This window comes from Perissodus microlepis, chromosome 19 (assembly GCF_051167445.1).
Source record: "Perissodus microlepis isolate ML-2025 ecotype Zambia chromosome 19, ASM5116744v1, whole genome shotgun sequence".
Taxonomy (NCBI): Eukaryota; Metazoa; Chordata; class Actinopteri; order Cichliformes; family Cichlidae; genus Perissodus; species Perissodus microlepis.
Window position 1 is genome coordinate 828,513 of NC_140479.1, and position 241,927 is coordinate 1,070,439.

Here is a 241,927-nt window from a genome sequence, read left to right on the forward strand (position 1 = left end):
TATATTAGTGAATGAGTGCATATATACATACACATAAATGTAATCATTGCGCTGGCCACTTTTCTGCAGAAAATGTTATTTTTACTTTTGATAGTCTTACTGGTACTTTTTTATTGTTATACTGATACAAAAGTCTTCATTAACTCATTGTTAAATATTATCTTCAGTGTTCAATTCAGAGTTTGAGTTCTCGCAAGGAATCTATAAAAACCTGTCAACATATATGCACACGGATTCAGATGCATTGAAATCACTAATAAATAATTTTTTAGATTTGACGATGACCACATTTGCACTCAGCTGGAATGAATGGCTGGTTTGGGGTGGCTGTAGAGCAGAAGGTAGAGCAAGTCTTCGATTCCTGGCTGCTCCATCTGCGTGCCAAATATCCTTGGGTAAGATACTAACCTCAAGTTGATGCGAGTATGAATGTGTGTGAATGTTAGATCACGTCTGCATTGAAAGAGTGCTTGTATGAATCGGTGAAGCAGGCATGTCGTATAAAGCACTTTGATGCTCCGGGAGAAGAGAACAGTGCTATATAAGAATCAGTCTATTTACCATTCATTATGTCGAAGCAAGACTTGTGTTTATGTATTTTTCAAACGCACAATACTTTAACCAATAGTCAGTAAGTAGGTTTGTTCTGATGGCAAAGATGACAGAACAACAGATGTTTGTTATCCTTTTGTCATATTGCTTCATTACAGACATTGTTCAAAAATAACACATAGAAAGATATTTCAGTGTAAAGCATTCTTTTTCAGTAGCAGGCTTGGACAGGCTAAAGCATAGCTTAAACACATAAAACATGTCTTTATCATAAATGTTTTAATAAATCCATTGATCCATGTTATGAGGCATAAAACATTACAAATTCATATTCTGCCTAATATTATACAACATGGAGATGGGGTGATGCTTTACTACACAAGAAATATGTGACTTTATGTGTGTTGAAAACAAGACTCCATTATTGGGCCTGTGGTGAGTTGTGTCATTTCTGTTAGCACATCCAACACTATCTTTGGCAGTTTGTGTTCCTTCTTAAAAAGTGCAAAAGACTCAAAATTCTTCCTTCATAGTGCTGGTATGGAAGCTCAGTATTCCAAAATTTTGACATATATTGTCCTACAATTTTTCAAAGTGCCATCAAAAACGTTCTGAAATCAATATATATATATATATATATATATATATATATATAAAAACTAAAAAAAAACCTTTTTGGTTTAAATTGAGTTCATATATCCTTCAAGGACGCCTTCTCCTTGAACCAGATTTGAAGAACTTCTTGATAACACCCTCATTATTTCGTAAAATCTTCATCAGGTTTAGATGGCTTTACATTTTGCATTCAGTTATCCATAGTATGTATTTTTGTGTACAAATCAAGTCTACTGTACAGTTATGATGAACCACAAAAATATAATAGTGCATTTGTAAGCACATGTGCAACAAAATATCAAGGCCACAGTTGAATAAAAATATGAATGTAATATTTTAAGAAATGTGCCATTTTCTGATTAAAGATGTTATTAATAGTAATAGTCATAATTGTCTAACATACAATGAAGTTTGGATTTAAAGAACAAAGCTGCATCTCTACATGGTAAAATGTGAAAAGAAAAAGCCTTTTGAGAGAGAAAATATGCTTGATTTTACCAACACACTTTCATTTTTATAATTATTTATAATTTGTCAAATTAGTTCATTTTCATCACACAATGGCATTTCAATAGAGAAGAATTCATTAGAAAAAAAATAAATTACAACTACAAATTAAAATGAAAACTTAACTGTAAATATTAGTAACTCAAAACCTTCAGTGTTTATTAAGGTCATCACATCTATGATGCAAAACAGCATAATGCTGTTATGGAGCTTGACACCTGAATAAAGGTTTCTAATAATATGTGACAAGGTCTATATAGCAGTGGTGGACAAAAGGTCACATTAACGTAGCAGGATCTGCTTCAAGTGACATTCTTCTCACACAGTGAGTGCATGGCTTCATGCGGACATCTCCATGCCTGTCAAGTTTTCCTGATTGCATGGACTCATCTGTGGAGATGTACATTACAATGCACCAACTGTGGATGTGGCAGGCAGGACAGGCTACAACAACAATTAATGTATGGGGACGATGTGTTTTAATGTAATAATTTAATGATTTTTAAATAGTATCTAATGTTTTGATACATTAGACATGTGAAATGCATAAAGCCTTAAAAACAAATGTCTGATAAATGTATTTAAAAATGCATTGTAGCATACACCTACATAGATGTTGTTACAGTTTTACTTGCACAACTGCAGCTTTCTTCTTCAGCCTTTATAAATAGGACTTATTTGTACAAAACAAAAAAGCCTTTATTTTTCTATTAAAACTTTTAATCTATAACCCTTTTTTGTGAAAGCTAATACATTTATTTTAATATTAAGACTAATATGAGTGCACTAAAATTTCTAGAATAAAGTTGCAGGATCTTTTGCAGTCATGTAAAACTCAAAGATACTATGTGTTTTTGAAATGTAGCTTTTTTTGGTTCCTGTGCAAAATGTGTTTAAAAACAGAAAGCAATGATTTGCAAATCTCACAAACCCATATTTTATTCACAATTTTTAAAAAAAACTGAAAATATACTAAAGGTTTAAACTAGGAATTATTTCAAGAAAACTATTAGCTCATCTTGAAATTGATGGCAGTTTGTATGAACACTATGAGCTTCTGGGAAGCAGGCTTAGCTAAAACTCTGAGTTGATAATAAAGTTTGCCTCATCTCAGGGTTAACAAACTCAAAGTCAGATCTATACTCACCATCTTTCTAAGTCTTTGACCCTGGGCAATAATCCTGTCAGGCTGTCAGCAAATTTCCTGAAAACATTTACTGTGTGTTGCACACTGGAAATATTGTCAGCTGTCACACTGACGAAAAACGTGTCACATTTGGATCTTGGAGCGCATGTAAATATTTGTGTGAACACTAGGTGGGGCTGAGATGACTTTAAGCGTCATGGTTCCTGGAGTCAGTGTTTTCAGTTTGTTGTTCTTTTTCCTCAGTTAATTTTTTTTTAATCTATATTTTCAGTGTTCTTGTAATTATGTTTGGATTATGTCCTGAAGTTTCTGGGTTTTTGTTTATAATTTAATAAACAAGCTTCAATTAATGTCTATCTTTTATTATCATTCTGGTTTTGGTGATTCGGTTTATACTTATTCGTCTTAGCCTTCCCCGTTCCCTCAGTGTAGGTGTTTTCATGACTTCCTGTCTTACTTTGCCATTCAGTCGTCTCAGTTTTCTTCAGTTCATGTTTTGTTGTCCATGCTCCCACGCTCTGTGTTTTCTCTTCTGTCTCCTAGTTTTGCACTTCTGCCTTGAGCCCAGCTTTGTCTCCGTGACATCCAGGAGTAAACATCCTTTTGAGTTTATCCTTTTGTCTCCAGGGTCCTGCATATCAGGTCCAAGTCCTGCCTGCCGCACAGCATATCACGACATTGACACTCAAACTATATATTTTATATTATATATATTTTAGAGTTGTTCTTAAACATGGACTATCTGCAGGTTCTGAACATTTACATTGTGTGCACAGACTGAGATTAAGTCATTATTATTCTGAATTATGTCAAACAACATTTTGGTATCTGAATTTCAGCGTCTGAGCCTAGACGCATTTTACACTGAAAAGCAGCTAAATTAGTGTCGAGTCAACCCGGAACCTTAATCGCTGCAACAGATCAGCAAACCATGTCAGAGTCCACTTATCCAAAACAGATCATGGATTCAGATCTGACATTTTTATCTTCACTTTTTACACCTACATTTTGTTGTTCTTAGGTTAGAAGTGAATAATTAAATTTAGATATCAAATCAAATTAGGATTCCAGCTTCATCTAAAAATCAGTTGGGTGCATGATGACAGCAGGCCTCATAAAAACGATACCGCCAGTGCTACCCCAGAATCTTCTAGCAGATGTACCTATGTATTAATTTAAAAACTGAGTGCTGATAACAAGCTCCTCTTCATTCCAAGAAGAATTTCAAATTTTGGTTTGTCTGATTACAGAATTCTGTTTAGGTTTTTCTTACATTTTACACAGTGTCCCAACCTTTTCAGAAGCTGGTTTGTTTATTTTAAACCAGTAAAATTTTTATCTTTAAAATTTTAACTTTATTTTCATATAAGTGTGATCTTTTTCTAAAAACACTGCAATGTTTTTCCTCCCCAAGTGACCTTTACACTCTCACATAAACTGCTTAAGCCACACTAGAAGCTAAAAACCAAAACACAGAAAACAAGCTCTTGTAGTTTTAAATTATACATGTTTTAAATATCTTCACTTAACGTAGATTCATTACAAGGTGGCAGTTGGCTGTATGAGCATGTGCATGTGAAAAAGTTTATTTTTCCTCATAGCTCAGAGAAGCTGTGCTTGTGCGCGCGTGTGTGCGTTCAGCGGTTCAGCAGCATGTTGGGCAGTGTCTTCAGGTCGATCTGAGGCAACACCCAGAAACAGTAGAGCAGTAACCATAGCAGCAGCAGCACACGTAGCTCCCAGTTCTCCCTCCACCTACACACACAGACAAGTGCAACTTTACTTTCTCTTTGCACAGTGTTTGAGCTCATTTGATTTCATTGGTGGTTGAGCTGCACTCTTCGGCTAGTTCACACACTTGTGCTCTTCATAACATTTTCAGTATTGCAGCACATTCTCGCTATATTAACTCAAGCAGCTGTTTTCATTGCAGACAATTTAACATAGAAGAAACCCACATTTGAGGCAAAGCTATGATGCTGAACCAGACTGCACACTGCAACCGTGCTGGAATTAGCTCACACAGATGGAACGGACATTTGAATGTGCTTTTCTGTCTGTTACGACAAAAATGTCTGCTGTGTTACAAAAGTCATGTCCAGTAACAAATCACATTTTTCTGACAGCAACAGATTTCAACATTTACCATGTTGTCATTTTTTGTAATATGTACTACAAAAACAAGTTGCATGGACCAGCTACGTTGTGATTTCATTCAAAGGAAGTCTGTGTCGTCTTCACAGGTACATCCAAACGTCGGTTCTCCTGCTAATCTGTAAGCTGCAGCGAAATGAAGACGTCCGTCCTTCCTGTGCCACGTATAAATCTAACTCGAGTGCTGTTTGCTCACAAAAACATAATTTGAAGTTACTTCAATTCAGCAGCTACTGTTACAAACTTGGCAACACGGTAAACCTACATCACAGTTAAAGGCTCGAGTGTTACAAACAACTCCAGTCAGGTCCATAAATATTGGGACATCGACACAATTCTAACATTTTTGGCTCTATACACCACCACAATGGATTTCAATGGAATGATACGAGCAAGATGTGCTTTAACTGCAGACTGTCAGCTTTTATTTGAGGGTATTCACATTTGCAAATGTGCCTCCCACTTCTCAAGGGACCAAAAGTAATGGGACAATTGGCTTCTCAGCTGTTAGATGGCCAGGTGTGTGTTATTCCCTCATTACCCCAATGACAATGAGCAGATAAAAGGTCCAGAGTTCATGTCAAGTGTGCTGTTTGCATTTGGAACCTGTTGCTGTCAACTGCCAAGATGAGATCCAAAGAGGTGTCACTATCAGTGAAGCAAGCCATCATTAGGCTGACCCATCAGAGAGATAGCAAAAACGTCTCAAAAAGAAGGAACGCACCGGTGAGCTCAGCAACACCAAAAGACCCGGAAGACCACGGAAAACAACTGTGGTGGATGATCAAAGAATCCTTTCCCTGGTGAAGAAAACAACCTTCACAACAGTTGGTCAGATCAAGAACACTCTCCAGGAGGCAGGTGTGTGTGTGTCAGAGTCCACAATCAAGAGAAGACTCCACCAGTGTGAATACAGAGGGTTCACCACAAGATGTAAACCTTTGGTGAGCCCCAAAAACAGGAAGGCCAGATTAGAGTTTGTCAAACGACATCTAAAAAAGCCGTCACAGTTCTGGAACAACATCCTGTGGACAGACGAGACCAAGATCAACTTGTACCAGAGTGACGGGAAGAGAAGAGCATGGAGAAGGAAAGGAACTGCTCATGATCCTAAGCATACCACCTCATCAGTGAAGCATTGTGGTGGAAGTGTCATGGCGTGGGCATGTACGGCTGCCAGTGGAACTGGTTCTCTTGTATTTATTGATGATGTGACTGCTGACAAAAGCAGCACGATGAATTCTGAAGGGTTTCGGGCAATATTATCTGCTCATATTCAGACAAATGCTTCAAAACTCATTGGACGGTGCTTCACATTGCAGATGGACAACGGCCCAAAGCAAACTGCAAAAGCAACCAAAGAGGTTTTGAAGGGAAAGAAGGGGACTGTTTTGCAATGGCCAAGTCAATCACCTGACCTGAATCGGATTGAGCATGCATTTCATTTGCTAAAGACAAAACTGAAGGGAAAATGCCCCAAGAACAAGCAGGAACTGAAGACAGTTGCAGTAGAGGCCTGGCAGAGCATCAGCAGGGATGAAACCCGGCGTCTGGTGATGTCTATGTGTTCCAGACTTCAGGCTGTGACTGACTGCAACCAAGTATTAAAAAATTAAAGTTTGATTTATGGTTCTTATTCTATCCCTTTACTTTTGGTCCCTTAACAAGTGGCAGGCACATATGCAAACTGTTGTAATTCCTACACCGTTCCCCTGATTTGGATGTAAATACCCTCAAATAACAGCTGACAGTCTGCAGTTAAAGCACATCTTGTTCGTTTCATTTGGAATCCATTGTGGTGGTGTATGGAGCCAAAAACGTTAGAATCGTGGCGATGTCCCAATATTTATGGACCTGACTGTAAATCAGGGAAGGAAATGCTCTTACCAAAAATCAAAGTCATCACGGTCAGCTTTTGTAGTTACAGCTCTCCGACTGTCCTGTGAAGATGCCAGTCGCACACTCTCAATATACAGTGGTACTCGTTGTTTTACCATCACTGTGGGAGGGAAAGGAGCATCAAACTCACCACTGACTCAGGGCAATGAGCCCCCTTTCTGTGACGGAGAACTGGTGGGATATGGCTTTCACCTCGTCTGCTGGAACCTCCACTGCTCCTGACGAAGCAAAAATCCATCACTTTCATTCTCAACAGGAGACAGTAAAGCCAGGAAATAACAAAAACAATTACTTTTTCAAGCCTCCGGAATCACAGAAAAAACTGGCATGAAAGCAACACTAAGCTGCTCCAACATTCTGGCTCAAGAAACTTCAGGTTTACAGTGAAAACACTAAAACAAAACAAAGAACCAGACAGAACCAAGCTCTGATTCTACTAATACTTAAGGGTCAGGCAGAACTGAAGAATGTAAAAAGGCTTTAAACATTAAAAAAGATCCTTTATTTTTTTCCTTTATTTTCTGCTATGTATTTTTTAAAAGTGAGATTGGTCCAGCTGTGGCTGTTGGTGGTTCAATTCCTGGCACCCCCTAGTCTGCAGGCCAAATGTCCTTGGGCAAGATACTAACCCCAACACATTCATACTCTGATAAATGTGTGTGAATGTTAGCTAGAAAGCACAGAAGAAAGTGTTTCACTTTAATGTCTTTAATTCTCAAGTCACAGTCTTGTCTGTCTCATACTGCCTTCCTTTAATTTCCTACAGCCTCCACTTTTCAGGACATTTATAGAAATGTCTAACTGAAAGGCTGGGTCAGAAGAATCCCATCATTTGCCACAACATTGCTTTCCCCCTGGGTAAAGTGTGCTTCTCAGTGTACACTAAGAATAGAAAGCCTACCTCACAGGCTCTGTGTTTTCCCTGGCAGAGACTGGCTTCTGTTGCTCAGCCTCGCTGGGATCCCTCCTGTCTGCTAGAACATCAGCATCTCCTAAGGGCTTACATAGCTTCACTCCAGGCAACAAGCAGTGCTGCTGGGATCCAAATACATTCTTTGTCTCTTGGGTGGTCTTTGTGATCACCTAATAGGATAAAAAGAGATATTTTAACAGAATAAAAAGTACAGAAAAAGAATGTCACACTTTAACATATCATTGCTTCTGTCCTGCTCATTGTGTGAAAATCATCAACCACTTAATGTATCAGTAATGTCTCTGAGAAACTTGCCAAACAAGCTGAAGGCAGGGCTAGGTGATAAAATGATAAATATAATTACAGCGAAATAACTTTTCCACTATCGAAATATGAGACATGGTCAATATAAAGTCAGCAGAAGTCATTTGTTTCACATTTTGAAGGCTAGAGACAATGACGAGTTGCGTATGTTTGGACTGCTGCAGCGGTACATGCCTTAAGAGCAATAGCAAGAGAAAAGACAAAATGACAACAGAAAATGCTCCTGAAAACTCGCAACGCAACAGTGTTACTGACCTTTGTGGAGATATAATCTGCATCATTACACCTGCATTAATAACATTCTTTACAGCATTATTCCATTTAATAATATTTCTCACAGTATTGATATTGCATTAAAGTTGTTTATTGAAGATGTTCATTTAAGGATCCTTTTATTATGTTAACTTTTATTACAGGTACAGCCAGAAGTATTTTATACACATTGCATAAATATTTGTGCTCATTTAGAGTTGTTGCATTAGTCTACAGAGGGTCTCAAGCTCTGTCTGGTGCGAGTCCAGACAGTCTATTGTGAAAGGACTAGAGCACAGAAGGATAACTGCAATGCATGCTTACAGTACATATAATACATATAATCTAGGAATGTGTCAGGCCTGAGGCCTTAACTCATTTGGAGTCTCACTATATTTTACTCTACTTGGCAACAGATGACCAGAGTCAATAATTAGCCCCAGAGACCCTGAGGGCTTGAAGTTTATTACCTTGTATGGAAGGTGTTATAGAAAAGAGAAGTTCTATGTCTGCTTATAGCTGTTAAAGATGTACAAGATGTACGATTAACTGTGACTAATGTCTGGAACCTATTTTAATCTGTCATTGACGCCATGGGGGGGCGTGTACCCCACTGCTTTATAAGTGTCCACAACATGTATTTTGGTCAGAAGACATATGCTGATGTTTTCTCCGGGCTGTTAATAAACTCAACGTTTGATTGCACTTTTCTGGGGCCTCCGTGGTTTGTGACACTGCTCTACATTGATCGATTTCGCGACACCTTAAAGCCCCAAGAAAGTGAAACAGGTTCACATTTACCTCATCGTGCTCCTGTATCAAGTCCACTTCCCTGAAGTCTTCACCCAGCGGATCGAATTGTTGGTCATCTGGTAAAATGTCTGAAGGTGGTGCTGGCTGCAGAGCAGAGACACTCAAAACAGAGGGCCAGGTTTGTGCTTCAGTGTCAGGTTGGTCTGTAAACATGAGCTCTTCTTTGTCAGGGTAGAACAGATCCATGGGCTCAACAGGGTCACCAACCAGATCCTCTGTTGGAGAACTTCGATCAAAGTCTGTATAAAACAAAACGTCCATGTTTCTGGACACGGTAGCTGGTTCAGAGCGCAACGTCCCTATCTCATCACCTGGTTCGGTGTTGAATGGATCCAGTGTACTAAGCTGTGTGTTGGCTAGTTTGCTCTCATGTCCATCAGGTGGATCAGTGGAATTTACAGCATGCTCAATATCCACTATATGAGTTTCAGCCTCTGTAGAAAAGTTAGTTTCTCCCTGAGAATCATCAAGAGGAGGCTTGCATTTATCACCATCTTCACTTATTTCAATCTGACCTTGCATGTATTCATTTGATGATAGATTGTGTTCATTTATATCATTTAAATGCTGGTTTTCTGGATCCATTAATTCTCCTGAAGATGTGGCTTTAGCATTTTCAAACAGACCCTCAGCAATAATTTTATCATCTTTATTGGAGGTAGAGCTTTTTTCACCTGGGTTTGCAGTACTGTTGACACACATGTCGGTCACCTCGCTTACAAACACCAATGGCTGGCTGAGATTTTCATCAGCAGTACCGTGTTCTTCTTGGTTACACTTTGTATCATCCTGTTCTTCTGGCACACTGACAATAGAGATGGAAGGAATATCCATGCCTATGCTTGGATGCTGACTTGTTGTTAATACTTCCTCTGTGTTGGCAGAAGAGGTGTTTTCTAAAGCTTTAGTAATTTGTACAGAATTATTTGTGTCCTGAGAGTCTGGGCTGTCTTTTAAAAGTCCTTCACTTGCTTCATCTTGTGTTTCTACAAGTACTTCATTCCTGCCCTTTAACATTTCTGCTTCTTTTTTGTTCTCTAAAGAACCACAGCAGTCTGTTTTATGGCATTCGGTTTCCAATTCAACCTCCTCAGAGACATTTATGTCTTGCAGAAATTCACTTTGACTGTTAGTTTCTCCTTTGTGGTTCTGTGCATCCACAGATTTCTTCACACATTGCTCATCTCTGTGAGTACCGTCTTCTATAATATTCTCTTTCACAGATTCTTCACAATAGTCGCTGGATGTGTTGGAGCTCAGTATTTGAGGTTCAAGGATATCTTCAGCACCAAAGTCGCTCACTTCAGCTGAAGATTCTTGCTCCTTCTCTTTGAGGGATTCAGACTCTAGCTGTGTTATAACCTCAGTATTGATCTGCTCAGGTACCTGCTCCGTTTCCAAGTCCTTGTTGTTTCTTTCAAGTTTTGAATCTTCCACTTCAGCTACTCGCACTTCCCTTTTGTTTGCATGCCCCTGGAATCTGTCCTGCATGCTCTCCAGTGAGCTCAAAGAGTAAATCCCTTCATCAACACAACACTCACTCAGTGACTGCTCATCAGCGGCTCTTTCTTCTGTGGATGGGATAAATCCTTCATCAATAGCAGTTACTTCCACAGGAGTCGCACGGTACACATCCCAAGCTGTTCCAATATCACACAAGCAACTCTCACCATCCTTCTCCCCTGCCACGGCAAGCTCACTCTCCACCCAAGAGTCCGGTGAGCTGATTGCAGAGTCATCCATTACTGACTCTGTGTTTACAGACTCGGGTACTGATGAGCCGGTGGGCGAGTGAGTATAAGACAGCTGTGGGTCATCATTGTTGGTTAAGATTTCTTCCACCGGTTTTATGGGGTCATCTGTGTGGGGCGAATCTGTCAAAATGTCATCGCTGGACCACGATCGAGTTGCCGTAACCCTGAAGGACGGTGGCATCATGCTTCTGTCTTCTGATACAGAGGAAATTAAGATTTTGGGTGGGGGCTGGGCACAGTCCTTCTGAAACATATAGGACCTCTCCCTTATTCTGCTTCGGTGAGTACCTTTACTCATGTGGTCAGAGTCACTGTCGCGGAAGTTGAGTCGGCCCATAGAGACACTTCGTTCAATTAACTGGCAGGGCTCCTCTGGCTGAGACGGGAACAGGGAAATATCAGTTTTCAAATGACTGCTTAGTCAAAATACAATTCAATTCCAATTCACTGATTTTGTCTAGGTAAGGGATCTTTCATACCTCTTCGACACCAGGGAAGTGCTCCAGGAACTGAGACACATATGTAATGATAGACTGCTCATCTGGTGCATTGATAGACACATCTGAGCAAATAAAGGAAAATTGAGAGAGAACAAGAGTGAAAGAAAAAGAGTAACTAAATGTAAACATGCCTTTTTATTATTATTATTATGGTATGATCCTATGTCCAAGATGTGCCCAAAAGACAACCCAGGAACAGGCTTATGAAAATCAAAAAGCCGTGTCCAACTTAAATTGGGTAAGGCTCCTGTTCAACATAATCTCCTTGGGCATGTCTACACAGCTTCCAGTGCAGCTGCTCTGTTTGGAGGGTCTTAGGAGACTCTGACCAGTTTCCTGTCTGTGGCAAAATCTCTACCTCTTCACTTGGGATGAAAGTTAGGTTTCCAGCAGTTTTCACTGGAAGAATGTGCACTTACTAACTCTGAAAGTTGTGTGCCAGGCAAGAGACTGAGACCAGGAGCATCGAATGAATGCTTTACAGGAGCACCAAAGCATTCATTACAAGTACAAATACAATGGAGCTTCCACAGACTGATCTTAAAAACAAAGCAGCCAATTGAAGACAGCCCACAGATGCACGAGAGGATTACCTTGAAAGGTTCTATATTTCCACTCATAATAAAGGGAAATCTACAGGCTGTCTGGTTTTTACTGTCTCTTGCATACTAGACCAGGACAAATACAGCATAAGCACTGCAGCTCTGTGTAAAAAGGTGCTACCATTACTTTATTAACTCAGTGAAGACTGTCTCAAAGGGCTACTGTGTAGTGTAACAGCATTTTTTATATGTGGTAAAAATAAATGACACTGCGCTAAATTTAACAGCTTTGATTTTCTCAAATGATGGTCGATATTCCTCGTCAAATCCTTCAGTCCATCACGTGTGCAACAAAAAGGATTTCTCATTCTTTGTTAGCAAATAATCCGTCTGAATCTCAGTGTCTGCTACATCAAGAATTACGTTATCAGCCGAGCTAATGTAAAACATATTTATAGAGTACTGTGTGTAACACTGTTTGCAAACACTTCAGATAAAAGCTTCTAGTGGCAGCAGTCTGCCTATGGAGGACAGATGGGAGCATATGTGGTGGTGTAGCATGGGAAACACAAAAGACTATAGGAAGTTACAGTTAAGCAATGTGTCGTATACACAGTGCATGTATTTTTATATTTATAGTCCATTTGTTCTCTGGTGCTGAGTAAAATGTATTTCCTTCCTGTTAATGGGAGTTTACGTTATCATATAACCACTGGGTCATTTTCTTCTCACAGATATAAAATGTCACTGCTGCATTCCTTACAAAGTAGGATGTAAAACTTCGCCCCCTTAAAAGCAGCATCTCTGAAGGCTATTCATTCTGATACACAAAAGCAGTCAGCTGTCCTCAGAAAAGCTGATTCTGACTCTCGACGAAGGTTTTCTTACTGTTGCATTTTAATCTCAAGAAATTACTCACACATTACAAAAATATGCTGATGAGATACACTCAACTACTATTGTCACTGTTCTTAAGCTCTCTTTTATCACGTCATCTGTAAAATACATGACAGTTTCAGTCACTAGATTAGTGATTAGGCTGGTAAGTAAAAGTAGCTGTTGTCTTGTTACCTTCAGGTTCCAGGAGGCGCGGTATGCCCAGGCTGTAGTGGGCTATTCTGAAGGCATCCTCTAGATTTTCTCTGGAACTTCTCAGTAGGGCTTTCCTCATGTCTACCAAGCTGGAGTCAATGGACTTAATAACAGCCAGGAACGCCAGACCACTGATCCAGCTTTTACTAAAGTCCTGCACTGCTACACCATACCTGTAACAAAAATAAGAAATAGTCTGTGGAAAGGGCCAGTCCAGGAACACCACCAAAAAACCCCCAAACAAACAAAAACAAACACTACATTGATCATCTCATGGCACTTTCCATTGAAAGCGAAAAAACCTGCATAACCAAAGAGGGAACCCCAAACATCAGACGATGCCCGATGAGTAAGCACTTGGTGACAATGGGATGGAAGGGCGTCCTTTTCACAGGACAACACCTTCGGCAGGACCAGGCTCTAGAGGGGTAACCATCTGCCTCAACCAGTTGGGCAGTGAGGGTAAAAAGGCAAGAGAAAAGCAGAATATAGAGGGACCACAAAGAACTAACTGGATCAAACACAAACAGATCCAAAGAATTACTGCTTTTCCAAAAAGGACACAAACTATGTAATTGTATAATGCATGTAACATATTTCCATATAATGCAAACGGCAGCTCCAACTCACTTGCGTGTTCGCTTCTGTACCCACTGCAGTAACTTCTTAATGGCCCTGCTGTGTTCTCGCACGGCTGTGGATGCTGACTGCCTGTCGTCCAATGGCGTGCTGCTGTAGGATGTGTCAGAGTCAGAGCTGGTGGGAATGGATGAAAGGCTGGAAGAGGAGGGGAACTGGCTCCTGATGTTCCCAGTCAGTTCCTTAATCTGGGTGGTGGAAGAGCTGAGTTAGTTGAGCTACTTTACTACTCATTTCAACATTTAGGCATTGCATCTGACTGCAGGCCTGCTCTGGACCAAAACTACACTTTAGTGGAGAATCTATGGAGCTTTTCACCTTTAGTTCAGTTTACCCTGTCAGAGTTACTCAGAATAAGAAAACAGCTGTGACCGAACATTTGACAAGATGGTTAACATTTGCCTCTTCACCCCTGATAGCAGCTGATTAGCTGAGTGATCATAGCTGCCACGCTTTGAGGCCCATCTACTTAACAGTGATGAACAAAAGTTCCTTTGTCAAAGCACTGATGCCAAAGCAAAAAATAACTTCTACTGTCAATACATTGTTGGCTTTGCTATAAAATGCCAATTTGTAGGCTACACAAAGCTTATATTACAGTTTGTGTTATACAAAGATTTGCATTGGAAGTTAAAAAAAGAAAAAGGTATAGTTTAGCCAATAGCTAACCTCGCCTAGACCTGACTCTAGAATAGAGGAGAAGAGCTTTCTTTCCCTTTTAGAGAAAGGAAGTGCAAAGCTTATGAAAAATACACCGTTTTGTACTAGCATCCTCTTCTTAGAGAAGTGAGAGAGGATTTTGATGAAGAAGCTTCAAGACAAAAAATGCAATTACCTGAAAGAAGAGAATGATGTTCCAGATGAGTCCCAAGATGATGGAGGAATTTCCATCTGCAACGTCAACTGCATCGATACTGACCAGCTTTACCTGTTGACAGAGCGTGTATGTCCTCACAGTTCTGCATTTCATCCAGCAATTTAACCACTGCTTAACTGTCATACTCACATTTCTCTCCTCAAGAAAAGACAGGACCTTGGCGATGTTATTCAGTCGGAAAATACGATGGGAGGACTTCCTGAACCCATGAAGCTGGGAAAAAGTACAATTAAGTATCCTATAAAACAGCAACAACACTTGGCAAAGCAAGTAGTGCAAAACCAATCTAGCACTTAAAATTCAGTGTTACAGGCTGACCAGTTTACAGCCAGAGAGTTCCTCCAGCAGGGCCATGAGGATGCGCCCATCCCGGATGTCCTGAAAGAGGTCATGGACCTCTACGGGTGGGTCACACTGTGGATGGACAAACAACAATGAGGAGAAAAGAGGGCTTTCTTTAACAATAGACACGGAGAAAGGAAAAGCGTCTATTACCATTTACAGTAATGATCACGCTAAATTGTTTTCCTTTTTAGGAATTACTAAAGCTGATAATTGGCAGCACAGATGCAGATTCTTGTTTCTGTTAATGTCATAGACAATCATCCAAGCAAAAAGTTGAGACACTGGGTAAAATGCAGATAAAAACAGCATCATATTTAATAAAAAAAATAGTATAAATAATACATTTTGAATTCCAGCCCTGACTGTGTTTATTCATTTGTATATCATGAAGTTCTGGTTTCTCCTGATAGAGATAAATGCACACACCCTTTTTCTCTCACAAACTTCATTGCCTCACCTCAACAGTTTAAGAATGAAGATCTCTCAGCTAAAGGAATAATTTAATGTCTTGGCTTTGGTTGTCAGCCACACTGACTCAGTCCTGCAAACCGTTTTACATACTGCCTGTGAGCTGGTATGCCGTTCCCTCTCCACTGTTCAGTCTAACATGAAGTAAAGTCGATATTCTTTGCTGCTTTTAGCAATGACATAGACTATTCAATTCAAAGACTTGACAGGAACAAAAAGTCCCGCTTTTGGAAAGTCAACATGTTAAAAAAATGAGAATACCAAAATTTTGAAAACATCTAGAGTCTGCTGTCTTAGCCACAGTTCTTGAGCATTACATAGAGAGTGGTGACCACAAGCCCATCATCCAGCACGTATACTGCATTAACCCAGCACGGATCGGTCATCGGATGTTGGAAGATGGGTTTGTATAATACACTGCCAAATCTTTTAAGTTAAAAAAATGTCCCAGCCACTTTTCAAAGGCTGATGAACACTGTGCAGTCTGGTGTGAAAAATTATGTAGCATATTTGGATGACTCTGGTATGTTCTTCCACGTGGTCTGAGAATATGGGCATTTTTGGGGGAACGTGTGTGTTTGACTCTGGCAAAATGTGATTTTAGTAATCCACTTTGAGGAACATGACAATGACAGATGCACCGACTCTCGGCCAAGATTCGTACCATTGAGGATTTTACAGTGACCAAAAGTTTGAAATGAAATGTAAATGTGGCATTCTTTTTTATTTACAGTTATTAAAACATCTCATTTTGTTGTAGATTGGGTTGTACAAACCTACTTTACATCATTACACCTACATCATTTAAATCTGAATGAAATCTGATATTTAATAAAGTAAACAGAAAATGTTAGCATAAAGGCTCAATTTCAAGAAGTTGAAGAGTTTAGTTTAACATGACCTGTGATGGGAATTAACAAGATCTAAACTGTAATAGATCATTACGCTTCAAGCTGAGCAGCACAGAGCAAAAACAACATTAATACTGTCTTAAATCACTGAAATCTCCGGTTGGCAACAAGCTGATGAAGGTTGGGCATTGAAAGATTGTAGAAACTGTGTAACATTGCTGCACAGCTGATGACAGGAAAACTATAAGAGCTTTGTGAAAAATCGTCAAAGGTTCACTGCTGTACACTTTAATTAATGTTAATGTTTTAAACGGATGCTTTGAGTTAGGGCTGGGTGATATGGCCTAAAATCCATATCACAGTATAATATGAAGCATGTGCGGTAACGATATATATCACGATATATTCTTTTCTTCTGTATAACGTATTTTCCACACTATAAGGACTTAAAATCCTTTAATTTTCTCAAAAATCGACAGTGTGCCTTATGTATGAATTCTGGTTGTGCTTACTGACCTCGAACCGATTTTATGTGGTACACGGCGTGCAGAAATCTGTCAAAAAAATGTTTTAGTACGACTTTGGTAAGCTATGAAACCGCACCGCTTGATGGATTGTTGAAGCATTATGGCTGCCGTAGTCAGGAGCCTCGCAGAGTAATCTGGGACCTGAAACAGATGGAGTTTTGGACCCAAAGTCAAACGAACACTGCGGCATCACTGAGAGTTAAAAACTGTCTAAATTCTTTCACCTTTAATGAAATGATCAGCGTTGCTGCTTTACCAGGTGTAACAATTAAGTTTAACATCCAGGCATCCATGAAAACAGGATTTATTAAATTCAACGGAGTTAGAAGTTAGCAGGAAGTTAGCTCGCTAGCTTCCACCTAAACATGATATAGCATGTTCTGACTGAGAGATTTCTGAAAAAATTCAAACGTACAGCTCTGCTGCCACTTCCAACATAAATGAAGACAGAAAGCTAAACAGCAGTGACGTTTGCAGGGTTACTGAAGTTGGACTAGCTGGTACATAATGATGTCCTACGTGATCGCTAGTAAAACAGCTACGTTAGCATAACATTAGCACAGTGAAGCTGAAGGATGAACGCTAACTTGATACTCAATAAAAGTTAACGTGAGGGATTCTGGTGGTCAGGGACAAATGCAATCGCATGGCAGGATGCCGTAAATGGACCAAACTTCAGTCAGAACAACTGAGATCATCCATCCACAATACGAGGTTAGTCATTAATATACTGCAACAACATGGGAATAGAGCAGCTGCGAGACAATTCAACATTAATGAATCAATGTTACGGAAGTGGAGGAAGCGCAGTTTTTGGCTTTCCCCATATTTCAAACGTGCTTCATCTCTTTGCTGTTACTGTCGCCCGGCATAATTTGCAGATGATGTTGTTTGCAGGTGCTGCAATGCTTTCGACCAAAACAGGCGCAGCTTGATGACATCATCAACATGCGCTATCGCGGTAGAGCGGTATAGTCAAAATCTCTACCGTTGGCCAAATTTATATCGTTTCTACCGTATACCGCCTATACCGCCCACCCCTACTTTGAGTGCAACCAAAACCACCAATTCAGTTCAGTCCGGTTTTATTAATATAGCACCAAATCACAACAACAGAAGCCTTGAGGTGCTTTACATTGTAAAGTAAAAACCCTACGATAGTAACCCCCAGCAGAACCAGGTTCAGAGAAGAAATCATGTGTAACCTTCACTAAAGCTGTTTCTGTGCTGTGATGAGCTCTGAAACCTGACTGAAACTCTTCTAATAAGCCATTCCTCTGCAGATGATCTGTTAGCTGTTTGACAACTACTCTTTTTTGAGATGAAAGGAAGGTTGGAGATTGGCCTATAATTAGCTAAGACAGCTGGGTCAAATGATGGGTTTTGAAGTCTTGGTTTAATTGTTACCTGCTTAAAGACATGGTACGTAGGCCAACGGCAACAAGTGCAAGCACAGGCTTATCGTTAAAATCAGTCTGCATGAGCCAACACTTAGCTCTGTTGTCATAACAATTAAAAAACAACTCAGGGATTTGTGAACCAGTCTGAACATGGTATGCATGTTGTGTGGTGGAGGGCTCAGAGGGTGGGGGAATCAACTTTCCAAGTTGACAGCAGACAAACGTATGATTGTCAATTAGTGGGTCAGAAATTTGACACATGGCCAAAGAGTGAATAAGAGAAGAGAGGCTCATTGTGTGAGGCAAAACAAAAGCCTTGATCAGACACTCCAACTCACAGCTAACTCTGACTCACCCCTGATTAGAACTGCCAACAAAAGCAAAACAGAAGCTCCAGAGCAGAAAAGCACAGACTCCACAGAGTCATAATCAGTCTCTAGAAACAGAGTATGTCTGGGGAATAGATTAACAGTAGATTGGATCAACAGTAGAAAACCAAATGAAAGTTTAATGTCACACACAGGCAGTTTCACACAACCACATACATAATTCAGAGTGGCTGTCCCCATTTATATCCATCTTGTGTGTCCTACCATGTGTATGAGCGGGTTCCTCTGCTTAACCGCAGTTAGATTAAAGAGTAGCAACTGCAGTAACTGAGCATGAAGACCATGATTTATGTTTCTAGTCCTGTGAATGTTCTGCAGTGATAACATCACGATGCTCTGCACAAACCTTTTCTAGGTGGAGGTTTATCCAACGGGTGAAGGTCCTCTTCTGAACCAGTTCCCTTTCAACTGTAACACAGAAAAACAAGAAAAAAGGATTTGAGAGTTACTTTATCAAAGAAGACAGCACACGTAGGTCTACTGCGGTTACTATTCAAAACAATGCATTGCATTGTGACATAATGTTGTTCAGTCACAATGCATGGAAAGTAGTATTTAGAGAGTATGCTCCAAATTTTATTGTCTCATAAAAAGAACAATTTAATTAGGGTTGGAGCCCATCCCAGCTGTCACGATACGAGAAGCGGGGTACACCCTGGACAGGTTGCCACTTTATCGCACAACCAACACAGAGACAGGCAACCATTCACACTCACAATAAAACCTATGGCAAATTCAGAATCACCAACAAGCCTAACAAGGATGGCTTTGGAGTGTGTGAAGAAGCTGGAGGATCTGCAAAGAACCCACAACGGGAGAACATGTAAACTCCCCTGCTTGGCAGCGGATTTGGTCCTATTATTAGTCAGTGTGTCACATGTGCTCTCTGACTACTCCCAGTAGTCATGCCTGTAAACTCTGTTATCTGTCCACTAAGAAACTACAAATACACCAATGATATACAGAATACAGATACACCAGTAATATTTGTTTGGTTCACCTCAGGCCAGGTGGACCGCTGAGCTAATGACCAACTAGCGGAAACTCTCCATTTCAAAGGTTTATAACAGACCTACAACCAAAACGTTTGTTTGTGCTACACCTTTTGGTGTACAACAGATGAATTACAATTATTATTTTTTCCTGTTAATTTCCTTTACCAATACTAGAGAGGCAGAAGCTGCAACATAGAGAGTGGATGTACGGAGGGAAACACAACTAGAGAGCGGACGGGAGGGGTTGCCATGGCAGCAAAGTCAGCTGTTATTTATTTCCATGTTCAGAATGGGTCAGGTACTGAAGCAAACGCTGCAGACAAGGGTAACGAGAGCTTACACAGTTGCAGTAATGCCGAATGTTTCATCATCATCACAGTTTGATGACAGGTCACCTTATAGCAAAAATCAATATCAGCTGCACCTCTGTGTCAGAGCAGTAACATGTAGGATGCTGATACATCTCGTCAATGTGTCCAGTAAAGTGAACCTCAGCAGTGTTTCCTCAAAGGGAAATGCCTTCCAGCAGAGGATTTACCTCACTGTTCTCAGAGAGTGCCAGTTTTGGTATTCAGGAGGTGTAATCAGAATCAGAATCCTTTATTAATCCCGAAGGAAATTAGGGTGACAGCAGGCAGCACGCTAATGGCGCATGCGCACTTACAAAGGAACCTTCTGACCAACTTTACACAAACATCACATTGGGGAGACATGTCAGAGAGGTCGGCTGATAGGAAAAAAAACAACGAAAATACATAACATGAGGTAAGAGGAGGAGAAAAAAAACTCCACTCAGACTGAGCTCCTAGTGGGAGAACAGTTTGATAACAGAAAAAACACCTCAGCACAAAAAGCACATGACTATCAGTACACCATAGAAACACAAGACAAGCAACAGGGGCGGGTAAAGGGTGAGAGAGAGCCGGTGTAGACGGCGCATCCGGTCCTGCAGCATGTCTGCGCTGGTCCGGTCGACCGCCATCTTCCCCGGTAGGGCACAAGCATCGAAGGCGTTTGGAAAGGGAGGGGGGATCAGTGTGTGCATATCAGTGTGTGTGTGTGTGTGTGTAGCTGAGGCTTTTGTCACAGCAGACAGAAGAAGGGGGTGGCGTTAGGTGAGAAAACCGAAAAAGCATGACGGGAAAAAGCCTGAGGAAAGATGAGCCAGATGAACTGAAGAGTATGCTCTAAAACAATTATAGAGCAGCCAGTGCTACAGACTGAATCCCACCGTACTCAGTGATCAAGGCTTCAAAGTACATACTTCTAGTTAGGTCCTAACTATTCCCACAATGATGAAATACTTTCAGTACCAATTCTATTTCATCTTGTGATGCTAGGCCTTTTTATGGGTCTCTCTGCTGATGCCACTCTTGTTGACTATTTTTAATTGAGCTTCACTAAGTTCCTATTAAAAAAGAATTACTTACTTCCCACTTCTAAAAAGGATACACTGTTAGGTATGCAAGACACTGACTTAATGTTTCATAAAAGCCACTTGCCACAGTTCAGCATTCATTTCCTAACAGGGACCAGAGCAGTGTGTCAGATATTACACCTGGAAAAACGATTACTTTCATAACACATAATGAATGGGCTTCTTTCAAAAGTTATGTCAGATTTCATAACTTGGTGATTAATGGATAAGCTTTGACTGTACTACAATAGATATATGATCATCACTTTATTCAAATGTAGATTACCAATCATTTCAGAGGAAAGCAAACAAACTCGGTACTGGAAATTGTTGTTCTGGGTGTCGCATCAGGAAACATCCGTCATCCTCTTTTAGAAAATGCCTACAAACTGATTTTTTTATTTTTTGGTCATGAGTCCCAATGTGGTCCAGGGTTTTGAAGTTCGGAGCTCATGTTTATCTTTACGTGGTTTTCATGTGTCCTTGGTTCTGCAGGTCTGTTGTATCATCAGTATTCTGTACTTTCAGTTCCTGCTTTGTTTTAGTCTTAGTGTAGTTTTTGTGCCTCTTTCTTTCACCCTGTTAGATTCACTTGTGTTCACTGTCTTTTGTCTGGATCCTCTCACTCATTCATTGCAACAGATTTACTCGAACAGCACACAACAACACAAAGACGCAAGCTACAGTTAACCGGTTAGCACTGGAGCAGGTAGTATATATTCTCACCAACAAAGCTAATGGCCCAAAACATTAGCTAGAAGAAAGACACTGGGGATGGGGATGTAGCTGCATCACCATCAACATTCATGAAGCTGCTATTTCACATGTTGCAAGTAACTCCATGTATCTCAGATTGTGCTTGAGGCATTGAGAGAACAGACTGAGCAAAATATGACTAACTTTAAGATGACTGTTACCACCCACGGTTTTTTAAATCCTGCCTTGTATACGTAAGGCTTCAAATTAATTTGATGATTTCACTTCTAAACTGCACTGAGCAACGCTCTTTCGAAAATATGAACTTCTCCAAAAATCAAATGGTGTACCCGAGCATGTTAAGTGAATCAGTCTCTTTTGCAAATAGCAATTGTGTTGATGTCTGACTGTAACCCCTCTAACAAACATGGGCATTGGAAATATGACATTCATTTTTATTCTATTATCCAGAATTTGCTCTGAGCTTCTCAAAATAGAGACTGAAGGCCCTTCCTGGGATACCGGTGCTTCCATAGCAGCAGCATTATTTACCCTCCCACATGTCTAAAACACATTTTGTATTGTTTAAAATGTGTCACTGACATTTGCGAGAATTTTGAGACCAAACAAATCAGAGTTATCCAAAAATTGGGATTTATGCTCAGTTACCAAACAACCACCTTTCATCTGTGCTCAAGTTACATTTATCTAAGCCAAGCCTTCTCTGGCTGGCTGCTCTCATTTGTTTGCTGTGCAAATTTTTTTGTTTTTAAATTATGGGCAGTATGAAGGATGTATTTACAGCTTTAATGATATTACTGGGTACACAGAGGTGGAGGAAGAGCACTCAGAAAGTTAGCAATTATAATTAGTAAGTGGTTAGGCGTTCACTTTTAGCTCAAAATCTGCTGGAAACACCACATTTTCACTGATTCTTTTATTTACAGCATGTTTTAAGAGATTTTCTGCTGGGGATACATGTTATATGTACAGGTTGTTAAGCCATACTTAAAACTGTGTCGCTTTGTCACAGGAATGTCCGTGTATCAAAATTAAAATGTTAAAAAGTTCTTTTACACTTCGTTCTAATCTGCTGTCAAATGTATTTTTCTGCTGGGATTGCAGCTACTAGAACACAGAACACACATCAAGAATACCCGAGCAAACGGTCGTAGTGTGATCACTGTGATCTGCGACAAACTGCAGCGATTTCCACGTCTTCTTCATCAGGCTGTGAGACAGTAAGCTTTAATGTTTAAATAGTTTTCACAGCTCTAAATGTGCAGTCGCCGCTTTGGAAATAAACAGCAGCACTGAGAACACAGTGATAAAATAATTAACTGGAATTAAAATCTTTATTTTATTGCTCTGTGCAGCACTGATCTTTTGTCCTTTTATCAACAGTGTTGCAGTTTACTGGTTTACATTTATGCTTTTTAGAGCTTATCACCATTTGATAACATCTCTGGAGCAGGCACTGAGGGATTATTTTCTTTGAAGGAAGAGTCATGCGATCCATGAAACACCCCTTCGTGTTTGGTCAGCTGCTCTCACTCCTTTCATATGAACATGCAGGGGAAACTCTGGGTTAACTTAAGAGTTGATAACCAGCTTCATGTTACGCTGATCAACAGTGTTAGGGCAAGTGAATCCAGATAACAGAAAGATATCCCAGATAGGTTGGACTGTCTTTGTAGTAAAAATGGACTGGCTCTTGTATAGCATTACCTGTTGTTTTTAATTAAACGTCTTTAAAAGATGGTAATTTCAAAGGGAAGGGTTAGCTTTGACTTCTGCTAGTTTGAGCCACAAAGACAACTTCTTACACTCTGATAACACTGAAAATGAATCACTGCACATATCTTGGATCCACCTACACATTCACTGGTGTCACTCTGAATGCCGACTCAAGAGATGAAATACTGCAAATTCCCAGAGAAAGTCCTTTCTTTTAGTGATTGTTTTGTGTTTGGGGACCTAATTCTTATCAGTATTACACTTGCAGCGTTAATGCTGGTTTGTGACTCAAGGTAACAGAATACCAAAATAGCAGTAGAGCAATTTCACTGAAATATTTATTGAGCAGCTATGACAGGAGCATCCCTTTAGACTGCAGTGCTGCATCATCCAGAGACATTACATAACAGCAGAGCTCAAAGAAGCTGTTTCCCCACGCTTTGGTCCACTCTTTCCCTGTCGACATTTAACCCATTAAATTGTTTTAATCAAATCTCCGAAAACGTCAGAGCACTTTTGTAAATATGTAATGTCTCGATAAATCGAGCAGGTATTTGAAGTTTACACAGCACCGTTCTCGCATGAAAATATCTTAAAAGTTTATTTTGTGACCCAGAAAGAGTAATATTTCAAACTCTGCCACTCTGCGTTCCTCCGCCACTGCCTCGTTTGAGTTTTGGATGAAATGCATTCTGGGATATTGCATTTCGAGCTGATTGGAGACCAAAACAGCCAATCAGATTTTTTTTGCATCCAAGTCTGTGATTGGCTGGTTTTGTGGCACAAATATAACGGTGTACAGAAAGAGTTGAGCGCACACGGACAGAAATGTTGAGAGCGCGAGCAACACAATGCGAGCGAGTGCAAATGCAAAAACTGAGCGAGAGGGGCTGCTGTTGTGTGTGTGTGTGTGTGTGTGTGTGTGTGTGTGTGTGTGTGTGTGTGTGTGTGTGTGTGGATAATAGCAAACACTGAAATACAGTTTTTGCACGCAGCAATGAATTTTGTTCACTCAAATTTAGCTTTTCTTCGCTCAAAATAAATTTCCCCTCAAAATGCAACACTTGCACCTGCAAATTTTTTTTACGTGCGCTCAGAATAGTGGCACAAAAATAACGCCATAACCCAGTGGTTCTCAAACTTTTTTTGCTAGGCCCCCCTTTGTTTTACAAGAAAAATGTTCGCTCGCACCCCCCCCCGCGCGCGCACACAAACACATCCTCCAACCACACACACCCATATTTTGCTCCATTGCGGTTTATTTCACACCTCAAACATTTAGTAAACAATTAAGCAAATACAAGTAATCTGCAATAAATTACAGGTAGTAAGAAAATAAATTACTCTTTTACGCTACGTCAGCACCTACACGGGTATTCTGGAAAACGCAGCTGTTTCGTCCACGTGAACGGCGTTTCGAATCACCAAAAACTGAGGTTTTTAAAAACTCCTTTTTTGCGTTTACGTGTGGATGAGGAATACAGAGTTCGTCACGCAACGTCAAAGGTATGTGCCTTTTTTCACGCCAGGCTATGGCCACGTTATTGTTTATATGAGATGAAATGCAGAATGGCAGATAGAGACAAAATACTGTTAATCTGACTGTCTGCAGGTTTTACACGCTTACATAGACACATGCAGTTACTGTCCCTCCATTTAGAAAGGCAGAGGCGTCACGGTGTGATTATTTTACGTGTAGTTGTTTGTTTGTTTTTCCTGTGTAATAATATTCAACATTGCTGTCAATACATTTTTCAAAAAATGCTTCTCTGTGCAAAATGGGTTTAAAAACATAAACAGTTGTGGGATCCTGTTTGTCCGTGATTGGAACCGGGGGAACAAATCGTGGCAGGATCAGCCTGATGTTATTTGTATCCAGTGTTGGGGAGTAACGGAATACATGTACCGCCGTTACGTATTTAAAATACAAAATATGAGTAACTGTATTCCGTTACAGTTACCGTTTAAAAAGGTGGTATTCAGAATACAGTTACTTTGTTGAAATAAATGGATTACATGGCGGTATTTTCCTGTTTCATATTGTCAGGACTGTTTGGGTTTTGTTTGACAGCTATGCTCTGTTGTTCCAGGCGGCAGCGTTACGGTTGCTATGGTTACAGGGCGACGCTCTCTCTCTCTGCGACTGTGTGTTTCCTGGGCGAGAGAGCGCGTTGTTGTTGTTGTTGTTGTTGTGCTAAGCTAACAGGCAGAATGCTACAGGCATAGCTCTAAAGAATGTAGCCTGATGGGCAGTGTAGTCCGTGCTGCAGGGAGAATGGACTGCCATACTCGTTATGTGTCTGTGAGCAAGAGGAGGGAGAAAAAGGAAAAGTACGAGCTGTCATCGAGCAAAAACGGGAGCTCTAAGCATGTAAATATAATAATAACCACTGTAGCCAAGAAGAGAGCCTGACGAGCCCAGTTGTAAGTACGCTATTAAGACTCGACTGTACACTGTGTTCGTGTTTTCCTCTGAAACAATAAGTTCCGTTGCAGCAGTCTTTCAACGCCTCTCTCTGTCTCTTGCAAGAAAAGTTGACCCAGACAACAAAGTAAAGCTAGTTTTCGGCTACGAGCCGACATGAACCCGTCCGTATTAGTCAGAGGTCCCTTTACTACGGGTCGGAGCCGCGGACCTTCAGTAATAGTAATAAATCACAGCAATAGTACATTCAGGTAGTTGTAAAAAGCATGATAATATATTAAGTAAAGCTGGGCGATAGAACGATAACGATATGTATTGCGAAATAACTTTTTCTCGATAGAAAAATTAAACTATTGCGATAGGCCTCATCTCGCTTGTCCTCTTAAAAAAAAAAAAAAAGAGAGAAGAACAGCCAATCCAAATTAACTAGCGCAGAGCCGAACCAATCACAGCCGCAGCGTCACGTGACTTGTTACGTACAGCACAAGTGCCAAGCTGCACATGTGTATTTGTTTGGGAAGCAGCCAGCCGCCGTGCCGCCGGGTAATGGAGGAAATGAGTGTGCCGACTAGAGAAAAATCAACCGAGCGTGACCGAAGGTTACCGAAGAGAAAACAGATGATGGTTCCAACGCCGGAGAGATTGTTGAACGGAAGAGCCAGAGAAGCTCCGTAGTGTGAAGGTATTTCAGCTATTTCAAGTCTGACAAAAACAGAGCAGCGCGCACTGTAAATGTGCCGAAAGCAAGTCTGGAAATACAATAAATCGCTTTCTGACTGGAAGCGCTAATTCGTCATTCGGCTTTTGTCAGACTAACGTAACTGTTAAAACTGTTGGAAAAGCTATATATATATATATATATATATATATATATATATATATATATATATATATATATATATATATATATATATATATATATATATATATATATATATATATATATACATATGTGTGTGTGTGTATATAATATACTACCTAAACTGCCATGGCTCTAACTCTGTTCCAACCCCATGATTTGTTCAGCGCGGTACCCTTCTTGTCTGTCCAGGAAAAGTTATTTCACAATAATTCTTTTAATCGTTTTATCACCCAACCCTACCTGACAGCAGGCCCTTCACAGTGCAAAGGTCTCACCTTTGAATTCAGGTAACTGTGGCTGTCTCACAGTAAACACACAGAAAAACAATCTGGATACTGATCTGAACCGAGTGTTTGTTTTATCTCCCTATACAGAGGTCAACTCACAGCGGTGTGGAGAGTGCTTTCAGTCTGTTCTCGTAGTAAGGTAGCCATCTAAACAATTAGAGCACACACTCTGCTGTGCTGTGCTCAAACGGATTGGTAATCCATGTCCATACTTTTATTATTGTGGGGTCTTTACACTGCCAAGTAAAGCGCCTTGAGGTGACTGTGATTGTGATTTGGCGCTGTCTAAATAAAACTGAATTGTAAGATCTGTAACATCTGGTCCACATAACTTGGCCAATGGAACAACCCCTCCTTTTTTGTGGATGGAGGGAAAAAGGATTATAAAATGATAATAAAAATGATGCAGACTCAACACAGCCCTGTATGCTAGCCAGCACCACTAGTGTCCATGATTGTTAATCAGTTATTAATCTCTTTGCTCATGTCTTTCACACTCACCAGTAAGCCAATATGCTCACACCCTCCCTTTCTGACGTGGCACGCTAGGCAAACAAAGAAATAGCCCCAGACTATTTTTTATGTGGTCACTGATGTTGGTGCATGAGTTGCAGCTGTTTAAATCCTCTGCAAGCATCAATAAATCCTCGAGGAAGCCATTTATTAGGTTAATGTTTAAAAAGGTTTCAGAGAACAACAAACGCCGCTGACACGACTGACTAAGCTTATCTCTCGTGTCATAGTGGTGTGTATGTAAGTTTGGTGATGGAGTTTTTATTATGAATGAATGATGAATTTTTATGAATTATTATGTCTATTTTTTTATGTTTAAGGACAACAGATGGAAATTAGCCTTTGGCTATAATCTGGCATGTTTACATTCATGTTTTTTAACATTTATGTTCATTAACATGCACTGTCCTAAATAAATAAATAAATAGGATGAGAGGATAAAACTGACAGTGAGGATTGGTTTACAAATCAACATCAAATCACACGTGTTTGCCACAAACTTTTTACTTTTTAAGCTTTTTAAGCTACTCACTGATATTAAAATGTGTTACAACTATTTTGTCAGATTTTATTTTTTATTTCAACATTTCTAGAAGACTTGAGAATTTTATGGTCATCAACAACATCACCACATAATACTGGAGGCCCATATCATAACTGACATCATCAAGGCATAAAGTTGTCCTCCTTCATGATTCCATCCACTTTGTGCTTTGAGCCATACAGCCTAAAACACTGCACAACCATCACCGTGCTTGACTGCTGGTGCAGTGTTTTTAGGTGTTAAAGCCTCACCTTTAACCCTCTTGACATTGTGGCCAAACGGCTCAGTCTTTGTCCTGTTTATTTAAACTTCTGATCATGACTTTAAGTTAACACTAGCCATGGGCCTAAATGCTTGGTAATCCAGATTGAGAATATCAAGAAGCCATTATATTTTGTGCTTGTGTTGCACGCCATGTTGAAGACTCGTATGAAGACATTTGTCTCTATAGCTGACGTCCTGTCCATTTGCTTGGCTAAGAGAATTTGCTACATCGTTTTTTGATGCTGAAACCCAGGAGAAATGAGCAAACAAGATTCACGTTGTGACACAGCCGAAGCTGCAAGAGTGGCAGATGACGAGCATGGAAGGGAAATGGAGCAAACAAAATGCACATGTTTGGCTCCTTTGTTCCCACAAGATCAAAATGCATCACAGTAAAGGTCTTGCTATAAAATATCTGGCGTCCTAGGCAGAAAATTGTAATAAAAGCTGTGGAGACCCCACAAGTGTCCTTGGCCATTCCCGGTGAACAGAAATTGTTCAGCAGATTTGGTGCAGAACTATTTAGAGCAGAACATAGCAGAAGATGCGACACAAGATAACATCAGCACAGATACTGTAAGATACTATATGCCTGACCATGTAGTGCTCAGAGAGGACAAAGCAACCACCACATTAAGAGTGGTCCTCGACGTGTCGTCCCATTGCTGAATGGTTGCTTACTTACAGAGCCAAACTTGAATCCAGATCTGCTCATTGTTCTTATTGGATGTAGAAACATAAAGTTGCCTTTCTGGCAGGTTCTTGTGGCTCTCAGGTACACCGACAGTAAAAGGAATGAACACCTGCGCATTCTGAGGATGACAAGACTGGTGTTTGGGGTTACACCAAGCCCATTTCTGCTTGTGGCTAGGATTCAAAGACACCTAAAACAATATGAAACATACAAACCACAAGTTGTGAATACAATAAGGGAGTCACTGTGTGGATGAATTCATTTCAAGTACACGCTCAGTTGAAGAAGCACATCATATAACAACAACTGCCAAACAAAACTGGCTGCTGCAGGTATGGAGCTCTGCAAATGGATGAGGAGAGCTCCGCAAACTACATATTGGCACCTGAGACAAATGGAAAACCACTAAAAGTACTTGAATCAGTGTGGAGGCCAGAGACTGACGATTTTACCTTTGACCTTAAGGCACTAGTCAGGTTTTTAACAGAGAGGAAAGGAACTAAAGGAAGTGTTCTGCATTCCTCACCACGCACTTATGACTTTACCATTAGCATCATGTGCATTTCAAGAAATGGAAGTGGGAGAGGGGGCTCTCCTGGGATGAAGAACTGCCACCAGATCTGGCCCGAGAATGGAAACAGTGGTGTTCAGAACTCACTTATTCATACATCGGCTCACCAAACCAAGGTGGTACCAAACCAGCATGCAGCAAAATAATTATGAATTGGAACTACATGTGTTCTGTGAAGGGAGTGAGAAAGCATACAGTGCTGTGGCATATCTGCAAGCTAAAAAACAAGAAGGAGAAACAACAATGAGCTTGGTCGCATCTAAATCCATCCAAAAAACAAAAAAATAAATAAATAACAATGCTGCGTCCGGAGCTCATGGGCAGCCCTGACTGGATCAAGACTGGGAAACAACTTGATCATCTCATTGAAGACTGAGGAAACCCAGATAAAGGTGACCCTGAATCCTCCCTTAGTTATGCTGCAATAGACGTAGGCTGCCGGGGGATTCCCATGATGCATTGAGTTTTTCCTTTCCAGTCACCTTTCTCACTCACTATGTGTTAACAGACCTCTCTGCATTGAATCATATCTGTTATTAATCTCTGGCTCTCTTCCACAGCATGTCTTTATCCTGTCTTCCTTCTCTCACCCCAACCGGTCGCAGCAGATGGCCCCGCCCCTCCCTGAGCCTGGTTCTGCTGGAGGTTTCTTCCTGTTAAAAGGGAGTTTTTCCTTCCCACTGTCACCAAAGTGCTTGCTCATAGGGGGTCATATGATTGTTGGGTTTTTCTCTGTATCTATGAAGCGCCTTGAGGCGACTTTTGTTGTGATTTGGCGCTATATAAATAAAATTGAATTGAATTGAAATAAAATAAGATCACTTCACAATGGATTTGCAGTTCTGCACAAGGGTGGAAATCATTTGTCACAAACAGAGTGACCGACATCCAGATGCTTACCAATTTATCTTCATGGTCACACATCCTGGGGAAGGTTAATCCAGCTGACCTTCCCACAAGAAGGCAAACAGCAAAGGCCCTGATACACAACCAGCTATGGTCGCATGGGCCAAGTGTCTTTGTATCAGAAGATCAGACACAGGAGGCTGAGTGAACATTTCAGGTGAAGTGAAAGCAGAACATCATACAGTTTGCTGCCAATGACACCAACATCTGTGAACTAATACTGAAAATTAGAGCAAACTGAAAAGCGTTCTCAGAGTGACGCCATGGATAAGAAGAAATTTGTGTCTGAGAAATCAGACAAACTCTGGGTTAGGCCCATGTGCACGATAGATGATTACAAATCAAACTTGTTAATAATAACAACAACAAGTAATCATCCTGCTGTAACCCAGTTTCTCTGAGGCAGGGTTAATCGATTTGTTGATCAGTTACTGATTCGTGTACTAACAGGGACTTAATGTTTAATAATCCACATTTCAATGTTTTAATCTTTTGTGAAGATATGGATACTATATTGTTCTTTCTTTGTGATTTCTTATGATTTCTTATGTTTAAGTCATTTGTTGACACAAACGAGCTGACACAGTCTCTAAGGGGATAACAGGAGGATAGAAGGTGCAGAGAAGTGTACAACTCTGCTTCAACACAACAGCTTGTGATTAAATAATAATAACAATAATAATAATAATGTACACTTTATTGATCCCTGTGGGGAAATTACTCTCTCTGCATTTAACCCATTCACTCAGTGAAGCAGTGGGCGGACACAAATCAGGCCCCGGGGAGCAGTGTGTAGGGACGGTACCTTGCTCAGGGGTACCTCAGGGTAGCCGTTCAGTGGATTTGAACCCCCGACCTTCCGATCATGGGGTGACCACGCTACCTAACCCTTGGGCCATCATACGAAATCAGAGGGTGATTCTGAACTGATATAAGAGCTGAACACAGTATAAACTGGCTCATGTCACCCTGTTTTAAACATCATCTAAATTCCAGCAAATTATACAAACCAGCCACTACTTCAACAAAGCTCAAACACTAGTTTTGATCAAAAACTGAGGCAATAGCTTCAAAATGAAGGCTGCTTAAAGAAACGAGTGAAGCATCAAGAGAAGGACCTCAGGTTGAATATGTGGAGAATTGAAAAGCGATCCCTGCTTGGTGGTTGGGTGGATGTTTTTCTGTTGCACTTACACCTCTTCAGTGAACACCCCTGGGGGCGGCAAGTCAACCTGAGAGCATCATCTCTTAGTAACAATGAGGCACATGGCTCATCACCATTTCTTTGGAGGCAGCTCTACTTCAGTGCATGTGTCCGTACCAGGCCATTTGTCAGGCTCCAGGGAATCATGTGCATGTCATAAAACCAGCTTTTCCAGGCCAATCACAGACTGCAGATGAAAACCAGGCTTACATTACCCAGCACTTTATTTTTAGCCAAGGAAGTGGGAATAAATGTTGAAAAGGAGCTTCTTCCAGACTTTCAGTGGTCATTCATTGTGTAATTACTATGTTAAACACAGCCATTAACAGGAGTAAGTTAAAGTAAGACTGGGCAAGATGATTCACAGCTGGGCAAAAAGAGATTCCACTGAAAAAGCTTGTCTGTTTGGACAAAGTAAAACCTGATGCTTTCCAGTCTACAGTAAATGTAATTTGCTATCTTTTAGAGTGAAGAATAATTTTGTTTCTGGTTAAAGTCTGCTACAGTGACAGATCAAAACTGTTCAGTAGTGTTTACTAGGGATGCAACAGATTTGGTTCGATTATTTTACTTTGAGTAGTCCAAGTCTGAAAGTTCCTAAAATTGTTATGGAGTAGTTCATCATGGTAAAAATGGTCCCCCAAAAAATAAAATAAATTATCGCATTCACAAGATTGTCAAAACACTTGACCTCTGACCTTGATCTTAAAGTCAAGCTCACTGAGACTTGAGCTCATCTGAGATCAATATTTTAAGGAGGAGAGAAATTGCTTCACTCTGCCCACCCGCCATCGCAACACTGTTAATCACGAGGTTCATAGGAAGGTTGGAATTATCGTCATCATGTCCTCTGGTCAGAACGCAAAATGAAACAGCCATCAATCTGCTGAAGTATATCTCGGTTTATTTCGTTATTATCAGTGATAGCTTAACTTAAGGGGACACCCACATGGACTGCTAACTCTCAGCTGCTGCCTCATGTGGGAGTGAAAAGAGTGAGCTGGTAGTGAGTGCAGTCTTTATATAATGTGTGCCAGGTGAGTGCCATTAAGGAACAAACTCCAGAGCCAATCAGTGGTGAGAAAGTAAAAGAGGAAGCAAAGTGGTCCTGGTGAGGCGAGGGAGCGTGAGGAAAAGGGCAAACGAAACAAGAATCTTTACAACAAACACACAATCAGGATTACAGTAGCTCTGACAAATCTGATAAAGTCACAATATTCTGATCTGCCTGTTCTTATTGCAGCCAACTGTCCAGCCACGCACAGCTCTTGGTAATGTGTAAAGATATCATACTGTGACACTTTGCTATCCTCTGAATTGAAGAAGCCTTCGTAACATGAATGATATACAACCACTGTGGAGTTTTCATGAAAGCAGGAAAGATTTTTTCTTCAAAGTTACGCAACCTCACAGATTTGCATCCTGTTTTGCCTTTTAGAGCTGCGTACCTGTAATGAAAAGATCCCTGCACCTTTCCACTTTCGCTTTACCAAGCCAGTGCTCTGAATCTGTCAGAGTGTGTATTAAAATCAGTCAAACATCTTGACAAAAAACAGAAGCCTGTGTATCTTTGGTGGGGTGAAAGATTTTCATGATAAAGATTCCGGCACCATTCCGGTAAACTAACCCTCTGGTGTCCTTTCGCTTCATTAATCAGATGACGTCACGGAGTTTTCATTCCCACCTCCAAAAAAACGTTAATCACACAGTATGTCAGCCACACTCGAGCCCACTGTATCCGAGTGGGTCTCTCACTCTTCTGTTTTAGTTTGTCAGACTAAAATGCTTACCATCTCTGTTAAAACACAACAGAGAGGATTACTCTAACTTGAACTCTATTGACCTGTAATAAATATCCAAAAATCCATTTATAGGCTTCCTTGGGCAAAAGCGTGTTTGTGGAATGTGCTCACACAGCATATTATAGTACATTTACAAAATGGATGCAAGGCTGTATACACGAGTGTTAGAGCAGTGTAATGAAATGATGTTAATTACAAAGATTTTCCCATTGTTGGCTCAGGGAGAAGCTTGTATGTGTGTGAATACAGCACAAGCTTTAAAGTTGACTGGTTGTTATGCTGTGTGTCCAATGTGCACACACAAAGTAGGAGTCTATTACTCTACAAGTTTCAGGCTACAGAGTGTTTGTGCAGTGAAAGCTTTTTTACTGTATCAAGGCGAAATCTAAAGTCTATACATGCGTTGCCTCCAGGAAAAGCAAAGAAGAATGAACTCAAAAGACGGGACCTTTGTTCACCTCCAGGATCCTCGTAGCAGTGAGTGTACGGAGACTCGAGCTGGTCTTATGGTCGAGCAGGGAGAGTGTCCCTGTCCGTCTGCCTGCAGTGAGCTCTGTCCTCACATAGAGGCAATGCACAAAGTATGTGCTACAACTTGTGTCGTTGTTGGTCCATGAGCCACCACGGCAGAGAGCAAGGTTCTAACGTACAAAGAGCTGAAGTGTTAGAAACAATGAAAAGAGTCACTGCAGTTACCGACTGTGCTTTTGATGCTTTATTTTTGGATCTCTGAAGCTTTTGTTGTTGTTTTTCCACAGTTCTCCTGTTCCCACTGAACTCTGTTATTGCTTCCTGCTGCATTCTGACCCACTTGTCAAGCAATAAACATCAGCAGTCGCACACTTCGTCCACTTCCAGTGACGCACAGTCAGGATCTTGAAGGGCTGCGCAGCAGCACGTCTGGCGTGGGTGAACCCCACGTTTGCTTGGTTGTTGTTGTTTTGGTTTTTCAGGGTTACCAAAGCGTGTGCAAACCCAGATTAGGTTTTAAAAGTGTGTAACTATGTTAAATTGATTCTGAGCATGCAGACTCACTGAAGGGAAAAGCTGGAAGCTCTCTGGTTGCTGTTAGTAGCCTGAGTAGTATTATGTGACTTTGAGGTAAACCAGGTTTTGGTTTCCTGCAGAGCAAAAGACAAACGTTTGAACTGTCCAAAGTCAAACACTATCAGACAAAAAAATGTAAATTTATGTGCAGTTCTAGTCTGACTGTAAATAGTAATGCACAGATCACAGGCCTGTACTATGAATCAACATTGGTGGTTATCATGGTAATTTCATGTTTAACTCTGTGCTCTCAGTGTTATGAACGGGGTTGCTTTCCGACTGTGGTGCATTGTAATATCTTTTATTGCACACCCAATCTGCTCACGCTTGTAGGCTATGCTTGGGTATAATCGTGTATAAAAATCACAGCCTACTGACCAGTCAGTTCTCTTGAAAACAACGAGGATCAGTACAGGATCCCATGGACCTGAGTACACAGACAATATGAGGGTCTATGGGGGGGTGGGGAACTCCAGGCCTCGAGGGCCGGTGTCCTGCAGGTTTTATGTGTCCTTGATCCAACACAGCTGATTCAAATGGCTAAATGACCTCCTCAACATGTCTTGAAGTTCTCCAGAGGCCTGGTGATGAACTAATCCTTTGATTCAGGTGTGTGGACTCACGGTGATATCTAAAACCTGCAGGACACCGGCCCTCGAGGCCTGGAGTTCTCAGCCCTGGTCTATAATGTCTTGGGACACATTAAAATGGTACGGTCAATAAGAAATACAATGATGCATTTAAAAATCTGAGTATTGTTCAATATTCGTTTTTTCACCATTTAATTAAAAAAATTGAATTCTGATGTACGTTTAATATTCATTACACATGAATAGCAATATACCAACATTTCTTATGTAATATAACTTTAACTTTTGTGATTATATCTTATATTAATAGATTATATCTCTCTCTCATGAAAATCACAAAACCACTATTCTTTATTTTTCTTCTTCATTATTTTTATTAATATTATTAATTATTGTTATTATTGTTGTTGTTATTATCCACGTTTATTAAGTTCCAGTACATTTCTGTTTAAACTGTATAAATACTGTGCACCTCTCTCTACCTCAGTACAGATGATGGCAATAATGGGGAAGACTGCAAAGTTGACAGTTGTCCAGATGATGACTATCGGCACCTTCCATAAACAGGGAAAGCCAAAAGAAGGTCACTGCTGTTTACAGAATGCTTTATCAAAGCATATTCACGTAAAGCTGACTGGAAGGAAAAAAATCTATCAGGGAAAAAGTGCAGAAGCAACAGTGATGACCACAGCTCTGAGAGAAGTGTCACCAAACTCAACTCAAGAACTTCACAAGGAGTAACTGAGGCTAGTCTAGAGCATCAGGAGACAGCAATCAAATACATTTTCGAGAACTCATCCTTTATGCTTTCTTAAACTTGCCAACTTTCTGCGACAGAGATTGATACTTACTTTTTCCCCAAAATAATTTCCTGAATCAAGCAGACCACAGAAAAAGCCACGAGGATATAGTTCAGCATGTGTTTGAAGGAAAGGGTCAAATAGAGAACATATAGTGGGACTCGTACTCTTATCAAAAAGGAACACCTGTGACAACTGTGCAAAGATTAGAAGTGTTCTGACCCCTGATATGAGTGTAAACAACCTGAAAAATAAACTCTGGTCATCGTGGGATAAATGTCAAAGGAATGTGAATACAGCTCTGTAGACAGTCCTGTACATTTAAATGAAATCACACTCATAGCAAATGAATTTTTCACGAGGATTCAGCACATCATAATCAAGTTTAGAATCATCCCACGTTTATGGTATAAACTAGCAGAAAGTCATTCTTTAGTAATGTGTTGCTTGAATGCAAACCAGCAATGTTAACTGTACTCAGAAAGAAACCTACATCCCAGTGAGGTAGGACAGAAAGCTGTGTGGGATGTGTGGGAACGTTCAATATTGTTATGCACAGAGAGCTGCTCTCTCTCGTTCTCCCTCTCATTTTGTGTTATGTAACAACCTCCAGGCCATTGTTTTAAAGTGATAGCTGCTCATCGAGCTTTCGTGCAGAGAAGAGGGACAAAAGCGTGAAACTGGCGCATTTTAAGAAGGTGGAATTGACATGTCCATGTTCACGGGAAAAGCTTTGTTTAAAACCATATAGGAATGAATGGCTGAGAATGTGCGGGCTTCTCATTAGAGCACATGCTCCCGCAGAGACGGCAGAGCTTGGGTTTATGAGCCGGACACATAACTACACTCCCTCTGTCGCTTTGAGTCTAGATTGTACCAAACCATGATGCACACGATTAAATCATTTTGAATCCTCTCACAACATTCCAGTAAGATTCATACCCGTGCCTTCATTTTCTTTTTCTTTCATGATTTCTTGGTGGATTTGCTCGTATGCTGTGCAATAATATTCTGTGTCTGTTTTCTTTCCTTACAAAAACCTGAGTATACCTGAGTAAATACCTCAGGCAGCAGAAACCAGAGAAAGAAGAGGAGGAACAGGCCCCTGAACGGTATGTACCACCGGCAGATAGAGGAAGTGGCTGATATCCAGAAATCCTACCAGTGGCTGGACAAACCTGAACTGAAAGACAGCACAGAGGCACTAATCATGGCAGCACAAGAACAAGCTCCAAGTACAAGATCAATAGAGGCTGGGGTCTACAACACCAGGTAAGGCCCAGGTGCAGGCTGTGTAAAGATGCCCCAGAGACAATCCAGCACATAACAGCAGGGTGCAAGATGCCAGCAGGCAGGGCGTACATGGAACACATTAACCAAGCGGCCTGCATAGCGTACAGGAACATCCATACAGAGTATGGTCTGGAAGTCCCGAGGTCAAAATGGGAAACGCCGCAGGTGGTTGAGAATGACCGAACATAGATGTGTGAGTCAAAATAACAAAACACACCTTTCTGATCATGTTGCATAACCTGGTTTCATTTAACATGTTTGGCTCTTATTCAGGTCGACTGGCAGCTAAATAAGAGATTTTCAGTGACTGCAGTGGAATTAAACATCTAAAGATGTTTTCACTGTTCAACAGTGGTGTTAAATTACTTAAAATCAACAGCAGGTTTTGCTTTTTCACATGTGCTCTGCTTCTGGAGAAGAGGCCGAGAGACCATTCTTACACCCACAGGAGTGAAAAATGCACCTACACAGGCAGAAGAGCTGTCTGTAAGAATCAGTCCACAGCATGTTAGCTCACACATTCGTGCCCCCCTTCTTATAATAAAAACCACAAGATTGCTTTCTCTGAGGAGTATTTAGGGAAATTATGAAAACTGTTATGTTACTTTTTTGCTTTATGTGCGACATGAAAAACAAACTTAAGACAACTCACATTTTAACACCGGCTTTTAAGCACACTCCAATTAAAGAAGTGTTATAACTTATTAGACAAGAACACATAGATGTTTGCTTGAAAAGCTGGCTCTAATACATACTGAGGGAGTCAGGACGCCTCAACCTGAGCTGCAGGTTCATATCCGGATGCCTCCCCACATTTCTGCAGGAGCATTATAGGCCAATACAAAACTCTCTGCACTCTGATTTAGTGGAAGTTATTTTCTCTCTGGGAGTGAACCTGGTCTAATCAACTACTGGGACTGGATGGTTTTAGAAAATGAACACACACAGAGAGAGGGGGGGTTACTGTGTGACCACTTCAGTGATTCTATGTTGGATTCAAATAATAGACAAATAATTCAAATAAGTAAGCCAACAATAAAATAACTAATTACTGCAGCTCTATGATCATTCCCTTTTAAAATAATCTTTAGTGTACTAGTCTTGAAAAGAGTATACCTATCAGGGACCGCATACGTGGAGTACACTGAAAGTGCACTTCAGTAACTAAAAGCCTCCACACAGCAGATCACCGGGTCACTGAGTCTGTGAGGCTCCTGGGCGCACAGTGTGGAACAAAGCCTTTGTGAGCTCCGTTTGGAAAGTTTGGAGCCTTCGTGCTGCAAGTGAAAGCAGCCAAATACAACAAAAGAAAAGTTCCCCACATCAGAATAAAACGATCTTCTACGCAAGTGAGTTCCTGGGCACTCAGTGTGCACTGTGCTGGTGCATGCGTGGCCAGGCCATCGCACTGTTCTGTGGACTCAAACTACAGTAGCGGAGATGTTCCTACCTTGCAGGTTCTGCACTCGGATATCGCTGATTTGTCCGATAAATTCTTCCCTCTCGAACCAGTCTTGCCAGCCGTGTCCGGCCATCTGGAGCCGCGGTGAGTTCAGAATTCCCGGACAGCAATGCTGGAAAAGCTCCCCGGCTAAGAACGAGAAGCTGCTGCTGCACCGGGCTGCCTATTGTCCGTCCGTCCGAGCGGAATCCACCACGGCGGTGTGTCAATCAGTGGAAGCACATAGCAGCTGCTCACTGCCGCAGGCTTCCGTCAAAGCAGCGATGAAGCGACTCACGTCCACAAGCATGTGGGAGGCCAGCGGGCAGCAGAGGAGGAAGAAGCTGCAGCACCTGGTTGGTATTTGCGAGGTGGGATGGAGCTGCGCCAGAGCCCGCCCACCCGCTCTCGCTCGCTCTCCCTCTCTCGCTTTGTACACATACACAGGTTCCTCCAAGTGGTGGAAAATAACTGATGGCAGAACCTGATTTCCTTTTCCCCTCTTTTTCCTTTTTCCCTTTACCCCTTCTTTTCCCTTTTCGTTGGGGGGGGATACAAATATACAAACAATGGTCATGACTTTTACAGCTCACTGCTACACAGGAGTTTATCTTTGCATAATTTCATTTTAAATTGGGAAAAACATTAAAATGAAGTCTTTTACTCAGTAAAAAGTTATACAGTAACCCTGCTTAAATAGCTTAATAATGCATAAGCTGTGCTGAGTAAGTAAACATGCACATTATGCAGAATGCTACTTTTCAGCATCACAAACATTATTTGATCATTGCAGGTGCTGATGAATAAATTACTTATAAATTACTGACTAGCTTGTGTGACACTGTGAGGTCTCTCGGTGCTTCCTCATTTGGGGAGCCTGGACAGAGTCAGACACTACATACACTACTGAATTCATCGATCTTTATGGTTATTTTAGTTTTACTATGTTTAACTTTAAAAATATATATATATCATGTGTGGCCTCCTGATTAAAATGAAGTCTTTTACTCAGTAAAAAGTTATACAGTAACCCTGCTTAAATAGCTTAATAATGGGCGATCGTGGCTCAAGAGTTGGGAGTTCGCCTTGTAGTCGGAAGGTTGCCCGTTCGAGCCCCGGCTTGGTCAGTCTCGGTCGTTGTGTCCTTGGGCAAGACACTTCACCCGTTGCCTACTGGTGGTGGTCAGAGGGCCCGGTGGCGCCAGTGTCCGGCAGCCTCGCCTCTGTCAGTGCGCCCCAGGGTGGCTGTGGCTACAATGTAGCTGCCATCACCAGTGTGTGAATGTGTGGATGACTGAATGTAGTGTAAAGCGCTTTGGGGTCCTTAGGGACTAGAAAAGCGCTATACAAATACAGACCATTTACCATCTGTCCTTCCACTGAGCCAGGCTGTGACACTTGATCTACAGGGTGGGCCATTGATATGGATACACTGTAATAACATGGGAATGGTTGGTGATATTAAAGTCCTGTTTGTGGCACAAAGGGGGCAAACTCCTCAAGATGGGCGGTGACCATGGTGGCCATGTAGAAGTCGGCCATCTTGGATACAACTTTTGTTTTTTCAATAGGAAGAGGGCCATGTGACACATCAAACTTATTGGTAATGTCACAAGAAAAGCAATGGTGTGCTTGGTTTCAACGTAACTTTATTCTTTCATGAGTTATTTACAAGTTTCTCTTTGTTTGCTTTAAGTCATACAGAATAGATATCAGAGCCTTAAACAGGCTGACTTCTGCTAAATGGGTCAAACTGGGCAGAAAGTCTACAAACACATAACATCCTTATAGAATATGATGTAACACTATAGATCAACTTAGCTCAGAATATATAAAGCATATAAACAATTACAGCAATATGATGCAACAAACACAGCAGCTACTGATCCAAAATACTCAAAGCTTCATAGAAGTGAAACAAACATTTATTTTTAGCTCCATTCTGCTGCTGATACATACTTTAGGTTTCTGAACATTAAACTTGTTGCTGCCTTTCATAGTGTGTAACTTGAAGGCCCTGAGTACTTTCTCCCACACTGAAAACACTGGATGATCACATTATTTGAACATTACCTAATAAGACTGATTCAGGACAGACAGTTATGTTAAACTTTCCTAGCAGTCCTTCACAAACAGGGAACAGTCTGTCTATTCTCTCCATCTGTCAGCTGCTGCTGGCTCTTCCTCCTCCTCTTCCTCACACACTGCTGAGTTTGTCCTGGTGGATCATCAGGGCTGCAAAGCCTCACAGATGATGTGCAGCAGTGGGTCCCTCAGTCTGTCCTCACTCTGGACACTTGCAGTCGTCACACATGGACATCAAATGTGTGATAAGCTGCAGGATTCAAACACAAGTGTAACTTATAAACACATGTTCATACTTTTATTCCACAATCAGAGAGAAAGAAACAGAGAGAGAGTGCAGGACAGACAGACAGGTGACAGTCTCAGGTGTACACACTGCTACACAACAGCACCAGAGAAGGAGGATTTAGTGTTTGTGTTATTACGAGTGTAAACAAGAAGAGTTCCCAGATGGTACAGTGGACACATGTGTGACTGCTGTGATTAAAGCATCTTTCTTTCAGCTTAACGCGCTATGAATTATGGGATATACGGGACCACGAAGTGTACACCGGACCTGTCACTACCCGATCCGTACCGGAAACCCGATCGGTACCACGCATGCGCAAATCTTACGTCACTTCCTCTCTTAGCCAACATTGCGACAATTAATATATTTGAATGACACGGTTAGCGTCCAGTTAGCTCCTAGCATTTCTCAACAGCTCTGCCTCCTTTTCGACTGCCTGGGACATTTAAAGAATGGATAATCTGTATACAAACAACTTCATGCTGTTCTCCTCAACACAGAGCGTCTCCCGATTGAACAGCGCCGTAAAATAATAATCCACACAGACGAGCATAAACACACTCGACTATCACTAAATCAAATTTAACACGCATTTGTAATGACGCTAGTTCAGTTTACAATAGGGTTCATACGCTCGGTCAGCAGGTGGCGGTATCCTCGTACACTGGGGAGTAAACTGCCATTAAACGAACAGAAGAAGAAAACATCTGCACATGCGCGGTACAGATCAGGTAGACCCGATTTGTACGGTCACGACTTTGCACATGCGCAATGAGGATTGAGGAGTCCTGATCCGTGATTGTCTTTTTTTTCCTGTTTTTGTCTACATTATATTGAAATGTTTCATTACTGCAAACATTTTAAGAGATACTTGTTATTGTTAACATCTCAACAGATACTCTGACCTGTTACTATCGTAAAATGCTTCGAGCAGAAGTAGTGGCCTTTCGCACATGCGTGGTACCGATCGGGTTTCCGGTACGGATCGGGTAGTGACAGGACCACACTTCAAATTTGGGGAAATTGACGGCGCATTTGGAGTACGCATTTGGAGAACACTTCGGATTGGGACAGCCGTCGTCGTGTCGCTGTGATGTAATAGGTCTTAAGCACTTTCTTCATTGCACCTTTCTGCAGCTACAATAGTTAGCTAACCTCCCTCCGTGCTGATAATAATAATAATAATATCAACATCAATGACAATAATAATAATACTAATACTAATAATAATAATAATAATATGTCCTGTTTGCAGCCAAAGTCTGTATGTGTCAGCAGATCTGATATTTCATGTTAATGGAACAGCTTTTGCTTTGAGACATTATAATATTGGAAGAGTATGACAGTATGAAAAGTACCCAGAAGAGATACACATAACCAGGAACACAGATCACATCACCGCACACAGCACTCACAGCCTGTTTTTGTTTTTTCATACCATTCTTCAGTCTCCGTTATTATGAAGATCTCAAGAAGTCCATGCTTTCATTTAATTTATTTATTTAGGACAGTGCATGTTAATGAACATAAATGTAAAACAATTACATGAATGTAAACATACCAGATTATAGCCAAGGGCTAATTTCCATCTGTTGTCCATAAAACATAAGAATAAAAAAAAATAGACATAATAATTCATAAAAATTCATAATTCATTCATAATAAAAACTCCATCACCAAACTCACACATACACACCAGTCTGTTCCCAAATAAAACATTAAAACTATACAACTTATACATGATCACACACTTGATTTGTCCATAACCAGTTTTTAACCTGTGCCTTAAACAAGTTGAATGTCGAGCATTTTCTAATGGATTGAGGAAGACTGTTCCACAGATGGCCGCCCTGGACAGAGAGGACGTTCTGCCCAAATGCTGTCCGTCTGTGGGGTATAAACAAGTCTCCTCGTGTTGTAGCTTTCACAAATACTTGACAATCTGACAATAAAATCCTGCCATAAACAGCTTTACTGAGATTACATTTTCTCTGTGTTTAGATGCTGTGGTTGTGCTTAAAATGATGTTCCTGATTTTTATGTTTATAATCTCAATAGGCTGACATGGAAATTAAATAATTTCTCCAATTATACAAAGAAAAGCTATTGATGAAGCACATTTGAAATATCTTCAAACTGCTCTGAGCTTCCTCATTGCTATGTTAGCTCTGCTGTGCATAAAGAGCAGCCAAACGAGGCTTTGGTAATAAATATGGTGTAGCTCTTCCAGCACTGTTCTCATTAAATCCAAATTGAAGCAGCGTCTGGTCTCTGTGCACTGTCACTACACAGGAAATGAGGGTCATTCTAGTGAAGCATGTTTATACACTTAAAGCAGACAGTAATGTCCAGCTTACAGCTGAACTCTTTGTGGCGGAGGTGTGGTCTCTGGCTCAGCTGTGGGGGAGGGGTGCTTCAGTGAGCTCAAGGGGTAGTGCCAGGGAGGCTGGTGGGACAGGTGCATGGAGTTGATTTAATGAGCTCTGTCTCTCTTCTGTTGTGATATAGTGAAGCCGGAGCAGAGACTGGAGGAGACAGTCAGAGTGCAGCTGGGCAGCTGCAAGCGTGGGTGCAGAGCCGAACGACACAGAAAACTGTCCGTAGTATGTCACATAAATAACGCAAGCATAAACACGGTCCGTGTGTCCGTTTGTGGTCTTGTGCTGTGACTGTAGTTCTTCTTCGGTCTTTGGAAATATGACCTACATCATCATCTTAAACCACATTGGACAAACTCTTTATACAAACCAATATTTATTCTTGTAATTCTTGTGTGTATATATATGTATATACACACACACACACACACACACACACACATATATATATTGAATTCTGTATTTAGCTGTGAGCATCCATGCCTCCTTATAACAGTATCACAGCAGTTAATCATACCTTTAATGTTAAATGTTAATTATGTTTGGGTTCAGTTACAGTTTCTGAAGCAGATTTATGATGTTATACAACAAAAGAGTGTAAGAAAACAGTGCAACCTTTAAAACAAATAATTGATTCCAAAGCTTGTGAAGGACTGGTGTAACTCCCGTGTTATCCAACCTCACAAAGAAACCCACATAAGCTAAAAAGAAAACTGGGTTTTCTATAAATAAACAGAAATGAGAGGGGGGATATTTTAAGAAAGGGGGCACATTTGCATTCTGGCCCACATTAGCCAGTACAACAGTTAAGAGGTCAGCATCTCCTCAGCTGTCAATGTCAGCGGTATGAGCTGACCGAGTGTTGAGGTAGAGGACCCAAATGCCGATGCATGGCAACAGGATTATCTTAACAAAAGGCAAGCTTTTTATTAGCCTGTAATCCAGAAAGAGAAACCGAACATAGAATACAAAGAAAAAACTTTCAAATTACAGGAACTAAATTAAATAAAACATTAGGAGGTGCTGGGAGACACTGGGGGAAATTAGATGATGATCCAACAAAGAACATTATGATTAGGCTTGACACGTACAAAAGGTAAAAAAAACATGAAAACATGACAGATTTAACATGGATGATACTAAGGGTCAAAAATACAGAGGTGATTGTAAGAGGACAGGAGGGGGACGCTAAAGGGTACTAATAACCCTAAAACATTTAAACTAAACTTGACATGTATAATACACCGTGAAAACAATATGCAGTTAAAATAATTCACAAACACAGGGAAACCAAGGTATAAGAAAAGAATCAAGGAACATAAACAATAAAGAAATAACAAGATTCAAAACAAAACACTGTGTCAAAGTCCCAGACCATGACATCAGCTGTTATCTTTTATAGGCCTCAGTCAGTCCACTGAAACCCACACAAAGCAGAGGCAGATGATACATTTCAGAGAGCAAAATGTTAATCCTCCCACTTATGTTTGTCAGGAGAAAACCACTGAAGTGAATGTAGATGCAGATTAGCTGCAAGCTAACTCTGGTACAATGCATTAAACAGCAACATTTATTTTAAGATTGTACATGGTTCCTTCTCAAATAAAATCAATAAAGAATATGTTAATTTAAAAAAATCTTAATCCCAAACTACAAGCTGATATCATCCAGACTAATCTGTTTACAAGCCATCTGGCATGTTTGATTGCTCCCAGATATCCTCAACAAATTATCAGATCACACAGTAAGACCTATAGGTGCAAGTGCATCAGTGCTGTAACTGTTTATGGGGAAGACAGCAAAATGCTGCAAAAGAGAGGTAGCTGTGTACAGACTTAAACCTCATTATGAACGGGCTGCATTGTGGGAAGATAGAGAAAACAAAGTTGATAAATTGATATATACAAATGACCCTGGAGGAGCCTGGAGGTTCTCAAACAAGGAACTGTCACATTTCCTCACATGACTCCAAGAGATACTAAGCCTGCCCAAAATGGTTAGAATAATATTTGTGTCAGTGTGTTTCCAACTCAGTCTTATGTGGTAAAATAGCTACAAAAGTGCAGTTTATTTATCTGTCCTGGAAACTAAGATACAGTATTTCAGGTGGAAGGATGCTTGCCAGCACCACAGTTTTTACAGACTTCTCTGAGGGGAGACGTCTCCCAGGAAACAAGGAAACCAGAGCTTTAGAGAAAGCAGTGACACTCCAAAATAACCAAACAGGGAAGGAAACAGACTAACTCTAAGAGACTTGCTTTTCTCTCACTGGCTACACATAGAGAAGTGTTATGGGAATTCAATGAACATAGATGCCATAAAGATCTGCTATGTGCAATTTCCCCCCAAATTAGGAGCACAATACTAGATAGTGAAAACACCATGCTTAGACTAAATGCTGACTGGTTTAATTTCAGCTTGAATAGAACATGGGATGGCTATAGCTGAATTCAGTGAGAAAGAACCATTAAAAGGTTGATTTTTAGAGCGTTTCTTAAGGAAAATACTAAAACATATGACATAATCACCAAATTCCAACTTGAAAATACCACTTATATCAACATCCAAGTCAGTTAAAGAGCTGCTAATGCTATTGCAATTCAAGATTGTAGACCTAACAGACTTCTGTAAGTGCTGTAAAGGCTATGCATATAAAATTTAAGCCCATGCTTATTATTTTGAGATTTTTTTTAAAAAAGAGACATATAATGTTATTCCAGTACTGAGTGAATGAGTAAATATTTCTGCAGTCTTTACAGGAACATGATGTCATTTACTGAGAAACATTTGACTGTGACAGAACTGGCAGAGCTGGCAGTGAAGACAGGAACAACAGGAAGTGAGCCACAGCTCTTCACTTTATGATCTATCTGATTTATCTACTCACTTGTTAAACTTGCTCAGTGACAGGTAGACAAGGCCTCATTAAGAGTTGAATTAGAGTCAGAATGCTTCTGTAAAACAAAGATTTCTGCCGTTGATTTGAATACATTTATGAGGTTGTCCAGAACCTTTCATTAGTTCATTTGGTTGTGCTTATTGAATAAAGCTCATAGCAAAATGTGCTATTTTTATATACTTTAAATAGATCTGAGATCAAACACACTAACATGTATAAAACACAAATTGGTGTGAAATGAATCAGCTGTAATGGTGCTTTGCTTTTGTTTTTAAGGTGTTAGCTTTTACTTTCAGACACCAGAGACGAGTTTAGTTTTCTTCTGGCTGAGAAACAAGCTAACAGGGCAGATACCTACTAGTGCTGTGCAAAACTGCACATTTTGGTATTGATCTGATACCAAGTAAATTAAGAGCAGTATTACCAGTACCGATACTTTTAACCTATAAAGGGACCTTATGTAGGGGAGAGCAGTGTGTCATGAATTATAAGCTGAATCATCGTACATTTGCCACATCTTAACACATTTCAATGAACACCAGCATAACAGTGTTGTTATTTTAACTATTTTTTACTTTTTGAAGGACTTTGGGTCTACTTCTGTTGTTTAAATGTGCTCTAGGCTATGAAGAATTGACGTGGTGATATCTGCAAGAAGATGAATGGATATTTGTTCATTAAAAAAAAGATAAAAAAATGTATTTAACATGGTTCAATGGGATAAAGTGGGGTTACACTGTAAAAAATGTAATATAAAAGTATTTTACTGTGTATTTTACAGTTTTGTACTGTTCTTCTAGAATATCATTAAATTTACATAAATAGACTGTGATTTTACATTTCAAATGTAAATTAACGTAAAATCACTGTAAATGTAATAAAACATAATTTTCTTGTTTTTTAAATGTATCTGTCTGTACATATGCATATTTAGATTGTTAAAATACATTCACAAATGTATCATAATTTCACAAATATTTGTCTGTTATTTGAAAGATTGAACTGTTAAATTCAAATGTAATGCTATGGAAAAATATATAAAATCATTCTTATAATTTTTTTTACATCAAATAATTATTATTATCATTGCTATTTAGGGCAATCGTGGCTCAAGAGTTGGCAGTTCGCCTTGTAATCAGAAGGTTGCTGGTTCGAGCCCCAGCAAGACACTTCACCTACAGAAACCAACTAGTCACAGTTCAACTTTTAACTATTTAAATTTTCCGCTTTTTCCTTTTAAACAAATTTAAAATGAAACAACACAAACACTGCAAACCACAACACAATTAAATATAAATTACAATATGAAAACAAAAAGAAGATGCACATTCTCTGTCATATGGGCCTGCATGAATAAATTTTCTGAATCCTTTATCATCCACAACTGAAAATAGTTGTGGATGATTACTATACCTTTCTAATGTGACGTTGTTGTCCCTGGCTCTCCTTCTCTCTCTCTCCCTCCCGCTCTGTTCCTGTGCTACTGCCAGTGTAGCTACCGCCCCTCCCCCCTCTTCCCAGCGCAAAGCACAAGGCTGGCGTGCTGAGTGAAGCGGAAAAAAAGTGTGAGAGAGAGGGTGAGAGAAAGAAAGAAAAAAAAACCCACGGCTCGCGATAAGGAACCGGCTCGCGTCGTTCACGTTAAAGATCCGGCTCTAAGAGCCATTTCGTTCGCGACCGACACATCACTAGAAGAGTTAGTAATGCAGCACACTTTGAGAAAAGGCTGACTCAGCGTGTTGTTCTGATAACATCTGCATCCATCCTCTTCGCTGTTTTACAGAAAGCATCACCTGTGAGTATTTATGTTGAACAAGAGTTAAAGCAACTATATTTGTTATTATTTATTCACTTTTATGGTTAAAGGTACTGTATTTGTAGCCGCTAAAACTGGTGGATCTAAATCTTCACCACAAAGTCCGTTCACATACAAGAAGAAGGGGAGTGAGTGGGTCAGCGCTCAGGGCACAGAGACTAAATCGACCTTAAACACACCATTTTTTTCCATGAAAAGGTAAAACCAGAATTACAAATACAATTTTAAAATACCCCTATACAATAAAAAGAACATTGTCAATACGCAACTCTGCTGGCAGAAATAAATATACACTATCCAAACAAATACTACAATGTTTCCCCATATGCTAAAATTCCCCCCGCAGTCCCGTAATCCCACAGTCCAGCCAGACTTGGGCAAATGTTCCTTATCTGAAAGAAACAGGAGATGGAAATCACGCCAGCCAGAAGACCAAGGAGGAGGCTTCTGTCACAGACCTGTCTCCTCCTGACGGCGCGTCACCGCACAGTCCAGCCACTCTCCACACCTGAACACGGCCTCCCTCGTAGCACCGCCAGATGCAGGCAGAGGCACACCCATGCCCTGCTGTGGATTTCATGCGTCACCTCCCACTGTCGCTATTCTGGCCGTCGGGACTGGATCGCCGGGTTCCGCTGGCTGGTCCGTCGCCGAATGACTCGTGGCATCCTACAGTCAGGCAGCAGGTCCTTCATTGCATATGCTGGCTTGCACGCGTTTCTTTTCCAACTGCTCACTTTTCGTGTGTCTTCTCCCCTGTCTCTGCGCTCACCATCCCTTTTAACAAGTCAGTTTGGCAGCCGATAGGCCGCCTCCACAGGTGCCTACCATTATCCGCCTAGTCCACAGTGGATTAAAAGAATATTGTGCAACAACATTAAAACATACAATATAAATATCACAATAAAACCATGCAAATAAAATCAATACTCTATGTACCAATACACAGTATGATCCAAAACAACATAAAACATAAAAACACAAATTTCCACTGTGCGACATATTCAGATTTAGTTTCTTTCCAATGTTAGCTAGTTTGAATATTGTTTATTTCTTTCTGTTTTTAGTTTCACTCTGTTGATAATTGAAGGCAGCGTCAATAAAAGGGACAATACACCTGTCAGTTGTCGAGGAGTTTATCTATCTGCATAACTGTATCCAGTGTAGCAGTGAGGGCAGAATAGAAACAAAGTATTGATCCAATTGCGTTAGTATCGATCCGATGCTGATACCAGTGTTTGTATCAATACTATCAATATTTGGATCGATTGAGCATGGTATGTGAATTGGTTCACTCTTGGGACATCCACTGAGAATAATCACTGGTGTCAAGCCATCCTCCAGTTTGAGACTTACAGTCAAGCCAGCCTGCACTATGTTTTGTGTTCCCTGTGTATTCTAAGTATTACGGCAAGAGACGCAACACCTGATTTCAAAATAAAAGCCAACTTTGCGTGAATTAACAGATATGTTAAGAACATAATAACAAATATCATTTTATCTTGTTTACACACTCTAATGTTGGATCCAAATGACACACCGTTGTATTCTAGTAGCACCATGTCAATATCAAAGCCATCTTTTTTTGGATTTCAAAGTTAAAGCCCTCTGAATTTTTATTTTTGAACTACTCTTTCAATGAATTCAGAATGGGCTTAAATGGAAAATTCATGTTTCCACAGACTAGTAACAGTTTATATCGACAGTATGCAACCTCACAGGGACACCATGTCAATTTCAAGTCAGTCTGATTTTGCCTTTGAAAGTAATGCTCCTTTGAAATTGCCTATATGGTCTACTCTTTCAATGACTTCAGAATGCTTTAAAAAGGAAAATTGCCGTTTCCACAGGATAATTATAGTCTATATTGACAGTATACAACCCCATAGAGATAACATGTAAATTTCAAGTCAGTCTGATTTTGCATTTCAAAGTAATGGCTCTTTGAACTTGCCCATATATCATTTTTCTTTTTCAATGACTTCAGAATGCTCTAAAAAGACAAATTCTTGTTTCCACAGGATAATTTCACTCTAGATCAACAGTACCCACCCTCCCAGTGATACCATGTTGGCACAGTTGACGGCGGCGTTGCAGCGGTTGATGGGAGGTCCGGCTGCGCTGCCTCAGCCTCCCCCTTGTCGGTGACAATGCACCGGTTGAGTGATTGGGAGGATCTGCAGATTTTTATAGAGACATTCCAGGCCATGACGCTTGCCTGTCGGTGGCCTGAGGAGGAGTGGGCTCCCAGGCTGCTGCCACAACTGTCGGGAGAGGCACAGATGTCGGCCCTCAGTCTGCCCCAGCGTCCCAAGTCGTCTTCGAGGATGTCTGCAGGACAGTGTTGGATTGGCTTTGGCTCGCCCCGGAGGACTACCAGAGGCGATTTGGGGCTAGCCGGATGTAACAACAGTGGAGCGGCCATTTGCCTGGGCTCGACACCTGGAGGACGCGGCGGCGAGATGGCTGCGTCCGGGGCCAACGGAGGAGGAGGCACGGCTGCTGAACCTGGTAGTGTTGTTCATGGAGGGCCTTCCGGAGTCCACCGCCCGCTGGGTTCGCTGCCACTGGTCACCGGATCTGACCACAGTGGTGACGCTGGCGGAGGACCACCTGGCGGCAGGAGGGGAGGCGAGATCGGCGGGACGGAGAGGACTTCGGTATGGAGCATGGAGCCTGAGGAATCCTTTTGGCAAAAAGTGTGGCGCAGGCGCTGTTTCAGGTCATCTCCTAAGTCTGTATTCCAAAAGAAATACTGACCGACCAGGGCACATCGTTCATGCCTCGCACACTGAGGGAGCTATACGAATTACTGGGCATTAAGTCTATTTGGACCAGCGTCTACCACCCTCAGACTGGGGGTCTAGTGGAGCGGCTGAATAAGACTTTAAAGTCCATGATTCTGAAGTTTATTCACGAGGATGAACGCAATTGGGATCGCTGGCTAGACCCCCTGTTGTTTGCAGTGCGGGAGGTGCACCAGGCCTCCACAGGATTTTCTCCCTTAGAGTTACTGTACAGCATGCAGCCGCGGGGGCTGCTCGACCTGATTAAGGAAAACTGGGAGAAAGGGTCAAGCCCCACTAAGAATGAGATTCAATACGTGCTGGACCTGAGACCAAAGCTACACAGGTTGGGGAGATTATCACGGGAAAATTTGCTCCAGGCCCAGCAGCGTCAGCAGAGCCTGTACAACAGAGGGGCTAGGGTCTGGCAATTTTCACCGGGAGACAAAGTGCTTGTATTGCTCCCTTCCTCCAGCTCCAACTTACTCGCCAAGTGGCAAGGACCCTTTGTGGTCACACGGCAGGTGGGGGACGTCGACTATGAGGTAGTACGGCCGGACAGACAGATTTAACACCTCAACCTCCTTAAAGCATGGAGAGAGGCTGAAACCGCTGCTCTGGTGAGCCTGGTCAAGGAGGGGGGGAGATGAGTTGGGGCTGGAGGTGTCAAATTCCACAGTTCCACTTCTGTTGTGATGACTATCTCACACAGGCCCAGAGAGCGGATGTTGCTGCATTGCAACGCATTGCAGCGCTTTGCTGATGTGTTCTCCCCCCTGCCCGGCTCATAGAGCACCATGTTGAGATGCAGCCTGCCGTGACAGTGCGTTCAGGGCCCTACATGCTCCCAGAGCATAAAAGGCAAATTGTTCAGCGGGAATTGAATGAGATGCTGAGGCCCCATAGTTCTTGTAGTGAAGAAAGATGGATCTGTATGTTTCAGATCTGCAAGGTGAATGAGGTGTCATGGTTTGATGCATACCCAATGCCCTCGGTCGACAAGCTCCTGGACCGGTTGGGCACTGCTAACTTTTTTACGACGCTGGATTTAACCAAGGGCTACTGGCAGATTCCCTTGTCTGCAGAGTCTTAGGAAAAAACAGCCTTCTCCACTCCGTACGGGTTGTACCAGTTCGTCACACTTCCGTTCGGCTTGTTTGGAGTCCCGGCCACCTTTCAGCCCCTTATGGACCAGGTGCTGCAGCCACACGCTGCATATGCTGCCACCTACCTGGATGATGTTATCATCTACAGCGACACCTGGGCGGAGCATGTGCAGCAGGTGGCCGCTGTCCTGGAGTCTCTGAGGCAGACGGGGCTCAGGGCCAACCCGAAGAAGTGTGCGGTTGGACGGAGGGCGGTACAGTATTTGGGGTACCACTTCGGGGCGGGCAGGTGCATCCACAGGTGGAGAAGACGGTGGCCATTGCATCCTGCCCGCACCCCAAGACCAAAAAGGAGGTGAGACGGCTCCTGGGGTTGGTGGTTATTACCATCAGTTCATTCCGGGGTTTGCGGACCTGACCAGCCCCTTGGCTGATCTCACCCAAAAGGGTGCCCCGGATCTGGTACAGTGGACGGAGCAGTGCCAGGTGGCATTTGTGCAGGTGAAAAGGGCTCTCTGTGGGGAGCCGCTGTTGTTCCCACCTAACTTCTCCCTCCCCTTTGTTCTGTAGACAGATGACTCAGACAGAGGGCTGGGGGCCATTCTGTCCCAGCAGGTAGGGGGAGCCGACCGTTCCGTCCTCTACATCAGCCGGAAGCTCACTGACAGGGAGGCTCGCTACAGCACGGAGGCGAAGGAGTGCCTGGCGATCCGGTGGGCAGTCGACTTCCTTCGCTACTACCTCGTGGAATGCCCATTCACCCTCTGCTCAGACCATGCCCCGCTACAGTGGCTCCACCACATGAAGGATGCCAACGCCCAGATCACCCGGTGGTATCTGGCTTTGCAGCCCTTTAAGTTCAAGGCGATCCACAGGCCAGGTACGCAGATGGTCGTGGCCGACTTCCTCTCCCGCTCGCCGGGGGGGCGGCGGGAGTAGGTTCAGCCAGATGTAGCCCCGGCCTCAGTCGGGCGGTGTGGAAGCGTGGTCTTTGGCCTGCTGCAGATGAGGGGTGACGCAGTGAACTCACAGGCTAGCGCGGAGGCGGGAAGGAACAAGTGCACGGAACTGTCTTGATGAGGAGAGACCTTTCTTATGCCTGGCAGTAAGAAGGAGTGAGAGACACAACGGGATGGAGAGTGATGGAGTGGCTGCGTCCGGTGCAGGAGCGAGAAACCGCAGGGGAAAATCACAATTGTAAATAAAGCATTATTCAACTGACAAACGCAGAAGTGTCCGTCTGTGGGTCGTGTGTCACTCTTTACGTCACTAAGCACATGATGAGTCTGGGTTTGGGGGTTGCCAAGAGGATGCCTTAGTTCTAGTGAAGGGAACTTCATGCTTCAGCATACAAAGACTTTTTTATCGGAACTTTACCGGAACAGTTTGGCAATGGCCCTTTCCTATTCCAATATGACTGCACACCAGTGCACAAAGCAAGGTTTATAAAGACATGGATGAGCGAGTTTGGTGTAGACTTCTCATCCAACATCAGTGTCTGACCTTAAAAATTCCCATAAACACACTCCTAAATCTTGTGGAAAGCTTTCCCAGAGGAGTCGAAGCTGTTACAGCTGTAAAGGGTGAACCAACATCATATTAAACCCTATGGATTAAGAAAATTCATATGTTTGTGAAGGCAGACAAGTGTTTATTTTTGGAAGTATATATTGTATGATTTTGGTCAGGGGGACAGCTCAGGTTGAGAAAGTTAGAGATGCAAGGTTGAAATGGTTAGCACATGTGTAGAAGAGGGATAGTGGATATATTAGACAAACCATATTGAAAATGGAGCTGCCAGGAAAGTGGAAAAGAGGAAGACTACAGAGTAGAGACGTAGAGAAAGGTGCAGAGGAGAATGGAGTAGTAGAGTGAGAGGAAGGCAGAAAATCTAGTGTAGTGAAAGAAGAAGTAGAAATTGTAGTAGTTCAAGTGGAGAAATGTTGCCAATTAACATTACATCTTGCGTGTCTTCAAATTGTGGATGAAAAACAGAGTACCCAGAGCATATTTAATATAGTATAGCCTGAGTCATGTAATATCTTGTAGTATGAATTCAATGAAGGTGTCTTAGTACACTTCTCAAATATATGTTCAAGTAAAAGATCAATGATGTTATAACGAGCCAAGATCAAAAGGTTCATCCCATCCCCAAACACTTCTCATCTTCACAGGAAATATCGACACACTGCCACAAACATGAAGACGCTCCTTCATTTATGCAGCATAACCTCCCTCTCACAGGCCTCTGTGTGACTACCTGGATCCACAGACTAAATATAGCCAGTAAACACACACATGCTCTGAAAGCACATGCATTTAGATAAAGGCCAGATGTCAGATTTTTAACAAGTATTGAGTTTTTGGTCTTATTTTCATTTACGGCATTTTTGTCTTTGTCTTTCTTACTATTGATCTTTTCATCACATTTCCGTGTTTCATAGTCTTTGGTTGCAGCTGAAGTGTTAAAATGAAGTCATGAGGTCAAGGAAAATTGTGAGAGAAAATTAAGGAGTTACAAAATACTTTACATCATGTCTCCTCGCTGCTTTTTTGTAGACTGTATAAGCAACCTGGTAAAAATGCCAGTTCTTACCAACATTGGAACTTAATTTTGCTACAATATATTCACTTCTAAGATCCTGTACAGGTTTGTACTATCACTGTGCAATAGACTCACTCAAATGTGCAATCCACTGGTATTCCTATTTATCCATATTATATATTCTGTATTTATATATGTGTATATATGGTATATTTATGTTTATATCCTTGCTCTCATTCCCCTTTATTGTATCTGTAACATGCAACTTCTGTCGGTGCTGTGCTACTGGAAACTGAATTTCCCAGAGGAACCCACCCGAGGGATTAATAAAGTTTCATCTAATCTAATTTAATCTAATCTAATCTATTATTGTATATCCACATTTTTGTAAATATCCTAGGTTCTTTTTATATTTTTGGATTCAAACTTATTCTATTGTACTTGGTGTACAATGGTGTATGTTTTGAAATACAATATAGTAAATTTGTAAAGTATAATAATGTGTATATTTTTTGTTCTATTATTTTGCTCATTTTGATAACTCAAATACATTTTACGTCTTCTCTTTCTGTGAATGATCACTGTGTCTTTGTGTAGAAAACGTCTTATCAGCATCACAGTTATGCACAGAAAGGGTGCCTGTTCTCTCTTCTACTTTTGGACTTCTCCACAGGATCAGGCCTATGAGTATAACAGCTTTTCTCTTACTTATATATTCAAATATATAATAAAATACAATAAATTCTGCTATAACACAAATCTACCCAGCAGTTATTATAAAGTAATTACTTATAAAATAAATCATAAAGGAATAATTGAGCTTTGGCATTGAAGTGACATATTGACGGTGGCACAAGCCACCATCAAGTGCGGGATCTACCAAGGAGATGCGCTGTCCCTGCTGCTGTTCTGCATAGGCCTGAACCCCCTCAGTGAGATCGTTGACAAGACTGGCTACGGATACCGATTATGGAACGGAGCAGTTGTCAGCCACCTCCTGTACAGGATGACATCAAGCTGTATGCCAAGAGTGAACGAGACATCGATTCACTGATCCACACCACCAGGATATACAGCAATGACATCGGAATGTCATTCGGACCAGAGAAGTGTAGTCGGATGATAACAAAGAGAGGGAAGGTAGTCAGAAGTGAGGGGATCACACTACTGGAAGGCAACATTGCAGACATTGAGGATAGCTACAAGTACATGGGAATCCCACAGGCAAATGGGACCACAAAGAGGCTGCTGGGAAAGTTGCAACCACTTAGTACCTGCAGAGAGTCAGGCAAGTCCCAAAGAGTCAGCTGAATGGTAAGAAGAAGATCTAGTGATACAGAATGACAGCAAAATCAGGACGATGGAATACAAAAAGGTGGAAAAGTATGAATTACCACCCTCAACAGCTCGAGAAGATGTGGAGGGTGAAGTTCACAGTGGTAATCGGAGCACTCGGTGCTGTGACCCCCCAAGCTAGGCAAGTGGCTCCAGCAGAGATCCCAGGAACAACATCCAAGATCTCAGTCAAGAAAAGTGCAGTCCTAGGAACAGCTAAGATACTGAGCAGGACCCTCATGATCCCAGGCCTCTGGTAGAGGATCCGAGCTTGAATGATAAGGATCGCCACAGGGGTGAGAGGGGAATTTTTTATGTGCATACACACTACCAGTCAAAAGTTTGGACACAACTTCTCATTTAATGGTTTTTCTTTATTTTCATGACTATTTACATTGTAAATTCTAACTGAAGGCATCAAAGCTATGAATGATCACATATGGAAGTATGTAGTAAGCAAAAAAGTGTGAAATAACTCAAAACACGTTTTACATTTTAGATTCTTCTAAATAGCCAAACTATGCTTTGATTCCTGCTTTGCACACTCCTGCCATTCTCTCCATGAGCTTCATGAGGTTGCCACCTGAAATGGGTTTCCAACAGTCTTGAAGGAGTTCCCAGAGATGTTGAGCACTTGTTGGCCCTTTCTGCCTTCATCTCATCCCAAAACAACTCAATTGGGTTTAGGTCGGGTGACTGTGGAGCAATGTTCCCTCTAATGTTTCATGTGTCTGAGCAAACACACAAACTCCCTGTGCGGTCCCTTGGACCACTGTGAGCAACAGCAGACGTGTGCACTGTGGTCACGCCAGCATCGAATCCATCCAAGTTACATGGTTTATTAAAATAATCAAATTACAGCATTTACATTTATGTTAGACTACTTTTAATTAACTGCTTTAGCCCACTTACAATGAAAATTTAAAAAAAAATCTTGTTCATGACCTGTAGTATGCTAACACTTTTGGAAGTAAAAATAACTTGAACTCCTGATCAGGAATTTATTAAGAAATTATTTAATCTGATCGCGGAACACACCAAGGGAACCCTTATCTGTGGTGGGGATTGGAATATGCAACTACAGCCCCACCTAGATTCCAACAACAAAACTAAAAGGACGACTCGGGAGACAAAAACAGTTAGAAAGCTTCTTGCAGAATGAAATATGATAGATGTCTGGAGGGAGCTTCATCCCAAGGAAAGGGACTATATGTTTTTCTCATTCTCCCATAAAGTATACTCCAGGTTAGATTATTTTTTTTATGTTTAACACTGATAGACATAGAATTCTCAGATGTAACCTAGGAGTAAAAGATATATCAGACCATGCAGGTGTTTACCTGTCTATACATCTGGAGACTGAAATATAGCAGACTAGCTGGAAGTTGAATACGAGCTTGTTAAATGATACCAAATGTATACAATTCATAAAAAATTAGTATAAAAACTACTGTGAATTAAATGATAATAAAGAGGTGTCCCCAAGTGTTACATGGGATGCATCAAAAGCAGTAATAAGAGGAAAATTGATCATGTGGTCCTCGTATAAAAAGAAAGAGAAACAAATCCAAATTAATGAGTTACTACTCACATTAAAGAACTTAGAGACTAAACACGCCACTGTTAAAGACTCTCAAACACTGGAAGAGATAAATTTAACAAAGCGGAGATTAAATGATATATATGACAGACAAGAAGAAATAAAAGCTAAATTTGTTAAGCAAAAGTACTATGATTATGGCCCTAGGGCAAAGAAATTATTGGCCTGGAGAATTAAAAAACAGGAAGAAGAAAGAGGAATTCATATAAGATGAAGAGACTCAAAAAATATGTTATACTGCTAAAGAAATACAAAACTCATTTGAAAACTATTATAAACAATTATATGGACTCAGCTGCTCTACCGTAATGTCACAAGCGAGGTCCGATGTTCACTGGGAACATCACCAGCCTTCCCAATTACCGTTGGCGTCCACCAGGGCTCGGCCCTCTCACCCCTGCTGTTCACTCTCTGTATGGACACCTCAACGGCTGATCTGCAATCACCACATCCATGGAGCCTCCTGTATGCAGATGATGTGTGCCTATCAGAAACAGAAAACTGCCTAGCCCTGCAAACCCAAGCACAAGCATGGAAAGACCGGCTCCCCCGATAACGGCATGCGCCTGAACATCAAGAAGACTGAGTACCTTGAATGCGGCCCCCAGACCAACAGTACCATCACTATCGACGGCAAGCCGCTGACTAAAGTTGCCCAATTCAAGTACCTCGGGTCCCTTGTCACCTCGGACTGCGAAACTCTACCAGACGCCAGACTCCCTGTCAACACAGCGTGGAGGAAGTGGCATCAGGTGAGTGGAGTCTTATGTGACAAGAGAATGCCAATCTATCTTAAGGCGAAAGTCTATAAGTCGATTGTGCGCCAAGTGGCACTCTACGGGTCAGAGTGCCGGCCAGCGACGACCAAACACGAACAAGCTCTTCACACCATGGAGATGAAGATGCTGAGGTGGCAGTGTTGGTCAAGTTACTTGAAAAAAGTAATCAGTAACTAATTACCGATTACTTCCCCAAAAAAGTAATCCCATTACTTTCCTGATTACTTATTTTCAAAAGTAATTAATTACTTAGTTACTTTTTTAAAACACGATTTACAACCTGAATAGGTGATAAAGTGATAGATCTTTCAGCCCAATTCTACTTTTTCTGCATAACTCATCATACAAAATGTAATCAAATGGAAAAGTCTCTTTTTAAAACTTGTTTTATTAGTTTTAATCTTTTAACTTTTAACTTTCAAGCAAAAATGTAATTATATGCAACATTCTCTGACTGGAAGAAATTAGTTTAACATTTAAACCTATTTTCTGCACATTCCAGCACATAAAATATATTTTTTTGTGTGTTTACACTCACTCTTTCAAATAGATGCAAGTAAAACACAGCAGAAAATAAATAAAGTCGAAGACCAGCGGTCCTGTTGCTCTATTTTCACCTGTAAAGCAAGAGTAGGGTAGGCGGAGGTTTACCCTGGTGCAGGTGTGCCGCAGCGGTCAGTGGAAGAATCCGCGAGTTTCTCTGTGAGTTTCCCATTACGTCGTAGCTACTCGGTGCTTCCTTGGAAGTTTAGGGGGTTTTTCGCTGTAAAAAGAAGTTTTCTTCCCACGCACAACGGACGCTAATGTTTTTGTCACTTTTTATGGAATCAAACTCAAAGTAAGGTCAGTACTTCCACGCTTTAAACGCTGCACGCTCATACTCTCTCCGCACTCGATATGTTATCCACTGTTGATCTGCTGTTGTCACGAACGTCGCACTCGCTTACGTCACTGTCATGAGACATTCTCGCAAAAAAATCACGCTTTTAGTAACGCAGTAACGCAGCGTTCCTACGGGAAAGTAACGGTAATCTAATTACCGTTTTTGCAATAGTAATCCCTTACTTTACTCGCTACCTGAAAAAAGTAATCAGATTACAGTAACGCCTTACAAGTAACGCGTTACTGCCCATCTCTGCCTCTGGGTCTCACATGACTTGACCGAGCAAGGAACAAAGATGACAGGAAACAATGGGGAGTGACACCGATCACAGACAAGATGTGAGAGGCGAGGCTCCGATGGTACTGCCATGTTGTCCGTAGCGATAAAAAGCGTAGCAGTTTGGTTTTGGAGACCATTCATTCAACTGATTAAAAACTTATACTATTTACCTTCAGCAAGAATAAAAATAAATGGGAGCTTAACTGGAGTAGTGGACTTGCAGAGAGGATGTCGGCAGGGATGTCCGCTTAGCCCAGCCCTGTTTGCTTTATTTATTGAACCGCTGGCACCAGCCATTAGGGAGGATGAACATTAAAGGGATATGGATACGGAATACAGAATATAAAACGGGTCACTATGCAGATGGTATTTTGCTGACTCTCACAGACCCAGAAAGAAGCTTACCCAAGCTATGGTCAAAGTTGGAAATGTTTGGAGAACTTTCCGGATATAAAATAAACATTCAAAAAACACAGGTGATCACATACAATTATATACCCACAACAAAGATCAAAGTATGTCTAAATTCAATTGGAATAATAAAATAATTAAATATTTAGGTATTAAGATTCCCAAAATACTGACAGAAATCTATGAAATAAACTACTCACCAATTACAAGGGAATTAAAAGAAAACATTCAAAGGTGGAGCCTACTGCCACTTGAGCTGTATAATAGGATTGACATGATCAAAATGAATATACTTCCATGACTGCTTTTCCTTTTTCAATCTATACCGGTACACATACCAGCCAAACAATTTGCGTTATGGAACAGAATGATCTCAGGATTTATATTGAAGGGCCGTAAACCCAGAGTTAGATATATAACATTGCAGCTGCCTAGGGAATGTGGTGGACTTTCCCTCCCAAACTTAGAAAGCTATTTTAAAGCAGCACAATTAAGATACTTAATTTATTGGTGTGATCCGTCGTATGAAGCAAAATGGAAATGTTTAGATGTGACGCAATTAAAATTACCACTACAGACAATATTAGGAGATAAAAAATTATATTTGGAACAAAAAAACAATTTAAACAAGTGGAGTAAAACTCCTTTAAAGATTTGGTTTGATGAATGCGAAAGCCTTAAATCAGGAGCCGACATGAAACAACTCAGATGGGTCACATATGATAAGGAATTTATCCCTGCACAAATAGACGTTATACAAATTGGTTAATAAGGGGGACTGGACCATTTTGCTCATTGTTAGGAAAAGAAGGATTGCATAGTTTTGAAAAATTAAGAGACACATATGGTTTAGAAACCCAAGATTTTTTTTAGATATCTCCAAGTCAGGTCCTATTTCAATAGTAACATAAAAACTACAGAAGAACACAGTGGAGGCCTAGTCCCCCTTATAATAGAAGCTTATAAAGGTCAGATTAAAAATAAATTGATTGCTAAACTTTATCGGAACCTACAATCACTCAAGGATCAATCAACCAATTATATTAAAATTAAATGGGAGATGGAGGCTAAAGTGAACATATCAGAGGAAAGTTGGTTAAATATATGTGGAACACAGATGAAAACTACTAGTTCGGATTATTGAAGGGAATTCACATGGAAAAATGTTATTCGGTTTTTTATAACCCCCCAAATAAAATACAAACAAAAAGGTCAACCGAGAGATTGATACTGCTGGAGAAACTGTGGGGAAAATATGGCAGATCACTTTCATATATTTTGGAAATGCCCAGTAATCCAACCATACTGGAGTGAAATGGTCGAATCAATTTACTTGGTGACTGGTATCAAATTAAATTTGGATTTCTGTACTGTGTATTTGGGTGATATCCCATCAGCAGTCTCCTTAAGGGACAAATATTTGATAAATATCCTGTTGGGAGCGGGCAAAAAAGCTCTTACCAGGAAGTGGCTGGAGAAAGAGCCCCCAACAAAGAAAGATTGGATAGGAATAGTGGAGGAAATATATAGAATGGAAAAACTTACATCTCTTTTGAACCTCAAAATGGACCAATTTCATAAAAACTGGAGGAAGTGGGAGAGATTTGTTGAAGGTGGCAATGTGGGATGATGGGTGGTGAGTTATATAACCAGAGTTTAGCTAAAATAAAATTTAGCTAAACCACTGGAAGAAGAAAAACCTGCTAAGGACGTGGCCCCTGCTTTTAGAAGGCATCTCATAAAATAGGCTGGAAATACCCTTCCGAACATCACCAGAGGTGGACTGTAAAGTGCTACGTGGACTTCAACAGTAGCACAAAACCTCAAGACATGGGACCTGAAAAGAGGTGGAGGGGAGCTCCCTCAGACCAGGCAGATCTGAGGGTTTCACTGTGCCGATTTGTTATTGTCAGTATGTATTATGGGTTTTTTGGGGGGAGGGAGGGTTGTTTTTTTGTTTGTTTTTATGTGGATGATTGTCAAAATTATAAAACTTTCAATAAAAATAAAGTATAACAAAAATAATAATAACCTCAACTCCAATTTTGAAAACACAACTTTCTTTCTTTTTAAAAAAAAATAAAGCTCTGACTTGTATTATGAGTCTGTGGTCTGGGAGAGAGTCTGTAACTCTGTCTGCAAAATACAGTGTATAATGACCAATGTTGGGCAATTAATTATATAGTTACTTCTTCAAAAAAGTAACTGAGTTATGCAAACAACAAAGTTTTTTGCAGCTGTTTACCTAAAAATGCAGCCAAAGCGTTTTTTAAACAAACATTTCAAACTATTTACAGAACAATCAGCTGTTCTGCATCAAATCTGATGCCACACAAATTATTTGTGCCGCTCCAAAAAATAATTTCTGTCCACTATGAGATGAAGGAGAACAACAGCCTGATACCTGCAGGCCTGACAACAGCAGATGTATCACTGCTGTAACACCTGTAACATTCAGCAGTCGCCTCATTGTTCTGACACACAACAACACTATTGACTACACTACACACTAACTACACACTAACTACACAAGATTTGCGCTAAACGTCGCAAATCTCTCACATCTCAAACACGCCGTCACTCCTAAAACTTCCCCCTCCCTAAACAACTAAATGCCATGTTGCCATATCATTTTTTGATTGGTCGACATGGTACATTTTTCCACCAATAGGAAAGGCTGGGGGGGAGGTTGTTTTTGTTTTTGCTCACAGGCTTTCGAGCGTTTTCCTTATAAAACGCCGTTTTTACCGTTTCTTCTCACAGTAAATATAAACAACGACAGTATTCAGGAAGAAAACCAAACATTGCAGATATTTTATCATAACTCTGGTTTTACGTGGCCGATCAACACAATTTAAAAACTGGTATAAAGTCCACACTTTTTCCATCAGTTGTTCCATCTGTCCTGCTTACATCTCCAATGGTTGTACACGTTGTTATTAACGTGGCTTCACTCCACATCAGAGGAAAGTTGGCTAGCTTTGCTAACTAAAATGTGTCGGCACATAAGGACGCTGTCATAGCCTGTCAACGATTAGCTGCGTATATACGAATGTGAATCGCATTATTGGCTGGACTATGGGATAAGGTGGCATCGTTCTAATCTCATACGGGAGCAGCCAGTCACTTACTGACTAACACGGCAAAATAGAATTGTTAAAGTATTAATTTTAATTTCAATTCAGGTTAGGTTTTTTTTTGTGTGCGCAGAGACCGTGCCAGCAGTGCGCAATTGCTGGCAGAGGGAACATTGCTGTGGAGGCTAGGCCATCTGGTGCAGCACTCCATCACTCTCCTTCTTGGTCAAATAGCCCTTACACAGCTTGGAGGTGTGCTTGGGGTCATTGTCCTTTTGAAAAATAAATGATGGTCCAACAACTAAACTCAACCCAGTGGGATGGCATGTCGTTGCACGATGTTGTAGTAGCTATGTTGGTTCAGTGTGCCTTCAAGTTTGAATAAATCCCCAACAGTGTCACCAGCAAAACACCCCCACACCATCACACGTCCTTCTCCATGCTTCAGGGTGGGAACCATGCATGTAGATACCAACCATTCACCTTTTCTGTGTCACACAAAGACACAGCAGGTGGAAGCAAAGATCTCAAATGTGGACTCACTGGACCGAAGCACAGATTTCCACTGGTCTAATGTCCATTCCTTTTTTTTCTTGGCCCAAACAAATCTCTTCTGCTTGTTGATTTTCCTTAGTCGTGGTTTCTTAGCAGCTATTTGACCGTTAAGGCCTGATTCACACAGTCTCCTCTGAACAGTTGATGTAGAGATGTATCTGCTACTAGAACTCTGTGTGGGCTCTAATCTGTGATGCTGTTAACTTGCAATTTCTGAGGCTGGTGACTTCGGTGAATTCATCCTCAGCAGCAGAGGTGACTCTTGGTCTTCCTTTCCTGGAGCGGTCCTCATGTGAGCCAGTTTCGTTGTAGCTCTGGATGGTTTTTGAGACTGCACTAGGAGACACATTCAAAGTTTTAGCAATGTTCCACACTGACTCACCTTTAGTTCTTAAAGTAATGATAAACTGCAAAAATGTCCTTAATATTTTGGGAACTTTATTCCACCTTAACACGCAGCAAAACCTTTACTCACAGGTGCTATTTTTGTTGTGGTATACTTTCTTCTCAGGGGCGTGATGACGCAGCATACGCGCCCTTACAGTGAAAACAGTGCCTCCTTGTGGTGACAACTAAAATACTGTATCTGTTAAACAACAGTAACCATAATGCAGTTCAACACATTCTGCAACCTGAGTAGACACGATGTACATCTTAACACCCGTCTTGTACTCGGGTTGCTGGAATCTAAAGAAAAGTTGGACTATAACTACTATACAGATGTGGATCTCTTCCACATTTCCCTTTTTTCTTTTTCAAGTACCAAACATAACATCAGCAAACTTTGCAAGTTTAAGCTTAGAAACAGGTTTGGTCATAACATCTGCAATCCTTTCTTCAGAAGTGCAATATAACAGACACTAGGGGTGGGGGAAAAAATCGATACTGTGTAGTATCGTGATATTTTGTTTGCTAATAATGTATCGATACAGGGACAGCAGAAATCGATATTTTGTTACAAAAAAGGTTTTTGTGCTCTGACTTCAGAGCATGTTGATCCGTTTTCTGAGCAAGAATCCTTCACTGTCCAAATGTGTTTAACTTTTTTTATGACAGCAATAAACATGACAGTTTACTTATTTTAATTTAAGACATGCTTTATTTTAATTAAGTTTAAAACTTTTTTATTTAATGTAAAATTATATTTTGTTTTAATTTACTTTCAAATTCTTCAGTTGCTGAATGGGCTGCATAGTTTTCATAAATTGCATAGTTCAGAATAGCTATAATTGTACCAGATGGTTGCATTCAGTTAAGTTGGACTAGACTGTAATACAAACTGTTCAAGTTTGTCAACAATAAAACTGAAATGAGAGAAAGACTGAGTGTGAGACTTTGATATTAGATAAAATGAATATTGATAAAGTTTACCTTTATGTACAGAATCTGAATATCGCAAAATATTTTTAAAAATTGCAATAATATCGTATCGTGCGTTAAGTATTGTGATAATATCGTATCGTGGGATGTATGGTGATTCCCACCTCTAACAGACACATCTTCCCTTCATTTACAATGGACTTCACAAAACTATATTTAATGCCCACGTTTGCACCTCTGTCGGTTCACAGGGTTTTTAGCCAAGGCAATTGTTCCCTGGTTGTCCTCCTACACTATCGTTTGAGTGTATTTGTAGTCATCTATACCTTTCAAAAGCTGTTCTAAATACATACACTCTTGCACTGTAGAAGCCAGAGCCATATATTCTGCTTCACAGGTAGAGAGTGCCATAGTGGGCTGTTTCTTGGTCTTCCATGAAACTAGAGAACTGTTCTTACATAGATGTACACAGTAACCAGTAGTGCTGCGTCTGTCGGCGGTATCACCTGCCCAGTCAGCATCACTGTAGGCTACTACACCCAAATTTTCATCTGTGTTTCTCCTAAAACACAACTTCTTATCTTTGGACCCTCTGAGATATCAACACATACTTCACATACTTGTTATGATAACTTGCTTACCACAAAACTCAGGTCAGGACGGGTACCTGATGCGAGGTATATAAGACTGCCCACAGCCTCTCTACACATTCTCACACTCTTGTCTTAGTAGCACCTTCTGTGTAACAGAACTTCTGATCACAGGGAGTTTCTCTGGGTTTACAGTTCTGCATGTTAAACCTCATCAGTATCTTGTTGACATATGTTTCTTGTGACATTGTTACACATCCATCAGACTGAGTGAAATCAATACCCAGAAAATGCTTAAGTCTGCCCAAGTCTTAAATCTGACTGAAAGCATTTCTTTCACATCCCTCATTACCTTTTCATTGCTAGCTGCAATTATCAGGTCGTCCACCCAGATGATCTTAATAACCATGTTTTGTCTCTTTGGTATAAACACAGTGGTCTGCTGGGTTTTGCCTGAAACTGTTCTCAGTTAGGTTTTCATGCAAGATCCTATTCCAGTTACGACCAGATTGTTTTAACCCATACAAGGATTTTTGTAATCTACAAACTAAACCTTCCCCCTTTTCATAACCTTCTGGCTGGTTAATGTAGACTTCATAACCAATGGGAGCGTGTAAATACGCAGTCTTCACATCCATTTGATGGCGTAACAGGTTCTCCTGCGCTGCTTTCTGTAACAGAACTCTTATGTGGGTTAAGTTAGCTGTTGGTGGGAATGTCTCTCCACAATCTATCCCCATCTTTTGATTGTAACCCTTAGCTACGAATCTTGCCTTGTATTTGTCAGTTCCTTCAATGTCACTCTTAAAGCATCTGTTCCGTGTTACAGCTGCAGTTTGAATGGCATTTTGGTAGCTGGCTCTCAATTAGCATGCACTTGCCGATTTCAAAAAGAGTACGCCACCTGCTCTTGGCTGTACCGTTCTGGTGGGGTGAGTACGGGGCTGATGTCTCATGCTAAATGCCATTTTTTCTTAACAGGGTTTGGAAATCTCTGCATGTGAACTCTGTGCCATTGTCTGATCTGATGCATTTTACATTGCCATATGGTGCAACATCCGCTAGAAATTTCTCTGTTGCCTGCAGCGTATCAGTTTTTGTCTTCAGGAAATATAGAAACACTGAGTTTGAATAATCATCAGTGAATAACTGTACATATTTGTACCCGTCAATAGATTCAGTGGCTATCGGACCCGCTAAATCTGTGTGTACCATCTGTAAAGGAGCCTTTGCTCTTGTATCAGGATCTCTATTTCGGGTTTGTGCAAACTTTCCCTGGATACACACTTCACATTCCTGGTCAGGTCTATCAGTTCTCCCCTTAATCTGCACACCATTAACCACACCCTGCAATCTTACTACATCTTCGTAGTTGCAATGACCTAATATCTCATGCCATGCCTGTATGTCATGACACGTGTTACACTTATCATTACCCTCAACTTCAGTCTGCAAATAGCACAACTTGCCATACACATGAATGTTAAAGTTAGTACCGTCTTTGTGGGTAAACATGTCCTGCCCTTGTTTAAAGGTGACTGTTGCTCCTAATGCAGTGGCTGACTTTACTGAGAATATGTCCTGGGGGTATGATGGAATAAACGGCGCATCTTTAAGCGTTGCTTTGTGTCATTGGCCTGTATTGTCAATCAGGAACACCTCTGGGTGATGCCTCCGCACTGGGTAACGTCTGCCAGTTCCACGCTGTGTGACTCCGGTCTGAACGCATCGTCAAAGCTCTTGAATTTGGCGATGTCATTACTGGGTAGCCCCAGTGTCCACCAACAGGCCTTCCTCCTCAATGCTGTATGCTGACCAGAGATGGGCAGTAACGCGTTACTTGTAAGGCGTTACTGTAATTTGATTACTTTTTTAAAAGTAACGAGTAAAGTAAGGGATTACTATTGCAAAAACAGTAATTAGATTACCGTTACTTTCCCGTAGGAACGCTGCGTTACTGCGTTACTAAAACCGTGATTTTTTTGAGAGAATGTCTCATGACAGTGACGTAAGCGAGTGCGACGTTCGTGACAACAGCTGTGTGCAGATCAACAATGGATCATATATCGAGTGCGGGAGAGAGTATGAGCGTGCAGCGTTTAAAGCGTGGAAGTACTGACCTTACTTTGAGTTTGATTCCATAAAAAGTGACAAAAACATTAGCGTCCGCTGTTCACTGCGTGGGAAGAAAACTTCTTTTTACAGCGAAAAAACCCCCCAAAACTTCCGAGCAAGCACCAAGTAGCTACGACGTAATGGGAAACTCACAGAGAAACTCACGGATTCTTCCTCTGACACCTACCCCACTCCTGCTTTACAGGTGAAAATAGAGCAACAGGACCGCTAGTCTTTGATGTTATTTATTTTCTGCTGTTTTACTTGCATCTATTTGAAAGAGTGAGTGTAAACACAAAACAAAAACAAAAAAAATTATGTGCTGGAATGTGCAGAAAATAGGTTTAAATGTTAAACAAATTTCTTCCAGTCAGAGAATGTTGCAGATAATTACATTTTTGCTTGATGCATAAAGTTAAAAGATTAAAACTAATAAAACAAGTTTTAAAAAGAGACTTTTCCATTTGATTACATTTTGTATGATGGATTATGCAGAAAAAGTAGAATTGGGCTGAAAGATCTATCGCTTTATCACCTATTCAGGTTGTAAATCGTGTTTTTAAAAAGTAACTAAGTAACTAAGTAATTAATTACTTTTGAAAATAAGTAATCAGTAAAGTAACGGGATTACTTTTTGGGGGAAGTAATCAGTAATTAGTTACTGATTACTTTTTTCAAGTAACTTGACCAACACTGATGCTGACTATTGGACTTTGATGTCTGCACCCTTAATCCTGAAGGCATAATCCGGCGTTTCTGCTTTGGATCCGTTGCCACTCTCAGTTCTTACTCCTGTTTTCATTACATTGTCGCTACACTCCGATGCGCTTGTCTTTTCGATGTCTTCAAAACTTTGTAGCTTTGTTTTTGTCACGGGCTGCGACGGCAGACCGTGGAGTTGTAGAGAAAGCAGGGCCCAAACGCGAGACTCTAGTGAAGGACAGTGGATTTATTTGTAGTGAGTGGACAGAAACAACAACTATATACAATTCCGGCACTGTGACTCCTGTGGCGATTCCCCTATGAATCCCACACAGTGCTCGTGTCCATAACAGTGAAAAAGGTGACAACTCCAAAAACCCGATTCCACTCCGTGATTTTCCCTCGTGACAACGTTCCTGACTCCCGACTCCTGGTGACACGAAAACACACACAGCTCAGCAGGCAGCCTTCACTAGCGAAGCCGTTCACAAACTCACTAATCAACGGAGGTACTTAACAGGTTCGACTTAGTATAATCCCGCGCCGACTGGAGCTCCGCCACCCTCTTAAATAAGACGCTCCTCATGAGGCCATCAGCTGCAGCTGGTGAAGGCTAATGAGCGGCAGGTGGGGCAGCCTCCAGTGCGGGAACACTTCCGGGTCGCCGTCCCCTCAGCGACCCCAAAACCTCCGGGAGAACACAGGGAGAAAGGACAAAGGGAGAGAAAACCACCAAAAACATAACATACTGAAAAATATACAAAAAATACATGAGCTCTGGGTCCACAGACCCAGGCCATGACAGTTTTGAACTCCGCAAATGTCATATCTTCCTTATCGTGGGTCATGTGTATTGCAAATGGTTTAAAACTTTCAGGTAGTCCCTTTAAAACCATAGCAATCAGTAATCCATCACCTAAAGTCTCACCCGTGTTGCGCAGCGCTGTAATGGCGGCCTCGGCTCTGATGACATAGTCTGTGACAGTCTCTTCCTTCTTTTTCTGAAGGGATGTCAGCGTGGTGTACAGGTTGATGATCCGGGGCTTCCCCTTTCCAGCGTAGTAGTCCCTCAATATTTGTAATGCTTTTCTCCCATTATCAGGGGCATCTCTCATAATCAGTGAGAGGCTTTTATTGTCCAAAAATTGGATTAACTCGGCGTAAGCGCCGGCGTTCCTTTTCTCACCCCACATGCTGCTGCCATTCTTGTCCACAGCCTTGTTACTTCCCGGATCGATTATTGTAATTCACTTCTTTCTGGTCTTACTCAAAAATCCATCCACAAGCTCCAACGCGTCCAGAACTCTGCTGCCCGTATCATCACCAGGACCCCTTCTGTCCACCACATCACTCCTGTCCTGCAGCAGCTTCATTGGTCAAATATCACATCAATTTCAAAATACTCTTGTACACATTTAAGGCTATTCATCATCTCTCTCCTCCATATCTCTCTGATCTGGTTCAGATCACCGCCCCATCTCGGTGTCTTAGATCTTCTTCTTCCCTTTCTCTCTCTGTCCCCTCTCCCCGTCTTGCCACCATGGGGAGCAGGGCTTTCAGCTACTCTGCTCCTCCACTCTGGGATTCCCGACCTTCTGATTTAAGAAATATCTCTTCCTTCTCTCTCTTTAAGTCCCAACTCAAAACTCACTTGTTCAAAATAGCTTATCCCACATAACCTCTCCACTCTATTTTAAATTTGTTTCATGTCGTATGCTTTTATGATTGTGTAAACTGCTTGCTTTTATGTTGCTTTTATGTTGCTTTTATTATTCTACTGTGTACAGTGTCCTTGAGTGTTCTGAAAGGCGCTTTCAAATAAAATGTATTATTATTATTATTATTATTATTATTATTATTATTATTATTATTACAATGCAGTTCAACACATTCTATAACAGGAGTACACACGATGTATATCTTAACAGACTGTTGTTTCTCTTTACTTAGCTGATTGGTTCTTACCATAATATGAATTCTAACAGTTGTCAAATATGGCTGTCAGCTGTGTACCAACCTGACTTCTGCACAACACAACTGATGGTCCCAACCCCATTAAGAAGGCAAGAAATTCCACAAACAAACCCTGACAGCCACACCTGTGAAGGGAAACCATCTCAGGTGACTACTTCATGAAGCTCATTGAAAGAAAGCCGAGGGTTTGCAACGCTGTCAACAAAGCAAAGGGTGGCTACTTACAGGAATCTGAAATATAGGACATATTTAAAGTCATTTACAATTCAGCAATTTGTCAAAAACATATACGTTGAAAAGTATTTCATATATGACGCTAAAATTTCATCATAACTGGTCACATTTTCAACCATATTGGAATTTTCACCATTATGCAACTTGGAGACAGTCAAGCAGAAGGCTGGGTTTATTTAAGACAGACTGACTATATCTGTGTGTATGTATAGCAAACTATAGTTATGAAAGTTAGACACTAGAAAAGGTTTTTAAAAAGGTGAGCATCCAGCACATTTGTAAATCTGGAAGCTTCTTTCAGCAAGGCTGCTCTGCTTTTTCTGCATGTGATTTGGCAGCAGGAGCAAGAGTACCAGATTGCAGAACAGCTCGGTGAGCCATCTGGGAGGGTGAGGTGAGAGCAGCGTAGGAGGCTTCATACACAAAGAGCAAAGAAATGACACAGATGTGCATGTTGGATGACAAAAACAGCAACAGTGATGTGAGAAACACCAGTTTTAGATCAGGTTGAACTGTATTTAACATTTAAATTTACAATAATTGATTACACGGCAGCGCGCAGTAGACTTCATCACAGTAGATGTGATGAAAGTGCTGTAACTAAGTTTAAGAATATAATTCACCCACTGTTATCATCTTCAATGCCCTGTACCAACACACAGCAGAGCAGCTACCGACAAGCTACTCCAACAGAGGTCGATTATTTTGTTAATCATTTTTAACTCTTTACTACGTACGACTGTGGATACTGTAGCTCCTGTGAAAAAGAGAGCCTCAAATCAGAATTACTTAACTCCCTGGTATAATTCTCAAACACTCACCTTAAAGCAGATAACTTGTAAGCTGGAGAGGAAATGACGTGTCAAAAATTAGAAGAACATCATTTAGCCTGGAGAAATAGCTTGCTGCTTTATAAGAAAGCCCTCAATAAAGCTAGAACATTTTACCCCATCACTGATTGAAGAAAATAAGAACAACCCCAGGTTTCTCTTCAGCTCTGTAGCCAGGCTGACAAACAGTCAAGGTGCTGTTTACAAGTAATATTAACGTTAACTAGTAATGAACTATATCACAAATAAAATTTTAACCATTAGAGAAAAATTTCAATTATATTTTCAATACAATTTTATTTGTACAGCGCCAAATCACAACAACAGTTGCATCAAGGAGCTTTATATTGTAAGGTAGACCCTACAATAATAAATAGAGAGAAAAACCCAACAATCATATGACCCCCTATGAGCAGCACTTTGGCGACAGTGGGAAGAAACCTCCAGCAGAACCAGGCTCAGGGAGGGGCGGCCATCTGCCACGACTGGTTAGGATGAGAGAAGGAAGACAGGATAAAGACATGCTGTGGAAGAGAACCAGAGATTAATAACAAGTATGATTCAATCCACAGAGGTCTATTAACACCTAGTGAGTGAGAAAGGTGACTGAAGAAGAAACACTCAATGCATCATGGGAATCCCCCAACAGCCTACACCTATTGCATATAAATAAGGGAGGATTCAGGGTCACCTGAGCCAGCCCTAACTATATGCTTTAGCAAAAAGGAAAGTTTTAAGGAAAGGAAAGTTTTTATCTTAAGAATAGAGATAGTGTCTGTCTCCTGAATCCAAACTGGAAGCTGGTTCCACAGAAGAGGGGCCTGAAAACTGAAGGCTCTGCCTCCCATTCTACTTTTAAATACTCTAGGAACAACAAGTAGGCCTGCAGAGCGAGAGCGAAGTGCTCTAATAGGGTGATATGGTACTACAAGGTCATTAAGATAAGATGGAGCCTGATTATTTAAGACCTTGTATGTGAGGAGCAGGATTTTGAATTCAATTCTGGATTTAACAGGAAGCCAATGAAGGGAAGCCAAAACAGGAGAAATCTGCTCTCTCTTTCTAGTCCCTGTCAGGACTCTTGCTGCAGCATTTTGGACTAACATTATCTACAGCTACAGTTTGAGTAGTAGTAGTTCAACCATTACTTAAAAAAACATCTGGAGACCCAGCAGTCTTAGCTAATTATAGGCCAATCTCCAACCTTCCTTTCATATCAAACATCCTTGAAAGAGTAGTTGTCAAACAGCTAACAGATCATCTGCAGAGGAATGGCTTATTTGAAGAGTTTCAGTCAGGTTTCAGAGCTCATCACAGCACAGAAACAGCTTTAGTGAAGGTTACAAATGATCTTCTTATGGCCTCTGACAGTGGACTCATCTCTGTGCTTGTCCTGCTAGACCTCAGTGCAGCGTTCGATACTGTCGACCATAATATCCTATTAGAGCGATTAGAACATGCTGTAGGTGTTACAGGTACTGTGCTGCAGTGGTTTGTATCATATCTATCTAATAGACTCCAATTTGTACATGTAAATGGAGAGTCCTCTTCACACACTGAGGTTAATTATGGAGTTCCACAGGGTTCAGTGCTAGGACCAATTCTGTTTACATTATACATGCTTCCCTTAGGCAGCATCATTAGAAGACATAGCATACATTTACACTGCTATGCAGATGACACCCAGCTCTATCTGTCCATGAAGCCAGATAACACACACCAATTAGTTAAACTGCAGGAATGTCTTAAAGACATAAAGACCTGGATGGCCGCTAACTTTCTGCTTCTTCATTCAGATCAAACTGAGGTTATTGTACTCGGCCCTGAAAATCTTAGAAATATGGTCTCTAACCAGATTCTTCCTCTGGATGGCATTACCTTGGCCTCCAGTAACACTGTGAGGAACCTTGGAGTCATGTTTGACCAGGACATGTCCTTCAACGCACATATTAAACAAATATGTAAGGCTGCTTTCTTCCATTTGCGCAACATCTCTAAAGTTAGAAATATTGTCATGGCTACTGGACGGACTCACGCGCAGACAGTTCTTTCTTTGAGAACAAAAGGAGATTATTTATTTACAACAGGGATCACCTCAGTGCTATATATATGTACAGTGAGTTGGGGGGGGGGGGGGGGTCCAGGGCTCCAGGGAGAGAAGGGGGGGGGGGAATCCACACACGCTTCCTCTTCCACTCAGTCACCGCCACAGCTCCTCCGCACACACGCACTCCTCTTCAGCCGCACTCGCTCCGAAACTCCACACACGCTGCCACACCCGGGCAGGTCCCGTGATTTGGTCCAGAAGAGGGATATCTACACACAGAATTCAACGTTAGTTCTTTTGGTAATGCCGAGAGCACGAACTCAGGAGGTTCAACGTTCCAGCGGTGAGCTGCTCTGTGCCACTGCCTTAAATAGCAGCTGGGGAAATCAGCCAGATCAGCAGCAGGTGGAGACAATCACACAGGTGCGTGGGCCAAGAGCGAGAGCCTGTAACGAGCTCCACCCAGGCAGAGAGGAGGAGGACAGACAAAGAAAACAAAAAAGAACAACAACAACAAAACCTGTAGCCAGCGTGAGCCAGCCAGAGAGACACGGGGACTGTGACAAATATCCTGTCTCAGAGTGACGCTGAAAAACTAGTTCATGCATTTATTTTTTCTAGGCTGGACGACTGTAATTCATTATTATCAGGATGTCCTAAGAACTCCCCCAAAAGCCTTCAGTTAATATAAAATGCTGCATGCTCTTATCCAAAGTATGTCTTTTGTCCTGTGTGAAAGACTTGGAGCCACACATAGCGTTTCACAACTGTTTGTTTCTTTTATCTGTTATGGCACACACAATGCTTCCAGGTCAGCATCTTTGCTTTCTCCATGGCCAGCGGTCCAGTTGGCTCCATCCTCCAATGTCCCCAGCATCACTAAAGAAGGAACAGAGCGTGTGGCTGCAGCACCTCATGAGGCGCTGGAAAGTGGCTGGGGCTCCGAACAAGCTGAAGTGTAACAAATGGTCACACTTCAACCCGTACGAAGTGGAGAAGGCTGTCTTTTCCTTGGACTCTGCAGACAAGGGAATCTGCCAGTAACCATTGGTTAAATCCAGTGCAGTGAAAAATTAAGCTGTGCCTAACCAGTCCAGGAGCTCGTCCATCTGGAGCATGGGGTAGGCATAAAATCGTGACACTTCATTTAACTTGAGGTAGTCGACACAGAACCATTTAGACCCATCTTTCTTCATAACTAAAACTATGGGGCTACAGCAAGCACTGTGCAACTCTTCTATAACTCCCATTTTCAGCATTTCAGTCAGTTCTTTCTGAACAATTTGTCACCTCAGGGCCCTGGGGAAGAAGAGTGGAGATAAATGGATTAGTGTACGCTCTGCAGGGGCAGGCCCAGGAGGCTTCCTCCTCAGTGCTGGCACAGGTGGTGGTCTGCCGGCCGGCTGGTTACGGCTCACCACTCCCTCTGGCCAGGCAGCCAGGTGATCCTTCACAAGGGTAACCGTGGCTTCCAAGCTCACCGGTCTGTGGCAATGGCGCCAGCGCGCTGTTTCCCTGGGCAGGCCATCCACAAACTGTTCTCGGACCACCATTGCCAGCACGCATCCGTTCCCCTCCAGTGTGATTACTTCACCTCCCTGGCACCATCCCACTGTCACCAAAGTGCTGCTCATAGGGGGTCATATGATTGTTGGGTTTTTCTCTGTATATCTCTTATGTAGGCTCTACCTTACAATACGCCTTGATGCAACTGTTGTTGTGATTTGGCGCTGTATAAACTAAACCCCATTTAATTATCTAATCCTCTTATGTTCACGTCAGTGGAAAAATACAGGCACTTTGTTGGTAGCATTAATCAAATATTTAACAAAATCAAAACAAAACAAAAACCAAACCACACAATGATTCCTCACAAAATATTTAATAACAGAATAAAAAACCGGTTAAATACAAGCACTGTCGAATAATATGAAGCACTTCTTCCTTCACTATTCTATAATGTAACAATATGTAAATCCTACATGTCAGAGTTTACCTGCATCTTCATAATGAATACATCCATCTGAGGAAAGTTTGCATAACATATATTCTACCCTCTCTGTTGCTGAAAGACCAGCTGTGCTCAAGAGATGCAAGTCATTGGACATGTTGCATAAATTATTAATAAATGCATACGGTTGGATTATGGGATTTGAGACAGGCATTGCATAGGCTTTTCTAAAGGGATACATGCATACATATCATAGGACTGAGTAGAACAGTGCAGCAAGGAGCAATACCACACCAGTTATTCTTGATTCAGCATACAATGCAACACACATGATAGAAACACATATGCCTTGTGTTGCTATGTAACTCGTATACTGTATGCGTGGTACCAAATACAGCCAATCCCATTTTAAGGCTTTGTAACTGGATGCCTTTACTTTTATGTAGTACATATTTTCTTAATTTTTGTGTAAAGCTGCTACATGAAGCAAATATATTGTTGATCACTCAAATAAGTGACAGAAGAAAAAAAAACCCAAATAAAAAACTCTGATGTCCATTGCTTTTGTTTAATCGCCACTGACAAACCAGCGTGAACCACAGTGAAAGTTCAAACTTGACATCGTCAGGGGTGACGCTGGGTTCATAGCATACCAGAAAAAGTAGGCTTTTGTGGCCCACATTTTTTTTTCAGGTTTCATAACCAAAAATATGTTATAAACACTAGATGACTCTGTACACACGGCGAGCCTCATATTGTAACCAGGTTCTTGTTGTAACCTTGATATGATAGTACATAAAGTAACAAATCACAAACTGAGATCAAGACTTTTCTATTGACGTCAGAGGGGTATATATACAGGTTTACTGTTTAGTCAGGTTTCACCATTTATTTTTTAGAAATGTCAAATATGTTAAAAGTTGGACTAGAACGTGCACTTTACACACTTCAGCAGTGCTTGCCACTTGATAAATGTAAATAAATCATAAAAATCTAAATCAGGAGAGAAGTGATTTCCAGCTCGATACATCATTAAACATGAACACTTGGCCGGCAACAGGAATACCCATCCACCCTTTGGCACATTTTACTCTGTTCTGACATCATCAGTGCACTGAGCTATAGACTCTTTTGTTCTTTATTACAAGCAAGGCCCACTTCTTTGATCAACTGCAATGGCCTGCTCCCTCTCATTCTCAGTTATTTCAGATGCTGTCCTAAGAAACAGATAAGACAAATGGAACTAGAGAAGCATAGCATGACCTGGAGACTTTTTAAGACAGTATTAAAGAGTCCATGTACAAGGGCGGTCTAATCCAAACTACTGTATTTACTCCAACAGTGACCACATTTAGCTGTTCTGCTTTTATGACAAATTAAGGGAATGCATTACTGTGAAAAGTGGCCATGACAGGTATCAGAGAGTCACCAGGAGCTTCTCCTTTACTCTTTACGTAGATGAGCAGAGCATCAGCATGATGATCAACACAGGAACTGTAGTCAGCTGCACTGATGATGTCACAACACAAGCAAACAGTAAGCATATTGAAACAAAAAAAACAGAAAAACCCAGACTGTCTGCAACTATAATAAAAATGTTCTAAGTGACGTTAAAAGTCCTGGAGCTCTACTTTGAGCCTTTAATATTCCTGTTGACTCTACCTTTGGCAACCATTAGAAATAAAGCTTTTAAATTGCAACAAGGGTTTATTTGAGGAAATATGGTAGGATATTTGTCATTTAAAATGTATAAACGCCAAAGTACCGTGTCTGGCATTGCTGCTATAGTCTTTGGTTTCAGCCTTCTTGCTCAACAATTCTATGTATGAACTGTGACTTTGGCTTATCATGTTTTAATTTCTAAATCTGTCTTTGGTGGATTTAAATAGTCAAACTAAAACAATTCCAGTCAGCTGATAATCAGTCTCCAATCAAATGGTAAACAAGCACTGATCCACGTCTCCTCAAATTTTCAAAGTAAGAAAATTAGATTTATGTGAGTCTGGCAAAAATGATACTAAATGAAGAAAAAAAAATAAAAGAATCGAACGAATCTAAAAGTCCCAAGCTCAAACGCAAAAGCATGTCAGGGCTACGCGGGATGTATTTTATAGATGTTAAGCTTTCCTGTCTTCATAGACACTTCACATCTGTAAATGATAAGATTAAGAATGACTGATGTGCCAATTAATACTTCTAATGGTAATGGGCAGTTTTACACATGGTTAAGAGATCATGGTTTCATATAGTGAAAAAACCTTAGAAGACATTTAACCATGCAGTGCAGAATGCAAAATGTTGTTTGCATACACACGATGCTCTAGGTTGCACTATTCTTTTAGACTAGATCTGTCACAGAGAGATATGCACTGCAGACTTTACACTGATCTGAAGTTTGGGTAGACCAGCTCTGTGGTCTAGTACAGTTACATATGATCTTCAATCACAGGGGAATGCCGGGTCTTAGGTAATCAAGTCAACATTTCCTACATAATCCACAGCCCATCATAGAGTTTTCTGTTGTCTTCTGTTGTCACAGGAAATCTCCTATGTGGGCGGAGGTCCTTCGTAGCGGAGCATGATGTTGAAGGATCGGGCAAAGTTGTTAGAGAGAGAGCAGCTATTGCCTTCATCCATGAGGGGCAGCAAGAAGGCCAGGAGCAGCAGAGCGAGGAAGAGGAGCCACAGAGGAAGAGCCAACCGACAAACCCGCTGCAGCAGTCCAGGTTTCTGCTGATAAAGAAGTAATACAGGGTTACTGGAACACATAGTTAATCAAACAAATGAATCCCCATTGATACATGTTAAAATGACCAACTATACAGCACTACAAAGTGTGCTTGCAGCCCAGCACAAATAATGCTTCTGGCCTATTCATAATTAATCCATTTGGAACTCTCAGAGCTTAAAGTTGGGTTACTTTGACTGAAAAAAGCAGTTGTAGCTAGTTGCTAATAGCAATGTCCCATGCAATTGCATTGCTGGTGCCTCTGTAATGGAGCAATAGCATGTCCAAGTCTACCCTTAAATTTTGGTGAAATTCTAATATTTGCAGTTCATGACTACTGCTTGCTAACCAAGCTGCCCAAGGCTGCTAGCAATACTTGATAGCAACACTGCACCATCAGACATCATGCCTGGTTAAAAATAAACAAAAACAATAAAACAAACCAGTCTACCAAAGAGAAGTTGATATCAGAGCAATCAAAACCATGTTTTATTCATCTCTACAGTGTTTTTATTAGTATCTATAACGTGAATGACAACAATGATATGGTTCTGTGATCATTCATCAGCTCTTAAAAAGAGGAAATCTGCACCACTGCAAGCAGAAAGCAGAAGACAGCTCAGTCACACAGTCAGAAACATCACATACCAGAGCAAAATGACTCAGCTCAGGCCTCTGCCTCTTTGTTCTCAGACTTGTTATTCTGTGAATCATGTTTACCGCCTACATCCATCTTTCACCTTCTGAACACTGTATCACCAGCCTCACTGGTGGCAATGTGAAAACAACAAAACAGAGGTCTACACAGTGTAATACCAGGAAAAAGGCAGAAAAATATTTAAGATGCTTTGTATTGGTGTGTAGTACAAATAAAACTTCCCAAAATACACCATTGTTGTACTTCCTCACGTCAGATCTCTGTGTACTTTACAAATAACAATTAATACAGATGGCTGAGGGACAAATTGATAGAAAACGCATTAATGAAAGTCTTTCATAATGATGATGATTATGAGAATATGCACAATGCCTAATGAGCCACAATGGTTTTGTGTCGGGCATCATTGTGTTGTGTTTAGATTCACATTTTATGGTATTTATCCGATATTACGTATCGGTATCGGTCTGATACTGACGTAAATTACTGGATCGGATATCGGCGAGAAATAAAACATGTAATCGATCCATTAAATATCAAAAAAGCACCTCACAAAACTTGCGACACGGCGTAACTCGGCTCATAACCGTAGCAGTCGGAGCAGTGTGGTCACGTGATAGAGCGGCTGTGTGTATTTGGAGCCTCGCTACCAAACCAGCATTTCATCTGGTAGGAAGTGATCCCAGAGAGAAGTAAAGCAAGTGTGTAAGTTCATCTCTGAGTGTTTGTAAAGCATTCCAGTGTTAAGCTTAAGAACCGATATATGGAGCGACTGCCTCTCTCTCTCTCTCTCTCTCTCCTGCTGCTACTTCAATCATGAAACTGATCAGTGATCAGCTGATCGGCTTTTCTGTCGCGAGTCTCTCTTGTTTGTTTTTGGCCCACTTTGCACCAGAAAGAGGAAACCAGCGGCTGAACAACAGCAGCACGTTTAAGCTTGATAAGCTGTTGTTAGAATTTATTTAATATTACTTTCTACACCAGGATCTTTTTCTACAGCTGACGGCTGGTAACTGTGCAGGGGCGGATCTAGCAAAGTTTAGCCAGGGGGGCCGATAGGGCATGAACAGGGAAAAGGGGGCACAAAGACATACTTTTCTTTCTTATTCTCATTTAAAATGTCGAGCTTTTAATAATTAATTATCTGAATCTTACACCCAAAGTTTTAATCTGATGTAAAATATATAGAAGTCCATTACTGTATATAGTAACTGTTAAGTCTAATATACCCTAGTAAGCTGTAGTACTTTTTCCTTTGGGAACCATCTGTGCAGTTCTGTTGAAGAAAGATGTTGAATCTATTTAATTATTCTTGAAAAATAATTTATTTCTGTGCATTTTTTTTTTTCCACACTGCATCAAATTAAAGTTGATTACGTCGATTAAGCATCATGAGGTGGAGGGTGGTTCCCTATTTTTTTTTTTTGCTGGGAGTTTGCAGCCCTATTAGTCAGGTTGCTTAATATTTCTGCTAAGTACTCTTTAAAATACCAGAATAGGGAGGATGGAGCAGGTTTAAGTTTATTAGATTGATGGGTTTTGCTGAACTATAAAATATTTTGGGTGCAGTGCATTTTTTACATACAGGTATAACAGAATAGCTTTAGTGTTTTTATTTATTTAAACCTGAGTATGAACTTATACAAAATGCAGCAAGATATTAAAAAAAAAACAAAAAACAGTTTTATTGATTAAAAAACACTATATCGGATTCATATCGGTATCGGCAGATATCCAAATTTATGATATCGGTATCGGACATAAAAAAAAGTGGTATCGTGCCATCTCTAGTTTTTAGTCAATGAAATATTTGTCAATGGAAAAATAGTGTATAGATTATGGTCACTAGTTACCATTTTTTCAACTTTCTGGAAAAAAAACCAACCCTCAAATAATAGCAGCTCCTTCAGGACAATAACTGCAACTGATTAAATGTAATCGCACTGCAGCTGTCTGAAAGGCTTTTCCAATATGTGGCTATTACTGTTAAAAAAGATATTTGGATGTTTCTTTGGTCCACTCTTCTTTACAATGTTGTAGCACTCCACCAATCAGGACTGTATTGTTGCCAGCACTAAGCCACTCCCCAGTAAAAGACATATGACAGCCTATTTGTCAGAAGGACTCTCAAAGCACGAGAAACAATTCTCTGGTCTGATGAAACAAACATTGAACTCTTTGGCCTGAATGCCAAGCCCTCACCAACTATAAAGAGCAGACCCCCTCCAACCCCCGACAGGGGCCTCAAACTTGCACAGGAGCTCAACAGCTTCTTTGCTTGATTTGAGACCACCCAACCCCCACTCCCCTTGCCCCCCACCTCCCCCGTCTCCCTCCAGAAGCATGAGGTCAGGAGGTGACTGAGAGCAGTGAACCCCAGGAGAGCTGCCGGCCCTGACAGCAACCCAGGAGCTGTGGTTAAAGCCTGCACGGACCAACTGGCAGGGGTCCTCACCAGGCTGTTCTACTTCTCCCTGACTCGTGCTCGGGGCTGCGTTCTCAGACTACTGTATGCCCTGTACACATATGACTGTACACCAACCCACCCAACCAATGTCATATCATCAAATATGCCGGTGACCACTGAGGTTGGGCTCATCTCTCATGGAGATGAGATAGGGTACGGAGCAGATGAAGAGACCTTGTCCTGCTGGTGCTCAGAAAATAACCTGAAGCTGAATGTCCTCAACACAAAAGAACTCACAATGGACTTCAGGAGGTAAAAACAGGTCCACTCCACTCTCATTATAAATGGAAAATGAGTGGAATTTGTCTCCACCATCAGGTTTCTGGGCACCCACAACTCCACCAATCTCACCTGGACCCACAACAACAACGCCCTGGTAAAAAAGGCCCAGCAGCAGCTGCACTTCCTCCATGTCACGATGAAGAAGAACCTAGACCAGAAGCTGCTGCTGGCCTTCTATCGATCCTCAGCAGAGAGCGTTTTCTCCTACTCTCTGGGTGTTTGGTATGCAGAGGCCATAACTAACAACACAAAGGTTGTGTAGAGGGTAATTAACAGTGCCCCCCCCCCCCCCCCCAAAAAAAAAAAAAAATCATAGACTGCCCTCTGCTGACCCCTGGAGGCCATTGTATGATTCTCCTGTCTCAGGAAAACCAGGGCTTTTACAGTTGACATCTTGCATCCTGCCCACCACCTGTTTGACCCGCTGCCCTCTGGTTGGCACCTCATGTGAATCAGGTCCCACACCTCCAGACTCACAAACGGCTTCTTCCCCTGGGCTATTTGGCTGTTACGAAACACTATCCCCTGACTCCCCACCTCACAAATCTGAGCCATGGTTAAGAGTAACCCCCATCACTCTGGCACTACTTCCAAGCACTTTACAACTTTTCTCTAATGTGTGCTTCTCTCTCTTTTTTGTATACATCCCTCTTGATTGTATATCTTTCTACTATTTGCTATTTATTCCAGCTGTCTACTATTTATTTTATTCCAACAGAGCTGGTTTGGGGCACCCACAATTTCCTTATGCATGTACAATGACAATAAAGGGCTATTCTATTCTAGTCTATTCTATTGATCAGTGGCCACTGACCACTAATCAATGATCATTAATCAATGGTCATGAAAACTGGATGATCTTGGATTGTCTAAGAATTTCATCTCTGCTTTCCACAGATGATGTGGTTCTGTTGGCTTCATCGGGTCGTGACCTCCAGCTCGCACTGGAGTGGTTCCCCGTTGAGTGTGAAGCGGCAGAAATGTGAATGAGCAAGTCTGAGGCCATGATCCTCAGCCAGAAAAGGGTGGAGTGCCCACTCCGGGTCAGAGACGAGTTGCTGCCCAAAGCAGAGGAATTTAAGTATACCCCGTTTTTGTTTACAAGTGAGGCAGCAGGAGATTGAGAGGTAGATCACAGTAGAGATGGTTCGGGCATCTGACAAGGATGCCTCCTGGTGAGGCGTTCTGGGCATGTCCCACTGGGCGGAGGCCCCGGGCAGACCTGGGACACACTGGACAGATTATATCTCACGCTGGCCTGGGCTTCTCTGCTTAGGGTGCTGCTCCCACGACCCAGCCCCAGATAGGAGAAGGAGAAGGATAGATGGCTGGATGGACTTTTGCACGATATACGATTTTAAATAATTATAACAAATAAAAATATTAAGTTGCAACTAAACGGAAAAGAATATAGGCCATTATCATAATTCAAAAAGAAACCTAAACAAGTAACAAACCAGAAAACAAAACAGCCTAAATGAAAAATTAAGTTCTACCAGTCTCAGAGAAAATCTCCACCTCTGCAGGAAGTTTGTGCACAATAAAATAATTTTTCTTTAATTTTCTTTTAAATTGTAGCTGTCCAAGAGAGTCCAGGCTTTGTTGATGAATAAAGGTGGTCATTTATATTGCCACATATGCTGTTTTTTCATGTATATTTTAGTGAATATCCTTGCAAAATATAAACAAAAGTGGGTTACTCAAAAGCTTTGCACAGTACTCTCAATACAGTATATTCTAACAATGGCATTTCTGATTTCTATGACCTCTAAGCCAAAAATAAAAACATCCCTGAAATATTTCATATATTCACAACATTTTTTGAAATGATTTGTGTTAGAAAAACAAACAAAAACAAACTAAATTCAAAATCAAGACAGTTAACTTTTTGTGATGCGCTCACCTGAACTGGTTTTTTACCCCAGCCTTAACAGTTACTTGATTTCAGCACAAAAATGTTGTTTTCTTGATTTAGTAACAAATCTTCATAATCACATTTTTCATTTTAATCAGTTGTTAAATCTATTTAGAACAATTTACATGTAGAAGCTGGAGAAGGTAGCCCACAGACTGTGATATTTTAATCTTCCAAGACTTCAACCAACTCTGTAACTAAAGTGAAAGAAATATTTGTTGACCGAGTATGCTTGTAGTTGTCATTTGAACATATCTGAACTCTGCTCTTACCTTTCGAGCTGGTGCTGCAATGGCTGCATCCTCCTGTGTGGCTGGGACTCTCTGCAGAGAAAAAAAACCTGCCCGTTATTTTACGGTGTTTTACCAGACTGTGCGCTGTGTCCTTTAGGATTATATTTTTTTATTTATATAAATGTTTTTACATAAACAGCCGTGTCTCAATACCTAGAGAACGTTGTTAAAATGCATAATTTTAACATCATTACACAGTCCAGTGAAAAAGTAAGGGGACAAATCTCTTGTATGTCACACAAGTTAAGAAACCATCATAAAGACAGCAATAAATGTGAGACTAGCAAAGAACAGCAACAATAGATTGTTTAAAATCAAACAACTACATGTGGGCCCCGGATACCTGCTGCATGTATGCAGACACCAGTCTGTTACTTTTTACCTCACCTTTCTCCTGTTATATGAAATATACTTGGACGGATGGATGCATAGTTAACGCCATAAGATCCACATTAAAATAGATTCCATCACAGGGAAAACACAAACATGCAAATGTTTCTAATTTGTTAACTAGATATGTCGAGTGTGATTCGGTTTGCAGACCTGAGCAGACAGGGGATTGTACCACTAACCTTCTGATTAATAGGCGACCTGCTCTACCACCTGAGCTACAGCCACCTAGGTGAAGCCTCATCAATACACATCAATTAGACTTTTTCATTCTTACAGCAGAAGCCAAGAAAAATAGTTTCCTGCTAGTTTTGTCTCTATAATGTTCAGAAGTCAGCTGTCCTCTCACCTTGGAACTGATCCTGTTCCTCACATCTCCGACATCCTTGAGCTTAGACTTGTAAAGCATCCAGCGGTAGCGGAGGTCCTCCAGGCCGGCCTCTTCTTTTGGTCCAGTACCAGCCTCACTGCTCTGGCTATCCTGGATCAACAGCTGAAACTGCTTCTGACCCCAGGACAGGTCAGCTCTCAGAGACTGCAACAGGACACAGATTTGACTCACAGAACTAGTTTTAATAAAATACACAGTACAGGCTTTTCCTGGTGTGTGGATTGCTACTTCTGAGGCGAAATGCAAGATTCAGAACAACAAAACTCAAATTTTAACCACAAGAGGTCAGTATAACAGTGTCTTTTGCTCTGCAGGCTGATCATAAAAAAAATCTGACTACAATCACTATGCAAAATAATCACTTTGACACATGAACAATTGTTATGCAAGATTATACAAAGTTCTAAAACCACAGCCACTCAACAGATGAAAAACACAATGAGTTCTGGCTCCAGGTTAACCAGAGGTTCTGTTAGAGCTTCATTGTTATGGTAAATGTGGGTCTTCAGGCAAAACTGTTGCTGACATGTGGAATTCTTTCCCACAGTATCAGAGAGTGCAGCACTTTGAAACATTTGTCATGTAGTTTGAAAACATGCTGTAAAGATTCTGACTCTTGCATGCATACAGAATGTGGGAGGACTGGTATTCACCCTGGTGCAGGAAACTAGTACGGTTACTCCATTTTTTTCTTGTGACATGGCCTATACTGTTTTCTACATGGTCTAATCTACTCATGTATTTATATATCAGGTTCCTTATTACAGCCTTACACACTATGATATGTCTATGCAGATAAAAGAGTGTTGACACAAACAATAACATTGATGTGAAAGGCTCTTCTTTGTATTTTCAAACACTGGCTGGAAAACATCTGAGCTACACATGGGTACGGTGTTGTACCCATGAGACCTTCTCAAGAGAAACAACTGGAACCTTAATAAGTGAAACATGACGCCCTTAACAACCGGCTCTAGTAATAACTGACTGATAGCTAATATACCAGCAATAAATAACAGGCTTTAACACCCTCAGATTTAATGATATAGTTCTAAGCGATATTCATGTCAGCCTAATGTAGCACATCCCTCTCTAATATCAGTTTCAGTCTGCATAATGTGCAGTCATTAGAAAACAAAACTTTGTTTTGTAATGACAACATTATTTACCATAATAACCAATCAGCCTCAATCAATCAGACTTGGCCCCTGCCTTTCCCTGCACTGTCACAAGGTACCGGATCCCTGCAGGGCTGTATTCTCTGCCTCCTACTGTACACCTACGACTGCACACCAACGATGGGTGGGTGGGTCATCGCTGATGGAGATGAGACAGCGTACAGAGCGGAGGTACAGAGTTAGTGTGTTATTATATTAAATTATAATAACACACTGGACAATCTGAAGAGCAGTTTCAGCAACAGGTTCCTTCAACCTGGCTGCCTGAGGGAACGCTACAGGAGGTCGTTCCTTCCCGCTGCTATCGGACTGCTGAATTCATCCACTTGGGTCAGATCCACACACGTGGAACAGAACGAATCACACCTCGATGCACCCGGTCGCTTTTGTAGACCGCAACATATATTTGCACACATACTTGTCCTTTTATATTTGTAAGTATATTTATATTTACACCTCTATCTCAATAATCTTCTTAATACCTATCCATCAATATCTGGTTCTGCATTTCATTTTATACGAGTGCTTGACGTTTGTTGCTATGACAACTCAGTTTCCCTCTGGGATTAATAAAGTCTGTCTGATTCTGAAGTTGCAGTGTGCTGGGCTATCCATGCACTCACATCAGTTTTTAAAGCTGGAGGTCTGCCGCTGAGCACTGAAGGCAGATTTGGATGTTGGGACTGTAGACGTGCACATTGCTCTGGACTGAGCTTCTCTGTATGCACAGTTTTCCAGTCACGCTCTTTATCTTTAGTAACATTTCAGAGAGGATTTTCTTGTGTACTTAAAGCAGGACGCTGCTGCATGAACTGTAACCTGCAGTCGTTTTAACCTTTATTTAAAAATTTTCAGCTATGTCTCTTATTTCTTCATTGTTAACTTTACCGTGATTGTCACTGAATTGTTTGTGCGGTAGACCGTAAATTCTCATCCAGCTTTTCGCCCCTTCTGCCTGTGAAAGCCTTCTTACAACAGACGTGTGTAGTAGGTTACGCACATCTTAAGAGGTTTATTTACTGCTGTTGCCGACTGCACTGACACAAAAAAATATCCAGAAATTCAAATATCCAGACCGAATGTTTTCAAAATGCAAAACATTTCACTAAAAGTTAACATTCTGCACTGACCCATTTTTATTACTAGATTGCTAGTTTTTGCAAGTTTCTGAATGGGCCTCATTACTGTGATACAGCTGTGACAATCACCGGGAGACATGACGGTAATTTCAGCAAAATCAATATTGACTGAATGGAGCATGTGAAGAATGTGGACACAGCACCACAGATCTGAACAGAATTGTGACATCTGAAAAATATGAACTAGTCTACTGCGAGTTGGTCTGTGACAACAACATTTGCAACACAGTTTCAGAGACACTGGCTCTCAAAACAAATAGTCAAAGTATCAAAAATATAGTCACAATAAAAAAAAATAAATCAATAAATAATGAACTGGTTATTCAGAAAAATCCACTGTAGATGTGTTTTCTGATGCCAACACATCTACAGTCTGCAGAGAGTTTATTATACTAGATTATTTAGATATGAAGCCCTGCTGTTCTCCTTCCAACAGCTTCATTCTCTCTTGTTGACAAAATCCTCCGTCTAGCTAGATGTGCTGCATCAGAGAGAGATTTTGTTCTGAAGCTCACAGTCTGTGCTACCTTTTCCAACATCATACCAGTAAAATTATAGTCTGTGATTCATGGGCTACGTTGTAAAAGGTATAAACACATGTATGTTAGCATTTTAGACCTATAACTGCAGACCAGCTTTTTGTCAAAACGTTAATTGCAAATCAGTGTCTTCACAGTCCCACCGTAACATTAAACAAGCATATGACAATAAACAATTGCAGCCAGGCATACATTATGCAAATTAGGGCAACTCTCAGATGGATATGAGAGAAATCATTTTTTTCTTAAACAAAAATATCACAATCATGGCTACAAGGATTCATCGATTAATTCATCAGTTGTTTTTCTTCAGTGCTTCATTTAACACGAGGCTGTGTAGAGCGTAGTTTCTCCCTCCTATTTAAGAGGTTTCCATGATGACAGAGTACAGACAATTTTATTTCACGCTTGAACATGTTTTTAAAGTGCTGGACACACATAAAATATTTTCCTTAACTTCTGATTGGGCAAGACCTCAATTTGGGTAGCCTGAGCTAAATCCAGCCTAACCGGTGACCACCACCTGTCCTGGCATCTTTCTGCAACGAAAACGTCCTGACTGTTTGCACATTCACAAGCTCACCTTGAGTGTATCCTGCTTGAGTCTGACATCTTTGGCGCTGTGTGCTGCTCCTTTGGAGCTGAGAATCTCAGAGAGGAGTTCGTTCTGTTTGAACAGCCAAGAATCAAACTCCTTCCTCCTGGATTCATGGTGTCCTTGGCTCCCCTGGAAAACCCCAAACAAGTAATGAAACATTTACATGCACACTAAAACACCTTAGTTAAAACACCTAGTGAAAAATGAAAACCATCTAAACCCAGATTAGTGATTTAATAAAATTTTAAAAATCTATTTTATATTAACACACAAACTTGAACTTATTTTATGTGTAGAAAAGTCTCTCAGCTTTAGTGTTCCAGAGTATGAAAGTATGTTACCAAAGTATTTTAAAGTGTATAAGTGAGAGTGTGACATCAGGAGCTGCGTCTTTGTTGCCCAGCATATTGGGCATATTTTATTCACCTTAGAACATAGAAGACATGTCAAATGTTTATTAAAAATATTAGCATATTTTGAATGTGAGGGCAGCAACATGAAACTCAAAAAACACCAGCAACCGCCAGTGCTACCCCTCAGCACGGTAGTCGACACACCTATGGTATCAGTTTGAAAACTCTGCATCGCTGCATTCTAGTTATTAAATTCACAAGGTCTTCAGAAAACATGACGTCTGACCTCAAGGTTGAGGACAATGAGATTCAAACTTGCCTGAGATTTTTAGTAGCTGCACCTATGACCTTAAATCAACATAAAACATTTGGCGCACAATGAAATAATAAAATATGAGGAGGAAGACCCTGGACTGCTGAGCAGCTAAAATGAGACAAGACTGGGATGATTTTCCTCTCCCACAAGTTCAACAGTTGCATATGGACTATTGGTAAAAGAAAAAGGAAGGCCACACAACTTCTTTGAGATGTGTTGTGGGCAACAAATTCAAAATGTTCTTTTCTTAAAATTAGTACACTTTCTCATTTCAGATGTTTGATATGTCTTCTATGGGTTTCTGAGGTCTGCAAATCACTGACTTCTGTTTTTATTTACATTTTACAAAGCAGCCCAAATGTTTTGGTGTATCAGTGATTGTACTGGTGGTTCAGCAAGAAGCATTTTCTTTCCCATGATAGAGGAGGCAAACCCAAAACAACCAGTTAGTGGCTTCAATTGTGGGAGGACTGAATAATGTGTTTCACACATAAACCCTTTTTGGAAGTGGTTTATAAAAGTCAATGATGTTGTGTGTTTATTGTTTGTATTAGATCAGTTTGCATTGACGGTTTTGGTTATGTAGTTATGGAACATCCATCCATCCTCTGCTTATCCTTGTCAGAGTTGTGGAGGGCTGGAGCCTATCCTAGCTTTCTTAGGCCGAGAGGCAGGGTACACCCCTGGACAGTTTGCCAGTCCGCCGCAGGGCCAGTTATGGAGCATCTAGTGCTCCATAACGGATATAGTGCACTGATACTTGGGCACTATAGTAGCATACAAAACATAACAATATCGGAGTAACTTATCCAGGAAGTTGCTGTAAGTTATCTTGGTAGAAAATAAACTCCTGCACAACAGTACCATTGAGTATTGAACTGCTGTTGCTGATGCTTTCTTGGCTGAGGGTCTTCTGATCTCTCCCACTCCTCCTCCTGAGATGAGGCATCCCCCTGCTTCTGTGCTGTCATCTCCAGAGCTAATCATTGGCGGCTGAGGATAGCTGGCCTGTGTAAATAATACTGCTTCCTCTCCGTCTTCTGCCAAGACACTGCTGTTACCTCCTATTGGCTTGTCATTGGAGACTCCCTGCTCGTGGCCAGAGAAATCTACTTCATCTGTTTTGAAGGTCAGTGCACTTCCCTTGACTGTACTTGACGAAATAGGATTTTCAACATCTGGTTCAGCCAATATGTGGTAAGCTCCTTGGCCCTGGTTCCACCCTTCCTGGCCAGTCATTAATGCCTCCTCCTCCCCTATCATTGCCTCCGACTTTCCTCCAAGTGCACGCATAGAGCCAGACGTCTTGACAAAGTCAGACTCTCTCTGCTCTTTGGAACTGTTCAACAACCTGAAAGACAAAGAAATCCAGGTTTCATGTTGTCGTAACTCGTCAGTGGTACCAGTGGACAGAAACGTTCATGTCAAACCTCGGTGCCTACTTTAAATACAAAACCTGATTTCTTGGTTGTTTTTATATATATTAAAAAACAACATTTAGGAAACAGATCTGTCAGAGTGAGCCAAACCTAACTGTTTGCCATCCTTTTCCCAAAATTTATGCCGCGGGGACGGTCTTTCGTAGTTTAGAGAGATTAAATCTAATATAAGACACTGAAAACATTTAGAGCATTAAGAAACAAAAAACAACAAAAAATAAGCAGCAAATATTTGAGCAGACATCTACATCCAGCTAAGACGGAGAAACAAAAGCTACAGATACTGGTGCCATCAGTTACTAAACAAATAACAATGCTGTCTTTGTACTCTTTTAGGTAAACTGAGGGTTTGGAGACATTTCTGCAAACAGCCTTGCGGAACTGGTTGATAGGACGGGTTTGTTGAAACACATTTATAATTAAAAAATGTGTCTATGAAGGACTCAAGCAGCAGCTAGTGCTGCTAAGATGTGTCCTTTTGGTATAGACACAAGGCCAGAGTGATAAAGGAAAACCAGCTAGGAGCAGTATTGTGATAACACCACACACTGTGATAGTACCACACACTAAGCTAGGCTGAAAAAAGGAACTGCTGTGTGCTTTTCTTGTACCTGTGCAGATTCAGACTCATTTCGTACAGGGCCAACCAAGAGTCTTTTAGACGCTTCATGTCTCCAAGAATATGGACCTGCCCCTCCTCAGAAGTCTTCTTTAAAACTCCCTGACCCTGAATATCCACCTGCTGCAGCTGGAGCTCCTTCTCTGGGAACTCTCCCAGTGCTCTCTGGAAAAAGGGAAAGAAGTACTTATACATAGTGGACAAACTAGACAAAATATCTTTTTGTCTTAGCACTAAAGCCACAGTATCTTCTTTTATTCCACTTGCTTCAGTGATGCATGTCTCATTTTTATCAGTGATACAAAGTCAAATAAAATACCAATGTATTCCATCCATATTCCATAATGCTACTCTGCTCATGAGTAAAGCTTTGTCCACATTGGTAGCGATTTCCTCATTGCACATCTCTTTCAGCAGAGCTCGTTAACAATTGGACAGCTGCCCAAGTAACCCTCTAATACATTTACTATCAGCCCACAACTATCTGGTTGTTGGGTTGCTGTGAATCACTTCCTTTGTGGATGCAGCTGAAACTCACTCCCATTACCACTGGGACCACTGTTACCTTCACCCTCCACATCTTCTCTGAGCTCTTAGTAATTCTCAAGCTTCTTATGTTCCTTCTTCCTGATGTTGCTGTCATTCGGTATCGCTACATTGATCACTACGGCCGTCTTCTTCTGCTTGTCTACCACCACTATGTCCAGTTGGTTAGCCGTCACCAGTTTGTCCGTCTGTATCTGGAAGTCCCACAGGATCTTAGCTCGGTCATTCTCCACCATCCTAGTGCGCGTCTCCCATTTGCACCTCGGGACTCGGCACAGATGTTTCTTCTCACTTGGTTATGGCGTTCCATGTATGCCCTGCCTGCTAGCATCTTGCACCCTGCTGTTATGTGCTGGATTGTCTCAGGGGCATCTTTACACAGCCTGCACCTGGGGTCTTGCCTGGTGTGGTAGACTCCACCCTCTAAGGATCTTGTAATTAGCGCTTGTTCTTGTGCTGCCGTGATTAGTGCCTCTGTGCTGTCTTTCAGTCCAGCTTTATCCAACCACTGGTAGGATTTATGGATGCCACCTTCCTCTATCTGCTGGTGGTACATACCATGCAGGGTCCTGTCCTTCCATGATGGTTCCTCCTCTTTCTTGGGTTTCTGCTGCCTGAGTACTCAGCACCCGTTGTTTGGGATCTTCCTAATGTATTCGTGGATGTTCGTTGTCTTATCCTCGACTGTGGTGCTGACACTCACTAGTCCCTAGCCTCCTTCCTTCCACTTAGCATACAGCCTCAGGACGCTGGACTTGGGGTGAAACCCCTCCATGCATGGTAAGGAGCTTTCTTGTCTTGATGTCAGTAGCTTCTATCTCCTCCTTTGGCCAGCTTATTACCCCAGCAGGGTACCTGATCACGGGCAGGCCGTAGGTGTTGATAGCCCAGATCTTGTTCTTACCGTTCAGCTGACTCAGGACTTGCCTGACCCTCTGCAGGTACGTGGTGGTTGCAGCTTTCTAGCCTGTGGGATCCCCAGGTACTTGTAGCTGTCTTCTATGTCTGCACAAGTTTCCTCAGCCAGTAGGCGTGTACCATGTCAGGGCCTGGTGCTGTCTAACTCTTATAAATGGACTGGTTCTTATATAGCGCTTTATACAACTTGTGCATTCACCCATTCGCACGAGCACATGTTTTGTGCTTGTGCACATTTTTTGTGCTTGTGCAAATGTGCTTTCTAGCTAACATTCACATGTCATCACAAATCATCTAATAGATCTTCTGAGGGTACTTCGGTTAAGGAGGATCCAGGTTTCAAGCTTCGATATGATCCTATCCTTCAGGTCAGTTTCTCTCGCACCCAACAATCCTTCTTCTGTCATGCTTGGGGCTTGGCACATAGATATGTCAGTACATATATCTCTATCTTTCAGCTGGACTGAAAGACAGCACAGAGGCACTAATCATGGCAGCACAATAACAAGCTCTGAGCAGAAGATTCATTGAGGCTGAGGTCTATCATACCAGGCAAGACCCCAGGTGCAGGCTGTGTAAAGATGATGTTATTCTTCTGGAAGAAGTCCCTTGTCCTGCGGGCATTGTGTACTGTAGCATTGCCCTGTTGAAAAACCTAGCCATTACCACACAGACGAGGGCCCTCAGTCATGTGGGACGCTCTCTGCAACATCTGGACATAGCAAAGATTCATCATAATCAAATCAAATCAAAATTTATTTCTGTAGCACATAATAAACAAAACAAAGTTGACCAAAGCGCTTCACAGTCGGTCAGAGCAATAGCATAAGACAGAATAAAAGAAACCGTTAAAAGGAGGGCAGGAAACAATATGAACAATATGCGTAAAAACAAAACAAAACACATAACTAGCCACTGTTATGATCCAATGTTGTCAGTGTTTGTTTTATGCGTGATTCCTCCCACCAGAGGATTGTCTTTTGGTTGGTTTTCATTGGTGTAGGAAAGCATAGGGACCATTAGGGAGTTTTGTTTGTTATTTTTGGCATTGCTCACTGCTGAAGCAAATAAATGGCTGCTTAGCACTTTAAAAGATATTACTGTTTGTGTTCTTTCTTGGGTGGTGCGTGAGTGGGACCAATTTCTTTTTGCGTTCAATGCACGGCGAGACTAAGAACGTCACATGAATTGGGGGGCTCATCCATTTTTTTTGTCTCGTCGGGTTGACTTGGAGCGTGAGCTTGTTCGTTCTTTGTTTGTTGCCATTGTCGCGGGTAGGTTACCAGTGTCCTTTGTTGGCTCTGTTTTTCTGGTTGGCAGTTTTATCTTGTGTGGGGGTATGTGTTAGTATGGAATTTAAATTGGAGGATTTCACTTTAAGTCCAAATGAGGAAAAGTTGAACAGATGTAAAAAGGATGACCTCATTCTTATTGCCAGTTTCTTTGATGTGACTGTGCCATTGAATGCAAAGAAAAAAAGAGCTGAAAGAGCTCCTGTGTGTTAAACTGCATGAAAGGGGGTTGTTTGGTGAGCCAGCTCCTGTGGAAGGAGTTGAGCTTGGAGCTGTTGCTGGTATTCCTGCCCCACTGAAAAATCTCCCTCCTCAAACTGGCCCTTCTGCGGAAGAGCTGCAGTTAACACTGCGCATAAAGGAGGTTGAGTTAAAAAAGCAGCAGTTGGAGGTGGAAGCCATGCACTTAAGGGTGAGGGCTCTGGAGATAGAGAGGGGAGCCGCTGTATCTGCCAGTCCTCCTACACCTCGGTCATCCCCGCAGTCACCATCCCCGCAGTCGCCATCCCCGCAGTCACCATCCTCGCAGTCGCCATCCCCGCAGTCGCCATCCCCGCAGTCACCATCCTCGCAGTCACCACCTCCGCAGTCACCATCCTCGCAGTCGCCACCTCCGCAGTCGCCACCTCCGCAGTCGCCACCCCCGCAGTCGCCACCTCCGCAGTCGCCATCCCCGCAGTCACCAATCCCCGCAGTCACCATCCTCCCAGTCACCATCCTCACAGTCACCATCCTCGCAGTCGCCATCCCCGCAGTCGCCATCCCCGCAGTCGCCATCCCCGCAGTCACCATCCTCGCAGTCGCCACCTCCGCAGTCACCAATCCCCGCAGTCACCATCCTCGCAGTCACCACCTCCGCAGTCGCCATCCCTGCAGTCACCAAACCCCGCAGTCACCATCCTCGCAGTCACCACCTCCGCAGTCACCATCCTCGCAGTCACCATCCTCGCAGTCACCACCTCTGCAGTCACCATCCTCGCAGTCACCATCCTCGCAGTCACCACCTCCGCAGTCGCCACCCCCGCAGTCACCACCTCCGCAGTCACCACCTCCGCAGTCACCATCCCCGCAGTCACCATCCCCGCAGTCACCACCTCCGCAGTCACCATCCCCGCAGTCACCATCCCCGCAGTCACCATCCCCGCCAGTCACCACCTCCGCAGTCACCATCCCCGCAGTCACCATCCCGTAAGCCAGAAGACAGCTTTGATGTAAGTAGGCACATCAAATTAGTCCCAGCATTTAGAGAAACTGAGGTAGACTCTTATTTCACAGCGTTTGAGTGCATTGCAGGTGCACTACACTGGCCAAAGAATGTATGGTCTCTTTTACTTCAGTGCAAATTGGTGGGGAAAGCTCAAGAGGTATGCACAGCTCTTTCACGTGAGGACAGTTTGGACTATGACGTTGTCCTGCGTGCATACGAGCTTGTGCCAGAGGTTTATAGGCAAACATTTAGGAATATGAAAAAATCTGCCACCCAGACTTATGTGGAGTTTGCCAGAGAAAAGAAAACTCTGTTCGATAAAATGGTGTCACGCTACCAAAGTAAAAACCTTAGATGACTTGCGTGAGCTGGTGTTGTTGGAAAAGTTCAAAAGTCAACTCCCAGAAAAAGCGATAACCTACTTAAACGAACAGAAGGTTACAACCCTTGCCGCTGCTGCTGTACAGGCTGATGAGTTTGCGCTGACACACAAAAGTGTGTTTACACCTCCTATTCACAACACACCAGGTTCAGTTAGCCCAAAAAACAGGTCTCCAAAGAACACCCGTCGTACCACCACCGCATCCACTGAAAATAGAGAGTGTTATTATTGCCATGAGCAGGGACACCTCATTGCTGCTTGTTCCGTTCTCAAAAGGAACAGTCCGGGAAGGGTGAATCTCCTTCCCCAATAAACCTTCTACAGACCAAACTTCATGTCTTAGAAGGTGTGACTGTAATTCGAAGTGATAAAGTAGATAAAGAGTTCAAGCCTTGTGTGTCAGAAGGTTTTGTTTCATTATTGGGAGAAGAAAAGAGGATTCCTGTCAGTATTTTGCGTGACACTGGTGCAAAACAGTCGCTCATTCGTGAGTGTCTTACCGTTCTCAGCTCAATCCTATTGCGGTGCCGATGTGTTAGCGTGGGGAGTTAGAATGTGTGTAATGCGTGTGCCTTTGCACTTTGTGCAGCTCTCGTCTCAGTTTGTGTCGGGTGAAGTTAAACTTGGTGAGCGACCCCAGTTACCGGCTGCAGGCATTGACATCATCCTTGGAAACGATCTAGCTGGCTGCAAGGTTTTTCCGTTGCCTGAGGTAGTCGAAACACCAGTTACAGACAACAGTGGTTTTGATCTTGTCGCACCAAACTCTGTTCCTTTGTTTCCTGTGTGTGCTGTGACACGTGCGCAGGCAAGCAAACATGGAGACTTGGTGGCTCTTAGCGACTCTTTCCTGAGTGATTCAGATCCAACAAGCGCACCACCCGACTGTGAAAGTACCCGTTTCAGTAGAGCTTCAGCCTGATGAGGAAGCTATGACACTCTCAGTAGATAAAGAGAAATGATGAAAGCTTGTCATCCTGTTGGGCTTATGTGAAGGAACCTGGGAAATCTGCATCTTACCTCATTGAAGATGGTGTGCTGATGCGCTACTGGACTCCCAGTTCTGGCTGCACCCATGAGGGAGTGCAGCAAATTGTTGTTCCGCAGTCATTCCGTTCCCAGGTCCTAAGCTTAGCACATGACCACATCATGTCCAGTTACTTGGGAATCACAAAAACATACAACCGTATCCTCCGTTACTTCTTCTGGCCTGGTCTTAAATCTGATGTAGTAAAATTCTGCCGCTCGTGCCGTACATGTCAGCCTGTAGGTAAACCTAATCAGGTGATTCCTGTCGCACCGTTGCAACCCATTCCAGTCGTTGGAGAATCATTTGAGCATGTTATTGTTAATTGTGTTGGTCCTCTTCCAAAAACAAAATCCGGAAACCAATACCTCCTCACCATGATGTGCACTGCCACCCGTTATCCTGAGGCCATTCCGTTGCGCTCATTAAAAACCCGTGGGATTGTGAAAGCACTTGTTAAGTTCGTTTCTACCTTTGGACTGCCTAAACGCATCCAAACAGATCAGGGCAAAGTCATGACAGAGCTCGGTGTTAACCATCACACTTCCAGTGCGTATCACCCGGAGAGCCAGGGTGCCTTAGAAAGGTTCCACCAAACTCTGAAAAACATGCTTCGCAAATTTTGCTCTGAGTCAAGCCGTGAGTGGGATGAGGAGTTGCCACTACTGTTGTTCGCCGTCAGGGAGACGTGCCAGGAGTCTTTGGGGTTCAGTCCAGCTGATTTCGTTTTTGGCCACACTGTGCGCCTTCCGCTATGTCTTTTGAAAGAGAAATTTCTCTGAGATAGGCATCGTCCAAGAGAAAACATTCTGGACTATGTTAGTTTGTTTAGAGAGAGGCTGCACAATGCCTGCAATTTTGCTCGTGACGCGCTAGCAAAGGCTCAGGTCAGAATGAAAACCAATTTTGATAAAAAGTCTGTAGCACAAATGTTCCAGTCAGGTGATCACGTGCTGTTTTTCTTGCCTGTCGTTGGTTCTCCCCTGCAGGCAAAGTTTTCCGGCCCGTATGTCATTGAGCGCAAACTGAGTGAAACCGATTATGTTGTGTTAACCCCTGACCGTAAGAAGAAAAGTCGCGTCTGTCACATCAACATGCTGAAGGAGTATGTTGGCCGTGAACGCTCTGGTCCGTCGCTTGCTGTGTCACCTATTGTGTCGGTGTCTCTCAACCCTCATATAGTCCCTGCGATGATGGGTGGGATGACAGGCACAGCTCTGTTTCCGGTGCGTGTCTGAGGAACTCTGAAATCTTGGCTGACTTGGATATCTATTTAACACATCTATCTGATCCTACCAAATCTGATGTCCGTGAGCTCATTAACAATTACCCAACTCTTATTGGTGATATCCCAACTCAAACGCACGTGCTAAGTCACAATATTGATGTGGGTGACCACAAACCATTAAAGCAACATACCTACAGAGTAAATCCCACTAAGCGTGCCATAATGCAGCAAGTAGTCCAGTATCTTCTTGACCACGGTTTTGCCCTTCCCAGTAATAGCTCTTGGAGCTCACCATCACTGCTCGTTCCGAAACCCAATCAAACCTCCCGTTTCTGTAACGACTACCGAAAAGTAAATGCTGTTACAAAACCAGACTCTTTCTGACTCCCACGCATGGATGACCTGGTCGACCGTGTGGGTTCAGCAACCTTCGTGACCAAGCTTGACCTCCTAAAGGCATACTGGCAAGTTCCGTTAACTAAACATGCGTCTGAAATCACCGCCTTTGTTTTGCCAGTCCAAAGTCACCATTCGTGTGGCCAGAGACATGTCAGTTTGCTTTCGAACCTGCCACAGCTCTCCTTTGCAGTGCTCCTGTGCTGGTCGCCCCTGATTTCACACGTCCGTTCAAGCTTGAGGTGGACGCCAGTGCTTTGGGGGCTGATGCAGTGCTTCTACAGGAGGATGAACATGGCATTGACCATGCAGTCTGTTTCTTTTCCAAAAAATTCCTAAAACACCAATTACATTACAGCACGATTGAAAAGGAAGCCTTAGCCTTATTGCCAGCCTTGCAGCACTTTGAAGTGTACCTTGGGTCCAGTCCCCTTCCAACCGTCGTGTTCTCTGACCACAACCCTCTCCAGTTCCTAACTCGGATGCAGAACAGCAACTAGCACCTTATGCGTTGGTCCCTACTCCTCCAGGACTTCAACATTGAAATCCGGTACAAAAAGGGCTTAGGGAATGTCATGTCTGATGCCCTCTCTAGGTCATGAATCAAACATTTCATTAGGGGTTAAATGTTTGATTTTTGGGTGGGGGGAAATGTTATGATCCAACGTTGTCAGTGTTTGTTTTATGTGTGATTCCTCCCACCAGAGGATGGCTGTGGGGTTTTTTTTTTCTTAGGGGGTGGACACCTGGGCGTGCCTGCTGAGTAGTTGGGTGGAGTCTCTTCTTGTCCTGAGATTGGTTGATTGGTTGATCACCCCAGTATTTAACCACCAAATGACAGCCACCTGGCCCCCTCTCTCCTAGCCTCCACCATCCAACAAAGGACCTGTGATTTTGATTTGTTTGCGTCTTTGCCCATTGATTTGCAAGTATAACCAAGTACAACCTTTTTGTGTGTGTGTCTGGCGTTAGAACCTTAATCTTGTAAATAGCTGTAAATAGATTTGTAAAGTAGCAATTGCGGGGGGTTTTTCACCTTCTACAGTGGGGCAAAAAAGTATTTAGTCAGCCACCGATTGTGCAAGTTCCCCCACCTAAAATGATGACAGAGGTCAGTAATTTGCACCAGAGGTACACTCCAACTGTGAGAGACAGAATGTGAAAAAAAAAAAATCCATGAATCCACATGGTAGGATTTGTAAAGAATTTATTCGTAAATCAGGGTGGAAAATAAGTATTTGGTCAATAACAAAAATACAACTCAATACTTTGTAACATAACCTTTGTTGGCAATAACAGAGGTCAAACGTTTACTATAGGTCTTTACCAGGTTTGCACACACAGTAGCTGGTATTTTGGCCCATTCCTCCATGCAGATCTTCTCGAGAGCAGTGATGTTTTGGGGCTGTCGCCGAGCAACACGGACTTTCAACTCCCACCACAGATTTTCTATGGGGTTGAGGTCTGGAGACTGGCTAGGCCACTCCAGGACTTTCAAATGCTTCTTACGGAGCCACTCCTTTGTTGCCCGGGCGGTGTGTTTTGGATCATTGTCATGTTGGAAGACCCAGCCTCGTTTCATCTTCAAAGTTCTCACTGATGGAAGGAGGTTTTGGCTCAAAATCTCACGATACATGGCCCCATTCATTCTGTCCTTAACACGGATCAGTCGTCCTGTCCCCTTGGCAGAAAAACAGCCCCATAGCATGATGTTTCCACCCCCATGCTTCACAGTAGGTATGGTGTTCTTGGGATGCAACTCAGTATTCTTCTTCCTCCAAACACGACGAGTTGAGTTTATACCAGAAAGTTCTACTTTGGTTTCATCTGACCACATGACATTCTCCCAATCCTCTGCTGTATCATCCATGTGCTCTCTGGCAAACTTCAGACGGGCCTGGACATGCACTGGCTTCAGCAGCGGAACACGTCTGGCACTGCGGGATTTGATTCCCTGCCGTTGTAGTGTGTTACTGATGGTGGCCTTTGTTACTGTGGTCCCAGCTCTCTGCAGGTCATTCACCAGGTCCCCCCGTGTGGTTCTGGGATCTTTGCTCACCGTTCTCATGATCATTTTGACCCCACGGGATGAGATCTTGCGTGGAGCCCCAGATCGAGGGAGATTATCAGTGGTCTTGTATGTCTTCCATTTTCTGATGATTGCTCCCACAGTTGATTTTTTCACACCAAGCTGCTTGCCTATTGTAGATTCACTCTTCCCAGTCTGGTGCAGGTCTACAATACTTTTCCTGGTGTCCTTCGAAAGCTCTTTGGTCTTGGCCATGGCGGAGTTTGGAGTCTGACTGTTTGAGGCTGTGGACAGGTGTCTTTTATACAGATGATGAGTTCAAACAGGTGCCATTCATACAGGTAACGAGTGGGGGACAGAAAAGCTTCTTACAGAAGACGTTACAGGTCTGTGAGAGCCAGAGATTTTCCTTGTTTGAGGTGACCAAATACTTATTTTCCACCCTGTAAAGAATTTATTCGTAAATCAGGGTGGAAAATAAGTATTTGGTCACCTCAAACAAGGAAAATCTCTGGCTCTCACAGACCTGTAACGTCTTCTGTAAGAAGCTTTTCTGTCCCCCACTCGTTACCTGTATGAATGGCACCTGTTTGAACTCATCATCTGTATAAAAGACACCTGTCCACAGCCTCAAACAGTCAGACTCCAAACTCCGCCATGGCCAAGACCAAAGAGCTTTCGAAGGACACCAGGAAAAGTATTGTAGACCTGCACCAGACTGGGAAGAGTGAATCTACAATAGGCAAGCAGCTTGGTGTGAAAAAATCAACTGTGGGAGCAATCATCAGAAAATGGAAGACATACAAGACCACTGATAATCTCCCTCGATCTGGGGCTCCACGCAAGATCTCATCCCGTGGGGTCAAAATGATCATGAGAACGGTGAGCAAAGATCCCAGAACCACACGGGGGGACCTGGTGAATGACCTGCAGAGAGCTGGGACCACAGTAACAAAGGCCACCATCAGTAACACACTACAACGGCAGGGAATCAAATCCCGCAGTGCCAGACGTGTTCCGCTGCTGAAGCCAGTGCATGTCCAGGCCCGTCTGAAGTTTGCCAGAGAGCACATGGATGATACAGCAGAGGATTGGGAGAATGTCATGTGGTCAGATGAAACCAAAGTAGAACTTTCTGGTATAAACTCAACTCGTCGTGTTTGGAGGAAGAAGAATACTGAGTTGCATCCCAAGAACACCATACCTACTGTGAAGCATGGGGGTGGAAACATCATGCTATGGGGCTGTTTTTCTGCCAAGGGGACAGGACGACTGATCCGTGTTAAGGACAGAATGAATGGGGCCATGTATCGTGAGATTTTGAGCCAAAACCTCCTTCCATCAGTGAGAACTTTGAAGATGAAACGAGGCTGGGTCTTCCAACATGACAATGATCCAAAACACACCGCCCGGGCAACAAAGGAGTGGCTCCGTAAGAAGCATTTGAAAGTCCTGGAGTGGCCTAGCCAGTCTCCAGACCTCAACCCCATAGAAAATCTGTGGTGGGAGTTGAAAGTCCGTGTTGCTCGGCGACAGCCCCAAAACATCACTGCTCTCGAGAAGATCTGCATGGAGGAATGGGCCAAAATACCAGCTACTGTGTGTGCAAACCTGGTAAAGACCTATAGTAAACGTTTGACCTCTGTTATTGCCAACAAAGGTTATGTTACAAAGTATTGAGTTGTATTTTTGTTATTGACCAAATACTTATTTTCCACCCTGATTTACGAATAAATTCTTTACAAATCCTACCATGTGGATTCATGGATTTTTTTTTTTCACATTCTGTCTCTCACAGTTGGAGTGTACCTCTGGTGCAAATTACTGACCTCTGTCATCATTTTAAGTGGGGGAACTTGCACAATCGGTGGCTGACTAAATACTTTTTTGCCCCACTGTATATATTGTCCACTGGAGCAGCCTAGTAGGTGTGAGAAGCCATTTTTGTTGATTACGTTTTCTCCTGTTTTTCGTTTAAAAAGTTAGGTATGTGAATTGTCCTATATCTATCTATCTATCTATCTATCTATCTATCTATCTATCTATCTATCTATCTATCTATCTATCTAATTGTTTTTAGCACATCCAGTGTAACTGGCAAACACACACAGACCTCAGCTTCATGCCGGCGCCCCTCTATGCTCCACTCTCCTGTTGGGCTGTGGAAGGACATCAGCTTCTGCTTCATGATCATCAGCCACTTCTCGATGTTTAGAAGGCTGTCGTGGAACCTCTCATGTTCTGCAACAATTTTGTCACTCTCATCTACCTTTGCCTGTACATAAAAGAAAAAAACAACTTAGAATCCATGCAGTGCAGGATTCTTTTGGCTGAAAAGATTTAAAAAAAAAAAGATAAAAAAGAAAAGGTCAGGAAAGAAGAAACATGCATCATGGAAAGTAGCTTAGTAGTAGCTACGTAGAAGCTTAAAACTATTGCAGTGTAAGTAAGGGAGGATTCAGTGTCACCTGAAAGAAGTTTTGTCAAAAAGGAACATTTTAAGCATAATCTTAAAAGAAGACAGGGTGTCTGTCTCCTGAATCCAAACTGTGAACTGGTTCGACAGATGAGGGGCCTGAAAGCTGAACGCTCTACCACCCATTCTACTTTTAAATACTCCAGGAACAACAAGTACACCAGCAGTCTGATACCGAAATGCTCTACTGGGATACTATGAGGTCTTCAAGAGAAGATGATAATTCTAGGACATTCAAGGACATATGCTCTCTCTTTCTAGTCTTTGTCTGTACTCACTGCAGCATTTTGGATCAAATGGAGGCTTTGTGGAGTTTTTAGGACATCCTAAATACTGAATTACAATACTCCAGCCTAGAAGTAATAAATGCATGAACTAGTTTTGCAGGATCACTCTGAGACAGGATGTTTCTAATTTTAGAGATATTGTGCAAATGTAAGAAAGCAATCCTAAATATTTGTTTTATATACATTCAAGAACATATGTTAAAAAGTCCTCCTGCCCGGGCATGCGGTACCTGCATGGGAGGAGCATAATTCCCACAGGGGCCAATAGCCAGAGTCCATCCTTGATGCAACAATTGCAGGCAAGTTATGGATCTGAACGGAAGTGGACTAATGCTGGCAAGTGTGCGTTCATAGAAACAGTCACATTGGGAACATATTTTATTTCAGTTGCATTTAATATACCCATGTGGACAGCTGTTATTATTAGCTGTGTGTCAGCAGCTATACTGTCGAAGCAAAGTAGGTAGTAGCCTGGCTTCACAGGCTACTCCTCATTTCTAAGTTGTTTTCAGCTGTTGTGGAGAGTTAATGTTCACAAAGATTTTCCCTGATGTAGTTTCTGTGCTAGCACACGAACCTGTTTTTGCTAAGAACCCCTGTGTAAGCATAACGGCATTTGAGTGAGCAATTGTGTCGAGGGTGGTGTCGAGTCACAAATGAGAGAATTAGCCTAACTTGACTATGATTCTGTGTTTATTCATCCTGTTATGTCGTTATGATAATCCTTTTGTGGTATCCGTTTCTGTCCATGCATAATTTGGTATGGTGTTCTCTGTAATACTGAATGTGAGAGATGCTGAACCACTGAAAGAGATGTTTATGTTATTTCTTATTTGTATTAATTTCAGAACCACATCGTTGTAAATAAAGTTCTTCAACGCTGTGACATTATTCCACATCTCTGACTGGACCTTATTACCAGGGAACAGTACAGAACCACGTTAGCTTACTAGTGTGTCTGCTATGACAACATATGCTGGTCAAGAACTTAGAAGTACTACTGAAAGTTACGCTAATGCATCCAGAGTAAGCATCTGATTAGATACAATGTTTCTAAGATGTTTAGGACAGAGTACAGTAACAGTTAATTGAGAAAGATCAATTGGAGAAAGAGTCTAAATAAATATCAGTGGTATGGAAAAAAGCTGTACTAGGGATGTTCCTAGCGACTGCGTAACATTTAGGAAAATAATTTACTGGCACTGGGCATCAATTAAACATTTAACAGTTAGATTAAACGACTAGTAAGTCTATACGGATATGGGCTGTTGTCAACAGCAAAGATTAGTCGGCTAACATAATGTTATGTTTGTGAGATTATTGTTCCCCTCTAATAGTTAGAGCTTTAATCTCAAGAAATTAATGAAGTCATTACTACTTAAGGTTAAAACAATGCTTGGCTCAACAGAGGTCTCCCTTTTTGTCAGCCTGGCTACAGAGCTGAAGAGAAACCTAGGCTTGTTCTTATCTTCTTCAATCAGTGATGAATAGTAAGATGTTCTAGCCTTTTTTTTCTTTTTAAAAACAGAGCAACAAAGTGTTTTTCCAGGCTAAATGAAGACCTTCGAAATCAGTGAAATGCCATTTCCTCTCCAGCTTATGAGTTATTTGCTTTAAGGTGCAGGTTTGTTATTAAGTACTTCTGATTGAAGGCTCTTTTTCAGAGGAGCCAGAGGAAATTCTTAACACAATAATCAACCTCTGTGAACAGAGTTGGTGTAGCTGCTCTGCACTGTCAGCACATGGTACTGAAGGAAATAACAGTGGAGGACTTATATCCTTAAACTTTGTTACAGCACTTTCAGAAAGACATCTACTGTGATGAAAAGTATTTCTCACTGCTGTGTAATCCGTTATTGTAAAATGAAATGCTATCAGAAACAGATAAGACAAAACAGGATTTTGGGAGAAAACTGAGGTGTGTGAGGAAACACTGTTAAATGTTCAAATGTTCCAACTCCAGAACAAGATGTACAGCAGTGTGGTTTAAGTGGTGGGTGGGTTCCTTTACATTGCCAATTGTGTCTGTAATAATAGATCTGCATGGATGTTAAAATTACCAACAATAATTAATTTTTCCTGCTGAGCAATAAATCACATAAAAAGTCAGAGAAATCAGACAGATGACAACACCTAACACAGTTTTTTCTCTGCAGAGCATACCCCCAGCTCTCCATGTTACCTTCCACCTGCTCTGACTACAGATCACAATACTGTCTGCAAACATCACAGTCCACAGAGACTCATCCATCAACCTGTCCATCACCATAACAAGCAAGAAGGGGCTGTGAGCAGATCAGTGATGCAAACACTCCCACATTCAACCTATCTGTCACCGCTACAACACACCTCACCACTGTCTCATTATTCTCCCATATTTCTCTGCCACTCCTGACATCGTCATGCGCCACACATCCTATCATATCCCTTTTCTAGATCCACAAAGACATAGTGAAGCGCCTCCAGACTTTATTTATACGTCTCCATCAACACTCTCAAAGCAAAGATCACATCTGTGTTTCTCTTTCTCAGCATGAAGCCATACTGCTGCTCACTGATCATCACCTCTCCTTTTTAAATCTAGCTTCAACAACTCTATCGCATCTTCATGGTATGGCTCATCAGCGTTATCCTTCAGTAGTTACTACAGCTCTGCACATCTTCCTTATTTCGTTTTCTGGTTCTTCCGGCACTGTCACCCGAGAAGGAGACGTTGCAGACCATCTCTCCCTTCTGTAATCATTGGAAATGTGTGAGACTTGCTGTTCATGGGCTTGAATCAAAAACAATCTTGCCTGCTGCCAAGATAAAAGTGTTTTGGATGGTTGAGGTCATGGTGGGTACTTATCTCGTTATTCAACATGATCATATTACTTCAGGGTCACAGATAATCTAACTCCAGCAGAAGTAAAGTACCCAGTTCCAGGGGAGTATTAGGAAAAATGGGCTATTCACACTTCTTATATGAACGTCCCCTCACCGTGACTGCAATGTGCAGATGTTTCCATTCATCACAGAGTTTCTCAAACTGATTCCTGTTGGTCTGACTGGAGGAGACCAGAGTCTCAAGTGCCATGACCTGGGCTTCATAGTCTTCTACATCCTTTAGGATGACCTGGAGACACAAAAGCAAGTGTGCACATGAAAAATAAATAAATACAATTTTGTACACATCTAAACTTCAACTGAAGTGAACTTCAGTTTCACTAAGGGAAGAGGTACAGGCAAGATCAGACATTCACAGTCTGAAACATTCAAGATAACCAAAAGACTAATCACCTTTTCATAAAGCCCTCCAGCAGTACACAACAAACTTTATCAGCCTTTGTAACAACTGGTCAAATAAAATAATGCAATTATTGACTATTTAAAGATGTATTATAAGAATCCAGCTGCCCTTATAGTCTCTTGGTTCATCATGTTGAATGCTTACCATATGGAAACTACAGTGTTGCTTCATTGCAGTCCTCGCCCTGAGACGAGCACTACATCATTCTCCTTAGTAATACTGGGATTTTGATGAAACAGTGTACAGCTTCACTGAACTGAAACACAGCGTGTCATAATAACAGTACTTCACTAACACACAGCAGTGACGGTGAATAATATTAAGTGTCTTATATATATTGTACAGATCAACTGTTAGAAAGAGATGTTAGGTTTTCATCAAATAATTTGTAGTAATGCAGCTGTCCTCTGAGAAATCCTGCACTCAGTCCACAGGACCTCACACAGTCCCCAGCAGTTTCTATCACAACAGTTATACTAACACTATTTCTCCTGCCTTTTATTTATCGGAACTGTTGATGTTTTCAGAGGAAAACACAAACTGAAAACCAGCAATTACACTGCTGCATTACTGTGATACATACATTACTCCTTTATCAGGTCAGCTAGTTTTTGAGCTGATCATTTGCACTGCTCTCGGCTGAATGCTGCTTATAACTGAAATAAACTAGCTGCATTCGTATGTTAATTAGTGCACTATTAGGTAACCCTGCAAATGCAGCATCAGGCTAATATACATTTTCCTGCCAGCTGGCCCCAAGTAAAAAAACAACAGCAATACTACTATTACTACTAATAATAATACTAATAATAATAAATATATAAATAAACAATAATTCTAAAGGCTGACAATACAACGACCTGAAACCTAAATCGTACAGAAGCTTAAGCACACTTTAATTGGTTAAAATACATCAGAATTTTGGTTTACTGCGCTTGTATAAAGCTACGTTCTTCATGGAAGGCAACAATTTGACAAGAAGCACATTTTGTTACAGTTCATTGTTAACATGTGCCTTTAACAGGCCATCAGTAAGTTCTGGCATGAAAAATGCAGCTATGATTAACATTTATATTTGGATGATCTTCTCTACTTTGCCAATCATTCATCATCTCCTTATAGAGTCATCTCTTCTGCTTCTATAAACCGTCTGCTGAAGGAAGCACTAAAGCTCCTTTTTCAGTATTTGGAGAATATCAATAGCCTTTCTCATGGCCAGCACACACGCGTTACTTCACCTTCCCGAGAGAAACAGACTATTTGAACAGAACTTCTGATGACGAGAAAGGCATTAAAAGCAGTGGACGACATATTTCATTTGCTTTTGGAATTGAGAGCAATGATAAGAATTTCATTTTCAGAGTGAAATGTTGCTTCAGACGAGTGATTTTTGGAACCTTACGGGACTGAAAAACTTAAATGAGGCAACTGAATGAAATAATATGAACAGACAGCGTTTCCTGACATTGACGGACTAACTCATATTTAAAGGGTTTACACTTTACAGCGTGACTCTTCATGTCAACTGAAATTAAATAAGCAAATACAATACAGTCCAACTTTCAGCATACTTGGACAAACACGGTCCAACTATGTACCAGCAATGATGAGAACATTTTTGAGGAATGCAAAGAGCGACATGGCTTTGGACCTGGCCTTCAAACCAGCCAGATCTCTGATTGAGCACTGAGAGTGCGACAGGCCAGATGCCAAACAGGATACAGACGATCTATTCCAAGTGCTGTCCATGCCCATACAGGTCACAGCTGTTTTGTCAGCTTAGAAAGACACAGTCATAGAAGACGAGTCAAATTATAGGCAAGTGGATTTATGGTGTGGCTGGTTAAAGACCCAAAGTCTGGCGGGTGAAAAAACTCACCCCAAACTGGTCTGACTGGCTTTTTTTGGCGAGAATGTCAGGCTGTAGACCATCAGCTGTCATCAGTCTGCCTTTGACACTGGACAACTTTGAGCACATCAGCTTGTAGGTGTCAGTGAAGTCCTTGGTTCTTGAAATGAATGCCTGTGAGAAGGAAAAAGTCACCTGCATGTACTTACTAGAATGCATTTATGCACCGTTAGTAAATGCATCTGATGATTTCAGTTTCTAAACTGTGACAGCTCACATGTGTTGCACAAAATCTAATGAGTGACGTTGTTGTTACACTGCAGTAAATCCTGCAGGCCTGCAGTAAATACGATTGTAAAGCGAGACAGAAGGGCATTCACCAAGACAATCTTGTCTGTTCACTGACACGAACTAATTACAAAACAGTTGCCAGGTTACTTATTGTTCCATAGTCTGATATCAAAAGGCAAACCCGTGACTGTTATGGAGCCTCTGAAAATATTTACTGATTTGATAGTCACGTTCTCTTTTAGACTGTCTCTTGGACAACTCCGCCCTCTTTTCTCTTCGCTCTCTGTAAGCATTTCTTGTCAAACATGACCTGTTAATGATTTCAGGATCAGTTTAAAAGTCCAAAAAGTTTGTCTTGGTCTTTTCTTTAAGCCTGAGGGATGCGGTAAAGCTTTGAATAGACTGACACTCAAACCTAAGACAAAACAAAGCTGAGTGGATGGCGCCAACATGCTCATACCTGTAGCCTGCTCTTCCTCTGCTGCAGCTGAACATGCAACAGTTCTCTGTTCCTCATGGCAGTGCTCAGTTCGCTCTGCAGTCCATCAGACCTCTCAGGACCAAACACAGAGTCTAGCAGGTCCCCTTTCACTTCCAGCAGGCTGAAGCGCTCCTGCAGCTGCACACTTTCCTTCAGGAGACACTAGCGCCGAGAGTAGAAAAGAACATATTCACACGTCTCATTCCTGAACTTTTTAGTCAGCACCCTGGACAGATTGCCAGTCTGTCACAGGGCAATTTAGAATCATCGATTAACCTAACCCAACTAACTGCACGTTTGGACCATGGGAAGAAGCCGGAGTACCTGGAGAGAACCCACTCAAACTCCATGTGCCAAACTTACATAGAGTTGCATAGATGCACATGGATGGTGGAGTCAAACTGAGGACCTTTTTGCTGTGAGGCCACTGTGCTGCCCAGCTAGCATTATACAGCTTCTCAAAGTCCACATATTTACATGAACATTCAAATGAAACTCTAAAAATTATTTCTATGCAGACTTTCACACAGAACTTTTCACTGAGAAGTTTGACTGTCCTACAGTGCAGAGTTACGTAACTCAAAACTTCCCAAAGTGAAGAAAGCTAACCAGCTATGATACAATGATCTTATGAATACAAACAAGCACATCAGGATGACCAAAGTGCAGCAGACAATAGAATCTTATCTTCCCACCGAGGTCTTTGTAGAATGTAGAACGAACTGGGTTGAAACCTTTCTATGCGAGTGTTCATGTTCTCCCTGTGCCTGCATGCCTTTTCTCCGTTTGTGCTCAGTTTTTCCCTACAGTCTGAAGACATGCATGTCAGTAGGGCTGGGCCATATCATACCGTTCACGGTAATACCGGTGTAATGTTGGGCAACGATAGGAAAATGACATATCGCGATAGAACATGGGTAAAACGCGCATGCGCAGTGCCTTTGTTTACATACGAACATGGCGGCGACGGAGAATGAGAAGAGCGAAAGCGGATCGTTGAATGAAACAGATGAACCTGAACTGGTTTGTAAAAATGCTGCAGCTTCAGTGGTGGAACTGGTTTAGCTTTACCGTCAGATACACAACAAAGCGCTATTTTTGGTAGAGCATGCTAGCGGGCCGTCGTTATTACCGTGTTGTTTGGAAAATACGGCACACTTAAAATCAATCCTTTGATTTTTCTGAAAGTCGACAGAGCCCCTTATAATCCCGTGTGCCTGATGTATGAATCCTGGTTGTGTTTACTGACCTCGAAACGATTTTATGTGCACGGCGCTCGAAAATCTGTCAGATGTTTCAGTACGACTTTGCTAAGCTATGAAGCCGCACCGCTTGATGGATTGTCGGAGCATTACTGCTGTCGTAGGCGGAGCCTCGCGGAGTGATACGTACTGTGCTTCAACATAATGTTACCGTATTGTGTGTGTATAACCTCTTTTTAAGTGTTGTGGATATTATACATGGTTATGCTGAGGATGTGTCGGCCAGTTTCCACTGGAAATGCCTTTTGGTTAAACTGTCAGCGAGGAATTTGCACTGTTACATTTTTATATAACTTTAATGCACATAAAAAACAGCTGCTTGTTTAAGTGAAAATACATTGATGGGTTTTTTGCACTAATAAAGTTGTGGAGTTGTAAAGTATTTTGTCTCGTGTCAATTATATCGTCAGTTATATCGTTATCGCAAATTTTCAAATGTATATGGTGATAAATTTTTTTGGTCATATCGCCCTGCTCTACATGTCAGGTTAAAGAGCTGATTCTAAATTGGTAGCAGGTGTTGATAGCACGTTTTGAAAGCCCATCTGACCTCCCAACCTGTATGATTGTGTCTGCTCCGTTTGTGTTAAGCTAGTATGAAAGTTTTTCTTGGTTGCACCAAACAATTCAAATTGCAGGGGTTAACATACACAAATTTACAAAGGTGAGGAATTTTTCTATATGAGCAAAAAGTCCTTCTAAAGATAATTCATTTGTTTTACCTCAATCTTCTGGACTAACATGGCAACATGGGAGAAGTCTGTGACCTCAGCAGAAGTTTCCAACACCTGAGAAACCGTATCTTTCCATTGGTCGTAGACCAGTAGCGGGTCTTGGAGGATGTTTCTCAGTCCCAACTCAGACTCTGAACACAGTCTAGTTGCTCGACATTTCACACTGAAACACAACACGTAAGAAATGTACAACTACAATTTGAAAAGAAGTTTCCCAGAAGCCCTAAGGTGTTATGATTTATCCTTACAGTAAATAAACAGAGTCAGATTTTGCAGCTAATAAGTTCCACATTCCTGCTGGTAGTTCCATATTTCTCCCTAGATTGAGAGCTACTGCTGGTGACACATCAGTGAAGATACACTACCAGTCACAGACACAGCTTCTAATTTAATAGGAAGACAGGAAATTTCACAAATGAACCCTGACAAGGCACAGTGGTGAAGTAAAAACGATTTCAGGTGACTACATCATGAAGCTCAACGAGAGAAGGCCGAGGATTTGCAGAGCTGCCAACAAAGCAAAGGGTGGATACTTTAAGGAATCTGAAATATAAGACATATATAAAGGTTTTATCCATAACTCCATATATGCTTCATATATATTATATTTGCCTTCAGTATGTATCTACAATGTAGAAAAGTAGTAAAAACATTAAATGAGAAGGTGTGTCCAAACTTTTGACTGGTAGTGTATGTCATGCAAATGTGTTTGAAAAAGGTGCTTCGACTTATGAAACTTTTGACTTACCAAAGACCCTCTGGAACGAATTAATTTCGTAAGTCGGGGTTCCACTAACTAAACACAGCATTTATAATGTAACATACCTGCATTTATAAAGTGTATGCAAGCATACACTTTCACTTCTAACATTCTCATTTAGATAACAACAGTAATCTAAGGAAAGTAAAATGATTAATTTTACTAAATGATTAGTCATTATGGGGCCTCATTTTTAGTTTTGGGGTTTAAAAAAACTGCCACACAAACACAAGCTCCCTAGCACATACCTTTGATGTTCTTTAACAACAGCCAAGACATCATGAGAAAGGTGACGCGAGTCCTCTGAGAACCTGAAGAGCTCCCTGAGCTGAGCCTTGAGCCGTTCCACCTGGGATTCTTCCCCTGCTAAAGTATTCCTCACACCCTGAAACACACAACAGAATATGAACAGTACAAGGGGAGTACAAGTAGCATCTCACACAAAAACTAACTGAACCCCAACGCTCACTGAGCTATTATATAATCCTGCACTCTAATCAATTCCGGGGTTAATTAAAGGCCATCCACTTCCTAGTTCTAACTCCTAGCTGAAATACAAAATACTAAAAACGTACAACTTACAGACTGAGTACCCCGAATTACTGATACAAGGCAGGATACATCAATGGCTTCATGTTGTTTCCACCAAATTCTGACACTACCATCTGAATGTGGTAGCAGATTTAGAGCTTAATGAGACTACCCAATATTTTACTGTCTAATATTGGTGAGCCTGTGTGAACTGTAGCTTCAGCCTCTTGTTCTTAGATGACAGGGGTTGCAGCTGGTGTGGTCTTCTACAGCTGTAGCCTATCTGCCTGAAGGTTGGACGTGCTGTTTTCTACTGCCTTCAAGCATTCTAGCGATTCTTGTCTGAAGTCAACAAGACATTTTCACCCAGAGAACAGCCACTTACTGGATATTTTCTCTTTTAAAGACCATTCTCTGCAAACTCTAGAGATAGCTGCGTGTGTTTGCATTGTCGAGCAGTTGCTCTTGACTTTCAACTCTTGTCCCTAGTGTGGTGTCACACAGGCAATATGGTTCAATAAACAGCACTATGCAAAGGCTTTGACTCATTCTCATTTCTTTATATCTCTGTGGATACACAAAGGTAACACAGCATTTCCAAGGGTCAAAAATGGAGTGAGAATTATCATCAAGAAGTGCAGAACAAGCCTGGCAGAGGTAAGATGCAAGAAACAAAAGTAATCAGAGACATGTATACAGACCTTACCTTAACATGATAAATGACCTAGCCAAGTTGGGAATTGTAATATCAAAGAAAACAACCCCTAGAGCATTGCACAGGAATGGACTCCAAGGCTGCAAACTAAGAAAAATTCCACTTCTGCAGAAGAGACACTTTCAAAGCAGACTGGAGTATGCTTAGAACAACCTGGAGAGAGATTATGCATACTGGAAGCATCCTTTGGTCAGATGAGACTAAACTAGAACTCTCTCTGGACAATGAGGCACTGTTTACGTTTGGATAAAGAAAGAAGAGGGATACAACCCAAACAACACTTTAATACTCCCTCCACAGTGGAAGGAGTATTATGCTGAGGGGATGCAGCATACATAATACCTCCATAATAAAGTCCGAGGCCCATGCCAGAAGACCATCAACTCTGGAGCAGCGTGAGAGATTTGCTAAAAAACAACGGGCTGAGTTTGCTCGGGAAGCATGTGTGACAGTTGCTGAAAAACACAAAAAATTACTCCAGGATGTTATTCAAAGCTCTTCTTTGTTGCTGTGTGTGGGATCACAGTCATGCGCAACAACAAAGTCCTGCCAATTAGACACTATTCAGATGCCATGGTTGATGAAGATCTTGTGGTACTTTCTTGCATTTATAATTTCATCAATTTTACAAAGATGTCCAACTAACATCACAATTGCCAGTCTTGGTAGCCAGGGATCAGTCCACCAAGGTCTCCGCTCCTGGCCGCCGTCCGACACACAATGCACCCTTATCCCTATGGCGCCTGCAGGTGGTGGGCCTGCAGGAGGATGGGCCCATGTCCCCTTTTCGGGCCCTGCCCGGCCGGGCCTCTTGGACTAAGGGCCGGCTACCAGACGCTCACCCTTGGGTACCATCTCTGGGCCTGGCTCCAGGGCGGGGCCCCGGTAACCCTATCCTGGGCTGGATGAATTGTTCCCTCGATGGTTTTCTCATAAGGGTCTTCTGAATCGCTGTTTGTCTGGTCCCTCACCCAGGACCAATTTGCCATGGGAGACCACACCAGGGGGCAGAAGCCCCTGGACAACATAGCTCCTGGGATCCCTGTGACACACAAACACCTCCACCACGATAAGGTAGCGATTCGCGGAGGTGCAAATCTGAGGCCGTGGTTCTCAGCCGGAAAAGGGTGGAGTGCCCACTCTGGGTCGGGGGCTAGTTCATGCCCCAAATGGAGGAGTTTAAGTATCTTGGGGTCTGTTACCATGGATTTCCAATGCAGTTTTCATATAATTTGGCATACCTGTGATTTTGTACCAGTCCCCTAACTTAAGTATGGCTCCTTGACTGCCACCCTTCCCCTGAGTCTGGGAATGAACTTGATCCTACTATCTTTTCTCCCGACCTTAAGAAAAAACCCTGATAAGATTGCTTCAAGGTGAGACGATTATACAGATGAATACACCAGATCGTCTGGCATTCCAGACACACCTAACAGAAGCCACTCCACAGGCACAGAGCTCGTCTGCAAAAAATAAATCTGGCTACGTCTCTAGGAACGCAGATAGAACTAATAATGTGACTGCCACACCTCTCTGAGGAATCCGGTGTCGCAAACAAACATATCAGACAGTGGAGAATACCTCGAAATGGCAAGAAATTAAGTGAAAAGAGAAACTTGTCTATAAAATAAAATTTGCAATGTACTGTTTGGAAACATGTTGTTTGTGTCCAGGACTACCAAAAAAACCAACAACTACCAGACTAACTATCATGACACTTTGGGAGTAAAGGCACATTCAAACAAAGAACCAGTTAAACTCTGGTGTTACTTTCTTTTAACAAAATGTTGACAAATGACAACTTTCAGCAAAGATATGATAATTAACTAAACTAAAAACTACAACTAGATGTGATTTAGTCTTTGGTTTAGTCTGCATCTCGGAACAACCAGAAGCATCTGACCAGCTGAAGTTAAAGTTCTGTTCTTAGTTTACTTATTTAAAAGTTCAGAAAGGTGCTAATCCATTTAGTGCCTTAAAAACGCCTAATAATTTGCAATAATAAAGCCTGGATAAAACGCAGACATGAATTGTTTTCTTGAGGTTAAGAGGTAAGAGAATGAACAGGTTAACAGAAATACTAACTCCAGTATAAAGCAGAGCTGGAGTGCATCTGAGATTCTTTCTGGAAAAGCAGCTGAATAGTCAAAGGGACGACAACGACAGCAACCTGGAGACGCTAGGTAGGGGCTAAGTTACAGCTAGTTGGTAAGCAGTGACTGCCTGTTTCAGAATGATACTGTTCTCTCAGACAGGTACAACAAAATAAAAACAAAAACAGTCTGAAGTGACTCATCAGATATACTTGGATGGCTGTTAATGTACCCTCTGACCTACTCAAAGTCTGGGATACAAAGCAGAAGCTAACAATGAGGCAGCTAACCCTAAACGTGGCAATTATAACTGAATATGTATGTAACATAAACACATTTTTCATTTTTATGACCCAATGTGTAGGTTTGTACACTGCTCTGTGCAACATCTGTTGCCCTCAATCATACACTGGCCACTGAAACTGGAACCTAAAGTGAGCTTTCTTTTATTGTTTACATCAGGACATCCAGACAGTATACAAATCGATCATTAGCACATGAACCACAGTAACTTGGTTACAGAAACGGCAGGAAAAGGAGAGGTAGGACTTTCCTGTATTTATCTACATCTCCACTACCCTTTACACTATAACACTGCTGATATGGTTAATAACCCTACCGTGTATTTTGTCCACTGGCCAACCATTTGCTCTTCAGTGTGGTCAATGCGATCCCTGCAGTCCTGGGTCTCCTCCAGTTCCTGGTCCAGCCCTTTGAGCAGCTCTCTGAGGCGGCCGATATCGTCTCCCAGCCGCTGGCACCGGGTCATGTACTGACTGTGAGTATCCAGGCTGGAGCGGAGGCCTTCATCTGCCTTGCAAAGACCCTCCCTCAGTCTCTGCCATCCCAGCCTCAGTTCCTCTGCCTCTTCAACCACTTCTTCCACTCCCGCAGGAGAGGTGTTGGGCCTGAGGCTTTCCACCATACCTTCAATATCCAGCAGGGCCTTCTCCTCACAGGCCACACTGTCATCCAGAGCCTGAAAAAGGTAAGAGACAAAACATTACATGATGGCTGGTGCAAAGATATACGACAACCTACCAAGGTAACTCAAATTTTCAGACCTCACATTCAAAAATGTGCACCTCTTGACCTTTTTCAGGCCAGAATCATTCTGTAAAAGCCTAATTTTACAGAGTGATTCAACCAGCAACCAGCTCTCATCTGGAACAACAATCAAAAATCTAAGTCACCTCTAATCTAAGGTAAACATAGCAGCAGAATCGCTCTAGACCTGCACAAGAACACAATCCTGAATGTGAGGTCAGCCAAATTTAAATCAGAAAAGGTTTCTGATTTTAGAGCCCCAGAAATATTAGATCACCTCGCCTATGTCAGACAAATGTTTCAAATTAAAAGTCTACCAAGAATTCACCTGTAAACAAGTTAGTAAGATTTGGTCACACTGGTAGGTTTGGAGAGAAATACTTGCAACCGTGCACCTGTGATCCAACCACCCAGGGCTCATGTAATTTCCAGGTAGGAAAAGGGACTGAAATTGTTCAGCAAATGCATGCGTTTGTTAAACGGCTGAGAAAATGTATACACAGCCTAGAATCACCTTGTTCTACTTTTTCTGCTACTTAAAGCAATACAGACTATCGGTTAGGAAAGCAGTTCAGTTTCAGGGTCTCACTTTTAATGCTTTGAGCTTTTCCTCAGTGGTGTCATTCCTCCCCATCACTTCAGTCAGTTCCTTGGTTTTTGACAGCAGCCAGGACTGGAACCTCTGAACACAACCTTGGTATGTCTGGTGTTCCTCGCAGATCTTCTGAAGCAGTGAAAGACGTTCCTAGCACAGCGGGAAATATATCTCTTGGTAACTTTTAGCATTGCACTGTTCAAAGCAAACGAACATCTTTCAGAACACATCTTAAACCACATTTGGATGTCTGAGTGAGAAACCTGAATATGAGTTTGTATTCTTCTGCGAGACCTTCTGCTGAAACGTAAAAGAGAAGAAAAATACTAACAAGCGCTTCCAAGTAAGAGAGGCTTCCAGGGAATATAATCGCATTAGAAAAACAAATAAAAAAACTGTTTTATTTAAATCAGACGTTTCCCATTTGTAGTTAAAAATACAGCACTGCAAGCAGACTGATCTGTTCAGCTTATAAAAGCAGTGTGTGGGAAAATGCGACTGACGTTTTAAAGAGCTATTTGCAAAGGGAGAGAGGAAGAACACTGTGTGACTCAGGGAACAGCAGCCTGCATGTGTTTGCTCTTACTGACTAATCCAGCGTTGTCTTCACGTGTAAGGTCAATTATTCAGTCAGTAAACTTGCAGTCCCTGGATCAGATTACAGGTGCACAGAATAAATATCACCACATATCTTCTTCTCCAGACTGCACCCTTCACACAGTCATGTCCCTTGAGAATATTTCAAATGTTTGACCAACTATTTGACCCACCAGTGGTCTGTGTGTAGGTGTTTGAATTTGTGCGTGAAGTGGTTGTCTTCATTTCAGCTCAGTACGACTACATCTGTAGGCTCACGCTCCGTGCTTCCTGATGCAGAGGAACTGCACTGCACTGGAGGCTTTACTTTTACGTCCACCAATCAACCACAACATTAAAACAATTGTTTAACATACTGTAGGCATGCTACTAAATCAGCTCTGTCCATCAGTCCACACCCACTCCTCAGTCTGTGCTTTGAAGATTATGACAATTATCATGACTCTGGGGTGTTGATTCATTTAAACTAACACAATCATCCTCCTGTAACCAAGTTTCTATAAGGCAGAATAAATCGATTTTTTGGTCAATTATTAATTCATGTAGTGAAAAGACACCTAATGTTTCATAATCCACATTTCATTTGTTTACTCTTTTGTGCAGTTGTGGGTACTACACTGTTCTTTCTGTGTTTTTAAAAAAGATGTAAATGATTTTTTGCAGATTTTTGGTTTGTTTTTGTTGGTTCGGGAGCTGACGCTCAGTAAGACGCCGACTCTGCTTCCTGGTCCCAACTAACAGTCAAGAAAGGAAATGGTTTTAAAAACGACAAACTGCACTGTGACTCCTGAACTTTGCCTACAGAGCCAGGTCAAATAAGTGCCTCACCTCAGCTCTGTCTCTGACATGATTGTACGCTTCCTGCAGTCTCTCCTGGGCCTGAGGATCCACGCTGGGGTCCTGGGTTCTGTTGTGCAGTGCAGCTGCCTCATCCAGCAGCCTCTCCAGTAGCACCGCCTGGCCTTTGATATCACTCACCGCCACCCTCTGCTGATCGACCTGCCAAAGCTTCTCTTTCACTCCCAGCTGCGCTTCTAGCTCGACATCATGGCTTCGTTGCTGCTTTGTCAACCACAGCTCAAACTCTTTGTAGGCCTTCAGGTACTCACTCCAGTGCAGCCACACCCACTCTATGCGACTGTTTTTAAGGTAAAAACAAGAAAGAGACTATTTGTGTCAGGTCCATTGTTTCAGTAAGTCCTATTTAATACGTTTTTAATTAAAAGTGATGGGTCTAACAAAGCACATTTGTTTCTACAACTAGACATAGGCTGCTGTCAAAGTTTGTTGCCTTTAAAAAGACATTTTTAGCTTTCTGAAACTGGATTTTATTTACCTTCTCGCTTATTTGCTACATTTATTTATTTGTTTGCTGGTTATTTCAGGAAACCATCTGAGGGCCATACATGAATTTATCCTCCCCCTCCATCACATACCCTAACATTGTAAGTCAATGAAGGGTTCCTAATCCAGCCATGAGGGCATTTATGCATATCAAGGGGCTTTTGGCCACATATGAACAATCACAAACCATGAAGGTCTAACAATTAAACTGAAAATACAGAGGTTTAACACATGCATGCTAGACCTCTGCATTGTTTTAACACAGCTTCAAGCAGCAGTGTGTGACAAGTACTGTACATTATGTTCAACTAGGACATAAAGTCAGATCAGCAACTTTAATCTTTCTAACATTTTGCTTAAGTAGATGGAAGGTCTGAAGTTGATTTCTCAGCACAGGCAAAAAGCCTGAAAGACCACAAAAAAAAACGACTGCAGAATTCTTTACTTGTTTAAGAAAAAACCTCCGAAGGCAAACTCAGGATGCTTGTAAGAATCAGGAGTTGTCTTCATGATGTGAATGCACAGGGTGGGCCATTTATATGGATACAGCGTAATAACATGGGAATGGTTGGTGATACTAAAGTCCTGTTTGTGGCACATTAGTATATGTGAGGGGGCAAACTCCTCACGATGGGTGGTGACCACGGTGGCCATTTAGAAGTCGGCCATCTTGGATACAACTTTTGTTTTTCCAATAGGAAGAGGGCCATGTGACACATCAAACTTATTGGTAATGTCACAAGAAAAACAATGGTGTGCTTGGTTTCGATTTAAGCTGATGATGCTGAGATTCATTGACTGAATTCCACCTTCATACCAACTACATACCATCTAGAAAAATACAGTATACTGTCAATGAAAAGGATGGAAATCAGCGAGGACAACTCATGAAACTCATGCTTACATCTTTCTGAATTTAGTTGTGCAAATCCACAAGGAGCAGTGCGTGACAGCAGTAGCCCAGATCAGCTGATCACAGCCTGTAGACCAAGAAACTCTAACAGAGCTCTCAATAGCAATTATTGTGAGTTGTGATTCTTCCCCACACTATGCTACTACAACTGATTTTAGGGTTCCCTCACCAGCTGTGCTCATTTTCCTGTTTAGAGGCAGTCACACTCTGTAATGTAGGCATAAGAAAATCAAGTTTAAAAATGTTGCTTCTTCTTTCTGATTCAAGCTGAGTACTATTAGAATTAAACATTATATTAAAGTTTGTATTCCCATTTTCTAATATTATTTCATTATTGCATTAATATAGGACACGGCTCAGTTAGCTTTGCACAGAAAAAGCTGGTAGAAACTTTCTTACTTTAAGTACATTTCAAAGCCTGTACTTCTTTTTTACTTTTACTTGAGTAAATAAGTTTAAGTACTGGTTCAACTATTAACACTAGTATCTGTAGGGCTGCACGACTTTGCATAAAATGAGAATCACGATTTTTTTTGCTTAGAATTGAGATCACGATTCTCTCACGATTTTCTTTTCCAGTAAAAATACTTATTGCACTTATTAACTGCACGTCAACTTCGTAACAGTTGAGACTGAACATAAAAACAATAAATAAACATAAAAACAACAAATGTCTCATTTTGTTGTTGCCGCAAAATGTTGCACTGCTTGTAGTTCCGTCTCCACCGTTGCTCGACGCTGCGTCTGTAGAGCAGGTAGTGCAACAATAGAAAAATAGTTGCGGGACGGCACTGTGTAGCGTTTGTCTAGGGTGTTGATCATTCTCCTAAATCCCTCGTTTTGCACAGTGTTGATGGAGCCATATCTTTGGTCAGGTGATAACTGATAGCCTCCGTAATTTCTTTGTGCCTGCGGGAGGTCGACGGGTACGGGGAAGCGCTGTATAAGGTTCCCGTTATTGATGTTTGGGTGGTTGACCGGGACGGATTTTCTCCTGTCACTTTCTCGTCATCCCCGACGTGCTCTCCGTTGTTTTTTCCCTGCTAATTTTAGCAGCCAGCTTCTGTATCACGTGGTATAAGGCTCCGCCCTTGTCATTTGTTGAGCAGGAAGCGTGAGCGCTTGTTTTCATGCAGATTACGTCCCGGATCAAAATGTGGTACAATCGTCATCTTTTTTCTTTTTCTTTAAATCGTTGTCATTTGGAAATGAGATCGCACATAAGTATGAATTGAGATTAATCGTGCAGCTCTAAGTGTCTGTACTTCTACTTAAGTAGAAGAGGCGTACTTTCACCTCCTCTGCTAATAATAGATTGAATGCCACGTTGAGGCCGTCATTTTTTGTATCTACATGGATGTTGGTGTCACCCACAATAACTATTTTATCTGTGCTGAGCACTAAATCAGATAAGAAATCAGACAGAAAGAATCAGACTGGTTTCTGAGTTTCACAGCTGGGGTGGGCGAGGCTCAGCATCAGACTTTCAAATGAATTAAAACTCTGTCTGGGTCTTTGGCTGATTAATAAGCTGGTGTGGAAGACTGTTAAACTTGTTATGCTCATAACAACTCAGTAACTCAGGGGTGTTGACTCATTTAAACTAACATAAACATCCTGCTGTAACCAGGTTTCTGTAAGACAGAATAAATATATTTGTCGATCAATTATTAAGTCATGTACTAACAGAGAGTTGGAAGAGAGACACCTAATGTTTAATAATCCACATTTCACGGTTTTACTCTTTAGTGCTGTTAAGGACAGGAATTGTTCTTTCTTTGTTTTGTTTTTAATGTTTAAGTAATTTTTCTAAGAGGATGGGGTTAATTTCAGTGACCTACAATTGACGTGACCAGGTGTCATTATTGCCAACGTGAATTATAATTTTACTGAATTGCTCCAGCTGCAGCCTGGCTAGCTATGGGTTTTTCAAGGGTGCGAAGCCGAGGAATAACTAAACATCTGACACAATGAGAAGGAAAGAGGCCAAGCTGCAAACAAGTCGGCTATGAGCTATGAGCTAGTGAGTCCCTAAAGACACAGTGAGTGAATACTGTGTAGGGTTGGGCGATTGGACGAATATATAGACTATCAGCGATAGGCTGAGCCTATCATCGATCATTTTTACAAGGGCGATTTATTTATTTATTTGCCCATGAGTAAGTTTGCTAATAATGATGGAGCTAATAGAAAGAAATAATAATAATAGCGCTGTTTTAACAGCACCCTCTTTCATCTGTGAAGCAAATGCACCCTCCTCAGAGTGCGCCCAAATGCAGCGATTCATTTACTTCATCCGGTTTAAAGCCAAAGAAATCCCAAATTGGCAACTTTGTATTTTTTTGGGCAACTAGTTCGTCCATGTTTGGCCTTCTTCTGTGTTGTAAACGCGCAAATCAGTCCTTGCATGATTACATTGCTCCGCCCATCAAAAAGTCTGCATCCCATCAAAAATATATCGCCCATCGTCGAATGTCGGTTGGAAAATTTTTACATGTCGCCCAACCCTAATACCGTGAATATAACTAGTGGGTGAATGAACAGAGAGTGTGCTGAACAGGGGGGGAAACAAAGTAGGGACTTTTTTTTCCAGGACTCTGAGATTAGTCAGAAATCTGCAAAAACAGAATTTTCTGAGAAATGTCAGAATTATGAGATTTTTTTTAAGCTACACAAAAACATCACTGTGTGTTGTAACAGGAAGTGATACTCTAACGCAGAGAGAGGCAACACCAAGTAAGAGCCTTTTTCTCTAGTTTGGACCCACTAACCTGAGCTTACACGGTAAGGCCATTCAAAAACAGAACGTGAAGTCAAGGCTGCCCTCAGGCCAAACCAACCAGTAACGCTACACATTACCACACATCCTGCACTCCTGAACAGTGTAGACGACCACCTGTGACAGTGGGTGATGTAGGTGCAGGTCTCTTCCCAGAGGCCTTTCAGGTCTTTGAGCTGAGTATGGGTGTGGTTCCTGAGCTCTTCATTTCCATTCTGCAGAAGCTGCTCAGCAGCCACCAGCACCATGTCCATCTTCACACGGCCTTCTTCCTCTGACTGGCGGATCTTCTGTTGTCGAGAAAGGTGGAATTGAGAGAGAGAGAGAGAATGAACTGTGGATAAATCTAAATAAAACAGGAAGTGAAGTATGTTCATATGTAATGGAATTTGTTAAGTATAACATGAAAACAAAATAGATTTTAATGTTTAAACTTTTTTTGAATCATGTACAAACCCAAATCAGAAAAAGTTGGGCCAGTATGGAAACACAAATAAAAGAAGAAAGTAGTGATTTCTAAATTTACTTTGACTTCTATTTCATTGCAGACAATATGAAAACAAAATATTTCAGGTTTTGTCTGGACACCTTCATTTCATTTGTAAACATACATAATTTTCTGTAATTCAGACCTGCAACATATTCCAAAAAGGGTTGGGGCAGGAGCAATTTAGGGCTAGTAATCAGGTAAATTGGTTAAATATGTTAAGTTAGACTCTTTTTCTCCAATTGATCTTTCTGAGTTAACTTCAATAATTACTTCCTCCAAACCATCAACGTGTCTTTTAGACCCCATTCCTACAAAACTGCTCAAAGAAGTCCTGCCATTAATTAATGCTTCAATCTTAAATATGATCAACCTATCTCTAATAATCAGCTATGTACCACAGGCCTTCAAGCTGGCTGTGGTTAAACCTTTACTCAAAAAGCATCTCTAGACCCAGCAGTCTTAGCTAATTATAGGCCAATCTCCAACCTTCCTTTCATATCAAACATCCTTGAAAGAGTAGTTGTCAAACAGCTAACAGATCATCTGCAGAGGAATGGTTTATTTGAAGAGTTTCAGTCAGGTTTCAGAGCTCATCACAGCACAGAAACAGCTTTAGTGAAGGTTACAAATGATCTTCTTATGGCCTCTGACAGTGGACTCATCTCTGTGCTTGTCCTGCTAGACCTCAGTGCAGCGTTCGATACTGTCGACCATAATATCCTATTAGAGCGATTAGAACATGCTGTAGGTGTTACAGGTACTGTGCTGCAGTGGTTTGTATCATATCTATCTAATAGACTCCAATTTGTGCATGTAAATGGAGAGTCCTCTTCACACACTGAGGTTAATTATGGAGTTCCACAGGGTTCAGTGCTAGGACCAATTCTGTTTACACTATACATGCTTCCCCTAGGCCAGGGGTGGGCAATCTCAGTCCACGAGGGCCGGTGTCCCTGCAGGTTTTAGATCTCACCTTGGGTCAACACACCTGAATCACATGATTAGTTCGTTACCAGGCCTCTGGAGAACTTCAGGACATGTTGAGGAGCTAATTTAGCCATTTAAATCAGCTGTGTTGGTTCAAAGACACATCTAAAACCTGCAGGGACACCGGCCCTCGTGGACTGAGATTGCCCACCCCTGCCCTAGGCAGTATCATTAGAAGGCATAGCATACATTTTCACTGCTATGCAGATGACACCCAGCTCTATCTGTCCATGAAGCCAGATAACACACACCAATGAGTTAAACTGCAGGAATGTCTTAAAGACATAAAGACCTGGATGGCCGCTAACTTTCTGCTTCTTAATTCAGATCAAACTGAGGTTATTGTACTCGGCCCTGAAAAGCTTAGAAATATGGTCTCTAACCAGATTCATACTCTGGATGGCATTACCTTGGCCTCCAGTAACACTGTGAGGAACCTTGGAGTCATTTTTGACCAGGGAAAAGCCTTCAGCTAATCCAAAATGCTGCAGCAAGAGTCCTGACAGGGACTAGAAAGAGAGAGCAGATTTCTCCTGTTTTGGCTTCCCTTCATTGGCTTCCTGTTAAATCCAGAATTCAAAATCCTGCTCCTCACATACAAGGTCTTAAATAATCAGGCCCCATCTTACCTTAATGACCTTGTAGTACCATATCACCCTATTAGAGCACTTCGCTCTCGCTCTGCAGGCCTACTTGTTGTTCCTAGAGTATTTAAAAGTAGAATGGGAGGCAGAGCCTTCAGTTTTCAGGCCCCTCTTCTGTGGAACCAGCTTCCAGTTTGGATTCGGGAGACAGACACTATCTCTACTTTTAAGATTAGGCTTCAAACTTTCCTTTTTGCTAAAGCATATAGTTAGGGCTGGACCAGGTGACCCTGAATCCTCCCTTAGTTATGCTGCAATAGACGTAGGCTGCCGGGGGATTCCCATGATGCATTGAGTTTTTCCTTTCCAGTCACCTTTCTCACTCACTATGTGTTAACAGACCTCTCTGCATTGAATCATATCTGTTATTAACCTCTGTCTCTCTTCCGCAGCATGTCTTTTATCCTGTCTTCCTTCTCTCACCCCAACCAATCACAGCAGATGGCCCCGCCCCTCCCTGAGCCTGGTTCTGCCGGAGGTTTCTTCCTGTTAAAGGGGAGTTTTTCCTTCCCACTGTCGCCAAAGTGCTTGCTCATAGGGGGTCATATGATTGTTGGGTTTTTCTCTGTATCTATGAAGCGCCTTGAGGCGACTTTTGTTGTGATTTGGCGCTATATAAATAAAATTGAATTGAATTGAATTGAAATAAGGATGTGATGTCAACAGATGATTGTAATTATGATTTGGTACAAAAGCAGCATCCAAGAAAGGTCTATTCCTTTAGGAGCAATGATGTGCCGAGGATCGCCAGTCTGCCAACAAATACGTAAAGAAATTATTAAAATGTTTAAAAACAATGTTCCTCAAAGAAAGATTGTGTATAACATTCTTAAAGGATTCAAGGAATCTGAAGGAATTTCAGTGTGTAAAGGATAAGGGCGCAAGCCCAATATGAACAACCGCGATCTCTGATCCCTCAGGCGGCACTGCATCAAGAATCGTCATTCATCTATAAACGATATTGCCACATTGCCAAAGCTTTGTCAAGTACCACAATACGTAGCTTTGTCCACAAATGCCAGTTAAAACTGTACTGTGCCAAAAGGATGGACCATCACACAGTAGAAACGTGTTCAGATGAATTTCCGTATTTCAGGTATTTTTGGGGAGAAATGGACGCCGTGTACTCCAGACCAAAGAAGAAAATGGTAACCTAGAAGGTTACCAGCAACTAGTTGCCCTTAAGACTTGTTTACAGAAAGAATGGGACAAAATTACACCTGAAAGACTTCATCACTTGGTGTCTTCAGTCCCTAAACGTCTTTTAAGTGTTATGGTGACTGGTAAATGCTTTACTGTTCGAACCTTTTTTGTGTAGCAAGAACCAAAATTTGAATACATGTTAATTTTGAAAACAAACAAACAAACAAACCCCATAAAATTCATGAGGAACACATTAAATAATGCGCTGTTGTATTGTTTTCAATGTAATACAGGTAAAAGATAATTTAACAAAGTACTGTTTTCAGTTTGATTTTAATTTAACACACCGTCCCAACTTTCTGGGGTTTGGGGTATGTTGGGGTTTGGGGTATGTTTTTTTGTTTTTTGTTTAAGTCACAGAGTGTATGATAAGGTGTGGTTGGACATCCGGTGATTAGATATCGCAGGTATTGAAAGTTATGTGAAAAAGAGATATGGGCTTTTACCTTTTTCTTCTGCAACACGAGCAGTTCAGAATAGTCCAGCAGAGACGCCATAGGACATTGACAGCTGCCCAAACTGTGAACCTGCAAAACTGTTTTGTATTTTTTGGCTTTTTCTCTGCTCATTTTTGCCGTGTTAGATTATAGATTAGGGAGGATTTAGATAAGTGCATCTTCAGATCTGATTGTGCTTATCCTCACCTCCAACCTTTCTCCTCACAAAAATTAGAACAAGGTCGGCATTAGTAGGTTAATTAGACAAGTATTTTGTTTCTGTCTAAATTGTGGCATTCCCTTTTAGCCCTTTGTGAAACAATATTTGGTGACCTGTAATTTTTTATTTATTCATCTGAGAAAACAACACCATCTTTGATTATTTTGAAAGTTCAACTAACCGATGTGTACGTGTACTTTATTAATCCCCGTAGGAAAATTACTCCTCTGCATTTAATCCATTCACTCAGTGAAGCAGTGGGAAGCCAAAAACCCAGTGCCCAGGGAGCAGTGTGTAGGGACGGTACTTTGCTCGGGGGTACCTCAGGGTAGCCGTTCGGTGGATTTGAACCCCCAACCCTTCGGGGCAAACACTCTACCTACTGAGCTACCTCCTTCCCCTACCAGCCCTGGAATGCCTCATGTTTTCCTGAATGGCTGGCATGATGCAATTCCAGCAGTCCTTGATATCAAATAGCTGCTTTCCACCGGGTTATGTCTCCTCAAGTTAGACCCTGTCTGAAACTGGTCAGATGTATAACAACACAGCATGGGTCAGAAGGGAAGGGTCAGGATTAATTTTACCAACCCACCTCTGTCTCCCTAAGTCTGGCCTCCAGAGCCTGACGGGGCCCCTGCGTGTTGTCATTGGCCTTCAGCCTCTCTTGGATGGCTTTCATCCAGGACTTGGCTGAATCCAGGTTGTCTGTGAACTCCTGCTGCTCCCGTAGAGTCATGACTAGTTCTGGGTCTGAAAAGAACAACAGCAGGCAGTTTTAGTAGACACTTTCTGCTGAAGAGGAACTTTACCAGCTGTAGGTTGGTGACGTTTTGAGAAACAACTTGAACAACACTTTGATATGAACAAGAGTAGAATCATTGCATATCCACTTCAGGTTCTTGTCACAATCAGTGATTCCGTACATATGGCTGTGCTCGTTTGCAGCAAAGCAATGAGGAGTTTTTCCTGTAAAAAAATCATGGTTAGACTGAAGGTTTCTAAGGGGTTCTATATGGTCATTTGCAAAAACGTCACGCTTTGCTCCAAGACATAAAAACTATCTATCTATACATATTGTATATATTGACCGCCAACAGGGGCGAGTGGGGAATTTATTTTTATTTTTCTTTATATATATATATATATATATATATATATATATATAAAGAAAAAATTCCCCACTTTTTAGAAATTGCAATGTTTTAAAGTTCAACTGCAAACAACTGTCAAAAACAAAACAAAAAAAACCCTAAAACCTGTGACAATTCCCCACTCGCCCCTGTGGGCGGTCTATCCTTCAAGCTCGGGTCCTCTACCAGAGGCCTGGGAGCTTGAGGGTCCTGCGCAGTATCTTAGCTGTTCCTAGGACTGCGCTCTTCTGGACAGAGATCTCCGCTGTTGTTCCCGGGATCTGCTGCAGCCACTCGCCTAGCTTGGGAGTCACCGCACCTAGTGCTCCGATTACCACTGGGACCACCGTCACCTTCACCCTCCACATCCTCTCGAGCTCTTCTCTGAGCCCTTGGTATTTCTCCAGCTTCTCGTGTTCCTTCTTCCTGATGTTGCTGTCATTGGGAACCGCTACATTGATCACTACGGCCGTCTTCTTCTGTTTGTCTAGCACCACTATGTCCGGTTGGTTAGCCACCGCCATTTTGTCCGTCTGTATCTGGAAGTCCCACAGGATCTTAGCTCGGTCATTCTCCATCACCCTTGGGGGCGTCTCCCATTTTGATCTCGGGACTTCCAGGTTATACTCGGCACAGATGTTCCTCTACACTATGCCAGCCACTTGGTTATGGCGTTCCATGTATGCCCTGCCTGCTAGCATCTTACATCCTGCTGTTATGTGCTGGATTGTCTCTGGAGCATCTTTACACAGCCTGCACCTGGGGTCTTGCCTGGTGTGATAGACCCCAGCCCCTCCCTCCCTCCCTCTCTCTCTCTCTATATATATATATATATCTCGATAGACAGACAGACAGACAGACAGACAGACAAATAGATAGATATCACAGATGATGAATTTACTATAAAAAAAAAAGACAAGACTCAATCAGCAAAAGTCCTCTCTAAACCCTCTTGTGTACTGGTAGTGGTTCAGAGATGCTCCTGAGAAAATGGGGAGTAAGGATGGGAATTGATAAGAATTTGGCTATTCTGATTCTGATAGTCATCACTTGTCAATTCAATTCCAAATTGTTATTTGGTTCTCCTTGGCTCCACTTTCAGAGTCACCACAGAGTTGAGCTAAGCAGCATCAAAGACATTACATTCGTGCAAATTAGCTGCATGCTGTGTGGTCAAGTGTTTGTCATATTGGAGGCGTTCAGTCTTTGTTGTGATCAGTGTTGAAATTGCTACTCAAAAAAAGTAATGATTACACATATTACACAGAACACTTTCCTTAAAAGTAATGCAGTATGTTACTAAATTACACTCAGGAGAAAGTAATCTGTTATACTGCTCATTATATTAATTATGCATTTCTGTCCTGGATGCAGTTTCCACTTTGCACAAAAAGACAACAGAATGATGGTAAAGTAAAAGTAATGTCCATATCCATGCTGTAGACCAGCGGTCCCCAACCTTTTTTGCGCCACGGACCGGTTTATGCCCGACAATATTTTCACGGACCGGCCTTTAAGGTGTCGCGGATAAATACAACAAAATAAAACTAGTACCGGTATCGAAAAAAAGAAAATTTATTCATAACACATTGCTCTCCGATGTATCCATGTGAGTATGAATGCATGTGAATGTTAGATAGAAAGAGCAAAGGAAGAAAGTGCTTGTGTGAATGAGGCAAGTTTTGTAAAGTGCTTTGAGTGTTCAGACTAGAAAAGCCAGTCCACCAAGACTAACAAATTCCAAGGAATTGAACTAGCGGTTCTTGATTCACATTCATAATCTCTGAATTCGACTAAGAATTGGGATCAAAACCAAGATTCGTTGTGGGCTAACCTGAGAGACAAACCTGAGGACTCTGAGAGTTTAAGTACATGCTGTGGTAAAAGCAAAATACACCAAATAATAAGAAATTCTGTGCTAAACTAATATTAGAATTTATAAAGAACAGTGTCTATTTATTTCAGTATAAATGTAAAAGCTTCATTGCTGGTTCCACACTTTAATGTAGATCAATTACAAACAAAACCTGAACCTCTGCCCTGGACGATTAGAACTCCTGATGGCTCTGACATTCTCAGGCCACATTTTGCTGCCACAGTTTCTGCCACCTTCTGTCAGGACTCTAGTTATCCCAACAGAAGGTTGGTAATGCCTAGGGTTAGGGCTGCAGCTACTGATTATTTTATTAATTGAGTAATCTATTGACTATTCAGTCAATGAATCAAGTAATCAGATATGAAATACTTCTGTCTTATTAATGACAAATGATAAATATTCAAAAGACAAAAAAAACAGCTATTTAAAAAAAAAACTCATTTATTTTCATTTTAGAAATTGCAATGTTTTAAAGTTCAACTGCATACAACTGTCAAAAACAAAACACAAAAAAACTAAAAGCTGTGACTGTATTTACTTTCCATATTTAAATTTCATTTTTTTAAAGAAAACGTTTTTTTAAATGCAAAAATATTTAAAGAATCTCAAATGTGCTCAAACGTCAAAGCCAAATAAAATAAGACAGCGGTCCCCAACCCCCGCGAGAGTTGAGGCTCGGGTGTGAAATTTAGGGTTTTCAGAGTTTTTATCATTAACTTGGTTTCCATGGGTCTTTTCCCGTATTGTAGTTGTGTGTCTTATTTTGAAAGAAATATTTACGCGTTACCATAGCAACCAGAGAGCATTAAGGGGCAGAGAAGAGGATGTTACTCTCAATGTTGTTGGCGCATTTCAGGAGGACGCTGCTAATAAAGTTACACAGTGAAATTGGGTTTATTATTATATTTACAAAATACCAGTTTTTGTCTTGGTCGTGTCATTTTACTTTGTTGTACTTATCTGCAACACTTTACAGGCCGGTCCATGAAAATATACATGCAATCTAAACTAAGGCATTAATATTTATTTCACCTCTATAACTTTGTCTCTCAGGTTTTCTGACATTAATTGGGGGGGGGGGGGGGGTTCTGACAGTGTATTATCTCCTGAATGGGGTAGATTTGGAGTGTGTGTATTCACATTTATCAAGCAAGTGAATAAGTAAGTTTGCCAGTTTGTTCTGATGCAGAATTTTTCTTCTGCTGAAAACAAAACGTTATGATGGTGTAGATGTTAGAAATTAATATTAATAATAATTCAGTGGGGAAAAAAACCTGAGGTCAGGGGACTCAGAGTTTTACTTTCCCAAGTATATTTTTTTACTAAATAAGTAAAAGAAAAATCTTTTATGCGAACATGCTGAATTAACTTAGCAAATTCATAGCCTGCTTCATGTGACTGACTGCCAGGCCAAGTGAACCCAGATAAGAGAAGAATACTCTTATTATGACACTTTGTTATGATCTGACACCTATCTGTCCATCATATATATGGAACACATGTGGGTGATTTGCTCCACCTTCCACAAATGTAATAAGGCCAGCTCAGCACTACACACAAAGTCACTGTGACTTCAGAATGCGTTATAAGGAAAACACAAGTAACAGACTGAGAATGTGAGTAACTGTGATGAAGTTCACTGCAGAAGCCAAAGCCCAAAAAAGAAAAAAAAAACAAGGGAAAATAGAAAGGCAGCACAGGCCCCTCTCATGAGTGACTCACTTTCCCCACCACAGCATTCCTTCTAACAAATATCTGCACACTCTACCTCAGACTATGGAGGCTTGCTAGTACTTAGGACTTCATTTCCCGACTCAAGATAGGAAATTTTAAATCTTTGTTTATCCCTAGAAAAATTACCTTGCCAACACCCACCTGCTTTTCCCTTATTAAAAATTGTTTCATCTTCATTGCTAATACCTTGTTTCATTAGAACTGGCGTTATATTTGACGACTAAATGTAGCTACTAGTATACCAGCTGGCATCCCCTTTTATTGCTATGCTTGTTGTCAGGTGAGTCAGCAACGCAGCGAGTTAAAAAGAAAATGTAGATGTGTTCGGGTTTGCTCACAACAAGCAACGTTGCCAAGTTCCAACGAAAATTTTTCACTTGCGTTGTAACAAATTCTTTCTCTCTCACACACACCGAGCAGCTGACACGTTTTTGCGCCCCCGCCGGAACCTTTGTTTTGGTTTGTTTCATTGTATCATGGCTGTAGTGACACCCCGCTTCCTTCCTCACTTTGACAGCTCGTGCGGTCAACTCGCATTAACATTAGTTCCAACTTTTACACGCATCTACAACTGACGGCGGTACAATTAAACAAATTATCTGTCATGCTAAGCCAGGTTCCCATGCTCATTTAGAATTCAAAGGCACATGTGAATATTCATACATAGTTCAACTTCCACACCTAACTACAGTCTCGTTTTTAACGACTTTTATGCTATGCTATGGTATGCTAAACTATCAGGCAAAATTCAAGGTCGGTGCCCCACTGGTTTACTGTTAAAAGCACATACATACATACACACAACTAAACCATGTGCGTTCATTTCAGTTCTACCTAACTCTTTCTTGCATAGTATTTTAACAGAGAGCAACTCTAAGTACAGTACAGAGAGTTATCCGTGTTTGTAGCTAGAGCTAGTTCTGTGATTCGGCTATCTCCACGACGGTGCATTTGCTATCATGTGGCATAAAAAAATACAATAAAAACTTACAGCTTTGATTTCATCAAGTGAGAGAAGCCACCGCCGCGATCGCTGTAATTCTATGTTGTGTACAGTAAAGTTACAAAAGGCAGGAAGTAACCCTGGCCTTCGGGGGCTGGAGTGTACAGCAGCCTGCCTTGCTGCCTTCAAGGACACCATGTAAACGGCAAATGACCTGATGTTTCAAACTAACCCAGAAATGTGCTTCATAAAAACAAACAAACAAAACACTAAAGGAATTAAATACTGTTAAATAATATTGCTAAGGTTTCTGAAAAGTGGGATGAAAAAAGAAGATTTTAGATTTGTCAAAAGAAATACAAAAACAAATGCAAAACTACACAGAGAAATATCTCAAACAAACCGAGTAAAAGTATGAAAATTCCTGTAGCATTCGACATGCTTAGAAGAAAGAGAGTACATTTTTGCCTATTCCTCAAATAGAGATAGAAACAGTAATCGTGAAATCACAATTTTATTTGACACATTCACGAAAAACATGCATACAGGTTTTTGTTGACTGCAGATTTGCAGGTTCCACTAATATGGTATTCCTGACCGTTAATTGCATTCTCAGTTCTAGTCGTATTACTAGAGTGTTTCCGCCAGAACCTGAACTCAACAGATTGAACCAGAGGACTAAACAAACCCGGAGCAGCTGCTGAGTCCGGAGGGGTGTAACTGCGAAGCAAGATTAATGGCTTAGCGCGTGTCGAGTTATCTGTGTCGCGAAGTTTTAACCGGCTAAATCACCATGGTAACTTACAGACTTAAGTAGAAATACAGATACTTCTGTTAAAAATTTCAGTAAAACTTTTGGTACTGATTCAACTTCTTTACTCCAATAAAAGTGAAAAAGTAATGGCTATGAAATGCACTCAAAGTAAGAAAGTAAAACGTAGCTCCTTAAAATACATTTCTACCATATTTTTTATGGAAAGGTAACTGGACGTTCTGCTATATTCATTATATACTAATATAATAGTAGTACATGAGAACACTGATGTTATTTGAATCTCAATTCTAATTATAATGAATGTTCTTTGCTTGAATCTATTATATAGGACACAAGCAGTAAGAGAGAATTTTAAATTATCTCATTTTTCTGTTGCCTACAGGGTTGAGGATGACTTTGCCTCCACACCTAAACAGAAAAATGAGAACAGTCAGGCGTTAAATTGAGATTCAAAAGATGGGGGAAGCCTAAGATCTGTTGTTGTGTGCTGTTGCGTGGGGGAAATACTAAAAACAGGGATCATTTCTAATGTGAATTCCAGTAGATTTTCTTAGTGGACGAGCTGTTATCAGCTGACTTGCTGCTCTTTATGGATTTACACAACTGAATTTGAAAACAACACGTAGGAAGATGTTTCAAAACTATCTCAGTCAACATGTAGTGAAATGCTTGTGTTCAAACTGCGGACTTTCTGCAGACGTAGCCTGGACCCTTATTGGATACCGGGTTGGAATCAGCCTTGTGACTCCCACTTCGAAACTGTATAAATGGCCTGTATTTGTATAGCACTTTACTTTAGTGTACCACTACACTATCCAGCTGCTGGATACTACACTATTCAGATAAATAAATTAATCCCAGCTACACTTGATATATCACTGACCATGAGCATCAAAGCCTTTACTGTGAGCTCACCACATTACTGCAAGCAAACCTGTTTTTCCTGCACAAAGCTACGGAGCATTTTCATGCAACATCTGAATAACACAAAAATAGTCTATTTAATTTGTTGTGCAGAAAGGTAGTGCCAGCCTACATTACATAATATTCTGCCTACAATAAAACCTAGTTCTCCCGTAGACAGTTTTTACACCTATAATGGCTACTCTATGCCTGTGTCAAATTATTCATCATCTGACACTTAAGACCAACCGTACAAGGCTAAACTACACCCTGGTGCTATGCCCACCTACCAACACATACATGAAGAAACACACACAGTCTCCGCTTTGCCTTTTTTCATTTCTTGATTGGAATTAATAAAAAATAAATAAATTATTGGTTATTTTTTACTATAGTCAATGTAGCTAGGTTTATGTTTGAATAATTCCAGCGACAGTTGTGTTCATGTTAACAGGTTTATATTTAAAAGGCTTGTACAAAATTAAAACACAGTCAACACTCAAAGAAAACAAATTTTTGTGCACTGTTTGCCTCCTGCTTAACCAACTGTTGTCTAAACTAAACAATAAATATAAGTAAATACAGAGAAGGCACAATTTCTAAGAATACACTTTAGACACTTTCAAGGTCTATATTTTAAAATACATCGGAAAAACTCAGAAAGCCAGGGTGAATCCAGGCGTATTGAGAACATGCAATCTTTAAAGTCACAGGTTTACAGTCAGCTGTTCAAAGCAGTGCACAATTACTTCATATGAAGTCACATGCCTTTCCAAAACCGAGGGATCCTTTTAATGCAGTGTAAATAAGTTCTTTAAATTGTTCTTCGTTCTCGACACCTCTTGGCAGATAGAGGCATAAGCTGCATGTCGTAAGCGTACAATATGCAGCGCAATCCTGGTTCCTGGTCATAAAACTATTGCAGGACTTTGGGAACCCCAGTGGTGGCAGACAGGCAGTCAGCTCCAGTTACAAAGACCAGCAAGTCTTCAAATGTATGGTCCACTTCTTGCTCTGGTAAAACTAACAAATAACTAAAAAGTAATACTTGAAGTGGTTGACCTTGAAGTGACATTTATGATTACAAAGAATAACTTTATTTTTATTTCTTAAAACATGAAAACCACTGCACTCTGTTATTACATTTTACACAGTAGTCCAAGGCTCTCAGAACTGGGTCACATTATAGACTGCGATAGCATGAAAGATTTCCTGTATCTTTCTTTGGGGGAGCAGACCTGAATTGCTCTGTTAGAGAATTCTGATTGTTCGCAGGGTCACAGGTTTACAGCTGACTGTAAACCTGTGACTTTAAAGATTCCATCATGGTCAGGACTGTCCATGATGGAGTACGGCTCACGGAGCACACCATAGCAAAGTACACGGCACTCACCAGAAGTGACTGACAGAACATCTTCAACATTTTGGTGCACACACAAGCTTCATTAGCAAAAACAGTCTGCTCATCCTCTTTGTGTTCTGCTGTGATGTCACACACTTATGGGACGTTTCAAGAGCACTCTGATGACTTTGAGAAGGACATCTCAAGTTTACATTAAAAGCAAGTATTTTGTGTTCTTAAGATTGCTCATTTTAATTTTGGTTCAAATCTTAAAGACATCTCTAAGGCAGTATGACATCTTTCTAAAATACGGGAACATGGGGGCAGACAGAAGTGCTGTACATGTAGAAAAACACTGGCGTCCCATCTGGGCTCACAACACACAAGAGAGGAAAAGAGTGCAAACAAATACATGGCCACTTTTTAAATTCCCCTCTTGTTTAGTTGACATGTGGACGCCCTCCAGAGGATAAGAAATGTATGACTCATACAGGTCTGATTCCAAACTGCACATGAGTTTTTTTTTACACGTACGCAGTGTTGGGACTAACGCGTTATTAAGTAACGCTTTACAGTAACTACGTTATTATTGTGGTAACTAGTACGGTAACTAGTTATTATGCCAAAATCAGGAACGCGTTACTCGTTACTGGGATTTAAATAGGCTCGTTATTCGTTACTTCGTGTGGTGGCATCGCGGAGCTTCCACAGATTCAATAACATTAGCAAGTGGTGGAAGCCAGCAGGTGGATGAAGGAAAAGGGAGGCAGGAGGAGAGACCCGAGGCAGCCGGTCCGAGTATCAGGTGAACTGAACTTCAGGTAAGAAGTTATAACCTGCAGTCCATCTGGGTCAGATATAAACCAAGTTTAGGTGGAGTTTATTTTCGTTGTGCTGACCTTTTCGTACTGCGTGCTAGCTAGCATGACGGAGTTTCTATACAGCTGGGTGGTGCTATGTTACTGATGTTGAACTTTATTTTGTTCATAGGTTAATTATTAGAGTTGCCAACCGTCCTGTAAAAAACAGAATCGTCTCGTATTCAGAGAAAATATTGTGCGTTTCGTGTTGAGGTGAAAAGGAACATTTTGTCCCGGACTTCAGCTACAATGAAAAAGACACAAAGCTGGAGTTATTCTGTCTTTGCTGCACAGCTGCCTCTTCTCCTCTCATTCTCTCCCCCCTCTCTCTCCTGATTCTACTTCAATCATGAAACTGATCAATGATCAGCTGATCGGCTTTTCTCTCTTGTTTGTTTATCGCCCACTTTGCGCCAGAAAGAGGAAACCAGCGGATGTCGCGGTAAACAACAGCAGCACGTTTAAGCTCGATCAGTTGTTGTTAGAATTTATTTAATATTACTTTCTAGTATCAGCTGATGTTTGCTGGAGCCACAGCTGTAAAGCTGCTGGTCATGATGTCGGTTTGGATATGTGGTGAGAGGGAAACATGAAGATGAAACCAGGAGATGTCCTTACTGAATCATCAGAGCTGTGATGGAGAAACAGGTTTACCTTTTAGGTGACATGAATGAGTTGAAGTTATGAACTGTTTCTGAGAGACAAATAACACCAGGATCCTTTTTTTAAGTAGCTGACAGCTGGTAACTGTGCAGGGGCGGGTCTAGCAAAGTGTTGCCAGGGGGGCAGGTAGGGCATTAACAGGGAGAGGGGGGCACAAGGAAATACTTTCTTATTCTCATTTAAAATGTCTCGCTTTTAAAAAAAATAATTATCTGAGTCTTACAACAAACGATTGATAGATTAATGCATATATACCATCAGAACAGTGAACATCACTGTCACAACAGCGTTTGTTTTCATTCAAAGGCTTTATGATTTTTCCTATAATGGCGGCCGGTCTCTAGTCAAAATGCCCAGGACGATTTTTTTGTCCCAGTCCAGCCCTGTAAGCAGCTCATCTGCAGTCTGGTGTTACCTGCATCTTCCTATTCAGAAGGCAGAATTTCTGAGTACAATCGAAAGCACCACGACTGCAGTTTTTGTGTTGGATGTAAAAGCAGGCTAGAATCATCGACGGTCCAGGTGTGGGATTTCTCTCGTGGAAATGTGCACATTATTTTTTTCCTTTCTATTGGTAGGTGGCACAGTGCACTTGTGGCAAGTAAGCAAGCTAGAAGACTGGCAGTCTGGCTGGTATCCAGTTAGCAACACATTAACAAGAGAATTCTGAGTAAAACCAAAGTTACTTTCCCTAGTAACTAGTTACTCTGAAAGTAACGAGTAACTTGAAGTAACTGAGTTACTTTTGATAGAAGTAACTAGTAATGTAACTAAATTACTAATTTAAAGTAACTTACCCAACACTGCACGTACGTGTGGAAAGATCAAAAATGATATTCTTGATACACTGTTGATAATGTTATTAAATTTCAAGGCAATTATAAAGTGGCATTAATTTAAATAGAGAAAAACTGTATTTTTCCTAAACACTGAGCTCTCCACTTGTTTAAGAAAAAGCGTTCTGTCTTTTGTTTACTTTATCATGTTTTAAATTCATTAAAATGCATGGTATATAAGTATATAAGTAAAGATTATGCTAAAGATTGCTACGGAATTAGATAAAGTAGTCACACTTAGGCAATTGCTTGCATTTGTGACATGAAATTATTTGCTTGAATTATGCTTTTTTTACTTGCACATACGTTAAGACATAAATATCATTCAATACAATAAGCTCTATAGAGCTAGCATAAAATATGGATTACTGCAATTTTACATGAGAGGATTTAGTGAGTTAATGTGTTTAATATATCCAAACAAATAGTAACAACTCATGTGTACAGAGCATTTCAGTCACAGGCTTCATGTTTATTAATGATACAGGATCAGCTTCCAAATAAAAACATAAATATCTATACAGTTACGATCGATATGAATAAAGCTTTACTGTGGACATGTCATTTGTCACTCAACTTAATTAAATTTTGAATTACTGAATCGACTATGTGCACGTTAGCATATGCTACTTCCGGTGCGGAAACTCCTGTGGGGAGCTTTGTTTCCGGTGTCCTATTCGCGTCTGGTTTACGGTCCAAAACAAGTTAAGCAAATGAATGAATCAAGCGGCGATTTACATTTCTATAGATGTCTCGGGCATTTACCCAATATATCTGTAAATGATGTTCATCGACTTGTCGATATTTTTTCCCCTGCGCCTCAGGGCAAAAGAGAAAAGGGATTCAAATGTTATATTTCTCAGCTGTCCCTCGTTTATCGCGGGTGTTATGTTCTAAAAATAACCAGCGATAGGTGAAATCAAGTAGCCAATTTTATTTTTTGACGGTGCAAAATGTTTTGTGGACATTGTGGACATACAGCACTGCACTTCAGAGTCACACTGCTAGCATCGATGCAGCGATTCTGTACTGTACAGGAGAGACGTCACGGAGGAGATCGTCTGCAGCGATCAGGACGCAGGACACAATGTGACGTAAAAAAAAAACGTGCAAACTTGCACTAAAAAATCAGCGAAACAGCGAGGTGAAAGGTGAACCGCGTTATAGCGAGGGACCGCTGTAATTTTTAAGGTAAGTCACAACATACCCTTCCTAAATACTAATGTATAGAAACCGTTACCAGCAATCGTTCATTTTTTGTGTGGCTTTTTTCACGGTTTGTTAACATGCTGTGTAGGTGTGTACTTGACTAGCTGATATCGACATAACGGGGAAACATCTGGTTTGACTATTCTTCACCTGTAGTTTGAATGCTGAACATTTGCCTGTTTAAATCATGAGACCAGTCACTATACAGAGATGTGCTTCTGAATGTGGACGATGTGTCTTCTGCTGCAGTGATGCAGTTCTGCTTGTGTTGAGTGATGTAAACAACTGATCGATCTAAACTCTTTAAACGTCAAAATTGATCATTAGATTTTTTATGACACAACAGCGGTGAGTGTTCCCACCTTCTGCTCTTTGTAACTTAACGCCATCTTTCCGTTTTCGAGTTTTGGACATGATTGTGGAGGATATCTTCGCAGTAGCGATTGACCGCAAAGTAAAGCTACCGGAAATGTACAACCCCACATCCGGTCTCAAACCAGGAAGTTAGCATTTTCTCGTGCACAGGGTCTATTACTGTAACATCTGTTGCTGTCATAGGATAAAATTGGTGGATTTGAAAAAAATTGTCACAGTATATTTGTTTGACGTATAAATGTATTATTAAATATTGAAAAAAAAAAAAATAAATAACAAACTTTGTACTTTACATACATTCTTTGAAAAATCCAGCAACTGTCAAATATCATCTCGGTATGATGTGATTAAATTAGAACGGGCTAAAAGAACTGTTTGCATGATCAGCTCATTATGCTCATTGGTGCTCATTATGGGCTCCCGCCCCTGGCCCACGCACCTGCCATCTCCACACCTGCTGCCTATCTTCGTAATCCCGAGCCCTACTTAAGATGGCAGCACTGTGCTACTCGTCGCTGGATCGTTGAGCTATCAGCGTCAGTCCCCCTGCAGTCAGAAAATTAGAATCTGTCAGTCTGTTTCTAACCGGAGTTTCTGTGTACAGATCTTTCCCGGACTCAGTCCCACCTGCGAGCGAGTGTGTGGCGTGTACGACCTTGTGGTGGAAAGAGGAGAGAAATTTGGAAACGTTTGGAGTCTGTTCGATCCCCCTCCTTTTCCCTCACAGACCCTGGAGCCCTGGACCTCCCCCCTTCCCCCCTCTTGCACGTGTACATATTATCACCCGGTGTTGTCTTTTGTAAATAAATTCACTGTCTTCTTTGCAAGGATCCCTGGTCTGCGCGTAAGTCCGTTTACACCCCGTAATCACTGCAGAATTGTGTGTTTTTAACACTTCACTTTGTTGAACTGCATAACAAAATAAAAAGTCAGGAAACATGTGAACACAGCAGGAAGAAGTACAGGGCCTCAGTGTTTCACATCTGAATCTGCAGACTGGTCAGAGGCACCTTGAATCCCTGCTGAGTGAAAGTGGTTCCAGAAAACCGGTGGCTAGAAATACATAAATGTGTGGTTATCTTCATACAGAAACGACAATGTTTGAGAAACATAATGTTTTAGAAAACATGGCAGCAGAAGAGGTAGGTAGTTTCTTTTTTACCCATAGTATTGATTGCAATTGCAGCAGTTTACAAAACATAATCCCAAGTCACATGTGGCTTCAAACACAACTTTAAATATAACAGCAGTTCTGAAAACATTTGAGATGCTGTATTAAATGTAAATTTTAAATAAAATGCAACAATTTGAAAATGTTACAAACCCATCTTTTAATCGCAACAGAACATAGAAAATACATCAAATGTCGAAACTTAGAAAATGTACAATTTTAAGAAGAAAAAATAGCTAATTTTAAATTTGATAAAAGTTGGGACCATGTTTAGTACGACTGGTCTTTGTGGAACGGAGGGTTCAGGGGCAGTACCAGAGGAGGCCATTTCTATTTTGCTATGTTCTTCTATTTATGTGCACACTTGGTAAGCTTTTTGGTGACAGTCTATAAACGTCTGGGAACTGAGGAGATCTTGCTCTTTTGGGAGAGAAATATTGTTGCCCCATTGTAGCCTGATAGATTATTCTAGCTGCTCAACAGTCCTGGGTCTTTTTTCTCATGTTTTTCATTTCAAGACACACCAAATGTTTTTCAGCTGGTGGCCAGATGCTTCTAGTACAAGGCCATGCTGCTGGAAGAGATGCAGTATATGGTTTTACTGAAATATGCAAACCCTTCCCTGAAGCCATACTCTGGATGGTACATAAGTTGCTCCCCATACCATCAGAGATGGAGGCTTTAAACTGAGTCCTGATAGAAAGTCCCTCTCCTGTTTAGTCCAGAGGAGCAAGTGCCCAATTCCGTTTTGCAAAAACAATTTCAAATTTCAGTTTGTCTTATTACAGAAGTGTTTCCCACTTTGTTTAAGTCAATTTTTCTTTGTATAACAGAGTTTTAATCTACAGCCATCAAACTGTCTTCACAGATGATTTCTGGAGGTGCTCCTGAGCCTATGCAGTTCATGATAGAATGATACCTGCTCTTAATTCAGTGTCATCTGAGGGTCTGAAGGTAATGGGCATCCAAAATTGATTTTTATCCTTTTATCTAATTTGTAGAACAATGTTTTTCAGAGGTGTCTTCTAAAAACTTCTTGTTTATGATGACCTTTTTGATGCCATGTTTTCTGAAACTTGTAAAGCCGAAGCTGGGCCCATTTAAACCTCTCCCATTCCATCACCTTTGGCTAGAAAATACTAAATAATAGTAACATTACCGGTCTATATTGTTAGATGAATGAGTATCCATCACTGTGCTAATTGAGCACACCTTCCTTTCAACAGTGATGAGGACTGGCTAAGAATGGACACCACTTCATATGCCTCACAGTGATTAGGTTTACTACCTACTGGTCTGTTACTTTGAAATGGTGAGTTTTAAGGAAAATGTGAAAAAAAAATTAACCAGAGCATATGTTATTAGCTCAGTTACCTTGTTGCTGAAACTTGAGCTTCAATTCAGCTAATGTACTCTTATGAGGCAGTCATGTCTTCTAAATAGTGCTGTCAGCGTTAATCTCGTTATTAACATTAACACTGACAGCACTACTTCTAAACCTTACTTATGGAGGCAGGAGTTTGAACATTTAAAATCATTAGAACTAGCTGAATTTTTAACCACTTTTAAACTTCCCACCACAGCCTGTGCACATGAAAAATTCTGGAACTTGCCTGTTTCCATCCAAATATTTTTTGCATTTTAATTTTATTTAAAAGAGTGTAAAAAATTGTAAATAAGTCCTGCCAGACTGAGGCTTTCAGACTAAAGAAGTGTGGAAAAATAGCAGCAGACCAAATCTTTGCTCTGAACCATGCACAGACTAATAATTATTCACATTATTGAAACAAACCCATTGCTACGCATATCCACATATTTCTCTGTCTTTTGAGAATTGATTGTTTTTTTTATGTGATTGTGTTGATCAATCACCAGCAAGATGCTAACAGCTGAGTTACTGTTGAGTTCGCCATTATATGATCAGCCCAACTTCTAATACTGACTAACAGACCTTTGATCTTTGTCATGTGTTACTAGTACGTTGAATTTTAGTTCAAGTGTCCTAGGTAAGTGAAATATCTCTGCAGTTATGGTTACATGACAAGAAACTTTGGTATACATAGTATTGTTCTCCACGGCATGAATCCTGAGTTTCTTGATTTCTTTTACAGGGAAAAGTTTATGATTATGTATTATTTTCCACTAATGTTACTATATTGACATTCATCAGCTTCACTTTGTATTTAATCAATTTCTTTCATATTTTTAGAAGCCATTCTTCACAAAAACATTTGAGCTGTTCCCATATTTGTTTCTAGAACTCTATACAGCATATAATGAGAATGCTGAAACTGACAGCAGCAAAATAGAAGCAGGTATCCATGTTAAAGAAAAAGCACTTATTCGCCTTTAAGATGATGCGCATACTAACAGAGTACAACCTCGGAGAGCTCTTAATGTGTGTTCCTCAATCTTAGGTCAGAATATCATTTTAGCTGAAATAACTGTCTTATAAATATGATCAGAGTTCATTATTTATCTATCATATATATATGAAAATAACTGAGTCATGATTAACAATGCACCTCATTGTGACTTTCATTTTATGATTGTTAAAAATCAAAACAATAAATATAAATAAACAATCAATACCTCACGGCATAAATACAGACACTATACACTGTATCTTTATCTATACAATTAAAATACAAAATATACGGTTTCTTCATCATATCAGGAATAGCAGTAATTTGTACAAAGACCTTTTCAATAGCAGCTGACAACTGACTAAGCTAAAAGAGACGACAAGAATTAGCATCAGTGGTTTGGAACAGAATTTATATCTTTTGTTTTTTTAACTGAATGACATCCCATCACATTGGAAACATTTAAGACATGTTTTGCTCATGTCCTTCATTATATCGATTTAGCAGCACAACAGCACTCAGAATTAGTCCCTTGTCTCACTGATGTAGCATTCATACTGTCTGTGTATGCTAATGTCCCCACTGGCCTCAGTCTTGACTGACAGTGTTGTTTAGCAGTATACTGACCAGTAGATAAGATTAAAGAAGATGTATGAACCAGGGAAAATCATTCGGGAGTATTTGTCAATGGCATGCGTGTTCTGGATGATGTTGAGGGCACGAAGGCTCTTCTTCTTCTTCGTTGTTGTGGACTCACTACTCACTGACAGGTGTACCACCATATGATCAGGTTTATCAGAAACCTCGTGCATGTCTGCCTGTACTTCCTCAGGTACTATGGGCTCTTCAGTGTAGCCAGCCAAACTATTGGTGTCAGCTTCACTGTAGGTGCCATCCAACATGGTCATGGTTCGTGTTTGGGAAATACCACAGGTACAGGGCAGTGACTGGCAGGGAAGAAATACAACTGAAGTCATTATTGCATGCAACATCACCACATATCAACATTTCATCTTTGCTCCAGGACAGAGCAGCTGGAACACAGATTTTTTGAAGATCACTGCATGAATGATAGCTGTCTTGTAAATGTGCCAATCTGATTCATTTCAGCTACTGTTATCAGAAAGGATTGTGTTGTTCAAACTTCTGCTTTAAAAGCTCTCAGTACAGCACAGTGCCATTTGTTTGAATTCATCCATCCATCCATCCATCTTCTTCCACTTTATCCGGGGCCGGGTCGCAGGGGCAGCAGCCTAAGCAGATAAGCCCAGACCCGCCTCTCCCCAGCCACCTCCTCTAACTTATCCGGGGGAACACCAAGGCGTTCCCAGGCCAGCCGAGAGATATAATCTCTCCAGCGTGTCCTGGGTCTGCAGGAGGCATCCTTGTCAGATGCCCGAACCACCTCAGCTGGCTCCTTTCGATGTGGAAGAGCAGCGGCTCTACTCTGAGCCCCTCCCGGTTGGCTGAACTTCTTCTCACCCTATCTCTAAGGGAGAGGCCAGCCACCCTTCGGAGGAAGCTCATTTCCGCCGCTTGTGTCTGCAATCTTGTTCTTTCGGTCACTACCCACAGCTCGTGGCCATAGGTGAGGGTAGGGACATACATCGACCGGTAAATTGAGACCTTCGCTTTTACACTCAGCTCCCTCTTCACCACGACAGACCGGTGCAGCGTCCGCATCACTGCAGCCGCAGCACCAATCCGTCTGTCGATCTCCGGCTCCCTTCTCCCATCACTCGCGAACAAGACCCCGAGATACTTGAACTCCTCCACTTGGGGCAGGAACTCATCCCCGACCCGGAGTGGGCACTCCACCCTTTTCCGTCTGAGAACCATGCCGCTGCTTCACACTCGACTGCGAACCGTTCCAGTGCAAGCTGGAGGCCATCACCCGATGAAGCCAACAGAACCACATCATCTGCAAAAAGCAGAGATGAGATTCTGAGGCCACCCAAGTGAAAGCCTTCTGCCACTTGGCTACGCCTAGAAATCCTGTCCATAAAAATGATGAACAGAATCTGTGACAAAGGGCAGCCCTGGCGGAGCCCATCACCCACCGGGAATGAGTCCGACTTATTGCCGGCAATGCGAACCAAGCTCTTGTAATGGTTGTATAGGGATCGAATGGCCCGTAGCAATGGGCCAGACACCCCATACTCCCGTAGCATCTCCCACAGGACACCCCGAGGGACACGGTTGAATGCCTTCTCCAAGTCCACAAAACACATGTAGACTGGTTGGGCAAACTCCCACGCGCCCTCAAGTATCCTTGAGAGGATAAAGAGCTGATCCAGTGTTCTGCGACCAGGACGAAAACTGCATTGTTCCTTTTGTATCCGAGGTTCGACTAGTGGATGAACTCTCCTTTCCAGCACCCTGGCATAGACTTTCCCAGGGAGGCTGAGAAGTGTGATCCCCCTGTAGTTGGAACACACCCTCCGGTCCCCCATCTTAAAGATGGGGACCACCACCCCCGTCTGCCAGTGCAGGGGTACTGCCCCTGATCTCCACGCAACATTGTAGAGGTGTGTCAACCAGGACAGCCCTACAACGTCCAGAGCCTTCAGGAACTCAGGGCGGGAGGAGGAATTGGCCGTCCAACTGGGGTCTGGAGTGTGGGGCCTCCCTGCTGCTGCGGAGTCGGGGCGGTCTGCTTCTCCCCACCGCAGGGAAAAGGGTAACACCACCTGGGTCTGGGTGCAGTTTCCCCTCCAGGGGCAAAGGTACCTAGACCCGGTTCTTAGAGTACGCTTGGGGAGTGTGATTGTGTGTACAGTGTCTCTCTATGTCTGTCTCCACATTGGTTGAGTGTTGAGTAATTGCATATGAGAGCATGAGGGTGGGAATGGATGTTTGTATCTGTGTGTGCCTGTATGTCTGTGTCTATATGTCAGGTTGGGTATCAGACGCCACCTCTCTGGGGACATCTCAGGCCCTCCAAGGTATGGAGGCCTATCTCCCCCCACCACTTCCCCTGCCGGTGGCAGACACCCTCAGACATCGGTGCGTTGGTGGTTCTTTGCGTCCAAAGATGGGCGCCCAGGTACACACCGGCTCACTCCTTGGTGGCTGCTTGTCGGGGCCTGGAGCCTGGGGCTCGCTCGGGCCACTTCGGGGGTGGGGTGCCCTCGGCCTCTCGGCCTGGGGCTCGGTCACTCTGGCACAGCTGGCTGCCGGCGGAGCTCACGGGCACGTCACTGCAACCCCACTGGCTTCTGCTCCGCGGCTGCTGAGTGACCCCTCATCTGGGACTCTCCTCAGCTCTTTCTGGGATAGTGGCGCGGCTGCCCCTCTGTTGGTCTTCCTTGGTCTCTTGTGTTCTGGGGGCCTCTGGATGTCTGGAGTCTTGATCTCCTCCATACCTGCTTCATGTCTGGAGGACGGGGCTGTGGCCCCCCCACACCCTCTAGCAGATCATTACATGAAGGAACCTTTTAAAAAACAAGCGCGTCCATGCTCACAGGTGTACACACGGGGACTCACACACACAAACTACACCCTTTTTGGCTCCTACCTCAAAGCACACTGTGCGCTGTCGATCTTACGTGCTGCACAATAATGTTTAATATTTAGTATTTACTGTTATATTCCCATAGATCATCGTGATGTTGTTTATTGTATTGCTCTCATTTTCTTCTGCTTGTTTTCTTTTTTCTTTCTCAACAGGTGATCCAGGTGATTGATATATGTATTTTTTTTTGTCTGCTTATTTAGTTGGTTTTGTTTTTTTGCCCTTAATCCCCGTCCCTCTTCTCCGCTGTTTTTTCTCCCTCTTCCTTTCTCCCTTTTCTTTTCCTCATTCAAGTCTGTCCCGTATCTAGCAAGTGAAAATAAAAAAAAGAAAATAAAATAAACAATAAAAGTTTAATCAAATAGACCATTACGGCAAGGCTGGGATGGTCAATTTGGTAAAGTAAATCCGTTGGGCATCTTTCTTCGCCTTTAGACAATAATTCTGATGCAAAAGAACCAAACGGGACAGGCAAAAAAAAAAAAAAAAAAAGGAACTCGGGGCGGACCTTATCCACACCAGGGGCTCTGCCACCAAGGAGTTGTTTAACTGCCTCAGTGACCTCGCTCCTGCAAATTGGCGGGTCATCCACCTCATCCCCAGACTCTGCTTCCTCCTCAGAAGACGTGTCAGAGGGATTAAGGAGGTCCTCGAAGTATTTATTCCACCGCCCGACAATTTTCTCAGTTGAAGTCAGCAGCGCTCCGCCAGCACTATACATGGTGCAGGTAGAGCACCGCTTTCCCCTCCTGAGACGCCTGACGGTTTGCCAGAATCTCTTCGAGGCAGTCCAAAAGTCTTTTTCCATGGCCTCTCCGAACTCCTCCCACACCCGAGTTTTTGCTTCAGCCACTGCCCGAGCCGCATTACGCTTGACCTGTCGATACCTGTCAGCTGCCTCCGAAGTCCCACAGGCTAACCAAGCCTGATAGGACTCCTTCTTCAGCCTGGTGGCTCCCTTCACCTCTGGTGTCCACCATTTGGTTCAGGGGTTACCACCACGACAGGCACCAAAAACTTTGCGGCCGCAGCTCAATGCAGCAGCTTCGGCAATGGAGACGCTGAACATGGTCCATTTGGACTCAATGTCCCCAGTCTCCCTCGGAATGCTGTTGAAGCTCTGCCGGAGGTGTGCGTTCAGGATCTCACGGACTGGGGCCTCTGCTAGGTGTTCGCAGCACACCCTCACTACGCGTTTAGGTGCACCGGGTCTGTCCAGCGTCCTCCCCCGCCACCTGATCCAACTCACCACCAGGTGGTGATCAGTTGACAGCTCAGCCCCTCTCTTTACCTGAGTGTCCAGAACATATGGTCGCAGGTCTGGTGATACGATTACAAAATCGATCATCGACCTGCGGCCTACAGCATCCTGGTGCCACGTGCACTTATGGACACTCTTATGTTCGAACAAGGTGTTCAATTCAGTTTTATTAATATAGCGCCAATTCATAACAACAGTTGCCTCAAGGCACTTTGGCCTAATCTTAAAAGTAGAGATGCGTCTGTCTCCTGAGTTAACAGAAGGAGATAGAAAGAAAAATAAAGGAGAAGAGTGATAGAGCGAGAAAAGACACTAAAAATCTGCTCCATCACCTGCTGAAGAAAAAAAAAGCAAAAAGCAAATAACACAGTAGGGGAATCACAGCAACAACCAACCAACAAACCAGTAACAGTAAATAATAAATATTGAATGTTACTGAGCAGCATACAGGAGCCTGCAGGCTCCAGCGGCAGACGGCTACGCCAGAGCAGACCAAGCCCCGGGCCCAGAGACCTGAGATCCAAGGGCCCTCCACACCCCGGGAGGTGCCCAACTGAGCCAGGGGGACCAGGCCCCACCAAGCAGCTGCTGGGAGTGAGCCAGTACTCACCCGGGAACCCAGCGCCAGACACAGAGAACCACGAATGCAATGGCAGGGAGTGTGTGGGGGGGGGGGGGGGGGAGATACTTTGGAAAAAGCTGCAATCACAGCATTGTAGGATGGTGACTCCTCCTCGGCTTAGAGATGCTCGTTCCCTTTCTAACATGAAAGACCTCCCTGACTCTGTTCCAACCAGCATTTCTCCCTGTCCAAGATGTGTACATCCTCATTACTGGAAGACTGGACACTGGCCTGTAGGTGTAAATAGACTGCGGAGTCCTGGCCTGACAAGATAGCTCTTCTGTGTTGTGCCATCCACCTAGCCAGGGTTCTTTGGTTTCCCTAAATGTATAATTCAACTGTTAAACATCATTCAGGGATGAGATCTCACAAATTTCACTAACTCTCACAAATTGCTGGCCACAAACACTCACTGTTTCTCTGTTCTTTATTTCTGTCTTTATTTCTTTGGCACTCTTGAGGTGTTGCTTGTAAAACAGAAACCCTGACAGATATTGTTGTAAGTGAAGTGACTCAGGAAGAGAGTCTGGAGGTTTTGCCATTTGATACAGCTGAAGGAGTTGAGGTGTGCCTTGTGAGTAGAATGAATTAACCTCTTTTTAGTTACATTACTTTCTCTTTTTATTTATCAGTGCAGTGAAACAAACCTGAGACCGCACTCTCTCTCTCATTTTGCGCTCTCGACGGTCCTGGACAGTGGACAGGTAGTTGACAGCAGCGTATTCCAACACAGACAAGAAGACAAAGACAAAGCTGACCCAGAGGTAAATGTCCACAGCTTTGATGTAGGAGACCCTGGGCATGGAGGCATTCACTCCAGTAATGATGGTGGACATGGTCAACACTGTGGTGATGCCTGGACACAGGATACAAAGTTTTACTAAAGTAAACATGTTTGAATCTTAGCATGCATCTTTTTCATATTACATTGTAGACACTACAGCATAATTCTTTTTTATCTTCAGTCAGGGAGCTAATCTTATGTATAGCTAAAAGTGCAGGCGTAAAAGCATTACCCTGATTCAATACCATTGCCACGCAATGCATGTGACATGACAAGGCTGGATATTTGATTATATGCTGAAGATAATAAAATCATCATTTTAAATTAAATATAACTAGAAAATAATAAAAATACATCAGTGCGTTGTGGCCTTGTATAGTGTATTACCTACAATGATAGTAGGTGTTTTAACATCATCGTAAATTTACAAGTGTGAGTTTTAGAAATTTGTTGGATCTCTCACAACCACTTGTAATTGCAAAACTATTAAAAACTGAATTCAATTTAATTTAATTTATATAGTGGCAAATCACAATAACACTTCCCTCACAGCACTTTATATTGTAAGGTAAAGACCCTATAATAATAAAAAGAAAACAGAGAATCCCCAACAATTATATGACCCCATAAATCAGAGACAAAGTCTGAGAATTCGGACAGAACCTCAGCCTAGGTGGATGATGGATAACAACAAATAAGACTGGTTTTTGATTTTTCCAGCTGGGGTGGACAAGGCTAAGTGTCAGGCTTTTGAATGAATTAAAATTCTGTCTAGGTCTTTGGTTGATTAATCAACTGGTGTGGAATAATGTGCAAACACACATTATTACTAAAGGATGTCAAGGACTAACTAAACATCTGATGCAGTGAGCAAGAAAGTGCAGGAGAGACGAGTGAAGTGGCCATGCTGCTAGCGAGTTTTTAATTAAATTGGCTACGCAGATAAGCTACACAAAAACACCAGTGTGTGTTGTAACAGGAAGAGATACTCTACTGCAAGAGGGAGAGCCAACCTGAACGTCATTTCATTTTTCTAATACCTCCATTTTTTACAGCAGGATGAGTCCAGATGTCTTTAAAGGACCAATGTGTTACAGGTGATCACATGCAAAGTATGAGCAATTTTCTGTATAATCGCATTAAACTACGAATCATTGCTTTTCATTTGTTTAAAATGAACCAATGTTATCTACATTTGGTCTGCCAAGCATACTGTGAAGTCACAGTCACAGTAGTTTCTCCTACATGCTTGGAATGTGAGGAATTGAGTTCGGCAACCTCAGATCCAACACAGTGCTCGCCTCATTTCACTTCAGTGATAGGCCTGCAATTGTTTCATGTTTTCCTGGTTTTAAAAAGACCAAAACTAGTAGTGTGTTAGTTCATCTCTCCAAATGACCATCTGTGGCTTAAAGACCTTACCATGTTCATTCCGACTGATGGTATCAATCTTTAACAGCTCCATATTTATAGAATTGAAAAATGCTTCTTAAAACAGCTTGACCATGCACAGTTCTTGCTGGGTCGTGTCTGGATTTTTTCAATCTTGTTTTTCGTTTGAAGTTATAATATCAGTACAGGAAACTGTTGGCCACAGAACCAAATGAAATGGTGCATACAGCAGTCGCTGACATTGTTTGTGTGGCATGGGGACATTTCTTAAAGATTAACAAGTAGCAAGAGGACATGACTGGGAATTTGGAAATACTTTTTATAAATTAAGAGAATATTAGAAGATGAAGACGTCAATTATAGATAACTGATAAATGTACAGCCTATTCAAAATGAGTATATATTTTGTCTTTTTAAGTCCTTTGTTAAACAGGTCTTTAAAGATTAATTTAAGTGAAACATTATTAACATTTAATTTATTATAAGGGAATCAAATCCATAATAGGCTTAGTTTAAATGTCATGTAAAGTTAATAAAAAGGTTATTCTCTAGTCCATTTTATTAAAAATCATTTTGTTTGAGAAGCTCATTAATGTAGGGAGTCCAGTAGAATGACTCCATTAATGAAGTGAGGAGGTGGGGAGCATGTACACTAGAAAATTAGGTGGCTGCAGAATTTTGGCTAGACCCATATAATTTTAGACACTTTGTACTTTTCCAGCTGTGTACCAAAACCTATTCAGTTTACAGTTATGGGATGAAAAATTGGTTACATTTAGCTTTTAACTGAGAGGTGAGACCCCCCCCGTTGTTATCAAACAACTGACTGAGAAAGTCTTTAAGCAGGTAAAAGGTCTGGAATTGTTCAAAAGTTGTGTTAGCATTCCAAAGGTGTTTATTTGAACACACAGCAGCCAATGCAGGTTAAACTGGTCATTGTTGGCAATATTAGCTGAAGAGCTAAAATAAAATTCTGTAGGTAACTCCATTGAATGACAGTAAGTGCGGGTTAAAACGTCTTGATGCATGCTCAATCATCCAGGTAAGTAAATCTCCAAAAGTTGATTCTGTTCATCTGGACGTAGCGTTTTCAGCGGGAGAAACGTTTCCCCAATTAGATTTGGGGAAACCTGCAGTCAGCTGAGACTGAAGAAGTCACTTGGATGAGTGACGAAGCGTTTCTCCCACTGAAAACGCTACGTCCAGATGAACAGAATCAACTTTTGGAGACAGTAAGTGAGCTGTTTTTCAATTTAATAGGAGGTAGAGAACCAACCTTTCTGCTTTATGTGTTACTTTTTTTTTTAACATACTTGTCAGGTACTCTTAAAAGAATTCTCAAAGGAAAAGACACCAGAATTAGCTACCTGTTAATTCCATCTGCACAGATTGCCCAAGGACTGCCTGAGCAACTTTCAAATTTAAATTGCTGCTGTAAATTATTAAATGCACAAAGCAGAAAGAAGAAAAAAATAGACCTTCAAACTGTCACGTAAAAACATCTCCACCAACTGAATTTAATAAGAGCAATAAGCTGAGCCATAAGAGGAGTAAGGGGAAAGCAGATGCCTGCGTGACAAGTACAGCAACAGCCCCAATACAGAAAATAATTCAAAAGAAAAGTAAGCGTGGTATAGCGTGGGAGGCTTGTGTGATCACACATGTATTTGTGTATTCCCAGTTGGTGGAGCTATGTCACAACGAGCTTTCATCATTCCACAGAGACAGATTTTCCTCAGGCATGCAGAGCCTCTTCAAAGAACATTTGATATGAGTTTCTTTTCTTTTTTCTCTCTTTTTTTTTTACCCAAGGAGACTCTGGCTGGCACAGCCCGGCGGTCAATCCAGAATGACACCCATGAAAGCATCACCATGAGTGTGGCGGGAAAGTACGTCTGCAGCAGGAAGAAGAAGATGTGGCGTCTCAATGTGAAGTTGATGTAGAGACGATTGTACCAGCCTGAAAACACAGCAAGAGACCTTCTCAGAGTGGTAAAACAGTCAGAGCTTTCCTTACCTAAAATGTCAAGATTTTGCATGAGGTGTCAAATGTGTAGGTGTAAGATGTAAGAAGTGAAGATTTCTGCTTCTTATTTCCTCTAAAGTACTGCAACAAAATGTATGACTTTTGCCCTCTAACTTAATAACATAAAAACTGCCTGGTGACAGATAGAAACCAAAAGCAGCCTAACCAAATATTTTTCTTCTTCGAGAAAACAGCTGGAAGACCCACAGGGCCTTCCTCGATTATAAACCACTGGTTATCTGCAAGAAACATCTGTTAAACCCACGCACTGCCTTAAAAACTCATGAAATGAAATCAGTGCTTAACTAATAGGTAACCAGTGTAAAGACTTTCAGACAGATGTAATATGTAATGTTTGAATGCTCGTTATTTGTGCAGCAAAATTTAGAATGTTCAGCAGTTCAGAGAAAAGACATTTCTAAAGATGAGTCTCCTGGGTTTCTGAGAAAGGTATTTTTCACATAATAAAGTGATGCTTTTAAAATCACACCCTCTGGGTGGCTCTTGCCAGCTATTTCAAATTCTTCAATCCGTATTTGGTGAGTTGAACTTTATTGTAGTTAAACAATTTCTATACTTTTTTTTAAAAATCCAGAAATACTATCACTAACATTTCTGCCTTGAAAAAGAATGCAGAACTTCAGAGTTTATGGTGGGGATAGGTTGTAGATAGGTTGTATCAAGAAAGGTGGGATAGAGACAGATTGAAGTCCCCCTGACTTACCTCTCATCACCTCTGAGACAGGACGAAAAGGCTTAACATCCAGTCAGAGTTTCTTTGTGTGGTTTAGTAAATTATCCTTATTCTTAATCAAAGATATAACTCAACAGTTAAGTGAGAAGTGTAGTTTGAGCAGTGATCTTGTGTCAGTACATGATCAAGCTTCAACCTTGGCAAGTATTTTAAAGTTGAACAAATATAACAAATAAGCCAATACAACCTATGAAATGATTCCAAGACAGGTCTAACTGAGAGGCTGTGTAGAAACAGTGTGTGTGTGTGCGTGCGTGTGTGTGTGTGCGTGTGTGTGTGTGTGTGTGTTGCAGGATGGGGAGGAGCCACCAAAGAATGTCTGATTTTTATAATGTATAATTGAATAAAAATAAGTTCTATTAAGAAAAAGTGAGTATTCCTCTATATTTGAATTGTGTTAAAATGGATGTACATATGAGAATGTATTAATGACAAATCTACCTGAAGTAGAATTACCTGAAACAAATGAAACATTAAGATATTGTATTCATAGCTGACTGAAGGTTCACATGCTGTGTAATTATTAAAAGTATATTAAGTATAACATGGAAAAGAAAAAATGCAATGAAGTGATTTCAATGACTTGTGATTGCTATTATTATTTGATTCTGCTTTTGCTTTGCTCCTGCTAAATTGTTTCAATTTGATATCCTGTAATTAAAGTCATTTTTAATCGTTTGTGAAACAGTAAAGGTATAAATCTGAGTATTAATCCTTTTGGTATAAATAGGTCTTACAGGTTACTCCAGCCCTTTGAAAGTAACAGAACTTTGAGGTCTACTGTCCAGGCCCCAAAATTTAACCCAGTGCACCAATTTAGAGAGTATCTGCCATAACAGGTATCACTGGTAAGATACCGGGCCTGCAAGGCTATTCAGACACTCGTTTATGCTTTTCATCATGTCATTAATTTCCAAAGTATCAAGAAGAATTGCAATACTAAACAAAGCAAACGTCCACTCACTGGAAAATAAACGGAACCATCTCAGACAGGATGTAACATCAACATGAGAGGGGAAAGACCTGAGACCTGGCTTAGCAGGGCTAACCATATGCTTATTTAGATAAGCATGAAATAAAGAAACATAAAAACATGAAGATATGATAATAATTTGTACTCCATGTAGTGGTCCAGACTTGGTATTGGTCCCACCAGATTCACAGTTGTATTTGACTTGTTATTACCGGCTAATTCCATGATGTCTTTCTACCTCTGTAAACTTAAAGTTGTTGTTTCTACTTTTCATTATTCACTGTTATAAATTATTTCATTTTCAATGAGTTTAACTTAGGCTCAGTTTGACTATTTGAGGATTTCAGGTTCTTTGAAAACCTCCCCCTTAAAACCATGCTAGCATAGCAGCCAATATAAAAGGTCAGAATTTATCCTAAGGGTGGAATTAAAGGAAAGGTTATATGTTGACTGTACCCAGTAAGTAAGTGCAAGCCTGTATAGATACACAAAAACATAATTTAAAAAGCATCAAGAACTTATGATGTTTTGTTAAGTGTTTATACCTGTGCTGCTATAGAAGGCCAAGCGAGATGTGGTATGAAACTTCTGAATAAGAAACTGTGATAAGGAGATACGATCATCAATGCTGAGGGACTCATCTCCGCTCTTCCAGTAAAGCATCAAGTCTTCATCTGTGTAAGCATCTGTAAAACACCATGCAGTAATAAGCTTAGACTTGGCCAGTAGAACTTTTAACCATTTCTTTACATTAAGAAAAAAAAAAAACAAATCAGAGGAGCAACCTAAATCAAAAGTAAAGAAACTGCAACTTAAAACTGTCAGAAGAATATATATTAGTATGTACATAACATGAAAAAACTACTCATACCACATATGAGTAGTACCAACCATTTGATTAGTAGATGATCTGCTCTATAGCCTGAGCTATAGCAACCTTAGTAAGGGATTGTATTTATTGTATTATTAAGGCAGTGCTGGACAGGGTTTATAAATATTATGCCAAGCACTGTCTCTTCAGCAAATGTAAAATGTACCACTGAAAAAAGAGCCAATTTGAAGTGGTACTCAAGAAATTTACTACACAATGCAACTGTCTTCTATTGCAATTCCTTAACTGTCTTTTGTTGAGATTTTGAAGCTTCACATAGTTCACAGATAAATTTAAAACATGAGAGAATGTAATGTATAGAGACACTAGTGTGTGCTGGCTTTCCTGGCAGCCTTTTTGATGCCTTTAAAAATAAAGGAATGAACAGGCTGAAGGTGCAGTGTACCTGGGTACTAAGGTGCCCAGGTACACAGATAGCTCTATCTCTGGATAGTAAGAAGAGTACTGCAGAACTAACAGGGAAAATTATGTTTTTTATGCACAGAGCCACAGTTACTTGAACCCTTGGATCCTACAATCAAGACATCCACTGGCTTTGTTGCTCTGGATGGCATTTACTTGGCCTAGTTTCATTGCACTTTCAGGGATTTCTGACAACATTTTTTTGTATTAAATATTATTAATTTGCTGTTGCTGAAGTTATATAATGAGAAATGGCAGTTTGTGGGATTTTTCCTGTTTTTATTGTCCTGTTTGTGGTAATGCAAATCTTCACTGACACATGTAATCCATTTTAGGCTGACACTGCCTAAAACATGTATAAATACATTTTAAAAAATGATTGGCCATTATTTAGGAGCTCTCAATATGAAAGCATGTTTTCATTCTGCTTGTGGGAAAACCTCCCACTATTTGGATTTGTATTACGAAGTGGATTAACGTGTAAGGGTCTTCACTTATTATATCTTATTTGGTGGCATGTTATATCTTAGATTGAGCGCGTACATTCTTATTTATATTTTTACTGTCTGCTAAGCCACTCTGAGGCTTAATAAAGTATGAAAGGGCCGAACTGTGGTACTACCTTTTTACATCCCCAAAGCTGTTTTTTATTCCACCAGTGATACAGCGGACTACTGGTCCTGTCACCACTTTTTTTTTTTTGTGCCTGTCCCGTTTGGTTCTTTTGCATCAGAATTATTGTCTAAAGGCGAGGAAAGGTACCCAACAGATTTACTTTACCAAATTGACCATCCCAGCCTTGCCGTAATGGTCTGTTTGAGTCACCTTTTATTGTTTATTTTATTTATTTTTTATTTTCACTTGCTAGATACGGGACAGACTTGAATGAGGAAAAGAAAAGGGACAGAGGAAGAGGGGGAAAAAACAGCGGAGAAGAGGGACGGGGATAAAGGGCAAAAAACCAAAAACCAACTAAATAAGCAGACAAAAAAATACATATATCAATCACCTGGATCACCTGTTGAGAAAGAGAAAAGAAAACAAGCAGAAGAAAACGAGAGCAATACAATAAACAGCATCACGATGCTATATGGGAAAATAACAGTAAGTACTAAATATGGCCCGAGCGAGCCCCAGGCTCCAGGCCCCGACAAGCAGCCACCAGGAGTGAGCCGGTGGGTACCCGGACACCCATCCCCGGACACAAAGAACCACCAACGCACCGATGTCTGAGGGCGTCTGCCACCGGCAGGGGAAGTGGTGGGGGGAGATAGGCCTCCATACCTTGGAGGACCTGAGATGTCCCCAGAGAGGTGGCGTCTGATACCCAACCTGACATATAGACACAGACATACAGGCACACACAGATACAAACATCCATTCCCACCCTCATGCTCTCATATGCACTTACTCAACACTCAACCAACGTGGAGGCAGACATAGAGAGACACTGTACACACAATCACACTCCCCAAGCGTACTCTAAGAACCGGGTCTAGGTACCCTTGCCCCTGGAGGGGGAAACTGCACCCAGGCCCAGGTGGTGTTACCCTCTTCCCTGCGGTAGGGAGAGGCAGACCGCCCCGACTCCGCAGCAGCAGGGAGGCCCCACACTCCAGACCCCAGTCGGATGGCCAATTCCTCCTTCTGGCCCCCTGCTCCAGCAGGTCGCAGAGAACGGGGGTGTGAGAAGACTCCAAAACCTCCCTCCGCCCGCTCATATGTAGTGTTGATGCATGTGTGTTCTAAGGTGCATTTAAACCCAGGAGGGCATGGAGCTACCTGCCAGAGAGCAGCAGGTAAGCGCATAGCCCCTCCTGATAGCTCTCAGTGTCTACGTGTATTTAAAATTGAGAGGTGGGCAACGACGCCAGGGGTGAGGTTGTACACCCTGATGGTCTTTTGGAGTCCGTGTAGCGTGCCCACCCCCAAGATCCTATATGTATGTGTAATGAGAGTGTGAGTAATGTGAATGTCTAAGTTGTGAGATAAAATTGAGGCACAAGAAGCCAGAAGGGGACAGAGGGGGGGATGCCTCCCCTGCACCCTGGTGACACGCCTTTACCCCAAGGCCCTGCATGTGTGGGTGGTTGTGGTGGAGCGGGAAGAGGGAGGCAGCTGGAGATGGGGAGGGAAGGAAGGAAGGGGCAAGTGACCCCTCCCTGGGGCCAGCTCCCCCGCTGACCCCAGTAGGCACCCCCATACTCCGCAACCCGCCAGGAAACCCGCCAGAACAGCAGCGCCGCCCGGCCCCACAGAGCCCAGGACAGCCCACCCGACCCCACTGCAGAAAAAACTGCACCTACCCCGTCATCCACTCATCTTCCAGACTACACAAGACAATAGACGCCCAGGCTGAGATCTTCCTCCACTTCTCCTGTATCTCCCCCTCCTGCAGAGTGAGTTCCTGAAGAGAGGAGAGCTCCTGCAAGGTGTAACAACCTCCCCCACCAGTTGAAGAGCCCCCCAGGTGGCTCGATGCACTGGTGGCACCCTGCGCCAGGGCCGGGCCCCCATACATCCACCCGCCCACAACCCCAGCAACATACCAACCAGGACCCAAGCCCCCGAGGCCCGGCCAGGGCCCCAGCCCAGAGACGGAGCGCCCCCAGAACCTCACGCCCGTCCCGGACCCACCCAGGGGCAGCCAGGCTACCAGGTCAGTAACCCACGTCCGTCAGCACAGACCCTCCCCTAGCCCCGCTGCACGCAGCCACGAGGAAACCGTCACCTAAGAGCCAACAGAGCCCTTAATAGGCCATGACCGCTACCCCGGGTTGAGCCCCCCCAAGGAAGATGCTCCTGGGGAACCCCCCGACGCCCTAAGCCTGTCCCTACCCCCACACCAATCACAACATCGAAGGTGGGACCAAACTATGACCCCCCCACCCCCACTAGGTGATGGAGCTAATCAAAGGGGCCCAGAGTGATTGATCTGATGTGGTGGCAGAGGCTGTATCAAGACTAATGTAATCTAATAGATAATTTCTATATTGGTTAGAATTAAGATTATTTTTATTTTTCCAGTTCATGAGGACTGTTTTCTTGGCTATGCATAGGGCAGTGAAAACCATATGGGCTATATTCTTATCTGTAGTGACATTATCTAAGCTGCCCAACAAACACACTAAAGGGGAGGTTGGAATGTTACATTTCAGACACTTTGATAAGTCTTCACATATCTCGCGCCAAAACATCTGAACTGGTGAACAGAACCAAAGAGCGTGGATGTAATTGTCCGGTGAATTGGTTTGGCAGTGTGAGCAGTTGTTGGTAGACGTAAAGCCCATCTTGAACATCCGATGACCTGTATAGTGCACTCTATGTAGTATTTTGTATTGAATTAATTGAAGACTGGGATTTCTAATTAAATGAAAGGTTTTTAAGCAAATCTGAGTCCAGAAGTTTTGGTCTAAGTTAACTGATAAATCCGCTTCCCATTTTGCAATAGGAAGTGATATTGATTCATCTGTTTTAGAAAGCATTCTGTATATTTTGGATAGTAATTTGGGGGTTTTAAGAGTAAGAAATTGAACCACACTTGGTGGTGTTTGTAGTTCAACTTGACCCGGTTTAAATTTCTTTTTTACTATGGATTTAATTTGTTGATATTCTAAAAATCTTTTCTTGTTGATCCCATATCGTGTAACTATTCTGTCAAATGAAATAAATTCTGTTCCTTCCAGTATATGTTCTAAATATTTGATTCCTTTACCACTCCAATCTGAAAAGTTTATCATATTATTGTTTTGTAATATGTCAGGGTTGTTCCAGATACCATACCATACCACCTTTATTTATAAAGCACTTTAACATAAAACCAGAGTTCACAAAGTGCTGTACATGCTAATAGCATAAGTAAAGAAAATTAAAATGAGATAAGATAAGATAAAATAAATAACTAAAAAACTAAAATAAATTGAAACATGTTAAAACAAATTGAGTCAACCCCTCTAATCAATGCCAAAGGCTTCAGCGAATAAATATGTTTTAAGAAGACTTTTAAATTCAGAAAGAGAAGAGGCCTGCCTAAAATGCAAGGGTAGATCATTCCACAACTTTGGAGCAACTACAGCAAAAGCACGATCACCTTTAAATTTATACTTAGTTTTCGGTACCTTAAGGAGCTGCTGATTGGCGGACCTAAGGGAACGGGCAGGTGTATATGGTTGTAGTAGCTCCAAGAGGTAGGGGGGGGCCAGGCCATTAAGCGATTTAAAAGCAAATAAGAGAATTTTAAAAACAATCCTAAAATGTACAGGTAGCCAGTGGAGTGAAATTAAAATTGGGGTAATGTGCTCGGACTTTTTTGTTCCAGTTAAAAGACGTGCTGCAGCATTTTGCACAACCTGCAGGCGCCTAATGGACGCATCACTAACCCCAAAATAAAGTGCGTTACAATAATCCAGCCTAGAAGTAACAAAGGCATGGATTACTGTCTCAAATAGGTGTACGTTTGCATGGGATTAATGAAGACTCCGTCAATTTTAGAAACTCCCACCATGCTGTCAGAGAAGAGCTGATGTTGATGCTTTTGAAGCATTCATGTCGTTGGATATTTGAGCTGATAAATGGTAGGTCTAAAATCTCTAGATTATTGCAAAGTGCTTGTTCTACATCTAGCCAAGGTTCGTCTAAGAGGGTATGTTTTAGCCATCCTGAGATAAACTGAAGCCTGTTGGCTAAGAAGTAGTGCTGAAAGTTAGGTAGTTCTAATCCTCCTTTATCCTTGGTCTTTTGTAGTGTTTTTAAGCTTATACGTGGGGGTTTATTTTTCCAAAGGAATTTGGACATACATGAATCTAGAGATCTGAACCAATCTTGTGGCGGTTTAGTTGGGATCATTGAGAATAAATAATTTATTTTTGGTATGACCATCATTTTAATAGCGGCAACCCTTCCCATAAGTGATATGGGTAGACATTTCCACCTAGCCAGATCGCCTTCTACCTTCTTTAAAAGTGGGATATGGTTTAATTTAGTCAGATCTGCAAGCTTGGGAGAAACATTAATACCTAAATATTTTATATTTCCCGATTGCAGTGGTGTAGAAGAGGAATTATGGAAGGAGCAATTAATCGGAAGGACTGTAGATTTTGACCAGTTAATTGAGTAATCTGATATTCTTGCAAAAGAGTTTATCAGTTCAATCACCCCAGAGATATTGGTTTGTGAATTTTGGAGAAAGAGTAACACATCATCCGCATAAAGGCTGATTTTATGTTCTACGTTCTTACATTTTATGCCCTTAATTACTGAATTCTGTCTAATTGCTGCTGCTAGTGGTTCAATAAAAATTGCAAACAGTGAAGGGGAGAGTGGGCATCCCTGCCTGGTGCCCCTCAGGAGACAGAAGCTGGAGGATGTCTGGTCATTTGTTCTGACACAAGCTGTTGGGGAATTATATAATAGTTTTAACCAGTTAATGAAAGAGGATCCAGAACCAAATTTGTGTAAAGTGCAAATAGAAATTTCCAGTTAACTCTGTCAAATGCTTTTTCTGCATCTAAAGAAAATATTGTAGTTTCAAGGTTTTTACTGCACGAGTAGTCTATCAAATTAAGTAATCTACGTGTATTTGTTGATGAGTGCCTACCTTTTATGAAACCAGTTTGGTCAGGATGAATTAAGAGGGTATTTTCTCTCTTAAGGGATGAATTAAGGGGGGTTATTTTCTCCAGTCTCTTAGAGAGAGCTTTGCAGATTATTTTAAGGTCTACATTTATAAGGGATATTGGACGATAGCTTGAGGGACATACAGGGTCTTTGCCTGGTTTTAGCAGGAGATTAATGTTTTGTTTCCTGTCACCATCCTCAATCTGGGGCCTAGTAGACGGAGGAGACATCTAGAAAAAAAAGCAGGGTAAGAGGAGTGGCCTGCGCTTTCGGCTACATGCTAACCTGCACAGAGCAGCACTTCCCAGTCTCTTCTTCATTAATGCCCATTCACTCGCCAACGAAACAGACTCAAACAGACTCAGCCAAAAGCTTAAATCGAGGATGCAGGATTGACAGCTGTGTGGTGATTGGCGGAAAACAACACCGACTGGCAGTGGAGCTAGAGGGGTGTTTATTGTTGGCCACAGAGGTCCCTAACTCTAACCAGCATCCAGACTGATGGTGAAACAACTAGAAACTTAGTGTTCCAACTTTCAGAAGAAGGAACTGGTTTCACAGATAGAGATCGACGAGGTGCAACACAAATGATATGGCAGGGGGGAGCCAGGTGGGAGATATCATCACCCCCACCCAAGATTGGGCACCAAGTATGAAGTAGTGACCTGAAAGATAGGATCATGGCAAAGCTGGAAAGCTGGACCGTCCGAAGCCGGTTACCAAGATTGCATGAAGTACCCTCTGAAGATCTACTAGAAGATGTGAATGCAGCACTATGTACAATCCCTACTGCAACCATCATCGAGACTAATCAGCTGATCTACACAACAGCAGCATTAATCAGTGAAATGCTTGGCTATAAGATGAAAAGCCAGAAGGAACAGTACCCTACATTGAGAAGGAGATTAGAAGCCAAGATCAAAGTAGCACAGAGGGAAGTTGGCCAACTATCAGCGTTACAGAAAGGTGTGATGAAGAAGGTGCCGAAGAAGTACAGCAAGCAGTCCATACCTGAGGCCTTGGAAACTGCCAAGCAAAGACTCACAGCCTTGGCCAACTACTTGAAGAGGTATACCAGAGAAATAGAGGGCAGGAGAACAAACCAGCTGTACTCCACCAAACCATCCAAGGTGTACTCAATGGCAGGGGAAGAATATGAGAACAGCACCACCAAGGCTGGAGACAGAGTAATACTGGAACAGCATAAGTGAGAGGGATGCAACCTACAATGGCAATGCTCAGTGGCTAGCGAATCTAAGAGCAGACCACCGCAAACTCCCTGAACAGGGTCCAGTAAGCATTACAGCGGCAAACATCTAGCTGCTGGACAGCAACAGGCCATGACATGATTCATGCCTACTGGCTGAAGAAGCTGATTGCACTCCATGAGCATCTGGCAGCAAAAATGAACAGGCTCCGAAGAGATGAAACACAGAGAATGGCCCGACAGTCCTGATCCCCAATACCAGAGGCGTAAAACACCAGCTCCTGGTAGATGGAGCAGTCACCTGAGACTGCAAGACTAGGCTGGCCAACCTGTGCACTGCCTGGATTGACTACAAGGCCTATGACTTGATGCCCCACACATGGATCCTGGAATGCCTAGAACTATACAAGATTAACAGGACCCTAAGAGTCTTCATCAGGAACTCAGTGGGGATGTGGTGAACAGCACTAGAAGCCAACTTCAAACCAATAGCCGAAGTCACCATCAAGTGCGGGATCTACCAAGGAGTTGCCCATTCCCCACTGCTGTTCTTCACAGGTCTGAACCCGACTACAAAATAGAGCAGTTGACAGCCACCTCCTCTACATCGATGAAATCAAGCTGTATGCCAGGAGTGAACGAGACATCGATTCGCTGATCCACACCACGAGGATATACAGCAACGATATCAGAATGTCAGTTGGACGGTAGTCAGAACTGAAGGGATCGCGCTACTGGAAGACAACATTGCAGACATTGAGGACAGCTACAAGTATTTGGAAATCCCACAAGCAAATGGAATCAGGAAGAGGCCACTTGGAAAGCTGCAACCACCAAGTACCTGCAGTACAAAGGGTCAGGCAAGTCCTGAAGAGTCAGCGGAATGGTAGGATCAAGATCCGGGGTGTCAACACCTTGTAGGTGTCGACACCTTGTAGGTGTCAACACCTACAAGGTGTTGACAGGAGATAGAAATCAAGAACAAGGAAGACAAGGAAGCTCTTGACCATGTATGGAAGGTTTAACCCCAAATCCAGCACCCTGAGACTGTACGCTAAATGGAAGGAAGGAGGCTGGAGACTAATGAAACTTAGTCTCCAGTAAGTTCAATAAGGAAAATCTATGGTCTCACATCTGTCTGCTCCCAGGTGTTGCCGGCCAAATCCAAGCTTTATCACCTTTTCCATACTTTTAAGCTGTTTGTGTGATCACTGGTCTAGTCAAATCATTTTCTCCAGGCCAATTAGCATTCATGTCACTTACTTTAAATTTCACTGCGCATCTATCATTCTATCAAGAATGACAAAGAAGTCGAATCAGTACTTCAACTTTTACTGGAGTATTTGTAAAAACTAGCATCTGTACTTCTACTTAAGTACAGAATGTCTTTACTTTTGCCACCTCTGCTGATCGATCGTGAATGGATGGTCTGTCAGTTTTATACAATCTGTGGTTTACTTTTTGTCTTTACTTTTACCACCTCTGATTAGGACATGATCACATAAAAGAGGGTTTTCCAGGAATCCTGTTAAATGTTTCTATGCCATATGTCAGAGCAGGATCTATTGATATGGCCTGTGTGGTGCGGTTCTGGTGCCCTCCCTGCAGGCCCACTGTCCTCTCCCTTCACCTGGCTCTCTGGGTTTGGGTGGGTGCCTCTTGCTCCTGGGATTGGTAGGCGTCTGGGAGTTTGGGGTTCAGCCCTTTTCAGGCTGGTTGTTTTGCATCTCTTGGGGTGGGCCGTGGTGCCTGGGTTGTGTTGTCCAGTGCCCCACTTGGGCTTCGGGTTTGTTCGCAGTCCCCCGGCTTCTGTGGTGTTCTGGGACCTTCTCTCTGGGTGCTATTACTATGTCCAGGGACTGGGATATGCTGGATGACTTACACTAGATCTCCATGGTGGCTCTGGAAACCGGTGCAGACTTTCATGCATGTTTGTCACACAGCATGTTGTTGAGTTGTTTGTACAGCATAAGTTACCACACTACCTGGTGTTTATCTAAGCTAGCGTACACAGCGTTTTTAGGGGTGTGCTTATCTTATGTAGATTACGGGTATAACCTCACAAACATTACATGACGCATGCGTGCACACACACACACACACACACACACACAAAGAGGTTAGAGGAAAAAAATGATGCAGGAGTAATGGTGTTTCAAAATAATACAGACTGTCAGATGCCTCAACCTGTAGTTGATGGTAAATATGACATGTGTGCCTAGTAGCACAGCTCACCCTTTAATTCTCTTCTGAGAAAAATGTATGCTATGACTTTTAAGAATATTGCCTGAGGGAGGTGTGCATAATATAAATTGAAATAAATTAAATTACCAACACAATACCGTGTGGAACTCCAAAATTAACCTTACTGTATGAGGAAGATTTCCCTTCTCATACCTCCAGCATGTTCTAGTTGCATTTTTGTCCCACCGAGCACAGAATCTCAAAGCAACACAGGTCAGCTAATCACAGTCTGTTCATAAATCAAATTCTATTAGAACTCATAATACAAATTATTGACTTATTTTTAAGTGATTATTTTCCCCACACTGCACCACTGCAACTGATCTTACACCAAATCCTACTTTCCTTCCCTATGGCCTCAGTTCTGGTAACCTAGGAATGACTGTTCTCTGTAATTATCTGCCAAATGACAGTTCAGTGTACCAAGCCTTCTTGTAATTTCAGGGTGTGGTGCTCCATTGTTCTACTGGAAGATGTCAGTGCTCATGTCAGCAATGACAGTGCGACCTTGGGGGGTGTGATTGGCACTGTTCTGGTCCAATCTGAACCAGAGCGGTGTGTTGTTGTTGGAATTCTTTGACAGCCACAGTTTGTCCATGATAGACACCACATTCAAGCATAAGAGTGTCTGTAAGTGCACTCGGCACCATAATGGCATAGGTCAGTCTTTCTCAAATGGTGGTATGCGTACCACTAGTGGTACTTGGGCTCTCTCTGGTGGTCTGCGGGAAATCTCCATTTTTTTTTACGATTAAATAGTAAAAAGAAAAGGTCGCGGCCACACTACAGAGTGCTGGCGGGCTCGTTTCCCTGGGCCTTAAAACTGCAAAGGTGCCACGGTGCTTTCATGCTGACGGTAAAAACACTGCCCTTTTCCGCGGTGCCGCGATCCCAGCCACCATCAATGAGTTGGAGGCTCCCGGGAGAATCGGTGGGGGTGCGGGAGATACCGTCAGTGAGTCAGGATGCGATCCACTTCTTCTGCGAGAGGGCGTTAATCCTTTGCACCCAGCAGCGGGGAGCTGGCGAGGCCACCTCGCACCAGCAACTATCGGAGAAAGACGTGAGTGAAGAGGAATCCGCCGTCATCTGTTCCTAGCAAGGACAACGTGCTCTCCATGAGCTCGAGAGCGGCACCATCACCCAGGCCCGAGAGAGAGAGGCGTTTCATGGCCTGCTCTATGTGAGAAAGGGAGTAGCACCGCAGTAGCGATGTACTGAGAGCGGTGTACTGAGAGCGGTGTATTTCCCTTGGCTGGAGGGATCCCAGAGGAGGGTCATCACATGGCGGGTGGACAGCGGATCCAGCAAGGCCACCACATTTTGTGTCGTTGGCTGAAACACCACGACGAGCAAACTGAGCAAACTGAGTTTCGACGTACACGAACTATGAAGGAGGGTCGTGAAGCCAAAAATCTGGCAGCTTAACCACCACAGCAAAAATTAAAATGTATAGCTCTGCTATCACTTCCAACATAAATGAAGACAGAAAACTAAACAGCAGTAGTGTTTGCAGGGTTACTGAAGTTGGGCTAGCTGGTATATAATGATGTGCGTGGTGGCTAGCTACACAGCTATAGTTAGCATAACATAAACACAGTGAAGCTGGAGGATGAACGCTAACTTTTTTCCACTCGATAAAAGTTAACGTGAAGGTTCCCGATGGTTAGGGAAAAATGCAATCGCATGTTGGGATGATTTAAATGGACCAAACTTCAGTCAGGAGAACAACTGAGATAATCCTATGGGCAGAAATCTGTGCCATCAGAAACTGAATTTGAATAAGTTCAATTTGAATTTGAATTGCTCAGATTGAATCTGAATTGTAACTTGAATAAATGCTTTTGAAAACTGAATTTGAATGAGTCTAATTTGAAATCGAATTTATGGTTTGAAAATGATCATCACTAAATTGAAATTGAATTTTATATTTTGAAAATGAATTGATTTGCTTTGAAACTGCATTTTATCCTTTAAAAATTCAGCTCTCGAATAATTTCAGTTTCACTTCTCACCATTCAGTTTCAGTTCTACAATTCAATTTCAGTTCCAAAATTCAGTTTTTTGGAACTTACATCCGGTTCCGGTTCAAGCGCAGATTAATAGAACTACGTTTTACTAGCGGACCGAAAGTGTTACTGACGGGAATCTACAGCGTCTTGAGCTGAATTAAGACTTCAGAAGTCATTCGTCATGTCGAATGACCAGCGGATAAACTCTCAGGTTGGTAATAAATGTATTACATGTATAAGAACAAGCGTCATGTTAACAAATGATAGCCGTAAGGTAACTTTTATGCTTATTGTAGCTGTTAGCTAAAAACGCTAATTTAGCGTAGTTTGCCCTGAATTCAGCTTTGACAAACAAATATGATCGACTGTTTCTAGTAGAATTCCAAAGTTGTCATCTTGGACCCTCTCAGAGTACCCCCTCTGTATTCTTGCAGAGACCCCTACAGTAGGGAAACATGCAAAACGGTGCCCAAACCTTTGTGTTTTAGCTTTATTTATGTCTTACACAGCATCCCAACTCTTTAGCTAACTTAATAACTTTAGCTAAAGTGAATAGTTAGTCTAATTCATTAGTGCAGCATTACTGGATCACCTCTGTTTGAAGTGATATAATGTGATATACAACTATCACTGTGTTTAACTACCATAATAATTCTTAGGGTACTGAGTGCATGCTTAATTAGATTTTTTTTTTTTTTAAACATACTGCTCCATTAATATGTTTGACAGGCTGAAGTTGTCGGGTCACCTCCTAAATCGACCATCTTTTACAGGTGTTTTGTGCCAGAAATGGAGTGTCCACTGAAGACTGAAGATACTGAATCTCTACGCCTTGCCATTGATCCCTCTTGTGCCTTCATCTAGACAAGAGACATTAACTTAACTACTCTCATATGCTCTGTACCTACATCACCTTCCCTGACAGTCGTAGCTTGGCTCATCTGAGGGTGAAATTATAAGAATGTGTTATTTTGCAAAGTGCTCTCTAGGGTTCCTAAATAAAATATGGCATTGAGGTCATTTCTTTTGAATTAATCCCTTCTTCTGAAATATAAGAACCTCTCCTGGTTTTAATGGCACTTTGGATTTCCTTACTTTCTGTTCCACTTCCAAACCCAAATAGATGCTGACAAGCTGACACAGTAACATGGAAGAGGGAAAGACGTTGGAAAGGACTACTACAAATAAACCTAATGCCTAACAATGAAAAATGTAAAATAAGAACAATAATAATAATAAAGATAAAAGATGAAGTAACAAGTTTTTAGTTTTTTGTTTATTCCAAATGATCATCCAGATGTCTGTGACATGTGATTACAAACACCATAATGGAAGGCCTTAGTCATCACATGCTTAAACTCATCATATATTTTTGCATATGCTGAACAGGCAGTCAGACATGCTGTAACTGTGGGGTAGAAAACAGCATGAACACCATACGGCAGGGGTCTCAAACTCCAGTCCTCGAGGGCATGGAAAAGTTGCATGACACTGGCCCTTGAGGACTGGAGTTTGAGACCCCTGTCATATGGAATATGACAGGTGTGGTTGAACTGCATGAAGACTCTGAAGTTTCTCTTCTCTTCTGACAGGACAGGAATGTGGCCTTGTCCTGTGAGCCACTGTAAGGATGTACTTAGAGTAGAACTGGACTGTCACCGGCCTCAGGCTCTTCACCCTTTTCAAAGACAAAGCAGTCATTTAGATAAAATATTAGATATTGTTTACCTGTAAATGCACAAAGTAAATTTAGAAATGTTATTATTGTCAAGAGTGAACAAGCACTGATAGTGTAATCTACAGCTGTGGCCAAACGTTTAGCGAATGAGAAGTGTTGTTTGCTTATTTACAAAGTTTGCTGTTTCAGTGATAGTTGTATATCACATTATATCACTTCAAACAGAGATGATCCAGTAATGCTGCACTGATGAATTAGACTAACTATTCACTTTAGCTAAAGTTATTAAGTCAGCTAAAGAGTTGGGATGCTGTGTAAGACATAAATAAAGCTAAAATACAAAGGTTTGGACACCGTTTTGCATGTTTCCCTACTGTAGGGGTCTCTGCAAGCATACAGAGGGGGTACTCTGAGAGGGTCCAAGATGACAACTCTGGAATTCTACTAGAAACAGTCGATCATATTTGTTTGTCAAAGCTGAATTCAGGGCAAACTACGCTAAATTAGCGTTTTTAGCTAACAGCTACAATAAGCATAAAAGTTACTGTACGGCTATCATTTGTTAACATGACGCTTGTTCTTATACATGTAATACATTTATTACCAACCTGAGAGTTTATCCGCTGGTCATTCGACATGACGAATGACTTCTGAAGTCTTAATTCAGCTCAAGACGCTGTAGATTCCCGTCAGTAACACTTTCGGTCCGCTAGTAAAACGTAGTTCTATTAATCTGCGCTTGAACCGGAACCGGATGTAAGTTCCAAAAAACTGAATTTTGGAACTGAAATTGAATTGTAGAACTGAAACTGAATGGTGAGAAGTGAAACTGAAATTATTCGACAGCTGAATTTTTAAAGGATAAAATGCAGTTTCAAAGCAAATCAATTCATTTTCAAAATATAAAATTCAATTTCAATTTAGTGATGATCATTTTCAAACCATAAATTCAATTTCAAATTAGACTAATTCAAATTCAGTTTTCAAAAGCATTTATTCAAGTTACAATTCAGATTCAATCTGAGCAATTCAAATTCAAATTTAACTTATTCAAATTCAGTTTCTGATGGCACAGATTTCTGCCCATATAATCCATCCACAATACAAGGTTAGTCATTAATATACTGCTGCATGGGCTGGGCTGTAGTTACATTGTAAGGTTTTACAATGAATAGAGCTTTAAAATGAATAGTGATGATTAAAACCAAGAGAGGATGACAGTGATCACCAACTTTTTTTAGGGGCTTGTTCTAAATAATTAGAACAAAATTCAAAACATTAAAACATGTTAAAAACACAACAGCTTTAATGAATGTAGAATAGTTTGGACATGGAAGCAGGGTTCATATGTCATCACTTAAAGATTGCATATCCCACCTGCTGTGAATGTTTTAATGCAGTACAGTTGTTATTATTATCACTTTTCACATCCTGTTTATGACAGTTAAAATGAATAACATTCATATAAGAAATAAAATTGCCTTGGGTAAACAGTATGTGGTGTTAAATAGGCCTATACTACTGTACTTTAATGTCGGTCACAAGGGTGGTACTTCAAGAGCCATATATTTTATGAGGTGGTACTCATTGTGAAAAGTTTGAGAACCACTGGCATAGGTCGTTATGGAGAATCTTTCCATTTGCATAATGACTGAAACCAGCCCACTGAAGGAACAATGTGAATGGTACTCATGGCCAATGATCAATGGGCTTTGATCAGTGGTTTTTGATCAATGTTCATGACAATTTGCATGTTAATGATCAAGGACCTGACCTCACAGCTCAATTGTTAGCATAAAGTCAGTAACATTTTTTTAAACGGCAACTTCAAATGCAGCATTTCTATGAGGTCAACAAATATACATACATACAAACTGTTTGCGTGCAGTTTGTTGCACACTGAGTCTGCTAGCTTCTTAATGGTCCAGGGAGAGAAAAGAGTACGAGCAAGTACGAGCTAATCCATACATAGAAAAATGAGGCTGACAGGACAGGAGAGGAAGAAGAGAGGTGATATTTAAAGGTAAGGACTGCACAGTAGGAATTTGATAAGCTGAAAAAGTAAAGGAAGTTATCATTTATAAATCAGATATTGGATCTGCACATGATGTGAAGTTATGTTTTTTGATATACTGAAAAGTCTTGCTAAACAAATTGAGGTGTTTAACGATTTTGTGTTATTTAAAAGGTTGCAAAAACACTCTGAAGTTTAATTTGCCATATTGGAATGGATTTAAAGTGAAGAACATTGTGTTAGACTGGTGCACAGTGGCTATGGGTTGCATAATTAATTAAGTTGCAGACATTAATTTGAATTTAAGTATATGATGCTTAGATGAATTCAGTGAATGTGGTTCACCAACTTTATGTAGTTTTGCTACATAAAGTTGGTATTAGCATGGCAGCTGATCACAGCCTCTACACCAAGAAAAGTTTTGATTCTTTTCCTCAGACTGAGGCAACAGAAAATAGAGCTACTTTTAAAAAATTCACCCTTTTTTTTACTCTGCTGGCTTGCTGAGTATATTCATTAGGATTAAATTTAAGACTGAAATAAAGAATAATAATAATGGATTGCAATTATATAGCGCTTTTCGAGACCCTCAAAGCGCTTTACAATCCCAGTATTCATTCACTCTCACACACACTGGTGGAGGCAAGCTATAGCTGTAGCCACAGCTGTCCTGGAGCAGACTGACAGAAGCGAGGCTGCCCCTCCGGCCATCACCAGTAGGTGAAGTGTCTTGCCCAGGGACACGACGACCAAGACAGACAGAGCTGGAGATCGAACCGACAACTTTCCGCTTACAAGATGAGCCTCCCAACCCCCTGAACCACGGTACAAGTATAGATTTACTTGTACTAATATAACTGTATTACATTAATATAGCACAAGGTTCAGTTGGCTTTACATAAAAAACAGCTGGGGCAAATGTTTTCAAAAAGATCTACTTTTACTTTCTTACTCTGAGCACATTTCAGAGCCTGTTTCTTTGCTTTTTACTTTTGACTTTTACTTGAGTAAAGAATTTGAATCAGTACTTCAACTGTTACTGGAGTACTTTGTAACCCTGTCTGCACTTTTGCCACCTCTGCTGATGCATCAAGATGATGGTCTGTCAGTTTTATACTGGTTTAACTGCAATTCTCCTAAAATGTATGGAGAAAAGTTCAAATATAGAGGAACTGTTACAAAAAACAAAACAAAGAAATAACAGAGTACATGGTAGACAATACAATTTAAAAAGAAGATAATATATTGGTATTTACTAATAATAATGAAATACTTGATATGTGCACCATCTTATCATCAGATGAAACATTTACTTACAACTCTCCAGCTCCAGAGAACAGGTTTGAGAATCCAGAGGAAAGCGACTGAAGTCCATGTTACAGGCTGCTGTTACTGTTACTCTGTGAGCAAACAATGCACCAATAGAGGGACACAGTGAGAGTAGTGCACACTGTAAATTCACATGTGACAAAATGAAGAATGTCAATTTATCAGAAGACAAGTGGAAAAGACCCTCACAGTGACACGGTCAGAACCAGGATTAGAGTTTGGTTGTCATCACAGCATATTTCATATTTCTGTGGAATGAATTATAATACAGATATAATTTGTGCCCCTTCATGTACCACATCATTAGCTGGGTTGGACCTCTTCAGAAATATCTTAATTCTATGTTGCATAAATTCTACAAGGTGCTGGAAACATTGCAGACTTTTGGTCCACATATTGACATGATTACATTTGTCAGCTATATATCCATGATATCCATTCCATCACATGCTCTATTGAATTGAGATGAGGTGACTATGGAGGCCATTTTAGTACAGTGAACTCATTGTCATGTTCAAGAAACCAGTTTGAGATTATCTGGGCTTTGTGACATGATGTGTTACCTGCTGGAAGCAGCCATTAGAAGATGGGCATAGTACAATTGTAATGGGATGAATATGATCAGCAGCAATACTCAGGCAGGCTGTGACATTCATGAAAATATCCCCCATACATTACACCACTGCTGGCAGCTTCTATTGCTGATATAATGCTGGTTAGATTCATGTTGTTTATGCCAAATTCTACAGTGCAAATGTAACAAGCGAAATCAAGACTCATCAGACCGAGAAATGTTTTGGCAATCTTCTGTTTTTTTTAATTTTAGTGAGCCAGTGAGAATTGTAGCCTCTGTTTCCTGTTCTTAGTTTACAAGTCCAGCACTTGAAGACACCAGTGCGATATTCTGCCGATCAGAGGTGGGTAGTAACGAGTTACATTTACTCCGTTACATTTACTTGAGTACGTTTTTGAAAAAAAATTACTTTTAAAGTAGCTTTTTTGCACGATACTTTTTACTTTTACTTGAGTACATTTGTGAAGAAGAAACGGTACTTTTACTCCACTACATTTGCAAAATTCGACTCGTTACTTTTTAAAAAAATTATTAGTTTAACACATTAGATAACATGCTGCCGGTAACTTTTTTACCAATGAGATGTGGCCATGCAGTCACATGACCAGTTTGAAACTGTGGCGGGCAGAGCGGCCCAAGCGTTTCAAAGTAGCGACACACGGAAAGAAGAAAACATGGCAGAGCCAGTCATCTACGCTAGAGCTGAAGAGGATGAACAGCATTTTCCTCACATACAAAGAATGTTTCACTTAAAAGCAGCACAAAAGAACAGCGTGAAACAACTCAGCTCGTGTAACCTGAGGAAACGGTAAGTTTTCTCTAAATATCTTTTAGCTGTGGTTAGCTGGATGTCAGTCTTATGTTACAGCAGCGGTGTCGAGCTCGAGCTGCGAGTCATGTTTTCGGCGCTACGTTGTAGTGAGATAAGTTTGTGGATGTTTTGTGCAGCTTCAGCTGTCCTGTTAACTGCTCGCTGGTTAGCTAGCGTGAGCTATAAGCTAACAGCTAGCCTGGTTAAACAAGCTAGAGTTCCACGCACATGCAAACAGCTCGTCTCTACTGCTTTAACTGTTAAAACAGAATCAATACTGCGGCTGACAGGGTTTATTATGTGAAACAGCAGCTTGTTTAGTTTAAACAGTCTGCGTTAAGCTGGGCAAACACTGTGCGATTTTTTTCAGTCGCGTTATTCCGCTCCTGCTCAAACTGTACAATTGAATCTCAGGGGTTAGAAGTTCATAGGTCACGATGCAGGTCTCACACTATACGGCCCGATGCTCTGATGCGACCTGAGTGCTCAAACTGTGCGTCCATAACATGAAGCTTATACAAATCTGTCCCTCGCTCTCCCTCTTTGTGTCTTTCACTCACTCACTCTCACACACACACACACACATACCACCATCAACTTTGCTAAATTACTAATAAAAAAAACATTGACCAGGCAGCTGTGATTGAGCAGCAAAGTCCATCCAACTCTTTTCATGGTTGTTGTAGTCGTGATAATTTTGTGAGGCCACATTGAAAAGCTTCGGATACGTAAGCGTAGAGCTGCCACCCAGGCAAAAGAAAAATAGAGCTATATCACGTTATAACATGAAAGGTATAATGTTCTAACAATATACCTTTCACGTTTGAACAATAATATCACGTTATTACAATATACATAATTATCACGTTCGTACAATATAAATATTATATTGTTCAAATGTGAAAGGTATATTGCACGAATATGAAAAGTATATTGTTAGAACAATAAACTTTTTACGTTATAACGTGATATAGCTCTATTTCTCTTTTGCCTGGGTGGCAGCTCTACGCTTACGTACTCGGATGAGCTTGCCTTGTCCTACAAGTTGTGCCTCCTTCTCTTGTGTCCAGATCAGACGCTGCACTGCCGTGCTGCTCCACCTTTTCACTTTCATTTCTGTGTTTGTGTGTGCGCAGTGTGAGAGGCTGCGTTGAGGGGCAACAGGATTTCAAACAGGTTTGACTATCATGCGACCAAACGATTGATGATTGGGAGCTGGTCGTGAGGTGTTAACTGCTTTTCGTTACCCCATGTATACGACACGATGCACACACGATTAAGGCAAAACACGGGCCGATCCCCAAAACGGTTGCGCGACTGAAAAATCGGCTCAAAATGGGCCAAAAATCGCACAGTGTATGGCCAGCTTTTGGAGGCTAGCTCCAAACAAACATCCGCAACTTGGCAGTGTATACAGCACTATAATGACCGGACCTAATTCTTTTGAAAACCTTACATCTTTCCACAGGTCTCCTAGACACAGAGCTGGATGAGGCCAGCACAAACAACGGCCTATTCGATGAAGATGATGGATCCATGGGGTCAGGAAAGCCAGAAGCAGGGGAGCTGGAGAGGTACCTTTCATGTCCATTCACTGGAGGTGTGGATCTATTGCATGGCGTTCCTCACATCAAGAAGCTGTCGATCAAAATCAATACAGCTCTTCCTGCATCTGGAGCTTGTGAAGGACTTCTTAGTCATGCAGGAGTCCTGTTCACTGCTGAACAGTTACAGCTTCACAGAAAGAACCATGAGAGCGAACTGCTGCTGAAGCTTAACCATCACTTCACTGAGTGAAGAAATGGCACATTTTTGCTAAATATGCAGAAATAAATGCACACCCATACAACTTATGGTAAACTGAGCTGCCTTGTATGAACATATGTTGAAGATGCCTCGTTCTAATGTTTTCTCTGAGGCTGCTGTGCCATTTGGAGCAAAGATGAATATAAAGTTTACAGCATATCTTGTCACTGGAAATTGTTTGCACTGTTTATATATTTATATTATTTACTGCAGGTATTGGTGAACAAAGCTTTATGTTGTGAAAAACTGAAATCTGGAAATTAGAATTGTTGTGCCTTATTTTGTTGATGTTTTTACATATATTCCTTTTGAAAATGGTAAAATTTGTATATTTATTTATTTTTGTTTGTCTGATAACATTTATTTAAAAAATAAATCGGACATTACTTGCTACTTGAATAGTCTTTTCGCCGAGTAACTTTTTTGAAGACTACTTTTCACTTTTACTTGAGTAATAATATTTTAAAGTAATGCTACTCTTACTTGAGTACAATTTTTGGATACTCGACCCACCTCTGCTGCCGATATAGCTAATCTGCTTTAAGGTACAATGCGGAGTGTTCAGAGATGCTCTGCTGCATACCTTGGTTTTAAAAAGTGGCAACAAGAGTTACTGTTGCCTTCCTATTAGTTTAAAACTGCCAAGGGGATCATTGGAACCAAACTCCCAAATTTTGACACCGTGTATGCTAGCCGTTTACAGAAGCGAGCTAGCTGCATCATCAAGGACCCAACCCATCCAGGTCACAGACTTTTTGTACCCCTCCCATCGGGGAAGAGATATAGGGCAATCACAACCCACACAGACTAAAGAACAGCTTTTTCCCCAGAGCTGGAGCCTGTGTCACCCCTCCCCCAACACACAATAGCTAACTCTCTCTCTCTCCTTTACCCCATATCATGTCTGCTGCTAATGTGCAAAGTCATTTACTGGGCGTTAATGTTTAATGTTTGCACTAAATTACCACATTGTAAATACTATTATATTTTCTTTGTTATTTACTGTGCTAAGTGCCTTCCTTTTACTTTATATCTTATACTTTTACTATGGTTATTTATTACTATGCTGCTTCTTGTTTTATTGCTGCTGGCCTCTGTGAGCTACCAAACAAATTTCGTTGTATAATTACAATGACAATAAAGTTCTTATCTTATCTTCTTAAAGCAGTTTAGCCATTCTTCTCTGATCTCTGGCATCAATAAGCCAGCCATAAGTCACCAACTCCCACACCACGTGGGAAACTTCACTGTGTCATGAACATATATTAGAATATTAGTAAATGCATCGTGTTGGTGCCATGTGACTGAATGATATTTGCATTAATGATTTGCCAAACGAATTGGCCAGTCAGTGTATGTGTATTATTCAGTTACAATTGATGTTACAGACCAGCAGGAAATTTAAAATTTAGGAATCACAAGTCACAGTGCTATGGTACATCTCAGTTAACACAGGGTGTATCTTTTAATGACAGAGTATAGAACACATAGAATATGATTTGTTACTATGATTATAAAACAACTGCCAATTGTTTCTCATTTTCAGTCTTGTTTTTAATCTCTCTGAGTGTATATATTGTTTTATATTGTCTCCTTTGGGGAGGTTGTTTGCCAACCTCAGTTTGCTTTATTTGAAGTTTGCTTTTTCATGTCTCTCCACTAAGTTTTTTTGTTGTTGTTGTAGTGCATTCTGTTGAATTTTTCCTGCGATTACTAGATTTTTTTTCTTCCTTTTGCACCCAAAAAGTCTACTGCATGTGGACCATTAATGATGTGATGCTGATGACAAACAACTCCAGAGGCTGAAGAAGTCACTTGGATGAGTGACGAAACGTTTCTCCCTCTGAACACGCTACACCCAGTTGAACAGAATCAACTTTTGGGGATTAATTTACCTGGATGATTGAGCATGCATCAAGAGACTTTGTGATACAATTACAGCAGACTTTATTAGTTGCACTGTGACTTGTTTTAGTATATAATATGAATCAGTAATATAAGGAAATATATTTACTTATAAAGCAAATATCCCTTTCGATTGTTGAAAGCAGGGTGGATTAACATGAGCCCCCCTCTGCTCACTACTCTTCAGGCCTGTTTCACCTTGAGGAAGATGGATCTGATTGGCCTTGTCAGCTAATCCAACTAATTCACTCCCACTCCCTTGTGCCCAGATACACTTTCCTCCAACCTATCCCAATGGCAATGTTCCCTCTAAGCTGTGCGCTTGCACACTGCTGGCACAGTCTCTGCGCACAGAAAATCTGCGTTGCGCACACAAAAAAAAACCTAACCTGAATTGAAATTAAAATTAATACTTTAACAATTCTGTTTTGCCGTGTTAGTCAGTAAGTGACTGGCTGCTCCCGTATGGGATTAGAACGATGCCACCTTATCCCATAGTCCAGCCAATAATGCGATTCACATTCGTATATTTGCAGCTAATCAACATCATTGACAGGCTATGACAGCGTCCTTATGTGCCGACACCGGTGTTTTAGCTAGCAAAGCGGCGTGGCTGATGTGCATTGAAGCCACATTAATAACAACGTGTACAACCATTGGAGATGTGAACAGGATAGACAGAACAATTGACGGAAAAAGTGTGGACTTTATACCAGTTTTTAAATTGTGTTGATCGGCCACGTAAAACCAGAGTTATGATAAAAATATCTGCAATGTTTGGTTTTCTTCCTGAATACTATCGTTGTTTATATTTACTGCGGGAAGAAACGGTAAAAACGGCGTTTTTTACGGAAAACGCTCGAAAGCACTCTCCGCCTGTGAGCAAAACCAAAAAACCCCCACCCTTTCCTATTGGTCGAAAAATGTACCATGTCGACCAATCAAAAAATTATATGGCAACTAGGGCTGCCACGATTAGTCAACTAGTCACGATTACGTCGACTATCAAAATCATCGACGACTGATTTAATAGTCGACGCGTCGTTTGAAGCTTTGTAAGATCCCAAAAGACGCAGGAATAAGTAGTAGGATTTAAGAGTGTAATAACGGACTGAAACAGAAGATGGCAGCACTGCATGTACAAGGATGCCAGCTGCCGTTAAACCCCGAAGAAGAAGAAGCTGTGTCCCAGAATTCATAGCGCGGCCCAGCTCAGTTTCCAACAATGGCGGCAGCTAGTTAGTTTTAATATTACTCTTATTATTCTTTCTGGGTCACAAAATAAACGTTTAACATATTTTCAGGCGAGAATGTAGCTGTGTAAACCTCAAATATCTGCTCAGTTTATCAAGACGCCACATATAGTTTCAAAAGCGCTCCGACGTTTTCGGAGACGTCTGTTACCCACTAGCTCGATAGCGAGCCGGGGGCAAGGTCACTAGAGCCGTGAGAACACCGGACTCCCGGCAAATCGTTTTCAAACCCACCGCCGTCTTTCGCTACTCAGGTTAAACATGATATATAAGTCACTTAGATAACTTAAAAATGTTATTGTTTGGCTTTTTTAGTATTTTATTTGTTCCTGAGTAAATCGGTTTGGCTGAGATTAAAGTTATAGTTTTTACACAGCTGAATAAACGTCAAGCAGACAACTGATTGTCAGAAATGTAAGACGCTCGAGAATTTACTCCGGTGTCCTGTTATATTTTAGATAGCAAGGAGTTTATTAAACTTCACCGAAACAATCTGCAAATTTCATTAAAATTTAATAAACTATCATCTTGTCTTTATTTTTAGTTAGCACATACCTTAAACACTTAAAGCTGTAAGCTAATGATAGTTATATAAGAGCAGATGCATGCTTGTGCAGTAAGTTGTAAGTTTTACGTCCAATGGATGATGATCTGATTAGTCGACTAATTGCAAAATTAATCGGTGACTAGTCGACTATCAAAATAATCGTTTGTGGCAGCCCTAATGGCAACATGGCATTTAGTTGTTCAGGAAGGGGGGAAGTTTTAGGAGTGATGGCGGTGTTTTGAGATGTGAGAGATTTGCGACGTTTAGCACAAATCTTGTGTAGTTAGTGTGTAGTGTAGTCAATAGTTTTGTTGTGTGTGTCAGAACGATGAGGCGACTACTGAGTGCTACAGGTGTTACAGGAGTGATACATCTCCTGTTGTCAGGCCTGCAGGTATCAGGCTGTTGTTCTCCTTCATCTCATAGTGGACAGAAATTATTTTTTGGAGTGGCACAAATAATTTGTGTGGCATCAAATTTGATGCAAAACACCTGATTGTTCTGTAAATAGTTTGAAATGTTTATTTAAAAAAATGCCTTGGCTGCATTTTTAGGTAAACAGCTGCAAAAAACTTTGTTGTTTGCAAAACTCAGTTACTTTTTTGAAGAAGTAACTATATAATTAAATTGCCCAACATTGGTCATTATATACTGTATTTTGCAGACAGAGAGTTACAGGACTCTCTCCCAGACCACAGACTCATACTCATAATACAAGTCAGAGCTTTAAAAAAATAAAATAAAAATGCATATATATATATATATTTATATTTTCATTGTAAGTGGGCTAAAGCAGTTAATTAAAAGTAGTCTAACATAAATGTAAATGCTGTAATTTGATTATTTTAATAAACCATGTAACTTGGATGGATTCGATGCTGGCGTGACCACAGTGCACACGTCTGCTGTTGCTCACAGTGGTCCAAGGGACCGCTCAGGGAATTTGTGTGTTCGCTCAGACACATGAAAAATTAGAGGGAACATTGCCCTATGGGCTCAGCTGCTGACTTTGAAATTCCTCCCGGCGGTGCCCCTGCCAGGCAAACAGTGAAACACGGTGGCATGTAGCACAGTGTTTAGCCCTCTGTTGTAAAAACCCGTATCACATCACATGGCCCTTCCAGTCAAGCTGGTGCTAATCAGCCCATCTAATAAAACTTTCATTCTAAATGTCTTTATGTCCAGCTCCAATTTGGATTTCCTGTTTGTGGTAATGAAGTGCATGAAGTGTTTTACCATGCCATTATATGATGCAACTGGGACTATTTAATACACAGGATTTAAAGCCACTTTGTGAATCGCTACCTTATCATGGTCAACGGGTTTGTGTGTCCCAGGAGCCAGGCCCAGGGAGGGTGGCAAGGGCAAGTGGGCCTTAGTCCATGGGGCCTGGCTCGGCAGTCTGAAAAGGGGACATGGGACCACCCTCCTATAGGCCCACCACCCACAGGAGGAGCCATAGGATTTGGGTGCAATGTGTGCTGGGCACTGGCCAGGGGCAGAGACCCTGGCTGACTGATCCCCCAGCTATTGAAATTAGCAACTGGGACATGGCATATCACCTCTCTGGAACCAAACTCCTGGAGAGGGGCTGGACTGTCTCAATCTGGAGTTACCCTTGATGAGAGGCAGCGGGCTGGGGTGGGTATCCTACACCCACCATACAGGCTTGCTGCCTGTATGTTGGGGGTTTTTCCCAGTGGACGAGAGGGTTTGTTGTCGGGTTGGTTGAGGAATGGGTCCTGACTCTTGTCTGCATTTATGTGCTGAAAGATGGTTAAGAGTACCCGGCCTGTGCTTAAGGGTGCTCCACCTGGGGACTCTGTTGTCCTACTGGGAGACTTCAACACTCATGTGGGAAACGACAGTAAGACCTGGAGGGGCATGAACGGCCAGCCAGATCTGAACCCAAGTGGTGTTCTGTTATTGGATTTCTGTGCTTCTGTGTTTGTCCATAATGAACACCATGTTAGAACATAAGGGTGTCCATAAGTGCACATGGCACCAGGACACTTTAGGCCGCAGGTCAATGATCAATTTTGTATTCGTATCATCAGATCTGCAGCCATATGTTCTGGACAGTCGGGTGAAGAGAGTTGCTGAGCTGTCAACTGATCACCATTTAAGTGGATAAGGTGGCGGTGGAAGATACTGGATAGACCTGGTGCGCCTAAACATATAGTGAGGGTGTGCTGGGAATGCCTTGGCAGAGGCCCCGGTCGATGAGATCTTCACCTCCCATGTTTTTGGGGTGGCTGTAGCTCAGGAGGTAGAGCTGATTGGAAGGTTGGTGGTTCAATTCCTGGCTCCTCCAGTCTGCATGCCAAGTATCCTTGGGCAAGATACTAACCCCAAGTTGCTCTACGATGCATCCATCGGAGTGTGAATGTGGTTAGACAGCACTAAGTTTAGAGAAAGTGTGTGGGTGTGACTGTGGCATGTTGTATGTTGTATGTAAGAATCAGTCCATTTACCATTTACCATGTCCGGCCAATCTCAACTGCACTGAGTTGCGGTCGCAAGGTGATTGGGGCCTGTCATGGTGGTAACTCCCAACCAGATAGTGGGAACCACAGGTGAAGGGAACCGTAGAAGGAGACCTATCAGGCTTGGTTAGCCTGTGGGACTTGGGAGGCAGCCAATACGTACCAACAGGCTAAGCGGGACGTGGCTCGGACAGTGGCTGAAGCAAAACTCGAGTGTGGGGGAAGTATGGAGAGACCATGGAAAAACACCTTTGCACTGCCTTGAAGTGATTCTGGCAAACCATCAGGCGACTCAGAAGAGGAAAGCGGTGATGTACCTGCACTGTATATATTGCAGGTGGAATGCTGCTGACTTTGACTGAGGACATTGTTAGGTGGTGGAAGGAATACTTCAAGGACCTCCTTAATCCCTCTGACATGTCTTCCCTAGAGGAAGCAGAATCTGGGGAAGAGGGGGGACGACTTGCCTATCTCTGGGGATGAGGTCAATGAGGCAGTTAAACAACTCCTTGGTGGCAGGGCCCCAAGAGTGGACGAGGTTTGTCCTGAGTTCCTGAAGGCTGTGGATGTTGTAGGGCTGTCTTGGTTGGCACGCCTCTACAATGTTGCGTGGAGATTAGGGTCGGTACCTCTGGATTGGCAGTCTGATGGTTCCCATCTTCAAGAAAGGGGACCGGATGGTGTGCTCCACTATAGGGGGATCACACTCCTCAGCCTCCCCCGTAAAGTCTATGCCAGGGTGCTGGAAAGGAGAGTCTGTCCGTTAGTCGAAACTCAGATACAGGAGGAACAATCCAGGTTTTGCCACGGGCATGGAACACTGGACGAGCTCTTTGCCCTCTCGAGGATAATCGAGGGGGCATGAGAGTTTGCCCAAACAGTCCATATGTGTTTTGTAAACTTGGAGAAGGCATTTGACCATGTTCCTCTGTGTGTCCTTTGGGGATGCTTCAGGAGTATGGGGTTTCTAGCCCAAGACCTTGATCCACATAGCTGGCCCCCCACCCACTCATTTCCAGTGGGTGTTGGACAGAATTTTTATGGACAGAATTTCTAGGCATAGCCAAGTGACAGAAAGCTTCCACTTGGGTGGTCTCAGAATCTCATCTCTGCTTTTTGCAGATGATGTGGTTCTGTTGGCTTCATCAGGTGATGGCCTCAAACTGGCACTGGAGTGGTTCATCGTGGTGAAGTGTAAAAGTGAAGCTTTTAATTTAGTGGTTGGTCTACGTCCCTACCCTCACAAGCTTTGGGTAGTGACTGAAAGAATGGAATTGTGAATACAAGCATTGCAGTTTCAGAGCAGTTTCTCTGAAGGGTGGCTCTCCCTTAGAGATAGGTTAAGAGGTTTGGCCATCTAGGAGGGGCTCAGAATAGAGCTGCTGCACCTCTACATTAAAAGGAGCCAGTTGAGGTGGTTCGGGCATCTGACCAGGATGCCTCCTGGGTGCCTCCTGGGTGAGGTGTTTCAGCATGTCCCACCTGGAGGAGGTCCCGGGGCAGATCCAGGACACACTGGAGAGATTATATCTCTCAGCTGACATGGGAACACCTTACGTTTCCCCAGAACAGCTGGAGGAGGTGGCCGGGGAGAAGGAGGTCTAGACTCCACTCCTTAGGCTGCTGCCTCTGCGACCCAGCCCCAGATAAGCGGAAGAAGATGGATGGATGGATTTAAAGGAAATCCGCTGAATCCTCAAAACCTTAAAAGTGAGTAGTGTGGAATCAGATATGGTCTGAAAATCTCATGTTTAGAAATCCTGGTTTACTTTATAACTTCTGTCTGATGAAGTAGCTTTTGGAGGTACATTATGAGTTGAAAGAAAAGTGACCATGATTAAAAACTAAAAAACAAATTATATAATTTTTATGCAATTTTTGTGAAATTATGGTGAAACCTGGCCAGCCATCCAGGACATGTTCCTTGTTTAAATGCCCACCTAAGATTTTAATTAACCTAAGGCATAATTCCTCCACCAATGAGATCTATTGATGTTTGAAAGCAAAATTGCAAAAGCTTCCAGATCGCTTTTCAAGAAACTTGGAGAGGAATAATTTGAATAATTCAATTAAAAAATACAATTGGAGGCTGATTCAAATATTGATCTGTCAATAAATCAGATGCAGAGATACTACAGACCTCAGGCTGTAAAGCACATGTCCATCAGGAAAGACCCGGAGCATGATATTGTCAGTAGTCGTATCGTGGATAAAGGATCTCTTAGAGTGGACAAAGAAGACATCAGGGACCCAAATTTTCTTCACCAAACGGCCATCAAACGTCATACTCTTGTTGGTGCTGCTGGTGAAGGACAGACGCTCATCCTTCCAGTAATGTCTCAGATACAAGGTCATGGTGAAGTCCTGGTGGAGTTAAAGAGTGTAATTAAAAGACTGTAAATGTGGAGATTATGTAGTGAGTGAGTGAAAGAAACACAAACATTTACCAAATTCTAATGTACCAATTGCACTCATCAAGCCATGCCGATTTTCTCATTAAATAATCAAATTGAGAAAGCTACAGGCATTCCAATCCCTCTGTTGCTTTTGTGTTAAAAATATCATTGGCACCAAGGGAAAAAAAGAAAAAATATATTTCCAAGTTTTATGGTAAGATGTATATCTCAGGCATACTAATAGAGAAACAACAACACGAACAAACAGTAACAAAGTGATTGACTCAATTTCTTTAATATCCTCTTATACATGAACCTACAAGGTATTTATCATACCAAAGCAAAAGTATAAAGTGTAAGGGAGTAACCAACACTGGTTTTAAAGTAGAGCTCGGAAAACTCTATATTCTAATGGTTGTTCAATGATACACCCCTCTGCAACCCATATCCATCTTGATTTTCTATTGTTTTTTATGTTGGCAGAAATCAATTTTACAGCAATTTTATTGTTTTAAAAGCATTAATTTCTGATTCTAACACAATACACCTACATTGTACTTGCTGACCTCATATTAAATTTGTATGTAGACTATGTTTCATTTCTGTTTTCATATTTAATGTTTTCTTTCAAACCATTATATATATATATATATATATATATATATATATATATATATATATATATATATATATATGAATAAACAACACTGAGTCTGGGAGAATAAAAAATAAAACTGTAGGGACCAGGTAATGTTCAGAGATTCAGTTTCAAATCGGCTGAAAGTTCCATATTTTGACTGATCCTTCTATTTATAGAATATTTCAAGTGTTTCTCTGGCAGGGGAATGCATGTTATATGTGCAGTTTGTTTAGCCGTACCTTACTAAAACTGTACAACTGTATTTCCACAGTATTACCCCCAGGTTTTGGGCCCTTATTATCCAATTACATAAAATGCAGTGTAATATTACTCAAATTTTACATAATTAATTAGATATTAAATGGTTATTGCTAGGGATGGACCAATCCGATATTACGTATCGGTATCGGTCCGATACTGACCTAAATTACTGGATTGGATACCGGAGAGAAATAAAAAATGTAATCCGATCCATTAAATATCACAAAAGCACCTCACAAAACTTGCGACATGGCGTAACCCAGCTCATGACCATAGCACATCGGAGCAGTATGTGTCAAGTGATAGAGTGGCTGTGGTTTGCGAGACCTGTCGGCGGTCTGGAGTTACTTTACACTGAAAGCATTTGGAGCCTCGCTACGTGCTATATTTAATAGACGGTAGACCGGGCTGGACTGGGAGAAAAAAATCAGCCTTGGCATTCTGGCATTTTTGGTCTAAGCGGCCTGCCTTGATCGCTCTCTGTCTCTGTCGCTCTATAGTATGCATTATAGTCATTATAGATATTGAAACAGGTTTTAATCACGCACCGTATTATGTGACCCATTCAGCTCACCTGATGCAAAATGTGAGCTGGGCTGAGGCACCTGGGAAGATCTCAAACCTGCACTGTGGGTGGCAGACAGTTGGTAAGCCACCCCTTCTGTTCAAAGATGGTTGTTAACAGTGGACATAGATGGCCTCTTTCACTCCTCTTTCTAACAATCTCTCTTCTCTGTCAAAAATGTAAACATTGGCATCCACAAAAGAGTGACCTATGACCTTTTGATGCAGGTAGACAACCGAGTCTTGTCCTGTCGAGGTGGTTGTTCATGCATTCATGGCTGTTTGGTTTTTCCGATTTATATCTCTCTCTACAGATCAGACCTCGTTGCACTGCACAGCAAACACTATGTTTTTTAGCTTATGTTTGGTTTTAGTTTATGTTCAAGTTTTCTCCTTGGGATGAACCAGTTTTTGTCTGATGGTGTGGCTAGGTCTGAAGTGTACTGGGATGTCGTGCATGGAGAACATTCTCCTGATTTTCATGGATAGATCTTTTAATTAAGGGATAGCAAGGTTGTTTCTCTCTTTCCATAAGTTGTTTCACATGTTTTCTTTCACCCAACCTCAGCTCACCACCTTGGTAACAGGGCTGCCTCTTTGCTCTTTGTGGTGTGTAGCCAGACTCCTATGTTATGCCAAAAACTGATCATCTGTGAAAAAGTGATTTCCACTGTTTCTACGTTTTTTATGTGTAATGTCTTTACATATATTAGTAAATAGACTTCAGTGACCAGGATTTACAAAGGTGTTATATATAATATATCGAAATTACCTGTTTTAGCAAGTATTTTAATGACATGTTAATTTACATTATAACCAATCCAGTCCTTTTTGGCCAATTAAAAAATCTTTGTCAAACTATGGTTATACTTGTTGCAATTTCTGCTGCCCTGTTGGCTAGTTCTCTTGTAAAAAAAACAAAAACAAAACATTTTAATGTCAATGAGACCTTTTAACAGGATATATAAAGGATATATGACAGCAATTTAAATACAGGCAATCACTTTTTGACAAATGCCAGAAATCACTTTTTGGCAGATGATCACTTTTTGGCACAATACGAGCTAACCGTGCCAGTGTCATCACTGCTCCCATTGTGTTATCAGTGGTTTTGTTTAATACTGAGGACTGCATACGCTTAATGCTAACTTTTTATTCATATGTTGCTCCTACATACATTTGTATTACAGGTCTCCATCGCGTTGACACATTGGTGCTCTACAGAGCCATGCATTGAAGACAATAATTTGTGTTGAGAGGATTCACTGCAACCCTGCTTGTTACATAAAAAAACACAACATGTACGTGTTAAGGACTTTATGGCTTCATTACATGTCTCTGCATTACTCAGTTCTGGCTCAGTGCAATGACTAAAAAGTACATGGCAGAATATGTGCAGTAAGAGTAAAACATATGCAAAGCTTCAGCATCAGCCTCAGATTTCCAGCTGTGCCAAGACAGGATGCATTAAGCAAACTACTCAGTGTAGGAGTTCAGAGCTGAATAAAATTAATGTAAGCATGAATTTAGAACAGATTTTAAATGGGAAGTTGCACGTAATTATTACCATTACAAATGAACAAAAATGCTTTTCTTTGTTTAATTATTACTAAACTCATAGAATAGAATAGAATAGAATAGAATAGAATAGAATAGAATTCAACTTTATTGTCATTGCACATGTCATAGGTACAGGGCAACGAAATGCAGTGAAACTTTTTTCTATATTTCCTTCAAATTTAGAGAAATAGGTCAAGTTTCATCTCTATTGACCTTATACTGTAAGATGTATGATCTGTAAAAGTATAGAAAAATGCCAGCTTACCATATCAACTTCAGAGATGCTGTCCAAGCTCTCCACCTGAACATCCACTCCAACAGGGATTGCAGGACCTGCCAAACAAAATTCCATCATGACCAAATACTGTAGTAGACTATATAGCCTAAAAACACACACATCAGTAGGGATGGACATTAATAATGATTGATAACAACTGATTGCATTGTCAATATCACTTATTGATTCATTTCCTTACGGATTCTCCATGGCTCAGCTTTGAGCATCACCACCATTGCTAAACAACATAGACCTTGCATTTGTTCAAATTAATTGCATGTTGTGTGGTCAAATGTTTGGGCATGTTGGAGGCATTTGCCTTTTTTGTTGTGATCAGTGTTGGGGTCATTATTCAAAAAAGTAATTATTACACATTTTAAACAAAAGGAGTCATTACATCTATGCCTGTCCTATTTGGCCAAAAGGTTACGCCCACCTGTAAAAGAACAAGTACTGGTGGGCAAAATCTCTGGCTCTCTCAGTCCTCTGCACCTCATGATTCATGGGAAGACCCACTCTGTCCAAGCGCTTATTGATTTGGGTGTAGAGCAGTGTTTCATTGATAACTCCCTGGCACAAAAATGAAATATTTCCAAACTCAGCCTCGTGCCATCCAGGTCACAGTTTGACATGGTCAACACTTGCCCAATGTCACTCTTAGAACCAAACCCAAACCCTATCCCTTTCTAGTAATCACACAGAGCGTTTGTATGGCATTATTTTTGTGCCTCTATTCTGAGCGCACGTAAATAATTTTTGCAAGAACAAATGTTGCATTTTGAGGAGAAAATTATTTTGAGTGAAGAAAAGCTTAATTTGAGCGAAATGTAGATAAATCCAGTGGAGTGGTTTGGTTTAAAATATATTAAAACCAACGATGGTCTTAAAAAATGATATATTTTACAATAAAATAAAATAACATGCTAACCGAAAATGGTTTTAGCTAAACTTTGGACAGTGTTTCCGGAATGCAGTCAATAGCGAGCCGATTGGAGACCACAACAACCAATCAGAATTTTTGCATCCAAGTCTGTGAGTGGTTGGTTTTGTGGCACATTTATAACGGAGTACAGAAAGAGTTGAGCGTGAGCTGGAGCGACACTCTGAGAGCAGGTCCACAGATGTCTGTCAGCACACAGAGCAGAGATCTGAGCAAGAGCAAATGCCAACAACTGAGGGAGAGGGCTGTAATTGTGCGTGTATATGGATAGTAGCAAACACTGAAATACATTTCTTGCACGCAGCAATGAATTTTGTTCACACAAAATATTCTCCTTAAAATGCAATATTTTTACTTGCAAAAATTATTTACGTGCGCTCAGAATAGAGGCACAAAAATAACGCCATAGTTTTGGGCCATCCTTAGCTAGAACTACACAACCCCTGTATCGATTGGAGAAAGGATTGCATCTCCTGTTGAAGTAATGACTGCCACATGAACCATCTAAAATCTGTCACTCTGTCCATTCCATTAGCACTCTAACTCCATCACTGCCTCTCCTGATCTGGCAGAGGTGTCCAGGAATCATCTGGCTCTGTCTCTTCCCCCTCACGTATGATTGGAGGAGGATCCTCACTTTCCTGCAACCTCTCCTCCAATCTCTTTTGGTGACCCACACTAATTAGGGATGCTAGAGAGTATGTTTCAGTCTATTTAACCTGTGTGAAGAATAAGTCTGCTAGTTTCCCTCCTGTAGGCCTGCTCAAACCCCTTCCCACTCCAGGGTGTCCCTGGTCTCACATCGTTCCTTAACTTTGTGACTGGTCTGCCTCCCTCAGGTTGAAACACGGTAATCCTCACAATAGACGATGGAATATGCCCACAATTGCCCGACTACCTTGCCCCCCATCCTGTTCCCCTTCGAGGTCTCCCTGGGCTACTACCCATCACTCTTTCCAGTAATAGAAGGTGAGCACACAGTCCCGTCTGCGCAGCTGCCACTAAATCAAGATACTAGCCCCCCTTCGAAATCGAGGCAATGATTAATCCTGTCTCTGCTCACCTGAAGTTACCCTGCAATATGCACGTACACAAGGTTTTCCATGTCTCCCAGCTCAAACCATACCTCTTTAGACATCTGTCCCCAGATATTACTTTTCTTAAAAATAATGCATTATGTTACTTAGTTACTCACAGGAGAAAGTAGTTCATTATATTACTCATTACATTACTTTCATTTTACTGTAAAACAGCTGAAAGGCATTGTCTCATAACTACCATTTAACAATAGATGGTAAATGGCCTGTATTTGTATAGCGCTTTACTAGTCCCTAAGGACCCCAAAGCGCTTTACACATCCAGTCATCCACCCATTCACACACACATTCACACACTGGTGATGGCAGCTACATTGTAGCCACAGCCACCCTGGGGCGCTCTGACAGAGGCGAGATAGAAACCAAGGCTACAGTCCTACACACTAACAAAAATCCTTATCCTAATGAGGAAACATACATGATCTTTCTCTTAGTGCTTTGGTATGAACACAAAACTGACAACAAAAAGCAAAGATGACAACCAGCACAAAGACACTTCAAAGTGATCGCCACAGTGATTCTACTGTAGAAACATGAGCAGGTAGAAACAGAAGCTGCAGCCTGACGGCACTTAACTAACAATGACATGGGGAGTAAGTGAACTAGGGCTGCAGCTATTAATTATTTAAGTAATCAAATAATTTATTGATTATCCCATATATTAATTGAGTAACTGGATAAGAAGCACTTTTGTCTTAATGGGCAATAATAAATATTCAAAGAGAAAACAAAATGGGTCTTTCAGAATCAATTGCTCACTGGTTTCCTTTTTAGAAATTGCAGTGTTTTAAAGTTTAACTCCAAACAACTAACAACTAAACTAAACTAAAAACAAATAAACCATTTGATTGTATTTATGTGCCATATTAATGTTACATTTTTTTAAAGAAAACATTTTCTTAAAGTTTTTGGGCTGCTGAAAACAGACATTATGATGGTGTAGGCATTAATTAATATTAATAATAATTCAGTCTCCAACCTAATAACCCTCAGGTCGGAGGCCCAGAGTTTAATCGCCCATGTACATTTTTTATTGGCTTTAAAAAACAAAAAAAAAAAAAAAAAGCATTTATGTATATATATATATATATATATATATATATATATATATACACACACATTATATATGTATATGTATATATATATATATATATATATATATATATATACACACACATTATATATATATATATATATATATATATATATATACACTAGGGGTGCAACGATACTCGTATCGATATTGAACCGTTCGATACAGTGCTTTCGGTTCGGTACGCATATGTATCGAACAATACAAAATTTTTCTTCTGACGATGCTGTCTGTGTTGAGCGCTCAGTGGATCTGCGTTCGACTACTCTAACTAGGCTGCACTGTCAAGCGCAGATCCACTGAGCGCAGTGCAAGCTAGCAAGACAGAAGCTAAGCTTGTTGCAACATGGCAAATTGAACCTCCCCCACCCTCATTCAGATCTGGCCTTTGGAACTATTTTGATCTTCATGTGAAGAATGAAGTTAAGCGCGTCATGGACAAAAGTAAAACAGTATGTCGGATGTGCCACGCAATGCTCAATTACATTGGTGGGAACTAGTGCGTTAGCGCAGTTAGCTCGTTAACGTGTTGACACCGTCCAGCCCCACGCACGGGGCGATCCGCGGTAATTCGTTAACGGAGATTTGCTGTGTTGTGGCGTTAATGTCATTTCAGATTAACGCTGACAGCACTAGTGGGAACACAACGAATATGACTGCACATTTACTCTGACATCATCCTAGTGCAAAGACAAGTGGAAGCAGACAAAAACAACAAGCACGCATGCTACAAACTTTACCCGAGTCATTTAGACAGCCGTTAGCACAGGATTCTCCTTATGGGGACCTGATATGTTTAATATGCTGCTGAGAATATAGCCCAGAAGAAGCGTATAGTATAGCTTTTATTTTGGAAAGAGCCATTTCTCTGTAATAAACTCTCTTTTCCAAAGATGAGTGATTTCTCGATCAGATAGATTTATATTTTTATTACTTTGTTGTTTCAGCAACATTAAATTTAAAAACTGTACTTTTGAGTTAAAATATATATTTATAATTTTAATAAATGACAAATTAAAAAAGCATGAACATTTGTTTGTATCGAAAAAATATCGAACCGTGACACCAAAGTATCGAACCGAACCGAACCGTGAATTTTGTGTATCGTTGCACCTCTAATATATATATATATATATATATCAATGCTATATATGTATGTATGTATGTATGTATGTATGTATGTATGTATATATATACACACATTTATATATCTGAAAAATGTTATGAAAGCCTTTAAATAAATTATAGTACACTCCTTGCCCCTCTTTAGATTCCCCCTGTTTGCTGCAGGTATTGCTCCCATGTAAAATATTATGGCTCCCATCAGCTTTTAGCAAGCTGTACAATTCAACCAGTCTAATATCAGACTAAGGTTCATATACATATTTTAATACAACTGCAAAACTTACTGCTAGGTATCTTTCTGTAAAACAAATTAATTGGATGGAGGAGCTACAAAGTTTGCTGATCAGGTGCTTTGATGAAGGACTCACACTAGTTTTTTTCCCAGTAAACATTTTAATGGTGATTAAAGGAACAAGCACTGTTATTTTGGATGCTAGAAACATGTTTTGTTTTTTTTCATTCAAACTGAGCTCACCGTGTCAGTAGCGGATGTGGCGATAACACCATATGCTCTTACAACCAGGACAATCCTACTTTCGTACTCTTTTGAATATAAAAAGAGGTATTGAAGTATTTGGGTCTTCTTTGCCAGACAGTTTCTCCCCCCTATCGGACAGCTTAGTACTGAGGAACTGGAAACACACATAAAAATAAACAGTACACCCACTGAAATTTTAGAGACTGGACTGCCTAACTATTAGAAACCACTATCTATCTATCTATCTATCTATCTATCTATCTATCTATCTATCTATCTATGCTATTAATTTATCATATCTATGGTTTATAGTATTAATCTATTCTCTTGTATGTAGTACCATGGTAGCACAATGGTTCTTGGGGAACAGTGTTTTATCTCAAGACAAAGCAGTGTACACAAAATGACATAAAAATCTTAGTTTTCACTTGTGGATCATTTGATACACATCTGACCATTTTGAGACAGATTTTGTTCCATATAGAAGGTACTTTAAACAAATTTGCATGCAGAGAACACAACAAATCAGCATTTAGCAACTAGACACATTTTTATAATCTAAAATCTTACGTTAAATATCAACCAGCTGGAATTATATTTTATTGTCAGCAAGTAATCAAAGAATGTGAGCAAGGAGTTCATTTATATTCCTTGTAATATCAGGTTATCATGAATGAGTATTGTAAAATCACAATTTATACGTGAATTTCAAAGACAGTGAGCTGTAAGTGTCACTGAGCCTACACAAAGACTGAGGGATTAACTAAAAGCTTCATGGTTCTCATGCATTCCAAACCATTTTAAAGGACTGCCTTTTACTCTGACAGTGAACCAGTTAATTTCTACTTGGACATTTCTGAAAAAATAAACACTAGTGACATTCTATCCAGAATAACAATTCTTGGGCATGGTCTAAAACATTCCCATTTAGAACCCAGGATGTGCAGAGTGAACTGCTGCAATTTCATTTTTGACTTTTTTAAGTGTTTGAATTTTAAGCTGCTGTGTTTAGATTTTGTCTCAGTTCAGCAGATGTAACAGGTACGATCCTTATGAGTCATTCCCTCTCAAACCATCATGGGCCATCTGCTCAAACACCTGTAGGTGTAAGTCTGTTTACATCTACAGGTCATCAATGGTCTGTGACTGAGTGCCCCAACAGTGGATCCTGGAATGCCTAGAACTGTAACATCAGTAGAGGCCAACTTCAAGGCAACTGCAAAAGTCACCACCAAGTGCAGTATTTACCAAGGACATGCTCTGTCCCCACTGCTCTTCGCCATAGGGCGGAATCCCTTCAGTGAAGTCATTGACAAGACTGGCTATGGATACTGTATGATGCAATTGTCGGCCACTTCCTCTACATGGATGACATCAAGGTGTATGTCAGGAGTGAGCGAGACATAGGCTCAGTGATCCACACCACTGAGGGGATTGCATTACCAAAAGGCAACACTGCAGACAATGAGGACAGCTACAACTACCTGGGAATCCCACAGGCAAATAGGAACCATGAAGAGGCTCCTAGGATAGCTGCAATCACCAAATACCTGCAGAGGGTGAGGCAAGTCGGAGGAGGCAACTCAATGGAAAGAACAAAATACATGCAGTTGCATTGGACGGCATGATACATCATCACAGTTCCTCTCTTGGCACCCTTTTATATGCTATCTCTAGAACAGCAAAGACAGTGAAACTCCTTTTGATCTCCTCTATACTTCTCAGTGGGACTCTCAAAGTAAACATAGCATCTGTATTGCTCTTTCTTGCTGATCATCACCTATCTTCTTAGTCTAGTTTGTACAATTCTTTCCAATATCTTCATGTGGACTCTTCAATTCAATTCAGTTAATTCAATTTTTAATAGATTTATTATATATACAGGGAGTGCAGAATTATTAGGCAAGTTGTATTTTTGAGGAATAATTTTATTATTGAACAACAACCATGTTCTCAATGAACCCACAAAACTCATTAATATCAAAGCTGAATGTTTTTGGAAGTAGTTTGTAGTTTGTTTTTAGTTTTAGCTATTTTAGGGGGATATCTGTGTGTGCAGGTGACTATTACTGTGCATAATTATTAGGCAACTTAACAAAAAACAAATATATACCCATTTCAATTATTTATTTTTACCTATGAAACCAATATAACATCTCCACATTCACAAATATACATTTCTGACATTCAAAAACAAAACAAAAACAAATCAGCGACCAATATAGCCACCTTTCTTTGCAAGGACACTCAAAAGCCTGCCATCCATGGATTCTGTCAGTGTTTTGATCTGTTCACCATCAACATTGCGTGCAGCAGCAACCACAGCCTCCCAGACACTGTTCAGAGAGGTGTACTGTTTTCCCTCCTTGTAAATCTCACATTTGATGATGGACCACAGGTTCTCAATGGGGTTCAGATCAGGTGAACAAGGAGGCCATGTCATTAGTTTTTCTTCTTTTATACCCTTTCTTGCCAGCCACGCTGTGGAGTACTTGGACGCCTGTGATGGAGCATTGTCCTGCATGAAAATCATGTTTTTCTTGAAGGATGCAGACTTCTTCCTGTACCACTGCTTGAAGAAGGTGTCTTCCAGAAACTGGCAGTAGGACTGGGAGTTGAGCTTGACTCCATCCTCAACCCCAAAAGGCCCCACAAGCTCATCTTTGATGATACCAGCCCAAACCAGTACTCCACCTCCACCTTGCTGGCGTCTGAGTCGGACTGGAGCTCTCTGCCTTTACCAATCCAGCCACGGGCCCATCCATCTGGCCCATCAAGACTCACTCTCATTTCATCAGTCCATAAAACCTTAGAAAAATCAGTCTTGAGATATTTCTTGGCCCAGTCTTGACGTTTCAGCTTGTGTGTCTTGTTCAGTGGTGGTCGTCTTTCAGCCTTTCTTACCTTGGCCATGTCTCTGAGTATTGCACACCTTGTGCTTTTGGGCACTCCAGTGATGTTGCAGCTCTGAAATATGGCCAAACTGGTGGCAAGTGGCATCTTGGCAGCTGCACGCTTGACTTTTCTCAGTTCATGGGCAGTTATTTTGCACCTTGGTTTTTCCACACGCTTCTTGCGACCCTGTTGACTATTTTGAATGAAACGCTTGATTGTTCGATGATCACGCTTCAGAAGCTTTGCAATTTTGAGACTGCTGCATCCCTCTGCAAGATATCTCACTATTTTTGACTTTTCTGAGCCTGTCAAGTCCTTCTTTTGACCCATTTTGCCAAAGGAAAGGACGTTGCCTAATAATTATGCACACCTGATATACGGTGTTGATGTCATTAGACCACACCCCTTCTCATTACAGAGATGCACATCACCTAATATGCTTAATTGGTAGTAGGCTTTCGAGCCTATACAGCTTGGAGTAAGACAACATGCATGCAGAGGATGGTGTGGACAAAATACTCATTTGCCTAATAATTCTGCACTCCCTGTATATACGTATATACACACATATATATATATATATATATATATATATATATATATATATATATATATATATACACACACATATACATATACATATATACATATATACATACACATATACATATATACATATATATATACACACATATACATATACATATATACATATATATATACATATATATAAGTACAGAAACATTAAAAAACAAAAACAAATAAAAAGCATGATTTAAAATTGAAAAAACAGTAGATACAATCAGTAGTTAAAATGTAAGTTTTGAAATTTAAGCTTAAAAGTGTGGATTTGGTGTTTTATACAAATGCAGCTGAGAATAGGTGAGTCTTCAACCTGGATTTAAATTTAAATAACTGAACTTCAAAAGTACTTCGGACTAATGCTTATTCCAACGACCTTGATAAAGTCTTACTTATACCTTACCTTTTTTTCTTTATTGCCATAATAATGTTTACTATTTTAAGAGTTTGACAGACCTTGGAAGAAAATCAAATTAGATCAATTGATCCATCCATTTTCTTAAATACTTATTCATTTCAGTTCAGTTCCAGGTAGACAGTGCCAAATCAAACAACAATTGTCTTAACTGCCTTTATATTTGCAAAGTATTATACGTAACAGTAAAAGGAAATTGAAAAAAGACAAGCATAGCGAGACCATGAACAATTAAGAACAAAAACAATAAACAGGAGAAAGTAGACAAAAATAGTGAAATGCAATAGTTGAACATACAGTCAGGGAAAAGGAGGAAAATGTAGAAAAAAGGTCAGTGCAACATGGGAAGTCTCCCAGCAGCCTGAGCCCATAACCTGTCACCTGTCCAGCCCTAAATATAAGTTTTATCAAAAAGGAAAGTATAAATGATAATTTATCAAGGAATAGTGAAAACATATCCTTGTGTCACCATGACTTATCACTATGATGGAGAAAGTGTTCATAAATATTGGAATTTCTATCAAACACAGAATTTCAAAGTACCTTCAATAATACTGAATGTACTTTCACAGCCAGTTTTGGACCACTTCTCAGTTCCATGTCTGTTCTTCAATTGGGACAAAGTGTCACTGGTGAAGCAACAGCTGTCTGATGGCGTAACAGATTGGTGCCTGTGCTAATCTAAGCTGTAAACATGAGGAACTGCTGTCAGCTTAATCTGCTTGTCACTGCTGGAGTGGAGTCTGGCATGCTGCTAGACAACACTAGGCAGGGCTGCCCACACAGCCAAGGGGAACTGCACTGAGTAAAGCTAGCAACTGAACTAACTCTAGTCACTCCAGTCATATTAAGCCAACATCTCCAGATGGTATATGGGTGCAACTGACCCATTCACCAATGAGTGCTTAAAGCTTTAGCAACAAAAAAGGAAACAAATACCATGCTGATTATTGTGTCATTTCCCTGAGCTCTTGTCCCCTCAGAGACAATGCACTGGGATAATGTGTACTTAAATAACAGAAATGACAAGCTTCTGCTGTCCATTACATTTCACAAGCTCAAAATATCTTAATGGGAATATACAGCCATGCACACCTTTAAAAATGACATGATTTAGAGTGATTTTAATAATTAAAGCAAGAGGAAGCATAAACCAATGTTTCTGTTTTTCTGTTTGTTAATATATAGCTGCTCAGCACAATTTTCTCATCCGATCTCCAGAGTTCTGACATCAGATTCATAGTGCAGCAGTAATCACAGTCCTGTTCTTCCCATGCTGCCCGATATCATGCCATGTTATTTTAAGATATAAAAGGAATGATATTCAGTTAATTCAAATTTACAATTATTTTTAACTTTATCACATTCTTAGCAGAATATAAAACATATTAAAATGTATTATTATGCATTTGAATGATGCACTTTAACTTAATTGGTATCACAACTAAAATGTCAGAAAATGCTTAGTGGCAGAGCTCACAGACTGAGTTTCTGGATATGTCTGTTGACTAGGATTGCATTGTACCATTCTGTTGAGTCTCTATGGCAAAGACTAAAAAAGTACTTAACATTTTAGTGTCTTGTGTCATCTATAATCAGAAATTGCAATAACCAAGTTAAAACACTCTTGCTAAGTTTATTTTATCTGTTAGCTCTCTTTAGAGCAAGCTATTAGAAAAACAAGAGCTCATATTTTATATTTCTAGCTTTAGCATCTAGCTTATTAACATTGAGAGCTGGGATTCTATTTGGACAAAGTACCTAATACATTGCTTGCAATTTTGACATGAGCACATTGCTCAAGTCAGGCTTGGGTGGATGATCGTCTTTGGTGGTGGTGGTCAGAATGACTGGCAATAGCTTACCAAAGTGGTAAGTTTTGGTAAGGTGATATTTAGCTTGTTTTTCCATTAATGTGTTAAATTAGCATTATCAATATCATGAGACACATTTAAAATTTTATTTTTTGTTTTCAGGTTTGGAAAAGTGGAAAGCAGAAAAAGAAAACACAATGTCTGTGTTTAATTTTCACCAGCATCAGTAGAGCTCTTTACCAAATACTGATATGTGTTTTGCATCTGGGCACTTTGGGCACAACACGTTCTCACTCCCAAAGCGTAACATTTTACGCTAGGTGACGATATATTATGCTTCCGGGCACCCAACACGTCCCTATATTATGAGATTGGAAAAATGAGGAAACACGAGAATCGTTCAGAATGAATTTACACATGTATGTTTGTTTTACTTAAATCGCTTTGGAAAGACTATCTAACGTCATTAAAGTGCTGGTTAGGGTTAGGGATAAGGTTAGGGTTAGGGCTGGAATACATGGCTGGAATGTGTATTACAGCGGGAGCGTCATTCTACTGGATTTCATCCGTAACCCGGCGCATAGCATAAGAACGCAAAAGGTGACCTTCCGCGTTCCTCAGGAACGCCTTGGGACTTGACAAATCGTCAGTATATTACGCTTCGGGGGCGAAAACGGACTGTTGGGCATTGAAGCTCTGCTTACAGGGGTTCTTTTCTGGTCATTTTAATTCCCTTCAATAATGAGCCAATATTGTTGTTCTTCTGGCAAGACCAGTCTCAAATGACATGAGGAAAAAACGCTTTGCATTTGTCATGTCACTTGTATAATAATGTCGTCATCTATAAGAGGATTGTCCCCTAATAGCAGGGTTGCACAATTTGATCCTCAACTGTTTCTGTATGAAACCTAAGCCAGACCTACTCATTGAGTGTGTATGTTTTCATGTTCATGTAATAACTTTGAAACTGTATCCTCTGGTAAACTCTACATTTTCTGAAAAGAACACAATTCTTATGCTATTCTTAGTAGATCATACAACAAACCATTCCAAGCCCATATATCAAATGATCTCACTGATGGACTTTCAATCCTTCTCCCTTCTCGGTGGATTAAAAACAAGCTTAATGTGTTACTTTACCAAGGATTAAGAGCAATCATGCACCACACCCACAACCCCCACTCCCAACCCTCTCCTCAATCCCCTCCCCTGCCCATCCTCCCTATACTGAAGCAAGTGGCATTGGTACAGATCTGATGATATCTGAGTATTTGTACGTATAAAATGGTCTTGGAGTGCAGGGATTACTTTGCTTGAACTTAATGCAAATGGGGTTGTACGATATGAAAGCTGTGGAAAGCAGTGCTAATCAAGAAAGCTTTTGGACATGAATTTGGTAAATGGTCAATGGTCAATGTCCGACTTTCTTTTGCTTTTTTGTGTGTTCACTGTTCTTTTTGCACTGGACAAGTGTTGTGCGCTGTTAACACACACGAGACAGGCACTACTAGACATTGGCAACTCACACAATTATCTGGACTCTACTCTTTTCTTACCCCTGGAGCTTTCCGCTCTACCACCGGAACTTACAGCCATTGTTTGCCCCGGCAGCCACCGCCACCACTCCCAGGAAGGCCACGAAGCACCAAGCCCAAGTGAGCCAGCCGACCCCAGGAGAGCGCTTCGGAGACAGCGACGCAAACGAGGCAATAGGGGTGGGCTCCATGCTAGGCTAAAAGCTCGGGCTAACCAACCACCTCTTACTAGCCAATGTGCGGTCCCTGGAAAACAAACTCGACGAAATATGAGCCAGGATCACAACACAGCAGGAGATAAGAGAATGCTGTGCTCTTATTTTCACCGAGACCTGGCTTTCAGATAAAGTCCCGGAATGCGCCGTCCAGTTGCAGACTCACTCTGTACACTGGAGAATCCGGTAAGGCTTTTGGGGGAGGTCTATGTGCATTTATTAACAACTCGTGGTGTGGAGACGTGCAGACTGTCTACAAGTACTGTTCGCCAGACGTGGAGTTTCTAATGCTGAAATGCCGCTCTTACTATCTGCCACGGGAGTTCTCAGCTGTGTTTTTGGCCATTGTTTACATCCCGCCGCGAGCTGACTTCGCAGCAGCGCTCGGCAAACTCCACGAAGTCATCAGCGCATTAGAGACAACTGCAGTATGCCTACTGGCCCAACAGGTCCACGTCAGACACCATCGCTGCTGCCACTACTCACTCTCCCACCTGGAAAATAATGACTCCTACATCAGGGTACTCTTTGTTGATTATAGCTCCACCTTCAACACAGTCATCCCTCAAAAACTCATCCACAAACTGTCTACACTCGGCCTGCACCCCACCCTCTGTGACTGGCTACAGAACTTTTTGACTGGCAGGCCTCAGTCTGTCTGGATCGGCAACGGGACTTCAGCCAGCATTACAACAAACACTGGAGTTCCACAGGGTCATACTGAAGTTCACGGATAACACTGCAGTGATCTGTCGCATCACTGGAAGGGACGAAGTGGCTTATAGGAGAGAGGTGGCCGGTCTGGTGTCATGGTGTGAGGACAACAACCTCACCCTCAAAACTGATAAAACAAAGGAGATGATAGTGGACATGAGGAAGAAGACGAGGCCTCACCAGCCGCTGTTTATCCGGGAGAGTGAAGTGGAGAGGGTGAGCAGCTTTAGGTACCTGGGCGTTCATATCACTGAGGACCTCACCTGGACACTGAACACCACACAGTGGTCAAGAAGGCTCACCAGCAGCTGTATTTCCCGAGGAGCCTGAGGAAAATTTGGTATGTCGGCCAAGATCCTCAGCAGCTTCTACAGCTGCATTGTGGAGAGCACATTGACCAGCTGCATCACTGCATGGTACGGCAGTACTACTGCTATGGACCGCAAACGCCTGCAGAGAGTGATAACAACTGCAGAGAAGATCACCAGGACCCCGCTGCCCTCTCTGCAGAGCATCTACCTTTGCAGAGTCCAGAGGAGAGCTGCCTCCATCCTTAGAGACCCCACACACCCCCAAACCTGGACTGTTCACACTTCTGCCCTCGGGACGGAGGTTTAGAAGCGTGAAATCCAGAACATCTGGACTCAACAACTCCTTCTTCCCCACTGCTATCAGACTCCTGAACAGCTGACCTACCTCAACTGCAATTTGCACATCAGGACAATTTGCACACTGATTTCTTTTGCACATTAAGCTCCTTTGTACATCCTTTTACATACCTCACTTGTCTTCATTTACTTATTTTGTACTTATTTATCTTTCAATATTTTTTTATCTTTATTTTTACCTTATTTATCTTAATATCTTGTCTTATTTTTATCCTTATTTATCTTGTTCCTTCAACCCTACCTAACTTGGCATTTGTGTATGGACAGCAAAGGAAGAATTTCATTGCACAGAGAAATGCTATTTCTTCTGTACACATGACAATAAACACTTTGAATCTTTGAATGGTAACTTTATTGCTCCCAACGGGACATTGATTTGTAGTATGTCAACACATCAATAACACATACACACACACACAAAAAGAAACATCCCAAATGTTATCAGTAGCATCAACAAAGTGCAATGTGCAGTAGTGATGGCAACAACGCTTATGGCTTAGTGTTATTGAGCATGACAATAGCAGCAGGTATAAAAGACACTCTATGTCTCTTGGTCTTCCCTGCGGCACTTTATACCAGCGACCTGAGGGAAACAGGTGAAAGTCTCTAAAGAGAGGATGGTCTGAACATGACATGACAGAGGTTGCCTTCCTCAGCACCGGGCTGATTAAAACAGATTCAATAAAACTTTTATAAAAAAGGTAATCATCTGAGATGAAACGTTAAAATCTCTCAATCTCCTTAAAAAGTACAATCGTTGTTTTACCTTTTTTTCACTGTAGCGTCAAAATGTGACTCAAAGGACAGAGCCTTATCAAGAGCAACCTCCAAATACTTATGACTATCCACCAGTTCAATGGCTGCACCATTTACTACTGTTGGAGGGCTTCCTGAAGTAAATTACCATGTCCTTAGTTTGTAAGGTTTTGATCTTTAAGGACTGATCACACCAAGAAGCAAACTCATCCACAGCAGGTCCATGGGAATACTCTTCACCATGAAGGACGCTTACAATGACTGTGTCATCTGCATATTTAATGAAATGCCTTTCAGCCTGTGTACTACGACAGTCATTAGTGTACAAAATATATAGCAGGGGAGAGAGAAAACAACGCTGTGGTGAACCAGTGGAAGAATTCAGCTGATTGGAAAAACAGCCGTTTACTGTCACACACACTGAGATCTGTCAGTTAAAAAGTCTAAAATCCAACCAACAAGATTAAAATCAAGTTTAAACTGGTTAAGAAGCTTATCAGCTAGGAGATGTAGCTGGATATTATTAAATGCTGAAGAAAAGTCAATAAATAGGTGCCAGTCATGGGCTTTGGCCCCATCCAGATGGTGATATAGGAAAATCAGTGGGATTGTATCAAGAAGAAAAGTGTACTTTACTGGCAGTCAAGCCTTCATGAGTCAAAGCTTTGAGTTTCTAAGCAATAGTTTACTGATTGGTACTGTGAAATTAAATAAAATCCATAATGATGCATTTGGTTGGTTTGACTCTATTAAAGAAGAAGAATCAGCTTTAATTGCTTTCCACCTGTCTCCTGTACAGAGATGTGGGTGGATGTTAACGTACAAATAACTTAATAAAATCTCCACTGAGTTTTAAGGAGACCACAAAAATTGGACTCTGGAAAAGAGACACAATTCCACCAAGACCTAAGCGTAAATTTCTGTATATACTCAAGTATATCAATTAAATATTATTGTGTTTATCTAACCTATTACAAGTAGATTAAAAAAAAGATTTTAACTAGTAACTCAAAAAGGTTTAAACATCAGAAGGAAAAAAATTGTGTGACAAGGTCTGACTCAGGTGTTGGGGAACCTGTACACAATGATGAGTAGTGGGGTACTGGAATAAGAAGGGAGTTACATGAAGAGGATGTGAGACCTATGAAAGCGTTGATACCCAGCATCAGGACTGACAGTGAATTCAACAAGTAGCTTAGTGTTCCAAGATTTGGAAGAAGCAACTGCTGTTACAACTGCAGATCAATGAGGCCTTAGGCGTTGAAAACTGCCAAGGAAAGACTCTCAGCCTTGGCCAGTCACTTATAGAGGTATACCAGAGAGAAAGGAGGCAGGAGAATAAACCAGCTGTACTCCATTGAACTATCTAAGGTGTATTCTCAGTGGCAGGGCAACAATATGCGAACAGCCCCACCAAGGCTGGAGACAGAGCAATACTGGAAAAGCGTGAGGGAGAAGGACGCAACCTGCAACATCAATGCTCAGTGGCTAGTGGATCTAAGAGCAGACCACAGCAACCTCCCTGAAAAGGATCCAGTAGCCTCTGGTAGAACAAATAAACCAGTAATGGCTAACTGAAGTTCTGATCCCAAAGGATCCCCAGAAGGTCCCATCAACTACTGGCCAATAACCTACCGTCTGTTCCTGTGAGAATTACAAGATCTGGGCAATCAACACTTATGGCCTATCATGCACAAACCTGAAAAAGCTTATTACCATGTATGGAGGGTTTCATCCTCTTGGTGAGACATGCCCAGAACACCTCCCAGGGACCAGATAGTCCACAACAACAGGAGAAATACCCCATACTCTTAACACTCTCTTTACCTGCTCCCTACTCTCACTACAGATCACAATTTTTCTGCAAACACCATAGACACTTGTCCATCACCATTGCAAGAAGCAGCTCAATGCTAATCCCTTATGTAATTCAACCCTGACTTTTAATCAACATCTAATGCTATGTGAAAGACAAACAAAAGCAGAAATTTCTACACCTACCTCCAAATGCTGGCCTCATGGTGAAGTCATGGTCATCTACTTTGAGCAGGTGTTCTGTCTTCATTTTGCGAGATTTCGTCACATCTGGAGGCTTCTTTGACAAGGAGCTACAGCAGGATGACAGCCACTGTCAGATAGCTGATTTAAACAGTTTTGATTATTAAGAATTAAAAAATAACGCACCAGGAAAGAATGGTACAAAATAATATGCACTGAATAATAATAATGGATTGGATTTATATAGCGCTTTTCAAGGCACCCAAAGTGCTTTACAATGCCACTATTCATTCACTCTCACATTCACACACTGGTGGAGGCAGCTACAGTTGTAGCCACAGCTGCCCTGGGGCAGACTGACAGAAGCGAGGCTGCCATATTGCGCCATCGGCCCCTCTGGCCAACACCAGTAGGTGGTAGGGTAAAGTGTCTTGCCCAAGGACACAACGACCAGGACAGAGAGCCCGGGGATCGAACCGGCGACCTTCCAGTTACAGATATGCTTCCCAACCCCCTGAGCCACGGAATAAGAAATGTATGAACTGATTTATGCCGATATGATTGATGATTGAAAAGTTCAGTTCAACATAAGCAAATCAGTCACTCTGTTTGACGCCAGAGTGATTGAGTGTTTGTACTGTTTGTACAATTATAGTATTTGTGTTTTTGTTGAGTAGAGGCCATGCTGGGGTATTGTATTGCTTTACACATTGGTTAAATTCAATTCAATTCAGTCTTATTCAAATTGTGCCAAATCACAACAACAGTTGCCTCAAGCCACTTATGTGTTGTAATGACTCCTCTGTTAGAGCATTCATTTGTGGCTTAAAAAGGAGAAAACCTACCTGGCCCTGTGTGAAAAAGTAATTGCCCCTCTTGTTAAATTAGGATTGAACTGTAATTGTCCACATTTTTTGGAAAGCTGAGTCCTGATTACTTGCAGATCTGGCAGAAATCACTCAAATAGAACATGTCTGACAAAGTGAAGCAGGCTAAAAGATCTCAAAAAGTATCATCGATCTAAAGAAACAGCTGAGTAATAAAGTCAGACTTCTATCGGTCTGGAAAGGGTCACAAAGCCATCTGTAAGGCTTTGAGAACTCCACAGTGAGAGCCATTATGCACAAATAAATAAAACAAGGAATAGTGGTGAACCTTCCCAGTGCCATGATTCCACTGTGTGGCAGGCAGGATTAGGACCCAAATGCAGGACTTGGTACACATGAGGATTAACTAAAAAAGGCAGCTTTATTTTGCTGAAAAACCATAGAATACTAAACTGGAAAACTAGGAGTTACAAAGGAACACGGAGCACAGGAAATCACACAGCTACGAGGGACGATGTGACAACAAGCTCATGCAGATGGTCATGGTCAGATGCGACCAAAATCAAGCTCTTTGGCATTCAATTCAATTTTTTCAATTTTATTTATACAGCGCCAAATCAACAGTCGCCTCAAGGTGTTTTATATTGTAAGGTAGACCCTGCAATAATACATAATAATAGACTGCATTTATATAGCGCTTTTCTAGGCACCCAAAGCACTTTACAAATCCACTATTCATTCATGCTCACATTCACACACTGGTGGAGGCAGCTACAGTTGTAGCCACAGCTGCCCTGGGGCAGACTGACAGAAGCGAGGCTGCCATATCGTGCCATCGGCCCCTCTGGCCAACACCAGTAGGTGGTAGGGTAAAGTGTCTTGCCCAAGGACACAACGACCAGGACGGAGAGAGCAGGGGGATTGAACCGGCAACCTTCCGGTTACAGATGAGCTGCCCAATCCCCTGAGCCACGGTCAGGGGATTGGGAAAAACCCAAATATCATGACCCCCTATGAGCAAGCACTTTGTTGACAGTGAGAAGGAAAATCTCCCTTTTAACAGGAAGTAACCTCCAGCAGAACCAGGCTCAGGGAGGGGCGGGCCATCTGCTTCGACCGGTTGGGGTGAGATAAGGAAGACGGGATAAAAGACATGCTGTGGAAGAGAGCTAGAGATTAATAAGAAGTACATTTCAATGCAGAGGTCTATCTGGCAGGCAGGATGTGGACTCACATGCAGGACTCAAACTCAAAAGGTGAACTTAAAGTGGCAACCTTATTTGCTAAAAAAAACAAAAAAACAACATCCTTCATAATATAACTTACAGAAAACAAACCAAAAACCTAGAGCATAAAACTAAGGACAAAACACTGAGAAATTAGAAGTGCAAAAAGACCAGAAACACGACAAAGAGCAAAGGAAAACTCAGGGCTTAAATACGTAAGGGAGTAATGATGGAATGGGAAACAGGAGGGGGACACAGCTGGGACTAAATAGACATAATGAGACAAGGGGAAGCAAAACTAGATACAGTGACACGGGACAAGGGACCGTCAAAGTAAAACAGGAAACATGAGACAATCACAAAGACACAAACTAGACTCTGAGACACATAAACACAACTGACATGGGAAACAGAGGGAACGTGGAGACGAGTGACTAGAAATGGGACACAGGGAAGACAAAGTAACAGAAACCTAAATTCTAGGAACTAAAAATAAAACATAAGCAGAAGACGATAATGAGAAAATCAAAACCGTGAATAACAATAATCAAGGAATATAAATTAATCCACAACCACAAAACACTGGGTTGCAGACCCAATTAACACATAAGTGAGAAAGGTGATTGAAGAAGAAAGTGCATCACGGGAATCCTCCAGCAGCCTACACCTATTGCAGCATAACTAAGGGAGGATTCAGGGTCACCTGGTCCAGCCCTAACTATATGCTTTAGCAAAAAGGAAAGTTTGAAGCCTAATCTTGAAAGTAGAGATAGTGTCTGTATCCTAAATCCAAACTGGAAGCTGGTTCCACAGAAGAGGGGCTTGAAAACTGAAGGCTCTGCCTCCCATTCTACTTTTAAATACTCTAGGAACAACAAGTAAGGCTGCAGCGTGAGAGTGAAGTGCTCTAATGGGGTGATATGGTACTACAAGGTCATTAAGATAAGATGGGGCCTGATTATTTAAGACCTTGTACGTGAGAAGCAGGATTTTGAATTCTGGATTTAATAGGAAGCCAATGAAGGGAAGCCAAAACAGGAGAAATCTGCTCTCTCTTTCTAGTCCCTGTCAGGACTCTTTCTGCAGCATTTTGGATTAACTGAAGGCTTTTCAGGGAGTTTTTAGGACATCCTGATAATAATGAATTACAGTAGTCCAACCTAGAAGTAATAAATGCATGAACTAGTTTTTCAGCGTCACTCTGAGACAGGATATTTCTAATTTTAGAGATACTGCCCAGATGGAAGAAAGCAGTCCTACATTTTTGTTAAATATGTGCGTTGAAGAACATGTCCTGGTCAAAAATGACTCCAAGGTTCATCACAGTGTTACTGGAGGCCAAGGTAATGCCATCCAGAGTAAGAATCTGCTTAGATACCATATTTCTATTTCAGGGTCGACTACAATAACAGTTTGATCTGAATTTAGAAGCAAAAAATTACAGGTCATCCAGATCTTTATGTCTTTAAGACATTCCTGCAGTTCAACTAATTGGTGTGTTATTTAGTTTCAGAGATAGATAAAGTTGTGTGTCATCTGCATAGCAGTGAAACTCTATGCTATGCCTTCTGATGATAGGCATCAACTCAACTTGCCATGTTTGTAGGAGGAGGAATGCTGCCTATAATTTCAAGAACACCATCCCCAGCCTCAAACACGAAGGTGGAAAATTATACTTTGGGGGTGTTTTTCTGCCATGGGGACAGGAAAACCGCATAAAAGGGAGGATGGATGGGGCCATGTACCATTAAATCTTAGGTGAGAACTTCCTTCTTCAGCCAGGGCATTGAAAATGGGTCGTGGGTGGTGTATTCCAGCATGACAATGATCCAAAACACATGGCGAAGGCAACAATGAATTGGCTCAAGAAGAAGCATATTAAGGTCTTGGAGTGGCCTAGTCAGTCTCCAGACCTTAATCCCATAGAAAATCTGTGGAGGGAGCTAAAGGTTCGAGTTGTACATTGGGTTACATTGAGGAAAAGTCCGCTCAGAATAACATCTCTGAGCGAAAGTTGGATTACATCGTGGAACAGCTCACTGCAGTCATGAGTTCTCAGAATCGGCTCTCTGAGCACAAGAATGACAAGACCATGGACCGCAAGTTTGGTAACATCATGCCTCGTCCCTGTACCAAAGACGCCACGTCCCAGTGGCCCCCAGGATTACAGGCCCGTGGCACTGACCTCCCACATCATGAAGACCCTGGAAAGGCTCATCCTGGACCAGCTGCGACCCATAGTAAGACCACACCTGGATCCCCTTCAGTTCGCTTATCAGCCTCGTCTTGGAACTGAGGACGCCATCATCTACCTGCTCAATCGTGTCTACACCCATCTGGACCAGCCGGCGAGCACTGTGAGGGTCATGTTTTTTGACTTTTCTAGTGCTTTCAATACCATCAGGCCGACCCTCCTGGGTGATAAGTTAGCAGCGATGCAGGTGGATGCTTCTCTGGTGTCCTGGATTGTTGATTACCTGACAGGAAGACCACAATATGTACGTCTTTCAGAGTGTGTGTCTGACAAGGTAATCAGCAACACAGGGGCACCACAGGGGACTGTCCTCTCCCCCTTCCTCTTCACCCTCTACACCACAGACTTCAGCCACTGCACAGAGACCTGCCATCTTCAGAAGTTTTCTGATGACTCTGCGGTGGTTGGATGCATCAGCAGGGATGATGAGACAGAGTACCGGGCTGTGGTCGACTCCTTTGTCACGTGGTGTGAGCAGAATCATCTGCAGCTCAACGTGGCAAAGACCAAGGAACTGATCGTGGACTTCAGGAAGACCAGGAAACACTTGACCCCTGTTTCAATCCAGGGGGTCAGTGTTGACATTGTGGAGGACTATAAATACCTTGGAGTACACATTGACAATAAACTGGACTGGGCTAAAAACACCACTGCACTTTACAGGAAGGGCCAGAGTCGTCTCTATTTTTTGAGGCGACTGAGGTCCTTCAACATCTGCCAGAAAATGCTCAGGATTTTCTATGAGTCTGTTGTGGCCAGTGCGATCCTCTATGCTGTTGCATGCTGGGGGAGCAGGCTGAAGGTCGCAGATGCCAACAGACTTAATAAACTAATCCGTAAGGCCAGTAATGTTGTGGGGATGGAGCTGGACTCCCTCAAGGTGGTGTCGGAGAGGCGGATGCTGTCCAAGATAAAGACAATGTTGGATAACACCTCCCACCCACTCCATGACATGCTGGTCAGTCACAGGAGCACGTTCAGTGAGAGACTGAGATTACCGAAAAGCACCACTGAACGACACAGGAAATCTTTCCTGCCTGTGGCCATCTCCCTGTACAACGCATCCACTTAACACACTGGTTACTGCTACAAATACACGTTTCTTTTCCAGCTATTTATTTATTTATGAGTGACTTATGTATGTATATATATGTATATATTGTACTATTCTTAGTTAGCGTATTGTCTGTCTTGTCTTAATGTTGGTTTATAATGGAGCACTGTAACAAAAAATAATTTCCCCCAGGGATTAATAAAGTATTCTGATTCTGATTCTGATCATGGAGAAGCTCGCGGTTCTCCAACGGGAGATTGAGAGACCAGTGTCAGAGTGTTAAAGAACAGCTATGAAATTCTCATGAGCTGCTCGCATAAAAGAAAAATCAACAACATCAACAACATCAACATCAAATGCGGATACCCCCTCGGCACCAGCTGTGGGCTCAAGGCTGGAGCCGAACAAAAACTCCCTGGTAACGGCTGTGTGTTGACTGTTCTTCCCACTCTATGCAAGGCCACCTGGGTTGACTGGAAGACTGTTTACTTAGCCTGATAGGGCGGAGGACACTTTCTCAGCTGAACTCTGGACACGCACACACATACATTTACACTGATAAGCACTCACACATCCCCCCTTCCCTTCCAATGCCTTCGATGCTTGTTGCCTCCTGGGAACACGAGGCGGGTCTGGGCCTGCGCTGGAGAGTCGGCGCAGTGGCAGGATGGCTGCTGTGTTGCCTGGGATTACTCCTTATCCCCTACCCAACCCTGTTGCTGGTCACGTGCTCTATAATGTTGTACTGTGGACATTTATGTGCTTTCTGTGCAGAGGAGTTTCTTTGTTTCCTGTTCTCATGCTGTCCTCTATAGCCCAGCATGAGTAGAGGTCTCTTTTTTTCCTCTTGTACTTTCCCATTGTAGTGTACATTTCAGTGTTTTTTCTGTAATGCAACTGTTCTCTGACTTGTATTCCCATGTGATGTCTGTGTTGTGTGTGTATGGTCGGGGGGCGGGTTCATTCCACTGCAGGGCAACCTGCCACTGCATGTGGCGAATAAAATTTGAACTTGAACTTGAACTTGAACTTGCCAAACAACAGCCACGAAACATGGACTTGGAGAGGATGTGCAAAAAGGAATGGGGCAAAATTTCCCCTGAGATGTGTGAAAAACTTCTGGGCAAATACAAGACACATCTGACCTCTGTGACTGCCAACAAAAGTTTTGCCAACAAGTACTAAAGCACGTTTTGCAAAGGGAGCAAATACTTATTTCCATCATGAAAATGCAAATTAATTTATGACTTTTTTGAAATGCATTTTTCTGGATTTTTTTGTTATTGTTCTGTCTCTCACTGTTCAAATAAACTTACCAGCTGGGGTTCAAATAATTTTTCCCTGACTGTACTTAGGAACCTCTCCTTGAATCGCTACCTTATCATGGTGGAGGCTGTTTGTGTGTCCCAGGGATCCCAGGGGCTATGTTGTCTGGGGGCTTTTGCCCCCTGGTAGGGTCTCCCATGGCAAATTGGTCCTGGGTGAGGGACCAGACAAAGAGCGATTCAGAAGACCCTTATGAAAAGAATATCGAGGGAACAGTTTACCCTGCCCGGGATAGGGTTACCGGGGCCCCGCCCTGGAGCCAGGCCCGGGGAGGGTGCCCGAGGGCGAGCGTCTGGTGGCCGGGCCTTAGTCCATGGGGCCCGGCCGGGCACAGCCCGAAGAGGAGACATGGGCCCATCCTCCCACAGGCCCACCACCCGCAGGAGGCGCCATAGGGGTCGGGTGCATTGTGTGCTGGGTGGCGGCCAGGAGCGGAGGCCCTGGCGGACTGACCCCCGGCTGCCAAGACTGGCAATAGGGACATGGAATGTCACCTCTCTGGTGGGGAAGGAGCCTGAGTTAGTGCGTGAGGTTGAGAGGTACCGGCTAGATATAGTCGGGCTCACCTCTACGCATGGCTTGGGCTCTGGAACCAGTCTCCTGGAGAGGGTCTGGACTCTGTCTCAGTCTGGAGTTGCCCCTGGTGAGAGGTGGCGGGCTGGGGTGGGTATTCTAATATCCCCTCGGCTTGCTGCCGGTACGTTGGGGTTTTTCCCGGCGGATGAGAGGGTTTGTTCCCTGCGCCTTAGGGTCGGGGAATGGGTCCTGACTGTCATCTGCACTTATGCGCCGAGTGGCAGTTCGGAGTACCCAGCCTTCTTAGAGTCCCTGGGGGGGGGGGTGCTGGAAGGTGCTCCACCTGGAGACTCTGTTGTCCTGCTGGGAGACTTCAATGCTCACGTGGGTAACGACAGCGAGACCTGGAGGGGCGTGATTGGGAGGAACGGCCTCCCTGATCTGAACCCGAGCGGTGCTTTGTTATTGGACTTCTGTGCTAATCACAGTTTGGCCATAACGAACACCCTGTTCGAACATAAGAGTGTCCATAAGTGCACGTGGCACCAGGACACTCTAGGCCGTAGGTCGATGATCGATTTAGTAATCGTATCACCAGACCTGCGACCATATGTTTTGGACACTCGGGTAAAGAGAGGGTCTGAGCTGTCAACCGATCACCACCTGGTGGTGAGTTGGATCAGGTGGCGGGGGAGGACGCTGGACAGACCTGGTGCACCTAAACGCGTAGTGAGGGTGTGCTGGGAACGTCTAGCAGAGGCCCCAGTCCGCGAGATCTTCAACGCACACCTCCGGCAGAGCTTCAACAGCATTCCGAGGGAGACTGGGGACATTGAGTCCGAATGGACCATGTTTAGCGTCTCCATTGCCGAAGCTGCTGCATTGAGCTGCGGCCGCAAGGTGGTTGGTGCCTGCCGTGGTGGTAATCCCCGAACCAAATGGTGGACACCAGAGGAGAAGGGAGCCACCAGGCTGAAGAAGGAGTCCTATCGGGCTTGGTTAGCCTGTGGGACTCCGGAGGCAGCTGACAGGTATCGACAGGCCAAGCGGAATGCGGCTCGGGCAGTGGCCGAAGCAAAAACTCGGGTGTGGGAGGAGTTTGGAGAGGCCATGGAAAAAGACTTTCGGACTGCCTCGAAGAGATTCTGGCAAACCGTCAGGCGTCTCAGGAGGGGAAAGCGGTGCTCTACCTGCACTGTGTATAGTGCTGGTGGAGCGCTGCTGACGTCGACTGAGAAAATTGTCAGGCGGTGGAAGGAATACTTCGAGGACCTCCTTAATCCCACTGACACGCCTTCCGAGGAGGAAGCAGAGTCTGGGGATGAGGGGAACGACCCGCCAATTTCCGGGGGTGAGGTCAATGAGGCAGTTAAACAACTCCTTGGTGGCAGAGCCCCTGGTGTTGATGAGGTCCGCCCCGAGTTCCTGAAGGCTCTGGACGTTGTAGGGCTGTCCTGGTTGACACGCCTCTGCAATGTTGCGTGGAGATCAGGGGCAGTACCTGTGGACTGGCAGACCGGGGTGGTGGTCCCCATCTTTAAGAAGGGGGACCGGAGGGTGTGTTCCAACTACAGGGGGATCACACTCCTCAGCCTCCCTGGGAAAGTCTATGCCAGGGTGCAGGAAAGGAGAGTTCGTCTGCTAGTCGAACCTCGGATACAGGAGGAACAATGCGGTTTTCGTCCTGGTCACGGAACACTGGACCAGCTCTTTATCCTCTCGAGGATACTTGAGGGTGCATGGGAGTTTGCCCAACCAGTCTACATGTGTTTTGTGGACTTGGAGAAGGCATTCGACCGTGTCCCTCGGGGTGTCCTGTGGGAGGTGTTGCGGGAGTATGGGGTGTCTGGCCCATTGCTACGGGCCATTCGATCCCTATACAACCGTTGTAAGAGCTTGGTTCGCATTGCCGGCAATAAGTCGGACTCGTTCCCGGTGGGTGATGGGCTCCGCCAGGGCTGCCCTTTGTCGCCGGTTCTGTTCATAATTTTTATGGACAGGATTTCTAGGCGCAGCCAAGTGGTGGAGGGCTTTCGCTTTGGTGGCCTCAGAATCTCATCTCTGATTTTTGCGGATGATGTGGTTCTGTTGGCTTCATCGGGTGAGGGCCTCCAGCTCGCACTGGAACGGTTCGCAGCCGAGAGTGAAGCAGCAGGAATGAGGATCAGCACCTCCAAATCTGAGGCCATGGTTCTCAGCCGGAAAAGGTTGGAGTGCCCACTCCGGGTCGGGGATGAGTTCCTGCCCCAAGTGGAGGAGTTCAAGTATCTCGGGGTCTTGTTCGCGAGTGATGGGAGAAGGGAGCCGGAGATCGACAGACGGATTGGGGCTGCAGCTGCAGTAATGCGGATGCTGCACCGGTCCGTCGTGGTGAAGAGGGAGCTGAGTGTAAAAGCGAAGCTCTCAATTTACCGGTCGATCTACGTCCCTACCCTCACCTATGGCCACGAGCTGTGGGTAGTGACCGAAAGAACGAGATCGCGGATACAAGCGGCAGAAATGAGCTTCCTCCGAAGGGTGGCTGGCCTCTCCCTTAGAGATAGGGTGAGAAGTTCGGCCATCCGGGAGGGGCTCGGAGTAGAGCCGCTGCTGCTCCACATCGAAAGGAGCCAGCTGAGGTGGTTCGGGCATCTGACAAGGATGCCCCCTGGGCGCCTCCTGGGTGAGGTGTTCCGGGCATGTCCCACCGGGAGGAGGCCCCGGGGCAGACCCAGGACACGCTGGAGGGATTATATCTCTCGGCTGGCCTGGGAACGTCTTGGTGTTCCCCCGGATAAGCTGGAGGAAGTGGCTGGGGAGAGGGAGGTCTGGGCCTCTTTGCTTAGGCTGCTGCCCCCGCGACCCGGCCTCGGATAAAGCGGATGAAGATGGATGGATGGATGGATGGATGGATGTACTTAGGAACAACATGCAAATAAAACTACATTAGGCCCAAACAACCGCCCAGTTTTTTAACAAAAGACTAATAACACAACAGTAGCAGAGAGGATGAGGCTGTACACTTTCTACTGCAGTGAAACCTGCAGCAAGCAGAGGTGACTCTAAACGTGGGATGGGGCATACTAGAGCTTATTTATTTCAAGGCTTTTATAGGGTTAACTAAGGGTTGGTTTCGTGGGGGGCTTGACCGGGGACTTTGGTCATAACCTGGATCTGGGTCATAACCAAGGGCTCTGATGGCTCTTGGGTGCGGTTTTTCTTTCAGCTGCGTGCGGTAGGGCAAGTTCGATTCCTGTCTGGGGCGTCTGTATCCAGTAAGGATCCTAGGCTAGACCCCCATGCTAACCAAGCCTGTGGCAGCCATGAGCGAGAGAGATAAATATGAAGTCATACTGGCTCGGATGTCGACCAGATCAACAAGCTCAGGTGTTGAGGAACCAGGGCACCCTGATGAGAAGTGAGCTACTGGAATACTAAGGCATCCGTGGGCAAGACATGAAAATAGGGCGCTGTTTGAATACTACTACACAAGTAACCCCAGCAAAAGGGGTTACATGAATAGGATGAGGGAACTATAGAATCTTTGATGCCCAACATCCACATTGACGGCAAATCAACTAGAAGCTCAGTGTTCCAGCATTCGGAGGAAGGGACTGCTCTCACAGCTAGAGATTGACGAGGTACAATACACATGCAACGGCAAGTGGGAGCCAGGATGACAGGGGGGAGATATCATCATGGAGCAATACTGGAAGAGCATATAGGAAAAGAACACAACCCACAACAGCAATGCTCAGTGGGTAGTGGATCTAAGAGGACACCACAGCAACCTCCCTGAACAAGGTCCAGTAACCATCACAGAGGCAGATATCAAGAAAGGGTCTCCAGTATGAAGAGTTGGACAGCACCAGGCCCCGATATGGTTCACGCCTACTGACAGAAGAAGCAGACTGCCACGAGCATCTGGCAGCACAAATGAACCAGCTGCTAGTCAATGAGACACACCCGGAATAGCTAACCAAAGGCCAGACAGTCTTGATCCCTAAGGACCCCCATAAGGGACCAGTCCCATCCAACTACCGGCCAATAACCTGCCTCAACACCACATGGAAGCTCCTGTCAGGCATCATAGCAGCTAAGATGAATAGGCACAAAACACGAGTGGGGCACAGAAAGGAATTGGCATCAGAATGTCATTTGGACTGGAGAAGTGTTGTTGGATGATAACAAAGAGAGGGAACATAGTCAGATCTGAGGGGATTGAACCACCAGATGGCAACATTGCAGACATAGAGGACAGCTACAAGTAGCTTCTGACCCAAGTCCAGCACCCCAAAGCTGTATGCTAAGCAAAAGAAAGGAGGCTAGGGACTGGTGAGTGTCAGTACCACAGTCCAGGATGAGACAAACATCCAAGAATATATCAGCAAGATGGCTCCAACTGACTGTGTGCTCAATGAATGCTTCAGGCAGCAGAAACCCAATAAAGAAGAGGAAGACAAGGGATCTGCATGAGATGGCAACATATTACGCGATCAGTGTCTCCACTGGTCTACGCAAAGCGGAGCTGAAGGCCGCTCTGGTGTCTGCGTTGTTGGAGAAGAGGGTGGTTGTAATGCAAGAACCCCCGAGCACACCCGGTCCGGCTGGACCAAGTGCAGCGCCTCATGTTCCAAGCCAGGTCGTAGAACCATCAGTGTGTACACCTGTGGGCCAGGGGCTGCCCGAGGGCGGGCCAATGACGCTGCCCCATTTTGATCCGCTCTCCACCCAGTCATCAGAGGGTTCTAAGCAGGATGCTAGGCTCAAAGTCCGTCTGGCTCGTCTCCAGCTGGAAAAGGAGGAGCGTGAGAGAGAGTTCCAGCTGAGAAGGGAGTTAGAGCTTAGGCGTTAGGATGCGGAACTGGCTAGGGCTAGGGAGGTTGAGCTGAAGAAGGTGGAGGTGGAGACTAAGGTCAAGCTGCGACAGTTGGAACTCCAGCAGGCCTCCTCCCCTCCTGTGGCAGCTTCGCTGTCACAGACAGAGGTACAGTTTGATGTAGGAAGGAATAGTCGTCTGGTCCCTGTATTTCGTGACACTGAGGTGGAGATTTATTTTGAATCATTTGAGCGGATAGCAACAGCCTTGCGTTGGCCGCGGGATGCGTGGGCCATCTTGCTGCAGTGCAAGCTGGTGGGCAAGGCACAGGAAGTTTGTTCCTCGTTGTCCGCTGAGTGCAGTTTGGATTATGACAAACTGAAAGGTGCTATCCTGCTAGCCTACGAACTAGTCCCCGAGGCTTACAGGCAGCGATTTCGGGGGTTGAAAAAGGTGCAGGGTCAATCCTTCCTGGATTTCGCGAGGGAAAAGAGTGTCCTCTTTGACCGATGGTGTATGGCCTGTAAAGCTGCAGACCTAGTTTCGGTACGGGAGTTAATTCTCATTGAGGAATTTAAAAATTGCTTCTCCGAGCGGATGGCAGTATATCTGAACGAACAGAAAGTCTCCACTTTGCAGCAGGCCGCCACACTGGCTGACAAGTTCGCACTCGTCCATAAAGCCAGTATCGTTAAGCAAGAGCGACGCGACACACTAGCGAAGGCTAGCAGTGCTAGTGGTGAGCAAGGCACAAGGGGGGAGGTGCCTGTGCCTTGTCCCAGGTCAGACCGGAAATGTTTTTAATCTTTTAAATCTGGCCATTTAGTAGCAAATTGTAAGACCTACAAACAGAAACAGTCAGTCTCGAGGGCTAGGAGTGTGCCTGCTAACAAAGCTAATGCAGGCATGGTTTCAAGATCCAGAATAAAGCTCTGTTTCTTTTGCCACAAACCTGGCCACCTGATTGCTCACTGTTCAAAAGCCAACTCAAAGCAAAATCGATCTGCTTTCAAAAGAGTGAACTGTGGTTCACAAACAGACAAGGTTGCCAGTCATAGGCAACAATTGGAGCATAATTGCTCAGTGGTGTCATTTGGTGAATGTCAGAGGTCGACTAATTCTGAGCTGCTACCTGTTGATCATCGTCCAGATGACCTACAGTGTGACAGATTGTGTGCGACACAACCATTCCAACCTGCACCTCTGGCTAACCAGCATGCCTTTCGCCATGACCCAGTGAAGAAGCGTCAGAGAAGTGTTGCTGTAAGGCCTTCTAGCTGCCTGACGGGTTCTCCATATGTGATGGCTCAAAAAACATCTGGCTGTCACTTGGGACACTATGTTGAGGGACTTGAGCCAACCCCATTCAGTGTTTTCAACCCATCAGATTTGGCAGGGTATGCCTAACCGTTATTATGGTGCATGGTAGGTGATAGATTTAAGATTTGTGTAGGACATTCTGTGACAAACCACTGGTTTGTATTTATGGGAGGGGGTCTTACGGCCCTAGCTGGGCCTCCTGAAACTGCCCTTGTGTGGGTGTGGTGTTTTTTCTCCGCCTCCTCCTCTCTCTGCCCCTGCCTTCTCTTTTAGGACACACCTGCTGCTCATCTGCCCTCGTTTACCACCAATTACCCTCAGAGGTGATATAAGCTGGAGAAGAGCAGTGTGGATATGGGAGAGGCTTCTGGTGGATTTCCTCTGTGCTGGTCAGTGTGTGAGTCTGGTCTAGGTGTGGAAAAGGCCTGCTGTGTGTGTGTGTGTGTGTGTGTGTGTGTGTGTGTGACCAGCCCCACCGTGCGTGGCTCTTTGTGAGTAGCTCTTAACTGAGCAGTGGTTTCACTTAAGTGACGGCGGCCTCCATTATTTTGTTTGGCCTGCCTGGTTATTGCCAATAGCAGCGTTGCTGTCTTTTTCTGTTGAAGCCTTATAGTTGTTTTCTTTGTTGAAGTGGTCACCATCTCGTTGGGTTGGCTTGTCTGATTTATCATTAAAGCAGCGTTGCTGTCTCTTTTTGTTGTTATTGTTTATATGAATATTGAGGTAATTGATTATAATAAAGATATATTTTGTGTTAAATACCTCTGCCTGGCGTTCTTTTCATTTCAACCCAGATCCAACTGTTACTGTCCCCCACCCTCTTCGCCTAGCTTTCACGTGGGGACGTAACACATCATGAAAGGATAGACCCCTGCATGGTATGTACCACTGGCAGATAGAGGAAGTGGCTGACATCCAGAAGTCCTACCAGTGGCTGGACAAAGCTGGACTGAAAGACAGCAAAGAGGCACTAATCATGGCCATTGATGGATTGGATGGCTGTGGCTCAGGAGCTAGAGCAGGTCATCTGCTAGTTGGAATATTGGTGGTTTGATTCCTGCTCCAGTCTACATGCCAACGTGTCTTCGGGCAAGCTACCAAAACCCCCAAGTTGCTCTCAGAAGAATATAAATGGTAAATGGACTGGTTCTTATATAGCACTTTTCTACTCTCACTGAGCGCACTCAACTCGTGCATTCACCCAATCATACCCATTGCTCACACAAGCACTTTATCTAAGGTTTTTAGTGCTTCTATCCAACATTCACTTGCATTCACACTCCAATGGATGCGTCGGAGAGCAACATGGGGTTACACGCCAAGGATATTTGGTATGTAGACTGGAGGAGCCTGGGATCGAACCACCAATCTTCCGGTGAGTAGGTGACCTGCTCTACAGCCACCCTACAATGTCTGTGAATGCTATACAGAAAGCACTCAGGCATAGAAAAAAATGCTTGTATTAATGGATGTAATATATATAAAGCACGTATAATGGAATGGAATAAACGAATGGTCAAGCAAGGCAAAAAGCAGGACATAAGAACCAGTCCAATTTCAATATTGTCATGTATTTTATTCAACTAGGATCTCTGCATTGGCTTTTAGCATATGTATAAAACTCTGATCATGTTTTGGTTATATTTTTGCTGAAATATAGAAAATGTTAAAGTATTGTAAATTATTTCCTGCAACCATATATCAATATCACACCATGTGCACTATATTACTTCTGCTCTTACACCACTTCTCATTAACACAGAAGTCTGTTTGCTGTTTTATGCAATTCAACAAGTTACAGATGCTTCTCTTCTTTAGAGGTCTCTAACGACCTCTCAGTGCATCCTTGAACAAGTCTCTAATTCCGAAATTTCTATTAAGAGCATTATTCAGCGAACACACGTTTTGTAGCGCACTTTGATAGTCAGTGCAGTCCATAGATTGCTGTTAAGCCATATATAAGAATAAATAGTCATAAATAATCAAAATAACCAGTACAATGATTAATAATCATAAGCAGGAGATATAATCACACTGACAGTCAGCTCTGACCACACCTTATTGATGCAGTGCACAAAGTTCAGGGATTTTAAAAAACACTATTTACATCTAAAATAAATCAACGACAAAACCTTTAATTTCAATTCAAATGCCTCTACACCATTTTGATCAAATATACACCATTCTTTGCTAAATAATTTCAACTGGTTTTAGGTAGAGCAGCTGTGGTTAATGTCGCCTTAGATTAAATATTTCTAACATCACACGCCATCCATTAATCTTTAGCATCTACATTAACCATCATATCTAATGTAAGATAACTAACACATTTGTTTGTGACATAAACAGTTTTGTTAAACGTATAATTTACTAAGATGAGTCACCCACATTTCCACGTGTTAATCGTGCTTTGATTGTCTCTGTATTTTTCACTTACGTGCCATGCTTTGGGGTCTCCCCAGTACCGGCCCACCTTCGCACCCGGTGACCGTGCTTATAACATTCCCCGGTAATGGCAAAACATAGAAATAAAATCAGAGATTTGGTCAAATAACGCATCTTGACTGCGTGCATCTACCGGCGAGTCCCTTAAAAGTCCTTTTCAGACGGTTCATTACAGCAGGAATCAGTCGGTTGCTCATGGTTGTCAGCAGAGGATGGACGTTGTCTCGCTCATGGCATCACACTCTGCCTCACGAGGCAGCTGGAGAGGAACGTGTCTGTGTGTGATCCTGCACTCTGCCTGCACTTATTTCCCGCGAGCGAAAGAGCGCGAGAGGAACATCTGCAGCCTGCATGCACCGAGAGGAAACACACACATACAAGTAAGACTGCCACTGTGAGGACTGACAGATAATGAATTCCCTGTATCTATGCTAACTCCAACCTTAAACATTACTTTCTGCCGTTCTTAAAAGGTCCACCACAAACGTCAAGATGGTTCTCACAAAGACAGTTCACGCGCGCGCGCGCGCGCGCACACACACACACACACACACACACACACACACACACACACAGAGAGAGAGAGCGAGAGAGAGATTATGCTGCTTGGTATGACACAAGAGAGCCAGATTATAACCCCCTCTAAATAAAAAATAAATAAAAACCTCATCACAGGAATCACGTTTCACCCAGCTCAGAGGCATGTTGGAACACTTTAAATGCAACCATTCAATGCAGCGCTGGCTGAAGCATTTCTGGGGATCTGGGCAGAAATATCCACCAAGTCACATGATATCTTATGTTGGTGTGATTCGCAGCTGTACTTAGCAGGAGACCATTTATACCCATATGGAAAAGATATATATAAATCTTATAAAGTTTGTATCTGCCTTGTGTGAAACTTGTATGAAAAGCATACAAGAGTGAAAACAGATATAAGATCCCTTGAAAAATTATATAAATGAAACTTGTATGTTTTGGATACTTACTAAAACAATATATGAAAGTAATGAGAAAGTGGCCACTTTCACGAGTAAATCATGTAAGTTTTTACTATTTCTTTTCCATATGGGTATGCTGCACATGGAGCTCCATCAAAATTCTACTCCTATGACAAAGCCAACATATATTTGTATGAATAATAGTAAACAGTATGTCTTTAGGACAAATCATACATACAAAAAATAGACTAACAAATCAGTACTGATAAGTCCACTTATTTTAGGCTCTCACGTGGGATTGGCTCTCTCTGCCTTAGAGCATCACTTCCTGTTCTTGTTACAACACACAGTGGTGTTTTTTAAGGAAAAACTCACAGATAACATCTTATTTCATTGTGTGATCGTCACATGCTTTATCCAAAGTGCATTCTCTCCTGAATCACCCACTAGTTGTTTCACAGTATTTATCACTGTGTCTTTAGAGATTTGTCAGCTTAGTTTAGTTTGTAGCTGACTCGCTAGCAGCATGGCTTCTTCACCTGTCCCTCCTGCACTGTCCTGCTTCTTAGTGTGTCATATGTTTAGCTACTCATTGGCCTCCTTTATTAATAATGATATTTGTCATAAATGCAGCCTGTTTACAACTCTGTAGTCCAGGAATGCTGAACTGGAGACCTGGCTCCACGCCACTGTAGCTAGCCAGGCCCCTATAGATGGTACGGCTGCATGTAGCATAGCCACCATTAGTTCTCACCCAGCAGGTTGTCCCAAGCGGCTGGTAAACAGGATTGTTGGGTGACAGTCAGGAGGAAGCGTAGTCCTAAACAGAAGCCCCTGGTACGCCACCAACAAATTCTGTCTTGAATCATTTTTACCCACTAAGCGGAACAAACTCTGGATTATTGGCGATTCTAATTTGAGACGTGATTCTACAGATACTAGCAACCACAGTCAATTGTCTTCCAGGGACCAGAGCAGGCGACACTGAGGGAACCCGGTAACTGCTTGTTAAAAATAAATGTAACTTCTGTAAAATTATAATTCGCCTCATCAGTAATGACACCTGGTTAAATCAATTATTAATTATTAAAATTATTAATTTTAGAGGTCACTAAAATTAATAATAAACCGGTGTGTAATTTATTATTATTATTGGGCTCCCGCCCTTGGCCCACACACCTGCTCTGATTGCCACCACCTCCTGCTGATTAGTCCTGTCTCCTCACCCACTATTTGAGTCTGTGGCTCAGAGCGTCTCATTATTGGATCACTGAACACTGTGAGTTTGTGCAGCCCTGGCATAATCTAAGTTTTGCACGTTGTGTATTTCTGGCTCATATTAATACTTGTTTCTCCATATAGATTCCCCGGACCTGTCTGTGAACCTTTCCGTGGATCCCTGAGTGCAGCAGTGTGAACTGGCTTGCAAGGAGCGAAAGTGTGAGTGGCAGAAGAGGAGCGTGTGTGAGCAGAGGAAGTGTGGAAATATGATTGCTGAAGGAGATGTATGTGGATTCATACAAGAAACATTGGTTCTCTCCCCCAGTTTAAATCCCAACTCAAAACCGATCTGTTCAAATCCGCATATTCATTGTGAACCTATTGTTTGTTTATTTCATCTTGTGCTTTTTTGTTTTTATTGTTCTTTATTTTGTCATTCTATTATGGATTTTATTCTATTCTTAAGTGTTTTAATACAATGTGCGTGAGACAGTGGCTATACACAACACTGGGTGAAACAACTACACACTTGAACACTAAGGGGCAGGGCTATATACAGAGAAGCGACAATACAAAACACGAAATACTACGACGTACCTGTCATGATCCAGAGTCTGTGACTCTGTGTTTATGTTTTAGTTTATTATTATTCTGTGGTTTTGGTTACCTGGGGTGTTTGTACTCTTCTGTTTCATGGTTCATGCTCCTATGTTCTGTATGTATGTTAAGGTTGTGTGTTATGTCATTACGTGTATGTGTTTCCTGTTTTACTTTGAAGATCCGTGTCTGATCTCAGTGTGTTCAGTTTACTTTTCCCCTGTCTCGTCAGGTCGGATTACTCCCAGCTGTGCCCTCCTTTTGTGTCTCATTCCCTCGTTATCCTTCTGTGTATTCAAACCTCGTATCTGCCTCTGTTAGTTGCTGGTTCGTCTGTGTTGTTCCCCTCGGTCTCCCTGCATCTCTCCGTCCGTCTCGCCGTACCTCCCTGCAGTTTTGCCCAGTTTAGGTTTTCCAGTTTCATGTTCACCCGCCACTTCTGTTTGTATCTACTCTGTTCAATAAATACTCACCTGCACCAGTGCTGCTGCATTTTGGGTCCTTTCTACAAACTCCACACGTCTGCCACACCAGACGTGACAGTACCCTCCATTGTAAGCAAGAATGTGTGAGCAGAACACAGACAGTATTAACACTAGGGCTAATAGCAAAAAATACATATTTTTGTATATATCACCTGAATCACCTGTTGAGACAAAAAAAAGAGAAAACAAGCAAACAAAAACAGCAATATAATAAACACAACACCATCGCGATACTCTGTGTATATAGCAGTAAATATTAAATATTGAATATGCAGCACGTAAGATCGACAGCGCACAGTGTGCTTTGAGGTAGGAGCCAAAAAGGGTGTAGTTTGTGTGTGTGAGCACCCGTGTGTACACCTGTGAGCATGGACGCGCTTGTTTTTAAAAGGTTCCTTCATGTAATGATCTGCTAGAGGGTGTGGGGGGGCCACGGCCCCGTCCTCCAGGGCATGAAGCAGGTATTCAGGAGATCAAGACTCCAGACATCCAGAGGCCCTCAGAGCACAAGAGACCAAGGAAGACCAACAGAGGGGCAGCTGCGCCACTATCCTGGAAAGAGCTGAGGAGAGTCCCAGATGAGGGGTCACTCAGCAGCCGCGGAGCAGAAGCCAGGGGGGGTTGCAGTGACGTGCCCGTGAGCTCCGCCGGCAGCCAGCTGCGCCAGAGTGACCGAGCCCCAGGCCGAGAGGCCGAGGGCACCCCACCCCCGAAGGGGCCCGAGCGAGCCCCAGGCTCCAGGCCCCGACAAGCAGCCACCAAGGAGTGAGCCGGTGCGTACCTGGACGCCCATCCCCGGACACAAAGAACCACCGATGTCTGAGGGCGTCTGCCACTGGCAGGGGGAGTGGTGGGGGGAGATAGGCCTCCATACCTTGGAGGACCTGAGATGTCCCCAGAGAGGTGGCGTCTGATACCCAACCTGACATATAGACACAGACAAACAGGCACACACAGATACAAACATCCATTCACCCTCATGCTCTCATATGCAATTATTCAACACTCACCCAACGTGGAGACAGACATAGAGAGACACTGTACACACAATCACACTCCCCAAGCGTACTCTAAGAACCGGGTCTAGGTACCTTTGCCCCTGGAGGGGGAAACTGCACCCAGACCCAGGTAGTGTTACCCTCTTCCCTGGGGTGGAGAGAAGCAGACCGCCCCGACTCCACAGCAGCAGGGAGGCCCCACACTCCAGACCCCAATCGGACATGTATTTAAAATTGAGAGGTGGGCAACGACGCCAGGGGTGAGGTTGTACACCCTGATGGTCTTTTGGATTCCGTGTAGCGTGCCCACCCCCAAGGTCCTATATGTATGTGTATGAGAGTGTGAGTAATGTGAATGTCTAAGTTGTGGGATAAAATTGAGGCACAGGCAGCCAGAAGGGGACAGAGGGGGGGATGACTCCCCTGCACCCTGGTGACACACCTTTACCCCAAGGCCCTGCATGTGTGGGTGATTGTGGTGGAGCGGGAAGAGGGAGGCAGCTGGAGATGGGGAGGGAAGGAAGGAAGGGAGAGGCAAGTGGCCCCTCCCTGGGGCCAGCTCCCCCGCTGACCCCAGTAGGCACCCCCCATACTCTGCAACCCACCAGTGCAAGGGGGCCTAGGCCCATCCGGACCGGGGCCCAGTTATGGAGCGCCGCCCGGCCCCACAGAGCCCGGGACAGCCCACCCGACCCCACCACAGAGAAAACTACACCCACCCCGTCATCCACTCATCTTCCAGACTACACAAGACAATAGACACCCAGGCTGAGTTCTTCCTCCACCAGGAGGAGGTAAGTTCAGAGAAGGTCCGTGTGAGTAGTGGCAGTTTGGTCTGAGAGGCCTTACTTGGTGAGTAGGGAGGTAGGCAGGCGGAGTGACTGAGTGTATTCAAACCAGAGCGAAGGTGGGGAAGGATGCAGTGAAGTCCAGCGACCGGGTGAAGAGTAACTGCAAACGATGAAGTGAATATTCCAGAAGTGCAACTGGACACAGGAGAAAAACAAGTTCAGTAGCAACATGAGCATACAACTAGACAAGAAAATGGGCCGACACTAAAACTGGTTAGCAGACGTTCTGACGAAGAGTTGTTGTCACAGCTGGACTTAAATGCTGCAGCGCTAATTAGCTCCAGGTGCACTCCTAAAGAGATGATTCTGACTCCAGCCCGAGGACGAGGAGTAAGACTGGAAAAACACTGGCAGTCACCCAGACCATGACAGTTAAGTGTCCTTGGGTGTCTTGAAAGGTGCTTTTAAATAAAATGTACTATTATTATAAATTTTAAATAGAATGTATTATTCTGGGCAGCCCAATTTTCGTAGCTGGGTGCTATAGTTAAAGAGTTTCTTTTAAACTGGTCTTCCGCTGGGTGTGGAGGAGCGTTTACGCTCAGCCATTGTTTTGAGTGCACACACTAAGGGGCTTCCACGCATTTATACAGCTGTATTTCGCATATGACTATGAAAGGCGGAAGAGGAAGTAGTTCCATCCAATTTAGACTGTCCGAATGATATACAGGGTGGGCCATTTATATGGATACACCGTAATAAAATGGGAATGGTTGGTGATATTAAAGTCCTGTTTGTGGCACATTAGTATATGTGAGGGGGCAAACTCCTCAAGATGGGTGGTGACCATGGTGGCCATTTAGAAGTCGGCCATCTTGGATACAGCTTTTGCTTTTTCAATAGGAAGAGGGCCATGTGACACATCAAACACATCAAAGAGCCCACAGCGTAGCACTCGCCGCACGTCACTGGAGAGTGGCATTAGTCGAACGTCCCTTCGGCGGATATTAGCTACTCACAAATGGCACCCTTACAAACTCCAGCTACTGCAGCATCTCAACGAGGATGACCCAGATCGGCGCACAGAATTTGCAGAATGGGCAAAACAAAAATTGGAACAGGACCCTCAGTTCACGCAGAAGATTTTGTTCAGTGATGAGGCAAACTTTTATGTGAATGGTGTTAACAAACAAAACCACCGCTATTGGTCTGACACTAACCCACATTGGATGGATCCCTCCAAGACTGCTGGACCAAAAGTGATGGTTTGGTGTGGTATATGGGGTACAACGATAGTGGGTCCATTCTTCATCAATGGAAACCTCAAGGCCACTGGATATTTGAAATTGCTACATGATGATGTGTTTCCCTCTTTATGCACTGAAGCTGGCGCGTTCCCTGAGTTTTTCCAGCAAGATGGTGCACCACCACATTATGGGTGCCAGGTCCGAGCATTCCTAGAAGAACAGTTTCCTGGAAAGTGGATTGGTCGTCGTGGGCCAGTTGAATGGCCCCCAAGGTCTTCCAATCTGACCACCTTAGACTTTTATCTTTGGGGTCATCTGAAGGCAATTGTCTATGGTGTGAAGGTACGAGATGTGCAGCACCTGAAACTACGGATACTGGCAACCCTACTGGCATTTCTCCTGCGGTGTTGCTATCAGTGTGTGAAGAGTGGGAGAAACTTGAAACTTGTAAATAACTCATGAAAGAATAAAGTTACGTTGAAACCAAGCACACCATTGTTTTTCTTGTGACATTACCAATAAGTTAGATGTGTCACATGGCCCTCTTCCTATTGAAAAAAACAAAAGTTGTAAAAGTTGGCCACCATGGTCACCACCCATCTTGAGGAGTTTGCCCCCTCACATATACTAATGTGCCACAAACAGGACTTTAATATCACCAACCATTCCCATGTTATTATGGTGTATCCATAGAAATGGCCCACCCTGTAGTTTCCTTCCCTGTGTTCCTGTTAATGATAAACTACAATTTAGCCCGATAAATGGTTTCAGTCATTATGCAAATGTACAGTTTATAAGATTTGGGAAACCTGCAGTCAGCTGAGACTGAAGAAGTCACTTGGATGAGTGACGAAACGTTTCTCCCACTGAAAATGCTACGTCCAGATGAACAGAATCAATTTTTGGATATCCATTTCAACATTTGACGTGGGCTGCTGGACTAAAGGTTTGATACAGCCAAAGAAATCATTTGAATTCCAAATTTAAATGAAAGTGTCTTTTCACAGATTTTCTTTAACTAAAAGTAAGATTGGAGATCTTTGATCATCAAGTGTCGGAATATTAAGTGGAAGTTTAATTACACTGCAGAGGTTCTTTTCCATACATTTGTGTCTTCCCGCATTGATTATTGCAACGCTCTTCTTTCTGACCTACCAAAGAAAAGTTTTAGAGGTCTACAGATGGTGCAAAATGTAGCTGCTCGCATTTTAACAAGAACTGGGAAATTTGAGTACATTACCCCTGTTCTGAGATCTCTGCATTGGCTACCTTGTCAGGTTCGAGCAGATTTTAAGGTCCTGCTGCTTTCCTACAAGGCTTTGAACGGATTGGCACCTGCATACCTCTCCGACCTTTTACACCTTTATGTTCCATCTCGTGCTGTACGATCTCAGGACTCTGGCCTTCTAAAAGTTCCTAGAGCCAAAAAAAGACAGTTGGAGAGCTTTTTCTTTTCGTGCCCCGTTTCTGTGGAACAACCTCCCTCAAGATATTCAGCAGGAATGCTCTGTGGAGGTTTTTAAAACTAAGTTGAAGACACATTTGTTCACCTTATCCTATATGTCTTACTTCTATGGCTTTTAGTTTTTACATTTTTATTGTTTTTAACTTGTATTGTGTCTCTTACCTGTATTGCTATGTATCACTTTTATTTTATTTATCCCTTTAGTTGTACAGCACTTTGTTTGAAAGCGCTTTATAAATAAAGTTATTATTATTATTATCATTATTATTATTACTGCAGTCTTAAAGCCAATGGTATATATCCTTTAATGCAGTACCTCGAGGCAACTGTTCACGTGATTCAAGGCTTTATAAATAAAATTGTATTGAATAGAGAGAGAGAGAGCACTGTTGCCGCACAGCAAGAAGGTCCTGAGTTCAATTCCACCATCAGGTCTTTCTGTGTGGAGTTTGCCTGTTCTCCCCGTGTTTGTGTGGGATCCCTCTGGGTACTCCAGCTTCCTCCCACCGTCCAAAGACATGACATGAATGTGAGTGCGAATGGTTGTCTGTCCCTGTGTGTTGGCCCTGCGACACACTGGCGACCTGTCCAGGGTGTACCCCGCCTCTCGCCCTATGACAGCTGGGATAGGCTCCAGCGCCCCCCGCAACCCTGAAAAGGATAAGCGGAAGCGGATGGATGGATGGATGAATAGAGACCCTAAACTCCACACAGAAAGGCCCCAGCTTGGTAGTGGAGCCAAACTCAAGATCTTCTTGCTGTGAGGCATCAGTACTAACCACCATGCCACCATGCTGCTGCACTCATAAAGTTCACCCATTCACACAAGCACTTTCTTCTATTCTTTAAGTGCTTTCCAGCTTACATTCACACACATGTCAAATGAAGTGTGTCTTGCTGTTGATGGCACGCTAGCCTCAGAGCTCCAATCAGGGATGGAAAAAGTCTTGGACTGTCATTTCTGCTCTCCCATAGAGTAGTCAGCGTGGATAAATATATGCCTGACGTTTTCCCCTGAGGGGTACATTCTGACCTCTCTGGTAATCGCTGTGTCCTGCACCACTTCCACCGGTGCGTCCAGGTACAGCACAGCTCGCTTCCAGTGTGTCACTGGTTTGCAAGGAGACGTGGAGAGAATGAGCAACGTTGGCATGTTATCTGGGCGAGGCAAAGTCACCATGAAGTAAACTCAGAATGCGATTTATTCAGAACTTAAGGCACACTGAACCAGCATGGCTACCTGCAGTGACATGCCATTCCATCCGGTTTGCATGTATTTGAACCATCATTTATTTTTCAACAGGACAATGACCCCAAACACACCTCAAGGCTGTGTAAGGGCTATTTGACCAAGAAGGAGAGTGATGGAGATGGCATGGCCTAAAATCAAATCAAGCTGCTTTGGGATGAGACTGACTGCAGAGTGAAGGCAAAAGGGCCAACAAGTGCTTAGAACTCCTTCAAGACTGCTTGAAAACCATTTTAGGTGACTACCTCATGAATCTCAGTGAGAGAATGCAAATGCCAAGAGTGTGCAAAGCAGTAATCAAAGGGTAGCTATTTTGAAGAATCTAAAATATAAAACATGGTTTGAGTTATTTCACACTTTTTTGTGTACTACACAATTACATATGTTTTCATTCATAGTTTTGATTCCTTCGGTGAGAATCTACAATGTAAATACTAATGAAAATAGTTCTTAATAGATGGGTTTTGACGTGTGATTTAAAAGTAGAAAGAGCGTTTATAGTCTCAAGATCTAGTGGAAGTGCATTCCAAAGTCTTGGGGCAGAGCAACCAAAGGCCCATGGTAGTCAGGTGAGCAGATGGAACAGACAAAAGAGAAGCTGAAGAGAGTCCCTAAAATGTTGGAATTTCATATATGTACAGCTGCTTAATACCATTATCAACCATTTTACTGAAACATTTGAACAAATCTGAAAGACTGTGAATCAGACAAAAGCCAGAAAGCATGTTTAAATGCAATAAGGGAGACCACAAGCCAGTCTACTTGTAGTGCCAGTCAGGAGACCAGATAAATCGGGAAGTATGTGTGTCAGGAAGGATATCCAGCATAAAGATCTTTACCAAATCAAAGATATGGATCATCAAGATTGAAGAATATGCTATTAGAAATGTGTGGTCTGCGTTGATTTCTGTGTGGGAAAGTGCAGAATTTTTTAAAAGAAACATAAAAAGGACATGAAAAAAATTGCCGTTCCTCGCCACAGTCAGAATCGATGACATGGACTAATGTCCATGCTGCCAAGCTAGCTCATTCCGGAGGAAATATTGTGTTTCAGTTTTTATTGTGTTTCTCCAGGGCTTCCCCAGAGTCTGAGCTTCAGACCTCAACAAACTCTGGACCCCTAGAGCTAGTCCAGCTTGCTCTGCTGTCTGCAGCAGCCTCTGTTGGGAGCCAGGGCAAGTCGCCTCAGCTTCCTCTTTCGTCAGCTGAGGACTCAAGTGAGTTCATCCAGCCTGCAAAAGACTTAATGTTGCTGCAGCCCGAAAAGTGTCCTGAGCTGGCTGTGTGCTCTGCCAGCTTCACCTCACCCAGTGGTCTCTGCATCTACTGGCCCTGCGTCACCTCAGCCAGAGGTCTCCGCAAATGGTGGCCCTGTTCCTGTCTCTGCGGGGGGCTCCGGAGAGCCACTCCAGTTGTCCGCAGCTTCCACACCACTGTCAGTGTTGACTGGAGGCTCTGAAGAGTCTGTCCAGCTGCCTGTTCCCACTGTTGGCTCTGGAGAGTCTGTCCAGCTTCCAGGGAAACCACCTGCTCAAACACCAGCTCCAACTCCTGCAGCTGCCTCACCACCACCGGCTCCATCGCCTGCAGCTCCACTACCTGTAGCTTCCACGCCACCGACTACTCAACCGCCAGCTCTGTCTGGCGAACTGGGGGTTTTGAGATCGGAAGTGTACTACAGTTGGCAGTGTTAAACTTGATTAGGCTTAAATTTCTTTTTTACTATAGATTTAATTTGTTGATTTTCTAAAAATCTCTTTTTGTTAATCCTGTATTGTATAACTAATCTGTCAAATGGAATAAAGTCTGTTTCCATCACTCCACTTGGGGCACTTGGCGGGACAGCTGCAGGTGGGCTCTGGGGACCCAGACGGTGCAGGGGAGCTGTTGCCTGCTTCCTCGCACCTAGCCTTGTTCATGAAGGAGCACGCCACTGGCTGCTCTTTAGCCTTATTTTGGGTAGCACGCTGCCACCTCTGGCTGTCACAGTCCCGGCTCTGGCTGGATGACTGGGACTGCCTGATGTGACTGCCAGTTGAGCCACCTCGCCGTGCGGCTGAGATGTCAAGGGGCCTACGCAGGCATATGGCCAGAGTGGGGGGGGCCCAGAGTTCTCCAGCCTCTAGCACTGGCTCCCTATCTGGTGTATTGCCCGTGTGTTGCGGGTTTACATGGCCAGCAGGGGCCCACTCAGTGTGCTGAAGACATGCGAGTCTTGTTGACAAGGTCACTATTACTGTTCCCCTGTCTGTGGACGGCACAGAGTGGCTGCTTGGCCCTGCTGACAGATCTTTGGGTCGCATCCCCACTTGGGCCCTCCACGCTCAGTGGACTGGGCCACCAGCCCCCTCACCCTATCTTCGGATGGCACGGGTCGGCTGCTCAGCTCTGGGGTCGGACTTTCGGGTCGCATCCCTTGCTCGGCCTGCTGCTGCAGGCTGTGTTCCCCTGACGCTATTCGTCAACTGGCAAGGGAGAGTTCTCCAGTCTGCTGCACCCGCTCCCTATCTGGCGTATTGCTGTTGTGTTGTGGGTTCACGTGACCAGTGGGGTCCCCAATTGGCAGCTCGGTGAGCTACGCTTCCTCTCCTCAGTCTGCTCTGGGGATGCCAGATTCGGGCCCTGGGGACCTCAGGCCCTGGCTGGAGGCCTTTCGAAGATGCAGCGCCAGCGCTCAGGGCTCGTCCTCCCTTCGACCGACCCCGTGCTTTCTGGTATTCTGTGGGCTAGGCTGCCAGCCACCTCCCCTGTCTGTAGCTCAATGCAGGGTGGCCTGGTTGGCTCTGGGGATGGATCTCCGGGTTGCATCCCTAGCTTGGCCCTCCATGTCGTGGCCAGGCTGCTGCTGCAGGCTGTGTTCCCCGCATTGCCCGCAGTTCGCCAGGTTGCATGCCAGCCGGACCTCGCTGTGTCTGATACGTCAGCCGGTGACTGCAATACGCCAGACACAGAGCCAGCACTGCAGGGCTTTCGTGACCTTCAGTTCGAGTTTCCTGACCTTTCCATCACTGTCTGGGTAAGCCTTGGTGACAAGAGCCATTGGTCACTGATTTCTTTTTACCTGAGGGTCTTTGAGCAACACCAAGTCCCTTTCCTTGACATTGGGCTGACTATTTTGCCACTTGCTTCGACTTTGAAGAGTAGAGAGATATTCTCGCCTCCATCTCTCCCAAAATGTATTCGCCAAGTGCTGGACACGTTTCCACTGCTGTCGATACATATCTGTAGCTTCAAATGATCCTGGAGGAGCAAGAGGGGTGCAGACTTTCTGGGTCAAGATCATCGCTGGAGTCAGAAGAAACGGTGAATCTGGATCACTCGAGATGGGAGCAAGAGGCCTTGCATTTTTTATCGCTCCAACTTCAGCCATAAGGGTTGATAGCACTTCATGAGTGAGATGCGAGGGACTGATCTGAGAAAGCATAGAGTCAAGAATCTGTCTCGAAACCCCAATCATTCTTACCCACACTCCTCCCATATGGTCAAGTTGGAGATGGCAAGCATGCCTTGGGCTGCCTTGAGAAGACTGATAGCTGCTGTTGCAGATGACAGTGACTTAAGTGCATCATCAACGTAGAAGTTTCTGTGTATGAACTCCTTTGCCTCTTCCCCAAACTTGCTCTCTCCATGTAAAGCTGCTCTCCGGAGCCCATAAGTAGCAACAGCTGGAGAGGGGCGGTTGCCAAACACATGGACTCTCATACGATATTCCACAACTTCCTTCGTGATATCATTGTCTCTGAGCCACAGAAATCTGAGGAAGTTCCTGTGGTCTTCCCTGACAACAAAGCTGTGAAACATCTGCTCAATATCTGCTGTGATGGCTACCTGTTCATGCCTAATCTGCATTAGTACTCCCAGCAGACTGTTATTTAAGTCTGGCCCTGTCAACAGCACATCGTTCAAAGAGATGCCAAGATAAGGAGCGCTTGAATCAAACACAACTCGGATCTGGCCAGGCTTGCATGGATGATAGATGCCAAAACTGGGAAGGTACCAGCATTCATCTCCATCGTTGAGTGCTGGAGCTGGTTCAGCATGATCTCGCTCAAAGATATTCTGCATGAAAGCCAGAAAATGTCTCCTCATCTAAGGCTTCCTTTTTAGAGTTTTGCAGAGACTGGTGAAACGAGTCAGAGCTTGTTCTCTGTTGTTAGGCAGCCGTGGTCTTGGCATGCGAAAGGGAAGGGGAGCTACCCAACTGTTAGCATCATCTATGAACATCTCATTATCCATCAACTGAATGAACCGTTTATCCTCAATAGATGGGGCAACTTCATTGTCATTCTCTGTTCTTTCAAAGATTTTGTTGCCAAGTGAATGATCATCAGAGTTCTGAAACAGACTGTCCAGAGGATGAAAGTGTGACATGGTTTGAGAGTTGAGAGGTCTTATGCCTGTCCTTGTTGTAAGCTTCTCTTTCACAACTAGGTGGTTGGGACATGGACTGAAATGAGAGTGACGCCCATTCTCCAGAACGTTAGTCCGGTAGACATTAACTGCTTTCGGCTTGTGAGCTGCACCCTAACAGACATCTCCAACTACGACCCAGCCAAGGTCCAGCCTTTGACCATAGGGTGCATTATTTGCCCTGTTGCGTTGGTCTCTCACTTTATGGACTTGTAATACATCCCGACCCAGCAGAAGGAGAATTTGTGCATTTGGATCAAGTTCAGGGATGAGATGAGTGATAGACTGTGTGGGTGGTGGCTGACTACATCAGGAGTAGGTATCTCCGACCTATCATCTGGGATATGGCTACACTCAATAAGTGTGGGAAGAGGAATGCTGAGATGTCCATCCAATGGCTGAGCCACAAATCCAACTCCTCTTCGGCCAGATAACTCAGTGACTCCAGCACATGTGCGCAGCGTGTAGGGAGAACCAGTACCCTTGAGGCCAAACAGGTCAAAGAATTTGGACCGAGCAAGAGACCTATTGCCCTGGTCATCAAGAGACTTTTATAGATCTTTCTGGTTGTCCTCTAGGATGCACTTTTATGAGGCAGATTTTAGAGCAAGAGCGGGAGTTATTGGGAATTCCACACACTTCTGTGCATTTGGAGATTATGTCTGGAGAAGCCGCTTCATTTTCCTCCCCGCCATGCTCATCCTCAGGGTCTTTGACAGCCCATGGAGCTGGTCCTGGATGAAGCGCTGTGACGTGCTTGTCACTGTTACACTCTTTACAGTGAATGATTGTTTTGCAGTCTTTAGCAACGTGTTCAGTTGAGGAGCAGCATCTGAAACAAACTCCACTATCTTGCAGGAACGTTTTGCGTTCATCTAGTGTCTTAGCTCGGAAGCCCTACACCGCTTGAGAGGGTGGGGTTTTTGTGAATCGGACACTGTCTGTCCACATCCAACTTACTGCTAGCTGACTCTGTGGGCTTGATGGCAGATGTTGATGTAATCTCTGTTTTGTTGGATGAGACCTGGCTCCTTGAATGCGTGTACCTTTTAGGTGAGTTTTCTGGTTTCACTGTTGTCATCCCAAATGAGCTAAATGCAAAACTTGGATCATTACGAGTGCGGGCTTCTTTGCAGACAAAGTCAGTGAAGAATGAGAATGGTGGAAACTGGCCTTGGTTTTGCAGCTTGTACGCACTGCCTTGTGTCATCCATTTTTCTTGAAGGCCATACGGCAGTTTCTCCACTATTGGGTTAATGCTGCGAGAGGTATCCAGATAGGCGAGCCCAGGCAAACAACCTTCTAACTTTGCTAACTCCAACTCCCTTAACAAGTCACCAAGCTCTCTCAGGTTGAGAGTGTCTCTGTTGCTGATCTTAGGAAATCTCTCAAGTTTGTCCAGCAGAGCTTTCTCAATTATTTCAGGAGACCCATAGTTCTCTTCAAGTCGCATCCACGCCATCCTGAGTCCTGCAGCGGGGTCATTGACATGAACAGCTCTGATTCTCCTGACTTGCTCAGATGATTGACGACCTAACCATCTAGTGAGAAGGTCGAGCTCTTCATTGCAGGTGAGTTTCATCCCTTCGCTGATGTTCATGAAGACTTCCAGCCCCAATAATTCTCTGGACGATCATCAAACTTTGTCATCCCGGATGTCACAAGTTCCCGGCGAGCCATGTAGACAGCAAAGTCATTAATGCCGGTATGGTTCAGAGCAGAGGGCCGCGCTGCTTGCATTCTAAGAGGATGTGTGTGTGGTTGAGGTTCCTGCAGGGGGGTGACACTTCATGGATAAATCCCAGGGTAATTCTGGGCAGGTGGATGCTTCATACCATTTTCTTCAGAGGTAGTATGGCTCTTGACACGAGCTGGGGTGGAGCTCAGTCTATCATTGGCTGTACGAATGGGATTCAGTTCTTTGTCCTGGAGTGGTGGAGCATGAGAGAAATCGCGTGGCCGACTGGAGGTGATGTGGGACTCAAGGCCGGGCAATGACAGCTGACTAGAGTGCATTCTGGAGTGACACTCAATATAATCATTTGTTCTTTTTTCTGTGGAGTCAGGGGGAATTCCTATGATGTCCACTGCCCTGAGATCTTGTTTAGAGCCGAGTTCTGCTGCAGCTGATTCCAAAACCTCTGCCTCAGCTAAAGCCGCTGCAACTTCTTTCTCTTGCTTCAGTGTGGCCAGAGCAGCCTCCATGCGTGCCTCTTCTACTCTCAACTGGGCTTTTTCCACCATGAGTTCAGTTTCTTTTTTGACAAAGGTGGAGCGAGCACGCACTGCTTCAGCTCTTGCGCGTGCTTTAGCCGCAGCTAGGCTTGCTGAAGACTTGCAGGAGCTGTTAGAAGAACTAGCAACAGATCTGGTCACATATGACTTCACAGATGTTCCTGGAGATCTAGTCTTCTGTTGATCTTCTGTATCTGGCTTATTGTCCATGCTGACTATTTGGCATGTAAGGTACGACTACACGACGCGGGTAGATTAATGAGTGGTAGCGGTCTCTGCTATCCAGACTTGCTGTATTATCCCTGGTGTGATGCTGTTTTTTCACTATTCTGTCCGCAGCGTGCGTGGTTCTGGTACACGAAGTGACAGATAGTTAAACATATGCCGTAGGCAGTGAAAGCGTTGAATGATGAGTCAGACGTGAAAGCAAAGTTGAGCGGTGTTTACTTGTTTGTCTTCATCCATGTACATCTTACAGTGCTTTCCCAGAACTTGTGAAACTACAAAAATACAAAAAAGAAATATGCTCAATGAAGAATTATGCATTTGCTTCACATGGCGAACAGATCTAGGCATTTATATATAAATCTCTCCAAATATGCATAAAATCAATAAAATATACATCACTCACTACTCATAAAGATGAAACACAATTCAAACTTACAAACAAAGCTTCTCCATGGCATAACACAGGTGAATGCTGAAGGATTAAACGGGGAGACTTCTGGTATGCCTCATTGTGCAAATCCCAATACAAAAATGGCTTCCTGCATTACCCCACTCATGTGACTCTAAACATCCAATAGGAAACAGCTTCCTGTATTACCCCACTCATGTGACCCTAAATATCCAATAGGAAAGAATACAAGTCAAACCACAGAAAAATTCACTTGCCCGCAGTCTTCAAGCTAACTACTAGGAGATGCTAAAATTCTCAACGTGCACATAACATTACACATGTCATTACAGTCTGAATAATAAACAAAGCCCACTCTTTTTTTAAGTATTTAATGAAATTTAAGCAAGGATTTATTAAATCCAGTTTTAACTTGGTGAAATGATCTTCTTGTGTGTTAGAATAAAAGACACATGAGTATGATCACAAGAGAATGCCATAGTCACTGAAATCACTGATGTACTGTTTAATTGTATTTGGGGACTGCCAATTGGACTGAGTTCCTGTTGTATTGAGCCTGTCTGTTTCTTCAATTGGTCCAAAGTTGCGGCCACCCCTGAGAACAAGTGTGCAATCTAAGTGTTCAGAGAGTGCACTAAAAAAAAGCGTGGAAGAATCAACATTTGGGCCATATATGTATAAGATAAGAGTATAGATTAAGTATAAGTATAGATTTAATTTAATGATTAGAAATCTACCCTCTGTATCTATAACTATAGCTGAGTTATAGCAGAGTGAGAACTCATTAGGAAAATCAGGTGTTTTACGTTTATCTGCAGCTGTGACAGGTCTCTTGTAATAAAACAATGTCTGCCTGTAATTTTTTAAGCTGGTTAAATATCTCAGATAGGATGGAATACCGGCGAACATAAAGTAGAAAACTAGAGTAGAAAAGCGCTATATAAGAATCAGTCCATTTACCATTTTATCCATTATGACTAGGGATGGGTACCGGTATCTGGTGCCATTATGGCACCTGTTGTGACATAAACGGTAGTAACCAGACCGAAAAGCAGCGCACATTTCGGTGCTTTATTTCGGTGCTTTATTTCGGTGCTTTGTTTTTTTCCTGAAATGTCATACACTCTGGATTCCAGCCAATCATTTTACCTTTGCAAGCGTAGTAGGCGGGCCCAGGTACATACGTTCTTTTAGAGCAGAGCTACAGATTAAAAATGCCCAAGGCGAAGCGGTCAAAGTACTTCACAGCAAAAGATGCAAACTCAGCAGCCTGCAACAAGTGCTTTAAGGTGATACTGTGATACTGTGCAAAGGAGGTAACTCCTCGAATCTGATGAAACACCTGGCGACGTATAGCATTTTGTTAAAAGCCGAGAAATGCGCCGTATTTGATAGCTTGCTGCGAGACCTCACACCGGGCACATCTACTGCGGGTGTGGTGCCTGTTATCTGACCCGGAGTTAGCAACATCTTCCAAGAACCCAAAGAGTAGAGTCCTGGCCCCTAGCCCTGCCAGTGTAGCAGAAATGATGACGGATGATGATGGCAACAGCAGCCGTTCTTCTCTGCGTGAGTAGCTTAATGTTGTTCGTGTGTAATTTACGTTGAGTAGGCTAACCACGTTATTGCATTAATGCATGTAAGGTGAACTAGCAAACACCGTCGTAGTTACATGCGGCTGTCTTCTTGTTTGATGGCAGATGCTCCCTTCACCCTGGCCAAAAAGGCTTGAATGACCAAAGAAAAATTGGGAAACAGCTAAACATGAGAGGTTTTTGGACAAAGTTTGTGTTTTTTTTCCATTGTTTAAGCACTGCTTCCAGCCAAGAGTGATACCATATATGCCCTATAGCTGCAGAAAAGGCTAACATTGTTATCTTTTTACAAAAAAACAGCTGAACATGAGAGGTTTTTGGACCAATTTTGTGTTCTCCATTCTTTAAGCACCGGTTCGAGCACCGTTTAAGCACCGGCACCGTTTCAAAAGTACCGGTTTGGTACTGGTATTGGATAAAACCTAAATGATACCCATCCCTAATTATGACACAGGTGTCGAACTACAGGCCTTGAGGGCCGCTGTCCTGCTCGTTTTCCAACTACCCTGTATTTGTAGCCAGCTGTGGCCTTGAGACCACAGCTGGCGCCGAAGTAGTAGCCGCATGAAATGATGGTGGTTTTTACTTTAGTGCGAACAACTCATGTGAATTTCAAAGCTGTTCTAGCAGTCTGACACTGGTCTCTCAATCTCCCGTTGGAGAGCCGTGAGCTTCTCCATGATGTTATCAATCTTGCGCTCAAAGAGCAGATTCTGAGAACTCGCAACCGCCGTGAGCTTCTCCAAGATGTAATCCAATTTTCGCTCAGCGGTCTTATTCTGAGTGTTCACGGCAGCCTCAAGCTTCTCCAAGATCTTATCTGTGCTGCGTTCAATGAGCCCATTTTGAGAACTCACGACTCGTCCCATCGTTTCCATCCCAGTGGGCAGCCTTGTGGGGTTTTAAACAGCCAATTCCGCTTTCTTTAATCTTCGATAAGCCAGGGCCAAGCCAGGTCCGATCAGCAAGAACCCTGTTATCATGGTTCCGAACAGGTATATGTCTTCGACGTCCTCGATCGACAGTCCCGCCAGGCACACGACCCTCCAGTTACGCCACCTGTCCATCGTGTATCCGGCAGGGAGAGCACCTCCAGGACACTCAGGCTCACCCGAGCCCAGGCTTCTTGTTGAGAAGAGGGTGTCAATTGCATTCAGGGACCAGTTGATCAAATCCATAATTCCTCTAGGTTTTAGAGAACAGACTGTGAGAGAGTGTTCCAGGGAAAGAGTAAGAAAATAGACGAGACTAGACAAGGACACATGATGCTTAGCAGGGAAGATAAGGGACGGGAGAGGAGAAAAGTGCGACCGCCTTTGGCAAGAGCCAGAAGAGAGAGTATAAACAGCGTTGAGTGCTCGAGTAGAAAAGTGCTATATAAGAACCAATCCATATACCATGTCTTGCACTTGGTAGTCAGTTGAATATTACTACTACAATATATACTTCAAGACTTGAACTTGATAACATCCAATCTGTGAATGGTTTTGCAGCATTTTGTCTCAGTGGTGGCCTAATAGACAGAAGCAGGTTTCCCAAGAACATCTGAGGATGCGTTGAGCCCTCTGCAAGAGTTTTGACATGGCTAATATAGACATTAGATATATCACATTGACATTTTGGTTATAACAAGTCTGGGTTCAGTGCACGAGGTGGAGCTCATTGTAGTTACTAGTGCCAGCAAGTGCCAAGCACTTTTTTCTATGCTTTTTTCTACAGACCTCTTTAGCTACAGCCATATGGGCTCAAAATGTGGTCATAAATATTTTGTACTTGTAAATCAGTTTTGTATGTGTAAAAAGAATTTGTGTGTGTGTAAAAAGAATTTGTGTGTAAAAAAGATTTGTATGTGTAAAAAAGATTTGTGTGTTAAAAAGATTTGTGTGTAAAAAAGATTTGTGTGTGTAAAAAGAATTTGTGTGTAAAAAAGATTTGTGTGTGCGTAAAAACGATTTGTGTGTAAAAAAGATTTGTGTGTGTGTAAAAAAGATTTGTGTGTGTGTAAAAAAGATTTGTGTGTGTAAAAAGAATTTGTGTGTAAAAAAGGTTTGTGTGTGCGTAAAAAAGATTTGTGTGTAAAAAAGATTTGTGTGTGTGTAAAAAAGATTTGTGTGTGTAAAAAAGATTTGTATGTGTAAAAAAGATTTGTGTGTGGACTTGGCCAAAAAAAACCCCTGCAAGTTACAAGTACGAATTTTGACCCTATTTTTCTTCCTTTCATCTGATTGGTCAATGTCATGTCAATCACAAATGTAACAATCCAGTCAGAGAACAGATGGGTTTGGCTGTCGTAGGGGCGCTTTTTTAAACTGATAAACTGATAATGTAAAGGGTGAAACATGCATATGCGCTCTCAGGCTCAACTTAAAGCTCTGTTGGAGGTGTTATGTTCCTTGGTGGAAAAACTTTAGTCTAATTCAAGATTCACAACTCATGGAGTCAGTGCAGTGGTCTCAGACAAATGTTTTAGCATGACTCTGTTTTTAATTTTTATTTTGTCAGTTTAGATGTCAGTTTGATCACAGCATTGCTCTGTGGCTTCAGATTGTTGTTCACACATTATCACTTGCACATGCATGTCTTTGGTGCATCTAGCCTTTTTTTTCCCACATTCTTCCCCTTCTAATTAATCTTCTTCCAACATCTTCAAAGTCAGGATGGCAGCCAGGGTGCACATCTATAGTGTAGAGCAGAGAGAGGGAAGGAACTTTCTCTCAATAACATGCACTGATACACCATATCATATATTGTTTGCATTTGTCAAATATGTAAGATTCATAATAAAACAGATTTTTTACTGATATCTGGCTGATTTAAAAAAAAATGTTTTTACATACATCTTAAAAAGCTTTGCACTTTTTCTCAGGGTCTTGGGGGCAGCAGCTTAAGCAGAGAAGCCCTTCAAGTGTCTTCTTTTGATGCTTCTGAACTCCTCACCCTCTCCCTAAGGAAGAGGCCAGCCACCCTTTGGAGAACACTTATTCCTGCCACTTGTATCCATGATCTCATTCTTCCAGTCACTAACCAGAGACCATAGGTGGGGAAAGGGACATAGATTGACTGGTAAATTGAGAACATTTACACTTGGCTTTCTTTTTTACCACGACTGACCAGTACAGTGTCCAAATCACAAACCTGTTTGTCAATCCCCCTCCCCCCTCTCTGTTCACTTGTGAAAAAGATCCCAAATTACTTAAACTCCTCCACTTGAGGCAGCAACTCATTCATAGCCAGAAGTGAGCACTCCACCCTTTTCCGAGCAGACAGCTCAATGCCTCTCTTTACCTGAATGTCTAGAAAATACAGCCGCAGATACGATTACAAAATCAATCATCGACCTGCAACCAATGGGTGCCAGGTGGAGTTATGGACCACTTTATGTTATACACCCCTTCCCCCCAATGTCAGGAACCAAGCAGTAAGGCATAGAGGACACAGGTGTTTCATTCAAAAATGGGGTTTTATTGACCCAAAAATATGAAAGATAATTTACAAAGCCAAAAACTTAAACAGGCAGAACAATAAAATATGTCAACTCAATAAACTAAACTCAATATAACAACTAACAAAACCTCAAACACACACAAGACAAACTGACCTGCTGAAACAACACGAGGGAACTTAAATACTGGCTTAGGTAAACCAAACGACACACAAGGGGAAAACAAGATGGCTGCCATATAACCAACTAACACAAAACAATTAAACAAACTCCAAACACCTCCAGGCAAAGAAGCATGTAGTTTAGTCCAATGAGGCTGTCAGCAGTACTTCAGATCCCCCAGCTCTTTGTCACACCTTTTGCCAACCAGGAAGGAGAAGGCAAACCTCCAGGTAACTCAAACAAAGATGTACTAATATAGCAAAACAGAAATTTGACCTTGCAGTGTTGATATGTGTGCACTCCATATAAACATTGTAAGGTGTGATGGAAAAAAATTAACTAATTTAAAAAAGAAACAATATATTTGACAATAAGTAAAATATATTGTGACTGCAAAGTAAACTAAAGTGAAGCAACTAGTGGTGAGGTGTGGAGTGTACCATGTGTAGCTTGCCATCACACACACACACACACACACACACACACACACACACACACACACACACGAAATGAGAATTGTAGAAAAAATTCTCCATTTGTAAATTCATTTTTGAATTTCAATTTAATAAACTGGGTGTGGGTCCCAATTCAAGTGAACGCCCACTCACATCCTGGGCCATCTGACCTCAGGAATTCACATGATAAGGTGGGGCCAGGTTTCACAATGAGCTCACCCGAAACCCTGGCTGATTGGGACCCACACCCAGTTTCACACCTTGGCTCAGGCGATTAGAGGATCATCAGGGGGTCCTTTTGTCCCTCTGTGGGGGGAAACTCCCACTAGGTTTAAATCTGGGACTCTCCACCATTTGACCTTAGAACTGAAGAAGCTTCTCGGATGAGAGGTGAAACGTCTTCAAGCAACTTAAAGAAGTCCAGACGCTTTTCTTTGCAAGCTCCTTAGACTACGATGACCTGGATGACTGAGAACCTTCACAGACATAAATACAGAGTCCAATTTCTTAAAATAAGCGTTCGGAATGTATATAGGGAGGCTTTGAAACAGATAAAGATATCTGGGTAATACAGACATTTTAACCACATTCACTCTCCCAACTAACGAGGGAGGAAGCGGCGACCATTTTGACAAGTCTTGCTGCATACTGAGGTGTAACTTGGTAAAATTTTCTTTAAAGAGATCACTGAAGTTTTTCTCACAGTTATGCCTAGATAGACAAAACTGCGTGTTGCAATCTTGAAGGGAACAGTAATGTTTGCTAATGTGGAGAGAGGCATATTTAGAGGCAGTAATTCACTCTTGTGTAGGTTTAATTTATAGCCTGACACAAGCCCAAATGTATCAAAAAGTTCAAGAATGGAGGGAATTGTTACCTCAGCCATGGATACAAACAGCAGGAGATCATCGGCATAGAGAGATTTTTAGTTTATGCTCAGTGCCATATCGCGAAATGCCTTGAATAGCATGATTACTTCCTATAGCTATTGCCAATGGCTCAATAGCTAATACGAAAAGGAGGGGGCTGAGGGGGCAGCCCTGACGGGTTCCACGATGCAAGCGGAACGGTTTAGAATAATGGTTATTAGTGAGTACCATAGCTGAACGACAGGCATAGAGTAATTTCACCCAGGATAAAAAGGAACTTCCAAACCCAAATCTTTGCAAGGCCTCGAATAGATATTCCCATTCTACTCTATCGAAAACCTTTTCCGCATCCATGGAGAGAAGGCATTCAGAAGCAGCGTGGCTGGGGGTGTACATTATATTAAGTAGTCGGCGAATACTAAAAAAGGAGTGCCTGTTTTTAATAAAACCAGTCTGATCTGAAGAGATTATGTTGGGTAAAACTTTTTCCAATCGGTTGGCCAAAACCTTCGCTAGTATTTTATAGTCTGAATAGAGGAGTGAAATCTGCCTGTAGGATCCACATTCCAAAGGGTTTTTATCTTTTTTGGGAAGTAATGTTATACAAGCTTGATTTAGGCTATCAGGCAAAACACCTTTGGCAAGAGAGTCAGTATATAATGTAGCTAACACAGGGGCTAGTTTTCCAGGCGGCATAAAACTCGTTCGGTAAGCCATCAGGGCCTGGTGATTGACGAGACTGTAATGACTTTATTGCCATTATGATCTCCTGCTGCTGCAGACGTGCATCCAGGGTGGAAACCTTGTCTGGGGACAATGTTGGAATCTTTAGGTCTCTAAAAAAATCAGAAAGGAGGTTAGAATCATTGGTACTATCGGAGCTATACAACTTATAATAATAATGCTGAAAAGCATCATTTATCCCCTGTTGATCTGTAACAGTTCCACCATCTCGGGTTGCGACCCCATTAATAGTTTGCCTGGCTCTTGCACATTTCAACTGTCTTGCTAGAATCTCTCCCGCCTCACCTCCGTGTTCATAGGTATCACTGCGGTTCTTTAACAATAAATATTCTATAGAATGTGAGGCAAGCACGTCATATTCTGCACCCAGTTTCAAACGTTCTTTATATATATTTGGTGAGGGGTTCTGAGAATTCCTATTATCCAAGTCTGCTATTTGCTTTTCCAAACCTTTTAGTTTAGAAGTAGAAGTGCGTTTCTTATTAGCTGTAAATGATATAATCTGGCCGCGAAAATAAGCCTTAAGAGCCTCTCAGACTGACGAGATGGAAATATCTGGAGTTAAATTAAATTCCAAAAAGCAGGTAATTTGATCCGAAATAAATTCTATAAAGTTTTCATCACTTAGCAAAAGAGAGTTAAATCTCCACATCCGTTTAGGAGACTCCATACCGGGTATGTTCAGTGTCAATATTAGGGACGCATGGTCAGATATTACAATA

The 241,927-nt window shown here is 42.2% G+C and overlaps 3 protein-coding genes across 6 annotated transcripts; all 3 read right to left on the minus strand.

Moving 5' to 3' along the window:
* Positions 1–674: 674 nt before the first annotated feature.
* On the minus strand, positions 675–38,980 carry clmna (calmin a). Of its 2 annotated transcripts, none has more exons than XM_084913937.1 (13): positions 38,658–38,980; positions 18,907–18,968; positions 14,899–14,994; positions 14,710–14,793; positions 14,539–14,631; positions 13,695–13,891; positions 13,044–13,237; positions 11,410–11,492; positions 9,165–11,306; positions 7,776–7,957; positions 7,005–7,086; positions 6,863–6,915; positions 675–4,576 (listed from the first exon to the last, which is right to left on the minus strand). In XM_084913937.1, exons 1-13 carry the CDS (start codon positions 38,740–38,742, stop codon positions 4,459–4,461), a joined length of 3,471 nt encoding a protein of 1,156 aa, XP_084770063.1. In that variant the 5' UTR covers positions 38,743–38,980; the 3' UTR covers positions 675–4,458. The 2 variants fall into 2 exon arrangements, with proteins under 2 accessions (XP_084770063.1, XP_084770062.1); XM_084913936.1 differs by having other exon boundaries at positions 7,005–7,092; positions 38,658–38,978.
* Positions 38,981–75,149: 36,169 nt separating this feature from the next.
* syne3 (spectrin repeat containing, nuclear envelope family member 3) lies at positions 75,150–131,460 on the minus strand. 2 transcript variants are annotated; one of them, XM_084914132.1, is made up of 18 exons: positions 131,320–131,460; positions 126,181–126,338; positions 121,725–121,897; positions 117,400–117,709; positions 115,969–116,124; positions 114,952–115,311; positions 111,242–111,378; positions 110,222–110,396; positions 108,217–108,399; positions 107,496–107,639; positions 105,308–105,442; positions 101,678–101,839; positions 90,532–90,704; positions 89,346–89,832; positions 87,798–87,941; positions 84,317–84,502; positions 83,557–83,607; positions 75,150–77,964 (listed from the first exon to the last, which is right to left on the minus strand). In XM_084914132.1, exons 2-18 carry the CDS (start codon positions 126,322–126,324, stop codon positions 77,782–77,784), a joined length of 3,303 nt encoding a protein of 1,100 aa, XP_084770258.1. In that variant the 5' UTR covers positions 126,325–126,338; positions 131,320–131,460; the 3' UTR covers positions 75,150–77,781. The 2 variants fall into 2 exon arrangements, with proteins under 2 accessions (XP_084770258.1, XP_084770257.1); XM_084914131.1 differs by having other exon boundaries at positions 75,150–77,967.
* A 5,641-nt stretch (positions 131,461–137,101) lies between these two features.
* gabrr2a (gamma-aminobutyric acid type A receptor subunit rho2a) lies at positions 137,102–218,181 on the minus strand. Of its 2 annotated transcripts, none has more exons than XM_084913941.1 (9): positions 217,655–218,181; positions 201,900–202,006; positions 185,560–185,627; positions 182,014–182,237; positions 170,480–170,562; positions 153,643–153,783; positions 151,152–151,304; positions 147,816–148,024; positions 137,102–142,718 (listed from the first exon to the last, which is right to left on the minus strand). In XM_084913941.1, the coding sequence occupies exons 1-9, from the start codon at positions 217,789–217,791 to the stop codon at positions 142,383–142,385; spliced, it is 1,458 nt and encodes a 485-aa protein (XP_084770067.1). In that variant the 5' UTR covers positions 217,792–218,181; the 3' UTR covers positions 137,102–142,382. The 2 variants fall into 2 exon arrangements, with proteins under 2 accessions (XP_084770067.1, XP_084770068.1); XM_084913942.1 differs by lacking the exon at positions 217,655–218,181 and adding an exon at positions 215,980–217,616.
* Between the last annotated feature and the right edge of the window lie 23,746 nt (positions 218,182–241,927).

Bases quoted from the DNA above. Each gene is read 5' to 3' on its own strand.
- gabrr2a (XM_084913941.1), bottom strand. From the start codon at position 217,791: ATGCACGCAGTCAAGATGCGTTATTTGACCAAATCTCTGATTTTATTT. The intron at 202,007-217,654 runs GTAAGTGAAAAA...ATCCTGCTGTAG, and splicing joins GAGACCCCAAAGCATGGCAC to CTCCTTGTCAAAGAAGCCTC. The intron at 182,238-185,559 runs GTAAGCTGGCAT...TAACTCCACCAG, and splicing joins GCATCTCTGAAGTTGATATG to GACTTCACCATGACCTTGTA.
- syne3 (XM_084914131.1), bottom strand. From the start codon at position 126,324: ATGACTCTACGGGAGCAGCAGGAGTTCACAGACAACCTGGATTCAGCC. The intron at 84,503-87,797 runs GTGAGCTTGTGA...GTCCTGTTGCAG, and splicing joins TCAAGCAGGATACACTCAAG to TCTCTGAGAGCTGACCTGTC. The intron at 83,608-84,316 runs GTGAGAGGACAG...TTTTCTCTGCAG, and splicing joins GGAACAGGATCAGTTCCAAG to AGAGTCCCAGCCACACAGGA.
- clmna (XM_084913936.1), bottom strand. From the start codon at position 38,742: ATGGCCGGACACGGCTGGCAAGACTGGTTCGAGAGGGAAGAATTTATC. The intron at 14,995-18,906 runs GTTTGTGCAGAG...GTCCATCCACAG, and splicing joins TAAACCTCCACCTAGAAAAG to TGTGACCCACCCGTAGAGGT. The intron at 7,093-7,775 runs GTAGGCTTTCTA...TTGCTTCGTCAG, and splicing joins GAAAACACAGAGCCTGTGAG to GAGCAGTGGAGGTTCCAGCA.